General features: G+C 39.3%; 5 protein-coding genes across 16 annotated transcripts; 3 read left to right on the forward strand and 2 right to left on the reverse strand.

The window, feature by feature from the left end:
• Positions 1-20210: 20210 nt before the first annotated feature.
• On the forward strand, positions 20211-41014 carry STEAP4 (STEAP4 metalloreductase). The gene is made up of 5 exons (XM_009973765.3): positions 20211-20428; positions 35642-36097; positions 37452-37979; positions 38575-38739; positions 39738-41014. Exons 2-5 carry the CDS (start codon positions 35642-35644, stop codon positions 40005-40007), a joined length of 1419 nt encoding a protein of 472 aa, XP_009972067.2. The 5' UTR covers positions 20211-20428; the 3' UTR covers positions 40008-41014.
• Positions 41015-57003: 15989 nt separating this feature from the next.
• Positions 57004-65699, forward strand: SRI (sorcin). 2 transcript variants are annotated; one of them, XM_042802108.1, is made up of 8 exons: positions 57004-57250; positions 58287-58370; positions 61591-61660; positions 62376-62419; positions 63433-63580; positions 63727-63840; positions 64299-64357; positions 64998-65699. In XM_042802108.1, the coding sequence occupies exons 1-8, from the start codon at positions 57200-57202 to the stop codon at positions 65022-65024; spliced, it is 597 nt and encodes a 198-aa protein (XP_042658042.1). In that variant the 5' UTR covers positions 57004-57199; the 3' UTR covers positions 65025-65699. The 2 variants fall into 2 exon arrangements, with proteins under 2 accessions (XP_042658042.1, XP_042658043.1); XM_042802109.1 differs by lacking the exons at positions 57004-57250; positions 61591-61660 and adding an exon at positions 57346-57746.
• Positions 65700-70970: 5271 nt separating this feature from the next.
• Positions 70971-209823, reverse strand: ADAM22 (ADAM metallopeptidase domain 22). 10 transcript variants are annotated; one of them, XM_032991539.2, is made up of 32 exons: positions 209766-209823; positions 209440-209597; positions 192377-192453; positions 146182-146248; positions 132167-132249; positions 127492-127555; positions 126792-126861; positions 122067-122137; positions 120724-120798; positions 118014-118085; positions 116958-117124; positions 114939-115023; positions 114401-114491; positions 112522-112573; positions 111022-111121; positions 107254-107325; positions 106649-106741; positions 104457-104537; positions 104186-104236; positions 103837-103900; positions 103204-103309; positions 102009-102125; positions 100607-100775; positions 99543-99651; positions 98480-98570; positions 97163-97180; positions 94155-94262; positions 91113-91213; positions 90467-90533; positions 85063-85149; positions 77054-77177; positions 70971-75774 (listed from the first exon to the last, which is right to left on the reverse strand). In XM_032991539.2, exons 1-32 carry the CDS (start codon positions 209821-209823, stop codon positions 75754-75756), a joined length of 2769 nt encoding a protein of 922 aa, XP_032847430.2. In that variant the 3' UTR covers positions 70971-75753. The 10 variants fall into 10 exon arrangements, with proteins under 10 accessions (XP_032847430.2, XP_032847428.2, XP_032847433.2 ...); XM_032991537.2 differs by having other exon boundaries at positions 94068-94262; XM_032991542.2 differs by lacking the exon at positions 94155-94262.
• An 11972-nt stretch (positions 209824-221795) lies between these two features.
• Positions 221796-238113, reverse strand: DBF4 (DBF4 zinc finger). 2 transcript variants are annotated; one of them, XM_042802163.1, is made up of 12 exons: positions 237738-238113; positions 235137-235312; positions 233050-233244; positions 232052-232102; positions 231442-231511; positions 231216-231292; positions 229666-229696; positions 229349-229391; positions 227456-227587; positions 224711-224822; positions 224252-224376; positions 221796-223029 (listed from the first exon to the last, which is right to left on the reverse strand). In XM_042802163.1, exons 1-12 carry the CDS (start codon positions 237781-237783, stop codon positions 221964-221966), a joined length of 2124 nt encoding a protein of 707 aa, XP_042658097.1. In that variant the 5' UTR covers positions 237784-238113; the 3' UTR covers positions 221796-221963. The 2 variants fall into 2 exon arrangements, with proteins under 2 accessions (XP_042658097.1, XP_042658096.1); XM_042802162.1 differs by having other exon boundaries at positions 235137-235315.
• Positions 238114-238143: 30 nt separating this feature from the next.
• SLC25A40 (solute carrier family 25 member 40) lies at positions 238144-258747 on the forward strand (the record flags this gene model as incomplete). The annotated part of the gene is given in 12 exon segments (XM_042802172.1): positions 238144-238178; positions 239585-239688; positions 241717-241776; positions 242961-243067; positions 245080-245147; positions 246667-246791; positions 248049-248222; positions 249874-249983; positions 250297-250378; positions 252417-252497; positions 258112-258134; positions 258136-258747. Coding segments are annotated over 12 exon segments (1065 nt in total), but the record flags the coding sequence as incomplete, so codon positions are not given.
• Positions 258748-259345: the final 598 nt, after the last annotated feature.

Below are 259345 nucleotides of genomic sequence, written 5' to 3' on the forward strand. Positions count from 1 at the left end.
GACCAGCTGTCCTGCACAGGAGGGCACTGTTGTACAGTACTGATTAAAGGCAGGCTTTTCTATTTCTCACAAAGCCAAAAAAAAAAAAAAAAAAAAAAGGCAATAACAAGGCCCTCGGTACCCACATACTTTTGCTGAAGTAACTACAGTGAGCATTTATGCTGCACCACTGGCATCCCATGATACTGCTTCTGGGTGTGAAAATGTCCCCAGAACAAGGGCAGGACAGTAGCAGAATCGAGTGGTGCTCAGTTCCCCTCCGGTGGCCCTCGTCTCACCTCAGCTTGGCATGCTCATGAAGTTCACCTGCACTCACAAAGGTGAACTGAGACCTACGTGCTCATCAAAACGTCATCTGTTGAGACGTGAGCATTTTCTTTGACTCATTCCTGATTTTCTACATACTGCCCTCCTCCTCCTCAGCCTTTATCACAAGCTCCATCCTCCAGCTCTGCCGGCAAAGGGAGAGTCGATAGCATGTACAAAGTTAACTGTCGGCAGCTGTCTCACCAGCTCTCAGAAAGGAATCAATATAAATACAGTGTTTGGCGTCTCCATTTATTGCTGATATGGTAAATATTAAAGTCCAACTTTTATTCATTGAGAGCACTATTCTAAACTTACTTTTGTATTGTCTGCTGCTATGCATACAAGAAATATAAATTATCAGTACGAGTAGACACTGAAAATGTGTTGCATTTAACTGAACTATTGCACTGTTCTGGAATCACACCTTCTACTTTCTCCCGTCTTATCTACATTGTAATCCTTCAGTCTTTGCTAGCACAATGCTTTGTATAAGAGTTATATCCATAAAAATAACAAAACGTCTTTGCAGACAGTGTCACAAGTGAAACAGTAATACCAGGGAATGCGAAGTAATACAAGAGCTCAAGAAACATTGCCATATTTTCGTGCCAGTAGCAGCTAAACTCATGAATTGTTACCCCTGTAATGTGTCAGGTCTATCACTTTCTGCAACCCTGACCCATAACTGCAACCCAAAAAGAAAGAGCAGCTTTGTGTGTTATGTGTATTAAATGTGAGGTCTTGAGTATTTGCATAAAAAGTCAAGAGATAGAACTTTCTAGAAAGATCCACCTTATCTCTATATTTGGCTGAGTTTTCCAAAGACCCTTTCACTTTTCCTATCCTGCCTTGCAAACTTGCCCATACCTGTCCCCCTGGGAAGGGCAGAGTGCTGCCTCTTGTAAAACAAGTTCTTCTGTGAGATGCACACAAAGGGCACCGAGCTTCTGATGTGTCCTGTATTCCTTACAGCCACCAGCTAGCCACCTAACTGTAACTGCTCTCTTCTGGCTTTCCCTTTCACACCAGTCCATGATGGTATGACCTCTTCCCCTTTTGGTTTTTGAGCATCAGTCTCAGCTCTGACCAAGAGTACAGGAACATCTGAGGTTTTTATTTCCTCCACAATGATGTATGGCCTTTTCCTTAAAAGTCTTGCATCTATGCAGTAGTATTTTTTTTTTTTTTTTCACATAAATAGAAGTGCAGGAGGAAGAGGAGAGTCCTCCTATCTGTGAACTTAAGGCCAGAGTTTGAGACCTGTATGAATTTAACATATTTCAATGACAGTTTTGCACCCTGGTCTGTGCAGATATTCCTCCCAGCCTTACAGTCAAAAGCACAAGAGGGTTAGCATTTCAAAATTAATGTATCTATTTGTCACCAGGAATCTTCAGGACTAGAGGTGGACTACCAACAGTTAGATCAAGGGATGGCCATCAGTAATGATTGTGCACTAGTTGCTGCTAGGAACACCGTAGCCACTTTTAAACTACTAGAGATCCCAGAGTGATAGCTGCACGTTATACTGACAGAAATGAGTCTCAGCCACACGTGTCTTTCAGGGTATATGAATATGTGTTGTTTCTGGCATATATGCAAGTAGTGGAGAGTGAACAGGTAGCAGGGCTGTACTGTAAAGGTACTGGGACCTGTATCATGATGTACAGGACTCCATAAACACAGGGTCTAATACAAATACATGTGCCCTGGACAGGCTTGGATTTACCAGGTAAGCGTGGTCAGAAAAACTCCCATCTTCCACCAAACCCATACTGCCTGCCTTGCACGCACCTGTGTACACTGACCCATGGCTGTCCATACGCCAACCTCTCCTCCAGGCTGGGCCATACCTGCTCCTGCACCAGTCACGTCCTCAGGGTCAGCTGCTCAGAGCCTGCTGTAACACAAAATCTGACCAGGACAGCTGCATCGCCTCATGGGGTCTGATACTCGTAGGAATGTGTTCTCATCTCTGGGATGTATCCCACCCTACATTGTGATAAGGAACAGTTTTCCTCTTGAAGCTGGTCACTGTAGGAAAAAAATAAAAAGCAGATATTCTGTTAGTGGCTTACTGAGCTGTGCAAAGAGATTTGTCTATAGAGGGGAGCCCAGGTAGGACTGACATTTTACTGACCACATCCACAGTGCCTCAGCTGTACAGCTCCTGGCTGGGCTGGGCAGGCATCACCTCAGGGCCCCACAGCACCACAGGAACTTCTCTGTCTTCAGCAGCTTCGTGCAGGTCCATTTTGTGGCTCCTAATTTTTTAAGGGCTAGATTCCCAACATTTACCCAGTACAAACCTTATGCAAAGAACTACTGTGCAGTCAGAAAAGAGGCAGTTCTTAACATGGAAGGATGAAATTCCTACTTTTTTTGTATGCTAGAGTGCTGAATGAGATATATCACATGAGTAGGTGAATTGGCTGTTTTTTCCTTTGATATCACATAAATAAAATTAACAAGTAGATTCTTTGTTCATTCCAAAGACATCTTTTATTTCAGATTTACTGCAGTGTCACTACAGAGACAAATTTTGTTATGATGTTCTCCAGCACAAGGTTGAATAATTGAATTGTCAGGTAAGCACCTAGTTGAGATCTTTAAAAAATATTTATAACTGTCGAGCACAGAAGCACTATAGTGTTTTCAGTACACATTTGTTCCCTCTTTAAGACTTTCAGATCATTCAAATAGAGTCAGTCATTATTATTTTAAAGGATGTTTCTAATATGTTATTATATTATCTCTACAGAAATTGAACATTCATCAGTCCAGGCAAGATTGTCATGCCTAGCAACAGCCTTTGGAACCACAGATATTTATGTATTATGTATTGCTATCAATCACAACAGAGGTATCAGCATTTTTCTTTTCGAAAGAAAACAGGTACATACATGTCCTTTATTATTCTCTTCTCTTTTGATACTTCTTCTCACGTACAGGAACTGCCATTTTCCTCTCTTAACAACTGGTAGTATTAAGTATTAGAAACCACTCTGGTCTGTCTAAGCCAGAAATTAGACCCAAATTTCCCAGACATCAGAAAATAAGGTACTATAGCATCTTCCTTAAATGGAGAATTGCAGCCAGAAATTTAAAGCCAGGTGGAGATGGAGATTGAAAAGTTTACAAAAAGATTTGGTAAAATACTGCTGACTGCAACAGCACAGAGCAGGATACAGAGATGCAGGAGACCTTCTCCAGTTATATAATTGTTACATGTATTGCTAAATATCCTGCTGCAATAGCACCTCTGTGCTACCTTCATCCTTGAGGTTGTGCCTCCCCTGCACAGTGCTCCTCTGTGAAGAAAGGCTGATGGCATGGATGTGCCACTCTGCGTGCAGACCTTGGGTGAAATCAAAGGCACCACATGCCTCCAGAGCAGCCCCAGTGCTGCCGTGCCTGTGTGCACGCCCAGCCACCTCCCCATGTTCCTGTGCCTGGTCACAGCGCCAGCAGAGCTGGCAGCGGGGCCACTCGCCTGCCCCTCGCTCCCTGGGCAGCCCCACTGGCCACAAACTGCTCTTTGGAGCAGCTGGGTGTTCTCTGCAAACTGCCTTAATTAGTAACATCAGCACTGATAATCAATAATGACAGCTCAAGTAATATCCAGCTATAACAGTGCCATAAATAGAAATCAAACACTTTGATATTAGGTCAATTAAGCTGTAGGTAATAAGAGTCTCTTAAGACACCGAAATGGAATTTTAAATAGATTACTGAAACTTGAAATTATCTTTATTTGATGTGGGCTTTATCTTCCAACATGGGATATTCTCAAATCTTTGCACTTCTTGCAAAAGTGCTGCCAAACCTGCTTCCTATCAGTATGAGCTGTGCTGCCGAAGTCAGTAGTAAACAGAAGGTTTAATAGCAGCATCAAGTACAGCAGGCTGCAAGATTGGGCAAACGGGAGAATGAACAGCAGCCTTCAAGAGTATTAGGAGGGATAATGGAATAGCATAAGCACATAGGAAATCATCCACATTTTAAAACCAAGTGAACAATTGGCCAGCCTCCTAAAATAAGTACCTAGTCTTCTTTTTCCTAATGAATTAGTCATGAGGCTTTCTATTTAATTTTTTCATGCCAAATCTCTGGATTACACCTAAACGTATCATACAATGAAATCTTTTCTATATTGATCAAATATTTTTTTTTTTCTAAAAGAGCAGGTTTTATTACTTTGAGTAGATAAGAGATGTGGTTTCACCCCTAGACAGTAAAACTCGAATATCAGCATAATCCTTCTTAATGCTTTCTTTGCTACCTTAGCTGTGTAATCGTTTCCAAAAATATCTCTGTGAGTAGGGATCCAAGTGAGCTCAACAACTCCAATCGATTTCAATTGTTCACACAGATGTATGACTTAAGAATATATCCTTTATCCTTATTTGGATTGCTAACAGAGACCCACTAAAATCCTGTAGAATTTTATCTGTTTGTGTGAAACCACCTCCTGAGTAATATTAACCTACCAGTTTAAAGCTGGGATAATATAATTACCTAGAGCTAGATCTTGCAGCTCTCCTTACACCCATGAGCACATAAAAAATCTCATGAAGCACTAAGCAATTCACAGGGGAAAAAAAATTCAACTACTGTGATGAGGAGATACATAAATTAGTGTTTCCAAATTTACACAGCTGAAGTCAATGGGAACTTTCATGAGAGCATAACTAGGCCTCTAGGCAATTTGCATCCTTGCCCAAAATTAAAAGATGAGTACTCCACCAGCACAATATTAATGCTAATATGCCATATCCATGTAATTAAAATTAAGGACAATTCTTACACAGTAATTTTTAGAATATTACAAGGCATAGATGTATGGGAGAAGTAATTTTCACTGACAGGTTACTGATTCATGCAATTTTAACTATACCAACATATACAAAAGTTTTAAGTACTAGTGACACTACCACTAAGTCATGTGAGCTAACGTACAATTAAAACACAATGAGACAAAAAGTTTAGCTGTCTATTTGTCATGGAAAATGCAAATTATTTTTTCATTTAGAGTGTTTCTTCATCCTGAAATGTGTATTGTGTTGGAGTGCACATCTGACCTCTCACAAGGCCTCTTTCTAAGAAGAAAATGAGGTCTTCCCACCTGCTGTGCTAGTCAGTACCATTAGGCTCCCAGAGCAATATAAGGCCAGACAGAAAACATTTTGCTAAGCTGTACCAAAATACCAGAGCTTAAACACTTTCTATAATAAATTGTAAAGATGATGCAAAGAAAGGGTGGCCATTATCAACACTTTGCTTCAACAGTGAAAGAGATAAAAAACATCTATTGGTGACAGATTTAACTGTTTGGCTTGATTGGGGTCAAGTGTTTGTCACACTCTGAAAACACTGGCACTAGGCTTTAAAAGCACCATGGCTGTTGATACAGATATTTTTATTGGTCTAGAGTTGTCTGTCTTGGTTCCTGGGGAAAAAAAAAATATGTGCTCTTATGATAGTGTGCTATAGTCCTTAGACCACAACAGACTTCTACATTGCTTTTTAGCTAAGGAAGACTAAGACCAAGGTGAGCTTTCAACTGTTTCTTCAGTTTATTCATGTGATATTTCACAGTACTTAATCCTGTTTTTAACCCAGCACTGACAACTTCCTTTCAAGGAGTTTTCCAGGAAGTGTTTGATAGCAGAGTTATCTACAACATGAAATTATATATTAGCAGCACAAAACCTTTGGAAGAGAAGAAAATTCTGCTGTATGGTGCATTTTTTTCTATCTTTACAGAAAATATCTCTTTTGGCAGTTCTTGGTTTTCCTACTATAAATCTAACATAGTGTTACTTACATCTATACAAACTTTCTCAAGATGTATTTCATAATGATTTTTCGGTGGGTCTGCAGAACCATATACTAGTTTCATGGACTGTCCACATTGCCTATTTATATTTGCATTTATGTTCACAATGTGCTCTCTTTTGAAGACATTATTGTTTTTAATTCAGTGGCACTGCTGTCTGGCACACCTGCAGTTCTACTGATGGCCTATATTTCCTTTCTGCCAGTTTACAATAGAACAATAATTCTGGAGAGAGTGAGACTCACTCAGTCTGTCATGCTTTCTCCCACTTTGCAATATATTTTGTATGATGTAAAGTCCTGCTCCAGTTAAGAATGTTTTTATGACCAATTTGCAAGATTTTTAGGTAGGTGGTCTGAGATTTTTGTTCTATGATGGCTGGCTATATATAGCTAAATATATATCATAAAATAAGCTTCAGATGTCATAGTGATAATAAAATGACCATGTACCACTCATCTACCTTTTGTGCATCCGTTTGCAATTATCCACATATACACATCTGAGTTTATAATGGATAACTGCAAAATTAATTATTTAATGATATATAATACAATTTTTTTAACCTCTAATTCAATCACTGTCACTTAAAAAGTATGTCTATTCTGTGTCCTATATATGAGCACACTTCAAATGCATTTTTTTTTGTGATGATCAACGTTAACAACTTCTTGTGCAGATTGCATTTTCAACAACCACCTCCCTACTGAACTTTTGCTATTGTAGCTGGATGATTTCTGCTTAGGTTATTTAACTTTCTGCTGTTTTTTTCCCCAATTACTGCTAAAATAGGCAGGGAGAAGAAGCTTTCAACATTTTCCTAGTGGCATTTGTGAAACAAGTCCACATAACACAATTTCATAATAACATGACATAAGTGGGCATCAGTTAAGTGCAGACCCACATATAGGACTAAAAAAATGTAATAAACAAAATTTAAAAAAAAAAAAAAAACAAAACAAAACAAAACAAAAAAAAAAACTGTTACAGATTTAATTTCAAACAATAATGGATTTGTTAAAACAATATAGAAATTACATTTTACAAGTCCAAAACACTATTTTTTTTTTCTGGCTATCAGGAAGTTATGTGGTAAGTGACCACATGGCATGTAAAAGACTGAAGTACCAAGCCCTTTGACTTTTTTTTAAAAAAAAAAAAGAAGCATGTGTATTATCCTCATCACTTAATTAATTTTTCCATGATAACTTTATAATCTTGGATCTTATAAACAAAGCACATTTTATGAGAAATGGAACATAAAAACCTATGTGGGAACTGCTTATTCTTCTATTTAAGGAAAAAAAAAAAAAGGTATATGCAATTCTGATGATTTGAGATGGAATTTAAGAAACTGATTAAATCCAACCTCTCTTCTTGATGTGAGAAGCTTACATCAGCCATTACAGTAGAAGTAATTTAACATTTAATGATTTTCTTCTGGTCTAGAGATGTTTTGAGAATTTCATTTTTCCTAGTGTCAAACAGAAATAAATCCTGTAAACTGGCTATAATAAACCAGCAGGAGTTTTCACTATGCCTGCAACATTTAGCTGGGACAGTTACTTTCCTTACTGGCAGATGTTTTATGTTTCATGTCATTTATTACACCAGAGTTTTACTGTATAGTGCTGTTGCACATTGCAGAAAAGGCCACAATATGCATCTGGAGGGAAGAAATATGCCTGAGGATTACCTGACAGTAATCTTAGCTCACAGCACTGTAGCAAAGATCAGGTTTTTCACTGCTGTGCAGAAAGTTTGGCAGTCTGCTCCCCTGCCCAGCACACATCCAGACAACCAGGGCGCACAGAAATGTATCCTGTGTCATGGAAATGCTCCTGCCCCTGCTCTCACCCAAACCCCTGAAAAGGAAGCTGCACCTAAGACAGCACAAACCCTGGGAAGGAACATGAACTTTCTGGAAACAATTAAAAAGCACACCGCTATACTTAACTCTGCATTCTTTTGTATTCGATTCAAACAACACTTCTGGACAGGAGCCAGTGACAAGTCCATGTTGACAGAGCAGAATGCTTTGTGGTCCACCACAGTGTTCTCTGTTCCCCATTTGAAACTTGACCTTCTCCTTCCCAGGGCAGGCACTGAACCAGCCTGAGGCCAAACAGAGACTCAAATCTCCAGTCTGGAAGGAACAAAACCCGTAAAGCAGATGGTTGGAAATCTTCCTTGTGCCTTCATTTCCGTGATATCTGCATTCACTCTTTTTATGTGTCAGTCAGATCAGGGTCCTCAGAAGAGATAAGCTGCAGATTTCAGTAGGACTTATGCATGAAAATGAAGCTACTTTTATGCAGGTCCTTTTTAACAGTCCTTTTCCACCTAGGAGATTTGATATTGAACACGGCTTGGTTGACTGCAGTGTGCTGTACTACTGAGGAACCAGAGCTATCAGTTCTTAGGCAATACAAACTAATTCAAAATATAGGAACGCATTTCCTTGCCCATCTGGGAACACCAGGAGTCCTCTCCTCTGTGTCTCACCTCATAAGGTTGATGAGACCCATGACCAAGACTTCTTTGCTTAGTTCCACAGGGTAGAGCCCTATGGCTTAGCCAGGATGGCACTGCCATTGCTAGTAAAAGCCCACAACATCTGTATTATGTCTGCAAAGCCTTGAAGCTAGGACATGTCAGAACAGCTTTGTTTGGATTGTCTTGGACTGCCTAGAGCTTTGCTTCAACTAGCTGAGCTGTAACAGCAATTATTTACCTGCCAGGTGAATATTACTTAATTTGTTTAAGTTTTAGCTTAGCTTTGTAGGGTTATGTATTATAATTCCTATTGTTATAATACTTTTGAGATTTCTTTATAGAATAGATAGTAGAGGATCAGCAGTTACTTTGTGTAGAGGCAGCTGTGACCTAGAATAAAACTAGCGTAGAGGGTTATAGAAGTAACGGATTATAGTAGAGGTTTTGTAAGTGAGGAGACAGGATGAAACCAGAGGCTCCTGGGCTATAAACAAATCACTAATGATCAATTACTGGTCATTAAGCCCTTGGGAGGCCAGTAAAACTGGCTTTAGAGATAACAAAGGGAACAAAGAACAAATATTCAACATACGTAATTAAAACACGCTATATATAGTATATTTAGATATTAGGTGGAATTGTGGACCAATGAAGAAAGATGAACGTGCAGTACGTGCTAAGAAACATATAAAAATATCCCTGAGTAAGGTGGAAGAAACCCTCAGCCACACCATACTTCTTTCAGTGAAGAACCTGGGACACTAACAACTCTCTGTAACCCTCTCCCCTGCTTCTTGAAGACCGACAGAAGGGTAAGCATAGCACCAGAGAAAGGGGTAGAGACAAGCAAATTGGTGTGTACAAGTTTCAATTGCATCATGACTGGGAGTGAGCTACAGTAATCGGAAAACTTGGAGTGTTGGTTTTATCAAAATGGGACTAATAATAACTCTTTTATTAGACTGCTAATACCTTAATTATTGGATTGATATGTAAGGTTTGGGTTTTTAGCCCACATAAATTGCATGGTGTGTTTTGTTTGGTGTATTTTGTACCCCTGAAGCTTCATTGTAATTGTGGATGCAACACAAAAACATTAAGAAAGTTGTTATTCCCAGGAGCATATGGTCTAGATGATGACAAAAAAATACCAAGTGCATGAGACAGAAGTTGAAGTGTGAGTTAGTACTAAACCAAGCACATTATCTACAGGAGACAGAGATTTCAGAGAGACAGTTCAGTTGTGCCTATTGCTTGGAAGAATAAATAAAGCCTCCCTGGTTTAGAGAAGATGAACACTTTTTATTCTGACAGCTTCTGTTTTCCCATTAGTAGATTCCCATGGCATTGCCATCGGATTGTTGACAGAAAAGTGGGTTTGTAAGTATTAATTTCTAGAGGGGGTGGCTCTGTCCCTTAGGCCATAATTTTTGTCACAATAGAAGCAGCTTTTCACATTGCTAAAATTAGTCTTTCAGTTGACTTTACTAGCAGAAATATGACAAATGCTTCTGAAAATTCTTATTAAGCAAATTTCATGGAGATATTTACTGTAACTTCCTGACATTCCTAAAAAAAAAATGCGAAACACATAGTACTCCCGAGATATATGCACACATTTAAATAACTTCTCACAAAAATAACAGGATGCAGATGAAAATTAAGACAACAAGTTACTATAATACATGCCAGTGTTTCCAGTTCCATTACTAGCATCTCATACAGTCTACCTGAACCTTCTGCCTGTTTGTTTTTTGATTTTTCTCAATAATGAAGTGGACTGGGGAGCTAGAGGACAGAAGGCCCAATAGAACTGGGTAGAAATTGTCCTCTTTTTTATATGCAGTCTCTTACACCTGCTGTCAGCATATTTTCAGAGCACACTTGCCTGAGAAGTACTACTTGTGAAACCTGAAAGTCTGCATCTTTACTTTTTCTGGGAAACCTCTTATTCCCTCTTCATTGAGTTAGCGGTAAACACTACCTTCACTAAAAATAATCTTAATGTGGCTGGGATACAGTCCAAGAAAGAAACCAGAGAAAAGCTCACTGTTAGTATTAAGCGTACTTTTCAAAAAAGTTGAAAGAACAGAGTAGTTAGGAGAAGAGGAGCAGAGAGAGCATGGCCAGTGCTATGAGGTCAGTAAGAAGAAAGTGTGAAGGGAAAAGACTTTGAGCATAGAGCATTTGTTGTTCTGCCGAGAACAAAATCAAGACCTTTTGGAAGAATTATGCCATTTAATAACATCTCACAATCATTTCTAAAGAACTTAAACTCATCCCTTCCAGTGGGTTAGGTTTTATTAGCCTCTCTATAAAAAACTGAAGACAGCTCAAAGGGCTTCATGTTCTCAATCCACATGAAGACAGCTGAACACCAGCCTTTCAGCCAGCCAAGGTCCTAGCTCTTGGCTTTGAGAGGAGGGATGGTAGGATACTTACCTGGATCTGCTCACCCTTGGATCAGTCCCAGCTTTGCACTTACTCTCCAGGTGACAGCATTAGCACTGGTTAAAGCTACTGTGCACACAACCCACTCTCCACATAACACTGGCAAGTGCAACCTGGTTCCCTTAAAGAACTGATTTATGACCTTCCTTTCATTAATCTGAGCCACACAGCTCAAGTCCTTTTAAGTAAATGGGATTAGTCATCTGGACAACTATTTTACCCAGTGAAAGCAGCACCTTGCATTGTTCAAATTACTTCCTCTTCTGTCTTCTGCTTGGTGGCCAAGGATAGCAATGATGGACAGTAGTACTGTAAGCACTCAAAACCCCTGAATAAAACTACTGAAGAGGCTTGGAGACCTTATAACACTACAGTCCTCTCTGTCATTGCCAGGCTGGCACCAGAAGTCAGTCAGTCACATAAGTAGCCTATTCATCTTCATGCCCCCTTTTTATTGCTCTCTGTCATAATGCAATACAAATCTTTTTTTTTCTGATAATTCCAGTATGATAAAATTATCACTGGACAAGAAGTTATACCCTTCTTAAGGTAGCATAGCTACAAATATATCAGAATAATTTCTCTGAGGATAAAAGTTAACTTATTTCTGTTCATGTCTGCTGGTTATTGCTCACATAATAATGAAGTTCCTGTTTTCAAATGAAAACAAAAAAGGAGGGAAAAAATATATATTCTTTACATCTAACTAGCCTAGAAGAAAAATTGTGCTTTTCAAGCCCTCCCTGTGCTGGATGACACTGAGAAATATCTATTAAGAAGTCCGTCTCTGGAAAATTTACTTTTACAAGTTGTCAGGAAGGATTAAAGCAGGACACAAATACCATGCACAGGCAGTCGGAGCTAGTTTGACAGGGGACATAGGCCCTGCAGAGCTCAGAGGAAGAGATTTAAACTAATGTGGTAGTATTCATTGGAATCGGTGAGGAGCATGGACATGAAGAGATAGTATGGCTCAACTGATATGTAGTAATTCATTCAGCTGCTGTGACTTGGCTGTATGTTTGAGTATTTTGGCAGTAGGGGTGATTTTGTCATCAACTGAACTCAGAAAAAAGACTGGCTATGCCAGTGGTGTGATTACCTAGCTGCTGGAGTGAGGTGCTCAAAATGCATTTGGGGCTTTTGTATTCTTTTTGAGTCCAGAAAATTGACTGGTTGATCTCTCTGCACTTTCTATGTTGTTATTAATAGAGTTAATATTTCTCCTTGTGGCTCATTTTTTAATTAGCTAGACAATAGTTGTAAAGACACTATACAAATAGAATAAAATAGTCTGGCATGATTATGGGCAGAAATTCAAAAGCTTACTTTCTCTCATAAACAGTTCTAAATTTCAGAATATGGTTACATCTCAAATGTGGGCAAAAGACAAAATGTTTTTTTCAAAAGTGATGTTTAAAAAATAGTTTGAGTTGAAAGATCTATAATATTTTGCAGGTGTATAAACATCCAGAAGAGATATTCAGCTTTCCAGAATACATCCAGCACCTCTTGCTAACCTCCCTTAAATATGACAGTTCAGCTTCATGGAATGAAAGCAAGTCCAGTTAGAAGTACTAAGCTGGTGAAAAATCATCATCCCTGATTTATGGATGTTTGTAAATAAGCTTTTAAGAGAAACTACTAGATGTACTGGAATGACTTATTGGACACGCATGGTTTGTAGGCCATTCTATTCAAAGTAGACTAAGCAGATTTCAGTTCAAAGGTATTACAGTATGTCATGGTTTAAACCTGGCTGGCAGTCAAACACCACGCAGAGGCTTGCTCACCCTCCCCCCGCCCCGGAGATGGGGGAGAGAATTGGAGGCATAAAGAGACTTGTAGATTGAGATAAAAACAATTTAATTGACATAAAATTAAAATAATAATATAAAATACAAACAAGCAATGCACAGTGCCATTGCTCACCACCTGCTGACAAACACCCAGCTTGTTCCTGGCTAGCGATCCCACAGGAAAGAAAATCCCAAAACCGTAAACCCAGAGAGAGCAAGCTTCCCAGCCCACACTCATATATACTGAACATAATGTATGATATGGAATATTCCATTGGCCAATTTGGGTCCATTGCTCTGGCTATGCTCCCTCCCAGCTTCTTGTACACCTGTGTGCTAGAAAGACATGGGAAGTTCAAAAGTCCTTGATCTCTTAGCAACAACTAAAAACACTGGTATATTATCAACATTCTTTTCATGCTGAATCCCATACTGAGTTGAAAACACATCACTATTCTAGCTACTAAGAAAAATTATCTCTATCCCAACCAAAATGAGGATATGGTCTAGAAATAAATACTTCTTAAATTAGTCTTTCTTCTCCTAGCCCCATTCTGAAATTGTAATGGACATGAACACACAACCTAAAATATGGTACCCATTCCTATGAAGTTCAAAGTATGGTGTCTCTAGTTGTTGAGGACACTACAGAAATAAAACACTCCCAGTATGACAACATCACATTTGTGCAATGATCATATCTTCGCAGATCCCATGGAAAAATACACCCTTCCAACTCCAGAAAGGATCGGTCAGAAGCTCAGAATCTAGGCTTTGCTCTGGGCCATTGACTGAAATATTTCCATGTGTTTTGAAGACTTTTTTTTTTTTTTTTCAGTGTACCAGAATGTTCTTTCCAAAATACTTTTGCTGCAAGTATATTGTTTTCCATCTCACACAAAATCACAATATAGATTATCTGTGAAATGCTAGGAAGTTAAAATCCTGCGTATTGCTCCACATCAGACAATAACTATATCTAAGATGTCAGGAGATGTTCTGGGCTCCTGGTAGGCACTGTCGTCAGAAAAGCATGTTCCTAGAAATTAAGTGAGCAATAGTTTCACGTATCTGTTGTAATTTAAGGAAAGACTAATTAGAAATGAAGCAACAAGCTTGAATGCAGCAGGAATCCAGAGGAGTTTTCACAAATGCATGCACAAGAGCTATCTCTGGTCACAGGGTATCTTTATCTGCTGAAACAGCAAGGAAGGCTGACACCGAATAGTATTATCATCTCAGAAATGGAAGTGTCACTCTGTGAACAGATGCTAAACACCATCTGAACAAAATTATCTTTATTTAGCATACAAAACATGATATTTTAGCTGCATGTATCTTCAGTGCCTTTAATGCCCACTTAAAAGCCAAAATGGCAAGTAGACGAAAAATAGGAAATAATACTAAAAATGTAACAGCTCATACAGTTACATGTTCCCATCTCCTATTGACCCTATTATAAACACGAGGTCCTTCTAGGATCATTTTTACTGGTTTTATCATGCACTTTGAAGACTAATGAGACACAGTGAAAACCTGAGACAACTCACACATGTTTGTGAATGTAGTTCCTTAGTAGTTATTAACTATATAGGCAAGAATCCAACAGAGCTTTGGCCAAGCTGGGAATGCCAAATGGAAAAATGCTTCAGTCATTACCAACTTTCAGCCTCCCATGTGTCAGTTTCACTTCTGACAAGAAAAATTATGCCCCTTCTTATGTTCCTCACTTCTCAAACACTTTCTCAGAAGGTGGTCAAAATGAAGCATGGATGGGCTGGATGAGGTTAGCAATTTACATAGAAAGAAAGAAGTTAGAAATGGCTGTCTCCTTCAAAAACTCACTTGTTCCCTGGCTTTGAATGTCTGACCACACCACAACTCATATCTGTAGAGATAGACATATTTTGGCTTGTGTTTTCACCCACTGAACATTTTATGAAATGCTTTTTATCTTGGTCTGCAACTTCAAGTGACTTGTGCTGCTCACCTGCCTGCATGCCCAGCACTTCCCTCAGTCTTACAGATAAATCACTGTGCAAGAAAGAAAACTAAAGCTGTCAAAAGTTCTAGACCTTATGTTCAGCAACAGTCTCGATATTCCTACTCTGTAGGAATTGATAGCAAACATTTACAGTCAACAGCTTCAGTCTGATTACATGAAGAAAGCACACCTTCATTTGAAATAGTGTCAAGCAAAGTTCAAGAAAGTTTCTTGACTTTATTTGAAAGGGAAATATGATCTAATTTGCCTCCTAAATGCCACTTTTTTTTTTTTTTTAATAGAATAGCTTCAGGGCAAAAGGAGCATGAAGTTACTCTGAATTGTTTTCAGTCAGTGAAGACACCGTTGTACAGAAATCCCACGGATTTGGCAGAGAGACCTGCATCTGTGATTTTGTGGGAGGTACAAGTATGTTTACTGCTTCTGGGAATGCTGATGTCAACCCAGCTGCTCCTAAACACTAAGGACCCAGTTTTTCACTCCCAACAAACTATGGTTTGTGCAGAAATGCCATGATAGGGGGCAAAGAATACAGGACAAAACTTATTTTTAAATCATTCTGCGGCATGCCATTTTCAGGTAGAAATCCATCCTATTCTATCATCACTGAGATTTGGGTTAACTAGTGTGCTTAATGGTGTTTTGTGATCTGTAATATATAAATCCTGAAAGATGTGTTGACTTCCATTCTAAATACCTGTGCAATTTTGGACCTCAGAATAAGCACCTAGCACAAGATCTGGCTTATTACCTCCCCCAATCTGTGAAGGCTGCACATAACAAAGAAAGGCTTTACAATGCTATAGCCAGAACTTCTGTTTCAGATGCTAAAACTTTAAGGCATAATCCCAAGACTACACCTTTCCTGCCAAGGAAAATATAAAATCAAGTATATTTCAAACAGTGATATAACAGAGAGTTACAAATGTTTATCACCAACCTTGAGATTACATTTATCAGTACATTTCCATCAGCCTTTGAGGTGCCCTGCAGTGTCTCTGTGGGCATACTGGCTCCCCTACAGCACTGGGACTGCTTCTCCCAGGGGCAGCAATCTTAGTTGTGTGTCCTGGGACTCCCTGGTCTCAGTGTGTGTTTGCTGTCTGATGGAGATTTTGCAGCACAAAGTGACAGGCTCTGTGCCTCTTTTCTTCTCTTTTCCTTCTCGGTCTTTTTTTAGAAGGTTGTCATATCTTCTTCCACAATATCTCTGAGCCTGAGGAAACAACTTCCTCCAAACAACATGCAGCTTTGTAACACCATTGCTCTTTTTTCTTTTTTTTTTTTGTGAAAAAAAAAAAAAAAAAAGGAGCACAGACAAGTGATGATAGGAGATAACAAATGGTAAAAAAAAAAAAAAAAAAAAAAAAGGAAGAGTGAAGTGTGAGAGTTGAGAGCTCAGAAATGTATCACAAGGACCCCAAAGAGGGACACAGACCAGAGCACACCACTCCCAGAAGGCCGCTGGGGGTTGTTGGGGTTGCTGGCCATCTAGGAGCAGTAGGCAAGCCCCATGGTCATAGAATCCCCTCTCTTGCACTCCACCCTTCTGGTGACAGAGATGGTCAGAGTGGACAAAGCCATGAGAATGTCCTGTGATTTATTAGTCCTGTGAATGGGCAAGGCAAAAATGGAGAGGTGAGAGGAAGACTGGAGCCAGAAGCTGTGAGAATTACTGGGGCAGCCAGAGAAAGGACCGCAGGGAGTTGCCAGATGCACATGGAGGTGCAGGCTGTGCAGGAGGGGTGGCAAGGAGCTCCTGCCTCTTGGTGGCTACAGGGATCCTGGTTGCTCCCCATCCCAGGCCTGGAGGAGGTCCTGGGAGAAGACCAGCAGTCCAGAGAAGTCTCCTGAAGGCAGATCACTGCAGGGGATGGTAAAGGGTTGCAGTCACAACTTGGTAGTGATGGAGGAAAGAGCATGTCAGCACCCCCTGGGTCAGACTGCCTGCTCCAGGGAGAGTGCCTGCAGGGCCTGGAGGAGGCAGGTTTGGACCCAGCTGTGTGTGCAGACGGGCAGTCCTGCCCTTCCTCCTCCAGGGCCAGAAGGACCTGGATGCCAACCCTGGACCTATGCAACCCAGCCAGAAGCAGCCCCATGCTCCCCTTCCAAGCCTGGCCAGGGTCACGGCAGGGTGCAGGCTGCTGCAGCAGTACCACGACAGGGACGGGACCGACAGGTCGATTACCAGTGCCCTTGCCTGAGGACAAGGATGAAGCAGCCCTGCCTGCCCCTGCAACTGCTTGCTCTTCACACCCTGGGCCAAGGCTTATTTCACACTGGGGCTGTTTTTTCTGACAGCATCACACAGCCCATGAAGCACCAGCAGCTCCCAGAGCCCCAGAGGACATCTACACGGGTGCGATTCACCTGTGTCTGTATTTCTGCACAGTATATTGATTTATTTTTCCATTGCTTTATTGGACTGAGCAAGAGGGATTGGACAAAACCTCTCTAAAAGGATAATTCCCTGCTTAAGCTTGTGTTTGCTGAACGGTGGCCTATTGTCAGGTATGCTAGGTCAACAAAAATAAATTTAACACACACTATGGTCTTCTGGAGTCCATTTGTCAGGGGCAAATAGTAATAGATAGTAAACCTATCTCAGGAAAAAGAGAATAATGGTTTGGAACACAAATACACAGGAAGCACAAATAAGCACATCCTCTCTCGATTCAGGATTTTTCCTGTTTTTCTGTAATTTTTTGCACTAGATACAGGCTTCACCATGGCCACACTACATAGGATACGCCTTATTCTCTAAACACAATTGCACAGCTGAGACTCATGTATAAGATGTCCCTGGCCTTTTTCTTATACATCTGAATACTGAAATTTTCCACATTTATGCTTTGGAAGACCTTCCCCAGTAGTACTGTCAAATTCACCACTCTCATATTTCCAGTCTAAATTTAATCTTGCATTCACGATACAAATTGTTTTCTGAAGCATCTCAGACTCAGTAACTATTGTTGCAATAAGTGATGAACAGATATCTCTCTGGATTTGGTTCTATTGTCAAATGCTCTGGAAATACTGCTTGCAACTTCAAGGTTATATTAAAGCTGCAAGTCACACTCCATAACTGAAAAATAATGAAAAATAACCATTGGACAGGCTCTGTTTGGTAATTCCTTGTGATTTATAATCAGTTTCAAATAGCACTGGCCTTCAGTAAATAAAAAAGTATGGGTTTGTTTATTTCCATGCCTAAGATTAAATCCTTTTTTTTTCCTCTGAGTATACCTAAGTTTTGTTAACCCATAAACTACTGCAATCGTTTGTTTTCTGCACAATGTTTAAAAGGACTACATCAACATACGCCCCAAAATCCTCCACAGTTGACTTACTCTCAGGTCTGAAATATCTAATTAATTATTTCCATTTCTCAATTTTTTCCATAATTACATGCGAGATCATCATGACAGCACTCTAAAGAAGCTGCATTAGGTACATATTTCTCTTTAAAATTCAGCACCCAACTATTGTTGGAGAACATAAATTGCTGAATATTTTCTGGTGATTTACTTGGGGTTTGTGCTAACTTTTCTTCACGTATGTTATTATTTGTGTTACATGGCATTTACAATGTTTTTTGTCCAGCTTCAGCCCAGAAGCACAGCTTCTTTCCACAGCTGCTCTGAGCCAGTGTTTTTCATCAGATCTAAATGTCATCTGTATAAATCTTACTAATCTGAAAGGCATGAAAAATTTATGACGTTTTTCCTCAGGTGCCAAACACGGCCTAAATAGACATCTGAGAAAACAGTACAGCTCAAAAGTTTCACAGAAGTTCAAAAAAACCTGTTCTTTTCTTTTTCCTAACATGAACACCTGGAAGGAGCTTTGCAATGTATTAAGAACAGAAAGGTATTTGTCACTGACCATATCTCCCCTTGGTAGTCTAACAGATCTGTTTTGTTTCTTCAGGTCTATCTATGGACAATCTAGGAGTTTCATCTATCTTTTCTATAACTACAAGAACTACTCTGTCAGTTCCTTCAGTCATCCAAGAGCAATGAGGGTATCCAGCTCCTTCTTTAAACATGGCCTTACAATATGAAGGGCTCACATAGATGTGAGAATTGTTGGACAATTCAACCCTTTCCTACATTATTTAATATTCATGAGGTATTGATCCACTGGGAAATGGCTTCAAATTCTTTCTCAGCGTTTTTGCTCATATTCTTACATAGGATCTAAATGTTTAGATCCCCTTGATGCTCTGAAGGGCATAGTGCTTGTCCTTTTTTTCCATCTATTATGAATTTGTACATTTATTTCTCAAGAATCTTCTGTACATGGGGTTAGCTTTGTGATTTGAAGCTCTGTGCGTCAACTGTCTTTCTTTCCACTCCATGCAGATTTTATTTCAAATGTAATAACACTATTTTTGGCAGCGTGTTAGTTGATGCGTCAGCTGAAAAAGAATAATACACTGTTTAATCCCAGATATGTCCACTGCTTTGGTGCCCTTTGCTCCTGTAAGAAATTCAGAGATTACTTCTATGTTTTATGTTCTCTATGTCTTTTCCTTTTCCGTGTGTTTTCCTAGTTAGTTTCCAGTAAGTCTTCCAAAAGCAAGCTGATGTAAAAAACATTTTTCATGTTCTTTCATCCTCCTTATTGGCAGACATTGCTTGCAAATCTAGAGTGCAATATTATTTAAATCCCCTTGAACTAATTTTTCAAACTACTTATGAATTCTCAGGGCTAGTGGGACTGTCTTAGCCTCTTTCTCCTATCCGGACTATGGTCCAGTCCAATGATTTCTTGATATTCAAGGCATTTGTTTTGAATTAGGTCACATTCCAAACAGATGTGTAATATTGAGAGCTTTGTATCTTCTCAGAGGTTTATCCCTTAAAGACCCATGTCTTAACATGCATCCATCGCAGGCTCTGGCTTCACAGGATCACTATAGCTGCCAAGAATATCTAGAGAACCTCAGAGATCAGGTACTTTCAACCATCCCCACAGCAAATTCCTTTAATCTGAATGTGACATTCTTACTGTCCCTACCCACCCGGTGGAATGGACAGGATAGCTGTGACACAGAAAAAAGCAGCTCGCCTTCCAGGCAAATAGCTGCTGTTGTGCTCCTACAACATTTCTTGCCTTCTGCAATTCTCAGGTTAGTCTTCCAAGAGTAGGGGAATGCAGCCAGACCTTAGCTCTGGCCGATAGCCAAGGGGCAAGTCAGTGCCAGCATGACAAAAGCAACCACAGCTTCACCTCAGCTGTAAATACAAGGGCTGGGACTTTCCCTGAGACTTTGACGGGAAGTTCTTTCACGCCGCACAGACAGACAAGGCTTGCAACATCCCCTCGCTTGGCCCTGCCCTGTGCACTTGCCCTGGCTCCCACTAGATAAATGCCAACGAGGCTGTCGGGGTTTCTGCACTTTGCTTCAAGCAACAGGACCTCTCTGCAGCTCCTGAGGTCTCTCTTGCTCCATCACAAACAGCAATTCACCGGCTGGGAAAGTGCTGGCTCGCCTAGGGGGACTGCAGAAGGTTGAGTGCACAGGTGAGTTTTACAGAGACAAGCCACAGGTTTCTCTCACTTCTGCAGGTGGGAACAGGGAACAGACTGGCTAAACTATCAACCTGAGAAGTTTAGGTGGGGTTGAACTTAGAGTTTTAAGTCTCCTGATAAAATTTTACCCCAGCCTTTCTCCCTGCTAGACAAAAAATACAAAGGCAGGGCATGTCTCCTGGTTTTGTATTGACACTATACAACCTATTAGTCACCAAGAGCTGATGTAAGGAAACTCTGAGACACAGGGAAGGATTTGTATCTGTAAAGTTAGGACAAACCAGAATTTTGGATTAATCAATTGGTATTCAGAGAGCTTACACAGCAGATAACAAGTTTATTTAATCTTCTAGAGGTGTTTGCTATAGTTAAAGAAGTGGAGAAAGCTGTTACAAATAAGGATTGGTCAGTGGGTTTTAAATGATGAAGCTAGAAAGTGGATTTTCTTTCCTAAGCCAGAGCCAAAATTCTGGTTTGAATTTTAGTAGCAAGTGCAGGTGCTCCAAGAATGTTTGATTTACCCCAAATCATAAGTTTTCATTAATAAGAGTTGGAACTAAAGATTCTTTCCATTTCTGGATTCGGATGTGGATTGCATGTTTTCTCTTCCCATTCAAGCAGCATACCAATTTTAATCCTGTTTAATATTTTATAAGTAAGGGGCTTCAATGCTGCAGAAAGAAATGGATTTTTCTTAAATATTGTCTTATACCAGCTCCACATTATTAATTCAGAGGACATATGCAGCTGTCAGAACTGTTCTTCAGCTCTGATATAGGAAAATTTCATATCTCCTCTAAATCTGCAACACAAACTGTCACTCAGACTATAGGCCAATTTTTTCAAGACTGTTGAGACTTTATAAAATGATGCAAGTAGCAGAAGATGTAAATTCTTTTTTACATGTGGCCTTCCTGAAGCTCCTAGATTTGTTAATAGCAATGATTTAGACTAGCATGAAGTAATACTTCAACTACATACCAAAATATTCCAACAGTCATTGAGAAATCAAGCATCCCTGTACTTTCTTCCCCCATATTGGAATTTTCTTATACAAACATATTAAACAATTTTCATATCTGTAGAATTTTAGGCAGATAGCACATTTTAAAATTATTTCTCCTAGTCACAGGCAGAAATGATAACCAGATAAGGGATCTACTTCATGTTGAGAAATTATTAACAAAACGTGTTGCCTACATTAGTGATTTACTTCAGAGCAGGAACTCACTTGAGAACAGACTCTGCTGCCCTCCACCATGTACCATAACGTGTTTCACATCATAAAACAGGCTGGGGACATGCCATCTCGGCTGCTCTTGGATGAAACAAAACAATCCCACTGCTAATGGCAATTAAGCTCACAGGATCAGACCAGAGCTAGTCCAAAGTAAAAATCCCAGCAATGTGCCCAGTATGAGCATTGGGATGCTCAGAACCATCTTTTCCTCCCTACAAAATCAGTCCCTCAGAAATACACACAGCAACTGAGGTTTACAGGGAGAGTAGTTAAAATCGGCATATTTTAAGGCCTCCCTGACTTCCTCCCAGTCTATTTTTATTAAAACCTGTTTATTTGATAACTTCAAGATTTGAGCCAAACGTTTCTCCCTTTCTGTTCTTAGTTACAGTGCTAGCAGAGTGGAACTGCAACATTCTAAACTTTTTTTTTGCTGTGGGACATTTTATACATGTCGGGATTTTGACTTAATTTTTATTCTATTTAGATTTTAATGTATATTGACTTTGATTTTTGAAAGCTGCTTTTCGGGAAGAAAAGGTAGGAACAGGTACTTGAATGACACCTTTACAGATGCTTATTGTAGGTCAAATGCAAGGATTTTTGTCCCTGCATGCTTTAAAAAAAAAAGGGAGGTTTTTTCATCTTTTGACATCACTCTTTAGACTGACATACTTTTTCAAAATTTCTCCAACATGTATTCCCCTTAGTGAGATCATGGCCAATGAAATAGTCAGTAAATTCACTTATTTGGTGTTGTAGACAGGGCTATGAGAGATAAGTGCTCTCTCAAAAGTCCTCATAGAGCATTTTTGGGGCAGCTGCCAACAGTTCTCTCCTACCTGCTGCCACTGTTTGGGCAGGGTGTCCCGGCAGGGCTATGGTGGGCAGTGGGCAGCAGCTTGGGTAAGCACCGGTTATATCGGAGCTTCTTGGAAACGGAGGAGGAGCAGGGATAGCTGCCAGCAAAAGCATTAATTAGAGCACTGACAAAGCTGCCTCCCAAACTCATAGTGACTACTGAGTACAGCCCTGGAGACACAATTGCAAAGGCAGCTTCAAGCTTTTGGGGTTTTTTACTTTGAGGTAACCCTCTCCTGGTGGGACTACCGGAGGAATGCTCTAACTTTGGTGGTGGCGGTGTGCTGGAGGGACGGGTTCAGGCTACCCAGCTCAGGAACGCTCTTCTCATGCTTGGTTTAGCTGCTTTGTGGGTCACGCTGGCAAAGTGCTGCAGAGCATCCTGGTTCAGTGGCAAGGCCAGGTCTAAAGCTCCACTGAGAGATGCAGATCCCATGACTTCCTTCGGAGAGCATGAGGTTAAGATTAAATCGGGAGTGAGGACAGGTTCTCAGCTCTGGATGATTTCCCTCCATGTGCTTTTCCCAAGTGGAGCAGCCTCACTGGGACAAATCTGAACATGCAGAAAAACCATTTCCATAAACAGCATGATACCCCATAAAAATTAGAATATTAATAAATTTCATTTGAATTGTACAACCTGAACTGCACCAGAGCTTCATATAATTTGGCACTTCAAAGGTGCTTAGTTATAATAATCTGCTACAAACTGCTTGATCAATGGTGGAATTGGATCAGCCATCCACCTCAGACAAGTTACAGCACCTGAGGACTGGGATCAAAGTGTTTTATTGCTGCCTGTCACCAATCCATTAGTGATACCAACTATGTGAGCAAGTTTCTGTAGGCCTCTAGATAAACAAGCCTTAAGTGCTAAGAAAGTTAGTGGAGAGATTGATTGCCAAAGAGCAAAACACTTTCTGGCATCATTAGAGCACAGGGATGTTTGACAAAGAATTTCTCTGGGGTGGTCCCATGCTACAGGGACTGTGAGAGAAGGAAATATGTAAAAAGATATGAGTACTCAAAACAAGTGGGTAATTATGCAATAATTGTAATAGCATGAAATGGTAACACAATAAAGACAATGGGTTTGTTCAGAAAACCCAGTTCCTCATTTTATATTGCATTTCCTTGCTGGAGACTCACAAGAGGGTCACCCTGCAGGAAGGAATTATTCTGTCCGATTAGGCAATTACAAAAGCAGCATGACATTGTTTCATACCTCCTGGCACCCTCTTCTTTCCTCTTCAGCTTAGTAAGAACACATAAACTTTTCATTTGTCTCTGCTCCAGATCATGTCCCAGATATCCACCTTTTCCTTCACTCCAACCCCACGTATTTCACAGGTGTAGGAGCAAGAGATACCCAGTGGCCTTGACTGAGACCCAGGAGCAAGTAGAAGACAGGAACCAGGGTGACTTCTCTCTGAAGGTGCTAGCCTCTGCATGAGAGAGATCAGGCAGCAGAGATCTTGTGTAAGGCTCCCATGCCCCTGTGCAGCAGGCTGTAGCACAGGGTAACGCTGTCTGCCCTGTGCTGCTCTGTGACCAATTCAGTGGCGATGCTGTGCTCCCCAGAGCAGTAGCTCACAGGCACTACCCTGGCAGAGAAGTTTCATTTGTACCAACACTGGGGCTGGAAGCTGAGGTAAGGACCTGCTGCTGTGCACACCCATCCCTCCCCACTTGCCAGGCTAGGAAATTACCAGCAGTAGCTCAGGCATCTGCAAAACCTGATCTGAACTCCAAGTGAGCTTTGGTCGAAATAAAAATAACAGACTAGATCTTTCCACTTCTCAGTATAGGATGCTGACCTGAACAGTTCTGCAAATTTGTCACTAATCTCATCTCTGGTTTGTTGTTTTGTTTTGTTTTTTTTTTTTAAAGCATGTTTTTAAATTCAGGCTTCTCAGAGGTTAATTTTTAAAGCCTGTGGCTTAAGTTTGTTGCTTAAAGAGTTCTGAAATCATTGGCTCAGTAAGAAGGGGAATTTCTTCCATCTTCAGAAAGAGATAGTTTTTAAAAGATTGACTGATAAGAATTTTTCCTTACTGAAAAATGCAACAGCATGTAAAACTGATTATTTTGGAGTTTTTTTGTGTTTTTTTTTGTTTTGTTTTGTTTTGTTTTTTTTGGGGGGTTGGTTTTGGATTTTGGTTTGGTTTGGTTTGTTTTGGTTTTTTTTTGGTATTTTTTTGGTGAGGAACATCATTTCTTTATTTCTGAAAATATCAGTGTTCGTTTTGTCCTGAAGGCAGACATGTCTCTGCAGATGCCACTCAAGTGCAGTCAAGTAGGAGAAGAAAATGTTCAAGTTCACGTAAAAGAAAGAAAGGAAACGGAATGGATCAAGTAAATACATTTAATGTACTTCCTATTAAGTGAATAAGGGAGTTGATAAAGTTATCCACTCTTAAATTGTGTGTCTTTAAACACATTTTAGCATTTAAAGGCTTGTGTGAGCAACAACATATACTAATTACCTTTCTGTAAAATCTGCTTGGCCCCATTCCAGACTTGTTGCAAGTCCACATATATTTGTTTTGTCAAGAAAACTTCATATTCATGCTCCTTTTTCTTAAATCTTTTATCTTACTTTTCCTCTTGCTCCTCAGATTTCTAAGAGTGTAAAACAGCCAAGAATATTGTCGCTGGGTCACAGCAGTGACCTCACCTTTGATTTTATCACAGGTGTTATGAAGCAACCGGGCTTCATTTTCTTCCCACTTGTGTCAACCTGGTCCAAAAGCAAGCTAACAGAAAATCAACAATTCCATTAGCGTAAATGGGAAGAGAGTCAGGGTTGTCACACACTCCTAGAGCTTATAATAAATAAGCAGCCTGAACTCTTGCATTTTTAACTCTCAGAAGGTCTGGTTTTGGTTGGTTCTTGGTCTAATGCCAGATCATTCCAGTCTCAGTGTATCCTGCTGATGGACTGTCAGTAAAAGCATCCCAAATAACATCCACTGCATCATCCTCCATGGCTTTCGACAGACCACAGCAACACAGGGTCACAACTGAAGAGCCATTTCTCACTTGTTTCCTTCTCTTTTGGTGGTACAGACATGCATGTGGATGTGTGTACATCAGGAATTTTTTAGGGTGTTCATTATTTTAGCCTGATTTCTATATGAAGTGAGATTTCTCTGATCATGCAGAGACATATGAGTGTATGTAAGTTTATGTGTGTTCCTTAATCATTTTTTTAGTGATTTCAAACAAACATAGCAGGAGGAGAGAAGGCTCTGTATTCCTTATGCTGCATGAAAAAAAGGCAGCTGAAGAGCCCAGAGAAGCATCATGAAAAATTAAAGACTATACTGTGACCGTATATATTTAAAAGACCTAAAAATCCACAAGAAATGTTATAGGAGTCATCTCCTGTGATTAGAAGCGTTTTCAATCAGCGCTTGTAATCAGCCAAGAAACACAAACCCCTGGGAAGCCAGGCTTCATTATTTCCAGTGTTCTTTCTCTGTGAGACAGAGCTATTTGTTAATGTCTCTAAATGGCAGATAAAAGATGCTCAGAAGAATAGCTTTGCAGTGAGGGAAGGACTCAGCAGGAGTCCAGGAGGTGCTTTTCCATGCGCAGTGGATCTGAAAACATGTCTTTCAAGGTTTCAGGACATCTCCTGGTCCATCTGGGATAAATCCAGTTCCCCCTGCACTGCAGGCAGGTCTGTCTCTCCTCACCTCTGCTCACCTTCAGGTGTTTTATGAAATATTTTCATTCTCCTTGCAGTTGACTAGGCTGGATTAAAGCTTAATACCTACACACCTCAGAACAGTACAACAGCTCTGAAAAGACTGAGGAAATTACTCAAGTTATAGCTGGGTCTTACGTGTTTATGGGAGCAGCTGGAGGTGGTGAGATTTCCAGCCCTCTCAGTACTTTGCTATGATTTAGACAACATTAAGCACATCTATTTAGGCCTATACTTCATCTGTTTGAAGAGCCTCCAGGCAGCTTTAGTGTTCTCCTGATAAAAAGTGAAGATGTGGGAAACGCAATGTCCTCTGTAGGAGGATTTATTGTCTCAAACAATTATTTTTTATCAGCTTTTTCAAAACTTGGAGCCCAGGATTTTCTGCTGAGAAGAACAGCAGATATTCATTTGCTTGAAAGAAAATTCATGAATAATTTGTTGTAATACATTTGTTAAGAGTTATTCTGCTATTTTCTTTATGTGTTTAAGTACTGGATTAATCATGTGAGAGTAGTTTAGCCACATGCCTTTCAGTTTTAGGTGTATCAAGCAACAGAAAATGCACTTTATAATTTAGGGCAGATTTGGTTCTACAACTGTCAGCTTATAAGAAACAGCATTTGTTATAGAGTGTGTTCTTTCTCTCTCTGTGGGAATGGTAAAATGAAATTTTAAGTAAATGAGATTGACTCACAGTAGTGCACATGTCTTTCTGAGAAGACTTTTAAAATCACATTTCACCTGTTTTCCAAGCTATACCAGAATTACTGAATATTATGTATGTGAGAAATACTTCATAAAGATAATTCCAAAGCTGCAGTACTACATATGCAAGAAATTAAACATTAATCACTCTCTTTTTCTACTATATTTACTGAGCTACTATATGCAATTTTAGTGTATTAGGGCACTTTTGTCTAGTATACACCTTTTGATCATAGATGACAAGACAAAGTGGGATTCTCATTTTAAAGAAAACCAAAAACAAAACAGTTGGTTCTACTTGCCAGTACATGCAATAAACAGCTAAGACAATAATGAAAATTAACTCTATTCCTGAAATAAACCATTTAACTTACTTTGGAGAACTTGACAGCATGGGAAACTAAAAATTACCAATGAAAAAAGTATAATTCCAAACAAAAATGTGTACTCATTTACTTATTTGGTTGAAGTTCACCATGCCCATCCACATGTATACAGGGATTTGAAGGAAACTGTGAGAAAAGAGACTTGATACAAATAAAACTAACTAACTCAATAAATTAAATACATAAATAAAATGGCCACATCCACTGTCTTTGACACTCTTGGTTGTAGGCACTGTTCTTCATCGCCACCAGAACAAGTGCATGCCATTAGCGTGGTGTCAAAGCCAGGTGGTTACCAAGAGTGCAGCCCACCCATGACTGAGAAGGATGTATGTTTATCAGGTAGGGAAGGATCAGATGTACACAGATATTGAGAAAGCAAATCTGATTGAACCTGTTTAATCTATTCAAAGAGGTATTACGAAGGTTTGCATGACATCAGTTTAGCCATAATGTCAATTCAAGATCAGCTCACAGTTGCCCAGCTGGATTAAGACATGTAATCATGTCAAGTCTGACAGCTTGTTGGGCTTTCTCTTCACACTGGTGGTAAGAATCTAGTTTCAAAGTGTTTTGGAGAAGACACACTCTGAATCTCTGTTGGTGAAATGAGTTTCAATGTGCTCAGCCCCACCTATGTGGTTCAAACTATGTGAACAAGTTCTGGAATCCATGTAAGGAACTGTATGTTTTCAGGTGCTTCCTGAAAGAGTTTTGGCTGAAAAAGACCTTTAAGCAGAGGCTTGAGGACTTATATATCTGGACGCTGTGTGAGAAAGTTCAGCTGATCTTTGCTGTAATGACAAGAGATTTGGGGGAAAAAAAAAAGGAAATAGAAACAGACAAATCCTCTATGTTAAAAGTACAGAGGAGTTAAGGTGAGATGTAAGAAGTCATGTCAGCAGCTTAAAATGAGGTCTATAGGAGGGCATAGTCTGAACCCAAATCACTCATCCTAGATGTCCCGATTTCACTACTGTACAAGCAGAGTTAAACACCAAAGGTTGGTGAATGCAAGGGAAGAATTAACTTCTTCATGCAGCAGGATACTATTAGAGTTCAGCTGTGAGATGGCCTAAATTTAATAAGTTCAAAAGTGTCAACCCAAGTGTCTCCCCAGCAGGTGAACCTAGAAAACGCACTGTTCATATTCTAGTACATGAATCACTGTAATATGCAGTAAATACTATTGTCATGACTCACATATAACTGAATATGAATTCACACAGAGGAATCTACCCCCAGCCTGCTATATAATCGGCCAGATGTATTATGTCAGGACCTTTATTTGCGTCCAAAATGTTGTACTAGAACAATATCAAGCTGCTCCACAGAGGCCATTCTCATGCCTAGCACTGTTTATTATTTTCATAGTGTAAGAGAGTCCCTGCTGTTATTTACAAGGAAATAACAGTCAAAATACTTAGTTTAAATAGAAAGAGGGCCTTTGATATTTTACTTTTTCAAGTTATGCTCCCATAATATTTTTTCTGCATATAATCTTTATGACCACCTTCAGGATTATGATTTTTACAATGAGGGTTTGTTTGGTTGGTTGGTTTTTTTTAATATTATAAATGGATCAGTGTTATAAATCTTGAGACTACTTCCTACAGCAGGCAACACCATAACCTACGTGGATCACACCTGTGCTATCCTTTAACTCTCTTCTTATTCTACTTATAAAACTTTATTTTACATGGCTATGGTTCAAACTCCTGGCAATGCTTTGGCCATTTACCTTCTCATAGTCCTTATATCCTGCTTCATCCTCTAAACTTTTGCCCTGAATCAAAAGCTAAAAGAACTTAGACCCAGTAGAAGATTTTGGAAAATGATAGAGAGGAAAATACAGAGGTTCTGTCACAGCTGGGAGCCACCACAGGTCACCAGATGAGATCAGGTGCTCAAAAATGGATTTGTCCACCTAGCAAAATTATAAGCAGAGTATACTAGATTCTGAAGGTGGGAGGGTGGTGTTCCAGAAATACAGGTTGAGAGGAAAATTAAGCCAGAAAATTTGGCAGCTGCTTAAATGAACTGTATTAAAAGCAGAAACATAAAGATTGCAATGCAGAGCAAGGACTGCAGTAAGACAGACAGATGGCTGGAGCTGTGAGTTCTTCAGAAACTTCAAACTCAAATAGCATATGTAAATCAAAATCTATGGACAAGCATGGAAGAATAGTACTAATCTGTTAAGATTTGAAAAGCCACAGCATAAAAAATGTAATTAGTAAGGTACATCTAGAATAACAAGAAGTTTCCTGTAAAAACATAAACTGTTAAAGGAAAATCAAGGAGGGAATTGATCCACCACTCAACTGAGAGAAAGCTATTGACTAATGACTCAGAGAAAGCCAACTCTGTAATGCCTATTTTGCTCTTTCTTCACTAGAAGGGTCAACTGTGATAAAAGGGTTTACGTCAGCAGAAAATAGCTGAAAATTCCAGCTAGATGACAGAAGAAAGAGATTAGGCTGTGCTCAGGTGAGTTAAATGATCTGAGATCAGTAAGGCTGATGGAATTCACCTCACATTGTTCAGGGGATAACTGAAGCATTTCCACAGCCATTAATAACTACCTTTAAGAACTGTGTGGAAGAGTTTTGCAAGACTGGAAAGGCAAGAATAACAGCTATCTTTAAAAGTAAAAAGAGAAGGTGCAGAATTATGGCCCAATCCATTTAAGTGCAATTCTCAAACAAACAGAAGAAGCAAATAGAAGATAAGAAAGAAACAGGTTATAGGCACATGGATTAATCAAGAACAAATCATTCCAAACCAACCCCATTTCCTCTTATAACAGGATAATAGGCCTTGTGAATCACAGAGGCTATACAGCTTGACATGAGTGAAGTTTTTAGTATGGTAAATGTTAGAGAAGATTTTCAAATACATACTAGGAAAATGCAGCCTAGATATAAATTAATATAAAGTAAGGTTCTGCAGAAGTAGCAAAAGAAACATTTTCAGTCTCTCAGTTAATCACTGTGGAAGACTACATTTACATAATCAAAATGGAAGACTACATTTACTGCAAATATACAGCGGGTCTCTCCTGGCAAAAGTCCTGTTACAGAATTTCATAAAATGGCATAGATGCTGGAATAGACACTATCCTTATTAAAGCTGACAGTCTGACAAAGTTGAAAAGGGCTGAAAGCATATTAGAGGACAGGCTTAGAAATCAAAATGATCTTGACAAATTGAAGCTACTGTTTGAAAAAATGTGGTGCTATTCAACAGGGACAAGTGCACGATACAGCTCTGAGTCAGAAAAAAATGACAGAAATTGAGGATGGAGCAAGTGGTGTGGGAGCAGTCCAATTAGAAGATTGGGTGTAACGGGATGCATTTACATTAGTATTTGAGTTCTGATCAGATGTAGAAGCAGATCACCACTTTCCAAGCTTTGCTTAACACCACAGAGATCTCTTGGAGCATATGAAACTAGGTTCCTTTCCACGAACGCTGAGCCAGAAGACATGCTTTAGGTGCATCCCAATGCACTGCAGCTGCTAATGGGCACTCAGGCTGTTGTACTAGACCAAAGTTAGTCCAATGTGGAAATCTCTGACACATGGACACATCGTGTGCTCAGCACCATCTGTTTCACTCCACATCTTGGTTCCTGTTGCCACACACTGCTTGTTAAAGTACTCATAACCTTAATGCATCACCAGCTGACTGAATCAGCTGTGTTGTGAATAAGACAAATGTGACAGCAGGATGACGTATATGAGGCATGTGAAGCCATCCTTTTCTATCTGGTAAGATCTCAGCAAGAGTACTGCATTCAGATTTAGCACCATACTTTTAATTAACAGTTGGAGCAGTTTAGCCTAGAAAGATCCGAAGAAAGCCATGAGAAAGATCACCACTCTCAGAAGCATGAGTTGCAAGGAAAGATCTGGAGTTGTTTTATCTAGAGAAGAAAAGGGTGAAATGGTAACAGCTTTCATGTCCAACAAAGGCTGCTGCAAAGAGAAGGGGGTTAAATTGACACCTGTGTCTACTGTGGAGGAGGTGTTATAGATTACATGTAGGAAACTCTGCCTAATAGTATGGCTGAGAAAGCAGTAGGTGAGGAATACTTCAGGATCCCCAACACAGGAAGGTTTTACAAACAGATTAGACAAACGTCTGTCAGACTTGGTTTAAACATAGTTCATCACAGCCTTAGGGAGGGAGCTAGACTAGATAATCTCCTGAGATCACTACCAGTTATTTGTTTTGCTTCATTTTTAAATGTAAGTAGTAAAATTAGTCTTTCCTGCTACTTTCATCTTGTCTTTATACCTTTTGCATCATTCCACTGATCTCCCATCTGCCATTTTATGCTACATCTTTCTGATCTTTCCATTATCCATCCCAATCTGTGTCTCTGTCCCATCTCAGCATATTTGCTTTTGGCACTGTACTTCATCTGTGGCATTGTTTCTGCTAGGAAATCCCTTCTTTTTCCCATGTGCAAAGCAATGTGCCCATTTTCATTCAAATTCATACATAACCATATGTTTATATATAACTGCTGAACTAAACTTGTACCCACATTCAGTTCCCCTAGTGTTTACGCAGTGGGTAGAAACAACAGTTTTGTAGTTATCTTTTTTTCTTTCAGCAGCTCCTTTTATCATTACTGACCACACAGACTCAGAGATTACCACGATTTTGCTTAAAATAGGATAATTCAGTGTATAAGACTACAGCAACAATGCAGAAGAGAAAGAACACAGTCAATCATTACATGGGTTAGTTTTCAAATAACCACAGGCATCACTAGTACTCTAATGTTAGGGCATGAATATAAGCAAAAATATTATGTATGGATACAAATCTCTATGGCTTTTCCTCCGATGCTACATGGCTATGTATATAAAAGAACAGATAATGATGCCTACATGTTTCATTGCTAGTATTTCTGCTTTCCTCTGGTGCTTTGAGAGCACTCAGCATAACCCATGGGCATGGAGCAGACCCCCCCTCCTGTCTGCTGCTTACTGAAACCCCCATGTCAGCCTTTGGGCTGAGCTCCCAGACACCAGCCTGGCCCTGTGGCCCTTGTGATGTACTTCTGCTTCCCGTCTTTCACACTGATGTATGACAATAAAATGCCTTGTCCTGTAAAAACTACTATCTTCTCACACTGCAGCTATTGCAGTCATGGACTCCAGGAAGCCATTTTCCTTGTTTTGACTTTATACTCAGCCAGCTGCCATCAGAGGCTGCACGTTCTCCAAATACACACAGAAAAGCCAGAATTCAGCTATGCACTGTCTATGTGCTCATAACCTACCAACTGAATTAACCTCCAGAAGTTCACTGGAAATCCCACAACCTTCTTTTAGTTCAGCAACAACCAGCTGGCACAAAGGCATATTGGAAGGAAGGTAAAAAAGGATTCAATGGAGAAAATTCAATTAATTTATGTCTGTTACAAGGCAACATGGTCCAAAAGGCCTGGGATTTAAAAGCAAACTTGCCTTGTCTTATATGTGATGTTCAGAAGTCGCAGATACACTATTAAATTAATATCAGTTTTACAACATACTTAATTTGTTAAAAATGTCATTGGTGACCAGTTTATTTCTAACATATAACGTATACCATCATAGCAGCTATGGGCATCCCTCTTAAGTAATTCTTAAAAATAAAAGGTAAATACTGCTTACTTTATTCAAGCAAATTCTCTATCCCAGCTGAAACCCGGACAACTTGTTAAAAATGTTATTAAGCTAAATTAGACCACTAGTATTGAAGGCAGCTTTAACGCTCTTCAGCTTTCTATGGAATAATATTCACTGCCTTGTACAAGTTCCCTTACATCTTAGATAGTGCTCCAAGAAACTGTATTTTGGAAAAAAAAAAAAAAAGTGTTCCCTGCATTAGTTTTTCTTTTCATCTCCCTCTTTTTCTCTTTTCTGCAAGATGAGTTCAGTGTTCACTAGCAAATGAGATGTTCAGTATTAGTGAACAACAAAAGCACTTCATAGACTTATTTCTTGCTGGTGGATCCATTTCTGTATTAAATTTTTTTATAAGCTCGAACAAAACATAACTTTAACCAATCTACAAATATATTACCTGTTAACAGACATTTGAGTTTTGTTTTTTTCCGGTCTTACTTTGGAGAGTAGTTTGCACAGTTCACTCAGCAATAACTTAATGATTTCTTGAGGGCAAATACAGAAGTTTTCAACTGGAGGATCATGTGTTATAAATAAGTTTTACTTTTCACTTTAGACAGCAGCCTACTTTGTTAAAAAGGAAAAATTAAGAAAGGAAAGTTGAGTCTTATTAGGTACTGAGTTGGACCATTTATTAATATTACATACACAACTCTTCTGTTCTTTTTTGAAATACAGACTATCTCAAAAAAGGAATTTCATAATTTTAGTCACATTAGAGCTTCATGGGACATTAATAAAGCCCTCAGAGAATCATTTTTAAATATGTCAAAGGACTTTGCATTTGTATGCATGTGTCAGAGCACACAAATATGCAAGCGACATTCAGATGTATTCCTTTGAGGATCTATTTTCATGCTCAGCGTGTTACTTGAGGAAGTACACCAAGTCCGGCTGGGTAGCTGGGACGGCAGCCTCAGGAGGGCTGGGGCTAACTCCCTGCTGTGCTGCAAAGCCTCCCCTGGGACTTGCACAAGCCTCACAGGCCATGAGCACACAGATCATCGGGCCCCTCTCTGCCTGAATCGATTCCTTCCCATAATGACAGAAGCAAACTCCCTTGGCAGCTCTCTAAATCCCAGGGCTCCCACAGCTCATTGCAACAACAGTGCTGAGCAGGCACTGATACCAACTGAGGGTTAGCTAGCTACATACAGAGCTAGTTCAAGCCAAAAGCTTCACATATGATTCTCAGAATAAGCATTTCTCTGCTATTTTACTAGTGAAGCTTACAGCACGGGGCAAAAAGATTTGTGCATCCCTGACTCACCGCCCTTAACTCTAAGTCACAGCAGGGTAGGGGGAAGCTCAGGCTTGTTTTTTTTATTCACCAAACAAATGCAAGTTTTGAGTCAATTGAAAGTCTTTCCAGATTTTTAAAAAGCAAAAACTCTTCTAGATAGAGAAAAATATAAAAGAAAATGAACATCATCTCAGTATTTTTAAATTTCAGAGTTTCATTCTGAACGGTGCTTCACAGAAGAATGTAACCAAAGGGTTAATAAACAGCAATAGCAAAGCAATTGTTTTGGGTCTAGCCAATAATTTAATGCATTTCTTTCCTGCAAATTGGAAAATCAGTTATTCCCACAGCTTTAATTAAGACAGATACTTGTGATGCAGTGAAAGACATGAATCAGGGCTCCTGCAAATTAAATGGCTGCTCTAAGTACTTAATTGCTGGCCAGTCGAAGAGAGGGGTCTCCCAAGATCTCCAGCTGGAAGTATTTCCTTCAGGCCTTAGGTTTTCTGGTCTGAGTTCACCTTTTGCAAAGTGAGGACAACAGCATGTGGACTTACTGCCAGACCTTTGGAGCAGACCTTTTTGATTCTATATTTGTATCATGGGTCTCACTCTGCAAGTACAGAGTGTACCTACTGCTATCGTATGGATAATACATTAAAGACTTTGAAGCTTCCAGGTACAGTGATAAAGGAGGATAGATGAAAACCTCAAAGAGAATTTTATTATGAGTAATATACAAATATAAAAAATAAATATTCAACATGAGGTATTCCAATTCTACTGTCCAAATGCTTCACAGGACATTTTTTAGGAAATTGAAGAACAATAATTGAACAAACTAGCACTGACTAGTTGTATTAAGGAAATACTGAGGACAACAGATAGGTTTGTAGCTGCCTGTTGTAATAGCTCTTCTTCAAGTATCTTACAAAAGACCTTCCAGGTTCTAATCTGATTAGAAACACACTCCTCTTCAATGTTTTTCTACAGCATACGTAAACAGAAATTACTCTGAAATGTGTGCAATCTTTGCTCTCTGTGCTCCTGTATCTTTTCCTCCTGTTTTTCATTTAAGAGGAAAACTGCAACAGTTCAGCTGAATGTTAAAAAACATAAAATGAATGGAAAAGAGGGTGCTGTAAGAGATGGAGAGGTAAATATCCAGAACTGTTTTTTAAAAACTGTACAGAAACCTTCTAAGAGTATGTATTCAGAAGAGTGTGCAGGAAGCATATTAAGAGGCAAGAAAACTGAGATATTTATTTTGTATAGTCAGAGTGGATGTTAACCTTTCATTCATTCTCAAGCAACTAATGTTTTGCTTAGTTTGTTCCTATTACTTTTTTTTTTTTTTTAAACAGATGAATAAAAATTCTTCCAACACAATGGCTTTGGCTCCTAACACTTCTAACAAAAGAGAGACAGTGTGTATATTTGGAACTGGAGATTTTGGAAGAGCTCTGGGGCATAAAATGATTCAGTCTGGCTACCCTGTCGTTTTTGGAAGCCGGAGCAAACAGAAATCCAGCCTGATTCCCAAGGATGCAGAGGTGTTGAGCCACGCAGAGGCAGCACAGAAAGCTGCCATCATCATTATAGCAATCCAGAGGCAACATTACAACTTCCTTGCATCACTAGCAGAAATTCTCCATGGAAAAGTCTTGGTGGACGTAAGCAACAACTTAAAAATAAACCAGTATCCTGAATCCAACGCAGAGTACCTCGCTCAGCTGGTGCCTGGCGCTAAGGTTGTGAAAGCTTTTAACACCGTGTCAGCCTGGGCCTTGCAGTCCGGCACATTGGATGCAAGCCGGCAGGTAAGACGGAGCAGCTGCGATTTCCTATCTCATAGAGTTATATATTGGATGGTTTCTTAACAGCTAGACAAAACACACACAGGACATACAAATCAGACAGGGTTGAGATGAAATTTTCACTATAATTGTCCATTTCAAATTAAATGTGAGCTAAAATTTACTAATGATTTGTAATACGTCATGACAAGGAATATTGATAGCTTGCCTCCAAACTTGGTAAGGTGTTCAGAGCAAGAGGAGCAAGGAAAGGAAGATAGCAGAGCTAGAAAGAGACGGCAAACCAGAAGACCAGGAGGAGGAACTGAGAGCAGCATCAATTGTTCACCAGGAATGTAAAGTTAAACAGAAAGGAGATAGGAGGAATATACCAAAGCAAGAATAAAATTAAGAGAGCAAAATAAGGGACGCAAAAGATGTGATAGGTTAATAGAATGAGTATGGGCAACAGAAGTGAGCTGGAAGGTGAACAAATTGATGAAGTTTTCTAAATCAGAATCCATCACCACAGAAGTTTAACACAACAGTGTGTGCAAACCATTTTAATCAGCTTCTTAACCACAGAGTTGGTCACGGGAAGCAACATGGCAACTTACTTGAAGACAAATCATTTATTATTACCCTGCTTTCTCCTGCTCTTGTACAACAGTTTCAGCCAGCTACTCAAACCATTGCTAGCCTTACTTTCTGCTGCCAGATAAATGGTTTTGTCTAAACTAAAGACCCAAGGATTTCAAAGCCTAAACTCTACAAGCCTTCATCATATCAGTAAGACAGAAATTGTCCCCTTTCTTCCAGTTCCAGAAGGAGTATTGTCTTGCACACTCACAAAAAAAAAAAAAAAAAAAAAAAAAAAAAAAAAGGTTTCTTCACTATTTTACTAGACTTGGAAAGTAATAGTATTTGTTTTTGTGACAGAGCAATCATGTTTTAAAAATCTCTGTCCCCGGTTCCCTGGAGTACTTACAGACCACTGTAGCAGCAATTGAAAATTTTGCTCCTATTTGCTTCCATAAAATCTTGTACTTACAAACTGTTTGCAGGTCTTCAGAAGAGTATGTCAAGTCTTCTAGGCAAAGACTTGTACTAAGTGTATGATACATTGCTCTTTTCTTTTTTGATTCTTTTTTGCCACTTGAAACAATCTCCTTCCACAAAGAAAAGATTCATACTCTTAGTTCTTGGACTTCTGGGCCAAGAAAGTACCTACAGGTTACTTTTTGCCTGTATAAATTAAAGCCAGCAGGGAAGCCAACATGTATCCTAGGAAGCCTGTGCTCATCATCCATATCCAGTCAGGATGGCAGTAATGTCACAAAGTGTGTCTAAATAAAACTTCTGTTTGTTTTTTCTGCAGGTGTTTGTCTGTGGAGATGACATGGAAGCTAAACAAAGGGTGATGGATATTGTTCGTGCACTGGGTCTCACTCCATTAGATAAGGGATCCCTCTTGGCTGCTCAGGAAATAGAAAATTACCCTCTGCAGCTCTTTCCAATGTGGAAGTTTCCCATCCTTTTGTCCCTTGGCCTAACTGCATTCTTCTTCTTCTATTGTTTGATTCGTGATGTAATTTACTCTTATGTTTATGATAACAAAGACTTTTCATTTTTTATTGCAATTTCTATTCCAAATCGGATCTGCCCTATATTGGCACTCATCCTTCTTGCCTTGGTTTATCTTCCTGGTGTACTTGCAGCAATTATTCAGTTATACAGAGGTACTAAATACCGCCGCTTCCCAGACTGGCTGGACAAATGGATGATGTGTAGGAAACAACTCGGACTAGTAGCCTTGGCATTTGCTTCCCTGCATGTTTTGTACACTCTTGTTATCCCAATTCGTTCCTTCGTAAGATGGAGAATCAGCAGCCGAATCATCTCCCAGGTAAGTTTTGTTCCCTGCTTTATGTCTTCATTTCTTCTGGCCCTATTATAAATGCTACATTCTATCTTGAGCTTCAGAAATTCATGTGGACAGTCTAATGTTCTTTCCAATAAGGTTACTTCCCTAGTTTCTGTGTTCCTTTTAACCACTGGTATATCCAAAGTTTGTTGATATTATGTTGAGCTGAGGGGATTTCTGGCCTCAGACTTCCTCCTAGATAGTTTACATATTAGTAAAATAAGAAGTGGAAATATTAAGAGTAATTCAAAGAAACATATTTTCCTATTTCTCCATATACGTTTAAGAATGGCACATACTTTGACTTTGAAAATGGCACATGTTTTGACTTTCTGGCCTTATTTAACAACAAAGGATCACATACCTGTTCTCAACAGTAGGTCTTCTACAGCAGAGTAAAATACACACAACAATTATAGGTACATGGAACCTATATGTATCATAATGACTCCTATGCATTTTGAGTAGGTGTTCAAAGTAAATCTCTAATGACATTTATCTCCTTAAAGGATATTTGTTCTGCATATGGATCCTAAACATGCTATAACTAAGATAAACCTGGTCTTCTTTTCTTCAGGCACTGAACAATAAAACAGAACCACTCAACACCACTAATGCTTGGGTTAGTGACTCTTATTTGGCTTTGGGGATTTTAGGATTTTTTTTATTTGTTCTTCTGGGAATAACTTCCTTGCCTTCAGTGAGCAACAATGTCAACTGGAGAGAATTTCGATTTGTACAGGTAAGAAAAAGACTTATTCTGAAAAAAACTTTATTCCCTTCTAACCTATGACCACAGGCAGGTTTACTATAGACTTAGGACTTTCCTCCATTAGTATTTCCAAAGGTGATGTGTGCACTATCCACCATCACACAGTGAAAAACAGTCTACACGGCTATATAGCTCACCTGTAAAAAAACACAACTGCTCTGATGGCTGCTTATGGTACCACTGGGATTACTGCATTAAAAGAAAACTGGGAAGACATGAGCTCCTAAATTACAGACAGAAAGCTGACATCATGGAATTATCAAATTCAACAATTATGCTAATTCACAAAGGATTTTAGCCATTTATTGGGAAAATTTTGTTGGTTCACAAGGTAATTCATTTAAATGGGTCTGAAAAATTACTTTATAACTCAGATCATCTCAATACCAAGCATCCAAAGAGAATCTGCAGTTTCTGCAGATTCTAAAAACTGCTGTGCCTATAAACAGGCTGTCCTTGGTAACACTAATCTCAGCCTCCTGTTCAGAGGAAGCTTGGTGCAAGCTGCCATGCCTCTGCAGGAGCTGGGCTGGCAGGGGAGGGGATGAAAGGGAAGGGGAAATTACTACCAATGAATGTTTTATCAAGGCCAAAAACTTGCACAGTATGGTAGTTCTGGATGGATTAGCACTAGGATATATAAAATCTTGGATCTCCCCACTGAATTTCAACATATTATCTGCATTTTCAAAAATATGACAACCACTAGGCAGTACGTGTGAGCTAGCAAAAATTGTTGATAGAGAAAAATAAACCAACAAGTGTGTTTCACCTAGACCCATTTGAATGAATCTTTATTAAAAAACAATAAAAGCCTTTATATTATATAAAATAGTTTAATTGCAGCAGTCCCCAATTAGTCCCAAAACTGGCACATTCCACAAAGCTTACTGTAAATTGCATTTGTTTTGGTTTAATTTACTGTTTTCACCTTCACTTCTTTCTTTTTATCCTTTGTTCTCTCCTAGTCCAAACTGGGATATCTGACTCTGATTTTGTGCACTGCACACACACTGGTTTACGGTGGGAACCGGTTCCTGAGCCCATCATCGTACAGATGGTATCTTCCAAATGCCTATATGCTCGCCCTCATTGTTCCGTGCATTGTACTGGTTGTCAAATTTGTGCTGATATTTCCTTGTCTAGACAAACCTCTCACACGAATTCGACAGGGCTGGGAGAGAAATCCCCAATACTCGGAACAGTCAAATTACATTATCAACAAGTCTGCTGTATAATTAGACTAACCTGTGTTATCAAAAAGAAGAAAAAGTATATTATGAAGGCATATAAAAATGAAGTACTGAGCCTCCTTTATCTGGAGAGTGAGAGAAAAAGTGGAAAACTTGGCCAGGTCCTGAGTAAAACAAAACCACCCCAACAGCAAGCTTAAAACACAAATCAAATGAGGCCATTGAGTTCCTGCACCCCAGGCATGCTTTCACACTGGTGCAGGCCCTCTCTCTTCCTCAGTATATTCCCCCTTGCCTATTCACCCCCCTTTCCTAAGAACGGTATGAGAGAAGTAAGTAGTGCTCCATGTCCCTCCTCTGTCATTCCAAACCTCCTCCAGGGCTGGGCAGAACCAGAGCAACCTTTGGCATTAGATGGCGTCTGCTCTTCTTCCCCATCCTGCCCCATGGGACTCAGGTCTACGTGCACCTACACACATCCACACAGATCCACATGTACACATGCATGGACACATACCCTGCTCACACCCCCAGAAGCCATCAGCACCCACAGAACGGGTGCAGGATGGATAGTGGCTGAGGAAGAGCTTTCTTCCTCCCAGCATTGATTTATCCTTCATTAACATCTGATCCTAAAGAGATCTATGTTCATACCTTAGAGCTAGTTGAGTAAATTTGTTTGGTTTGTGTACAGGAACTCAAATGTTCAAAGTGTATGGACCAGGGACTACTGAATTCCTTGCTTGTACTACTCTACCAGAAACTCAAGAGGCAAGGGGATGGAGGAGAGACCAAGATGTGAGATATGCTCACAAACCTAAGCTTCTCAAGTATAGGCAAAAAGTGGTCAGTGATTGTGTAAGCAGTGAGCCGTAAGGAAAGAAAGTGAAGAAAAATCCCATTATATCAGGCATTTGTTTTATATGTCATGGTTATATCTCATGAAGATAATATTGTTGATTTTTCAAAAAATAAATCTTTGGATGCAATATTACAGCTATTCTATGAAAATATATGTATTTTAACCACAATAAAGAATTTTTTTTACAGTGTTGAGCTCTGTTATCATTTATGGAACCTCTTTTGATACAATGCAGCTGCTGGTGTGCTCAGTTGAACAGCTGAAAGTGTTGGAAGGCCTTGGGGCAATTAATAAAATGTGATCCTGTCTTCAGCCAGCTGCCTGGGCTCACCTTCCCCCATCTTTCTTTGCTTCTTGGATGCTCACATAAGCGGATCTCTGTTTAGTTAACAAAGTGGGCTGAGGATGTTGTGGAAAACAAGGATCCAGTTGGGATGGTGACCTCCTATTAAATTGCAAACAGAGGATCTGACAGTTTATTTTTATAGGAAGAGAACTGTTTACTATCTTTTGTCTTTCTGTTGTTCTCCTCCCTGTCCATACAGAGGATAAATACAAATATGAAAGTACAAGCATGCTAACTGGTATAGCTACTGTACTTTCAAACAAGCACTATCAAACACATTTAAAAACAAAACAAAACAAAACAAACAAACAAACAAACAAAAACTATCTGAACGATATTTCTCAACAAAGTCTTTTTTAGTTCTGATTAGACATCCCCTCTTCATGTCACTCTCTGGCCCAGAAAGAACCCGTTCTTAATGCCCAAAAGAATGGTAAAGGAATCTGGGATATCAGCAATTAATGGAGGCAGATTTCTTGGAAAGAATTCTGGCACCAGGTACTCTTACTAACCAGCACTGATGCATACGTCATACTTGGCATGTCATAAGCTGATATGTATATGTTGATGCAGGTCTATACAAAAGTTTTCCTTGACCTGCCCCTGATGGAACAGTACTCCATTTCAGGCTTCCTTCAAAGATTTTCCATGTTAATCTTGCAGAATCATTTACTGCAGAAGGGATTGGGTGTGGGCTTAAAGGGCCTAAGTGTCAACACTGTTGTGGGGATGCCTGTAACATCTCTTTACAGCTCCCTAAAGAAGAGGAGAGAGAGGCAGAAGTAGCAGTGAGAGAGAACAAGACAGAAAGAGAGAGAAAGTTTGTGTGCTTATATAGGTATAAGAGAAAGGGAGAGACAGAGCGGAAAATAAGTAGCAGCAGCCTGAGTGAATATCCTCTACATTTGCCATCTTGGGCCCAAATTCTGGTCTCAATGACAGAGTTACTCCAGATTATGTTACTACAAATAGTAACAGTTCCAAGACACCAATACAAATTGGGACTTCTTTATTACTTTTAAAAGGATTTCTTTCGTGGGTTTCTGCCTATCCCAATACAGATCTAAAAACTGCACTTTTCTCTCCCTCACAGCTGAACCTATGGGTTGGAGTTTAAACAGCAACAGTCATGGCAAGTAACACCCATTTAAAAGCTACACTTTATGAAATACAAACATTGCAAATGCTCCACCTCCTTTCCTCTCTGCGAACAGGCTCCCGTGTGTTTCTGAGTGCCTTGTGTTAAAGAGAAGGACAGGCCAAACCAGGTTTTCTTTGCCCTTACTGAGAATTAGTGTAAAGTAACTTCTGCCTGAGTACCACCCGTATACATTCACTCACTACTAAAACATAGTCTCAAACACACACTGTAGCTCCTGCAGGAACGACAAAAGAACTTCTTCAGGGACTGATATCGCATTGCTTTGTTACACTAAAACACAGGCCAAGATTTACTGAAAATGCTAAGTGGCTAGGTACGATTTGCAATTGGCTGTTTACTCCAAGAATAAAGTGCCAATATCTGCTGTGTACAAACCGGAGACTGCTGTTTGTCTGCACGGGGTGCACGTGGCAGCTCTCAGGAGCTGATCCAAAGCTCTCGCATCTCAAGTCAGCAGCAGGCTCTTTGTTGACTTCAATAGATTAGATAATAGGTCAGATCTCCAGCAGCAGTTGTTTTTCCAGTCTAAGTGAGGGATTTTGTATCCTGTTTTTCCTGGGCAGCTGGGGAGTATTTGCTTCACAAATTTACATATTTATTTCTTGAACATTGAAGAGAAAACAAATTCCTTCAGTAATTTCATATGATAATTATATCAAAAGCATTCAGTGGCAATGTTTTGAAAACAATAGCCAATGCTATGAAAACTGTTGGCAGCTTGTATACATTTCTCATGGCTGAGTCTTCATATTTTAATTTCTTTTTTTTTTTAATGTACTGACAAAGCCTAGTCAGAGAGGACATCAGAAGGATCACTAAAATAATTTTGGAAAGAGAGTTTTCCATATGGTTCCCAGAAGCCCAGAAGAGCCTTTATGTGCACATGTACATAATACCATTCTAATAATTCCTGCAGGAATAAAGCACTGACTCTCAAATCTACTTCTAAATCAGAGTCAACACTTTTAGAAAATATAAATTACAGCTTTTTAAATAAATGGTCACATGGACATTGTTGTGATAACAACAAAGCTTAGATTTTACTGCATAAGAAAGATTTATTCTGACGGAAAGTGCTACAGCATAGTGTGATTTTTAGACCTCTACATCATGCATGATGTGGCTAATTTAAATTCCTTTTGCCTTTTTGTTATACCTAGCGAATATCCATTTCAACCAAAAAATTGCACTTTTTAGTGAAAATATTTTAATTAATTAGATTTACTTGAGACAGTAATGGGATGCAGCTGACACCACAGATACCGCTGGATCTTGAACCATGGAGATCTGAGCAATTCCCTTCAGTTCCACCACACCACACTGCTAGTCCTGAGATCTGCACCTTATTTTTGGTCTGCAGTATGACCTTCTCTCAGTCTTCTCTGCCATATCTAAGTCACCTCTCACCCTAAGACATGACTGTTCATGACCCAGTCTAGAAAGCCCCTTTTTTCCAGCTTGTCAGGTTTTTGCAGCTTCACTCTTGTTACCTCCTATCAGACATGAGATTTTACAAGAGCATCTCTTGTCTCAAACACTGGTGAGCCTGTTTGATTCACTCATCCAGATAATGAATTGGTGAAACACACAGAGGAACTATGTAACCTATGTTCATCTTCTCTTCCATACTATGATAAACATATTTAATAAATCTTCAGTGTTCCCTAACAGCCTAAATATGGCTTCTCTTCCACATACGATGGAAGTTTTTCACTCCTACAGAGACCCTTTTTTTCCTCTGCATTATACATGCTTCTGTTGTGGATCTCCACTTGTATCTCTAATTTCTGACATTAACATGAATTATTTGCTCCCTGGAGGAAACTGGAATTCTTCAATATATTTTTTATATATATATATATCACTGTGATAAGAAAAACTGCACAGGTCTTATTGTTGCATGTTGTCTTAATTTAATGTTCTTTAATCTGGGAATCTAGAATTGACATAAATATTAGTTTTGACATGACTAGACCCTGACATTATTTTCTTATAAGGAACATCAGTGCTACAAAAAAATACACTGCAGAACCTTGAGATGACATGCACAGACCTCAAAGAATTTCATTAAATTTAGCTAATGTCTCCAAATGCTGCAAACCAGAAGTGGTAATTTTTGGTTTATATGGCTTCACACACATCTTTTATTCCTGTCTCTCTTTTTGCTTCCACATCCAGATTTGCTTACTATGTGAGACTCATTCAAATATAGCCCCTTCACTGCGCTTGCTTCGCTTCACCCTTGCTCAGACTTAATCTAGGAAAAGCTTAACCACAATCAGTAGACTCGAGCTATTAAACATCAGTGCAGAGGCTTTTCCTAGTTTAACACCCATTAATTTTTTTTCCCCCCAGTTTTGTGGAAGATGAGTAAGTGTAGTTTCTATAAATCTCTCTTTAGAGACTTCAGAAAATAGATTAATAAAAAAATGAAAAAAAAATAAGTTATTGTAATATGCTTATCATTGCAAGACACAAGTGGTTGAACACCACTAGACCAAAACAGAATGTCCCATGTTTTGGACAGATTATCTATGACTGAGTGCAGGCATAGAGGGAGGGAGGCATTTTCAAAGAATCATTCTGGAAAAAAGTATATGGAACGAAAGTAAAAAAATTATTAGAATAAGAGAGAGACAGAGAGAAGGAAAGAAGGGAAGAAGGAAGACGACAAACCTAGTTTTCTTCCTTCCTTCTGTGTCCAATGCAGAAAATGTCACACATTTTTGGTTACATGGTACCAATTATTTCAGTACCTTATAAATAATTAAATGAAGAGTTTTATCTTGGTAGCCCTGGAGACCAAGCCAGGTTTTAGCATCTCACCATAGCCTTCTTTCCCCAGTCCAAATTAGTACAAATCAGCCTATTTGCTCATCCTTTAGAAGAACCTTTCCAAAGGTAGCTGCCACTCCACACCACACCACTCACTGTTAAGCAGCAGCAGCAGCAAACCCAGCTGTACATCAGGCACAGGACTTACATGGCTCAGTACTGAATATAGCTGGATAAACTGTTCCCCCTGGGGAAAAGAATCAAGAGAGATGCCAGCGTCCAACTGGACAGATACAGGACAGAGACTGCTTAACGGACTGCTCTATTTCAATGCAAGACACCATCATCTTCATTTTATAGTTAAAGACCTGAAGCAAAATCAAACACAGGATCTCACTGAAGAAAGTGTAAACCATGAACATGGCATGAAAATTTGAACCAAAGGAAACCCCACAATACTCGATGAAGAAGGCAAGTGAGAGCTGGACAGGGTGAGCAGAATCTGAGAAGGTGGCCAGAGGGGTAGTCCCTGGGAAGAAGGAGGGGATGGGGCAGCCTCCTCCTCCTCGCTTGGCTAGCAATGAACCAGCGCTTTGGGAGCCCCAGGACAGGAAGACGCATCACACCTACCCCTCAGAACCAGCCCAGGCAATCAGAGAGGATGGGTGCAAGGAATTATGTTAAATATATACAGGATTATAGTTTGTTTGTTTTGCTTGCAGCTTCTGTTTTCCAGTCCCATAAATAAAGATTGGAAACCAAATCCCATCTTTAATTGGATTGGTCTAAAGGTCAAACCTCAGGTTACACTGCAGGAACTCCAGTCTTGCTTTACTATCAAGCCTGCTTAGCATTGTTGAGATAAATAAATCCAACAATTTAAGATACTCAATCTTGCCAGGGCCTGAAGTATACCTCCCATCCAGTTACAAAAGTCTGAGAGGGATGAAGGGGCTTATGCAGATACATGCTGACTTTTGGGACAATACTGAATACCCAAGCATCATGATACCTTGAATCACTGAATACCTTCTAGCATCTTTTTTTTTTTTCAAACAAGCACACAAACACTCATATTCCCTGGCAAAGCTGTCTTCCCTGTCTTTTACAAAGAAGCCAACACTTAGATTCACACTTAACTGTCATCACAGACATATCCCAAGTTTCTTTAATGATGCCTGTGTCAGTGACTCACACAATATCATGTAGGAAGTCAGAGGCAAGGAGAGGAATTGGATGCAGGTTTCCTGAAGCTGAGGATAGTTCACTAATTATGAGGAGCTTTACAGATTAGAGAGCCAGAAGGCAACCTTGTGATTAGCTATTCTCTCTTGTGCAGAACACAGGCTATAGACACTGCCTGAATTAATTCCTTTCTGAATCATCAGGAGTTGTCATATTTTTCAGTTCACAGACCCCTACAAATTATCCAGCAGTAATGAAGATTGCTGTAAAGTTTAAGCTTCCTGACAACATGCAGTTTTATCCTAGTTACCATTTGTTATTGCTGGCAGGTAATCCATTAAAACAGGCTGAAAACTCCTGAATTACAGATATTCTGAAAGAACCACTGAAGTTGGTTTAAACATTATAAAATTCACCATAATTTTTAGCAAATTATTTTGACAGCTGATTACCCTCACTTTAATATATATAATTATATATATATATGTACATATAGCCTGAATTTTTTACCTGTAATATTCAGCCAACATAATTTATGATTTCCATGACTTATCTGAAGTGTCCAGAATGGTGGCTATATATGGAACATATATATTACCCCAGAGAAGAAGCTCAGGTGTAAGAAGAAAAAGTGTGATAACAATGAAAAATGCAAGGTATTTCCAACCACAACTGCTTTTATTTTAAAATTTAAAAACCTTAATAAAGTAAAAAACTAAAAATATTAACAGTCACTGTGGATAATCTCAAATTTGAACATAATTTCACAAAAAACAAATGCTAATAAAAAATTGTTAGTAACACTGAAAACAGCTAGTATGTTACCTGCAGGATTACAGTTTTTGTAGCCTATTCTGGTAAATTCATATGGAGACCAACTACCACATAAGCAGGTTCCTAGGGAGTTCCTCGGAGATTAGTTGCGGACCCACCATTATACATAACAAGTCAAAACAAGCATAAAATCATTGCTGAGTAAATGTGCAAGCTCTATTACCCTGGAAATCCTTATGAGCAATGAGGACAATGCACATGGAAGTGATTTGACGAATGGTGCATTTTCAGCCACGGCACCACTGAACCCAGCTCTGCAGAAGGTCACTGCGGAGGAACAAAGACTGCATGCCACGCTTCCAGCCCAGGGAGATGTAGCCTGGAAAGCACCAACTGAAAACCATTCACAGAGGACCTGCTAGCAAAGATTACCAACCACGATCAAAGATGCTAGGGGAGTAGGAAAAAGAGGACAGGAGAAAGATCTAACATGGTCTTGTGATTTTCAGATGTACAGGGATGGGAAGTTACTCGCTGCTGCAGAGCTCAGTGCCTGCGTACGGTTTCATGCTGTGAAAGGGACAATGAAGACTCTGGAGAAAAGTCCATTACACCAAAAATGGTGTAAGAATGTGAAAATATTCCGTATATTTATAGACTACAGGAAGTTAATTCATTAATTTCAGCAAAAAAAGTTAGAGGTGAATGAAATAAAACATACCGAGATCACTGTCCTATTGATGAAATTTCATAATCCAGTAACTGGAGAAGTGGGAAAAAGCAGGTCATCTCTTTTATGAAACAGCAGGAAAAAATGCAAGCTATACAAACATATGCAACTCTGGGATTGTTTAACAGAGCAGCAGGTGTGAAAGAAGGATACAGGGAGTATCACAGCTTCAAATAAAACCACAAGTGTATTTAGGCAGCTTTGACTTGGTTTAATGGTTTAAAGGTGCAACTCTATTTAAATCACTCTACCCAAAGGCTGAGAGTAAAGAAACTTGTTCAGTTCTTCCCAGGCTTAGGTAGCTGACATTTCATGCTGTTGCACTTCTTTTCAAAGAACACACATAAGGAAATATATGGCTCCATTACAACTTCTCTTTGCAAAGAAAAGAACATGAAGACTAATAAGCTGTAAATGCTTAGGTTAGGAGAAGTATTAGAACCACTAGAGAGACAAAGCACCAGTATCAAATATCATTATCCCAGCATGAGAAAGACACAACAAAAATGCTTGAAGTTAAGTCATACAAATTTAGATTAAAAACCTTCTGGTTGTGGCTTGAAGACAAAACCAGTAAGAGTAACCATCCTCATGTTATCAGGTGAGTATTCTTTAGCATGGGTGGATTCACTGTCTCTTACAAACACTGGATCAAACTTGGATGCTGGTATGGATGCTTTAGCCAAGCCTAAATTACCAAGTTTAGCACAGGAACACCAGCATTAGATGAAATGTTAATTGCCTGTGTAATGCAGAAGGCTACACTGCATCACAAGGGGCTTGTTTATTCTTTAAAACGTGGGAATGAGTGTGTGAACACTACCACTTGTATACCTTTTGTTTATTCTTCTGAGACTTCCTAAAAACAGACAAATGAAAAAAAAAAAAAAAAAAAAGATCATGCTGTTTCATCATCTGCTTCTTTCCCCACACAGTTACAAGAAAAAAAATACAAAAAAGTTTCTAAAGTAGGTCACTCTAGCACAAGCACAGAGTATGTGCAAATAAAGAGCCATGGATTCCCTGCTCAGCTTCTGGAGAGAAGTTTCAGTGACCAGTTCAAACACTGGTTTTGGCAGATATGTGCCAGGAAAAACAGTAAAAATAATTTTAGTGGAAAATAGATTAACAACAACTTCCTAAGTAGGGGTGTTTAGTTTTTAGAAAATACATAATAATAAACTAAACTAATTAAATTAAATCTGTTACCTATGGCAGAAGCAGCAAGCTAAAAAGGGATCACAATGCAAGAACTAGGCACAGTACTAATGCATTCTGTGAACGTGTCTTAAATCCCAATCTTGGATGTAATAAATTCTTAAATAAGATTACTTCTGCTGAATATTCATGATGTAATTAGTTGAATTATGAAAGCTCTACCTACAGGTTTTACGAATTAAATAAGTGGAAAGACTCAGAGGGAAAAACAACAACAAAAAGTCTTCTTTACAAGGAGGTTAACAGGTGAAGTGTTCAAATGTGAACAGAACCAGAGGCATCTGACTACTGTTGACAGCCTGAGCTCTAACTCCTGCATCAAAAGAAAATCAAGTCCCTCTCTTTGGGTACAGAGTGCTCATACTTCATGTATATCTACAATGAAGACAACTTTTAAATTCAGATGTTTCAGCCAGGACAACGATACTCCCTAACATGCCTCCATGTTTTATTCCAGAGATGAAGAGGGCAGTATTTGCAGAGAATTGCTTTCTGACTAGTTTTATTCACAGAGTTCATGAGGTAAACAAAATAAAGCACTTAATCCATACTCATCCTCCCCCCTCACTCACTTCTCAAGGAAAGCAAACCTCCAGAGGAAGCAGCCTTCTGTACTTCTCAGAGAGAAAAAGTCTGGCCACTTCTACAAGGACGAAGATAGGTATCTGTGACCTCCACGCCCAAGTAGGTTTTCAGCAGAGAGTTTCACAAGACTGTTCACTGATTCACTCTTTGCATTGTCATAAACTCCTGTTCAAAATCAGACTATGCAGGTATATCTCACTGTGCCCACTACCAGTGAAGAAGTGGGGCCCCTTAAATCCAAGATAATGATGGTCATGAGCTACCACATAGCCATCTTACATATCAGAACTATGGAGCTGGCTCTGCCCTGAATATGTTTGTGGTTTTATTAGATCATGGCTTTTAGGGTTTTTTTCCCTGGTCTTTAATATTTTCATTATCCTCCACTCTAGAACATAATGAGAATACTAGTTTTGATCAACTTTGTGATGTATGTATGTGAAATATATATGTTAACGGCTGACAGTGCTTTGCAGTGTTGGATTTGGAGGCATTATGCTTAAGCTAAATCCTCAGAAAACCATATTAGATACAAACAAATATGAAAGGTAATGAAAAACACGAGGAATGAATGAAGACGCAAAACTTGTGGATGACAGCAGAAAGGGAAGAGAATGGGAACATCCTTAGGGAGTTATACAAACACCCTAATCCAGAGAAGTGTGGAGATGACTGTGCTTATCCACAGCTTTGTTGGCTTCACAAGGGCTTTAGCCAGTCATGGGAGCCCACCCCTCGATAGACACTGCCCACATTGGGCTCCCACACCTGAGATCAGCTCCAAACTTCAAAGTCTTTTTTTTAGTGTTTGCTGCCACCAACCGACTGCTCTAACTTTTACTTAAGTAAAATTCAAAGGGAATCAGAAAGCTTTGCTGTAAACTTGCAGAGTACTCTTAGACAGTTCAAGGCCAGTTCATTCCTGGATGTAATATGTCAAGAGTACACAAGACAAATGCAAACCAGCAAGTTGTTATTAGTATCTGTAAAGATTTCTGGAGCAGGTATCTTATATAAAAATATGTATTGTTGTTAATAATAATATACAGTTATCAGAACAGCAAAAAAATAAAGTTCTGTAGCTTTTTTTTAGAGAGCCCTAAACTTCTTAAAGCATAGACTACAGCAACTGAGAGCCCATCTGGTCTCTTTACCTCTTTTCTTTCTCATAAGCCTTATGCATAGTTCTGAACAACATATGTGGATGTTTTTACTAAGAGGTGATGTAGAACCCTTATTTTATTTTGCTGAAAATTCTAAACATTTTACTGAAATAACAAGGAAGAAACACCTATAATGGACTTGTTAACAACGTATGAAAGGATTCAGGTACAAAAAAACAGGACAAGAAAGAAGCATCAATATGACAACAAAAAAAAAGTGTACAAGGCATCTGAGAAACCTGAAATAAGAACAATCTGTATAGCATTAGCTATCCTGGTAGCCATTGTATCATGTCCTGAAGCTCGATGCATCAAATATAACTATGTTTTGATACATTATTATACATAACTGGCTAATGATTTCTGACTTTGACTAATCATGACCTCATTTGTACATAGTGCTCATTCTTTCTAAGTGAACAAAAAGATTCTTACCCTCAACAGAGGGAGAAATGTTCCCTGTGATCTAGTTTGTACAAAATATGGCAAAATGGAATACTTTAACTAGCAGATTTATAGCTATTTTTAGAAATTACACCACTTAATCAATCTAGTTATTTAGAAGTATCATATCCAAACATTTAGATATTAGCCAAAAACTTGAGTGGATTTCCAAAAATATATGCATGAACTGAAATATTAGCATGAATATATGCTAAGTTTTTTCCAGTAGAAAAACCTATATATAAACTCCTAAACCACTGACAGATATTTAAAAGGGGAGTTTGCCACAAAGAGTAGCTCAGGAATATTACAGCTCCTATTAGAGATCAGCACTGCGACCCAAGGATCTGCTCCCGCAGCAGGTACCTGAGGCCTGTCTAAGTGGGTTCTGTTTCTACTTTTGGCTGAGTTTATATTTGTATATAGTAAAAACCGGGATTAGGTTAGAAAGCCATCAAGCACAGACTGATGTGCCCATAGTAGAAGTATCAGTGTGACATCTGGTGGGAGATTGTGGGGACAGCAATAGGCTGATTCCTTCAATCTTTAGCAACTCAGAAAGGTTGTAACAAACAAAACAAAAGGAGTAAAAAAGCTCATATGAGGAACAAGGACAACAGCATGGACTATTCATGTGAGAAAAAATATTTACAAAAGCCATAGCTAGAGGTGGAAATTTTGTGTTCAATGGTATTGCTTTAAGAGTGTATTCAAGTATAATAAAATTTTGTGACAGGAACTGCAAATACACCTAATTTTGGCCACTTGGGGATGTGTGTTGCAATATTTGCAGAATTTTCAACACACAGCCCATGTAATAACAGAAACAGTAACCAAAACAGGCACCAAGAAGAGTCATCATGATCAGGAAAGTGATTTTTCTCCACAGGGTGTGGCACATCCCTTTCACTAGAGACATGCTGAAATCTGTGATTTACCCAAACACTAGAAACTCCGTTGCATCATCTGTGGTAGTGGGGCAGTTAAACAAGCAAATAAAAAATAAACTTTATTTCCCTGAAGTCATTTATTTGCATGCTACTAGGTGAGTCACATGCAAACCAGCCCAAGACATCTCCCCAGTAATTCTGCCAGTCTCATTAATTATGGAAATTACAGATCAGCAAATTGAATTGAATTCTGGTAGCACTGCAGTGGTGTCAACTCAGTTCAAGCATTAGACATGGAGAGAACAAACACTATGTGCATAGATTCTCAAGAAACCTAGGAGGTAAAAATGAGAGCCCAAGTGGACCTAATGGGTAGCAATCACAGAATTTAGACACCTGAAACACCATTTCTACACTCTGCATGCTGGTTTTCTGCCCAGAAGTACTTCCCCATGGCTGACTAACCAGCTATGAGCTTATTTCCCACCTACCACCATTTTGGTGCTCAAGCAGAGCATAATTCCTAAATCCTCCAACTGAATCACTTGGCAGAACTGAGCTCACTGCAAAACATGGTGGGGAGAACAGCACAGTGTCATTTTTTTTTTTGCATAACTAATGCATAAGTAACCCCTAGTACTTAGAGGATTCACCCACAAAGTGGCAGAAATTAGTTGCAGGCTACCCAAGAACAAGTCATCCTTTAAATGCCTAGCTCAAGGGAATTCTGTAAAACAACATGCTTCAGCTCACATCTTCAAACAAAGCCACAGCGCAACTGAAAATTTAATCAAGAGAACAAACAAGCAGGATCTTTTTCTTTAGCCATAGATTATGTATTTCACACTTGGCCTCCTGGACTATTTGTCCATTTTTTCATTAGATAGCGACAGGTTTTTAACTAAATCATTCAGAAAACAGGGAATGGAACCAGGAATACCTTGTAGCTGAATACCCAAGACACTGCTTCAGAAGAATCAGGATTCATAGCACTTTCTTTCCATTTGCACCTACGAGACTTAAAAAATGCTTATCTTCCTGCCAGTACACCTGAGTCTTACCCTATCAGAAGAAAAGTTGCATAATACATATATTTATCAGAACACATATGCTGACACATATGATTGCAAAAAGTGCTATACAGAGGGAATCAGATGCCTTATTGCTGAACTTGTTCTGTGCTGCAATCATTTATACACAGTTCATTTTCATGCTCTGGCTTCTGTCTGGTGAAAACAGCAGCTCGAGATCCTGACCCCATGTTATTCAACAAAAGGATTAAAGGAGCTTACAGGACTTGCTCATCAATCTCTTTTAAATGATCCAAGTTTTCAGTACTGAAGGTTTTGAAATAAGGTAGTGGTAAAGGAATAAAGATCAGTTGTAACGTGAGATGCAAAGTAAGCAGAATTGTAAATGTCTTTTCCAAGTCACAGGCATGTATCACTGTTATCTTCAGATAGCTTTATACCGTAATTATAACTAGTTAAAGACCATCTTGGGAAACATCTGACTGCAAGCTGTGAGATCCTATAAATTAATGTTGTTACTGAAAAACTGTATTTTAGCTTTAGTTCTGTAAAGAACTCATGCCTGCGGAATGCACAAACTGCTATTTTTATAATGAAATGGATGTACTAAACTGTGTTATTGTACCGCAATGAATAAAAGCTGATTGTTAGCCTCAAAAATCTCAATACCAAAACCTCACTAGCTGCACCATCCACAATTAAGGTTGTCTTGTTTTAGGCCTTCATTGACACTCTCGCTGATGCCCAGTGCATGATGAAGAATTCCCACAAAGTTGAACACAGAGGAGAGGAAGCGAAGGACCACAGAACAAGCAAGTTGGTCATCATTGGACCATCTGTTAAAGAGGTTGGATCTGGGAGGGAAAAGTGAGTCTGGAAGTCATAAAGGATGTAAGAAAATTGAGGTAGGTGAAACTGGACAATCAAAATTTATAGAAAATTTTAATCTCTGTACTCTCTTTACCTATAAAGAGAGAGAAATCCCTCCCCCCGTCCCCTACCTTTGAAAGCACATTATTTGATGCTTTCCACATAAAACTTGGATATTACAGAAAACTCTAGTACAAAATAACTGGCTGCAGAACTGAGCATAAATCATGTGCAGTAAGTAGAAAAAGAAAGGTTAGTGTCAAAGAGAAGAAAAAGCAGAACAGTGGAGCACCATTCATTCTGGGCACCAAGTGAGACATTATATTAAAGACTTCTGGTCTGTATTATATTTATGTTTCTGCTGTTTGAATTTATGCTTCTCAAGTTATGGCAGTTGAAAGGGTAAGGAGATTATTCTTTGTCCCTCCTTGAGAGTATACTTACTCTCAAGCTTTTATCCCCTCAGACGGGCTAAACATTTCAGGAAATTCAAACTTCACACTTTGATTCCCTGTCTCCTCCCAAGTTTCTTTTACTGCAGTTCTGGAAGGGAAAAATTCCACGCCCAGCTTGCCAGGAAAGCATGACACCTTCAGCACGCCGCCACGGAGCCACTAGCCTCTGCACCAGATGGGAATGTAAGTGGCAGCACGGTGTGGCTTAAGGCCATCGGTTCAGGGTGGCTGAATTCCCACATCACGTGTGAGCTCATGTCAGGGTTAACCGTACCCAGACTTAGCAGAGGGAAGATGGGCAACCAGAAAGTGCATGACTTGCAGTGGGTTTATGCTAGACTTTGTTCACTGTGAGGAAATGTGGTACATGCAATGAATGTGACTTGTGATCCGATTTTAAGGCAGTAATGCTATTACTGTAGCTCTGTTTTGAATTCTTTCTTCACATCCTACCACAAAGGATCCAGAAAAAACCTATGGAATGTAAACTGCACACAGAATTTTCATTTTCTAAACAAAATTATTTTACTTGGGTCTTTTCTTAGGAAAATATACTGTATTATCTCAAAAACAGGCAACAGAACTAGCATTCTGTGTTGCCTGATTTCAGTCTTCCCACTAGAGGGATTACATATTCTTTGAGATTTGCAAAATCAGTAGCTATTTATTTTACACAGATTTCTTACTGGGTATTTCTAATGTGATGATCTTACTGTAACTTAAAAAGTTACCATAGCTCAGTAGCCCTTCAGAGGGCAGATGTGCACTTGTTAATCCTGAAGAACCTTCTTTTGCAGCCTTCCCTTTTCTCAGATAAAAACTGAATAAACAAATGCACCAGTGCAAACAAAATGCCTACCTAACAAAATATATAAAGTGCACCACCTGTTACATCTGTCTCTGCTCTTTTGCTTATGTGTGATTGAATTTAAATAATCTTGCAAATCTTAACTTTTGAGTACAGTGTTCATTGCCAGTAGCCTCAGAAGCACTGCAAATGGAGGATGAGTAGGTGTTTGAGTTCAAGCAAAAAAAAAACAAACCACAAACTTATAAAATATGTATATCCTTTCTACACAGCTACAGTTGAACAGTTTTAGTATCTTTATCCCAACTGGTCTGAGTCTTATCTGTTTTTTTCTCACTAAAGCAGTTAAAAATTCCTTCCTATTATCTTTAATCTATTGGCAATATATATATACTAGTTGACATTTTGCTTATCAGTGTATAACTCTTCAAATCTAACCACTTACATTCTTTGTCACTTATTTTCAATCTTTCCAGCCTTTAATATTTTTATCACTGTATATAGATCTTATTTTAATTAGGAAGGCTTCTTGCCCAGAAGTTAATATATGTACTCTAAAAAGGTTCAGCACAGTGTTTCCATTAACCTACACTGCACATGATTAAGCCTGGTAAATAAAACTATTTGACTGCTGCAAAGCTTGGTATCAACAGATGCTTATTCAAATACTCTTGTGAGATAGGTATTGCTGAGTGCACCCTCAGCAAATCTGCCAACGACACCAAGCCGTGTGGTGCAGCTGACACGCTGGAGGGAAGGGATGCCCTCCGGAGGGACCTGGACAGGCTGGAGAGGTGGGCCCATGCAAACCTCATGAAGTTCAACAAGGCCAAGTGCAGCGTCCTCCACACCGATTGGAGCAACCGTTGGTATCAGTACAGGCTGGGCAATGAAGGGACTGAGAGCAGCCCTGTGGAGAAGGACTTGAGGGTGTTGGTGGATGGAAAACCGACTATAAGCCAGCAATGTGCACTCATAGCCCAGAAAAGCAACTGTATCCTGGGCTGCAAGAGAAGTGTGAAGAGTAGGTCAAGGGAGGGCATTCTCCCCCTCTGCTCCACTCTCCTGAGACCCCACCTGCAGTACTGTATTCAGCTCTGTGGCCCTCAAGATAAGGACATGGACCTGCTCAAGTGGGTCCAGAAGCCACAAAGATGATCAAGGGTGTGGAGCACCCCCCTATGAGGACAGGCTGAGAGATTTGGGGTTGTTCAGCCTAGAGAAGAGAAGGCTCCAGGGAGACCTCATAGCGGCCTTCCAGTACTTAAAGGGAGCTACAGGTAAGATGACACCCACTCCCGAGGAGCAGCAGCCCCTGGGCCGTGACGGGGACCGCGGCCCCGCGGGCGGGCCGCAGCAGCCCCGGAGCCCCTGGGTCGCCCGCGGCCGCTCGCCCAGGGCCGCAGGCTCGGTGGTGCCCGCGCTGCCTCCCGCGTGTGCCCGGCAGCCGCTCCCGCGGCGGGGACAACCTGCAGGCGAGCTGAACCCGCTCCTCTTCGATCCCCGAGCCTCACCCCACACCCTCCAGGGCCCGCGGCGCTCCCCGTCCTGACAACACCCTTCAGCGACGCAAAAGGCAGGGGAGGGGAAGGGGCGGGGCCGGGCCGGGCTGGGCCGCCCGCCCCTCCGGTAGAAGCGGGCGGTCCCCGCAGCAGCGCCGCACCGCCCACTTACTGTGGGGAGGAAAAGCCGCCCCCGGGCCGGCGGCCTGTACCACCCCGATGGCGGGGGGTGAGAGGGTTGGAGGAGGTGGTCCGCCAGCCCCCGGCGGTACCGTCGTGCACTTCCCGGCTAGCCCGGTGACCGGAGGCAGCTAGCTGCCCCGCGTGGCTGGCAGAGCGTCCATGCCCGGTCCTTTCGTGGAGCCCGGGGCCCGTCCTGGTCCCCCCCCGTTCCTGGCCGGGTGGTTGCGCCCGGGCGAGGCAGGTGCCAGGCGAAGATGGCGTTTCCCGGGCAGCCGGCGCCCGGCGGCGCTTTCTACCAGGGCGGGGTGAGCGGGGGCTGGCGGCGGGCTGAGCTGGGGCTGGCGGGGCGCGGCGCGGCCGGAGCCGCCCGGAGCCGCCCGGAGCCTGGGCTCGGGGCCGCCACGGCTGCGGGGCAGCCTGACTGAGGCGGGGACGATGGCGCCTGCGGCGGGGCAGCCCCTCCCCTGCCTTGCCGCGCAGTGCCGGGAACCTGAGGCGCCCTCCGGGCCGATCCGCCCGCGGTGAGGGGCGCCGGCCTCGGTCGGTGTTTCCGGCCCCCGCGGGGAAGCGCCGAGAGCCGCGTTAGGCGGGGCTCTGCCCGGCCCTCCGGCGCCCTGCCTGCCGCGGCCCCGCGGGGTGCCCGGCGGGTGCTGCGGGTGGGCGAAAGTCACTTCTGGGGGGTCGCTCCCCGAGTCGGCTCCCCACGCGGTCCCCCGGGCGAGGTCTTGTGTCTGACACCTCGGGGAAAGCTGTCTTCCCTTCGTGGGGCCGGTAAAGAGATGAGCGGCTTCGAAGAGCCAGGTACACTTCATCAAACTCTGGCCGTCTCCAAAACCAGCATGTTCGTGTCTCGGCAAAAGATGGGTGTAGACCTTGTGGGACAGATTATTGGTTCAGCTCGGATAAACTGGGTTAACTTCTGTCATTCTATTATTTTCAGTTTTATTATAATTTTCCATGCTTAACGCATATTCTTCCAAGTATTTTCCATAGAGATCTGCCTCACTCAACTTTTTTGAAGTGGAAAGAAAAATATGCAGTCCCTTATCAGTCTTCAGTACCCTATTTTCTGCTAGTAGTACACTAAAAATTCAACCTTGATAAGTTATACCGTACTGTGTCTAGATATCAGTGGATTGTTCCTATGCAAGGTTTTACACTGATCTGCTTAAATTATAATAAATTAGTGGGGTTTTTTAAAGGAATTTATTTTTTGGTTGGCTTGACTTTTTTTCATGCTTATGTAAAAACACAAGTTTATTCCTAAGTACAAACACTGCAGTTTCTTAACAGTTAACTGAATCATTGATTTAAAATTCATTTTCTTTTTGATTTCTAAAGTATGGAGGAGCTCCAGGAGGACCAGCATTCCCTGGAGAAGCTCAGGATCCATTATATGGTTATTTTGCTGCAGTAGCAGGGCAGGTAAACATATAAAATTTTATTTATTTCTTGGATTATTTTTTTCCGGGGAATGATTTTTATGTTAGCTTTTAGAAAGAGGAATGTCTATCAGTGAGGAAAACTGTGGTTTCAAGTTTAAAAAAAAAAAAAAAAAATGGTTTTACTTAGCCTATCTGTTATACATAGCTGTATAGTTATACCATATAGCAATATACACACAGTAAATACGCAGTTTGAATAATATATAGTATATACAGGAAATATATAGTTACATTAAATGTTGTAACTGAATTGTGGCTCTGCTCTGGGTTGGGGAATGCTGTCAGCTTCAGGAGAAAGAAGCAAGAAACAATGGGAAGCATGGGCTGTGGAAATGGCCTGGCTAAGAGCAGGAAGTGCTAATAAGGAAGAGGTCATTACGTGATCTTAGTAGACTCACAAATGGAAAAGCAGTCTTGAGTTATGCCAATATCTGGGTTTGCTGGTAGGATAGAATGATTATTCTTTTATAGGAAAAGGCATTCACAACTTTGATTTAGACCTTTCTTTTTTTCTTGCCTGTCATTCTGCACTGCGTTTTTAATTTATTTCCTGTAATTTTGTGTCATATATTGGTTTTGAATGATTACAGATGTTACTAGAAATAAGTAGTTCTTGAACTGCATTACAATGTTTAGGAGCAAATAAGTTAGGTTTATTGAGCTGAAGCTTATGTATAGCTATTTATTGCATACTTCTAGGTTGTGTGCAGATCTGAAACTCTGCTCCACAGGTAGACATAACCACAACATGAAAATTTGAATTTGGGAATATTATCTGATGTTTAAATTCCCAGTTTAAGACTGTGATTCAGGTTATTTTTGTTCTGTACATTATTATATTGAATTAATAATGCACCTTACAGTCTGTATATTACTTCTTTAACATTGCTTATGAAAATATGTAGACCATGTATTTTTGTAGTAAAGGGAAACACTGGAATGACCAACGTGTAGTGAGGCAGGCCTCTCGAGTAAGGTGGAGCCCAAGCTAAATTCTGCTGAATGTGCTGAGAACTTGCCTGACAGCTGAGATGCCTCTGCATCCAGGTGCCACCGGGATGTGTGCCAGGAATCCACCGTGGAGCCAGTAACTGATGCTGGAAAAATGAGTAAGCTCCCAGCATAAAGAGAAAAGGAGGTAACAGCAAACAGGATGCAGTGCTGTGGAGAAGAGGAGCTGGGCCTCAGCAAGGCATAGACTGTCCCCAGGCTTCTCAAGGGAGGCATGGTTACTGAAAGCTGGGGAACCAGTGAGATAGCTAATAGCTATGATCAAGTTGGTGCTTAAGAGTACTTAAGTTAGTACTCTTAAATACTTTCTATTTGTAGAAATCATTCCTTACTGAAATAAACTGGGCAGCTTTTGAAATGTTATGCTTAGAACTGGAAGTCAGTTTCACAGACTAGTGGCTGCGCAGAGGTAAAAACCCTGTAAGGAGACAGTGAAATGGAACAGATAAATTGTCAGTTGCTTTTACAGCCATCCGTGCAAGTCTGTAAAAAGCCACATCTCACAGTTTTCTGTAAGTACTTACTGTAGAATTAGTAACATTTTTGAACATGGTCTGCTGGTTTCAGTGTTGTTTTTATGGCTAAACGCATAGTGTTACCTCAGAGCTTTCTTTGGAGTAGTTTACAGCAGACTTCTTGTTTTAGATTTGAAGAATTAGTTTCCTTTATTTACAGAAGAAAGTAAAAAGTATCGTTTCGAATCTTTATTAAATTAATGAGTCTATCTTTGTAGGAAGTGATAGTCTTGGTTTTAAGTCTGTTTGAAAAGCCCCCATGTCTTGTCTGATTTAACTGCTTAAGTTCTACTTCAGGGGGGAAAAAAAAAAAAAAAGCCAAGCATCTGTAATAATAAGTAACATTAAACATTATTACAAATCATGCTTTTCTGTCTTCCTAACCATTTTAATGTTATGTAGATCCTGCCTTTGTTTCAGAAGGCACAGGAGGTTTGAAGAGATTTGCTGTTTAATATGTGTGGCTATTTCAAGTCTCTTAATTTTCCTGTGAATGTAAAGTTTTAAATACATCTGTATAGTTAGACTGATGGAGTAGATTGGAAGCAATTTTGGGTTTAGCTACCTTTAATTTTACAGAGAATCACAACACTGTTGCTTTTTTTTCAGACCTTGTCAAATATCATTTAACATACTACCTACTATTTATCCTATAAATGATGATACTTCATTTCTGAAAGTTACCTGGCCGTGCCATTCCCACCATGCCATTTAGTAGCATCTTAAAAAAAGATGAAAAAAAATGCTTACTGAATTTACAACCATTAGGAAAATGCTGAGGCAAATAAATTTGTTTCGAATTTAAAGCAACTCTCTATTTACTATTTAATGCTTTACAAAAGCCACGTCATTTTTTATATATTTTTATATCTACGGATATAATGTTAGGTCCTTGAATGAGGTCAAATTATATTCAAACTCTATGTGAACCAAACTTGCTGTTGGGTGTTGGAGGAATGTGACCTAGAATTCCAGCTTCACTTTTGACAGCTCATTGCTTTCCATGAATTGGCAGTTGTTTTCTCTCTTTGGCCCTGAGCAGGATGTGTGGGAAGTGAGTCATTTTCCAAACCATGCAGATAGGTATCTTTTCTGGATTTGTTTTGTTTGTCTTTCAAAATTATTTGCTTTCTGCTTTTGTTTGTTTTGCTAACAACTTACTATTCCCAAAAAAACAGAGGTTTTTTAGATATGTAAGTCTTAAGGCTGCCTCGGAGAGAATTTATATGATCTAAGTTCTAGGTTTCCTAATGTAGCATGAACGTATAATCAAAAATTATTACAATACCCGCTAAGTTGAAATTAGTACTTTAAGGAAAGCTGTCTTTCAGTTCAAAATTTTGCACGTTGGTTTCTATGCATCTGGCTCTGAAGTACATGCTACCAATATTTGTTGTGGGTTTGGTTTTTTTTGGAACAAACCTGCCAATCCTGTTCATTATTTAGTACGTTGCTAGATGGGAAAGCTAATGCATATTGCAGAAATACCAACTAAAAAAACATCATTACAGATATGGGTTCTAAAAGGCAGTTTGTCATATAGCAGGCAGGTAATCAGTTGTTTCTTGAAAGGGTAACTAATTTAATGCCACTGAAAAGGGAGTGGGTACTGGGAATAACCCGTCTGGGAGAGGGAATTAAAACAATAGCTGATACATCTTCTGTTATCGAAAGGATGGACAAATAGATGCTGATGAGCTACAGAGATGTCTCACCCAGTCAGGGATTGCAGGAGCATATAAACGTAAGTTAATGATTTAAATAAACCAAAAAAAAAAAAAAAACAAAGCTAAAGCATACTAATTCTTCTGCTGTCTACTAGAAAACGCTTGTAGTTGTGCCTTCTGCAGACTTTTTATTTGCATGGTGAATGGGCTTTCTTCCCATATGGATTACTTTGAAATGTAAATTCTCTGTATTCAGTTCTGTGTGTATAGGACTTACCTTCCCAGCCTCCTTAGTTCCCCACTGCTGATCTGTGGAGTTGAAGTGTTTTGTTTTGTAATGGCTAGCCAATTCTTAAAAAGGTGTTTTACTTTGTTTTTAAATTGAGCTTTGATATTGACCAAAAAATTCTATGGCAGAACTCCTCTGTTGGCATACCTAGTGTTCAGTTTACAAAATTGAGCTTCTGTGGGTAAAACTGGCTTGCTCAAGTGATGTCTGTGGTGAAATGTAAATGACTGCTTTGACTGAAACCCAAAACCTTTATGAGTTGAGAGAAGAGCAACCTAATTTTAAATATAACTTGAATTGTCTCCAGCTTGTCTGCTGTCAGTTTTTCTAACAGTGGTTAAAAGCTCTTATTTAGATCAAAATATGGTATGGCTGTATACAGTGGAAGCAATTATATTTCATATATTATCAGTATATCATAAAAAGCAATTTAAAAGTTTACATTTAGACAAAACAGATAATCATTCTTTTATTTTTTTTTCTGCTTTTTCTAATTTAAACAGCTTTCAACTTAGAGACTTGCAGACTCATGATCTCAATGCTGGATGTATCCTTTACTATGAAGTGTAAACATTTCTGCATTACGTAAGCAAAAATGAAAGGCTGCCAAAAATTTGGGAAATGCTTTGCAATTCCCATTCAGCCCTTACTTGACAAGTATGACTGGGGAACTACAAATTCTGTTCTTATTCATTTTACAGGATGACATCATAATTTTAATAAATAAGGCTCTCTCTCGATGACTGATCTTACGACAAGTGATGTCCCTTTAAGCCTGGGGGGCTGTTTCTCCACTGAAAGTATGGAGACTCAGGTCTGGCAGCCCAGAACAGAGTTTTGTGCAAGTTGCTCCTCGTGCTTTTTGAATTGGACAGCATTCAAATCCTTCCTAATGAATTAAGCAGTTGTACTACATAGCTTGAATACAGTCTACGTCCCCCGAATCCTGTTCCTTGAATGAACCAGTTCTGAGGATCTAATGGGATGGTATATGGCATTCCGCAGTATGGAAGACTTAGGTGTACTGTGCAAGGTTGGGATCTCTGTGGAGTTTTTCAGTCACAAATTATCATGTTCAAATGTTTTGCTGTTTAAAAGAAAAAAGCATAAATGAAACTGGAAGGGCTTTTAGCTCATCTTGAACAAACCACTTAGAATGCAATAAAACTGATACTCTAACTTAAAGTAATTTTTCATTTGGCATCTATTTTTATTTTGGATATGTATTTTATTGGTAACAATTACATTGTGACCGGTAAAAGAGAAATGTGTGAACTAAGTTAAATTCACAAAGAGCAAAGAGTTTTATCAGGCTTCACTGAGAAGTGGGGAAAGCAAGTTCTCTGACCTTTGGATTTGGCCAGTAGTATTATCCCTGTGCTGTGGGATGCTCTAATTAGTTTTCTACCAGAAAATTTAACAATAGTAAAATATTGTTAATGCTGACCTTCAAGAAAGAGTTTTTAACTACAGGTGATAAATACACAAATTTCCACTGAAGAGAGGGCTTTTTAAAATTTTTTAAGTTAAGAAACATTTTTTTCTTAGCTTTGGAATCAGAGGGATATGTCTGGCACACTGGGATTTCATGAGTTTAAAGAAATCTGGGCTGTGGTCAATGGCTGGAAGCAACACTTTATAAGTTTTGACAACGATAGAAGTGGTACAGTGGATCGTCAAGAACTGGAGAAGGCCTTGGTGAACATGGGTATGTTGTGAAATATTCTTGCTTCTGATGCTGACTTAGAGCATTTCCCATTACCAGTAACCGACACGTGATAGTTCCAATTAAAAACGTGCTGGATTCTGCTAACTTACCTATCTTTACAATATAGACTTTTTATTTTCAAATAGGATTTAGGCTGAGCCCACAGGCAGTGACTGCAATCACAAGGCGATACAGCACTCATGGAAAGATTACATTTGACGATTACATTGCCTGCTGTGTGAAACTCAGAGCTCTCACTGGTATGCTGGATTACAACCTTGTTACCATCAGCCTCATAATACATTTTTATTTAATGAAATCTGATTACTCACTTATCTCAAGTTCAACTTTGACTTTTACATACCACAAAATAGGATTCTTCCAATAGAGTTTACAGGCAGAACTGGAAAAAATCTAGATAATGATTTTCTTTTAAACCCCTATTGAAAAATGGACTTAAAACTAATCCAGAGAGTAGCAGAGTTATGTTATCAAAATTGGGAAATTATATTTATTAACAGAACATAACGGGTTGTATATGATAAATATGAAAATTAAGAATGGGAAATTAAGTCTTGGAATGAATTAGTATTCTTCATGAGTTCTCATTCATGTGACTTATGGAATTCTATGAAAGTACTATGCATTTTTAAAAAATTGATTAACTGAAATTCTTCTTACCTGGTCCCTGTTTTCTTTTCTTAATGCATTTTTACAGAGTGTTTTAGAAGAAGGGATACAACTCAGCAGGGTTTTGTGAACTTCCAGTATGATGATGTAAGTGAACTTTAAAGATCAGTTAAAATTACAGGGTAAAACTAAAGAAAAACTTAAAACTGAATATAAATAGTAATGATTTGAGTTTGTGCTTGTCTTCACTATGCTTGTAGCGTTTTCTGAGAGTACAAAGGTTCTGGGCTTTGAGTACTGTCTCAAAAAGTCTTCACATATTTTAGAGTTCTATAAAAGGTTGTGCATTTTTGTCTGGACTTCTTGCCAGCATGGTTCAAGAAGATCTAAGAAGCTGCATCACTTCCTAACATTACCTTCTGTGGCTCTTTTTTTATTTTTTTGTTTTAAGGCTTGGTAGGCATTTTTCCCAGGAAAGGCTGGGGGAGATGTGGTTGGGGACAGACATAAATCACACTCAGTCAGGCTTGTAGGTCTTGGCTTCCTGGCTGCACCTCTGCAGGAATATGAGAGCACTAGATTCAAGTAATTCGGGGGGGGGGTTGTGCTCTTATTAAGGAGATACTTTGTTTTAATTAGTAGCTAATTTTCATATTTGGTTTCAAAGCTTTGCTGTTCATGGACTGAATTTGTTTACAGAAAAGGGTAGTGACAATGGGTATTTTAGGAGAAAATGTGAAAACTTGTTCTCTACCATATATCTAATAAGTGGCTATTCTTTTTCCAGTTCATACAGTGTGTTATGAGCATCTAAATCAAAAGGAAGCAGGTCGTGGATGATCACGATTAACATTCCAGTTTGGGTTTCGCTTTGCCAAATCTTCCATTGATCATGCATCTTAATATTGGAGATTGCGTATTTTATGAAGGTTTTAGTTTTGACAATGAATATAAACTACTCATGTACTGATGTCTTCAGCTTCCAACCTGGGCCTATTAAAGATGATTTTGTTTTCATAAACATGCAATTCACTATGTATAACTCAAATTATGCGGATAGTAAATTTTTCTGTAATGATTACTTTTTTCCTGTGACTCACTAAAGCCAGTTCCTGGAGTTCAGCTTACCTTTTTCTGTCTTAAATAATATCATGTGTATGACCATAAGATGATACATACTCTTTTGTCTTTGACAGCATACAGCAGACGTACAAACTGAAAGAGCTTTTGGAATGGTCATTTTACACTGGTGTGTTAGAACACCAGTAAGTTTAAGTTGCTTATTTTGACAGCTAGTGATTTGCAAGATGAAGTCTGTGACACCATGCACTGAGTGTAAAACTACCTGTTAGAACTTCTCATAAGCAGGGATGTGACAAAACGTGGCAGAGAACTCTTCTAGCAGTGTGCTCTTGTATAGGGGGCTTTTGTTCCAGTAAGATTCTTGCTGTTTGTGTCATTATATAAAACATTTTTAAACATACAAAAACTATGCTGTGTCAGTTTATATATAAACTTTGCTTTTAGCAACAAACTTGTAAGCTGCCACACTTCAGTTACAGGTAAATTAATGTTTTTATCTCCTCCACTTTTAAACCCTAACAAGTAGCCTTCCTGCCTCTGTATGCCAACTGACCTGTTAGGGCCAAAACCCATGCAGAAAAATTCTTGCCAGATTACTATTTCAGATCATGGCAGTGATTACCGGTGCTGTAGAATTTACATGAAAGCAGACACAGAAAGGCAAGACTTTCTTGCCTGAGACACTTTTCAGGGAAAGCAAGTTGGTTTTTTTTGTTTGGTGGGGTTTTTTGATCTTTTTAAATTTTTTTTTTTTTTGAGAAGATTGGCACTGTGTGGGAAGAGGGAGCAGCACAACTGTGTGGCGGTAGTTCAGACTTTTTTCCAATGAAATAAGTTAATGAAACTTTCATTAATTTTTGTCACTTCTACCTACCACAGAGGAGTGATATATGTTCTTTTGCTAGCCTTGTAAATACAAAGAATGTTAAAAGGGGAGTATATTACTTGTATTAGTGGTTTAGAGCACTTTTGGGGAGGAGCTGTTGTATGAAGGAATGAAAGCAAAACTATGTGTGTGTATACATAGATACATATGTGTATATGTCACTGTACAAACAATAGAAATAATCCTCAAAGAAGGAATCTTGCTTGAAGACACTTGCATACCCTAGCTTGCTAAGAATACTGTAAAATCCAGGTCTCTAGTTTCTGGGCTATAAATTCAAAGCTGCCTGGTCTCACCCAAAGAACCAAGTTCAGAATCCTTTGGATATCAATTCTAATTTAATTTCAAAAGCTACTTCTCTTTCTACCCTCAAAAATGAATTTTAAAAGCACAGGCATGATTATACTTCCACATTCTGATAATTGCCCATTGTCCTGTTCCCCATAAAGTTGGGAAACAGATATGGAATGCTACAGAAAAGAGTTTTTAACGTAATGACCAAAGTCCATAAAGGTTTGTCAGTGCAGTAACAAACATGAGTTCTGCTGCTGTTCAAATCTTTGACAGCTGAGGAGGGTAGTAGGAGTATGAAGCAAATGCTGTTCTTCCTGTAGGGTTTGGAGTAGACCATTTTGCATAAATACAGTATTCATCCTTACACTGTTTACCCTAAAAATGATGAGACATCTTTACCAAAATGCTCATTACCTACTCAGCTTTTATACTTTTGCTTAATTGTGTTTCTGGTCTTGTACTGGGTTTTCGTGGTTTGAGTGTGGATGGCAGCCCAACACCATGCAGCTGCTCACTCCTCCCTTCTCTCCCAGCGATGAGAAGGGACAAATAAGCCAGGCTTGGGATTTGAGATAGGACTGGGAGGGGCAAATCACCCATTATGGTCAAGGGCAAAAGGCAGACTCGTTAGGGGAAGAAAAAAAGAACTTACATTTATTACAGACACTAACAACACATAACAGAGTAGGATAGTGAGAAGCATTGCCACATCTTGAGAACACCTTCCCCCCACCCCTCCCTTCTTCCTGAGCTCAGCTCTGCTCCCGATATCTCTACCTCCTCCCCTCAGCCACGCGGGGCAGGGAATGGGGGGTGCAGTCAGTGCTGCTGCTTCTTCCATCTTTGGTGGGGGGAGCTTCTGCAATTTTTTTTTTTTTTTTTGCTTTTGCTCTTTCAATTCTCCACCTGCCACAGGCCTGAAACTACTAATGAAAGAAAACATTGGACAATAATGAATATAACATTCTTATAGGTAAGTGTAACTGACTGAGTGGTCTGAGACCTCCCCCAGAAGGTCCACACTCCTGTGCAGGTATGAAGTTACTCAATAAATCATAAGAATTATTGCTGAAACAATATGTGGAAGTAAAACTGCACCTACAAATAAAAGCTTGGCTTGCATACTTGTTTTTTGGTTGGTTTGTTTGTTTTTTTTTTTTAAATAAGAGGCATGACAGTTGTCTGGAGCAATGAAAGAGGACTAATAACAAACACTCTAAGTCTTTCTCAATTTATTTCCCCAGTTTGAATTACTGTTGTAGCACCAACCAGCTACTGGGCAGTGAAATGGTGTGACAAGAAGAAGTGTGAACCAATAGGATTTTCTTCAGGGATCTTTTTGTAAACACAAACCAGAAAAAAATGTAAAACTCCCAAACCAGGAACAAATTCTAGCTTATACAAGAAATAATTGCTTTTTGTTTTCCATAAGCATTTAAAAAGTCCATGGTCTTCACAGGGACTGATAGGATACGTCATTTTTCATGTTTAGACATAAACTAAAAAACTTGCTAAGCAGTGCCTATAGAATTTGCTGTTACATAACTAAAAAAAAAAAATCTGATGTAAAACCTGAAAACATCTGAAAATGATGTAAAACCTGAGAGCTGTGTAAAAGTTGCTTCCCCATTAAGAGAGATTCAGTAAGCAATCTGAACGTGTAAGTTACTTGCTCTGGAGAAACAGTTATCTACACCTTGGAATGCAGGGTTTCTCTTTCCCACAAGGCATACTGGGAAGGAGGCTTATATGGTACTAAGCGGGGTGTTTGCTCTTGACCTTTGTGCAAACAATTGGGCATGGTTTAGAATGTATGTATTTTTTCTAGGTTTCCCTCAGATATGCAAACCTAAGGAACAGGAATTTTACATTTGCCTTGAGAACAGCAGAACCCTAAGACAACGATTGGGAAGCTCACAGGATCATTGTCAGCTCTGGAATTTGAAAAAGAACATCTGTGTTCCATTATTGGCCATTAGCTATTTTTTTTCCCATGCATGCAGCATCATTGTTTCATAGAGACCTATAAATCAGGAAGTGCTAAATATAAGGACTTCTGAGAACAAAATACACACAACGGTCTTTGTCATTGAAAGTCACTTTACTGATGTTACAATATGTTAGTAACATTGAAAACCACAGGCATTTGTATTAAATACTCTCATAGAAGTGGATACTGTGATGCTGTTATTAAAAGTGAGCAGGAATTTAGAACCCCAAATTACACCAATTTAATTTATAAAAAGCAACATTTCGTTTAGCTGCATGAAAGCCAGATTCATTCACTTAAACAGCCCAATGCCTGTACTGATTATGACAAAAATATCACACTCAGAGCTAGAAAGTTGTAAATTGTGATGCTTCGTTTTGGTGTTTGTCAAAATCTTACGTTTCTACTACATCAGCTATGTTCTTTAAAGGATTTTAACTAGCAAAGACAACAATATGGTATAGATTGGTTGTTTTTGCTAATACTAGCCCACCCCAGTGGTGAAACACGATTCTCCTTGCCTCTCTAAATGTTTTACCAGTAAGGGCTAGTATAAGTGAAAAAATAGATAACTTTTTTTACAGCAATGCTGAAGATGATAAACATTAGCACAAATTGAAGCTGGCAGAGCCAATTGGTATATACCACCCCAAAAGCTTTGCTGAAAGAACTGGTCATACTGTAAATAGCGTTTTCTCCAGCAGATTAAAAATTCTGTAATGCTTTGCTATTCTGAAAAAAATATTTTCCATTTATGCAGCAATAAAAATAAGTACTGTATTCTATATAAAACACTACCTATTGTAATATATCTTTACCCTTAAGAAAAAAAAAATCAGGTTATATATTCACAGTTTGAATATGTTCTGGACTGTATTTTCAAGCATAAAATACGCAGAGTCTCTCCACAGGCAGTGAGCAGGAGTTATTTTACCAATAATCAAAATAAATCAGCAATTACTGTTATACAGAGCCTTACAATATTGCATGATTAGCTCCTAGCACCACTGTACTTACAAGGTCAGTCAGGCCTATATACAGAATTTCTAACATGGTTGTAAAAATAGACTCTCCATGCTAAAGTTATGTAAGGCCTCATGTTAAGATTTTTTTTTAAACAAAACCTTATTTTTTTTATTCAGAGGAATACAGAAACAAAATTAGCTTGTTGCTTTGACATTTTATGCTCTAGTACTTAAAAATAGTGTAAGACACCTATACTTCTCCCTTAGAGAACGTGTTTCTTTTTAACTGCTCTGCACTTATTCTCCTCAGTCTTCCTCATCACATTCTGAGTTACATTGCAGTTAGGGCCTGTCTACGTAGCCGAAGTTTTTAAATAGTTTAAAGCTGGCTTAGCTAAAGTGATTTTCAAACTGGCTTAGATTGGATTTTAGAGAACTAAAAGCATTAGGCGGTGAACCAATTTTGTAGTCAGGTACAAAGTTCCTCAAGTGTGAGCAAATTACCTCATTTCTGTGTTTTGAATTTATTTTTACTGTTCATTTTGGTCACTTGGCTGAGATAACATATTAATGTTGACCGCTGCAGTGCTTCTCTAAATAGTTGCAGAAAACTTGTGAAATGCCAAGATACCACGAGCTGGGTGTATAAGCTACTGTTTCCAAAGCTTTAGTTTACATCAGCATTCATACCTGAGGCACCAGAAATGTTTTCCATTAACTGACTTGGAAAATACCCAAATCAAAGGAGTTTTCTAGTGTTGATGATAGAACCTATTACTTCCTTCCCTGTTTCTGGTGAAATCACACTTACCAGAGCCCTGTCTGCACTGCAGCTATGTCTACACAATCGCACTGTTCCCTTTTTTCCTGCTCTATTAGGGTAATAGTTACATGCACACGGGAACATTACCCCACCATGCAGTCATGGGATGACAAGCTGTACAAACACATGCAGTTTATTAATATTTCTCTTCGGGAGATCTGATCAAAGTCAAATCCCATACTGCTGATAAATGTCATATGGTTTGGAAGCCATGCAAATAGTGGGACATCAGCTCAGTAGCCTGATGGATAATCCATTCCGGGATAGAAAAGCCAGGCTTCAGAGGAGACAAGGATGCTCAAGCTGTTAAAAATAAGGTAATTAACCTCACATTGTGGTTGATAAGAGTGGCCCAATCAGTCTGCTAATGATAAAGATACTCGAGTAACTTAGAAAAAGAAATGGATGATCTTCAGAATTGCAGCAAAAGAAATAGGACACAGCACAACTTTGAGGTTCACAGGCTCAGTGATTAAAGAGGCTTAGACTTCAGCAATGTTAGAGGGTGAGGAAGACACTGGATGGCTAAGCCACTAAATGGTTTTACCAGTTGCCCTGGTGTAATCCCATCCAGCAACTGAGTACCACACAGCCACTGCCTCAACGCTCCCCCCCCGCCTCCGCAGCAGGACGGGGAAAGAGAATTAGAAGGGTAAAAGTGAGAAAACTCATAGGTTAAGAACAGTTTAATAACTGAAATAAAATAATAGTCATGATAATAGTAATAATAATAATAAATTGTAATGAAAAGGGAAATAACAAAGAGATAAATAAAACCCAAGAAAGACGAGTGATGCAAATGAAAACAGTTGCTCACCACCAACTGGCGGATGCCCAGGCAGTCCCCGAGCAGCGGCCCCCCGCCAACCTTCCCTCGGTTTTATTGCTGAGCATGACGCCATACGGTGTGGGGTATCCCTTGAGTCAGTTGGGGTGAGCTGTCCTGGCTGTGCCCCCTCCCAACTCCTTGCGCCCCCCCAGCCTGCTTGCCGCTGGGGTGGGGTGAGGAGCAGAAAAGGCCTTGGCGCTGCGTAAGCACTGCTCAGCAGTAAGGGAAACATCCCTGCATTATCAATGCTGTTTCCAACACAAACCCAAGACACAGCCCCACACCAGCTACTATGGAGAAAATTAACTCTATCCCAGCCAAAACCAGCACATCGGTGCAAACTGCACATGCAACCTGAGGCACTGGAAAGACCTTATCCAGGACGTTGTGTGGAAAGGTGACTAATTTATCATCCTCTTGATGCTAGCCAATTAACACAAGAGGCTATTATCATTCATGGAAATGCTTTTCAGCAGAAGCAGAAAAGGGATGGAAGAGAACAGGAGTTTTACACTGGAGTGTGATAATTTTGCTTACAACAGCTAGGTATGGGATCCGATGGCAGAGCAAGTCCTAAGAGCTAACTTCTTATCCTGTAGGATTATGGAGTCTCATCATTCTTTCATGTTACATCCTATCCTATTAATTAATTCATTCATTAATGAAATGACTGCAAATTTGGTCTGAATTTGTAGTGTATGCGTGCCTGTAATAGTGTATGTACTTATTCTTAGCTGTGGTTTTGAAAATGGTTGTCACATTGCCGTTGACAAGACCACTCAGTTCATTTAAAACCAGCAACAGGGATTCAGGTAAGAGGACTTCAGTACACTAGCTACTGACACAATTTCTTTCTGAATTTAATTCAGGCTATAGCTCAAAGGTCTATTTGTTCATTAGCACCATCAAAATTATCTGATGAGTGCATCAATTTAGCAGGTTCAACATCTTATAATCAGGAATTCAAATCATTTGGAAGTAGCTATCTTCAAAGTCAAGTCACACTTCAAATCAGATAACTGGCATGTAGTGACAAGTTCACAATTTAAGCAAAGATAGGCTGTATAAAATTAACAACCTCCTTAAAACTCTTATTTAATTATAACAAAACTGTATGTAAATTATTAATCACAACCATTTCTGGTATATTGCTTGAGTATATTCACCAAAAGTCTACAGTATGGATTACTGAAATTCTTATGTCAACAAATCGGGAATTAGCAGGTAAATTTTTACTTGTTAAACTGTGGCATCATTGTGCAGCATTATTATTTGGATACAATCTCTATTTTCCAGTCTCCATCAGTTAGTTATATTTATTTTAAATTATACAAGATTATTCTCCCATGTTGAAATACATAACACTAATGTAAATATAGGTCATCCTGCAAGACCTATGCACATATGGACAATTACTTCTATTTGAGAAGAACTGATAACCTCCCCACTTCAACAGGCATCTACAGCATAGCTGGAAATAACTAGTTCATTTATTAAAATAAAAACAAAATAAAAGCATGAGTCTCAATGAGTCAAAATGACTGAGCTATCTTACTGACAATACAAGTACTCGATTTTAGACTGGATGAGGTATTACGCGGCAATTTATATTGCTGTTGCCAGTGCAACTAACTACAGTGGATAAAAATATTTGTAATCTTCAAAGTTATTAATCTGGCAGCTTTCCAACACTCTACATTTTAAAAGCAGGAACCCACCAAATGTAAGCAAACAACTTCTCTCTCTGACCTTCACTGGCTTTGGAGGCTCACACAGCCCTGCCAGTTCAGGTTTTGTGCAACAACAAGTTCTCCAAGTTACCAACCCAAGTCCTGTGGTGTTCTCACTCTAGACCATCAAAGTGAAAGTCAATATTTATTTAACTTAAACTTAGTGCTCATAATTAGACTTCCAGTCACTACGTATCTCCAAATGTGAAAGTGACTGTTAAAGTTACACTACACATGTAACTGTATCATCATATGCCACAAATTATTTATACCAAAACAAGAGAGAAGCTGAAAGTACATACTACATTTAAAATACAGTTAGGAGAGCCATTTGTTTGCAAAACAAGAAGCTATGAACATTACACAGAGAGCCAGTATGTTACATCCAGTTCCATCTGCCAAATCTTGCTGCTTCTTGATAAGGCAAAATCAAAAGGGAAGAGTAAACAGTGGTAAACATAAAATATGCAGAGAAATCTAACAGGATTATTCAAAATTACATGACAGTTTGTATCCAAACAAAATACCATAAAAGGCACATGATGACCAGTCCAGTTACTAAAGACAAGTTACTAATATGGGAGGGAAAAACAGCTTCCAGGCGACAGAGTAACACAGTGGCTATTGGGTTAGCATAGTGTCCTAATGTGGGTAAACTCCTTGAGGGTCCTGCTCAAAGTCCAGTGAAATCAGTAAAAGACATACTGATTTCAAGTGATTATGGCTCAGACCCTAATTTCATGAGCTACGTGCTACCAACTATGTTTAATCCAGTTATCTCCACTCAAAGTACATCTTTGCAAAAAACATTCTTCAGTGCTGACAGATATTAACTCTTCACAAAAGTGCCGAATCTTTTCCTAAAGCAATTACAAGTGACTGGCTCCTTCCAGATGGTCTGTCTGCATCCACTTGCACTCACTCGTATTTGTCTTTCTCCAAAATACTTACCAGAACCTGTTGACTGTGAAGGAAAATCATTTGAACGCCAAGGCCAATATTTTGTCATAATCCAACATACAGCCTAATCATAAAATATAATACTTCTAAAAATCTTACATACTTTACAGTTGCTGACATCTTTAAACATTTCTTAATTTAATCTTACATATATCTGACTTAATCGAGAGACTTAAAAAAATATATTAAAAGGCTGTAAGTGTTGGCTTCACTTATTAAAGGAAATACATGAGAGAGGTAGAAGATTCAGAAACACCGTAGATGTTCCCATTACAATAATATCTAATTGATCATACGGCTGTTGGGCAAGGTATTTGACTGCACCACACAGAATTGGGTGTTTTATTCTGCAATGGTACTACCTGAAGCTAAGAATTAGTCAATTCTGAAAAGCTGGAGAATTATAAACTGATTTAATATGGTCCAGTTTCTTACTGACTGAAAATTCCCAGTCAAAAAGCATTTGTTTTACAACAACCTTTAGAAGTCTCAGGTGTTAGAAATCTAACCACCCACATATACACAAGATTAACATTCCCAAGAGAAAGGTTTTGTTCCCCCCGCCCCATTTTTTTAGGTTAAACTCACTTGCACTCAGTTTAATGCCCCCAAAAATTGTTAAGTGGGCTTCAGGGGTAGCAAGCATAGCATTCAAGCACATGGTAAAGGTGATTCCAGTAACAAAAATGAAAGACAGCAATGAAACTGGCCACTTGCCCAGCACTGTTATTATCTAGTGCAGTGAAATCGTTACGCTTCTCATAAGCTATGCCTTGCCATCTAAAACAGTGTCTGAAATGCTCTATCAAAAATACACAGCAACTCTCATGAGAAGGACTTCACATCACCACATCCTGAATTGATTACTTAGGAGTATTCCCAAATGTCCAGTAAGTTTGGGCTGCACATCACTTAAAGACTGTGTTGTCTGCCGAATCATTCATGATTACACCTGTGAGAGGATACACTGGTCATCTCACTGAACAATGTATTTTGGCTGGTTCCTCTTACGATGATTTAAGACAAAGTGCTGCTGTACTGGTTTCTGCAGTCTACCATACAACTGAGATTGTCAAGACAGTATAAGATACTGAAAAGATAGTACAGATTTTGGTCAAACACCAGTTTCTGAGACACAGTTTTACAGTACTGTACTTTCTGTATTTCCAAAGTTGTCTGCTCGTAATATTAGAAAATTTGAAGTGTGATGATGTTAGTCATGACTGTTTCTTTAGGCATTTAGCAAAATACACTTATGTATAACTGCTGTTTTTGACATTATCAAATGTTTACATATATACAATCCATATACTGAGATTATAAAAAAAAAAAAAAAAGATATAATCCTTGTTTGTTTGACATTTGTGTCAAATAGTTGCCTTTCAAGGCTTGAAATCCTGTCACAAAAAAAAAAAAAAAATCCTATATTTCTTACTCCTGCATGCTAATTTCTACTACAGTATGTTGTTTATCCCTTACATGTGGAAAGTAAAGAACACAAGGTTCATGCATACAGCATACAAGTTTACATTGGCTGGGCTCTGCGGGAGGCGTGTTCCCAGTTCCACTTGGGTCTGACTCAGGACTGCATTAAACCAGAGAAAAATCTCCCTTACGCGGGACTGGCAAACAGACTGCAGTTGGGATTCTAGGTAAGTGTATCTGTCATCATGCGGAACAGCCTTGTCACATCTGGGCTAATTATCCCCTGTTAATTGTTATGATTTTGGTTGTTCATCAAATCCATAAAATACTAGTCAACAAAAAAGAAAGAAAGAAAGGAAGAAAGAAAGAAAGAAAAAAAAAAAAAAGACTGCTTTTTTCCCTTCCAGATGAGAGGAGGTTCTCACTGTGATCATGGGCATCTCTGTTGATCTTTCAAATTCTCTGAAGAGCAGATGAATGTTCAATGACTCAGAGATGCTGAGTTTCTATAAAATTCGAAGTAAACAGTTCTGATGTCACCCCAGGAAAACTGTGCAGCTAAATGGAAGTCTCCCATAGCTGGAGAGGGGGAGAAGGAACACAAACACACACTGAACACCAAGATAAAACAGGCTGTTACCCAAACAGTGTGATCTACATCATTTGGGTCACAAAGGCTGCACTCTTGGTCTCCTCCCAGCCTCTGGTGGGTATCTGTCCAGACCACAAAGTCAGCAGTCTCAATCATTTCAGCATGACTTGCAGTCAGCATAGTAAATGTCCATGGCTGGGAGTGCCAAGAGTTTGAAGGCAAAATGTCAGTGTAGCATCAATTTTGTATTAGACAGCTTTTACCTTACAGTTATGCTAATATTAATTTCCCACTCTTCCGCCTAACTCTGCTCAGGGTAGCATGAATTTCTGCCATGGGTTTGAATTGGTGCTGAGGCAGCTCCAGGGCTGAGAAACATCAGTGCAGCCCTTCCTCACAGCTGCTCTGCTCCACATGTGCCTGGAAGACCCTGTGCTTTCCCTCACACAACTTTCTGCCCCGAAAATGATGTGGGGGTAGCCGCATGCAGGTCCCCTCAGCAGCACTCCACTCCCATTTTTCTTGGAAAAAAAGGACAGGGAGCAGAGATGGGAATCTCATATGTATCAGGAACGTTAACTAAAGCTATCACAAGTAAAATTCCTAAAGTAAATTTCAGAGTTTGCTTTTTCAAATACCTGCTATGTCTGAACTGACACAAAGGAAGCAACGGCTAGCTTTGCCTTTTGGCAGCAGCTGGAAATCTCTCCCTGTGGAGCAGCATCATGATCCACAGCATGTTCCAGCGGCTCCTGTCAACCCTGGGGGGCCAGGGTGGTCTCAGGGCACACAGCAGCAAAGTCCCTCCAGGACTGCAAGGGCTTGATACAAGCCCTCCACATCCTCCTTAACTGCAAAGTAGTTACCTTCCCATAAAGCTGAAAAGCAGCTCTCCCCCAGCATGGGCGAGAGCTGCTGGCTGCGTCAGCCCCCGGGAAAGGAGCCTGCTCCAGGTCTGCCCATCCGCCACAGCCTGAAGGCTGCCCCAGGCCTGCTCCCAGCTTGAAATAAGACAGCTAGTGAAATCTGGGTTTTGAGGCAGGTTTAAGAGCAACCTGAACAGACACCTGTAAACGCAGCCACCGAGGCTGCCCTAATCGCTGCCAGAGGCTCAGCCTTCAGCAGCTTCTGGAGTTAAGGGTACGAAGGAAATGCCACTGCTGCTCTCACTGTTAGTCAAAGATGCTGATCTGCCACGCTTTCCTTTTGAAAAATTACCAGTAAATCAGGTCACTGACGAAATGCACAGAGAAGAGGGACACGTACCCTGGCACTTTGCCTGTTGGCTTTTTTCTCCTCATCAGGAAGTGGTGGCATCGGGTAAGGGTATTTTCTGCTGGAAGCAATAGATCCGGTGGACGAAGATGGAGACTTTGCAGGAGATAGTGTCCTGAGATGTTGAAACACACAAAATAAATGCAATGTCTTTGGGTCCTAGCACTGCAACAGCAACTGCCATTACTCTGAAGCTTGGTTCAGAACCAAGTATATAGCTTATTATTAGCTCAATATTGGGGGGGATAAAGTTGCTTGATCAGTAGTCTAATAATTTCATTATATGAATAAAGGTATTTATAGCTTTCAGGAACACTGGAAGAAAAAATAAAATTTTCTACTTCTTATTAGAATTGTATCGCATAACAAAAAAGATTTTGTAAGCTGTTTTATATGGTACTGTAATTAAACATTATAAAATTACAAACCAAATATGCAATTGAATAAACACGGAACTAGAAGATAGACATGGCATTATGAAGCCTAAATAGAAACAGTGATTGTATAAATACAAGCTGAACAATGTCTTCTGCCAGTAACTAAATAGCAATTATCAATGTCTTTATGTGTATCTTACACATCTGCTATATTGATACAAACATAGCAAATAAATCTATTATTTTGTAACACATTAATTTACACAAATGCATGCACTTGGAGGCCAAACTGTTAGTTGTGAAGTAACAAAGGCATATACAAAGTGCTAATAACAAATTATTAGACATGCAAGCATCATACAGTGCATATTGTTCCAGCCAAAGAAAGAGTCTGATGAGAATATACAAAAATGGACTGATTAGTCAATGGCAATCAGCATTTCTGTACAAGGTGAGTAGAGTAAGCAGGAGCAAGTAAATGTTTGTATCACATGAAAGGCGTTCTTTTCATGTCAATAAGGCAGCAGCACATTATTGACTGAAATTTTATACCCAAGAAAAAATCTTATGGTTCTGTTTTGAGATTCTGCACTTTTCCCACTTGAGAGGTTCCTATCAGGCTCTAAATCTGGGCAGAATAAAAGGGAAAAAAAGACTCAAAGTAGAAAAATTGAGCTACCCTGGTCTTATTCTGTTTTGCAAACTGAGGGTATTATTCAAAGGAGGCCTCCCACTAGTGGGAGCATCACCCAGACACTCCCTGTGCACTGCTACTATCTTCTGAACTTAATGCATCCCTGAAGATGGAAGGTTTCCCTCAGTTTCTATAGACAGGTCTTCCAAGCCCCTCAAATGCAGCACAGAGCTGAGTGTTGTACAGCTGTAGACCTCAGTGATGAGCACCATCACTGACACCAAGGAGCCACAGGAACCACCTCTGGCAGACAGCCCCACACCCCGGGCTCTGGGATTTGCAGGATCAGGTCCTTTCATCTAGAGAGGATTACAAACAAGGCAGGGACTCTTTTATGTCTGGAACTGTTTTGTATCTCTATTATCTAAGTGAAATTCATTTACTTTTAAATAATTATTATTTTATTTTGGACTACTGCATCATTTTATTTTGTCTGTACCTCCTGACAACAGCACACTCTCTTGTCTCCCATACAAACAATGGTGGATGGTAGCCACAAGCAACAAGGTGTCAATGGAAATTATATGGTGACAGTTTTCCAATCTGGTTCACAATGCTCTAATGCCTCATGCTATAGCCTCAAAATTCAATAGCCCTGTAAACATTTCAGCTGGTACTATTGTCCAAATACTGAAGAGTACATCTTCAGCACATGCATTTTGATCACCCATTAAGATGAACTGGACATACATAAACCTCTTCAAGAAGAAAATTGTAAAGTTATGGCAGTATAAAACAAAGCATTCGTATGTCCAGCATCACAGTTCTGGGCACCAAACTGCACAGGCGACAAAACAGGTTGTTGTGTTTTTTTAAATCCAGGGAAAGGTTCAACAGGGCCCTGCTGTTCGCTACCTGTACAAGTCCTCTCATCTGTGCCCACACTTGGACTGATAAAAATCACTAATAAACTATTAGTGGATCTAGAATCAAAAAATAAGGAGGAGAAAGGAGGGAAGATAATGAGAGCAGATTTTACATATTCTTACTAATTGAATTATTCACAAATTTTGTCCCACAGCTGCAGGAGGACTTAAAATCTTCATGTTTAAATTTATTATTATGCACCTGGAGATTGGAAGCAAGGAACTGGGGGGTGTTAGATCTGACTTGGAAATCCCTGTTAGAAACCTGGTTTCATAGTTACCACAGCCATGAGGTAGCACACAGAATGAAGGCATCTCCCATCCCTTGCACCACACCCAGGCACAACATCGCCTCCTGCACACCACAGGCTCTTCCCATGGGTTATTTTAGGCACCACAAGAGAAGGCGATGGTGAGAGGGAAAGCCATGGTCAATATACCTGTCCATCAGCCTCAGAAGGTGATCCTGGAAGGAGCAATAACCTCCACAAGGATGGGGCATCTTGAACATCTTCCCTGCACAGCAGGTCCTCTGACCAGGATCTCTAGCTGAGCCTGTAGCCAGGTAGCTTTGCACCGTAACTCAAACACAGTGCTGCCTTTCAAAAGCTTTTGAAGCCCAGACCTCCAGTGTAGCTGCTTACATTTCTGACTTTTCAACCCCACTTCACGTTACCAGCTCACCTATGGTTTGCACACCTAACTGATGTGCACACTACTGCTCACCTGCATGTGCAAAGCTACAGACAAATACATCGAGAATGCAGTTGCACACTTAAATGACCTTGCCCTCTCCTCACAGGCCCTTGCCCCTTACTTCTGCTACTGGTTTTTGTCATCTTTAGTGCCATCTACTGAGATGAAAAACAAATCACTACTAAGTGTATGCTCACAGATCTTAGGATGCGTCTTGCATAATAAGCATAGTTGTTTGAGGTGGTTTTGATCACTTTTCAAGTTCTGCCCTGCAATTGTGTATGTGCTGTGTATCCCAGATTTACATGTACTTTAAATGAGAAAGAGCCAGACATGACCTTTCTCATTTACAGGATGGAAGAAAGACGGCATTCAGGGACACTTGCAGGTAATGCTAGGGTTAAAAGTAGGCAAAACTTAGGAGTTTGGTCAAGGATGGGATCCATTTAGCTTTCGCTGGGGGTTTCAGTTCTCCTGCTATCACATTGATTTGCTTTCATGCCAAATCTTGTTTCCAGCTGAAACTTGAACAAAAAACTAGGAATGCAGACTGGGCTGCAGACTGCATTCTGCCCTGTACACGCCATGATGGTTTCAGAGGCACTACCACCAACCCCAAATAAAGCCATGCACCTTAACCCACTGCGAGAATTCTCATTTCCGACGAGAAAACAAGCTGTAGTGGCCACTTCGTGTCCGTCTTTCTGTCCTAGAAGCTGAAACTAGGAGTGTAGGGAGACCATGCTGGGATTCACAACAAAGCGCCGTGGCAGCGGGAGGACATCTGCATGCGCTCTCCTGCAGCCAGGCGCCTGCCTGCTCTGCCTGCTCTGCCGTCACCTCAACAGGGAAAGCGCTGGCCCACAAGAGACAGTGTGAAATGTGCTACCTGGTCACACAACTAAACATCTTGCAACTTCAAATGTCATTTCAGCTAAATTCAAAGCAGACAGCCCTGATAGATCTGAACTGTTCATAAACTGTGCTTGATTCTGTCTTGTAGACTGAAATAATTTAACGAAATTCACTTAGCGTTCAATTTGGCAAAAGCACTTCAAGGCCAAATGTAGATACAATCAGCCTAATCTGACCTTTGCTGCCGTAGGTTCAGCTCTTTGTAAGACATTATCAGCCTAAATTATCCTACATGAGGAAGTTGGGATCTTCCAGAAACACTGCTGTGGCTTAACATTTTAACATTTTTAATGCAGTTCCTTTTAAAAACCACAGATGTGCACAAGTTTCCTTAGAAAGTGCAGCAGCAGAGGCTCAGTTCGGCTCGGCTCATGGGGGGGCTGCAAAAAAGGCAAAGGCTGTGACTCAAGCCGTCCACTTTAAGCACTGCACAGCAATGCCCCAGAAGCAGGCACTCAAATGTTTTAATGAACTCTTTTCCCTAACCCTTGAACTGAAATCCTGATCCTGCAGGTGTCAACAGGCATTTTTTTCACTGGCTGCCAACAAGGACAGTATTTTGCTGTGGTTGTAATGGGGAAAACTTTTTTTTTCCTTGAAGCACAGTCTAAAGCTGCCTCAGGGATTGCAGGGAGCTAAATGGCTGGTCACAGCCCTGGCCTCAGTTGGATGCTCACAGAGGAAGGCAATGGACCTCACGGAGCAGCAGAGCCAACTCTGGCTAATGGTCAGCTGAGGAGGAGCTGAGAAGAAATCGAGGAAGAAAGCAAGAACACCAAAGCACAAAAACAATAGGAGGGAAATGGATAGCCTGTTGTTTCCTGCCCTCCATGCTCCTTGCCAGTGCCTTTCCGATACAGATGGCCATTTTCTCTCTAGGGTATGCATCCTGGGTCTCCATCTAAAAAACCTGATTTCTTTGTAAACTATTCTTAAACAATTGCCACAGAATCTAAAATACTGTAAATATTTGTATGAAATCAAATGCAAGCAGCTCAGTGCTTCAGAAGGTGCCTTTTTGTCTTTTTTTGTCTATAATTATTTACAGAAATGTCACATTTTGGGATTCTGACAGTTTATTTTCTGATACCATCGTGGTTCCTGAGTCTTTGAAGATTAGTGAGGATTTTGAGTAATCCTTAACCATTGTTCATAAGGTCAGTCTGTGCAGTAACCACTGTAATTGGCAGTAAAAAAAAATAGTACTAGTATCACACTGGTAAAACAGTGTGCCTTGCAGCAAAGTCGAATCAGAGGAAGGTTTTCTGACTGTGTTTATTGCTGCAGTTATGCAGCTATGGCCTGCCATGTAGAATTAAAATCTAGCCTAGAATTTAAGCAGTAAAATAAGATTTTTCTTTACAGATCTTATTTTCTTACAGAAAGGATTCCCACAGCTGGGAGATTTCTGGCACCAGAGACGCCAGCTACTATTATTATTATCATTAATAAAAAGTAATTATATAGAAATACCCATTAGGCTTGTAGACCAGGAAAAAAAAAAATAGTAAGTAGGATACCAGGTGTCAGAGAGACAAATTTTGCTTTATATAGTTGGGGTTTTTTTAAGCTGAGAAATAAAGTCTTTGTGATGACTAATATCTATATTTTCTGAAAATCTGCAGCATTCCTAGGAATTGTAGGAAGTTTGTTTGTTTGTTTTTTTTTCCTGATTCTTCTTCAACTCTACTTGAAACAGCACCAGTCATCAACACATTATTCCTAAAGCTATAGGGAGACAAGCAAAGCAGCAGTGTTACTTTCAGGACATATTTAAAAGAACTCAAAGATGATTAGCAACAAAAATGCTACTCAGCTAATTATCTGGTGTAAATGTCTTATCCTGGGCTACGATTCCTAAAATGTAGTATCAGCTGGACAGCCTGACTTCAGCCTGACTTTCTTTTACCAAAGATTTGTTTTGTTTTGTTCGTGAATCACTTCACAGGCTCAAAACACAGCCATATGAGTTTCAAACACACCATTCCTAGGAACAATGTTTTCCAGTCCATGAGGGATTAACCAAAATTGCACCTGGCTTTTGGGGAGCAACCATTCAGTTCAACTTCTCATAAACCCATGGCAACTCATCCCGGGAGAAGATTTGATCCTTTGCCTACCATAACATACTTGCAGAATACTTCCCCATGGTTACCTCAATTAATTAGTACATACAGGTTTCTAAATTTATTCCAGTTTCTCTCTCATTTCTAAAGCTACTGCTGCAGGCAGTCATTAGTAAGATTCTATGGTGTAAAATTTTTAATTTATGTTTCACCTCTGATATACAGCCCTTAAAATTTGCATGGGTCAGCTTGATCCTCATTTACCTGCATAAAACACTTGGTTTATCTCTAATACAATTAGATATGTGACTCATTCAGTGCAACAGTTGAAAACCCGCAGGGGTGGGGTACATTCCAATCAATTTGATCTAGTTACTAAATCATGATATACTGTAAAAGGTGAAAACCAAATTAAGAGTATCCACAAAGGAATTTAAACATGTTTAACTAAACCATTTAAACTAACATATTTTAAACTAGTGCTGTCTTCATATTCCATCAATGTCTTTGTTTGTTGTAGCCACAGGACTTCTGATACACCCGGAAAGACAGTTATGGGGTTAGATTATGGTAAGGGACTGACAGCCTTGTCTGAACAACAAAGGTCCAGAGGGTACTTTTAGGAAACAGGTTGCTAATAAAACCACACCACATCTCTAGTGTAAGTTTGCCTAATTTCACCTTCCAGTGACTTTTGGTCATTATCAGTCTCAGTCTGCTAGTCTAAAGGACTTCCCACAAAAGTTTTGCTCCATATGCAGCAATGTGGATTTTACAATGAGGTAAGCATTTAGCTGCTCGATTAAACCGAACAGCTTGAGGCCCTGCAGTCCCTTCTAAGGTTTCTCAGGGCTTAAATCTCCCCAGTTCTTGAACATGTTTGTTGAACTGCGGACACCAGAACTGGACCTTGTATCCCAATGCTAAAACCAGTAATGGCAAAACTACCAGATTCACAATACAACCTGCCTGAATGTCCAAGCACCAACACCAAGACCTGGCTGATACCAGCTGGCAAAATCACAACATCCTCCCATAAGCCTGGGATTCTTGTGTCAGGAATTTTTACTCCTTGTTCAGGACCGAGATCAGGACTGGCAGGCTTAAATTTATCTTATTTGCCCTATTTGTTCATTGGAAAGCTTTTGTGCAACTTACTCTGTGATTTAAGACTTCGAGAAAGCAAATACAAATGGTTTTTAAAAGTGACAATTTTATGCTTTTTTAAGACTTTGTGACATTTTTAGTTCTAAAAATTACTAAATTCCCACTCTGCTATTTAATATGTCAGTACTGCTATTGGAATGGAAGTGTTTGATTAGAATTTTGTGATACAACTCCATCACGTTTTTTTTCCCAAATACACACTGGACATATTTAGTGAATGTTTCTGCCCTTTTTCACTATTATTAGGTCTACTAATGTAGGAAACCATTGTTAAGATTCTATTTACTCGTTCTTACCATCCTTCACTGTTTTGGCTAAAGATTTTGCTTTGTGTTCTTTGTATTTCTACAATTCTTGTTTTGGCTTAATTTTTTGATATGTTAACTTACAGCTTCATCAATTTCTTTCATTACTTATATTATTTGTCACAAACTGTCTTCCATTCTCTCCTATGCTAGCTGATTTTTTCTGCAGATGCAAACTTCTGTCTCAGTTCTGGGATTGTGTCTTTTGGGAATCTACTAAAATGTTCTCAGTCTCCTGATTTATGTACAACAGGGACACCAGCCTCATGCATGCTTCTTCTCTTTAACTTGGAATACAACAAATAATACCCACTTTTCCCTCTCAGAAACAACTGATATTTTTGGTTGAACCCTACACTCACTTGTAACAGATTCATTGGTGGTTTGATAAATAGAGCACAGAGTATATTCTCATACATTTAATTTTCCAATGACAATATATTAATTATTCCATTGTATGCTAAGGGTAAAATACCACTACTTTTTATTCTTTTTTCATTTAAATTTTTAGTATGCACTATATAAGACATTGGGTAGAGTCAATGTGTTATGAAACCGTTTGCTTCAGTAAATTACATTCTATTTAAGTTAATACTACTTTATTAGTGATAAATATGTCTCATGCTTATAAAACACTACTTGGCATAAAATGATGAGAAAGCTACTACAAGCTACAGATGATGGTGGGAACGCATGCACTACACACACCCTTTTCAATGGCTTCATTAAAACGATCAGAAAAAGAATTGTAAATTGCACATGAAGCCAAAAACAGACACCAAAATGCAGCAAAAGAAGAGGGGCCCTTTGCACCTACAGTAACTTGTATTGATTTATACAAGGTAGGAGTCCCAAGATATTTGTATATGCTGGAACAGCTCTTAAAAATGATATAGAATTAATTTACAAAATACCTAAAGTATGGTCCTTCAGTGTTTTTATTCACATCTTCTACCCACTTAGCTACATTATATTCTCTTTTGAACCATGGGTTTAAATACCTGCAGAAAGCAATGGAAGGAACAGAGAAAGCAGAAGAACAAGAATAGAAAATCTGAGAACACACAGCACAAGCTTAGCAAGGATGTCTTCATCTCCAAAATGCAAGTGAATATGGCAAATAAATCAGTATGGAAGTTGGGTGAGGACTAGGCAATGTGTACAACTGCATGAGAAAATCTGACCTAGGAGACTGTTTGATTAATCTGGAAATTCTTTTGAATCATTTATTTAATGTCTTAAGGGTAAAATTCACTCCTATGCAGAGGGCCAGCATTAAGCTCATTGTTTGAACTCCTCTCATGATTTCAGATAAGGATGAAGGGGCATTTTGGCTCCAATCCTGCAGTTTGCTTGTTGAAGACACACATTTGCACCCATCTAGAACAAATTGCAAGATAATACCCTAATGAGCACAGAAACTCGGGATTGGCCCTTTCTACAGGAATGAATTTCAGCCTCAGTGTGTTAAAAGGCTTGAATTGTTTGCCACTACAGTGGCAATTTTTACACTTATGTGCAAATAACCCTCTTATTTTTCAATGATCATTTAATTTGGTAGGACCACAAGAAGCTTTAATGGAGGTGGGCTGCAGAGTTATCTCACATTTTACAGAAGCAATCTTGATACAAAACCCACACTTTTTAGTCAAAAAGTCTGAGCTGCACACTCAGTTACATGAAAACCATGAAATAAAGACAGTGTTGAATCATCTGACAGTAATATTACCAGGGAAGAAGAAATTCCTTTTAACTGGTTTCTCTTAGTCTCCAATAACAAGATTAGCAAATTCCTCCCCCTCCGTCATGTTAAGGAAAAAGGACAATGTACAAACAGGAGTCTGCCTGGTCCAACTGAAAGTCTGTTCTTGTTGCATAAGAATGGCAACAGTTTAACAATTATTTGTGATCACCACCTTCACAGAATAGAGACTAGCACACTCTGAAATAGGAAACAAATTGTAACCAAGGAAAAAGGGAAAGAAAATTCCTCTTTAAGTTATTTTTGATATTTCTGGGCCAGTTCTCGCCACCCTTATTTATGAGAGTGACTCCAATGACCTCACACATGGGAACAGGCCTCGCAAGGGATTGCTCAGATGAGTAAAGAGGTTGGGCTAGATCATGCCGTTCAACCCCCACCATATTTCAAACCACGTTGACAACAAAAGCAGCAGCACTTTTTCAACTTCTTTTGCTCCTTTTTTGCTCTGGAACTTCTCCCTGCCCCGCACAAGCACAGCCACAGCTCTCAAAAAGTACTCGCCCTCAGCCACAAGTGCTTCTAAGTAGCTTCCTCAGCTTGCTTATTTATCAGGAATCAGGAGTGCTTTATGCTTTCCAGCTTGGGCTCTTAGAGAAAGAAAACGTCAAAAGTGATAATGCAGCAACAGATGAACCACAAGTGAAGCAACGGGCTGATGCCAGCATCACTAGGAACTAAAAAACTTCTGCTTTGGCTTTCATTGTAGGTGCAACTACACATTTTCTTGTACTCGCTGCAGTACTTTTGGCTTGCTTTGTTTTTAAATTTGAAAGGGTCTTTTGGTAACCATGAAACACTCCCAGTGTGGCTTCCTGTATTAGAAAACAAAGTGAAATGTGGTATCAAAGCATGCAGTTGTTGCACAACCATGTTGCAGGGTTTCCTGGGTTTGGATGTATTACAGAGGGTAGTTCACCACCTCAATCATCTGTTACAGAAAGGTTAAACTCAAGTTACTGCAGACCACTACAAGATACCATTAGAAAGCTCTCAGGCTGATCTTCCTGACCATATGTTCCATTAGCAATGGCCAGAATCTGCATTTTCTTTGTGTGAGAAATTCCACTTTAAAACAGCTGTCCTCACACGTAAGCCTACAGCTAGACCAACAGCTTGATTTGGCTTGTAGCGCAACATGCAACAAGGCAAAAGACCCGGGCTCAAGAGTACTCGTACTCCTCAGGCTGGCAAGGAGGAAGGTTAGCTAGCGCTGCATCAGCAGGAGCACCTCCAAGCAGTCACGGTGTTTTGCCACAGTGAAACTATTGTATACTGAGGGAAGGGACTTTTCACGGGATAAAATGGCAGCCCAGAATGCAGGGGCAGGTGAGACTGACCTGTGATCCCGACTCCCTGTTTGGGGGTGGTCAGAACCCCCTGGGCTTATGCCTTGGGCCGGAATTTGGTGGGCGAGAGAAAGCCCAGGCTCAGATGCATGGGTTACCCTGCTGCAAAAAGACAATATATAATAGAAAGTCTAAGCCAAAGATGTTCGTATCAGTTATAACAACGAGGAAGACAAACACTTATTGGAAAAGCAGTGCAAATTAACAAAGGTCAGAATCGCTATTTGGCAAAATGCATGTTCCCTGGGACCTGTTTTAACACAAGCCCCCAATTAAACTGTCAGCTTATTCAGAAAACTCTCATTATCATTCCTGGATATGTCTAACTGATTTTAATAGAAAACTTGTTTTATCAGGCCATTTCATCAACCTTGTTTCTGAAAAAGCTGCAGAAATATTTGGCCTGTTAGCATTTCTTCTGTGTGAACTGAACCATCTGCCTTTAGTAAAGAACACAAATTTTGTTTTAAAATATCTAGAAACAAATGAAAAATCCCAAAAGAGCTTTAGCAGTCTGCAGAACTGTACCATTAGCAGAAGCTTTGTTCATGTATCTGTTAGGTACAAGGGGCTGCACAAAGGTGTGAGCAGTACCTTTTTCAGGAACTGCCCAATGCACTTGCAACACTCCTGTCAGTGCTGCTAGTGAGGGCTGCAGAGCTCAAACCTTGCTTACTTCTTAAGAAATTCTGCTTAAATGGTTAGTGACATGAGTCTCTATTTAGTGCTTGACTGTATACAAAAAAACCCTTGTGCATAATATGTGCAGTTATTGAAGACTCATGCATATGTCAAATACTTTTGTAGGCACCTGCTAGTGTGCACCTGCTTAAAAAAAAATGGTATCTGCAAAAGATATGGTACAAATTAACCCAATTTTCTAATGGTTAACTACACTGTCTCTACTATTAACACGATACCAACAGCGTTACCCCTTTTCTTCCATCTCAACAAGTATGTTTCATTGGACTCCCAGGAGCCAGACAGATAGATTTTTCAAATGCCGTCCACTGTTTCAGAACAGTTTTCAATATTCTTCTGTATTTCCCTGAGAAGGTAAGGTACATTTGTCTGGGAAAGGCCTCCATGTATTCTGAGGCATCCTCAAAGCAGCTGGCATTGCTTTTTGTTTTCCTAAATGAGTAAATGCCAGCCACAGTCAGTTCATTCTCAGTCAATTTCCTCTGCTCCCAAAGGAAGTTCTCTAACCAGAGCCACTGTGCACCCTCAGCAATTCTCTCCATTCCCCATCAAATTGACACAGCACATGGATCATTCAGTGGGAGCTCTGTCTCCAAGAGATGACAGGCTTGCCAAGGAGACTCAGACAAGCCATGTGGCCCTGTGCAGTCCAGGATAGCCCCCATCAGGAGAAAGAGCATTTTCCTGCGTGGCAGGTCTCTCCCAGGAATACAGGTGCTGTGCTTCATCCCTAACAGGCTGCTGCACAGCCCTTAGGAAATACAAGCCTTCTCCCTCTAGCACCAGGGCTGCTGCTGGGTTGAGAGACCACAACAAGCAGCAAGAATGAAAGCAGAGAATTAGGTGGAAATTCAGAGGCAACTTTAAAAGAGAAAAAAATTTACAGGGAAAAAGATTTCCAACTCACACTCTCTCTGTCTACCCACTTATTTAGTGGTCCAAAGTTCTCAGAGCAAATCTATAATATGCCTGCTGAGCAGCACAGGGGAAAAAATATGCCCATTGGGTTTTTTTGCTTTTATTGAAAACAGTACTCTTCCCACGCAGTTATGTTCACACTAGGCTAAAAAGAGCTGATCTGGTTTCATTCTTTATGGACCAATTCAGCTCCAGCGTACACCTCTGCTGAATGACAGAGCAAAGGTATTATTAATTTAAACTCTTTTTTTAAAACAAATTTTGTTTAAGAAGTACAACTGGAAAATGAAGGAAAGTTTCTAAAGAATGTGCAATCTCATTTACATTCTTGGCAGTTTGGTCAGACTAATTTTGCTTTTATCAAACTCTCTCATGCAAGGAGAAAAGCAAATGAGCAAAATAACTTTTCGGTAAGAGTTTATCAGCACAAAGACCAAGAGCACAGGGGCACTTGACAGATAAACTCCTCCAAGGTATCTAGGGCTAAAATTTCTGGTTCCATGTTGCCATTTTGACCATGCAATGTTATAATTGCAGTGTGCATCAAACTATTAGTTCTGTAACTTGTAAGAGAAGATATTCTCTACGAACCTTTCTGAGCCTACTCACCTCAAGACAGTGCAGGTGGAAGAAAAGTTTCAGAACAAACTCAAAATCCCCAAACTGAAGAAAGCAGGGCCCAGAGAGGAGTTAGCATTATTAGTTTCCAGCAAGGTTGGTACCAAGCCCATTTACCCATAGAGGTGCAAATTTAATACTAATGATAGGAGGAAAGGGCACTGTCATTGCCACCATGGTCAAAGAAGGGGCCGCTCCCATGTGGCCTAAGTGCTGTAGGAACAGACCAGTTCTTGACAAGCCCAGAAATTATGTTTCCAGCCATTCACCATTCATCCACAAAGAAGCCTGAACCAGAAGGCTTAAGTACATAAGAAAGGCTCTTTTCCTACAGAGAGCGCTGTGCACATGGATTTTTCATGTAACCAACAAATCAATAAGAAAGCAACTCTAAGCTGTACTGGGAAGGTCTGGGGATCAGTCACTTGATAAGGACTCTCATTATCCATTTACTGCAGGGCTTACTCAAGACTGGCTGTTTCAGGCTTACAATGATAAACTTCAGGGTACTCTCAAAGCAGAGAGATACCTCTCCTAAAACCTCCAGGCAGGTACAAAGAGATACAAATCTCTAACTCTGCAATGGCCCAACCCAAGGTGAAGACAAGGGTAGGAAACAGGTTATCAAAAATTCAATATTGAACCAGGATACACTCAGCAATGGCAGTTTACTGTAGACAAAAGCCTGCAGTGATGGTGCAGGCTGCCACCATCTTTGGGAATTGCTATGGGAACGACTGTGAGGAAGCCTACATAAAAAAGAAAACTGATAGTTAATTTTTAAAGAATACATAAAAAGAAGTTGAAATACATTAGCCAAACCATTTACCAGGTTATCAGTCAGCAATCAGAATGGGCCACAGAGCAAAAATGCAGCTGTCTACTTTTCAAGTACTCTTAATCCCCATCTACAAAACACAAATATGAAAACTGTACTTTTTAGCTTTGCTTTTATGAGTTCAGACTTACTCAGTTGAATTAGACCGTGGCCTAAATCTTTTGCCTCTGACTTTCTTTCTGTTTCCTCCTATATTACCTGAAAGAAATCAAAGGATAGAGACAGATGGTAAAACAACTTGAAACTCACTTGTGTCCCATGCCAAACTGTGTATTCTTTTTGCATCCCCAGCAAAAGACTCGTTACCTCATTAGCTTTAACAATTTCAAAGTCAAAGCTCAGCCCCTCTTGATTTACCTCAGAACAGCTAAACTTGACCCTTAGGTAATTTTTTTCTACTTTCTGCTGCAACTCTGCAGAGCAAAAAACTCCATAATTTCAGCTTTCATTTGAGAAAAACACTACACTTTAAGAAAAACACTAAATACTGCCTGATAAAATCACAGAAGCTGGCAAGAGTGAGTAGTTTTCTTCCTCTTTTTCATGTTAGCTCACACTGGAGGAATGGGAGAAATTAAATGTCATTTCTGTGTGACAAAGCATTGTGCAAAAATGGTACTTGTGCATGGTGCTGCTAAATCCCAGTTCCAGGTTAATGACAATTAGCACAATCTTAAGGCGTCCTGCTGTTGTCCTAAGATCAGCTAAACTTTCAGCAGAGCAGCAATGTCCCAGAGGCTGGTTTCCACTGTGTCCAGCACAGAGGTTCACACTTACCTTGCCAAGAATTACTCCTAGGCCTCCCATTTTCACAAATGTCTGAAATATGTTTTGTGTCTGGGATCCTTTCACTCCAGGAATGAGACAATCCATTTGACCTGGAATAGGAGGGCTCAGATGCGGTTATTGTTAAGGGTATTGTCTCACATCAATGTTAGCTCAGTGGTTTATTGAGTCACACTCCCGAGGCTGGTGAAATAACACAGCCTAAGGTCTGTCTGCACTAGCAGAGCACTCAGGATTTCTGGTTAAGCCCTGCAGTTATGCTTCACAGCTGCCCCTGCAGCAGTTCAGTGTGCCCACGTTCAAGAGCCAGGTTTCAGCACTCCTTTCTCACATGTCTGCTGTGGAAAGCACAAACACCAGCGCATATCAGATTTCCTTTGGATTTGCAGCTCTGCCCCAGTTCTTAGCTGGAAGATGCTCTTCCAACTGTGCTCATCTCAAGGTTTTTTTTATCTCACAGTCAAGCACATCCCACCTGCAGGCTGTCCACTCCCTCTTTGTGCTGCTGCAGGAAAGCCTGGACTGCTTCCCTCACTCCCAGTCTCAGGGGCCCAGGCATCCGTGATGAGCAACCTCCCACCCACAGCGGGTAGCTCCAGTGGAGGGGTAACTGACTCATTTCTTCTAATTTTGAATTTTTATTATATTTTGTCAGCCAGTCCTTGCAGTATATACCTCTAATGCTAAATTCAAATCCAAAACCAGACTTTATATCTAGGTGCTTGGTGCAAAGTAAGGTTTTTCTTTCTCTTGCATTCCCTCTGTGAGGGAATGTGAGATGTGTGTGGTGATGTCCAACACATGGGGTTTCACAACAGGCTCCCTCCTGTTGAACTAGACCTGCTGTTCAGCTGTTTTCCATGAGATCTACAATTATTTCCAAAAGAGAAGAAAACAAGAGGAAGTTGAAAACTGGTCAGAATAGATAGCTTATTTATTACAAAGAAGTTTTGCTTAAATGAACTATTTCTGTAGTTTCTAAGTCTGGATAGTCTTGCATTATTCAGTCTCTGCCTTCCTTGGAGGGCAGGCGTGAGAGATGCTCTTCAGTTTCCAGAAGACCAGGCTAATCACAGCCACACTGAAGTAACCCCAGGGTTTCATTAATTCAAACTTAATTACAGCATGAAAGGTCTGAGAACCAACAGATCCACTGTCAGATTTTTTAATCATTTTCTCCTCCTATCGGTCTATTTTCAGTTCAAGAATGTCTTGCTATATATTGGTTTTGGTGTTTGCTATTTTGTAATAGCAAGAGTTATCACAAAACTATGTCTTAATCCTTGAACATCCTATGAATACCAACTAACATTTCATAGTGCTTTCCAGCATGGAGAAGCCCAGGCAGCTAATGGCCCAGTCACTCTAACATCTGCCAAGAGATGCCATCAATATCTGCACACAGAGCAAATCAAACCAGCTTGGAAAGTAAGAAATAGTACTCTGAGTATTCAGATGGAAAGACTGTGTCAGCTCCACCACAATGTTAATGGAATATTTGTCAGACTTACTTTTTCAGACTTGACAGTGGCACAACATACCTGAACTGGTGGTGGGGAACAACAAAACTCTCTAGTACAGACAGACCTTAGAAACCATTAACTTTTTGGAACAAATAATAAACAAAGGCACATGAAAGAAATGAAGTATGAAAAGAAACACAGATACTGAATGAAAGAAGAAATGCATTAAATTGCATTAATTTAAAACACTTTTCTTCTTAACTGACATTTGAACCTGCTTACACAAAGCTATGAAAACTTGCTTTCCCAAGATATTTTTCAAAATTTTATCCAACTGAGAAAAGATTCTCCAACACAAACAGTGCATCATTTAAGATTAACACTTGCTTCCTGAAAAAAAAAAAATCCACTCACTCATCTATAAAGCTGAATTTTAAAATTAGAAAGTATTAATTAATCAAAACTACAGTCTTCCTAACAAAATATTTAGAACAGACTAAATGAAGTTGCATACAGAATCAAGCTGCTATACCTAAATAGCAAATGTCACTGCAAATGTATCCTTTTCATACATTTCTCTTTACTTTCTTTCAAATAACAACAAAGAAAATGGCTTCATCAACTGCACAGTTATAGACTGCTCAGTGAGACAAGAATTGAGAACTGCAGTTTTCTTATGAAGCAGTTCAGGATTGTCTATCCCTCCTAGCACACAGTGCTTCTCGTAAATTCTTTTAAAGTGCTAGCTGGAGACTTTCATCATTAAAGGATCTCTAACTGCAGAGGGATGGTGAGCATCATGACCCAACAACCTTATCAATTACAAACGACTCTCAATGCTTTTCGATCAACTTTCCATTTTAAAAGGTTTTTTGTTTTTTTAAGTACCTAGAACAATAACAGAATTAGTGAAATCTGATCAAGGGCAAAATCTAATGACGTCCTTGGTTACTCGTAACAGCAGCATAACACTACAGAACGTCTTTGTACAATTATCTTCTAAGATAACACCTGGTGACCATTTAGTATACTAGTCTAGTAAGTGGAATAAAATGCAAGTACCATCATCTTTAATGTGAGACAGCAAGAATATTATCCAAAAGTCTAGGCCAACTCAGTGAATTAATGACACTGACAAATAAAGATATAAAAATAACATTTATATTGAACAATTTATGTTTATAACTATTATTGAAGCAAGACAGTGTTCCTTTTCTTTGATTACATGACCATGATGTAAAAAATTGTGGGTTTGGGGTTTTTTTTTGAGCCAGTAATTATTATTACAGTCTACTTGAAAACAATTCTCAAGTAGGGAGATGATGAAAATTTGATTAATCTAAAATTGGTTTACAATGGAAAATTTGTGTATCCTGGCCCATTTGTAATAATTAGCAGCTCAGGGCATGTGAGAAAAATCAGTAATCAAAGCACAAAGGATGCTATTTCAAACATTGCACAAAGAAAGAAGAAAGAATCAAACCTGCTGCAAAACAATGAAATGTTCTGACTAATGGAATAATGGGTGATGGAACAGGTAGAAATCTGAAAATGCGACAGAAAAGCAGACCTCTTCTTAGAACTAGATGCAGAGTTTGTGCTGACTCCAGGAGGCATGTCGCTATAAAAAGAGTCGGCCTCTCCAGGTTTTTTTACATAATCTCCCTGGGGTATTTGTCTAAAGTATAATAAACATCATAGAGTCAGAAAACACGACAGGCACCAGCACATACACAAACATGCACAAATATTAGTATAAAAGAAAGAGGCAAAGCTAGTGATCCTTGAGGAAAATGTTAATCGCACACAATAAACCTATTAATAAATATTTAACCATCTGAGAGAAAACTCCTGCATACTTCTGATATGTGCAGAAAAGTGGATTATGTGGTTTTGGTAGGGGAAAACAAGGAACATTTCACTGATAAACTCTGATTGTAGTTTTCAAAGTGAATAGTTTGTGGCTCTTGAGACATTGGATAACCAAGTTCAGACATTTCAAATGACTCATCAATCTGGTTGTGAAAAGCATGCCCGGGTACAGTACAAATACTGCAGCCTGAGATGAAATGCACGCCTGGATCAAAAAGGAGTTCAGGAAACTGAATGCTTTTTCCCTTCTGAGATAGATGCTTTCCACTTAATTTTTATGAACATTATTTAATTCAAGAATACCAACCTATTGAGTTGTATAAACCTCAGGAGGAGGAAATCCTCCAGGTTATTAACTCTTCCTTGTGCAGAGGACCTAACACCAGTGTCAGAGGTTCTCAGCTACTCCCAATTACCACAATAGACTCAGTCTGCCAAGACACATAAAACCAGTGCCACACACATCTGACAATAGTTTATCCTTTTCCAGTACTAGAATCTCAGTTTTGGTGCATAAAACTATCTATGCATTACAAAGTCCTAATCAAGTTATGTAACTTTTTTACAGATGGTAAATTCACTGCCAGCAGAAAAACTGTCATGCAAATATTCCAGTTACAGTTCCACCAAGCTCAAAAATCCTCCCTAGCACAAGTATCTACTTTGAAAGTTGATTATGTCATAACACCAACAGCTTAGTTATCTATTCAGCTTTGCACTTTCCAAGGCCTTTTTGCCTCAGTCTGCCCCTTGTAAGATAGGCATTTATCAGAAGGTTGATTCACAATCACATTGTGTCCAACTACAGACTTGATCTGGGCTCTCTTCATTCCCTATCTGAATTTCTAATGCTTCTGAAGTATTTAAAATTTATAATCATATGGCACATAAATCATCATCCACACTATTTCTTCTAACACCTCTTGAGGCTCGGTTCTTGTCCCATTCATCAGCGTGTACATCGATGTGTTCAGAGTTGACTCAGTGTGGGCAGCTCTGCTCCCCAGGGTTCCTCCAGCAAACTGTCCTCTCACTACCCCATCAGAAATTACTTCTCCCACACAGCTGTGCCCTTTAAGACATATTATCCCAGCTGGAAGAACTCTTGCTAATTTGCTCTTTTTATTATTTTCGGTTTACTTATTTCAGTTGCTTAATACTACCAAGTATAATTCCTTATGTACTGCTCAAAAATACCCCAATGGCTTGTTTTCATATTTATTTAAGGACTGATTGTAAACAATTAAAAAACCTCACTCTGAACACTCTGGTGGATGTCTGTTTTTTTCCATTTATGGAGCACTCCTTGTACATATCCAAAATTGTTCTATTTAGAAGTCAGCCTACAGAACTTCATTTTCTGCATGAAGGAGATGTAGTTGCTAAATATTTCCATCAGCTTCAAAAGCCCCAGCTTATGCTGGTTTCCACTCTGCCCATGCCCACAGACATAGCTGCAAACTGACTGCATACTCACAGCTCTCTGTCCATATACTAATTTCTGGAGATGAGGAAATGTGAAAAAGTTAGATTTGCTAATATTCCAACGTGAACATCTATGGGGCAATCTCCTTCTGTATTCCGAGGTTCTGGCTGCTCTATCCTCAGCCAACCCTGAAATATCCACAGCAGAGTGACTTGATGACCCTGTTAGTCTGCGCTTGTAGCTACACTGCATGCCACTGAGCAGCACCAAACCTTGAAATTCTGCCTTCCTTGTGCCAGGTGACATTTATTACCCACCAACCTCTCCATAAGGCTTGACTTCAGTAGCTTTGCCTTTCTCCTGTTACCGATCCTGCCACCTATCTGACCTTCTAGTACACAAACAGCACTTGGCAGAGCTTTTCTACTTTTTACAAATATTTTGAGCCTGGCCGAGAAAGCGCTACAAGTGGGTAACAAGCACAACAGGTAGCAGCAACAAACAAAGCAGCAGCTTGGATCAGGAGGTGGTGATACAGGCAGAAAACAGGAGAATTTGAGAAATCCTCTTATCTGTGAGGAGAGGAAGGAGCCAACTCCTTTCTGGAAGACCAGTCTGCCAGGCAGATGATTGAGGAAAGGAAGGTGGTCTTCTGGGAGCCAAACCAGAGTAACGAGGAACTGTTTGGTTTTGGGCTACAAGATTGAAAGGGTGAAAACTCAGCCCTGTGCTGAAGACAGTACTGTGCTTTAGCTACAAATCAGTTGTGCAGGGTGATGGGAAGGAATGGGCTCTTCTTTCACACAGCAATTTAAATGCATTATTTTTAACTGCAAAAAGCTCCAGGAATGAATTTGTCTCAAAAGGTTCCTGAACATCATGTTAATATTAATTATTAAATTCTCAGCCTCCCAAGAACACTTTCATCTCTAATAGCAGATTGTCAGTCTCTCTTATTGGAAATATTCTCCTGTTTTCCTAAATAAAATAGTCTATCTCAGAAGTAAATATTGTATTTGCTACTGAGTCCAGTGAAATCAGGATTTTAAGCAATGCCTTTACAGAATAAATACCAATTTCATATATTCAAACAAATATTCTTTAAACTATGATAATTCATGACTATATTTTCCTTATAGAAAATATAGTTCAGATCACTATATTTCTTTATAGAAAATATAGTGACCACTATATTTTCTTTATAGCATGTAAATGAGCAAGAGAGAAAGAAAGTTATTTTCAGAACTTGATAATATGCATTCCATTATTTTATCACATACCTCTGTCTTCTGTAGTTTCTTTCCATACAAAGAGAAGAGAAAGAAAGAAGAATGAGTTATCAGGATGCAGGTATACATGGTCAGTAAGAGGAATGTATGCAGAATGAAATTTTTGCTCAAAATATTTCTACAGGAAACACTTTTGAAATAAACATACTCATAAACATACTAAATCAGAACAGACAAGGAAAATATATTAATGTCGATGGCTAAAGTCAGTACTGACATGGACATGCAGTTCATGAAGCGTTTAAGTCTATTCACTGCGAAGCTGCTAGTGAAAGAAGCACTCTTGCCCTCCACCTCCAAAAACTAACCCCATTGGCTAGATGTGATCTCAAAATAGGCCCTTAACTTTTGGGGTTGTACTCAAAACAGTAAGTCCAGATTTTCAGATATTGCCACAAGCTGAGGATGATATACCCAGGCAGCATAACCTACCCTTTTACTCTATAATCTTCATGCTTTTTTCCAAGCGCTTCTTTCCTTACCTATATCTGAGCTGCCCTCAGCCTACCTCAGTCTCACAGACCAGCCGGGGATGTGCCAGTTTATGCCAAACCACTGGCACTGCCTGCAGCTGAACCTGCCCTGCCCTCCAAGCATGCCAAGCACCTGTGGAGAAAGGACTTCAAGACCCAGTCGCACCCAAACACAGGTGACTAAGTACCTCAAATCTTTTTTTAATACATGCAAAAACCCGAAACCCTTCTAATTGTAGAAGAAATTCACAAAAGGAGAAATACTGTAAAAGATCAGTCTGGCTAAAATAATCTATTTTGTCTCTCAGTGAGCAGAACACTGACAGCTCTACACCAGGAGAGAACTCGTACCTTATTTGCAAATTACGGATCTCTCTTTTACCAGAAAACATGCCTGAATCAATTTCAGGTTAAGCTGACTGAATATTAATATCTGTTTAAGGAAGCCTATGGTTAAATGCTTTACTGACTGGCTGAACGATAATCTTGCTAAATTTATTTCATCATTAGGAGAGATTTATAATTGAATCAGATTGTATTCTTGTACTTTCTTTGTCAGACACAGTAAAATCATAATCTCGTCGTCTACAAAAAAAAAAAAAAGAAAAGAAATAGCTAAGTAAGAAATATTTTCAAACCTGGATCAAGCTCTCCAAAACCACATACACATGTAGGAACGGCTTAAAAAATGCTAATACTATAAAAATGTCAAAGTATAAATAGAATCCAATTTGGATTTTCTATATTATGCTCCAATTATTCTTTTCATAACATAATCAGCTATCAGATGAAATAAATCATATTTTTAACTGTATTACGAACACAATTTACTTACTTGTAACCCCAACCAGTTATTCCTAAAACGAGAGCCAACACTAAAATGGTGCCAGCAATAGCTCCTATTATTATATTTGTGCTAACAACACCTGGAAACACAAGAAACAGGAAAAATAGACAGGGTTTTAGGAGAAAAATATATAAAAACAGTAAAAGCACTGTCTTTCAAAAACCTGCTTGGACAACTTGCACTAGGCTGATTAATTGTAACCAGTGGTATAATATTAAAGTATAGCATGGACATAAAAAAATAGTTTGTAAATCAAGCTTTGACCACTTTGTCCATTTCCGTTAACTGAACACTTGCTAAATGGGAAAGTTGTGCCAGCTATGACAATATAATGTTATCAATATTAAACTGTTGTTATAACCTTATAACCTGCCTGGAAAATACATGCTTATATTGAAATAAAAGTGACTTTTTTGTTTGTTTTTGCTCAAATCTCTTCCATAGCTGGATAAACTAACCAAAAAAGACATTCTGGAAGAGAGTAAAACTGTCCCCCCAGAAGGATTTATAATGAAGAACATTTACACCCTCATTTTTCCATGATATGTCTTTCTTTCGTGTGCAGGCTTAAAAATTAATAAAAACTTTCACTTAACAAATGTAAAAGCCTAAAATTTCTGCACCGACACTCTGCATACTGGCCATGTAATAAAAAATTGACTCTACAAATAAAAACCAGTTATGTAAGTAACACCAACTTCCCATCTAGGTATGAAAAGTCCCAGTAACTTTTTGCTTGCCCTAATCTATCAATATACCTATTAAGGCCACTCATATGATTGGGACAAACAAGGTGCAATCGGACACAGTGGAACCAGTCCCAAGAGGTGTACCGAGTGCTTGTGAGTGGCATCGCTCACATCCAGCCCCAGGGCTGTGACCTCATTCAGACACCGAGTGCTTCTGCTGTGGGAGGAGAGGAAGGGAATGAGGCTCTTAACGGTGCATTGTGTTGTATGCTAACTGAAAGAATAAGAGATCTAGTTTTGCTTAATGAACATTCCTCAAATCTAAGCTTTGCCATTTATTAGTAAAAACTATAACAACATACCTTTGTTGATGGCATCTTTATCAAAAAATATATCATCTTTGATACGAGAACTGCAGTCATCTCCTCCCCAGAATCGGTCACAGACACACTTTATTTCATTGCTACAAACCTGTAGCGAAAAGTGTAGCTCAGAATAAAATAATAAAATTAATCTATTCCCATAATTAATACCTACAGTATAGGTACAGTCATATAGCACTGATTTTTGACTGCCTGCAAAATTCTACATGTTTAATATACAGCAATTTTTAATTTATATATTAGATATGCGTATTAAATGTATTATTATACTTTTATATTAAGTATATTAATATCTTTTAAATGTAATATATTTAATAAAGCCACATATAATTGCTTTGGGAGACTGAACCTCAATGATTTTATTTTTTCAAAATATGACAAAGGGGTTAATTTCAGAAAAAGGGGAGTTGTAATGCAGAGTAAAAGACAAAAGACATTACGGGAGAACAACTCCTTTGATCTCGGCTCAGCCCTAGGAACCTGGATACTGTTTCAAACTGTGTGATGGACAAAGGGACTTGCCAGGACCACAGAAAAGCCACGGGCTGTGCACTGAGTGGAGAAGCTGCCACTAGCCAAGAGACACCTCCCTGCCCTCTTCTCTAGAGTAAAGTAACTCTCAGCCAACAAAATCCAAAAACCCTATGAACCTTTTTGGCTGTTGACACAATATAGAGGGAAATTAAAAAAGCATCTAGAAGAACAGAGACCCAAGTTGCTCAGTTCTTAGAGCTTTGTATTCTCCAGTATGTTGTCTGAGGAAATACCAGTCAAGTTAGCAAAAGTGATAGCAGAAAAACTGACTGATAAAATTTTTGCAAAACTAATGCGTACTTACAGTGACTCATTGTTTAAGATGCCTTGACCGGTACGCCTTATGGTTTTTTATGTGCCTCCTCCCCCTTTCCTTTTCAAAAGCTTCTCCAGTATAAAGACTTCTAGAGTCATGCTGCTGGCTTCATGAAAGGTCTAACTAATACACTACACAACACCGGATACTCAGGAAAAACAGTAAAAGAGGATTGAAGAGTACAAGAACGTACACCATGTCCTGAACAAATTTGGCTGTCTGTGGTGCCTGGGCAGGTACTGAAGTTGAAGGCCTCGGTGGGGAGGCAGCGATGCTCAAGGCACACCATGTTTGGCCCGCAGGGCGTCCCATTCTCCACATAGCCCAGGTCTGTCTCCTCATCGAGCTTCACATGGCCACCACTGCAAGACAACCAAGAGGACTCCAGAGATTTGTGCTGTGATTAGATGGGTCTGCTTGAGAAACTGGGCTCTGGGCTGCTGCCTCCATTTCTGTCTGCATTATATGATGCCCAGGACCAGGTAGGAGTCATTATTGGCTTATTTATCTCACTGGCCCCAATGTGAAACAAACTAAAACACAGTATATCTACATCAAAGCAAATATAATGGTGAAAACAAAGACAATTTTTCCCGTGTAGAAGCTAGTGTTGGATAAAACAATGAGTTTATTTGTGTAGGACTTTGTTTCATCTTACAGTTGTGCGAAGCTATGAGAACACACCAGGTCTATAATTGGGATTCCACAAATCTATGGCAACATATTAAGCTGCCAGTTAGCTTTGGCAGTGCAGGCATATGTCTAAGTATTTTGAATACATTAAGTACTTCACAAATATTAAAGAATGTAAGTTCAAGAGGCCAGAGAAGAGCATTACGTCTCTACAGGCAAAATTAACTGCTACACAGAAGGTACTGCAAAACAGCTGCACTCCCCACAAGCAGTCAAGTTCGTGAAGCTTAACATAGGTTGAGCTAGAATAATGATTATGAGAAAGTTAGTGACCCATGACAGAGCAGTGTGGGAAACGCTGCGGCCCATGGGAGGAACTCATATTGGAGAAAATTTGTGGAGGTCTGTCTCCTGTGAGAGGGGGACCACGATGAAGCAGGAGGAACAAGTTCCGGACACTCCCCTCACCAAAAATGAAGGAAGTGGCAGCACTGACTGCACCCCCCATTCCCTGCCCCTGCGCCACTGGGGGAGGAGGTAGAGATATCGGGAGCAGAGCTGAGCCCGGGAAGAAGGGAGGGGTGGGGGGAAGGTGTTCTCAAGATGTGGAAATGCTTCTCACTGTCCTACTCTGTTATGTGTTGTTAGTGTCTGTAATAAATGTATGGTTTTTTTTCTTCCCCTAACGAGTCTGCCTTTTGCTCGTGATCATAAAGGGGAATTTTTCCCCATCCCAGTCCTATCTCGGACTCCAAGCCTGGCTCTCTGTCCTTTCTCATTGCTGGAGGGGAAGGGAGAGAGAGCTGCTGCACTGTGGTTGGCTGCCAACCAGGCCTAAACCACGACAATAGGAAAAAAAATTTAATGGAAACAGTTGTTCTCCACTTAGGAATGAGAAAGCTGCTTTTCCATGCAAGATCAATATTGATTGTCTCTGTTTTGTTTCCAGGATTTCCAATTACCTGCAATTGTAGACTTTTCCAAACTGCAAGATTGATGATGTGATTTCACCATCGAGTTCTCCAAGTCTAGGCACACTGGATATATTGGAACACAGAAGGTATCCACAAAGTACATCCCTGCATTGAGAGAATAAATGGATACTCACTCAAAAGAAAATTCAGTGAAAATGGATGGTCAAAAAAATGTGGTTTTCTTCACTTGCTTTGTAACATCTTTGTTATTCCTTGCTTTTATCCCACTGACAGTAATTCCCACAAATAATGTCCTGTTTCCCAGGAAAATTATTCTCCTCAGAGCTTAGACTGGGAAGAGTCTTTTTTGAGATGTATTATCAAAAATGCTCTGATAATGGCAAGCAGGGATCTGTCAAGAACAAACTACATCAAACTGATTTAATATCCTATTAAGATACAGCAACTAGCCAATAGAGGAGAAGCAGTGGATACTGGCTTTAAACAAACTCTCATATGACACATATGTAAGGGAATTAGAGACACCAGGTTTAATTCAACTGTTGAGGGGACTTTACAAGTTGTGACCAGAGACTTGTATACTGTCTGGCCTCTCCCATATTACTGAATATGTTCTACGCATGTTTGTAATGGAACAAAAGTAAGTTTACCAAATCTGCACAGAAAGGTGGGAAAGGACATTAGTTCACCTGTAGGCAGGACTAGAATTCAAATGGCAATGACAGAATGGAGAACTCATCTGAAAAAACAGGGTGCAGTTTGATGAGGACTGGCGAAAGGTTCAGAAATAGGCACAAATAATCAGCTGCATAAATACAAAGTGTGAAACAATGGTTTAGGCAGCAACTTTCAGGAAAAGATGTGGGGGGTTACAATATGATGAAAACTGAACACAACTTAGCAATGCAATGGCACAGCACAAAAGGTGAACACCACACTGAGACATGAAACCACAGGCTGCTCTCCTCTGCACTGCTAAGCCTCACCAAGCGTACTACGACCACTTTTAGTTCAAGTGCTCCCAAAGCTCAGATGGTGCTCTCTTGTCAGAGATCATCTCTTGACACTCCTCTCCCTCCAGAATTTCCTGCACTAAGGTCTGCAGAAGAAGACCAGAAGTCTGTTCTGTACAGAGACTTTTTGAGCCTCTTCATGACAGCTAAAAAAAACAGTGCAGGGATAAAAATCTCATACAAGTTGTTTTCTAACTGGATCAACTTACTGTTTATTGCACTGTATCCAAGAGTCCTTGTCTCTTCCACAGTTTCCTTTCTCAGTCCCTTCAATATTCAGCTTCTCATAGCAGTACCTGTCAGCAGCTGTCACTTCTAAAAACAAAAACAAATCTCTTCTAAAATGACGAAGACTAAAAGCCAGCTCCTGGGGAATGGCAATGCACAGTCAGAGCAAGCAGAGCTTCCCAATCTATGAACTGCGGTACCAATGGTCTGCAGGTAGCCTGTGAAACATTGCACAGTGTTCTCAATAAAGTTTTATGTTGGCACCAAAGGACTGTTTTGAGATTTTAGTTCAGATTGACCAGGGTTTATTGATCCAAAATGTCCAGAAGACACTGAAATAAAACAATAAATAGGAGTATGGGCTCCCTGAGTGATTATTAATGAGAAGTTAAACCTACAACTTCAGAATAATCACCAGTAAGTTAACCAACTCTAGAGAAAGAGATGGAAAAGAAGATGGAAAGACAAAATGAGGGAGGAAGAGAGGGAGGGACATACAGTTCTAGCTGGTTTTAATGGTTCTGAATATGTCACTTCCATAATTTTTCTCAGCTAAAACAATCTTTCAAGCCATATGAACAACCAACAACTTAGAAACAATAACATTCACTCACTTTCACCCCAGATATATTTACACTGCCGGTCCCTGGTTTTACATCTTCCTCCAAAACAAATACCCTAAAAAGAAACAAAAGATACAGAAAAAGTTTCAAATAACTTAATTTTCCAAAATATGTATTTGTTTAATATACAGATTTGTCACATGCTTTCTACTGAGGCAACTAATATGTGATTCTACTTTCTGCTCATTTAAATGTTTAGCTCCAAAACATAAATTGCATCCAAAATGCAGGAATGTCAGCAGAACTGTCCCAGGTCACTTCCAAAGATCTTAGACCAACATCTATAAAACACAAACTATGAAGGCAGAAAGAATGTAAAACAAATTGAAGTGCTAATTACCTGCTTGTTATCACATGAATATCCATCCATCTTATGAATATTGGGAGAACACTATAGAAAGAGAAAACAACTAATTGATCATAGATCAGACAAGCATGGAAGCAAAGCATACAACAAATGTCATATGGAAAATAATTTCAGTATCATGCTGTTTTTTTCAGTATCTGCAGGTTTAATGTAATTTCACTATACAAAACCTGTAAGATTTACAGTGATGACCCACCTACAGGTGGGTTTTTTTCATCCTTTGGATAGAAGATATAAAACTCACCTGACTGGAATTTCCTGTGCAGTTCTCTGCAATATCACAATCATTCACTGCTTCTCGGCACAAAACTCCTTTAGGTTCAAACTGGAAAAAAACCCCAGAAAATTAGCGTCTTGGTTTCTCTACATCTTGCCTTAAATGCAATGCTTCCTTAGAGTTTTAATCAAAATAAAAAATGGGAAACATTCATGTGCTGACTGCAGTGGGAAGACTTTCCTTTCCCTGGTGCAGATATGCACGTCTCAAGCCACCAGCCATTTACTGGTGCAAGTGCTACCACTCTCTGAGGCACCCCCATCCAAGTGCATCGAGCAGGATAAGTGTTCTCCCAGGACACAGGACTCCTGGGATTTATCAAACTAATGCTGCGGTGGCTTGCAGCATTTTCTTGACCAGGGTTACTGCACCTTTTTCTGACTATTTTACTCCTCTTTATAAAACAGGGAGAGTGATCCTGTTCTCTCTGGGGATGAAGAACACTGCAAAGCTCAAGGTATAAACACCATGGTTATTACAATGCCCCATTACTGTTGTAGAACAGAAACTATTAATAAATGTACTCAATTTTGCACGGTTTGACACCATTTTCTAAGTGACCAGATATTTAACCATGACAAATGTACCAGTGACCTAACATTGGCATTTTGGTTCAAGACTTCTGCATTAAGTCTCAGGATCTGTGAAAGCAGGAAGACATCCCATTAGTGGTAATTGTTAGTGCTTCTGGTCATGGACATACTACAGACCCCTTATTGTTTCTGAAAGGTTTCTTAACTCTGTGACACCCAGTTCATTTGCAGCTCTGACTTCTTTTCTGGATCTGTATGCATATAAATTTTTGTGGGGAAAACTGCTAACTCCACAGCTGGAGTGAACAGGCACATGTCAGCGGAAAAGCTAGACTGGTACTTTCTCAGCCTGCAGCTTATCTTTTTCCTGCCAGTGTCTGGAAAAATGCAGGCAGACAGGGATGTTGTCAGAGACGCTACAGGATGCTGGGATGTACACTCACAGTGTTTTGCTTGCAATCCCTCATCGGAGAAGGTAACCCCAAGTTTGGGAACTGTTATATATGGTCTTTTGAGTTGCCCTGTTTAATACCTCCTAGGGACACGTGTTTTGCAAAATTCTTCCCTTCTCTTCACTGGCTCACTCTCACCACTGTGTATGTAGATAAATCCTTGTCTCATTTGCAAAAATAATGTAGGTAGATAGAAGCTTAATTTTTTTCTGATAGTCTTTAATATGGTGCCTAGGTGACTTGGATACTTGAACAAACTTCACTCACACTGGCAATCTGCTATTTTTTTTTTATATGACATTAAAAAAAGGAATGTGCTTAGTGAAACGTGATCTGTTTCAGCATATTCTGTGCTTTTTCTTTTTTTTAACATTAGGATGTGCACAAAGTCAAGATCATGGTCCACAGTTATTACTAATGTTCCTCCTAAGCAAATGAAACCCTAAAATGCCCACAGAGAGAAAAATATCACACACAGTACACCACAGTTTTAATAACATTAATAATTATTATCATTACTGCTAAATGAGTATAAACAACTATTTGAAGTCATATTTAGCTGGGCTCCCTTATAGTCAAGATCTCCCTAAATCTCCTTTTACTATATACTGATGTAACAGAAAGAATACCTTATAGTTTACATAGGGTTTGATTCCCTTACTCAGCAGGATTTCAGTCAGTCCAAACAGAAGGAGACACATGCAGACCTAACTAAAACTGTAGTCAGGTGTCTTTTAGATGAACACTTCTGAACAATTCTACTAGCAGTAGGTTGTTTTTTATTTTACTACATCCTTCTCTCTGGCATCTGTGGTATGATTTTCTCATTCAGTCTCGTGGGGCAAATTCAGAGCAACATGTAAGGTGTTGGGAACAGCATATAGGTAAGGACATGTGTGTTTAAACAAGGACATCTAATGAAACCTCGTGGAACTTCAACAATTCAAACTTGTCTGAAACTGGAAGATTTTAATTCAGCTATGCATTTGATCACAGTCCATGCCCGAAGAAACCAAGCCTAAAAAACAGAGAATAGCCCCAGACAAAACAGTTTTCAGCCAGTTTTAAAAGGCAAGTTTTCAGAAAAGGAGTCTGCAAGGAAAAAAACATGTGCTGTGGTGCCACCTGGATGCATTCCCCCCAAGGATACTGCAGTAAAGGTCACTGCCCTTACCCGGCATTTCCGACAGCAAAGCCCGTTGCTGCACTGGGAGCCTGCCGTCAGGGTGCAAGTATTGCAGCACTCTCCTCCTTCGCTGGCACACTCCTGAGGAACATACACACATATAACACAATACATGGGAAAAGCAGACAAGCCCCAAGCTCTCTCACTACTTCTCATCTTAGCACGCTAACTGAACAGATTTTTAACCAGGCTTTTAGGCACCTGGTGGCAGAAAAAGGCATGCACTGTGGTGCATGAAGCTGCTGTTTCCTATGCAATACAGGAAATCATTTTTCTAACTTCACAGCAGCAATCATCAAATACTGACATTTTAGCACTGATCAGTCATGTTCCCATCTATGAAACTACTTTCTTTAATATCTTCTAAGGCCTGATTCTGCACAGGTAGCTATTACTATTACTCCTCAGAATTTATGTGATAAAATAAAAAAGCTAGCCCACATTGTGTTAAACATGATGGAAAAAGATAAGAAATTATGAATCCCTTGCCACAGGACCTTAACATTGCCCCTTCCACTTAATGTTAACAGAAGTGATGGGCAGCACCAAGTCCTGAGGAATCTAGTCTCTAATTTAAAGTATATTGCACTTACTGCTATAGTCCCACAGTCACACTCTTCTCCATCTTCCACAAAGCCATTGCCACACTCTGGAGGATCCAGAAGCTGTGGGGTAAAATCAGAAATCAAAGGGCATGTCCCTCCTAAGGGAATCATTATTATATTTACACTGTACAACATGGGTTTTTTAAGCTAGTACTCCAAATGCATTAACTGAAAAACAGTCCTCACAACTCAGGGAGAAGCAGAAACAACACAAACAAAACGTGCAGAGAGCAAACAATGCTGTGGATTAATTCAGCAATACTGCCGAGTCACATGGCATTTTCTGTGTGTGAGTGCCATTTTTACAGCAGATTCAGTCTGAGCAGAAGTCACAACCAAAAATAAAAGGTGTGACAATAAAGGAAAAATGTAAAACAATATGACTTTTTCATTATTGTCACAGGGGTTGTAGTTGCTGTTTTTCTGGAATTCAGGTGATGAGGTCTGTGTCTCAGGTTGAAGCCTGCATTATAATTTCAGAAGGAATGGCCGTTAAAAAAATTGTCTTTAGGTAGCATGTGGCTCAAATGCACAGAACGGGGAGACACTGGGTTTCTTTGTCAGTTTTTGTTGTAGCTGGATGCTTTTTCCTTCCTTTTTCCTCTACCACAGTTGGGAACTTTCAGCAGTTTTCCATAAGCGTGTGTTAGAGACAGATAGGAAAGTATAGCTGGTGAGGCTTCCTCCTTTTCCCTTCAGCTTCCCCACTGAACTGTAACTGAAAATGTCTAAATCTGTATGCTTGTAGTAGTATTTCCTTTCCCAGAGGCAAGATTCATTCACCATTTTTTACACGGGATCCATGCTATGCTGCTCTCTTCTAGTGGACCCTTAAATGCCATTTTTCCAGTTTCATTGTTTCTGTTTTTCTAAAATTTCTAAAGTAATTCTTCAGAAAGAAAATAAAATATGTTTTCTTCTTTGGGCATAAGCAAATGAAATAGTAGTTTTTATTACATAAATGAGAAGGCATATAAGTCTGTGACCACAACTAAAATTTTGCAGACTGTCCTCCAAGTTCTTCAATTAAACTAGGATCATTCCAGAAACCACTCTGCTTATGAGCCATATGCATAAGTACATTGTTTGTGGTGTAGAGTGTGTTTCTCTCCAGCTGCTGCCTTTCTGCCAGTAGCCCACAGGATGGAGCATCACCCCATGTCCTTCACTGTGCCACAAACCAGCCTGAGGTTTGTGGCACAGGCTGACGTGCCTATTAGATCCCCCTATTGAAATGGAAATGTGACTGCAGCATGAAATGCATATGTAGAATTTAACATTAAATGTAAGCAAGCAATTGTGATTTAGAACTATTAAAAAGTTGTTAAAACTGCTTGTTTCCTACATATTTTCCCAGACATTTTAACTTCAGTATCTCTAGGTGGGCTGCACAATACAGACAATAACAGAGGGTCCTGCCTTAAAACATTGTGCCAATTTACTGCAGTACATAGGGACAGTTAAGTATAAAATGGAAGGAAAAAATAAATAAATTAGATAACTTTTCCCCAAAAGTCATATAGTTCATGGATTCATTTGAAAAGAGTATATGCTCAATCTGCTCCAGCAGTCATTGACATAATTTTCGGGATCACAGCTGATCTTACAGTGGAGCACTGTCAAACACTGCCCCTTGTCACATCAGTTTTCCTTTATCTCGTGTTTTTCGGAAAGCAAAAGTAAGTTTGTGTTTCATCCCTTGCTAGGATACACGTCTTTGACAGCCTTGTGGATTAGACAGACATCCATTGACAATAACTTTAAACCAGCCCAAACAACGATACATAAAGGAGTCTAAGTCACTCTGACTTCCACATCTAACTTTCACATTTCCACATGCCATTAGAAAAAATTGTAAATGCTGCCAATCTAAATTGAGATGAGAGTAATTGTTTTTCCAAGTGACGGATGTGTAAATGAACATAATCGCCAAAACAAGTCCAAGTAAGACACATTACACTATGGAAAAAATTCACTCAGCAAAGAAATAAAACGACCAATACCTCCCTCCACTTTTAATGAGATGGAAAAAAGCAAACTTCTAAAGTGCAGGTGCATTTTAAAGAATGAGAAATTTTACAACCTATTAATGAATTACAGTGCTTTCCCTCCACTTTTAATAACACATTCTTCAATGAAAATGACAGCTTTGAAGATGAGTAGGCTCAGCTTATCCAAATTTGATGCCTTCTCTTCCCCTCTCTAACATTTATTGAAATTCTGTGGTTGTCAGAAGATGCGCTTTTTCTCAGCTGCTTCAGGAGGAATGTGCATCACTCCAGAATTAACTTTCTCTTTTACATCTGTGATCATCTCAGCTATCAAGTCTTTCTTCCATGTTGGACTGTCTGTCTGCCTTAGTCTCTTTCCTTCACTTGTTGAAAGACAGCCATTAAATAGAGGATAACATTAATTAAATACAGAAAAGAATCAAGATCATTATCCTGATTGCTTTACATTTTAACACATGCTTTAATAAATGGAGCAGGAATATACTGAAACCCTGTTGCAAATCCTCTGTTGTAGAAGAGCTTGCATTCTGGCTGGAGATTCTTTATATTTGTTTTGTATTTATCTCCCTCAAATGTCTCAGTGAATCATTTCATATGCATCCTTCATGTGAATATACCTGTTTAGCAGGACAAAATTGAGACAAGCAAGAAAAGGTGAATACTATCTCCCGATAATCCCCACTCCTCCTGATTTCCAAGACTCATAGAGCAAGACCTCTGATTTTGTACTTTAGAGGTAAACTTGGAGGGGATTGGTCAGTCATTTAAGTGGGTCTCAATGCTTTTGTTGCTCTTCTACCCCCAAGCCTTTAGGGAGGTAACACACCCTGCTAAATGAGGTGAGGTACAGTGGCACTGAGAACCAGGGGTCAGCAGGGATGCGCCGGCCTTGCTTGTCTGGAGGGCTATCCAGCACAAGGCAAAGCCACATGCACTAGCCTGGAGGGAGCTAACACAGGGCTAAAATGACCCAAGCACTTCTCACCAGACATGTTCCTGGCCCAGCACACGCAGTTCAGGGGATGACAGGCCCTGATGACAATGATGGTGACCGTGTAGACAGCACCTGGGGAATGAGGAGTGTGACGGGTGCCCAGCAGCCACGGACTCTCCTAGTGTCTGTGCCCTACACCTTGGGGCTTTCTCTCCTGCTCTGCTTCTTCCACCTTTAGAAAAACTAGTCCCAGTTTTCAAACTCTGTTCTGAGAGCCAGTGTAAAAATTGCCTTCTCCAGAGAGAACATCACAACCACTCTCAACTGCTGGTGTCTGCAAAGCTGCTGGGCTGCATGGCAGTGCAACCCTCTACAGGCTCTGGGAGTCAGTTCTTCCTCTACAGACAAATGTGAAATAAAAAAAAAATCTTGCTTCACCTTCTAGAGATTTGTACCAAAAGACATCAGTTCAATGCAAATTAGAAATCAAGCTGTGCAAAAGTTTACCAAGACACTTGAAACCTCAGCAAATAAATTCAGCAACATATTGTATTTACAATATTCAGAATGAATTGCATGAGGAATGATTCTAGATCAAAGCATGTGGTAACTCTTTTGGACATGAAACCACTATTAAAAATTAATTTAAATACTTTCACTCATATGTCACTGGAAAATTTAGAACTTATAGAGAACCAGAAATATCAAAATTACAAGTGTTATTTTTTCCAACATTATAATTTTCATTCTTCTTGGTTTCATCTAAATAAGAAATGGAGTAGAAATCATATTCAATAAGGTAATGCTTACTTTGGTTGGTTTATTGAAAAGGCAGGCTCCACCTCCATTATTTAAAAATTCATGATACTCTTCAATATCACACTTGGAGAACTTGCTTGGAAGATAATACCTACACAGAAATAAAGCAGCAGGATTACTTTCTATAGTGCTTTTTACACTATATTTTTTTTTTTTCAAAATAGGAGGAGAAATATAATATTATACTTTAGAAAAAGTACAAAACCACACTGTTCAGAGTAAGAGTGACTATCTGCTTGTAACTCTAATTTGTAAATCATTTTAGTAAATGACAAAGAATCTTCAACAATGACATAGAGCTCATAGAAAGTGAGAGGTCTAAAACATTTCACTAAGTTATTTCATATCAAATACCACAAATCTTATTACACAGTGTAGTTCTCACAAACATGACCTGTTCAGCTAACAGACTTGATCTCAGAAATACATTTATTTCTTCCCATACATACTGCAGGAGACAAAGATTGATCATAGCTCATTTCCCTTTTAGATGAAATTGCTCTCCTGGCCCACAGAATTTTTATATAATAGAGTTATGCCATTTTAAAACATGCTTTTAACAAACATCAGCTAACATTTCAGCTTCCCTCTCTCACATGTCCCACTGAATAAATTTCATTCAAGTACCAACTGCCAACCAAAGTACAGTGCACCACCTAAAAACAATATGATCCAGAGAATCTTTGCATGGATCCTTTCCACATGGGAAGAATTTTTCCCAAAGTAACTCAAGTGATCTTTATATTTAAGTCCTTAGTCATAAAAGTACTTATGCTTCAAGCAGATTTTGGAGTCTCAAGAGCTTTCCCATACCAACTCATCACTGGATAAAAAAATACTAGCAGAAGCACTATACAAATTAATATTGCATTGATGGGAGTGATGGCTTGCAAAACATAATTCGCCTTTTACATCTCTAGTGTTTATGATTTAGGTCTAAAGACTACAAAGAATGTGGGATTCAGCAACCTTCATCAGTAAGCTAGATGAATGTAAGCTTTTTTTTGTACCTAATTATTTGAAAGGTTTGGACTTCAGATAAAGAGTTTAGAGGTCATTAGAAAAGAAATCACTTTTACAAGAATCAAGAATGCTTCTCAGATTGGCTTTTTAACATACTAAAAATCAGAAAAATCAGAAAATTAGGATGTGTCATTTTTTGTTCCCACAACTCAATAGCAAACATGCAGGATAAAAGAATAGAAGCATGCTTCTGCTTCTTTGCAATGACCTGGTTTGGCTGTTGAGCCCTTTGCTTTATGAGTTAAACCAGCAGTCACCAAAATTCCTCGCATAACCTCTCATTAACTCACTTATTCTCACATTTCTTTGAAAATGTCTTTTCTATGTATGCTGTATAGCTAATACCTTACTTTCTGAAAAATGATTCACAGAAAATATTCTGCTGAATCACAAATGACAAACTTTTTCACACCTTTCCTTTATGTCATTGTATGAAGGACATGACCTTCCTTTACTGAAATACCTTACCCTGTGTCTCCCATTATGCATCCAGACCACGTGTCCTCACACTTACACTCACCTGACAAAAAAAGAAAATATTACATCTTGAGTGTTGCGAGTCCAAAACCATACATTTCTTTCCACAAAAAAAAACAATGTAGTCAATTCCATTTCATATCTAAATACAAGTTGAAAAGAATAATTTGCTGGTTTACTGCACACCTTAGTTTATCAGTGCATGCTGACAAACTTTCCTTCAAAAACAGTACATGAGTCTATGCAACCTTAAGCTCTGAAAGTATGTCCTGTCTTATTTTCATTCTTTTAAACTGAAGTTAGGGGAAACTGCAGTGTCAGCCTCCAGCACTTGGAAATCATGAATCAGCTCTCCCACCTTCTCCGGTGTTATGACATTTGATTCCCAACTTTTCAGAATTAAAAAAATTAATTATATTATTTCTTCTAGCTTTTTAATTCTCTTCTTCGACTATGCTAATATGACTGGGAAAATCTTTGCTTGAAAAAAAAACCCACAAAACAACCAGTGATGCACACAAAAATGCAGAAAATGGTCAGTAAATACAAGCAAGTACAGCAGGATCTAGCACCTTCTCCCTCTGCTCTCCCTCCCTTCCCTGCCTGCCTCTCTTCCCCCCACAACTCCCCGGCAGGCAGAGGATAGCCCTCCCTTCTGCATCACCAGGCTGGCTGGGACTGCTTTGTTTTGGTCTCAGACCCCTGCTTTCAACACTGTGTCTTCTGTACATATGCCTTCCATGTATACTGTCTCTTTCTGCAGTTTGCCTCACCATAATATGTGAACATCGCTTTACTGCTTCCATTTTAAAAGTACAATTAAAAAGGAAATGAGGCTCTATCCAACAGTTGTGTTCACCTCCCTCCCCACCAAAACAGTGTCCTGCCCCTGTGCTCAGCTGTAAGAAAAGGAATCACCACTATCATCATTTTCACTTTTACCCTGCCCCTGTATCAGGTTAATAATATGCAGCTGAAAAATTAATACTGAACATGTCAGTAGCAGAGAACATCCATCCTATGTTTCTGAATGTTTTTCACAATAAAATTATGTAAACTGCAAAAATCTTTACATGGAGATGTATCTCTGCATTATATACCATCTTTACACTGCCTGAGACCAGAATTCACCTAAGCAGAGTTCTATTACTCAAACAGTAATTTACCATTTTTTTTAATGTAGGTCACATAAGTACCATGATCCAATAACTAAGCACTCCAATTGATCACCTAAATTGTCTCAAAACTGTATTATTATTTTAATCATATCAAGCTGAGACTTCATATAAAATGGAAGCAGGGAGGGTGAAGTGCTTGTTGAGGGGTGGGGGTGGAGATCTGAATTAAAGCATTGAAGGTAAATAGGGGATACTAAGAAGTTGAATACCAAGGTTACATCAGAGAAATGGTGGCAGTAGAGTTGCAAACACAGGAGATCTGGGTAATCTACAAGAGGAATTCCATCAAGGCAAACAGGGAAAAAGCTATGTTGTCAAAACCATCCTGCATAACAGGATTGAGGCAGCTTCTCATCATCCCCAGGTCTAATAATGTATGTTTCTACCATTGATGTAGATGGCAGCCATTCAGTCTGTGGGTGTGACATCAATCTCCCTGAAATGAATGGAAGTGGCAGACACCTTTATGATTTATTTTTAATGAAATGGTGACACCAGTGCTGCCAGCAATTATGGGCAGAGGGATTTCATTTAAATAGAGGAAAATTAATGATATGTCAGTCTCTCCTCGTGTCATTACATGAAAAATAAAAATATTCCAACATTGTGAGAAACATGGGGAAAAAATACATATAAGAGAGACACTGATAAGATCCTCCACCTTTTAAGATTTAAAAAGCAAACAACCTTACCACTTATGAGTTTTCTTCTGTCTGAGAAAATGCCGATGTTTTGGGCCAAGGTCTGTGCAAGGGTAACTGCCATTAAGTCTGGCTTTCCAAACTGAAAGAAACGACCAAAGTAGGAAGAGTACTGGGTTACATACATGTATCTCAGATACAAGTGAAGCTTTTCTCATTTTAAGGCAATAAAAGGCAAAATCAGATGCACAGTGTTATGAGTTCTTACTTCAGAGCAGCTCGATAATGGACAAGTGATGAAAACTAAACACTGGCTTATGGAGAAGTAAGAGAAAGGCTGCTTCTTTCTTGACGTTGTGGCTTCAAGTATGAATGATGGGATATTGTAGAATCTGCTGAAAAGTGTATTTGAATCTACATCTGACTTTATTCCCACATCACTCTTCATCGAGACATCCCTTCTATAGAGCTGCACTAAAACTGCATCAGCAAAGAAGCAGCAAGATATTTTGAGGAACAGGTCTGCGCTGATAAATTCTGTGCAGATAAATTTCCACCACTTTTTCTTCATACCAGTATCCCCACCTACCTCATTCACACCTCCGCCTTTAAGCAAGGAGCAGATTCCACCAGTGTGGGCTACACCACTTCGACTGCTCTGAAATCGACTGCCCCTTTGACAAAAAGGAAAAGAAAAGAAAGTTTACCCTGCTCAGACCAAGAGTTTTGCACCTACCCATCCCGGTGTTTACCCTTCTCACTTCCAAATGAGAAACTGGCATTTGCAAATGCTGGTTGCCACCACTACACTGCAAACTATGCAAAAACAAAATGGGAAAAACAGATAACCACTCACAAACCTCACATGACAAATTATCTCCAGAAAAGTTATACCATATTCCCTCCTCCTTCTCAGACTATCTAATGTAAGAAAGCACAAGAAGAAGACTGTTTTGCCAAACCACCTGACTCTCACCAGCCTTTTGTTCATTGACATACTACTGCAGCAAATTACTTCTGTTGGCACATGCTAGAGACAGAGTGCAGGAGAGGCCACCACACTGACAACACATGGAAGACTGGTAAAAAGACACATGTCTACTCGCAGCGCTGATGTGGTACAACTCAAATGGAGATGCATTCACGGCTCCCTGATGCAGAGGTAAGTGAAAACTCCCTGGAACTGCAGCCAACCGCATCCAAGAGACAGAGGTACTCTGATCCTAAATCTAATCATCTCTTTGGTGCTTACCACATCAGCATGAATGACTGCCAGTAACTGGAGACAAAATATACTCTGCTCCACTTCAGAGTACTGATCCACCTGAGCTGCAGCAAATTCATTTTTTTAAAGGAAAACAGAAGAACATCAAGAAACAATACAATGGGCTAACTGTGCTGAAGGTGTAAGTTCATTTGTAACCACTGTATCATCACACCAGTCAGCCTCATCTTCCAACTTAGCCATGTCTGACACACGCACAATTTCAGAAAGTGATATTTCTAAACAGTCTATGAATGCAATACCTCAGACACCACTGGTGGTGGTGTTATGGATAGCACCAGAATTAGCATTACAGTCACAGGACAAATAGGGCCCTCTTTGTCCTAGCCAATCCACAAACATTTGTAAGAACAAGACTTCCAAAGGACTTTACAATATCACCAGAGAAGATACATGAATGATGTGAGAAAACCTGATTCCCATTTTACAGATGAAGCACTGAGACACAGACAAACTAAAATCTGTAAGCATCACTTGCAGATCTTACTAGTTCTCTTCATAGCGGAGGTCAATGACAGTAATTAGGCATGTGCAAAAACTCTGAGAAGGTGGACACTGGGGTTGGGTATCCTGTCACCCTACTAAGATCATGTGAAAGTGAGGTGTTTAGGCTAAGTTTATGCACATAGGCTCCTACAACAGAGAGGGATAAGGACTCCAACAGAGCAATTCATGTGGCCTGTCTCGTATGGTTCAGAAATCTCAGCCACGAATCTCTCTTCTATTTTTGTAGATGTATCTTATCAATCTTATTTCCAAAACAATTAAGATATTTAGAGAAAATAACATTCCTCCCAGCTTATTCCTCTTATAGCACATGTCTCTCTGAACAACAAACTGTTTCAAGGATCGGAAACACTCCAGTAATCCTGCAGCATGCAGGTCATTCAACAGAGTAAAGCAGGCCATAGTGCTTTTTAAGCAGGAAACCTCACTGGTTTCAAAACCAATGTTCTGCTTTTAAATAATACAACAGGCTGTCCATGCTCTACCGCCAAAGAAGGCAGACTCTGATGTGGAACCATGCATCCATCACCTTCCAGGTAGCTGTGCTTGCAGAGTAGGTAATTGCACAGAATAACCAAGGATTACAGCGCATGCAGCTCAGGCTTAGTACATTAAAACTAAAATGAAAGTCAAACCTCTAGTTGCACAGGCAGGAAGTTTGTGCATTAACTTTTTCCCACCTCCCCATCAGAAACATTTTCTGAATTATTGTGGATTACACACAGAACAGAAAGGAGATGTATCAGCCACTTGTGATAAGCAACCCCCATGGAAAGAAAAAAACCCAGTAATAAAACATCACACAAGGTTACGTACGAAAAAAGGTGAACTGCGTCACTTTTCTCTCTGATAAAATCCCTCCTATATTTCATAAACTCACGTAGGGTCACCAAGGGGTTTTCAGATATGGTGAACTTGTTATCAGTAGCCCAGGTTTCCATGGCAACCAATACTATCCTGGTGTTAAGTTGTTCTTTATATATCTAGTACATTAACAGAATGAACACATATATTATGTCAAATAGAATAAAGGTGAGTTTTACCCCTTTTTTGTAATAGCTTGCATTTTTACATAACTAAATATCTAGCTTGTTCTAGCACACTTTAATTTCTCCCAGGTGACTTTATCTCCCTTAAAACCAACCAACAAACATGAAAATAAAGTCAAATCTAAATTTTAGGCCTAATTCTTCAAACAGCTCGCTCAGCCTGAAAAAAAGATCCCTTGCAGGTCCTACACAGGCAGAGGTTCATAGAAGGGAGATGGGCTTTTTGAAATACTACTATAGAACCATTCCAAATAGTTCAAAGATTTAGAATTAACGGGTCTTTTATAACATCTGGCTCACCCCAGCAACTCGAGGGCTTTCTTATACCAAATAGTAATCTATAAAACCACAGTTTTCACTGTTATACACCTCTACAGGAGTATTTAACCTCGTGCTGACTGAATCATCAGGGCCATCCTGATGGGGCTCATGCTTTCAATACTGGGGGTTAATAGTCCACACCAAATGCTTTCAAGAGTGGGAACCATATTTTTCTTTTTCTAGTAATACTTTTCTGGGGTGAGGTGCAAGAGCAAGCAGCTCATCTGATTTAGTGTCACAAATATAATCCACATAATCTACCTGTATGTCCCTATTCTAAATCATACACTCAAATGCACTTGCTCTGGAGAAATTTTAGTGCATTCTGTTTTATGTTAGACAAAGGCTTTACAGGTAGCTGACTGGTTCTAGATGAAAATTTGTGATCTTCACATATGTTATTACTAGGTGTACTATGAACTGATAACTCCTGCATCTATTGGCTGGAGAATCATATGACTCATCTCACACGAAAAAGAACATTTATTTGAGTGATACTTACTAAATCTGCCATGTTCACAACTGATTTAGCATAGCTGTTTGTATGGCCAACTGACAAGCGGTGCTTTTTACACTGTGAAACAAACACAGATAAGTTACATATATGGACTTCAGAAAAAATAAGCTCCATTTCAAAAAAAGCACAGGGTAAAAAACAACTGCACCAACAGTGAAACCTCTGTGCAAGGTTTGGTCTCCTTTGCTGAATGTAACGTTAATAAGCACTAGTAGAAAAATGCTCAGAAATGCGCATTACTGACATATTTTACAACAGCTGTTGTCAGGAACTATTAATGCCTTTTTGGAAAGTACTCTAAGATCTTTACTAAAAAATGCTATAGGAACATGAACATATTGTTACTCTCTTTGTTATCTTTATTACTGGCAATTTTAAAGCTAATTCCAAATGCCAATACAGCAATTAGCAACACAACTTCCATAGTTGAGGCTTCATTAGAGATGTTATCCCAAGAGTGTCTGCATCCATGTTTTAATCTACCAGACTTCCTATTTTTTTTTTCAGTTCTCTCAAGCTGTCTTCTGAATTTCTTCATGCACAATTTCACACTCCCATAATACCACAGTAACTGGTTCAAATCACTTGGCACCTTTACCAAAATCTGTAATGCAGTGTTGTAAAGATGACACTGATGATAGCTGTCCACATACTATTTGCAGAAAAAAACACTTATAAATGAGCACCACGAATATGAAAGTCACAAGTACCTTAGAAGAATTTAGGACAAAAGGGCCAAGATTTTCAGAAATGTTTAACTCTGTTGTGCCCCATGACACTTGATTTTGGAGTGCAAGTTGTCCATATTTTCTGGAAGTTAGGATCTATTAGTGGGCAAGAAGTGCTCAGCAACTAGCAGATGGGAAAAGCATGCTTTCAAGCAGGAATGGGGGGAAAAAACACAAAAAATCAGGAAGTTACACTTACTTAAAAAACCCAGAAGGACAAAACTGTAAAAATGGCTGGATGAAATGAAAAATCTACAAAATAAATGGAAAATGAAGCATGGGAATGAAGGGAATTAAGTATACTACTCAAATCTTTATTTGTAACTAAAACCTCAAACTTTAGGATGTCTAGAGATGCTGGAGGCCTATGGAAATGTTTTCAGTATACTAATTTATAAGCCCATTTCAATGTTTGGGTTTTAAAGGCTTTATTCCCGACTGGAAGCAACAGATGGACAAGCAGCTGAGAGGGCAGACGGAGGGCACCGCACCTCTTGCAGTGGTGAGTGGCCCAGGGGGGCTGGCAGAACACAGCCCGCTCCATGGACCAGAGGAAGAAACACGAGGTTCATTGCTCCCTCTGGAAGCTCCTGGGGTGGATGAACAGTGAAAATGGCTCTGACTCCATGGGTGTCAGCTCCATGCTGAGTGCACCTGGAGTGCCACATGGACTGCATGCACAGAGTATTTCAAATACATACACGCGCTAGCCCAGGCCATGGGGCAAGGCAGGAGCCCACAGCATACGATACTTCCTTCTCCCTGGAGGAAACTACTCAGCTTCTTCAACTATGGATGTTCACTGGTGTTTGCTTCAGAGAACCAAGTAAGTGGACTGACTTTCACAGTAGCTACAATTAACCAAAATTAGGAAACATTGTCCTTGAGGGGAATCGACCCAGACAGATAAGGTCTCAAGGGGAAAGTTGTGGCTTCAGGTCTTCAGGATCAAACACAATGACACCAATTTAGGGAATTCTGCATCCAGTATTGTCCGGTTTAATCTAAGAATTTATTGCTATGCTCACTAAACTGAGCTGATGGAGAAGTATGCTGTCCAAGGACAGTGGCACATTCTTTGTACACTCCGATGTCTATTTTTTTCAATTTAGGTATTGCTTGAGGGAAGCTGCACATTACAGAAAGGGTAGATAAAACGCATAGATGTATTTTGATTTTAAAGTCATAAAGGACCACAAAACCAAATAATGTCACCAATTGGAAGGGCACCACCAGTCTGAACTTTATCCAGTTACTTCAAGACCAAATCCTATTGTTTGTGTTTGATATCACCACATCTTCCAGACATACACTGTCTGCATTTGAAGACTGCAATTGATGGAGAATTCACCATTTCATTTGACATTACTTTCATTAATTATTAACCATCTTCACTGACATAAATTTGTGTCTTTTCACACTTGAATGAGCCAGGTTTTTCTTCAATACACTAATTTCTATTGTGTCTCTTTTCACTACATTAAAGAGCTTATTTATGTTCCCCCAGAGGAAGTATACAAGCTTAATAAAATCATTTTCTCTATATTGATTAGGACGGATCAAAAAAATCTAGTCACTATTAATCTCCCCATTGTCAACAGCGGCTGCACAATCACAACAACTGCATTACTGATTGCTGAGTGGCTATAACTAAGATAAGTGCTCATGAAAGTCTGAAAGAAAATCATCAGCTTAAGTCACACTGACATTAGTTACATTATGACACAAAGCTTTAATTTATGACCCTTCTTTTTGACACTCAGGCCTGGTTGTATTCTTGGTGAAATTACCTTGATAAAATTCAGAAGCAACTTCATCAGTGGCTAATGAGACCATAATCTCTTCTCTAAAGGGCATACTGAATTTATTCTGTCCATATAGTGTTCTTTATTGTCATCCTTTATGGATAAATTAAGGAAATTTGATGTCAATGATAATTTTAAGATGTTGAAGTGTGTCAGTCTTACCATTAGATGATCATTTACAATCATTAACTCGATGTATTTTGTTTCCTCTTCAACTTTACGTGGAATCTGACGAACCTAGGGAAAGAGTACAACCGTAAGGGAGTCTACCAGAGTACAGAAAGAGTCTAACTGGTAACTAGAAACAGCTTCAGAAACCAAACTTCTCATGCATACACCTTTTTCTATTTCTGGTCTCAGATATTGATAAAACTTCTGGTGCTTATTTGCATCATTTAAAAAAATTATTTCACCTCCACCAGGACATTTATATGACCTTAAACAATGAAATCAAGTCTTTCAACCCATCTAATACCAAATTTAGGTTTTTTTAAAGAAAGAGAATCCTTAATGGGGCCTATATCTATAAAAATGGCTTGTGTCAGCTGTAAACTTTTTTTTCCACAAAGAAAGGGATCCCTCCTGCATTCTTTATGGAAAATATCTGTAACAATTCTATTATTTATTCACACACTGCTCAATTCACACAGTGAATGCAGTACTCACCTCTGTGTTATTCCTACTTTGCACTTAGAAACATTTACGACTGTGCTTCTTCATCGTGTCCTTGTTTTCTTGGGTTTTCCAGGAGAGTTATTTCATCATTATGATTTAAAAATGCAGAGTAATGGCTAGTTTATAGAAAGGTAGCAAATCACCTGATACAAAGACAGACTCTCAGGAATGACTTCTGGAATTTCTCCAATGTCTTTCTCACTTCTCTTTTGCCTCTGAGAGGCTTGCATTTATTAAAGATACTAAAGTCATATTCTCCTCCCACTGGTCTCAGTATTTCGTTTTTGCCTGCACTGTTCAGTCTCCCTGATCTGGCTCTGTTTTTAACTGTACCATCATTTGAGCTCCATTCCTAAAATGCAAAGAATTGTTGCTATCTTTCCAGGGTACAGACAAACATCTGCACTTACTGGTCCCCCACTTTAATAAACAAGGAATGAACTCCCAACCTACAATATCTATTTTAAATCAAAGTCAAGCGAGATAAAGTAGCTGCTTGTCACAACTGCAACATAAAAAATATTTGTAAATGTTTCATTAATTAGAAGTTTCTGATAAAACTCTATACTCAAAATAAGAAAAATATTTTAGCTACTTCTTTATTTGCAATTTAGCAGTGTTTAACAATTTTGTAACTCTTCAGATGGACAATGTCCAAGAGAACCCAATAATGTTCTGTCAACATTAGATACCTCTTCTTGTAATAGCTGTATTGATACAGAGACCTCGTGCCAAACCAGCAGCAGGACTCCAGCTGGACAAATTAATTCAGCACACACAAAACAAACTTGATGGCAATATTACTTATAAACAAGCATACTGGCACGTACCTGCCTTTTACTTCTCTTATGTCTTGGCTTTACAACAAACTTCTGCGATGTAGCATTCATTTGCCAGAACTCTAAGCAGAAAACACAGGCAAATATATTGACTGTTTACAAGAATATAGCTCAACAATTAGTGACCCTGATGCCGCATGACAGTAGTATGACATTCTTCCACACATCAGATGTGGTAACAACCTAATTTTTTCAAGTTTCCAGCTAGAAAGGAGACAACATTACAGATGCTTCCCAGCAACAGGGTTCTTATTAAAAACTCTACTAGTGATAATCTGGGTCTGCTGAAACAGATGATCAGTGGGTGTCACACTTCAGAAAGCACAGCAGATGTTCTATGCCAAAACTTCACCAACACTGGGCATGTAATATTATTAGCATAGTACTTCCATGGAGTGAATCACATTTTGGGGAATTCAGCAGACATTCACATGGCTCTCGCAATAGCTACCTGAATTAATAAGAAGAGCATGGAAGGCAAAATTAATGCTTTAAGATGATTATATTCACAAAGTAAAATATGTTAGACTTGGGAGAAACCTTATGAAATTTTGGCAATGCTCACTATCAATACAGTATTCCTCCCTGCTAATCCCACTCTGTCTTTAATTTCTTAAACCTCTAATCATAAGCACCAAGTAGTTTATTCTTTTGCCAAATCCCTTTCACCAAATCTATTACTAGACACTCACAGAAAGGGACACATAATAAACTAAGCAGAAGACAATACTTGCTCTCACCCTTTTAAATGTCCAAGAAGTATTTTTCCATCTTTTATATTCATAGCCTCTGCCTCACTTTTCCCTATACAACAGAAATCTCTTTCCTTATCTTGTATAACCATGCTTGCTATTCACATAACCCCAAGAAGATCTTTTCTTGAGAAACATAAATTAATTGTTTGCAGTTGCATATTTTGTAATATGTCTTTTTCTCTCGGCTACTTTCCCTCCTTTGTGCTTTCTGCAGCTTTGGACATCCTTTCAGTCTCTGGGAATTGAAAACTGATTTCAGTATTCCAGAGTGATTTTACCAGTCCTGCAGAGAAGTAGACAGTACTATGGGAGCTGTGTAAATTAAGGGACTTCCAGTTCACATGCTTTTGTACACAACTTTTGACTGTTACAAAATCCTGAACTGTTCAATTTCACTGGTGAGACAGGAAAGTTTCTCACAGCTCCACCTCCCACCTGCTGTACATTAACTGTGCAATTTGTGCATAAGCTTCAAAAAATAGTATTAAAAACAATGCTGATAGGACTTTGACAGAGCTGTCATATCAGCAAAATCTTAAAACACAAAGCTGAACTGCCCATCTGACAAAACATTACCAGGCATAAGTGCTACTCTTAACCAAGAGTTGCTAGTTACTGATAAAACAAACCAGAAAAGCAAAGCATGACTAAATGGTATTGTCTTGGCTAGATCTTGGGGATCATACAGTCATTTTGGTGTGTGAAGTTTGCAGGTATCTCTTTATGGAGGGGCCTGCACAATCATAGGTCCTCTGATTAAAAATGTTTTCATGGTTACACCTTGACACTTACACTTGTGGATTTTCTTTACAAAAAGGACATAAAATAAATTAAATCACATCCAAGGGTCCCTATTTATTGCTTAAAGACCTTCAGTCTCCAGAGTCTGCAATGATGAGAAACTGAATCTTGAAAACTTTTTTACAAATTTGTTTTTTATTATGCTTTACATGTGTTGATCAATTTAATCTGTGTTCTAGTGCCACACAACTGGCTCTCAACCTCTCATTTTATGTTTTATTTCATGGTTAATGAAAGTAGTAAAAATATAAATCTTCAATCAATAAAATAATAATTTATAATATGTATATAGGGTCTCAGATAACTTTACCAGAAAATGTCATCATTTTACACACCATCGGAAGTCAGTCATCTCTAGAGGGGAATGATGCAGCCATTAACATTAACACATTAACACTGCACTATAATTCACAAGCTGGATGAATTAACGCAGGGTGCATTTCGAGCCAGGGACCCTCAGGCAAAGGAATATGACCAGCAAAATCACAGGAAACACAGAGAGCTGCGAAAGCCTAGAGGAAATTTTTGATGAGAATATATTACCTTGAAAAAGTGTAATGAGGATTCATAGAATCATAGAATCATTTAGGTTGGAAAAGACCTTTAAAATCATTGAGTCCAACCGTAAATCTAACACTGCCAAGTCCCACTGAACCATGTCCTTAAGTGACACATCTACACATCATTCAAGAGACCTCAAAAGAAAAGGACATCTGTTATGCATTATTTGAAAAACAACACCTTCAGTAACATAGTGTTGTCTAAGACCATGCCAGGGCACTGTATGTCTCAATACAGACTGTGAGAAAAAATACAGTCTACTAAATTATGAAGTCAAATGCTCTAAGCGTGCCAAGTCATCCATCCAAGGTTTCCTTATTTAAAGTCCTCATTACCTCCTCAGACCATTGCAAAGTACAGTACAATTAATTCTCTTCTGCAATAGCTTGCCTTTTTTTTTTTTTTTAAAAAAAAAATACCCAAGGAGCAAAAGAATGTGAAAGGTGGAGAAGCAGAAGGTGGTGCCAACTGTTCTCATCCTCTGGACCTGTGGCTGTGCATGAAGGATGACTTAAAAGACAGAGATAAACTGAATAATCACAGACAAAGAAAAATGCTGGGATTCCTAATGAGAATATAATCTATTACATCTACCAAAACTTTCACTACAAACCTCTGAAACACTTTTCCAAATGGTTTTACAAAACCAAGTACGGGCATGTGGGAGAGCAGAAAAAGTTTCTTTCTCCATATATGGGACTATAAACATAAAATGATAGAAGATTAGCACCTCATACCTCTTACCCACATTACAAATCTTTGTATAATTAAGATCACTAGCACTCCACAATTAAATCTCCTTTTCAACCTTTTCTACAAACTTGTGATTCTAACTCAATCTAATGGCAACATCTTCCATTATGTCACATGTTGGACTTTGTATAGCAAAGCCAGCAACTATTTACTTGTTATCTACAGTAGAATCAAAACTGCACAAGCATATCTGGATTTTTGTGAAAAAAAAATGAAGCCGTACTTTAACTTTTTTTTTTTTGAAAATCAAGAAGCTTTGGTGGAGGTCAAGTTGGTAGATTATATTTGCAATAAATTCCTTTTCATCATTTTAAAAGCAGAAAATATTTTTATTCCAAAATCTTTCAAACATAAAATTTCACTATTAGGAGATCTTAGAAGACAGCTGATAGATTTCCATTAAGTACCTGCTCTAGTAATCTCCTACTTTAACAACCTGATACAAAAGACTTATTTTAAACTCAGCAGTAGTTGCATTCTTTCCAATCTCTCAAATGACATATCCTCAAGAAACTGTGATCAATGATGCACTTTATTATTTGCCTTATGTTCAATAAATTGTACTCATTACACTACCATCTCCACAAGTACAAGGAGTAACCATGGTATGTGTCTAAGGTGCACGTACATAGGAAGCTTCATGATACAGAGGTCAATGTCCTGCACTGCATGAGCCTTTTGTGCTGCCCCTCCATCCCAACACCTCCTCCACCTCACCTGGGCAATCATGAGCGGAGGACATGAGGCACCAAGCTGGGACACTGTTTTGTTTAGACTCAAAAAGATTCCTTCTTTAGAACTGAAATCAAGGTGATCCAATTGTAGCAAGTTCCCTTGTTTTTTCTCATTAGCTCTCTGAATGATTCTACTTTGCTTAACAACTAGCAAACCTGCACACTCTGTGCTCCAGGGAAGGACCCATCTATGTGCAGTACCCAGCACCATAAGATTGCACATCCAACCGTTACCACAGGACAAATAGTTTGTAACAAGATGACTGGACATCTGTAGCTCTCCTGAAGATATTAGTCTAGAGGTGGTTTCTACCAAACTGAGTGTCTACAAAGAACAGTTTTATTTGTCTAGGATGTATTTTGTAGAGTAGGAAAACGCATCTGTAAAACTGGCAAATCCTTGACAGAATGGGGATATGCCATAAACAGTGCAATTTTGGTTTCAATTAACAAGCCAACTTCCCAAATGAAAACTCATTTTTTTGAAAACCTCCCTCCATACACTATGTAAACTGTTTGTGGGGAGTCATCACTACAAGCACTTGAAACTATTTCTGCATCCAGATTAATTTGTACTGAAATGCATGACCCACACTACAGCCAGTACTGTGAACGATGCTGAACAGACTGGAGAGGAGAGAGTCACTGAAGAGAAACGATATTTGGCAAGTTCTTGTCTCCCAGGCTTACTCTCACACCATGGTATTCACCCTGTATCTCAGGATAGGAAAAATCCATTAAGAGTTACCAACCACTGGTAATGTGGGGTTTATTTTCATCAACTTTAGGCTACCTTAGTCCTTTCCTTTCTACAACTTCTAGCATATAATGCAATACATAGACCACACGACTTGTTAAGAGAAACACGCATCACAACGTGAAGGTCTAGGAGAGGTTTGATTCATTGGATTCAGGGATTTTTCATCACTTCACTTTCCAGTGCTTTCAGTGTTTCAGAATAATTTTTGTCAGTGCTTTTTTATTTAATCAGGAAAAAGAAGAGATACACAAATAAACAATATACTATCAGAATATTACCTATCAAATACGATTAACAAATTTGGCCTTAAACTAAAACAAGTCAGTAAGTCATGAATACTGAAAAATCTTACCAGATGGCAGGTCATCCAAAGGAAACTCAAACAACTTGGATTTGTAAACAGAGTGGAAATGGAAGTCATCCTGAAATAGTAAATAATCACATGTATTAAACCTGGATAAACTAATTCATTTCATGAGCATTAAACAGACAGTTCCAAAAGTTCTTGTTATCCAACACCTAGACTAGTGAACATGTACACTCCTCTTTTTTGCAACTGTGATGTGATCGCTAGCGCCACAGTTAATCATCTTTTATTTGAAATACCCGAGTACATCAAGCATAGTGGCTGAGCACGCTTAGAGCTAGGCTTAAGAGAGCTGCCCAGGGAACATCAATCAGAGCCACAGGAGCTGCTGAACCAAGTTAAGGCCGAAACAGCAGGAGAGGGATGTAATGAATCCCGAGCAGGAAGTGCCAGAGAAGGGGACAGGGCACTCACAGGCTTCTCCTGCTGGCACCAAGGGACCCTCATCACCCTCTGGTGCTGCATGGCTCCACACCCAAGTGTTTCAGAGTACACACATATACACACGCCACTGCCTAATTTCTGAAGGTCTACTTTTGCATGTGATGATGGCGACTAAATATGAGGTAAATGAGTTGGGAATGAGGGGATGACTCTCTGGTCCCAGAGCCTTATGCCTAACCTGTACCCATGAACATCTGTATTCAATGAACAACACAGCAGGAATACTGTAAGTTCTACTTACATCTGAAGTGTAGTTTTCGTCTGGCTCAATAAGGTAAGTATGATTTCCATCATAGAACATCCCACTGTGAAGAGCAAGAAATGTAAATATTGATTTAACAAACAGTTACTAGTGCAACATGGAAGTAAGTTTAAGAAGTTCGTATATTTTAAAAATCTAAATATTTATAAAAGGAAGCAGTTAAAAATTATTTCAGGAGTTGAACGTAATTCTGAGTCAATCTTTTGTTTCTTCACTTCACAAAGAAAGATATTTTCTCCCACAATGATATAGACTCTTCCTACTTCCCCAAAGTTTCTCTACAACACATACAAACACCACAAAAATTGGCTAATTTAGCCAACTGAAAACCCAGTTCAGAGCCCCCACTCCCATGCAAGAGAGATCTACCTGCAACAAATAAATAAGGGACCTATCTTTAGGAGCCAGCATATTTGGAACATGTGCACAGCCTTCCCCCAAATAAAAATATTATTGAATTGAATTGATCCCTAGGTTTTAATGGTTTTGATTAACTCTTTCCTCAATAATTTCATATAGTACCAAGTACAAATGGCATAATGGGGTCTTTTGGGCATAGAGGGCTGTTTTGGGCATTTCAGCAATAATAATTACAACAGATAGTCTTTTTTTTTTTTTTTTTAATTGAGTTAGTTTAAGTTTGTATTTCTAGGAAACATTAATGGCTATATGCATTATCATATCAATATGGACATTACATGATGTTGATGATATGATGATAAGGAGATAGGAAATCCCATCAGACAGGCTTCAATGTGTTGTGATGAAAAGAGATACAGAGGACCAAGCCTTCTGCCATACCCATGGTTCTAACAAAGTACTCATTATGTCTTTCTTAATGGCATAAATCTCCTCAGCCACAGAAATTTGAAGGTCATTCATGATAAGCACACTGTTATGTATCTCAGAAAATCTGTCACTTTGCTGGCCCACACACAATCACCAATTTTCCATATTAAATTCCAACACACAGTTCAACTCTAAATGAAGAACAAACTGAACTGTTAAGGCTCTCTATATGGATGTAGATAGTCTGTGACAGAAACACCAGGTGTTTTTGCATTACCACTTGAAAGTACAACAAAGGTGAGGTCCATTCTGCAAGGATGCTTTCTATTAAGAGTTACCTTAAGTTTACTTAGGTAAAGAGTGTACTAAGGTTTAGCCTTTAACATAATTCAGGATGTACAAGTGTGTTTGAATTGTACCTTAAAAGCAAGTGTTAATAAAGACTTTACTCAGTAAGAGCATAAACCAAAGGACATTTCTTATATCACTACCATTCTGATCTTCAACCAAATCAGCATTTCGTTTTAATAATTTTGCCTTCATTGCAGTGGCATACATGCATGGTTGGGATTAGGCTGTATCAGCATGTCCCTTTCAAAGTGCCACTACTAAGGGCTTTAAGCTGGGCCATAAATATGAGCCATAAGTTCAAACTTGGCTCATAGTACACAACAGCAGCATGAAAGCAAGATTATTTATTTATTTAGATTACTTTTTAGCAAAATTTAAGGCATCAAAAAAAGCCCATCAGAATTATAAACAACAAAACCAGATACTGTTGTGTTGTTTGGTTTTTTTCTTATGCAGCTTTTTTTTTTTTAAATCAGCAAAATTAATTTTAGTTCTGCACTGGACCAGATGCAGTGAGTAAAAGACTGTCATTCTTCTGACTATTAAGAAATATAAGCATATACTAAACTTATAAAACATTATAGCTAGTTATGAGCATACTTCTCTTACTATGATTCACTTCCAGGGTTAAGCATCCAGCATTCACAGAAGTAGCTTGGCTTACTGACTGACTAACATACATCTAGTGTGATCATGAGTATATGTACAATTTAAAGCTGTTTCACCTTTCAAATTACCTGTTCTTTAGAAATAAATACTGCCTATATTTCTTAAGATAAATATTCTATCAGCTGCTGAAGCTTCTTTACCTGGGAATAAAATGAGATTTGAGAATATTCTGAAGCTCTTAATCAGGCAAAACTTTCTTCCCTCTAATTGAAATTTTACTTAAGCACAGTCTGCAAGATGAAACACTATCAGCAAATGGCTTCTCATGCAACTGTTGCACCCAGCAGCACTGACCTCTGACCAAGTCACCCAACAGTGACAAGAATAATCTGACTTGCTCACTCAAAACATTCATGTCTCTTTTCTAACTGACTTCAATAATCCAGTGCTCTGTGAACAAATCATATGCTCACGGATGTCTTAGAGAGAAAGCAATAGCAAAATACGGGCTATTTCAAAAACTTGAATTTTGATTATATATATTCTTCAACCAAACAAATTTGTAGTAGTGAAAGTCCAGTTTGGAGTAATAACAGCAGTTTTTATATTCACCACCAGTGGGCAGCAGACTCATAGACCAACCTGGTGTCTGTGCAACTCGGCTTGAAACACAGGACTGCAAGTCGTGCCTGGCTATAGCTTGTTAACATCCCAGCAACCAGCGTGTTTTGCATTCAAAGTTTTTTGTGTTAACTCATGAAACTGTGGTTACTGCATATCCCACAGAAAACAACAACAACAGAAAAAATCCAAACAAAATGGCTTGCTCCCAGTTAAGGTTGCAGAGATACATTTTTCAATATCAGTCATTAAGAATAGAAGAAATTCATAATCTTAAGTATTCTGTCAGCCAGTCATTTGATTAATTTAACTAATAGAAGGAATACCACAAGATAGACATTACCAACAGAAGAATTCATAATTTATGTTTTAAAAACTACAACATTTTCTCACATGTATGAAAAATTCAGCTGTTCCTGGCCAAGATCTAGGGATACTAATAATGAAGAGGGGAGATTAGCATGAACTTTGTGAATATGAAGCTTGTTATTCTACTAAAGGCATCTCTCCTTCTGCACTTCCTAAAATTCATGGAAGCAATGCTCCTGCCCTGCAGACCTTATTAGAAGATAACTCTCCTCAGCTTCCCTTATTCCAGCGAGACACTCTGAACTGTGGTAGGACCTGAGGAGCTCTGATTGTCAGTGTGAGTTTCTAGTAATTACTTAGCATTTAAAATCGACTGTGGAGGAGATAGCTGTAATGATGGAAATGCAGCATTGGGAAATGTAAGTTTTAATACAGCTTAGGAAAACATTAATTTCTCATACTGGACACTAGAATTACCAGCCTTCTATAGTAAGCTTCATACTGCATCTTGTGTGAAGGACAACTGCTGAACCTTTATTGTATCAGAAAAAAAGGGGGGGGGGGGAATAGATACCTCTCAAGGGAGAGGTGAATACAGGGGAAAAAATGCATTTTTCATCATGGAACTGTGTTAGAAGGGACCGATTTGAGTCTCAGGCAATTTAAGAATATAGAGCAGCAGGAGGGTCAGTCTTAAGAACAAACCCACAGAAGTCAGGAAAGGACATATGCAAGCTCTCCTTCCTTTCTGCTTTTTCTCCTAGGAGTCAGCAGGGGCCAAGACCTAATGGATCACTGCTAATGGAAGCTATTCAGTGGCTCAGGATGCATTAGGATGCTACTATTTTTAGGCTTACTGTCCATATTGAAACTGGGCTCAGGTTTCTTGAGCTGCTCAACTTTGATCATAAGAGAAATAAACACAGCTGTAAATCAGAAAAGTGCGAGGATGACAAGCCTTCCACATGTATTCTCCCCTTCCTAACAAAGAATATAAAGATATCGAAGAAAGACACTACTTAAATACATGTACTTATATGGCTGATACTAAAACTACAGAATAGTTGGAGATACACAATAAACTGAAGATTTCTATCAGCTAAGCCCTGCTTCCTCAGAAAAAGGCAAAACTCAGGTAATTTACACACAGGCTCACCTGCTGGCATGACTCTTCAAGCTGATCTCAGTATCAAAAGTGCTGAGATCCTGTAATTCCCAGATTGAACAGACACTGAAGTTACTTGGTTGCTCTGAAAACCTGACTAGCATCTTTCAATAGTGCCAAAAATAGACAGGTCCAAAAGCTGTACAGTCAACACACAGCTCCATGTAACCTTCAAATGACAGACGCTTTAATTATATAAGCACTAAAATTATGTACTTTTAAAAAAATTATTATTGCAGAATTTTATATCATTTCTTCCAGACTCTCCAAGATTTTACTCTACCAAAGGTATTATCTCATGCACACAGCATAAGGCCAGCAATTCTGTGAAGAAAATGGATAGGACAAGAGAAACTCTAAACTGACACTTTCCTTTGTAAAGAGAGTCGAAAAGAAAGTTAAATACATCATTGTAGCAACAAAAAAAGAACACAATTTCCAAATGGTTCATGTCAATACTGATAGTGTTGTTTACTCGTGTAGAATAGGATGTTTTCAACTACTTTTACTCTTCTATCCTTATAATAAATTATCTTAAAATGATACCTGGTCACTGTCATATAACCTCAGTTTAAAAAAAGAAAAAAAAAAAAAAAGAAACTTGCATGCATTGTCAATAAATTTTGAAAACAAACAAACAAGTCTTTTGTGAGGTTCAAATTAAACACAATTTTTCTAAAGATTGTTGAGTACTTAATATTGGTGACAAATTAGTAGGAAAATAAATAGCACTTCTTTTACTATAAACAGCTCTGTTTTGTTTAAAATACTAATAAGCAAAGGCCAGTAAAAACAAAACAGCAGACTTACTGTAATCCATGGCATGTTGACAAGGCAACAAATGATACAGGATTTCCTCGAATTTCTCCCTGATAATAGCAGTGTTCTCCTCCCTGAAATAGGAAATTGAGACTGTAAATCCACAGGACGTCCCATCACACTCCATCCTGTCAAACACTGCTCTTTCATAAATACACTGCCAACCGACTGACATGGCACCATGAATTTACTATCCCTCACAAGTGTGTTTATCCCATCTCCTTTTAGCCATGGTTTGGTACCTTTCTTGACTCTGTATACCGAATGGAGATATTTTCAGTGTGAAATTCCTGGCACCCTGAGACAGATTTCAGAAACAAATGACTCTAGAAGTGCTCATCTTTCTTCCTTGACTAGGAAAAGAGTCAGAAATAGGGGACTTAGACTCAACACCTGGTCTGCACATGTCTACACTAGACAAGATGAACTCTGCTGTGAAGGCAAGGCAATTTCCTATTTCTGAGGAGAAAGGTATGCTTATGAAATAATAATACTTGTTTTAAAAAGAGAGCAAATCAGAAGTGCTCACTAGTGCTCCAAAACTAATGGAAACTTTAAGTATAATCAAACAGCAAAGGAATATGAAAATTAATATTTGCCTCTTTTCTTCTGCAAATAAAATATACACCTTTCAGATCAAATCCAGGAGACTTTACTCAAAAAGTCCCCACCTTACTTTCACAGAAGTCACAGCAATAGCGAAGTAAGCTCTACTGCACATGCACTGAACGTATTCAGTATTGCACAATGTCAATATTTGTATGCAAAATTAGAAAAACAATTCAAACATCCCTTAAATTCTCATTGCCACTCTACCCTGTAGAGGAACTTACCTATTAGTGTCTTGCCAAATTCAGCTATGTCATATTACTGCATTACTGTTAGTTAAAAGACTATGAAGAAGACTTTCAGTGCTTTTTTTTTTTTTTTTTTAAATAGCAACACTTTACTATTTCTATTCCCTACCAGCAAATGTATGAATAAATCTACCCAGCCTAATGCACCCAGCCATGCGAATATTTATGTCCATTTACTGCAGGGAAAGAAAGGCATTACAATTGCTGCTCTTTCAGAAGCTGGCAGTCACTTGCATGATGCATAGGACAGTTATTTTAGACATCTGACATAAATGCTCTTGGATTTTATTTTTCAAATATGAAAAAAAAAATAATCTAGTTCAGGCAAAAGGCAAAGAAACAGACAGAATATGTTTGCGAGTTTTGTGTTTTGATCAGGAAATCCTGTTCTCTTTTCTACAAGGTATGCAAACTATTTTTGAAAGCAACTACGAAGTATGGGTTTCCCTGTTTTGAAGTGCTCTCCTTAAGAGAGTATAGGAGTCTGTTTGTCATGGCTGGTCGCAGAGAGAGACCTGATCTCCACCTGGTCACTGGAAATGGTTAGTTCCTCCTCAAAGATCTTCTCCTGAAATGCAACACCTGATCTGACAGACTACGAGTCTGACACTATTTAGCAGGCTTGTTGCTTCACTCTGTGAGGAGAATTCCTATGGCATATCTTCTGTTAAGTGTTACAATTTTTTTTTTCTTCCCAATTTCATTCAATCTTGTTATTTCTTCTCTTCTACATACCACTTCTTCCTTCCACTTGCTGTAGTGACAGCAGACACCTCCACTGCCTATCCACCTTGGAGTTTTTTCCTGGGTGTCTGGTACAGATAGAGAACACCTTCACCAAACCAACCTGCAGAGTGATCATCATGCTACCCACCATGGGCACGTTTCCACTCAGATGTCTGCAGGAAAAAAGTACCGATGCCACTCAGGCAATGTTCAACCACCTGCCCTGATGTTTATCTGTCTCATGCCTGTGAGAAGCTCCAGGGCTAACCCTCCATACCAGGCTACATTGGGGTGTCTGGCAGAAGACATATGACCTTCACCCTTGGACCAGCATTCCTCAGGACCATCAAGTGTTTGGGACTCAGATGGAGTACAAGCGAAAAGGAAATGGTTTGAATTTCTGCTTTACACTCACATGCATTTCAGCCACCAACATCCTAAGTTACATGGAATCTTAGACAGCCTACATCTTTGTTTTTCCTGAAACCTTGGCTCATTTTCTTATTCTCCTTTTTTACACCTACTTACTTCCTATATCTTAGTAACTTTAAGATCTCTTCATTTGAGATTTTCTTTCTTTCAGTCTGTAGAATGTCCCCCACTTCAGGATCACAGTACTGCTTAAGGCTTTCATGTCTTTCCAGAATATATGAATAAAAAGTAAACAGAGAGACTCCAGTAAGCTAATAATAAAACTGACAATCAGACTACATGGATGAGCTAAACCCTTACAAGTAATAAAATACTCTCTAAACAGAACTCTTGCAGTAGTATTCCTCTAGAAGATATAACTGGAATAAGCCCATGAATATGGAAATAGTATGGAAAAGTCTATCGGTAGGAAGTTGTACAGAGTTCTAGATGTGGAAGGAATTTGGGGTAATTGGACAAATTGGTTTGTTCTCATAAAATGTAGTTAATGTGGACCAGAAGTAGAATCTCAGGCTCGATTAGTTTGCAAAACCATGTCTTTGTAACCAGGAAGAACATTTTTTCATATTAAGAATCCAAGCCTGTGGCTCAAAAGTGTGTTTTGATCTTCTTAATGAGAATCAAATAAATGCCCCATGATAGTACCTCCAAATTAATTTATTCCATAATAAATCCATGAACAAATTTTTATGTATACAGATCTAGAAAAGAAATATAAGAAAAACAGATCTAAATTCTTGCCTAGGAAAAAAACAAATCAGACACACAAATTCTCTTCTATATAATCAGATCAATTTAACTCATTGATCTACTGAAGTTCACAGTAGTTCTAGTGGAGACAGAAACATAAATCTGGTCTTCTCAGTCTCAGGGACCGATTCTTACAACTACAAAACATTTATTTCTATATGCTAACATCTGGGGAGGACTTCTGTTCCTATCAACATAATGTAGGTCACCTTAAACCAGTTAATAAAATTTAAGAGGTTTAAATGAAAATAGCTTTTGTCAAGTACTTGATGCACTAGCGGTGTGTTTTTTTTTTCCAAAGAGTACTCTTCAGTGTAGGAAATCCTGCTGTCAGGATACTCCTAAATGAAGTTCTGAGGATTGTTATAATCTCAGCAAGCAAGTAAGAGGTGATGCAGTGAAACCAGAAGGCACTAGCACTGGATGGCTCTGGGAAGAGTGATTGTTTAGCACTCCTTAACAGTGGCTCAAGTGGATAAAACATGCCAGTAACTTGAGGCATGTAGTAGGGAGGATGCACATTGTATATTGTACTTTTGGGAGACTCTATTTTCAACAGTTCACAAAACCAGTGAAGAGAGAAGCACTTAAAGCTACGAAGTCTGGGACTGGTTCTATACTGAGTCAGGACAATTGCGGGACTCTACAGGTCAATGTTTTCTTTAGAGTACATGTAATTTTGGACAAGAAGTTTACTGTTGTTGCCTCCCTGTAGTACTGAGGCTGAAATCTTGTTGGTTCTGACATGTACTAAAGATTCTTTATAGCAGGTGCTGTAATAAAATACACTGTACTACAGGAAGAATCTCAGTATATGGGAGATCTAAGACCATCACAAGCCTAAATGTAATCATCACATCTATCTTCTTTTACTCTGCTCTTGGAAACACTTACTGAAGGACTGGGGTTGTCTCTCTTCTCTACTGGTATTTGTAGCAGTGAGATAGGAGCTGAAAAAATTATTTTTTTCCTAAAAATATTCTGGTCCCATATGAAAATTAAGATGTCTCCCCAAGGGCTGAAATTAGCACCATTATCAACAACAGTTCAGTCCACAGCATCAAAGGTGTTTTTTGAAGATCTACTGGCTTCCTGTAGCTATTAGAGCCCCTCTCTGCTCTCTCAAAAGCTGGCAGTAACTGCCTATCTCAGCAAATCCAACCTCCACACTGGCCTTTGTCAGCTACTGGGGAATGGTTTAATGTAAAGATGAAGAGGAAATAAGACTGCTCTTCTAACATATCCCAGCCATCAGTGTGAGCAATACATTTATCCCTTTCTGCTCTAAAACCTGAACCTGGCAAGTGTAGAGTCTGGGAGGAAATTAGGCTAAATATCATCTCCCATGAGACAAGGTCAGCCCAGTCACAACGCCTGTGACACAGGCCTGTAACACACACACACTCACACTCTTGCCCAAAGGCAGTCTAATGCTACAGCAGAGAGATGTTCAATATTTTTGCCTCCACAACACACACAGCCACCATTTACGCTGTGGTTAGCATGACGCAAGGCAAATTTTCTGCCAACGCCCGTGGCGCACAGTTGTCCGTTTCCTCAGTTCAGCAAGTTCTTCCTTCAAGAAACCTCTCAGCCTTACTAGTGACTTCCAAGAGCAATACAGAATATGCAAATGTTTAATAAGAAGTCTATTGATTTGAGGAGCTAGAAATGTAATAACATCCTACAAAAACATCATACCAAAAAAGAAAAAATCAGAATGACCCCAGGTTCAATTAAAACACAATGAATCATTATGGTAGTGGTCAGTTTATGACTTAACCTTCATCTTGATGTTTACACTGGATAATCATAGCAAAATCAAGTATTACGGGTATCTTGCCCGGTGAACTGCTACACCTCCTCGCCAGCATGCAATCCATTTTGCCCATGTCAGTCCGAGTTTCCCTGCAGCCTGTCTGGGTAGGTAGTGTGCCAAAGATACTAAAAAATGAGAAGGTAGAGATGTTAGCAATGCAAGCAAAATCTGTCCCAATTTCTATCCTTTAAGATAGTTTGTTCCTGCCTAGAGAGGTACCAGCTGCTGAGTAAACAAACACTAAAGAGACAAAAAACACATTAACCAATATTTATAATGAAGGGGAGAAATAAGTAAAGCAAAAGTACAGCCACGACAGTCAGTGATGGCAGCAGTTCACTCTTCTCTGCAGTCTCAGTGAAGGAACTGTTGACCATATACTGACAGTGTTTGTTATTCACCTTGGAGACACTATGACCTTCCCAGGGGAGGAAAATTAAGGGTGCACATTCATTTGCTTTCAAATAACACTCAACATCAGATCTTCAAATAAGAAATTTTCTGCAATTAGTAGAGGTGCTGGCCATAAAAACTCATGCTACACTCAGGCACTGACCCTAAAATTAATAACTTCCTTCTTCTAGCAGCTACACATTCCTATTTTATCACTCATTAATCCAAAGGAAAGGAGATTGCTGGTCTAGTTCAGATCCTAGTAACACAGCTCCCTCTTTCCTTGCAGCAGAAAGCTCCCAAAAGGCCAGCTAACAAGCACGCCACCATTCTGTGAAGTGCCAGATAACAATTAACTTTTTAAAGAGCTATCCATTGTGAGGTCACTAGTTTTAAAACTGCTTCCTTAGTAACCACTTAGATCTATTTACAAATTATTGATGCTTGCACAATTTTGACCCAGATAACTAAGACTGCATGAGAAAGAGCAAAAGGAGAAGAAAATGCAGACCCTGTTGCCAAGTTCTACTGCAGAAAATTATTTGTTATGGACGGGTTTCTGTTTGTAAATAGAAGAGTCAAAATGACATGTTGACCTGTGTAACTGCATCAAGAGAAAATCTCTTTTAATTGCCATGTGCTTCAGCAAAGGCAAGGGGTCCAGCTGGCGGGGCTGTGCTGTCCTGCAGTAGAGCCCTGGGCTCAGCCCTTACACAGCTCAGTAACAACTCCAGGGACCCCGGCATCACCTCTTTGCAGAGTAGGTCTCTGGACATAGCTACAGTGTACTGTAGACTCCTGAAAACCAACCATTTTGTAAAAGTGAATGGTGCCCTCCCTTTGTAGGAAGACTGCTATCACACATACTCATACAACTCAGAGCTGACATGCTGCAGTGACATTAGGTTATAACTCTATTTCAGATTCTGAAATCAAAAATATGGATTACAAAATTAGGATAAAGCATCACCACTTCTAAGGCTTCTCCACAAAATGCCGTTGTTTAAAGACTGTTGGCAGCACTCATAAAAAACGTAGACAAACATGTACATGACAGAATCCTGCACACAGGCAACTCGCTCCAACTGCCATTGGTGACTCATGGTAGGTGCTTTCAGCAGATGGCTGTGCTATCAGCCCAGCTTCCCGGTTGGGAGGCCAAATGAGGCTTGTGTTTACTGCCCAGCAGCTATGAGAGAAGATGCTCCACAAACATAGCTGCAGGGTGTGGACAGAGAGCTCATGCCAGTGTAACGCCATCTGGTCTGAGACCTGCCTTGGCATCTGCTTGGGAAACAGCCTCTTGACTTGCTTTGCCTTACCTCAGTGTTAGAGAAAATTATTTTAATTATCAGCTGCTGGATAAAGATGAGGAAGAGGAGAACAGGGTTGGTTACCTGTTCCTGCCTACTCTGTTGTCTTTAAATCAGCTCTGGTAGCAGTGCCTAGTGTCTCTGAGTCATGGCATGCAAGTCATTTTAATAACAGCCATTTTGCCCCATTCCTGCATGCCTCTACCTAGGAAAAAGGTAGCAAACATTTTACAGGACTATATGAAAATTCTTTATAATCTACCCATACTAATCTGTTACATCATTTCACCAGCCTACCCTGAGTCTGAAGCCAAGTTATAAGCACACAATATACAAGATTACTATAAACACAACAGAGAAGATAAGAAGTTGGCATGCACCTATATAGATACCAATTAGAAAAAGATAAAAGTTCTGAGTAAAATTGAGAAAAATACTAATTAGATTTCCTTACTGGCTCATTATTTTTGAATGACAGAAACTTCTCCTAAGTGAGAATTCACAGAGCTTGAGACTGTGTCTAGAAACATTAACCCGCTGTATGTAATACAGTGCCGGCTCAGTATCCATTGGGAACAACTGATGTGTCTAGGCAAAGGTATTTACAGAAGTCAAGATCAAGTAAGTTAACATGTCAGGCTAAAGCACACTGAAGTCTTGCATGGAAGCTTTCAGAAGTACAGCAGCTTCAGTTTGCTTAGCTTAATTCCACTTAAAAGGGATTAAGTTAAACACAAAAAGATACTTTTATTTTTTAATAAGAGCATCTACAAAAGGATTTAATATTCTTTAATGTTACAGCAGTAGTTAATTTCTCTTAGCTATATTCAGTCCTTGAATGGTCTGAGTTTACAGAACACTTGGTTGATGCCACTCTCTGCCTATGTATGCTGTATGTTAGAGCTCATGGAAAATAACTCATGAGGTGCACAAAGTCTGGAAGGACTTTTCTGCAAATTCAAGCTCTGGACTGCTGCCTTCTCTCTGGGATGTGTGAAAACCACAGCAGAGAGTACAGAGTATTCAAGGGGTGTCTCCTGATGGTCACAAAGTCACCCAACTTCTCACTTCAGCAGAACCAGGACTTCACCATGGGGGCCCACATCCACAATGAGATATACTCTTTAAGCTCTTGGTGGCTCTCACTTTCAGAGAATTTTTTTCCCCTCCAGGACTAGCTAAAGCCACTGGATTTATTTTTTTTATGTCACAATGAAAAGGCAGACAAGATAATTAAACCTGCAAGATCCTACATGAGTCATGATCTGAGATTCGTTCTAGTGTAGTATATTCAAAAACATGACCTGGGAGGGACTCTTAATACTGAAAGCTGCCACTTTTAATTTCCTCCTTGTCAGTAACAGGATGTATGTAGAAAGTAAGCTAGTAACAGCATGGAAATAAACTGATAAAAAAAAAAAAAATATTAATGCAAAAGTACATTAAAAGTGCCAGCCTGCAGGACCATTAGCTCAGGCAAATGCATTATATACAATGGCTGATTAGCTTGCCCTGGTGCCCCACAGAGGATACTACATTTTACTAAACCCCAAAGGGATTGCCTTCATAATTCAAACAATGCTAAAACAGGAAAGTGAGATATTTTTCAATGTCTACCAACTCAGTGTGGCAGCATGACACTGTTGAGACAAGAAGATGTCCAGAGTAACTGAAAACACACAGCAATTTAAAAATTTTGTCAACTCTTCATCATTATTTCTAGCCAAAACGTATGGCAATAATTTGACCAATATACTTTGGGACCACACTTCCCTTTGCGATGGCAGCATCCTGTAAGGTATGAACCATACAGTCATCCTTAGCTCCACTACTACACTCTGATCTTCTTCTTGTGGAACTTTCAATTTATGAACTCCCATTGTATGGCAAAAATGCCTGTAATTAGTCCCTAAGTAAAAGAAGTTGTCATTTGTTCTATCTGATTTCATCCCATTTTTATTTACTCCACTGGTCAAAGGCAGCCAGTTCTCCATCGATCTTTCTTGCACTGCAGTGCTTTCCAGTTTTGTACTGCTAGCAAACTTCATTAATATACACATACTTTTTTTTTTTACCTAAGTCATTAATGAAAATATTTGATAAGAGCAGTCTGAAGATCAACCTTGCAGGAATCCCCTGCTAAAATGTGTCAGACTCACAGATTCCCTGTCAGCTCTTCTTTGGCTAGTTTATTGCTATCACTAAAAAGTAGATTATGGCCTAGATTTACTAATAATTTGCCATGAGGCAAGAAAAGCCCTGTTGAGGGAGTAGGGGAGAGGTGCTCTGACGACGTTATGGGAACCCTTATTCAAAATATTCTCTCAAACAAGCAAGAGAGTGATTTTGCTGGTACTAACAGCTTCTCTAGTCTCCAGGCACAGCCAAAAAAACACTGCCAGAAATAGGCATAAATAATTCCTTCATTATTTATGACTTGTTCCTTTTCAGTTTCTTTTCTTCCCCTGGGGCTCATCACCAGGTTGTGCAAGCTCCCGGTACCTGCACACACAGGTCCCCACCACCCCCAGGCTCTAGCCTCCCAGGGCAGAGCCTCCCTGCACTCCCCTCCCATCCCCTCCGACCAGCCAAACGGGTGCTTCGGTTTTCAGGAAGAATATCTAAACCCTCACAGGAAAGCCTGTTTAGCATATAGGGCTTTTCTGGCAAATTGAAACGCCTTCCTCTTTGGTTGCAAAGTGGTGAGTTATCAAAAGCTGAAGAAAAATTCAGAGATTCTTCTACAATGCTTAGACAGTGGATGCCCTTAAAACTAGAAGACACTGGTGGATGCACCTTGCTATACGACTGGAAACATACCAGTCAATGATAAATATGACCCGCTCACTGGCACGGTGTGTATTCTGTCTGCTCTGCAAATTATTGTAGCCTTATGATCAGTTCATACCTGTGGCAATACCGCAAAATGTTGAAATGCTCCTTAGGATAAGGTCTTATCAAACACGGGCACTGAGATGTGGCAGACAGACGTTGCTCTCAGTCAAGGGACTGTACCTTAACAACTCCTCCAGCAGAGCAGATTTGAAGGAGGGAGTTTAACAGAAAAAGCAATACCCATCACATCAAGGGTCCCCAGCCCCCTCCAGCTTTTCAAGATTTTAATATTTTTCTCCTTTCTATATTATTTTCCTTAAAAAGTGCATTTAAAGAGGCCTTCAAATACATATCATGGCACACACAAACCGAGACTTTAATCACAGCAAGACAATGAAGAACAACGATTTTTGCCTCTTGTGCACAGGCATTTAAATAGCTGTAAGCTACAGTAATAGGCATTTTGCACACACTTCTAGCCAAACAGTGCACACAACAAAAAGCAATCATGACTATTTTTGCAAACTATGGGCTCTGCTTTGCTGTGCAGCATTACAATGCATTTGCCCCACAACCCTCATTCCCCAAACTGCAATGATGGCACCTCTGCTAGAGTCACTGCAGAACACGAGGCCACACTGGGGTACCCCAGCTTGAGAGGATGGCCACAGGCAGGTTGAAGGAAGGCACTGGGCATTGTCCTGCCCACATTCAGCGATGCACAAGCAGCAGCTGAGCACCAGAGGGGCCAGCAATATGGCTCAGCAGAGCTGAGGTCACAGAGCCACAAGGCAATCTTAACTCACAAGGCAAGTTTGGCTAAAGCTGCTCCGTCAACACTACAACGGAGAAAAACAATACCTAGCATTTAATATTACTCCATTGATGTCATTTGACACTATCATGATTATGAATATGCTGTTAAGTAGAAACAAAAAACAACATTCTTTTATGCTGTGAACACTCTTGCTGTAATTTTGTGCCCATAATACATTTACTATTTTTACACCACCACACTTAAGAATTTTAGGATTGCCTATGAAATACAGTTCCTTCTAGTTATGTTTAAACATGTCATCAAAAATCCATGGCATTTATCTACCACAACTCTACCTATTCAAGTTCTCTGACTGGGATCTGAATTATTTTCATTATTTAATTTTTTTTCAGAAAGCAATTTTCTAAATACTCATAGAATTGTCCAATGTTTTGTAGGAATACAGGCAGAAGCATTTATTTCTACACTCTCCAAAGAGGAAAACGAAAACATTTTATATGAGAAAATGTCACTGAATAGATATCAGTTGTTCTTATTCTGAGGGAGAAAAATCCAGCAATGTGAATTACTCAACACTATAGCTGTTTTTTGCCTTTCATCTCACTGACAGCATCAGTGACAGAATGATAACCCAAAAAAGAGAGAGAGAGATAAAAGGACACAGAGATACACTACAGCAACATTAAGCATACACAAGTTGAGTATTTATGTGCTGTGAGCAGAGGATGATCTGGACTGACGCAATCAGGAAAAGGCAATGCATGAAGGGTTTTTCTCTTTCTTATTAATTGATTATTCTCTTTGCTACCAGCGGGAATTTAGGCCAGTACTGCTGTAAAGGAGGGTGTGGGGGGGAAACACTGAAATAAGTCAAAGATCTACCTCCTTTTGTTTTTCTTAAGCACTGCATATTGCTGCTGGTTTAATAAGAATGTCTTAGGTGCTACCTAACTGTGCCAAATCAACAAGAATGTCTCACAAAGAAGCTTCTCTTCTGCAGCTGCTAAATGCTGGCACCCTGCAAAAACATGTGTAACGTTCCACCTTCACAATAGTCCAATATATTAATGAATTATGCAGCAATCAAATGCAATTCAACTTTCTCTTATAATAAAAAGGTGTGTTAAACTGAGAACTCTCCTCTCTATAAAAATCCCTTTGCTCCTCCAGAGTGGCATTTTTAGTGATCCAAATGTTTCTTCCTTTCCCTGTCCGCCTCTCCTCTCTGAAGCATCTTAAGTAATAGCAGAAGGTCCGTATGTATTTTACACCACAGGAAGTTTTATGGTGGGGAAGGGGGGGGGTGTGTGGAAAGGAGGAGGAGTGGAAAAAGTAGTTATCAACTCCGCATCCCGTATGAGCCCAGGCAGGCATCTGCTTCCTGGACACATTCATGCCTGTAACGTTCCCAGACTGCTGAGTGTACGTACAGCTGCCTTCCCACAGTGATTCAAAGCTCCTGCCTTCTCCCATATTGCTGATGGCACAACAGCAGCACTGACGATTTGCGTGTTTGTGCAGTATTCCTGCACTGAGGAATGCATGGGGGAAATATATATGTACCTCTCCTTATGTCACTAAGGAGGCCCAGAACAGAGGCCCCTTTTCTGTATAAACAGGCTTGCTTGAAGCCTGCAGCTGGCAGTGGATGGCAGACGGACTTTTTCTGTCACCATTTCTCTACCAAAGCACCAAGAGAGATGTTGCCAGACTGCCTCTGTTTCTGCATACAGCCAAAGACAAATTGCACAGAGGTGGGTAAAGAGCTGCTCGTTGAAGCAACTGATAGAAACCTGGCTCCTTTCTGAAATAACTCTTTTCCTGCTTAAGAATATCTTGCATAGCAGAGTGAATATTTTGTGATTTAATTATGTTGCACCCTTTTGCTAGCTATTTTTAAGTACCTAAGTAATCTGCACAATCCCTAAAATCTAGTATAATAATTGTTTTGTCTGTTGCATATTATAAGTACCAATTTAAAGGTGGTTCTACCAGTTACAGTAAACAGTTTCTACAGAAACTGAAGGTACTAAATCACCACCGTGAAAAATTCTTGTATTTGCAGTAAGATTTTCAGAACAACTGATATAAAACCAGAGTTCAGTTCTCAAATGTAAAATACATAATGTTGGGCTTTTCAAAAGTTGTTTGATGGATGGACAAGGCTCTCCAGAGCACTTACAGGTGCTCTGAAAAATATTGCTGGGTCAGAGGGAGCCATATTTATTTTTAAACAGCTACCGGGTGCTGAAATTAGCCCCACGCAGTGTCTGGCAGCAAAATGTAGGCAGCCTGTGCTCTTCCAAAAATCTTTTGATATCCGAACTTTTATGAAAATATTCCCATGACTGCAGCCATTGGGGTCTTCCGAACATTTTCCAACAGCAGCTGCTTCCCTCTCCTCTGATCCCAGACACTTGGTTGCAACAAAACAGGCAAAAAAATATACATCCCCCTTCCTAGCATGCTTCCATAGGACTGCTGAACTCCTGCAGCAGTGAGTGAAGAGGGAGCAGAAGAGCCTCCCAGGAGCCCCAGCAGCCCTAGAAACCCTTTAGAAGAGGCAGGAAGAGGGAAACATACCACCTGGGCAGTAATGCCCCTCCTTTGAACAGCAAGGTGCAACTCCCAATTCAGTCCATGTAGAGCACCAAGGTCAATGCAACAATGCTGGTTCTCTACTTAAAGCAGGTTTGAGAGTACTAAGAAAGACAGTGACAGCCATCCCTGAAGGTATGTCATGACCCTGCATGACAACTAACTGAAGAGGACCCTAGAGACTGGGAGATGTTTTGCACAGAAAACATTTTATGACCCTTTCTCCGAAAGACCTGATCCTCCCATATCTTTCCCATGCAATTAAACAGTACTTACATGAGAAGAGCCACTGATTTCAAATATTTCCTTGCTTGATTAAGGCTTACTCATCGGAAACAGATTTGTCTTAATTCAGTGATGGAACTCAGATTGATCAATTTAGCTAACTTGCATATATACCCTGATGCAGACAAATGGATTGTTTTGTTCTTATTAATATCAGCTATTATCTTTATTTCTGCTTTGACTCATATTCTGAATCTGAGTCAAGACTTCTTGACTGCAGAGCACGGCTGACTGAGAAATTAGTCTTTACAATTTAATGGAACACATATGTGTTTGCCTCAGTCTGATAATGTATGCAGACTATTATCAAAGAGTAAAAAGAAAGCACATTTCAAATTTGCAAATGCTAGAAAGGGATAAACCAAAGGAAACAGCTATCTCCAGCTACTCAGTGGCTAAAGGATTCAGCTGCTCAGTGGCTAAAGGATTGCTTAGTCCATTTCCACTTCCACTTTCACATTACAGAGGTTAACACATTTATTTCAGGGTATTTAGGTGATCTCACATTTAGTAAAAGACTTCTGTGTTTTTTTTAATAAAAGGTAAACTTTGAAAAAATTTGACTGCATATATTATATTCGTGCACATTTTATGTAATCTACAGCAATTCTATACCAAACATCTACAAAATACTGTCCTAACAAACAGAAGGTCCTCAAGAAAATTCTCCCATGTCGCATGGAAATAACAAAACACTTCTGCAAAGGCAGTGGAACATTTCACAGAAGACAACTGCAACAAACAGGATCCTGTAGCCCTCATGTGAACAAACATCCAGAGATAGCCACTATTTGAGACACTGACTAGATATTTTGAAATATTATACAATAAATATTGCTATTCTCAAACTTACAAAGAATCTCATTATAAACAACAAACTTGGGTTTTAGTACAATGAGGAAATGCTAGCTACCAAACCAGAAATATTTTCTTCAACAGGCATCAAAAGTAAATTATATTTACTAGGAAAAAGAACTACCATGAATGCATTTTTCATGGATACCATTTTGATATAAACATTAATGCACTAAATTTGCCACTAAAGTTTATTTGTCTTAAAGACCTGAAAAGTACAAGACATGAAACATGTCTGCCTCAGAAGAGTAAAACAAATCACCTGAAAAATTAGATACCTCTCCTTTCAAGAAAATAGGTGAGTTTGCATTAGCATCAAAAGCAAAGAAAATTAAAAAAGCAAAGCATAAAAACAAAATTCTTACTTTAACTTCCACTGTCTTCCCACCTTGCTCAATATGTCTCTCCAGATACTCAGAAGACAGCAGGTCACTGGAAGAAGAAGAAAAAAAGGACCATAAACCTTGTTGTACATGTGTTCTTGCACTCCCTCTCAGCAAGAAATGATTAAACATTTACATTAGAAAAGGGCAAAACCTGCAGGATACATTTCCTAAAATGTTCATAAAAATCACTGAAACAATCACCTCCAATATAGTTACACAGTGCATGGGATACATTGATTTTTAATAACAGAAGGCGGGCCAAGGAATACTAAGGGGGGTTTTCTTCATAGAAGGTTTAAAACCAGCCACTGATAATGGTTTTAATGCAAGAGACTTTCCTATTTGCTGCTAAAAACAGACAGTAAGGAAGTCAGGTGAACTTAAAAAAAAAAAAAAAAAAAAAAGCAGAAGAATGAGAAACCACTTGGAGTCACTTCTGCTGCAGGCTTTATCTGCGGGAAAATGGAAGCTGCCTCTGCCAGACTCCTAAGGACACAATGGCACAATAATGAAATGACCTTGTAATACCAACATGGTGAGCTCAGGATCAGGCTAAACAGGAGGCAAAGCCATCGGCCGCAGGGGCTGCACAGCTCCCTAGGCTCACGGCCAGCTCTGCCTCGCGTGGGCCCTAAGGCAGGCGGTGGGTGCAGCACAGGCCTCGGGACCCAGGGCAGGCCTCGGGCCCCAGGGCAGGCCTCGGGCCCCAGGGCAGGCCTCGGGCCCCAGGGCAGGCCTCGGGCCCCAGGGCAGGCCTCGGGCCCCAGGGCAGGCCTCGGGCCCCAGGGCAGGCCTCATCCCTCACACTCGCTCCACCCAGCAGCCCAGCAGCTTCAGCAGTGTCAAAGGGAAATGCCCTGGCAAACAGCAAGCCCAGCCTCAAAGGTACACAAGGATTTGGAAAAAACACTGAAGACAAAAAAAAAACAATCAGACCTGGGGTAAGTGTATATAAGTTAAATGCATGCTGTATTTACTAAGACACTTCAATGGTAAACCAGTAAAATCCTCTCCCTCGTAAATTAGTTTCTAGGCAAGCAAATCATCTGCTCCAGAAATTTCACTAAACGTTTTCAAAGACTGAAAAATTTTACTGAGATTAAATCTGTACAAAGATTTTGTATTGTCCCAGCTATGTTTTTATTAAACTGGAAAAGATGAAGAATCAGTAAAGAAAACATGACAACAGGCACTCTGACTGATGGGACAAGGAGGCAACGAGCACAGACCTTCTCAGCAGAAGAGGCAAAATTAAATGTTTCTCCTTCAAAGAGCAGAACGCCCAGGCTAGAGGCAAACTGTCCTGCTATGGGAGGGGAAGAGCAGAGCAGCACCCAGGGCAGCAGCCACTCAGCTTTCCAGAGCTTTGCTCTGTAAACGGGCAGCAGAGCCATGGACTTTTTTGCTCACATAGGCACTGGTGACCACCCAGCACGAGCCCCGAATAGGACAACATTGGTAATGTGGGTCCTTCCATATCAGCCCTACAAACTGCCAGTTTGGTATTTGCATTAATAACCCCGGCACAAAAACCAAGAGCGCTCTAACGAAATATGCTGATAACACCAAGCTGGAAAGCATGGGGAATAAAGAAGATGGAAAAAATTCCCACAGGAAAGAGCTGGATGATCTTCAGGTCTTGATATTAGAAATAGGATCAAATTCAACTGTACAAACAGCAAATTTATGCACTTAAGGGCTTGAGGGAATTTCTATTATGTTGTTTTGGAGGGCCTGATTTATAAGGAAGAGACATGACTGCACTTGTTTCTGGCAAAATGATTTGCCAAATCAATAGGGTGTCTTCCTGAAAAACACAACTGTCATCCCAGAATACATCAAAGAAGATGTATTTCCAGTCAAACTGAGGTAAGATTAATACCACTGTACAAAGGAGACCTCTTTTCAAATACTGCAGACAGGTACTGGGCAGCTTTGCTGAGAAAGTTCAATTACCTGGAAGCACATAGAGGCTCCTGAGATAACCAGAGAATGGAAAGCTCCTGAAGTCTAGTAAAAAATTGAGTTGTGACGGGATCTAAATGCACCAGAGTTTATACACCAAGATCTAAAGGTAGCTAATTAGGCTACAGAAGATGCTGGCACAGCCTCAAATGTAGATGGACTGTCAGTGAGTAAATGGAAACTGGATGTTAAAAAAAGACGTTGTATCTGAGTGCAAGCAACGGAGGCAACAAAAAGAGGGATGCTAATAAATTTCTGAATGGGAACATCCATGCGACAACTGTCCATGGAGGTGGGGGTCCCCTTGGTTACAGGGAGTTCACAGCTAGGTGCTCCTGAAAGCAAGAGGTCTCAGTGCACTCTCAGCAGCAAGTGCTGAACCTACCTTGTATCACCATGAGCACTCATCAAAATACTCAGTGTCAGAACTAACACTCATCAAAATACTTTTGGTGTCAGTACTGGCACTCACCAAAGTACACTTGGGAGGGTTCAACAAACCCATGTTTTTGCTACATTAAGTAGTTCAAGTCCCTTGTGAAGAGGTACAGTGAGTTCCAGAGCTGATGCAAGGGAGAGAAAACACATGAGCAACTGTAAACAGGGGAGGAAGAAAGGGCAAGCAACTCAGTCACTGCAGAACTGGCATGACCAGCTGCCCCCTCGATTTGCTCTCTAGGACCCCCTTAATTCTGATCAGGCCCATATACTGATGCTTTGCACAGCAGCCTGCAAGCGACCCATTATTGAGGAGCATCTAAAAGTGACGCTGTTTGAGTTACTGATTACAACTCTCTAATTCCTCTTAGAAGTATGTTGTGGTTTGATCCTGGTCAGAAGCCAAACACCATGCAACCACTCACTCCCCTTTCTGTTCCGACAATAAGAAGGGACAAATGAGCCAGGCTTGGGATTCGAGATAGGACCATGAAGGGTAGATCACCCATTATGGTCACAAGCAAAAGGCATCTATTACATACACTAACAACACTTAACAGAGTAGGACAGTGCCACAGAGTAGGCATTGCCACATCTTGAGAACACCTTCCCCCCACCCCTCCCTTCTTCCCAGGCTCAGTTCTGCTCCCGATATCTCTGCCTCCTCCCCACAGCGGCACAGGGGTCAGGAAATGGGGGGTGCAGTCAGTGCTGCTGCTTCTTCCATCTTCGCTGGGGGGAGCTTCTGGAACTTGTACAATGCAAGAGCTAGGATGTAACAGAAGAGGCCCGTAAGCTCAAAACCAATGAAGAGAGACCTTTCCTGGCACAGACCTTGATTACAGTGTGGAACCTCCTGACACAGACCTTGATTACAGTGTGGAACCTCCTGACACAGGAAAACATGGATGCTGAAGGTCTGTACTTGTTCAAGCTGGGAACGGACAAGTTAATGGACATAACTGAGGGCTGCCAAACGCACAAAAATCACAATAGACTTAGTCTTGGCGTTCTGGAAAATGGCACTGGGGAAGCCTTATAAGCTCTTCTTCTGCTCTTCTGCTTCTCCCTCAGCACCTGCCTTGGGCCACAGGGACAGGACAGTTGGCCAAGCACTGCTCTGACCTGACCTGACCTGGGTTGCTCTGCCTGCACCATGGCAGGGCTCTGTTTCTCCCGGGGTTTATGTAGAGTCCCCTGGCATCCAGCTCCAGAGTTGCCAGTGGTTTGTCAGCTGCTCTTCTCCCACCCACCACCCCTTTGATGGACATACCTAGGTTGTTCAAGTACTTTCAGAGTAGGCCAAGAGTATGATTCCTGAACAGGTCCATTTCGTCCTCCTGCTTGGTCCCTACTTTCAGGACAAAAGGGCTGGAAACTAATGGGGAGCTGCTGCCATTCCCTCACCTCTCAAGCTCTGTCACAGGTGCCTCAGTTCCCAAAATAAGCCTGGCTGGAAGGGAAATACCATGGGGTCACCAACCTCCACAGCTCCTAGAGACTGAGCCCAGAGCTTACAAACAGACAACAGGTCTGAAATTTAAAGACATTTTTAAAGCCTACCCTAAGTAACATGGCAGGCAGGATGTGTCTGGGAATATTTTATCAGCAGAAAAAAACACAAATGATGCCATGTTATGCTTTATTATTATTATGACTCACTGCACAGAAAATATCATAAAAAACACAACACTCTTGCAGATCCAATAATGCAATCAGTGCTATTACAAACTAAGCTACAACCTAAGAATTACACAGTCTTGGAAACTTATGCCAAAAGATATGCTTCTCTCATGAAATCACCTCATATGTGGAGTAATGTTTTGTCTTTAGTAACAGTGAGGCACATAACTCTGCAATCTCAATAAAACCCATTACTTTAAAACAAACAAAAATCTATAGTGAAACACTTGTGAAACACAATGAAAATTGAAGCAACATAACACTGAGGAATCAGTATTAAAATAATATGCATTTCAACATAAATCATACAACTCTTTGCTATGGTACAGATGAAATAGGAGTAATTTAGCTTGCCTGCCAATCCATCCTAAAAGCCCTCTGTGTCAGTTTAAGTAGTAGTTTTGGTATTAATTGTAAAGAAAATCTGCATGTGATAAAAAAACAGATTGTGAAAAAAAAAAAAAAATCTTAGAAACATGAGGGACGTGAAAATTACAGTGAAAAAAACATTTACACTATAAAAGATAATACTGCAGAATGAGATTTTCAGAAACATTCGCTGAGGCGTTGATACAAGTTCTTTGAAAAGGCACAGCAAAAACCTGCATATGTTAAGACCTAAAAATAAAACATTTCACAGGAAAGAAGCACATGTGATCCATAGCTTTTACAAGGAAAAATCAGTTATGCTAATAATAGCAATTCTGTTTTCAGAGGTCTGTTATGTTAAAAATGTACACAAATCAAGTAGCGGAGTTTTGTTTACAGCAGCACCATTTTTTGGAGCATTATCTTAAGTCACAACCATATGAGTCCATCTCATACAGATCCAACAGCATAAGGGCCAGAACAAAAAAATAAGCAGGCTCCTCTGCTCTTCCAGTTCTCCCAAACAGTCACAGTAACAGTACACAGGAGACAGCTGGGGGAATCTTCTTACAGAAGAGGGCCCCAACTAAGGAAATTATCCTTATCCAAGATCATGCATCATCACCTTGAATGAGCTGTAGCATTTGCATATGAGGTTTACCAAACCAAAGCTGGGATTGGGAACTCAGGAAAATAGATGAGCTTTGGAAATAGATGGGTTCCCCAGCAGAAAGAGGCTACTCCAGGAAGCAAAAAGAGGGGAAAAAATGAGGTGGCAAGAAAAAAGAGGACAGAACAGGCCAAGTGTTTAAAGAAACCAAAAAAACTTGGAGATTTAAAAACTTTGACTTTGAAAGAGGAAAAAAGAGGCCATTAAAGATTTTTTTTAAAGGGAACAGGTTTACATTTGAATATGAAATGGATAACAAACTGGAAATAATTCTACTGAATTATCCCTGGAAATTAAATAGAAACTTTCATTTTCAAGAAGAGAAGGAAAATGCCCATCACCAGCTTCTGAACAAAAATTAACTCTCCAGATTTAAAACACTGTAAAGATGGAATGCCTAGAAGTTTTAGAAGAAAAAGAAGAGAAACAATAGGGACTCCTTTAGAGGCTATAGGAAGAACTACAAACTTAAGAAAGGTAGAAATAAAGGGAGTTCATAATTATAGTACTAAAATGCATCTTTATTGGCATATCAGTGTTAGAAATGAGAGAAATGACTGGCTTCATGATATCTGATATCATTGCTATGTCTCCTTGGGCACTGTGGGAATTCTTTATCATTTCTTCTGTCTGTTCACCCTGGTTTCTGTCTCTACAACTCTACATTATGTACACCTGAAATTTCAGATTAAACATGGTGCCAGACAAGGACATCAAATGAGAGATCTAAGATGAGATGCATTAATGAAAAGGAAGACAGAGTTTTACCCGAAATCAGCAGAAAGGCTGGATGAGTCGAATGCCAGCAGGAAACTGTCAACAGACATATGGAGACATTCAAGAGAAAACAACAGGTTCTGAGAAATGATGGAGACACTGATAACAGGAAGATGCCCTATCAACTGCACAATTAATGCTAACCCAGTTTGCAGGAGCCAGCTGTGAGGACGGAGCCTACTGCAACATCACACTTGAGAGGGCTGCGGTAAAAGGAATGGGCACTGTTTGGGTACTAAGCACATGAGCATGAGGACACTTCCCATCAAGTGAAATGTTCTCCCCCAATGACGTATATCCTCTACTAAGTAAACTGGAAAGGTGTGAATTATAACTCAATTATATAAGGGGAAGTTATTCGCCTCAAAATAAGGGAAAAGAGAAGGAAGTGGATCCATGTAGGAGATTATTGTAAAAGATGGGAAACTACCAGCATGTTGCTTTGAGAAAAACACTGAAAGACTCCTTTATTAACAGGACTAGTAGAAGTGGAATGAATGCTTGGAGAGGTCATTTTTTAGAACAGCCCATCTTGTACACCAGGGAAGAGAAGGCAGGTCAATTACTATCACGAAACAAGGACCAAGAAAGTAGAAAACTAGATGAGTGGGAACAGGAGGAATGTTTCTATCTGCCAGTGAGTAAGAGTACAAGGGACAATTAGCATTACCTCGCATTACATTATGGTCCTAAAACATTTTCAGTATCAGCCATGAGATAACTAAAAAATACAGCATGATAAATGCAAGAAAGCCACTTAGTCAGCAGATTTCTGTATATGACTAGCTAGGACATTTTAATTCTCCTTTATCCTCATGCCTACCCCAACACCTTCTCTCTGATCAGACAAGATCTTTCCTTGCACTTCAAGGGGGATTAGCTATCTCCATACTCCATGAATCTATCTGCTTTAATAGCCACAGCTCTAAAACTTTCATCCCCTCCTTCCTCCCAAAAGAATTGCTGAGTTTCTTTTTATGTGGATAGTTAATTTAATGACTGTATCTGTTAAGTTAGCCAAATGGACTAATCAATCAGAATTAGGTAGCTTCCCTTAGATACAGCAGCAGTTTTCACAGTGCTTGCTTAGAAGAAAAAAGTAACTGAGGAAAACAGAGCCAGTTCTTGTCTGCACAAATTGAAGTTTCTCCCCTTTTTATAATATTCTTACTGTGCTTTTCTGTTCTTGTTGATGCTAATATAAAGGGGAGAAAGGAGAAAGTAATTTCTTAATGTTTCTACTCCTACTGACTATTTAAGACTTTCTCCAAAGAGATTTATGAATGGATTGAGTCCTCAAGAGATTATACACAAATGAGTCGTACCAAATCTCAGTCCTTTCCTGGAGCTTAATTTCACATTTCAGTAACAGACAACGATACACAACTTGAATCTCCAATGAGGTTTCTTCCAAATACTAACATTTGCTCAATTTTTTCCTCTACAAGACCTCTCTTAGATTTCTAATGCCATCTGATTTGAAAATGCACTTAGTCTTTTTATCCCCTAACAGCTAATTTGCCTTCAGGACACAATAGTAACTGCCCTGCATCCTACTGCAAGACCAAACTGCAGAAAAACTCTGCAGCCCTGCACAGGGCCTCTACTTAAAGCATCGTAGATGAAGTCTTACAGCTCTGGCTTACAAACAGCATGTGTTTGATTTACTGGATTGGCATCATTTCTTAATGGGAAAAGGTTTAAGCAGGTTGAAAACATTCTTGCTTAGTTTCACTAAATTTCTATTACGCACGTGGTTCCTATTACTAGCATAAAAAATGAGAGAGGACACAGCAAAAGCTGCAAGGAAAACATATAAAGCAACAGTGGTAGTTTCAAGGCTCAGGCTGGTGTGGCCATATCCTGATGCTGGACATGCCTTGTGTCCACAAACTGTACCCGAAGTAGACCCTGTTCTCCCTGCCAGCAGGCATTTTGTGGTGCCACTGTCCATTTACAGTTACTATGCCACAGACTTTCTGGCCCATCCTTTTCAACCTTTGCCATACAGTCTGATCTCCTCTATCTAAATGACCATATGGGCCATTTTATGAGAAATTACTGTAAAAGTGGCATATAATGATGAACAGATACTGCTTGTATTTTCCTGGGAAAAAACTAAGAGTTTATATTTAAGTTCTGCGTCTAGGAAGAGAGACACTTAGAAACTAATCATTTGCAGATTCACATCACCACACATTTCTTTTCACTGTGTTTTAATGAAATCTGAATATAGCTCCCTATCCCAACAAAGTAAGAAAAAGACAAACCTAAAGCAAATCTGCACAATATCAGATTCTATTTTTAATTGCAACTTATATATAATCAAATCACTGTTCATATTTCTTGCATCAATATTAACATTTCTTAATACAAATATTGAAATTGTTAATTCACATTTGATATGATATATACTGAAAATTTTTTTTTTTTTTTTTGAAGTAAAGCATTTTAAAACATTTTGTTGCACAAGTGCTGCAAAGGGCACAAATTCAATACAGCAGTTAATTCATCCTGCTGGTGGTGGAGGGAAGGTGATTACATCTCCCTCAGACAACAGGGAGATTTAATCTACTGACCTAACAAGGAAGCTGCACCCCCTCACACACAGAGATTCTTCCCGGTATCCAAGGAGAGACACTGCTACTCAATATGCCATAAGGATAAACTAGAGACTTTAACAAGCATAAAGAGTAGACAGCAGCTGTTTGCAAGACTTTTGTCAGGCAGAAAGATGAAATAGGATATTTCTAGATCTAAGCTTCTGTTTTCACAGCCAGAGTTGAAAGCAGTCTGGGCAAGGTTCACTTACTCTGCTCCTTACCTCGTTCTCTCTACAGTACTGATGGCAATGGAAGTGTCAATAAAACCTCACTTTGCCTTTGCTGATGAATAATTGACACCAGTATATCTTCAGGCAATTACTTTTTTTTTTCCTACAGAAATTTCAGAATGAGTCCTATTAAAATGAGCAGATATTTTTAGACCATGTTCATAACACTACTACAAAGCAGTTTCCCCAATGCTGTTCTGTTCATACGCTTGTTACTTTAAAGTCAGGATAAACATAGTTAATTTTAGTATTTGAGAAGATGGTAAATTAATAATAAAGGGAAGAGGCAAGCACTCAAGAGGCACAGGCTGGATGTTTTCCTGCACAAATCTACTAGTGTGGTCTAATCCTAGTTTTTAATACGTCTCTTCATACAGTCAAGCTGGTTTATATTATATGGAGAATCACTTCCCAAGTAAGTCCACTTGTAATTTCAAGCACATTTCAACCCAACTCTTTGTTCATATTTGTGTTTGTCCACTAACACTATATTAAAAGTGAAAAACTGCAAAATAAAATGCTTAAGTGTTATAAAATATCAGCCACCTCAATGTTGCCCTGACATGACTTTTATCCTATTAAATACAAGCACATACATTTTGCACAGGACACCTGTATCATTTAGTGAATGGACACTACTAAATATTTTTATTTGGTTGCTTCAATCAAGATTTGCCCTCAAATTTTAGTTGCTGTATACATCATCTTGCCCTGGAACAAATATATAAATTATTCCTGTACTCATGGGCATTTCTGTGATGTGTTCTCAATGTATTCGCAAAACACAAATAGTGAGTCCTCTACATACTTCCCTTCAGGAGAAGAGGTGCTAGCATTTTCCTCCATATTAGAAAGCTGTAAAGTATCTGTTTTGGGTGCCCCCTTTGAAATGTCACAGAGCCATATATTGTAGAAACACTGTAACATTTCAGATGTATCCCACCCTCTGTTGCAGTTAGGACAACTAAGGAGCTCTTGGAGCTCTTCAAAGCTGATCCCAAGTGTCCTGCTCATGAGATGCCTGAAATACAACAGTCACTAGAGCAAATGGTGAAGGCACTACTTTGGGGGATGCTTGTCCAGAGCCATTCAGGAAAGCCCTGCCAAAGGGACCAGGTATCACCACTCGCTTTGCACATAATCACTTCCCAACCCAGTAACGGGTAAACTGGGACTGTCCAGCAAACCGCTTCCTTGCCTACACAGCCTTGCTTCACTCCCAGACTACCTTACTTTGGCAACAAATAGCATCTGATTACACAAATAAAATAAAAAAACCTTAAGATGCATAAAATAGAAATACAAAGGGGGCTTATTATGCTCTGCCCCAGATCCTGCCTGTTTCATCGTCTCTTTCCAAACTCCCCAGCACCGTACCCACCTCCTCTGTCCTCAGGTCCCCTCTCCCTGGTCACATTCCTATTCCTCCTATATTACCCAGCCCATCACTCCTTCGTACCATCCACATTCCCATGCCACTGCTTCCCAATTCTGCATGATGCCAAGGAAGACCAGAAAGTGAATCAGTATCTCTTCAAGGTTACATTTACAGTTTGGCACTAACACTGAACACATCCATCCTAAAATGTGCATCATTAATGACAGCAAAGCTTTCCCTCACTATGCTGTCATTTCTTTTGTAAGCACTTAGGACAATCACCCCCTTACACTCATGGTTACCTGCTCTTAGAACTTGCATTTTATCCTGAAATTTGAAGTGTTGATCGTGCTCCAAGAATTTTTTATGTAGTAATCACCAAGAAGAATGATTTCTTCTAAACAACATGCAGTTTTATATAATTAATGAGTATTAGCATATATGGATTGAAAAATCATGGAGCCATTTGTTTTTACTGTTCATCTAATAAATGCATCACCTGTTTAAGTACCTAAGATGTTTCAGAAACAAGGTCAGAAAAAAATGGTTACCACTACTTTTATTTTTGTTCACAAAACGTGAACTTTAGAAAAGGGTATACCTGAAAATAGCTTTAATTCAAAAGATAGTAAAACTTAAATCTAGAAACTAATTAGTTTCTAGAAACTGTTCTGATGGAGATGATATGCTATAATTTCAAGAAGATAGAAATTGGCTTGAAACTACAAAGACATTGAAAAAATAAGTCTGTTACTGGTAGAAGGGCTAAGGAAAGATGAGTCATGATGTGAAAAATATCTACAATGGCAGGCAAATTAAAGAACAAGAAACTGAAATTACAGGTACCTGCTGCAGTACTGTAATCTCTCTCTTTTGATAAAGAAGGTCCATTTTAATAGCACAGAACATTGTGTGGCTCGGAAGTCAAAGGTCTCGTGCTGCATTTGTGGGTGAGCCAGGGTTTTCACCTGAAACTATGCAAACAAATCCAAACGCACAGTTAATGGAGGCAAAGAAAGGAATCTCTTGAAGAAGCAGTCTGCATTACTGGGAAAATATCACAGAATATCCACATGTAATAAATGACACAAAGCTTTGTGAAATAAAAATCATGGCTCATCTTAAGAATGAACGAAGAGTAGGAAGACAAGAGTTCCTTAACCACCAAATCCTCAGGAGCCTGATTCTGAGACAACACTAATCACTTAACCACAGTCCAAGGAATTATCACAGCTCCCCAAACTTATAATCATCAATCTTCATTTAGCATATACAACTGCAAGAGAACAGCTCGCTTCAGAGAGACAAAAAAATCCATTTTCTAATGCTATTCCAAGTCAGATTTGTCTGGCCTGCCAGACAGCTCTGGCATTGCTGATGACCCAGCAGGTTACTTCACCTCCCTTTGTGTTACCTACCAGTAAATCATCCTCTCTAAACTCAAAAGGCTCTTCAATTTGGAGAAGAGAGGATGTAGTGAGGGTGGGGGAATATAACAGAGGTTTACAGTATCATGTGGGCCACAGACAGAACTAATGCAGAGCTGTTATTCACCTAATTCCACATTAGTAAAACAAGGAAGTAATTGAAGAAATTAGAAAACCAATTTAAAACAGATCAAAGAAAGCACTATGTCACACAACAAGTTGTGAATCTCTGCAATGTGTTGCCACAGGAGGCTGTACAGGCAGACAGTATAAGAAGGTATCCCAGAAAGGGACTGCAGTAATGGACAATAGGTTCATAAACAGATACTAAAAGGCATATGCAGGGATGTGCCTGCTGGCATCTTTAATCAAACAGCCATGGATGTTGGGGGCGTTGAGTGGAATGGACTCTGAAAACAACCCAGCCCACATGCTCTTTCACAGCATCTCCCATTGCCAATGCCAGGACAGATGGACCACTGGTATGATGCAGTTTCATTTCTTTTATGTTTAATCTTTGTCACTGCTCCTTAGGGTAAAATGAATACAATTATTTTTTATTTTAAAATTAGCTTTCTATCCAAAATCATTTCTTGAAACTCTGAGAAAAAATATATTTCTGCTTATAGGATGCAAATTACTTTCCACATATCAGCACAGGATTGCTTTTAAATACATGGTTCATATCCACATAATATAACCTAGAATAGCTGTAAGAGCAACAGCAGTCAGCAACACCCTGCTAGCTGCATCTATTGCAGAGGCTGCTCCACGTCTGTAACTGGAGATCCATTCTGAAAATGCAGCTTTGACAGTTTTCCGTCTGCTGCTGCATGGATAAGACTATGATTCAACTACTATTGACAATCCTACAGCAACACACCTGCAGGGTTCAAATATTTCCCTCTTTCCTTATCACAGGTATCACATCCCTCCTACCCTAACACTAGCTTTGCTCTTCTATATACAAAACTTCCCTTCTTCACACTCCTCAAAGACAACCAAACTCTGTATTAAGGCCAGTTACACTGGTAGGTGACATAACGATGGCTGGTTTTTAAGTACCAGAAAAGTGAACAGGATGAAATCTCTGGCATTACTAACGGCATTCTTGGTGCTTAACTTGGTGCACTGATTGGTAAAAAAAAAAAAAATATAAACAAAATTCTAAGCTTTGTAGCTGGTTCATTTATATAGCATTGGTAGAAGTTCTGATTTGACTAGTGCCCTGCTGCTACCATCCACATCTTAGACACATACATATATCCTATATATATATACATACCAAAACACACACAGATCCTCAGTATGCTATATAGCCATATAAATTCATACAGAATATATTTTATGTCCCTGGAAGGCATCTGTCAGCAATACATTACGTATTATATATCCAGTTTGCTTATTTGCCTTCTCTTCTTCCTTCACACTTTTTTCTCTCTCTATTCTCATCTTTCATATCCATCCTCTCTTTAATCAGGACCAATCCACTGCCTTGTTTGCAGAACTGTCTGTTTGGAGAATTCTAGCTCAAAATCCTTATGATTATAAAATAGCAGACTACATGCTCGCTCTCTTGACTCAAAACACAAACCAAATTGCTTTATCCTGCATGCCTACTGATGTGTCTAATGTGCTAAGACATTTTCAGAATCTAACATATTTTATTCAACCATGCTCAAGAATAAACCACCTGCAACTTCTCATGCTGCCACTTAAGCAATGGTTTAATTTTCAGAAGATACATATCCCAGGATGAAAAAACTGACAAAGTCAAAGCAGACCCAAGTATATAGCATTCTTCCCATAGGGTCTTAAATCTGAATCACCACCTCTCTACATCTCCAGAACACTTGCCAGGACAATTTCTCTGAAGTGGGTTTACGGTGCCAGCAAAGACTCAAAATTTTCTTTTTGTCATAATACAAATCCTTATGACTATTTTGTCTTTTCCTATAGCCTCTCATCTTTCAGTCATGATGTGCCTATAGATAGAAACATTATATACCCATTTATAAAATGAGAATAGACTTCTGAGAAGTATCTTTTCTATTATTATCTATTCATCTTATCTATTTTTATCCTGAAGTCTTCTCTTCAGGATGAAAAGGGATCTTCATATTTGAGTGTGCCAACTCCAGTTACCACTTTTCAAAGGACTAACCTCTTCATTCAGACATTACCTGCCTGTTCCAGGTTTTTATTCCAGGATTGTCATATATTCTATAGGTCAGGCTGAGCACCTGCCATCTCATATCTTTAGAACTCAAAGAATGGTATTCTTTGCAATTTGGCAACTATCTGGCACCAAACAGTTACACTTTGAATGTGGTGCAGCAAAGCACTACAGTGACCATGCAAAGTGCATCTTGCAGGAGGAGTTAAAAGATGCAAGTATGAAAACAACTCTAGCAGATGCAGAAGTGAGCAGGAACATATTCTGCTGTTCTGGCATATGCCTTGTTTTCCTCTAAAGGGCTCCAAACCAGTGTTTCTCCAAACAGCTGAATGTAACTGAGATAAAAAGGTAAGTCTGTTTAGCATTAATTTTTGCAAAGCAACTGCATAACCAGATGTTTGCTCATGGGAAAAAAAAAAAAAAAAAAACGACTGAAGGTGCAGAACAGCTTCAGACCCTTTTAAATGCTATATAGCAGTGTGGCAAAAAGCCTTGAAAGGACGAAAGAGTTGCCCTAAAGAGCACACAGTACAACATATTCCCCCTCAGAACCTTTGACTCAGTTACCCTGAAAGGCACCTTCTGCACAGCACTTCTTCACAGGGCCTCTGATAGCCAAAAGTGCTGCAGTTGCTAGGCAAAGGGGCAGGGAACAGTGAGCTCAGTGTCACTTCTGAGTGCCACCATCCCTCTTGCATTCCTGTCCTTCTGCCCACCCAGGGGTCCACTTGTACATCCAGAACTGAGATGCAAAACAGAGCTGGCTGACAGGGTCTGTGGCTGGGAGCACACCCAGCATCTGTAAAGCCATCCCATCTTTCAGGGACACGGTCACACACAGATGGTTCTAACTATGATCTCTGTATGAGTGTGGAGCTGCCTTTAGTTAAAATTTTCATTCAGTGAATGATGAGTCTGAATTTGACCAAGCATTTCTACAAGAAACCTACTTTCAAATCTCCTGTCATCTTTGCTTGGCATGTCAGTGACGTGCTGACACTGTTTTAACAAGAGAACCACTCCAGCTCTTATCCTGAGTTAACCTCATGTCCTAGAGGAACCTCTGCAGCTAGGCAAAGATATAGAAGGACATTTTAAAGAGTCAAGGAAATCATCCCCCCACTTCTTCACTCTTCTGAGCCACAAGGAAATGTCACACCCAACTGGGAGGCTAGAGCCTATGGATTCCCCTCTGCATAATCAGCGGAGAGATCGAGCAGTCGCTCATGAAGGCAAGACATCGTCCTTCCACCAGCCTCCTGCCCTGACCACCTTCCGCAGGAGCCCACGCTCTCCCTGCTGGGACATCAGCCTCCTAATTTAGGTGCCTCTGTTCATCATGCCTGAAAATCAGGTGGGGGAACACCCCCAGGAATACAAACCAGCACCTCAGTGGAGGGTTCAAGAGCCTCCCACTTATAACACTGCTCTTCAGTTCTTAAGGAACATCATGTGTGGTTTTGTAAATGTTAGTTTAGATAAATGGCACCACTGTTTATACCTACAGCTCACACTGACAAGCGCACATTCGAGATTGTATTCTCCTCTTCAGTACAAAAATGTATAAAGATATCCTTATTATCATCCTTACTACATATTTCTAGAATCTTGCTCAATACTTTCAATTATTTATGTTTCCAAAAATAGTCCTTCGAACATGTCATGTGTTACTTATAATAAAAACTGGATTTAAGACTCAAGTTCTACAGCATAATGCATTTGATGAGCAATCACCAGGAGGGCTAATGTGGCTTGCAGAACAAGAAAGAGTCTTCCAAAAGCTCCACACAATATTGTAGAATTTAATGCTGAGCTAAACTATAAATTAAAGCTAACCAACCTCCAAGGATGCTAATGTTTTTTAAGTTAGAAGACTTACAGGGTTTTCTTTCTCTCTCTCTCTCAACCACCCAGACTTTTTTTTCCCCCTCACAAAAATAGAGACAGACATATTTACAATTATACTATCAATTAATCAATCCTGTAATGTTTTTTTCATGGGAATAGTTTCAGTACATCTGCTAAACACTGCTGGTATGACTGAAATCTGCAGCAATCTATCTAAATATTTAGAGATTAATATCAAACTGAAAGTTAGAAAAATAAATATAGCTGTTTCTTAAATCACAAAGGCATATACATTGATACATATTTCCTTACAAGGTAATTGCTTCTGCATATCAGTGTTTAGGGAGAGGTGATGTAATCTCAAACACTGATTGCCATAATCAGAAATAGATATATCCTTACAGAAAATATAATTCAAAAGTAAAGTGCCTAAGTTTAAGGAATGCCTGAAGTTTAATGAATAAATGCATCTTCCATTTACATTTGTTTGGCTTACAGACCAGCAGTGTGTGGAGGTGGAAACAACTATGCTGCATAGCAGTTAGAGAATTAGAGCGTAAGAAGATAGCAAGATGTCTGAGACACCTCAGATGCCCTGAAAACATATTTTTAATTAGTGCTGGTCAGGAATTTCTACCGAATGGCTTTTCACCAAAAAAATTCCTCCAACTTTTCCAAAGTGAAACTTTAATCAGAAATATAACAGTTTAAACAAAATCTTTGTTTTTCAAAACACATCTCCATGTAGCCAAAAACCTGCACAACTCTGTACACTCACATTCAGAGCCCTGATTTGCTTGATTCAGATTAAGGAGTGTAACTGGAGTATCTATAATAAGATGTGTACCCTAATCATTGCTCTTCAGACTATTCTTGGGTTGACATCAATTCCATCATTTCCACTCTGTGACATGCATGGGATTCACTGGACCAAAGAAAGCAAAGACAAGACTAACTGAAAAACGTTGGCATATTTGAGATATAACAGGCTTCACTTTAAGTCTCCTGGACCTATTATCAGTTCTCTTCTCTCTTTGTTCCCAAATTGACATTTTCTCTCACGAACCTACACATGAGATATTTTGAGCTGCTGAGCATTCATTATATCCGTTAACAAAACAGAGGATATTAATTTGCAGCACTTTTGAAAATCAGTCCATTTCTATTTAAACAACAGAATACAGATCGAGCATTGGAGATTGATATTTTTGGCAAAAAATATGTAAGCATTAAAACATTCAAAACAACAGAATAAAAGCGTGAAAGGAAACTCTTGAGATATACCCAAGTTTCATGGAAATTTACTTTGTGAGAAAACATAGTTAAATCCAGTGGCAGATGGGTGATGCACTGCAGACCTGTGGGTCCCAGGTCCTCCAACATCTGTATCATCACCTTACACAGAGTTCAGTCTTTGCACAACTGATTAGTATTTTGGGTTACAATAGCAGAGCAAAGACCTGCTACCTCTTCTGCATTACAAGTGTCTGTCATCATTACAATCTACTGACCTTACATTTTCTTATGAAATATTTCAAAGGGAAACAAATTTTAACTGAGCAGAACCCTTTCTTTTCTAAATACAACTGGCTTTCTCTTCACAGAGGTGCACAATCTGGGGTACAGACAAATTTCTCATGGAGAATTTCAGCATTTGTAAAGCTCATTTCATTTTGGTACAATACACACTACAGCTTTTCATTGTGAAGGCATGAAAAACAACACAGAAACTATCCAAATTGATATGGGTACTGTATTGAAATTTTTGAGTTTTAAATCTCCTCAAAGAGAAATTAATTTAACATCAGAAACACTAGCAAACTCCTGAAATGCAACAATATAGTCTCTATAAAGTCATAACCTATATATACAAATAGTATAAAATTAAGATTTATTTAAACAAATTAAAAATAGAGTAGATATGTTCTCCCTGAGCTCAAGCATCCTTTCATACACTATCTCACTCTTTAACAGCTTGCATCCTAAAATGCTCTTTAGAGTTTAATAATGCATTTGCAAAATTAATATATAATATCAGCAGGAAGCACACATTAAGGACAAGGTGAAGAAAGGAAATGTTTTCAATTTAGAATGAAGTAACCAAAAAGCAGGAGCTGAAGAAATGCTATTTCAGATATTGTAAACTGTTAAATAAATTATCTTTATACACAGGATGATGATATTGTTCTGAGACATCAAGTTTGTACTTCAATCCTCACAATCTGAGCATGCACAAAGTGAAAGTGCCTAATTCCTACTTAAATGAGTGGATGTCAAAGGCACCCAGCCCCTGAAAGAACTAAACCCTCTGAGATGAGACAACCCTCATGGCATCTTAATTTCAGATTACAAGAATGAGTCTATAAACATAGATGGGTATGCACACCTGAACCCATGTATGTGCTTTAGTTTCATGCACAGAAAATTAAATAGAAGGAGACAGTTATTCACAAAACATAGACTTAGATTTGCTACTCAAGAGCACTGGTGTGCAGCAGAGCATGGGAATTGCTCCTTCAGCAGCAAGGCAGAACCCTAGCCTCACACTCAACAGAAATTATGGTGAAAGAACTATGTATTTTTTATGCTATCGTGCCATCACCTCAGAAAGGTGACAAGAGGTGTAGAACCACAAGTAGACTAAAATTGCAAAAGACAGGAGCAGAGGACAAACCTATTAGGTGTCCCAGGGATCACCCCATTCCCAGCTCCTCCCACCACCACCCTCAGTCAGGTACAGCCTGAAGCTGAAGAAAGCCTCCTAGGCTATCTGATCATCACTCTCCTTCCCCCAACCTAAACACAGTCCCAAGTATTAAAAGGCTTTTGCCCACAGTATGTTGTACGTTCTATGTTCTGCCCAATATCATAACTTTGTACCCCTGAAATCCTTTCGTTTAATTTCCCAGTGTATTTTAAAACACAGAAAGCACCATACAACGAAAGCTCAGAAAGTTCTGCTTCGTTACCATCTTTGTCATGCCATAAACGGACCATAAATAGCACACATGCTTTACACTTTTATCAGGACAGATTCCGTTCACTAGTGGCAATTCAACACACAAATACCAGACCTCTTAGTCGAATGAGAAAGAGTGTATTAAAACATTTTTTTCCAAATAGGTTTTCTCCCCCAAGCAATTCTTTTTTTAATCTTCAAAGATACATAAATAAGAGAAACACACCAAAATAGAATCTTATTCATCTTTCCTGAATGACCAACTTGTAAAGCATTGGAAAACAATTCAAAATAAGCAATTATTCTTTGCTACTTGTCCACTTGAGCCCCAGCAATTTATTCAGGATACAAATACGTATTTTAGCAGTACTATTGATACGGGATTATAAAAGGACATGGAAAAAATCATGAGTTACTATCCCAGACTTGCAAAATATCATTTTCAAAAGCACAATAACACTCTTGTCTCAAATTCAAGTTTTTCAGAGCTGTGCAGCAAAGAACTCTACACTATGACTAAAGAGAAGTCAGTGACTGGGTAACAGCACCACACTAGATAGTGAAGGAAACACAGAATGCAGTATTTCATCCAGGGAGAAACAGGAAAGCTTGCAGAAAAAGAATACAACCAAAAGATTAATAAGCACAAATGTAAAGTAGTTTGTTAAATCAAAATTTGAGAAAATGTTTAAAATGTTGTAAATTATGTTGGTTTATTTAAGTCCAGACTTCAAAAGCTTTTGCAGTATTTTTAAAGAATTTGTTTTCCTTTCCTCCCACTGTTACTGCTTCTCATCCATCAAGGAAAAAAAAGAAACTATCGCCAAAAAAAAATCCCAAACTTCTTTATTGTTGTTGGTTTTGTCAGAAAAGCTGATAAATTAGATAAGATTTTGGCAAACATTCACATTATTTTTCTAATTAAAAAAAATCTTATCTTTACATCAATTATTTATTTTAGCTTTGATGAAAACACAGGTTATCACTGGCAAATCTACTTTAGAAGTTCACAACACAGTTCACACAACACCAGAAACTAATTAGGCAGAATTTCAATGGAAATTGTTGAGACTTTTAAATGTTTGTCTTACAGATGGAAGAAGATTTCTACCGTGACCTGACCAGAGCTGGCCAGGCCTCAGGTGGACTTGTATCTCTGAGATCTTCAAGACTTGGAAGGCTTTCCATTTAAAAAATAAATACACCAACAGTAGGTTTTCTTTTAATCTGAATTAGAATAATTAACTTTTTAAACCATGTGTCATTAGCAAAAAAGGAATCGCTATGCAATACGGTCTATGTATATACAGAAAGGGTGTGTAAAAGAAATCTTCGCACCTCACAGACTCATTACAGAGCAGCACCACTGAAGAAGCCAGAAGCAGTAGAAATGAGGTGGCTCATTAAGTCTCCTCTAGCAGAATAAATAGGGCTGGGGCACAGGCTCAAGCATGGGCATACGATCATCCACAGTGTTGTCTGCTCAGATATGCAGTTTTGTTCCCTATACCATGCCCTAAGAGAGAAGCTTCCTGAAAATGAACACTGCTGCCATGAGGCTGCAAGGTCTCCAAGCCTGGGAAGAGAGGAGAGAGTGAAGAAAGCCTTCCCAAATACCCTGGGGCTAGTTTTCTTCCTTGGGGAACGTCCTCACAGACAAAGACCTCCCTGAGCATGAAGGCACCCAAGCTCATCTAGCTCTTGTGCACAGTCCTACACTCTAGGACTAGAGACTGAGGGCAGATTTCTCCTCAAGGTAGACCTGGAGTTTGGTCTAAAGTTTCTTTCTGGTCTCAAAGCAAATAAACTATTACAAATAACATTATGATCCAGAGACGCAGTTTTACCTAAACAACCTTTCGCACTCCACCTGAAGGCAGGCAACCTGGAAAAGCCAAAGTGGAGTGTCACTGTGTCCTGGGTTGAGTGAGTGGTGGAGTTTTTTGGTGGCAGGGGAGGGGGATATTGGGGCGGCCCCCTGTGAGAAGCTTCTTGAAGCTCCCCCAGCTCCACGTCAGCTCCACTTCTGTTTGGGAAATTGAGCCAATCAGCTGCGCCTCTGCGATAACGTATTTAAGAAGGGACGTGGTGACGGGCAGTCGGACTTGTGAGGAGGAGTCGCTGCAGCTGCATGAACACCAAGGTCAGTGGAGGAATGGAGGAAGAAAGGAGGGGGGAGGTGTGCCGAAGCAGAGACCCCCCTGTATCCTGTGGTGAGATGGCAGGGCGCCCCCCCCCGCCACTCATGAAGATCTACGGTGGAGCAGACATTGATTTATGGCCTGTTGCTCCTGCTCACCTGATCAAGGTGCTGTGCCCGAAGAAGGCAGGGGTCTCATGGGAAAAGGTAGCCCCGCTGCTGTAATTCAGCGCTGGGAGGATTGCAGCATGCGGGGGTGTCCCACGCCGGAGCAGCTCGGGAAGGGCTGCAGCCGTGGGAGAGAATCCAGTCGGAGGAAGTTAGTGACCCATGACGGAGCAGTGTGGGGAACGCTGCGGCCCATGGGAGGAATTCAAGTTGGAGAAAGTTTGTGGAGGACTGTCTCCTGTGAGAAGGGGACCACGATGGAGCAGGAGGAACAAATGAAGGAAGTGGCAGCACTGCCTGCACCCCCCATTCCCTGCTCCTGCGCCACTGGGGGAGGAGGTAGAGATATCGGGAGCAGAGCTGAGCCCGGGAAGAAGGGAGGGGTGGGGGGAAGGTGTTCTCAAGATGTGGAAATGCTTCTCACTGTCCTACTCTGTTATGTGTTGTTAGTGTCTGTAATAAATGTATGGGTTTTTTTCCTTCCCCTAACGAGTCTGCCTTTTGCTCGTGCCCATAAAGGGGGATTTTTTCCCATCTCAGTCCTATCTTGAACCCCAAGCCTGGCTCTCTGTCCCTTCTCATTGCCGGAGGGGAAGGGAGAGAGAGCTGTTGCCTTGTGGTTGGCTGCCAATCAGGCCAAAACCACGACACACTGCTGTATGCAGGCCATAAGGCAAAAGCCAGAAGATTGCTGTGCATCACTTCACTTGTAGCGACAAGCTTGAAGGTGGAGAAAAGGACTCTGCAACTCTGAAAGACTCCAACATGAGAAGAAAAGGGGCAAGGGAGGGGGAGGAAAAGTAGAGGTTCTGGGAACAGCTGCAGACCATATGGGCATCCTAAAATATGGTCCTCTGCCAAAGCTGGATGAGAGGTGCATCAGAAAGCATTCACCACCTTTTATGTCCTTAGGCCTGCAACATGAGAAAAAACAAGACACATGCACCCTGTGAGACTGTAAAAGGCAAAACCCATCTGCACCAGCTATTTGAAGTCCCCATGCACACACAGTAGTATATATGGGTAAATACTCAAAGGAGATGCACACATGCAGTACTACAAAAATAGAGTACTACAGATTTTGCAGGATTAAGTTAAACTGGCCCCTTCACCACCTCTAGAAAACGCACTGTAACTGACACATGAGTTTTTAACTAGAGCCCTTATTCCCTATTGTTTATATGTAAACCAAAGGATATGTTTTCCAACTCTCCACCAAGATTCATCCTCAAACCCTTACAGTTCTCCCCTTGACACTAAACCATGAGCAATATCCTGAAAAACTACATGTACTACACACATTACTTTATGTTTAATTTTTCACCACTGTCAATCAACAACCCAAAAACCCAAAAAGTTAAAAATTCAATGCAGTGACACAAAAAGGGATTACAAATATTCTTAAAAGCATTTCCTGTGTTAGTGATGATTATTTTTATCTATTACATCAATTACTACACTATGGCTAACATACCAGTACAGCTTTTATTTTTTCAATGTTAAGATATTAATGTCTTGAGAACAGATATTCATTAGTAACACTTCTCTTCCAAAGACAAACAATAGTAAAATCTTATATATTACAGATTCTCAGAACTTTAAAGAAAGAGAGAAAAGAGAATACTTACAATGAAACAGTTCCAATTAACTAACCATTTCACCCAAAATATCTCAAAAGGTATTAAAATAACATGCCTGAAAACCAGCAGAGAACTGTAATTTTTCAGACAACTAGAGTGCAAATTATTTCCAAATGTACTTGGGGGGGGAAAAAAAAAAAAAAAAAAAAGAAGTGCTATCTTTCCACCCACATGAATATTTATTACTGTCTACATGATGATATAAAAGCATTTGACACAAGTGAAAGGGAATAAAATTGCATTATTGGTACTGAACCCCTAAATACTCTGTGCTTCTCCCTCTTATCCCCTTCAGATCATTAGATTTAATTTTTGAGGAAATAAAGGCAAACAGATTACTGAAAACGGACGTTCTCCCCTTCCTTCAGTTAGAGCTCTCATTAGCAAACTAGATCTGGATGACACGAAAAAAAGCAGCAGACCCAAATCCCCTGGTACGTTCTTAATTTCACAGTCCTGCTCCACCTCTAAATTCACTGCTTGTGTCAGTGCTGAGCAGAACAGAGCGGCTGCAGTCCTCCAGCTCAGGCCCAGCAACACTTTGAGGTTAACCCGCAAGAAGAACCAAAATCAGTTCTGCAGCTTCTGCCTGCTGGCACCGTTCACACGCAAGCACAGCCTTCTGTGGCTTACACTGTCCTCATGACCGCAGAGGTTACAAATCTGCAAACTGCCAGGATAATTAATCTGCCCAGCGGCTCAGTCCCTGCAACCTCTTTTTTCTCAGAGTAATGAGGTCCAGATAAATTGGTTTGACGGTGACAACATTCCCAGCCACCACTTTCCCTTGATCCTTCTCCATGGACATGTGCCAGCTACAGAGACAAAGCGTGGCCACTGGAAACAGGCTGCAAAAGCCACTGGGACGTAACCACTCCTACCAACCACGTTTCCTGGGGCAGCTATTTAGTGCTTCAGGTCTTGTATGTTCACGTGCATACATGAGTTGTGGTGGTTTGGCTGCCTGTGCACAGGACAGCCTTGGAGCACACGGACCGTAGATCTGGCACTGCTTGGAAAAACAAGATTACTTGCACAGCTCAACTGAAGCATTCATGCATACTATTCCCAGAGGAGAAGGGTTTTCCTGACACTGCTTCTCCTGACATGCAAAGGTGCTCAGGTACTTGTATGTCAAAACATATGGCCGGCAAAGTGAAGTACCTCAGCATAGTGATTATTCAGCTGTTTTGATTGGGAAGGCACTTTGTAAACGAAAAATCTCAGTTCAAAGACAGATTTGCTGTAAAAAAAAGGAATTTCACAAAAGACATCTGGAAACTAAACAGACAAATGTGCTCTGTTCCTCCCAGAGACCCTCCTGGAAGCAGTCTGGGCAGGATTTTCTGGGTTTTTCAAGCTCATTCGTGTTTTTTTCCAGTAGTATAAGTCTCTATTGTTAACTTATACATTATTTAAAAGATACTGAGTTTAAAAATAGCTCTAACCCACCAAGGGAAAATGGGAAAAGCAGTGAGCCGAAAGCCACAGCGCTTCTCTCACGGATTGTTTCAGCATGCGAGAGATCACAGCCTTCTCCCGTTTTCATTTCAATTTAGTAGCTGTCTTTGACATGTGCCCACCTATTTTCACCATCAAAGTATCTGAGGACAGCTCATTCCTGAGGGTGCATATTACAAGTCTCTGTGCACCACTCAGACAGCAAACTGCTACCACTATAGGTCCTGAGATACATATAGTTAAAGCCATCGGATTTGGAAGGTCTGCGTTCATCCCCCATGATCCCAGTTCACCTATTAGTTGAGCCCCTTACACTCTTTAGTATGTTAACACCCACAACACCCCTTCAAGTTATGGATTGTCTATTATCCTGCTTGACAGACAGGGGCTGAGTTACAGTGGGATGAAGTGATTTGCCAAAGACTGTAAGTGAAGCACATTGCAGACCAGGGGACTGCCCAGCCCCAGGCATGTTCCTAGGTGCTGGATCACCTTTGCTCTTCCTTCCACTGCAAGAAACCACTAGACATGCAGGGTGGGTGAGTGGACTACCAGGGCAGCTCAAACACAGAGGAAGTTCTTGCACACACTAAATGTACTCTGCACAAAGAATACCCTGTATTGAGCACCAAGCCTTCCTCGGGAACAAAAAATATATATATATGGGACCAGAACATGAAATCCTGGGGCATCAGGAAGAAATTAGAAGTATCTGAGGCCAATCTAAAATCAGCAATGATCCTGCCTCTTCACTTCATCTGTAAATTGAAGTCCAGAAGACAACAGACCTGGAAGTACTTAATCTTCTGTTTACAAAAGGGGCAGCAGTGAGCTCCAAGACAAGGAAGGAGCAATCCTCATGGAAAAACTACGTACACATAAGAACTAGAAGACCGTTCCACACTGCAAGAGAAACTAACTCAAGCATACATATGCTAGTTTCAGTCGGAAACATTTTTCTGGAGTTTAGTTATGTACTGGTTTTAGACACTATATTAGTGTCTGAATGTTTATTCCCAAGGAAGAAAGGAGAACGGAAAAAAATAAAAGGGAGAGAGGAGGAGTACGAGGGGCTACCATGTTTAACCTACAGCAGGTTGTCCTCATACCTCAAAATTCAATGTGAGATAGGTAGAGATAGGCAGTCCTTCTCTTGGGTATAGAGTAATAGGTAGAACCTGTATGGCAATATCCTATACGGTAAAAGCATAACCAAACCAAGCAATCACTGTATAAATAAACCGCATGGATAATGAGTATTCTAATAGATTCAAAACATATGAAAATAACCCCAAATGAACCCAAGACTGCCGAGGAAGAAACCTCCACAATCAGCATCAAGCTCCTGACAAAGACCCAGGACAATTCAAGAGATGGTGGTAAGGATTAAACTGCTGGGGCTGCTGCTAAAATAATGACATGATGTTTATGCACTGAGGAGAGTCCTAGAGAGCCCTTTCCTTACACTAGTTTGCAAGCGTGGAGGCTATCCCCCTGAAGTGACAGATTTGTCATATAAGTCACCCCCTTGTTACAGAGGCAGCCCTTTGGTTCAGAAGCACCCTCCAAGTTGTGGGAGGTGGCAGAAGTCAGTGCAAGAGCACACAGTGAAAATGCCACGGGGCTTCTAAACTTAAAAGTGGCTAAGGACACAAAAGAATATTAAAAAAAAAAAAAGTTTGTGTATAAATATACCTTTATGGTCACCTTGAAATCTCCATTTTTTGAATACAGAAATATGATCTGCAGTATTTTAGCAGAATGGTATGAGACGAATATCTGTACAGAGAGCAATAACCCCATAGTGGCAGCAGACACCACATGGTACCTGCAAATTGATTTGGGGTTGCTGAAGGAAGGTATTGCTGATAATGATCTCTACAGTGGAGACACCCAAAAAAACAGCATTAAAAGCTGCATAGTTCCAAGAGCTAAAACCAGTATTTTTCTTGTATAGGGAAGATAGAAACAATGGTACTATAAAACACACTAAGGCAACACTGTAAATGCATGTACAAAATACTCCAAAACAGTAATTAAAAACAAATTCATGAATCACATTTGGTAATTGGTAAAAAAACTTTAAATGGGAATAAAAAGCAGAGGAGAAAGTCACTGAGAGAGAATAGATATGGCTGGAGGAGTAGCTCTGTGAATTAATGCCAGGAAAAGAAATAATACATTAAAAATAAAAGGAAAAGAGGCAAATTTATAAAGTAGGAGATCCACATTGAAACTTTCATCGGAGGTTTAGGGCAAGACAAAAAAAAAAAAACCTCTTGGTTACTCAGATCCCTGTGTTTCCAGCATGAAGACAGTTCATTTTTTCCAAGTGCAAATGCATTTTTAAATTAGTGTGCCATAAAGAAGTTGAGGGACGCAAATGTCCTGGGCCTGATGTCCTGGACAAAAACAACCATTCGTGAGAAGAGACAATGAAGCACAGGAGCTAAGAAGACAGTCAGCCAGAGTCCCAAGGGAAGGGTTGAAAAAAATCACTTGTGAGTCTGCTAGAACAATGTCATGCTGCTCTTGATGTCAAGCCAAGTAATTGCAGTACTCACACTGGAAGAGTTCAAAGGCTCACCTGAGTAAAGGGAATACTTACCAGCATCAAGTATTCTCCCTAGAGGTGAAAAGTGTCTAATACCAGAGACCCATCACATTCAGTATCATGGAGCTGAAGAAAAATTTATCAAAAAGACAGTGCACCTGAAAAACACTGCAACTTAAGGCTCCTCTGGATATGCTGTTCAATGTGTTGCATGTGACTGCTGAAAAGTAGAAAACAGTGTCTAGATTAACAGCAAACAGCCAATCTCAGAGTGATACCAGGAGAGCCAGAAGGAATTACTCTCTCAGAAAAAAAAAAAAAAATAGATTGAATAGTGGAAAAAAAAAAATGATCAATGGGAGCAATATAGGGATAGAAAGGGTGCAGTGGAAGAAGCAGTAGTGGCAACAGGTAAATATTTGCATCAAATTACAGCAAGGACAGAAAAGGCAAGCAACCATTTTCTAAGCTTTCTGAGATCTAGCAATACCAGCGTGAGAAGGAATATGACAATATCAACACAGCAGCCTGAGCTGCCTCTTCTGTAGCACAGGTGCACTGATGCTGAAAGAGATCAAAAGCTGTGTGTTATTTTGGCAACCAAACCTCTTTAAAGGACAAGGGAAAAGTCAGCTGAAAATTATAAAATTTTCAGTGGAGTGGACAGGACAACTCAATCTTGTATTAAAGAGAGAGAGTTTCTGTGGGTCCTTGCCAGAAAAACAAACTCTATTTGAAAACACTTGTTAACAGAGTAATTGTCCCGAGACAATCCTTAATATCTCGTTGATAATTATACCCAGGGTCAATGAAAGTACAAACTGTGGCATTCATGCACACCACTAAAACCAACCCTGGTATTGTATTAAAATAATCTCATTATTCATCATACAAATTGAGACTATGACTATTTATTTGCAAATTACTGAACAGGGTCACGGTTTGAATATTAACAATTATTTCAATGCATATCTGAAGTATCTATAAGGAAAAGCAGCGAAGGAAAAAAACAGCAATTCATAAACAGGAGTTTATCTGTTCACACCCGCTAAATTAATGCAACTTTTCTTAGTCACTATACCAACAAATCATTGTTCTTCAGACTGATGCTGACACCAGCTTAATCACTGAATAGCTGCCACAGATTACTGAAGCATTTCTCTCTCTCAGTTTAGCATCTACCCAGTACCAACTGCTCACACAATAATAGATGCCTAAGGAAACAAGGCACCTAACAGGTCTGTTTTAAAAATCTCTACTTAGGGTGATTTGCAGAAGAAATCTTAAATCAGGTTTCTCACATCCCGGTACAAAGCTCTAAAACTGGGCTTCTGGAAGGCTTTGGACTTGCTAGACATACTTACATGATGCTAAACAACTAGCATCATGCCTGAAAGGCAAATTCTGCAGCCAACTTCTCTGGGCCCCCTGCTGGGGTGGTAAATTCAGTTCAAGTCCTACATCAGGTACTGGGAATTCTCCTCATTAAATGGGGAAACTTGTAGAAACACAGAAACATTTCTTACTCCAGCTTCAGCTTACTGACAGCAGCATTCCCAGTTTACCTGCAAGCAGGGAATCCTGCTTTACCCATTTACAACAGCATAAAATTATCATCAGCATCTGTTGGGAAATACCTAATGCAGCTTCAGCCTTGTAGCCTCTCCAGGTGTTTCCTCTGTATATTGATTATTCCCTCCTCTAGCCTACTCTTTGACTGGCAATTTAAATTCCTTTGTCTCATGGCTCCTTTGTAGTGAATTGGAAGATTTTGGTTGCCATATGGTCTAAGATGAGGGGAAAGGATTCCTGATTTTTTATATGATCCTCTGCTGGCTCTGCTGCTGACAGCTGAGTCCTTCCCCCATCTTGGTATTCTGCCTCTTCCCTTAAGAAACAACAGTAATCCACAGCAGAGGTTGATAGCTACATTCAGAAACCCCAGGGAAAATGTGACTACATAATTACAATACATTAACAATGCATAAAAATGCAGATTAAAAATTTTACAGAACACTTATACTATCCCAGTAAGCATACCTATAACAGTTTCTACAGATGGCTAGTGTTTGAGATCATTCTGCTCTTGGTAGGGTGTTAATTGCCCACATACACACTTACAAAATCCTAAATGCTTTGCTGAAGTGGCAGCTGATCACATGGCCTGGGATCACAAAGATGCTCAAACATTGGCCTCTTATTCCCCTATAGTATTTAGCTCCTTCTATTTGGCTTTCCAAGGGCAACGGGAAGAGACTTGTTAACAAATGCTGGTAACTGCTGTACTTTGAAAACAGGGAGATACACATTCCTGGAATATAGAATGTAGCAAAAGGGATTTTAGATCCAAGGTGAGGTTCTTTTTTTAGAATGTTTGCCTGCAGTTCCTCCTGAAGTCAACCAGAACTACTGATGTTCATTCAAGGGCAAAATTTGACATAAAACATTTATTTTATGCTATACACAAGACTAAATAGGGAAAATATGAAATGTGTAACTGAAAACTAGCTATTAGGTTTGGATAAAGCAGAACTGAAAGGCAGCAGTTGTCCAAGTACAGGATCATAATTTAGTTCACCATAGCCCATGTGCAATTCCATTACTATCTTCTTTTTCTGCTGGGATGACACAGCTGACACAACACAAGAGTATTAATATATCTTTAAGCTCTCCGTTTCTGGGTAGGAATACTGAAGGAGTAGTAACCCAAAAGTATGGAGAACAACTCATGACTTGCTCATTCCCCAGCCATTCCCTCAGGTCCCGTGCTCTCAATTAGGTAGCACCATTAGGTCTTCCTTCTCCCAGTGCGAATAGGAAGGAACCCATGTTATCAGCAACATGGGGTGAAGAGATTATGCCCACAGTGATTTACAGTGACCTACAAACAATTCTGAAAACAGTTTAAAGCTGCTTTCAGTATACCAATAATATGAAAAAGTCCACATTTTCCCTCACTGAAGGTCAACTTGAATACTTTCCTTATTCCTGCTAGCAGAGTGAAGCATCAGCATGTTGTCTGCATGTTGCTGCTTTAATTTCTCCATGACGAAGAGGTGCAGAAAGAATTAGAAAAAAATGTCATTCATATTGTCCTAAGCCAATGTAGTTAAAGCCAAACCTTTTCTTATGACAGGCTTTGCAAGGACCAAGCACTAATTGTCTTGTGTTTCTCGTGTTCATTTCATGAAAAATGTGAGTTGCTCTCAGGAATTATCTGCACGATTATCAAGGTACAAGAACTGAAACCAAAATAAAAGCAGAGAATTTGCTTCCAAAAAAAGCAATCACCCTTTAGAATTTATCTGAAAAAGAAATAAAAGTAGTAAAGATCTCACTCCTCTATGCCACAGTGCCTCTTGTTCAATCTGCTCATTTGGGATGAAGGGTGGGACAGAAATGGAAAGCAGGAATCTGAAAGAATCCTTCAAGGAGGTAGGTGTTCAAGTACATCTCCCGTATGAGAAGTCAAGTCCAGAATTTGCACTACCCTACATTGCTCTGTTGTGTGCACACTCAGACAATGTTTAGACAATTCTATTGTAAGTAACAGTCTTTCTGTGCTGCTATTGGGAACAGGAGTCATGCAAGTATTACTTAAAATCCTAAATGCAGAAAGGGACAGCAGAAATACTGCTCTGTGTGTATATAGATATGTATGTGTGTGTGTGTGTGTGTGTGTAAACGCATATGTTTAATTTAAAAAAAAGCACAGAGGAAGTTACTAAAGTTAGTAATACAATTCATTGTGCTATTTGTGAAGAACTGTCAGAGGATACACGTTTCTTTGGATTCTCTCACAGCCTCTATCTATTCCAACTGAATTACACAATTAGCTAATAGTGGAATTGTACCGGTCTAATCCATTGGCATTACAGCATGGAACAACATGAAGGCTACCACAATGATTCGAAGATAAATATGCATCAATAGACTATCTTTATTTTGCTCAATTTTTTTTCTTTGATTGAAGATCATTTTCTGTACAAAGTCCAGAAAGTCAACAGAAGTAGTGAGTGCTTGGTATCCCTCAAATTTAACTTGCACGGAAGTTTAAGGAGACATTCAGTGAAGTTTTCTGCCTTGTTTGTACTTACACAAAAACCTTGTTTTAGTGAATGTTTATATGAAATTTTAAGAAAGGAGGAAAAGAAAATAAAACTTTTTGAACCATGAATGACAAGCTCTTGTTACTATATTTCAGTGATGAGGCCATCCAGGAATAGGAGCCTGAGTAAGTTTACAAAGAAAATAAAGTTACATTTAAAAAGTTAACAGATCACTTAGGAAGAAATGCAACAGTGAAATCTGGTTTTAAAGCAAATAATGTATCACACAGCATTCAGGTCTGCACAGGCATAAGGATATTTATACACTTGGTTATCAGAAACTTTATTATTAAAGATAAGACTCTTTTATGCTATATGCTAGTGTGTACCTAGCAAGGAAATAGGATTTCCTGAAACAAGTTTTGAAAATGCAAATCAAATTTTAAACTGTAAGTCCCAGAAAGGTTAAGCAATTTCAAAGACTGAAGTTACACTTCTTCACTTTCTTCCCCACTGTTCCCACCAATGTTACAGGCAATATCTCAATTCTCCACATACATGATACCTAAGTCACCAGGTGCCAGTAAAAAGGAAGTCTCCAGGACATTAATTTGATGCTGCTGTGCACTTCACAACTCTATGAAATCTAATCCACCCCTCTCTAGCCCAACTCTACATCTGCTTCTGCAGGTAGGAGAGGTTGGGCTGTGGGAACAACCCTACCTGCTTCCCAAGGAGAAAGGCATGGATATGGGTCATGCTCTTCTTTTCTTCCAAGTACTCCCTTCTCACCCCAGCAAAGACCAAAAGCAAAGTATCTGTAGATCACTGGACAAGAGAAAAAAATTCACTGAAGTGGTTTAACACACCTCATGTAGGGAAGAAGAGGAATAGGTCTCAGCACCAATCTGTATTCAGTCTGCAGGGAAATACTTCAGCCTTTCAGGAAGACCAGATCAGTGGGATAATCACAGTAAGTGCCTGAACACTGAGATAATACAGCCCCAAACCCAAGATATACTTATAGTAAAGCAAGTTTATTATCTGACTATATTTTTATTGGCATCAGTACTGCAAAAGATTAAAATGATACCACCTGTCCCAACCTCAGCATCATCTGTTTCTTTTCATACATCTACCATCAACCCTCTTCTGTACTCTGTCCTTGAAATCCAATACCAGTAGCTTTATCTGTCAAGCTTTTCCCAGTAAACCACACAGGGCCTCAACATGAAATGTTCAATCATTTCTCAGAAACATAATTGTAAAGAAAGGCTCATTTTTTGCCCTTCAGGCAAACCCACAGGTCACATTCCAGTTTTTATACTGGTGAAACAACCAACTGCGAATGTGTGAGATAAATGAAGCAGGAATTATTAGTGATGAGCAGCAACTAACCACGTGAAATCCAACACTGTGTCTAAAGGTCTACATACAAACGAGGTTAAGACCTTACCAGGCTAACTCAGACCAGACTTTGAGAGGAAGGACAGAAATGGCATCAGCCAGCAAACCTGTATGCTTGGGCCTAAATTGCTTCATTTCTGCTGTCCAGATGGAGCAGGACTGGAATGAAGGTGAACTCAAATGACCTTCACAGCTCAAAATCCATAAAAACACATGCAAGAACCAGGTTATCAAGAGCGTGGCAGAAATTCATTAGTATCAGCTCCTAGTCTTTCAGATTCCCAGCTGCAAAATTATCCCAGTCGTACCACCAAATATGGAAAATAAATACATTCAATAAGAAGTGATGAATTGCATCTTTTGAACTCTCACAGTCTATCTAAGGAGAGACAAAGGGAAGAGCAAAACATGAGTGCAGAGTAGCTGCCTAATTTAAGTGGCAGCACATCACATATTTGCAGGCCATCAGAACATTATTATATCTGTTCCTATTGTAAAATTTCAAGCACATCAGAAATCCATTAGCAATGATGTTCTGGCAAACCACCAAAGAGAAATATATCCTCTTATACCAAAAAAAGAAATGTAGATCAAAGAATGATTATGGGTAAGTACAGGCTAAAGATCAGCAAGCTCACCCAGAAAATAGATTGTAATGTAAGATTTAACAATTCTTCCAAAAAGAGAAAGACAAAAGAAATCTCCTAACTTTGTACCAAAGCAAAGGCTGTGTATATGTAAATGAAAAGCTCCAGCCACCATTTCCACACTGGAAATGTATTTATATTAATCTCTTTAGCTACACTTGTCAGTTTCCTTACAGTATCATATTCAGCTTGATCTTGCTGTTTCTCTACAGCTTCACATTTCATGATTTCCAATTACTGATTAGCAAATTACCAGAGTGAAGTTCAGTAAGACAAATTTATTCCGTGGCTAATTTTGAGGAAGTTTCCTCTGTAATCAAATTGACCACTTGGCATAGGTAGAAATGTATTGATAATCTGATGCCTTTGGATGGATTCCTGTCTCTAAAGTCACTGGGAGAATTCCTCTGCTTCTTATAATTAAATAAAAACAGAGGTGATGCTAAAACGCATGGCAACATAACAAAAAGCTTTTTGTCCCTTCAATGATATTTAGAAATAGCTGTCCCTTTAGGAAGTGGAGATACATCTGAATTTCCTTACTACTTTGCTCTGACAACATGTGTAACTAACTCCATTATAGAAACATTACATCAAGCTCATTTTTTCTCCTTTTCTCTCAGCGTTATTTCATTGACTACTATCAAAATTTGACAGACCAAATGGAAAGTGTGATTCATTATAAGAGCAATAATAAGCAGAGACAATTACAATTTTACTTTCACCACCAAGGCTGTCTCCATGAAAGGAAGGTTGAATGGGTATGAGTACCACATTTACAGTGAGAAAAGGCAGTTTTGCTCTAACTGAACTGCTTTGTAGAAGGAAAATCTCCAAGATGTGCTTTTTTGGCCAGCTGGCTTAGGCAGAACCAAAAGATACCAAAAATTCACAATCTTCAAAAAGACAGGGTGATTTTTTTTCTTTTAAAATGATGTATTAAGTAATCTCTAAAATGATTCAGAGTCTCAGAACTGTCACTACCGTATATTTGATAACACACAACGAGGGGCGAAAATCTGTCATGCCCTTTGGACATGAATGCTTTCATTTTGTTCTTCTGAAGCAAATCCCACATCTGAGATATTTAGGCCAATCTTCGGTATGTCATCAGGATGAGTTTTACTTTAGGGGATGAGTACATCCTGTACATTTGTAACTCTTCCCATACATTTATACCCTTCCCAATAGATTCTTCAGCAAGAACAAGGATATCTGATACAAGGTAAAAAACAATGGATAAAAATAAATTTGGCTATTAAAAAGATGGATTTTAAGTGGCTTTATTTCTTTGGAGAAAGAAGGGAAGAAAGATCAAGAGCAAATAAAAATGCATTTTTTTTTCCAGTTGACCTTTTACATCTCAAAAAAGGGCAAAAGCCTAATTTAGAAGAAATATCTCTTTGTAGGTCATCTTTAATAAAAGTACAAGATGATCCTTCTCCTTCATCTCACTGTGTATCACACCAAATGACAGCATTTTATTTCCTTTGGGATGGTAGAAATAAAGTAAATGGAACAGAACAAGGACACATGATAAATACTCTCTAACACTCTTTTGTCATTTATTTTTTTAAAGAAATAGAACTATTACGATACAACCAATCCTTCAGTCAGTTGATAAAGAGATCTTTTCTGGCCTACATGAATTTATTTGTATTTTCTGGTAATACAAGCAGATTCCATACTCCTTTGTTAAAACACTTGAAAAGCAATAGAAAAGGGATTTTTAAAATAGTTCTTTTCAGAAAGGTACCATAAAACAGCCACATGCCTCAGTGTTTCTGTTAGGATTATCTGATGGTACATTTCATTAAACAAATTCTTAATATATTGGCACAAAGTAAATTGTTCCATATTTCCATAAAGCACACATTTTAATGCCCTATTTGATAAGCAGTATAAATAAGGTATCTTTCATTGCTTCGTTCATCTACTACTATTTCATAATGGAACTTGGACAATAAAGAACTAAAACTAAATAGGAAGCAATTAGGTATTTGAAGAATTCTGGAGACATACTGAGTTCTGTTCAAATCAGAAGATTATTTAAAAGGAAAATTTTATTATCATATAATTGAAAAAAAACAAAACAAAACAAAACAAAACAAAACAAAAAAAAAAAAAAAAAAAAAAAAAACAAAACAGGGAATTAGATGGGGCATTACAGAAGCATCACTGTAACAATGAATCACAGACTGTAAAGTCGAAGGCCTGGAAAGTATCAAAAGAGTCCAGCTGTTTCTTATTCTGTCAACAGAATAAAAGTATCTTTGGGTTATATTCAAGAAGTGAAAAGTTTACCAGTAGGATACTTATCTATCAAAAATAACTTTTAACACGGCTGTCTACAATTCAGAAACATCCTCCATGGCAGATACCCTCTGACAAAAGACAACAAGCCTGACCCAGCCCAGGGTGCCGCGTGAGGGGGCACAAACCCCAACGGGTGAGCGGCACGTCTGGCTGCCTTGGCCACAGCACCCCTGACAAAAGGGAAAGAGGACTACGGGCAAGAGCAGTCGTTTCCTACCAGATTTGCATTTGCTAATTGGTGCTCCATGATTTGAAAACCTGACTTTTGTGCATGTTTTGGAAAAGAAGTCTCCACATACGGAAGGGTCATTATGCTGGGTGTGCTTCTTATGTTAATACAGCCAGGAAAATAATCGGAGCAACATGTACGAAGCCTTTCAATCAAAAGCGCAGAATTTGGTTTGTTTGTGGTTTTCTTCAAGGAAACAAGCTTTCTTCGCTAACTGAGATGACACAACTGTCGGTAAATGAGGTTTTACCCACTAGCAGGTCCCAACCAAATGAAAATGATTACATTAAAGACTACACACTGTACAGAAAGTCTGCTGAAAGAAGCCTGTTTCCAGCCAATGAGTTAGTAAATGTGAGCGCACCCATCTTGAATCTTACTGGCAAAGCACATTAAAAAATGCTACGTAAATCTCACACAACCACAGAAACAAATGGCTGTAGACTTCATAGGTAGCACCTTATCTCTGTAATCAATACTGCAAAGAAAGAAAACAAATTCATTGCTTTGATACAAGAGAGTTTGTGTGCAAAAGTTGAGCACTGTTATTTGCCAGGTAAGATGTTCCATATGTTAACAACATATTGTTTTAATAGTGTCTGTTGATCAGTCTCTGGACTAAAAACACATTTCTTAAGCAGAACCTGAGTAGAAGAGGGCTGAAAAAGCTATTCCTAATGTAATTATCTTGCAGAATTAAAGACCATGAGTTTGTAGGCTGATATTTATTCAGCCGTCCGTTAGGTCTTCCAATTCCCCCCAGAAAGCCTAATAATTTCTGCTATTTTCATTGTCCATATCTTCATTCCTAGCTCCATGCATCACTTGACTCCTGTCTAAAAAAGGGGATTCCAATTCATTTCACTGCTTATCTGAGGAAAGTATTTGAGCCCCAAGCTGAAAGGCCCACGGCACTTCCTCTGTTTCTGTAAGTGCTATTTTTAATGCACACATACAGAAGGTCATGATGCTAAAGGAGTTCTCAAGGAGAAAGTAAAAAACAGGGTAGAGAGGCTGGACGACAGAGAGAGAGGAAGGGAACTGTATCAGCAGGAAGGCTGATGACTCACAGAGGAGATGCCCTATAAATGTCAGCATAGAAAATACCTGCTATTGACATTCCAGTTCATGCATTTTCCTGTTTACAACCCTCTCCATATGTCTTACTCTGAGTAGTATTTATATGTAAAAATTCGTAGGACAGTAGTAGTGATGTGGCCACAGTGGTCTGAGAATTTATGTGGCAGAAAGTAAGAAAAGATAATCGCTTCTATTAGACCAACTTGTATGGCTGTTGCTTGCTTTTGTAAACACAAATCCTATTCTAGCTGTTAAACCATAACCAAATATAGAAATAGCTGGAAAGGTCAATGGTTTGTTTTCTATTATTTACAGAAGTGGCAATAATGTATGCATCAAGCCAAACGTTCAGGTGAAAATTCTGGCACCCAAACTAATGTTAGCATATGAGGATATAATCCCATTTCAACAGTAAATCCAGATATTACACTTTGACTATAATAGTCACTTTGTAAAGGCTAAATAAAAAATACAATTAGTTTTTCTTTTAAAATCTCTCATAATGGTTAGAGGTCATTTGATTGTTAAAGTTACTGCCACTTGAAGATACTCAGCACTTAGAAGAAGATAAATTCATAGATATTAAAACATGTTAAGCAATTTGATTCTTTTCCTAGTTTAAGCCATTTTACTTTAAATGAGATGCTAAATATAGCACATGATTGATCTGTACGTATGAGGTATTCTGTATATGTGTGTGTAAAATATATAGCTTCTAAGTGATCTGGTAATCTAAGGAATATCATCAAGAAAGAAAAACATCACAGTAATAGAATGATCTCTCCAGAATAACTAATCATTTTCTTCCTACACACACACTCACAAATACACAGTAATATATTTTCTATAATTATTTTTGTGTCAAAAATATTCAGATCGTGGAAAGGCAATTTACTCAGTACTGATAATCCCATATGTTTTAATTATTCTACTATAAACCAACAAATATTGTTTCCAATGAATGTTATTATCTAAAAGCAGTAAAATATTCTCTCTCACATCCATTGAGAGGAAAACAGAGGACTGACCTTTTCAGAAACTTTTTTTAATAGGCTAGGAAAGGAAGCTATGAGGTGATGAACAGATTTTGTATACACAGATAAATGTTTTCAAATGTTATTTTTCTTAGAATCATGAACCATTGAGCTTTAAGTAGTGTTTCAGAAACATCAGGGGAATTCTCTCATGGGTGCTTAGGACTACCCCACAGTGATGCACTTGGAAATAACAGATGAATGAAACAAATTACCTTTTTTTGTTCTCATTTTAACCAGAATGCCAATTAAGCACCTGCAAGCATTTCATAGACATCACTTAAACTTTCCATATCCCCATCCAACTGAAGCCAGCAGCAAACTTGTGTTAATTTCAACAGCCTGTACCAGTAGCTCATATCAAATTCAACAACAACAAAAAAAATCTATTGAAAATAATAGAGAAACAATCGTAACAGAAATTTGTTAACCTAAAACTAAATTACAACACTAAAAAATAAAATGTAATGGAGTTATCAAAAGCAACTTACCTTTTCCAAAGGAAGTCTTAAGCATAATGAAACATTATACAAAACAAATTAAAGGAAGGTAATAAACATACTGATAATCAACACGGGTTTATGGAAAATTTTTCTTGTCAAAGTAAACCTGATATTTTTCTTGTACATGATTACAAATTGAGTAATAGTGATGATATAATAAGATCAAAGAATATAGTTCCTAGTTACCAAACAGCCAATTCTAAGCTTGGAAAAATAAAGTTAGAAAACAGGGAAGGGAAAGGGGAAGAAGGGGAAGGAAAAAAATCTTGAGAACTACGTAAAGTGGTATATGAATTAGAAATGGGAAGGTTATGCTACCTTTATATGTGACACTGCCAAAATGCGGTACTGAGTGTACAGTTCTGCAAGGATACTGATAAACTGGGGAGGTCAGGGAAGAGGCACAGAAATCAGTAAAGGACTTAAAAGATGACATTTTCTTCAAGATCCAGGAGCCCAACCTATTTACTGTGAAAAAAGAAGGCTGATATGCTATACGTACCAAGGTGGGAGAAAAACTCAATGCTACAGGGCTGTTTCAGTCTAAAACTAATGTTCAAACTTTTATCAGTGAGGGTAATTAACTATTCAAACATTTTCTGTTTTGAAAAATTCTTCATTCCCATAATTCTTCAACACAAAACTGGGAAAACACCCACAAAGGCAGGAACCCTTAGTGATGATGCTACACATGTCTAACTGCATAATCCTAGGCATTCTCCATAGTTTCAGGATATGTTTAGTGATACACCAGTAAAAGCCTTTAACAAGTAGAAATCTCTGCAGAACTGAAATTTTTCATTAAAGATAAAAAAAAAAAAAAAAAAAAAAAAAACTATAAGCCATTCAAAACCAGTTTGTGCAAAATATGTGTTAGCAAACCATGCTAATACAAACGGAGGTGCAGAACCAGAGAACAAAACCAACTTTGAAATTAAGCAATGACATCAGGGAGAAAGAGTTCTTAAGTCTGGTTTGCAATTGTGACCATACTAATTTTTCCACCACAGACTGGCAGGGGGGAAAGAATGACTTTGCAAAATGAGGTTTTGAAAGAACAATACTGTTAGGTCAGCTGGGGTTCTGGTAACAGAACCCATGATAAACATCACTTAACAAATAATTCAAAAATCATGCAGAATGTGATTCAGTACCTCATTCAGAAGACCTGAACTAGACCTATATTGTGCTACCAGTAAATTGGTACTAAATATTACAATTAAACTTTCAGAGCACTCTCATATAATGGGGAGGGAAAGAAAAAAAAAAAAAAAAAAAAAAAAGGTGACATTATTTTAAGTAAGAACCAATTACCAAAATATGATCATACCTAAGTGGGTCTCCTCAGCCTGCATGCACAGGGCATGTGTCCTGGGTTTGAGTGACTGGTGGGGTTTTTTGGTAGCAGGGGATGGGACTATAAGGGCGTCCCCCTGTGAGAAGCTTCTTGAAGGTCCCTCAGCTCCAACTCAGCTCCACCTCTGCACCAAAGCTGAGCCAATCAGCTGTGCCTCTGCAATAACATTTAAGAAGGGATGTGGTGATGAGGAGTCAGACTTGTGAGGAGGAGTTGCAGCAGCTGTGTGAACACCAAGATCAGTGGAAGAACAGAGGAAGAAAGGAGCGAGGAGGTGTGCCGGAGCAGAGACCCCCCTGTATCCTGTGGTGAGACGGCAGGGCAGCCCCACCCTGCCAACCATGAAGATCTGCGGTGGAGCAGACACTGATTTATGGCCTGTGTTTCACAGGGTTGATCAAGGTGACTATCCCTGAAGAAGGCCGGGGTCCTGTGGGAAAAGGTAGCCCCTGCTGTTGTAGTTCAGTGCTGGGAGGATTGCAGCATGCGGGGGTGTCCCACGCTGGAGCAGCTCGGGAAGGGCTGCAGCCCATGGGAGGGACTCCAGTTGGAGAAAGTTGGTGACCCACGACTGAGCAGCGAGAGAAGCACTGCAGCCCGTGGAAGGAACTCACGTCAGAGAGGGTTTGTGGAGGACAGTCTCCTGTGAGAGGGGGACCACGATGGAGCAGGGGGAAGAAGTTCCAGAAGCTCCCCCCACCGACAATGGAAGAAGCGGCAGCACTGACTGCACCCCCCATTCCCTGCCCACTGTGCCGCTGAGGGAAGGAGGTAGAGATATAAGGAGCAGAGCTGAGCTTGGGAAGAAGGGAGGAGTGGGGGAAAGGTGTTCTCAAAATGTGGCAACATTTCTTACTGCCCTACTCTGTTAAGTATTGTTCTTAGTATCTGTAATAAATGTACAGCTTTTTTCCTTCCCCTAATGAGTCTGCCTTTTGCCCATGACCATAATGGGTGATTTGCCCCTCCCGATCCTATCTCGAATCCCAAGCCTGGCTTGTTTGTCCCTTTTCGTTGCTGGGAGGGAAGGGAGGAATGAGCGGCTGTGTGGTGCTTAGTTGCCCTCCGAGCTCAAACCACAACAGCATGAGTAAGAAAAGTGAACAGATCATGAATTCCCTTGATCCCAATAAATTCCAGCTACTAGTGAGAACAACTGGGACTGGTGTGCAGCCAAGGCATTCATTAAAATAACTAATAAGGGATTGAGTTGGACTATAGGGAGACCCAAAACAGATTAAAGGAAGAGCTGCTCCTCCTCAGGTTTGATCTGACCATCACTTACCCCATCCAGTTATCCAAACACTTATTAGGAGTCATAACAAGAGTAATGGAGATCACAAAGCAGAGAGCACTTTTAGAGAAGGAAAGGTGGACGTGTCCTCAGCAGCACAACCTAGCAGGTCACATCACATCATGTGGAGCACCTCAACCGCACACCCACTCTGCGCGCGACCAGGAGGAACACGAGATTCACAAGGGTAACATGGGAAAAACACTTACCAGAAATTATAATAGTCGGTAATGATGCAACTGCATTTTTTAAACCATGTCAGGAAGCTAATCCTTTTGAATTCCACACAGCCAAATGTTTATGATTTAGAGCAAATTCAGGAATATGTTTTTCACTTACAGCTTACATGACACATTGATATTAGTGTTAGAGACCATTTGCCAAGAGAAATTACAGACAAGGTTTCAGCAGTTTGTCTCATGAAAAAGCTGGCACTTGTCTGTCAAGCTGCCTTTTAATTTGCTTCTGTTTTCTGGATTTTTTGATGAAGTTTATGATCTGATTCAGTAAGGTTTGAAAAACTCTAGTTAAAAGACATTCCTAATAAACATTCCCCACAAGACATGAGGAATGTCTGTATCCTTCTCCGCAGAAGCTGCAAAAACCATTCAGTGGCAAGGCAAAATAATTAATTCCTGGAGTGCCAGGAATCTTCCAGTATCACTTACCAGAAATAATTTAAATTAAGACTGAAATACACAAAATACCCATCAATATTTTCTGAAGGAGCTTCTTTGGTTTTGCCTACCTTTTTATAAACTATCTTTTGATAAACTAAGAGAAAAGGGTGTTTATTTTGCAAATAAAGTGATTACAGAGTTTACAAAAATTGGGTCATTTGAAATCTTTCAGCCTTCTGAATGTCCTTGATCATCACCACCATCAACTTATACACAGTGTTGGTACTCCTCCAGGACAGGTGCTCCATGAAAACAGAAGATGTGTGAGCTTCCTAAAGGGGTAGGGTTTGTGCACATCTTGCCCAGCCTACTACTTTTTCACAGATTATTTTCCACTAACACACAGACCAGAGGAATTAGATTTGTGTTGCAAGAAGAGTAAGCAGGTGACCATTATACTCCATCCTAGTGACTGAACGTCACCAAGAAGGACAGAGCAGTCCTGAAGTGCCGAATATAAGCTTGAAATCCTTATTTATGCTTGTGATCCTTCAGAGAACCTCCCCATCACCACAAACCAGAGGATCTCAGGCTGTTGATGTGCTCACTCTCACAAAAAAAAAGACATGATCAGGGAGGGCTCTTGTTATAGCATGAGGAGCCAGGGCATGTACAGGTGACTAGATGCTTGAGGGAGCTTTCTGAAGGGCAGGAGTCTCCTCAGCAGGGCACCCAGTGTCCACACTGTACCTCAGAAGTGACCACAATTCACTCGGGCTCACAAAAACACTCCCTGCTCATCTCGGTCACAGGAGACACCAGAGCCTTTGTATGAAGGATGATGCTGCAGCGAGGAAGGGCCTTGATCATCTTTCTTGCCCATTGTGGCTACCATGAAGTGACCCTGGGGTGATCATCCCATGCCAGGGCCTGTCCATGCTCCCGACAAGCACAGATACTGTAGTTTTTCTGATTAACCCACTTGCAGCGTGCTCTTTCCCAGTCCAACTCCATGATCTTTGGATGTTATGCCGTTAGGTCTCTGCTGCTTCAGACGCAGATGAACGTGCCCCAGCCCCAGTCCCCTCAGACAGATCCACGTGGTCCACAGGACCAAAAGGGCCTCAGAGAGGCTTTCGGAAACATGTCCCATTTCCTGGTGAGCTCTGCTGTTTAATCATGTAATTACAACCCAAGATGAAAGTGTGGCTACATTTAAGAAGCAATATACTGCATGAAAAAAGAAATAGCTATTTGCAGAGCCATAGATGCCATCACAGCATTAAAAACTTCAAGGGGAGAGAATTAAAAAATAAATCAGCACACTTAATTGCTATGCAACTCCTGCAGAGTTCTGGGTTGATGGCCAGAGCTGGACGCGTGATGAAGAGGGAAGGCTGCGAGCAGCACCCGCCCACGCGGCCGGGCCCCGCGGCTGCTAATGCCAAAGGCAGCGTTAAGGAAGATGGCCACAGAAAACAGCTCCATTAGGTGCAGTTCTGAACTCATAAGGACATTGAAGCAATGGATTCATAAACACACCAATACAGCTAATGCATTCCTAACCTTTGCTGAAGGGATTGAACCTTTTAAAAATACAACTGATCTGAAAGCTCCTTTGTAAATACTTCAGCCAGTTGAACAGGCAAAAGAAGTAAAAAAAAAAAAAAAAAAAAAAAAAAAACACTATAACCTAAAAAAAGTTCACTGTAGAGACACTATGGCAACTCAGGGGGAAAAAAGTAAGGCAGAAAGAATGATAATGTATGTGGAGAAAATACCACCATGAAAAAAAAAGAAACTACATTGTAATTATACCAGCTTTTTATTACTTTTTGATCATTACTATTATTAGGTGATGTTTCAGTGTATCTCACATCTACATTTATTGTGAACAAATACACATTCAAAACTGGTTAAGATCCAAAATGGGCAAGAAGAAGGCATGCGGATTTCAGTGTTAAATTAAACTGCCACACTGCAATGCCAGTAGCAAGGCAAGATAATTAATTCCTGGAGTGCCAGGAACCTTCCAGTGTCACTAACCAGAAATAATTATTTTTCCTTCCTCTCACTTGCAACCAGGACTGGCAGAACGCTCCCATCCTGGGCCTTAGCTTCCCTCATGTCTGAAACGTCAGCGTAAGCTCTGCATTTTGATTTAGTAAGAGCAGGTGTAGATAGAGCTGAGATTCTGTGTCCTCTTTGCCCACCTCCTGTATCTTCCCAGCTTGTTTCATTGCAGAGGTCAGCCTTTGGTTGTAGGCCAGTGTTGGGAGAGGTGGCAGAGGAAGGGACTAGGAAAGGAAAGTAGCTTCAACTAACGTCCAGATTCAATAGTAGCATCTCCTTTGGTGAAGTGAAGAGATAAAACAGAGGATATCAGGCAACGGGGAAAAAGAGAGGCAAGTAAGAGTCCGTAAACATTTCTGCCAGCCTCAACTGTCAGTGTACAAAAACTTGTCAAGAAAAAGGTTGCAAGAAAATCATGAAAGATATGTGGTATCTATGATGATGACAGAGAGGACATTTATTCCTGATGGAAAAAGAAGAGGAAGAAATGTGTGACTCTTCAGAGAACTGAGTAAGTACAGAGATGGAAAATATACAAACACAACAGAATATGATATACAAATGGGTACTTAACAGGGGGATGTATAAAAAAGCACAGGTGAATGCAGCAGAGGAAACAGAGAAACTCACTGTCAGATAAAAAAAAAAAAGATGGATTTGAAGAGGATAGAGAAAATAATGACCACAAATAAAGCAGCAAATTAAGAAAATTTATTTGCAGATAGACATTAGGGAGCAGGAGTATATTTTACTTTCTGATTTTTTTAAAGCTCTCTGTTTGCTATTATAACTTTAATTTGGGGTTTTTTTTCTCCATAAATTGGAGAACCATACAGAAGAAAGAAGACCTTCTCTGTAACTGTCCACCACTGCCACAGTAACTAGAGATAATGCTCAGATATACTCAGGCATATAAGCCATACACACTAATCTTTAAAGAACAGACAGACTGCAAAAAAGGAGACTGACAAAGACACGAGAGTCTCTCCTTTCTGACAACCTATGTATTTTAAACTATATTTTCCCCTCTCTGTTCCCAAAACTTCTTTTTTAACATTCCCCAAATGTATATTATGCATAAAAGCTAATTTTACCACAGAGGCCTGCTTCAGCATGCTTTTGATATTAGCAGAGGTTCAGTTATAAATAGTAAGCTAATATTTTTTCCAGAGGAAAACTAAAATCCTGAACCTTGCTCCCTTCAAGTATTCAACTACTTTTCAATTATAAGGCTACCATGGGCCAAATTTGCAAACGACTCCTCAAAAAAAAATTTGTGCTTTTCTCTTAGGACCCTCAGAAAATTCATACAAAATATAATATGGAGAATAAGAACTGCAAGAGAAGAAAAATACACACAGCCTTCTGAACAGAACGTATTTGTTCACAGGAATAATAATTAAGAATACATTTGAAATGCCGTTCTGGTATACTTGGCCCTCTTTTTATGTCATGATCTGCAAATGCAGTTTAAATATTAATTTAAATATCATGATAGAAGCTAAATATCTTAATTTCCTTGCAGCCTCCTTGTTTCCACTTTGTACAATTTGTGATAGGACTTTTTTCACATTATAAAAAGCATAGTTCCTAAGGAAAAGTTCATAAAGTTGAATTCTGACACTCTTAAGAACAATAAGGACACATTTTGACAGTCTTACTCATTCAAATACTGGTCCAATATCATTAAAGACACCAAAAGAATGACAAAAATAGAATCCAGCTAAAATCAAATTCTAAATATAAGTTTGTGTTTATGTGCATATATGTACATGCACATGAACAAAAAATCCACCTACAGAGAACTGCTGCAGTTCATGAAATCACATCATTAACTTGTCTTTTCATATACCATTAGTAAATGTGTTTACCTTTATTAAGATGACCCGAAATGCATACTGCAAAGTAAATCCTCACCTTTCAGAAACTAACTGTGACCACACCATTAATCTGCCACCCAAAATAAAAACAGGTTTCTGCAACCTACTCTCAGTAAGGTACACAAAACTGCTATTTCCAAAAAACACTTCAATGTTGTGGACTTGGTGCTTTTCAGCAGGAAATTCTTCCTCTAGAATTCATTTGAAATGCATTTGTTATAAAATTGTACTTCTAAACCAGCCTCTTTCCCTCCCCTTCCATCAGCATAGTGTGTCTGCTGTCTGTAACCAGCAAGGATTCACATGTGGTTTTTAACTCATGTCAGTGCACACGAAGAAATTGCCACTGTTTAAAATGTGTTTACAAGTGAAAAAAACTGAAATCTGAGTGGCTCTCATAGCAACCTGAACTGTTCATCCTTGTAGCAGAAAAATTTGTAGCAATTGAGCACAAACTCTCACACCAAACCACACACCACTGCGTTCAGTTATTAAGAGATGAATTACTTAACAAAGCATTTCTATTTACTACATTATTTACTCTCTTTTCACTTCAGAGCAGAAAAGCAAAGCAACTCCTATTTTAAAACAGCTGTGCTAAAAGGCTACTTCAAAAAGTCATTACTGAAAGCCACATACCAGATTTCACTTTAAGTTTACTATTGTTCAATCTTTCCTCATAGTCTGAAGTTCACAGTGTGTTCCTGCCTTTTAATTCTTCTCTGTTCCCAAAAGACTGTAAATGCATCTGGAGAAACTTCATTCCCAACTATCCATCTCATTCTTTTTTGAGGATTAGCTGTAGTGCAATTGTTGTATCTCCAGTACTTTACACCTGGTTATTAAAATGCTAACAGCTACCAGTTTTCATCAGCTCCATCTTTTAATATCCAGGGAGGCTCTGCATGAGTATAGTAATTTGCCTTTATGGTAAACTGAAAGATAGCAAATGAAATTATAACACTAAAACGGTAGTTACACTGCAATAGCTACTAAGTAGTAACAATGGGAATATCAAAGCCTACAACAGTACTTGAGAAAGTAACAGGAATTTAAAATATACTACTACAGATTAACTCAATACCGTGAAATAGCTTTTGTGCTATAATACAGCCTCTAAAACCTCCATCAAAAAATGACATTTCACTGTCACCAGGTCTTGAACAAACATAGAGTAAGATACAGTCATTACTTACTGGTTTAGCTTCACATCTAGGATGAAAGATGATCCAAAAGCATCAACCTGGAAGCTGGCTCGAGCAATGTGGGTAGACTGCAATATTAAAAAGACTGGAATTAGCATTCAACCACAACAAAACATACCATACAGGTTTGTGAAGGTAGAAAGTAAATATATTCACTAAGTAACCATATGCCATTAACCAAATAAAATTGCATTGAATGGACAAAGCAGTCCATGATAACAAATAAAAGATCTGTTCTCTGAATCTACCAGGCTTATTCAGGAATTCCCAAGAACACAACCTATGACTGCGAGTAACCTCTCGTCTTAACCCATCCACACTATAGGAAACAGCTCTCTGAACTTCCATCCTGAGCAAAACCCTGAGCAAAGGAAAATGGAAGACTTCCCCTGGATAATGTTATTTGTTCCTTAATCTGACTCTGGACACAGAACAGTGGAGAACAGCTGAGACATTGCTGGTTTGGTCAGATCGGGATACACTCACAAATCTCTCTGACATTACCTGAAATAAACTGTTCATTCAGACATACTCTTGTATAAGTCCATATAGAGAAGTGATAGCAAGGGGCTGAATCTGATCAGTTGCATTTTCTGAAAAGCTCTGACTCACCACCCTGTAACCCACCTCCTTCAAAAGGCTCCCAAAAATCCAACCCCTGAGTAGTCACTAAAGCCAAAGAAAAATGAATGCTAAAGAAACCTCTCTCCCTCCCTCTCTCCTTCCCTCTCTCCCTCCTTCCCTTCCTTCCTTTCTTCCTTTCTTTCCCTCTTTCCAATACATTTTCCCTGAATTAATAGCTTTCATTCAGTCCTACAGAGGACAAACATGGGAACACTTTGTAACTTGCGAACTGACAGAGTATTTATTCTAGTAGTAGTGGAAGAAAATACTCAGCTATCCAATGGCAACACAACAGTTGTTTCTAGACCTGAAAACTCCCAAGAAACAGAACAGCCAAGTTATTTAACTAATTAATAAGAAAAGCTACTTTCAGACATTCTGGAGCAGTTTCAACTTTGTTCTTATTTTCTTTCCATTGAAATCTGCACATTAAGATTTGAAGCATGTAGACGGAGGAATCTAAGAGGAAACACTGAAGAACCACTTATAACTCTAAACTACACTTCTCCAAATAAATACAATACAGGATAGTACAACTGTAACAAATGATTTATTGAAAACTCTGGGAAACACAGGGCAGGATGGGATAATGTGAATCATCAAATTCACCCTCTCTAAAACTACTGGCAGGCTTTCAGTAAGCATTAAATCCAGAAGAGTTGAGAATACCAGTTTCCCTGGAAAAGAATAGCAACAAAGAAATGGAAAGTTGAGGGAATCATGACTTTTTTGTTTATTACATTTTTTAGTTGCCCTCCAGCAGGATTTTCTTTTTATGTCTACATATACAAGCATAAGTATTAATAAATAAAACCGACAACAACCATAATACATGTTTACAAACAACTGATTCCTTTAAAAAAAAAAAAAAAAAATTCAGGACAGCTTCTCTAATTAGAAGAAGCTCAGACTGAGTGTCCTCTATAAAAATGCCTAGCTGTACCACTGCTGTGAATGTGCATGCAAAATTGCATGATGAGAAATTCCACATATTTACATTACCATTTAGAAGGATGCAGTATTAACTGGAAAGCTTTTTAGAAGGCCTCTCAGTAGGTACAATTCACAGAGTCAGATATCTTTTCAGCTATCCCCATTACATCTAACCCACTTTGTCACACAGGCCACAGGTCTTTGCTAAGTGGTTCCTGTAATTTCTGGATGATTTATGAGCATCTCTTTTGAACAAATGTATAATATTTGACCAACTAACAAAATATAACATATAGTTTACCTGGGTAAATAATTTCAGTAATTACCATATATATTAAAAGCCTACTTTCTAATCAAAAAAAAAGGCCTTAAAAAAAAAAAATAAAGAAACAAGCTAGTCCCAAATGGCCTGTGACACAGTCGGCTGGTATCTACGATGATGGACACCCACAGCATGTACAGACACGCACAGGATGTATGGCCACCCACACGTAGGACCATCATTTAGCCATTTCTGGCCTGCAGCAGCTAGCACAACCACAAATACAGCAAAAACAACCATCAACAAATTACCACGTTAGCATTGGCTTTTCTTTTCCAATTCTCAGGCAGCAGAGTTTGCTTTGAATTATTTTAAAATTCCATCTTCTCTTGCTAGACGTGAATTTTTAGGCTACTGCTCATAAAAAGGATGTGACAGGCCAAGAACTGAGTAAGGTACAAGGGGCCTACACCACAACAACCACTTCCTGACCAAAGGAGCAATGGCAGCCCAGTTGTTTGCTTTTCATCATTACATTATTAAATGTAAAGAATATTCTACAGTACTTTACGACTGTTTGTCAACAACATAGCTACATATGCTATCACTTAGATCTCTGTACACAGCATAACCAAGTCTTCTGTATGACCATATGCTGGTACCAAAAGAGAATTCATCAGTAAGGAAGAATATAAAAAGCCTAACTTAAATTTCTAAATGTGCATTCACTAAATGTAGCATTTGTCATTAAAATGTATTCACCTCATTCACTATAAGAACAAAAATTACAGGGGTTTTTTTGGTTTGGTTTCATTTTTAACTGCTAGATACATTCCACCATATTGATTTGGTCTGGGAAATTTCCTCCCTTGAACATGTCTCTAAGATCAACAATTACACGGCTAATGTATTTCTGAGGTGACCCTGGATCATAGTTATTCTCTGACAGAAGCTGTTAATGTGAATTTGAGGGACAAAATACCTATTAATAAATTAATATGAAAAACATTACACAGATGTAACCACCCCCTAGACAAGTGGTGCAAACCCAGGAAGCTTAACATTAAGTTTAAGCTCCAGTGCAATCAAGCATATATCAAGTGTATCTCAAACCTACTGAGATACCAAAATGTACATTTTGGATAGCCAGCCAAACTCAGCTCTTTTGAGAAATTGCAACCTTTCCTTCAACCCTGGTTGTAAAACACGGCAACACTGAGTACTGTGGGCTGCTGCCGAAAACGAACAGTTCTGCCCCATCCTGGCCACACATTCCCACATGCTCTCCCTTGTTGGCTCATGTGACTTTCCAGAAAGCCAGATCAGCATCATAAAATTAATCATTACTTGGAGTGGATCCGTTTTCTGTCGGAAAAATAAGCTGATGTAGTCACACCATGAGTAGACGGGATGGAAGGGACATACAAGAGAGAATGAAGACAGATTCCCTCTTTCAATAACAGCTAACAGATCTCATTCAGCGTAACAAAAAAATGCACCTTAAGAGTGCCAGCCAGTACATTTTTTAGGATAACAATTCTTCTGAATATCTAGTTAAGAACCACTAAATAAAGAAATGGACTTTTAAAAGGCTTGGCTCTACATCTACCTAGCTGCTCAGTGAATGGGTAAAATGGTCAGCTGCAAACAAGGCTTACACTCATAGACATGTCGATAAAAGAACTCAAAGAAAGGAAATAAGTACTTTTATTCCATCTATATCACCTCATTCAAGCAGAAGTAACAAGGGAGACACCTGCAAAGGCTCCTCTAAACCACTGAAGCAAGACAATCAATTATATCATTGAGTTCTCAAACCAAGGAACCTTCTCAGAAAATTCGAGGGTTTTTAAACAACCATAGGCGTGACACATTGATGGCTGACAACTAAGTCATAAAAGGGGAGTTCTTGGAGTCCAGGAGAGATGCAGTCAATGCAGAACATGAACAAGAGCCAGGAAAGGAGAATCTAACAACTTAATGGAAGAGTGCAGTGCCGTGCCTCCAACACAATCAAAAAGTTCTGAAATTTTAATGTCATGTAACTGAAGAAGGAAAGTATCGATAACAACTCTGAAATTAGCTGCAGCACTTTCAGATGCAAAAAAAAAAAAAAAAAAATGAGGGACTCTTTATCAGGGAGTGCAGTGATAAGATGATTTTAAACTGAAAGAGGCTAGATTTAGATTAGATAGAAGGAAGAAAATCTTTTCTGTGAGGGCGGTGAGGCACTGGCACTGGTTGCCCAGAGAAGCTGTGGCTGCCCCCTCCCTGGAAGGGTTCAAGGCCAGGTTGGACGGGGCTGGGAGCACCCTGGGCTGGGGGAAGGGGTCCCTGCCCGTGGCAGGGAGGTTGGAACTAGATATTTAAGGTCCCTTCCAACCCAAACCACTCTATGATTCTATGATTCTGGTGGCATATGAAGTGTACTAACCTGTAAGCTCCCCTGTAGAAAATACTAAGCATCCCATACCTCTAATGCAACTATGCGAGAGTTAACTTTTGCCAAAGATTGCAAAGTTTAAGCATCTTGGTGAATGTCTGAAAGGAACCAAAAGTAAATGGAGTGGAAAGGATTATTTCAATTCACTAAGCACAAAGATATTTTAGCTAAAACAAGTATTAGAAGCTTGAATCCTAGAAAAACAAAAATGATACACAAGCCTTCCTAACAAACCAAGGGGGATGCGATTCCGATTATTTTAAATTACCTGCTCCATGCCTCAGGGAACACTGCAATAACAGAGGAGATGGGCAATCAGTACCAAGTATGACTATTCATTGTTACAATGAAACACAGCAGAATAATGATGATTTCTGATACAGTCCCTTCGGTACCCCTGCTGATGATCGGCTTTCTCTAGAAACTGACCCTTAAGAACGAGCATCTGCAAAGGGAATGCACGTACACAAACTACAACGAACATATATCACTGCAGATCAATGGTGAGCCTCATTGCACCTTACTGTAGGTAACCTTATGTATGTTTGGAAGATTTTCATTTCAAATAGGTCAAATATTTTAACCACCAGTGAAAAATTAAAAGCTACACACTTTAGTAATCAAACAAACAAGAATTTTGGAAGGAAATATCTTAGAAATTTTCCACACATCGTACATTATTAGTTGGGTGCTGAAAGCTGCATAGTAACATGATGACCAATATTTTTCCTCATTAAAATAAGAAAAAAGAGAATTAAAAATATATTGTGATATAATGTGACATTCCTCATAATACATATTTCTTACTTCTGTCCTATCCTTCATGAAACTCAGATGCTTTTTAATAAGTTTTGCTAGAAAAGATAACAACAATTTCTGTCAGAAGAAAATAATGTCTTTTTTTTTTTCAATTTATGGGAAAATCCTATTTATATGTTTGCCCTTTGATGTAAAGAATTTTATATTTACTACTATTTAGAGCACTGTGGTTTCTAATTAAAAGATTGTGATCAAATTTGTAGTCTCAAAAAGCATGAAGAGAATCAAGAGAGACAATAATACAGAACGTTTTAGCAAGAGAGAACTTAAAAGCTATGCTTCAGAGATTGTAAGAACAATAAGGTTTTATAGCAGACATTCTGGGAGTCGGTCACATTTACAAATTAATAGATTCCTTAGATATTAACTTAATCCCCTCCCATTTAATAGAAGAATAGAAACCACAGTTCGCTAACAATCCTGTAAGTGTATATGAAACTACTTTCTTAAGTTCAGTAAGAACACAGATAAATCCATGGAAAATCAAAATAAAAACATGAATGAAATTAAATGAAAACCATACTGAAAATTTTATGTAATTTACCTAAAAAAAATTTTAACTGTGGTCTTGAAAATTGTTACACCTAAACTTATGTTACAGTAGAGGAATATAGTGCTAATTAGCATATGTACTCATTATAAAAGGCCAATTTTCAGCCTCAGCTGTGTTGTAATAAATCCAGAGTTATGCAATATATTGTTGCTGTATGTAAAGTAAGAAAGTTTTTCAGAAACTTACTTTTCTACTTGTACTGGGACAAAAAAATAAAAGATTTGCTCAGAGACAAGATTCAGAAATAAACCTAAATCTAACAGTAAAAATAAGTATCTCCGAGGCAAAGAATCTTTTTTTAAAAATACACAATAGAATATGAATGCAACATGATTTCCTCAGGCCTTCTCTAGTGCCATTCACAAATGTCTAATTTTAATCAAAAGTTCAGTGTCACTGAACTGGATTCACTTATCATAGCATATTAAAGAACTGCAAAATATCTTTTTTACTTTCCCCCTAGCATTCTCAAAATATTTATAGGCACTCATTTGCTATATTAATCACCATTATTTGTCATTCTTCATGCAAGCTTTCTTTTTATCTATTGCATAAATCTAAATATCTAGGGGCTTTTTTCTTTTCTGGGGGCAGGGTAGTTAATGAAAAAACTGCAGAATAGAATCATGGTTTGATGAAAAGGCTTTTACAGCTGCCTCTTTGGGGTACATTAGTAAATAAGTCATTTATTCTGAGGAAAAGCTAGAAATAAGAAAAGATTTTAAGAAGACTGTGTTCATTTTTGAATCCTGGATCATATATCTGTTCTCTATGCCAAATGAGGGTGGGGCAGAGGGAGAGTTAAACACCACAAGCCGGAGCACGGTGCCATGGCCCAGTTCACTTTGGTGAGGTTTTGCCAGCTCTCAGCAGATGAAGATGTTGACAAAGTCGTAAACATGACCTAAAATAGCTTTTCTCTGCATAAACATCATAGTATCAATGAAATCAGAGTCAGAAGCAAGGACTACTTGTACCTCTAAAATGCCAGTAATTATCTCCTAACTAGTAAAAAAAAAAAAAAAAAATCTATTTTATTATTTATTTGTGGGTTTGAAATCAGAGGCTGTCTGAATTTACCTAATATGGTAAAGTAAAAGAGGACCCCAGAAATATGGATGAGGGGAACAGCACGAGGAAAAATCAGTCCTGAGCACAAACTGATTCAAGGTATTACACAGGTATCAGTACTGCAGATCCAATGCCTGGGTAGCAGCAGGGATCCTTCTGAGGTCCTGCAGAGGTGAGATGCCAAGCTCTGATGGACTCAGCTGTATCTGCTCACACATCTCTCCCTAGACCTCCACCTGGCACTCCAAAACTGTGAGCACCTTTGCCGAGGTACAACAAACTAAGAAATTTTCCCCTGAAAACTCTTCTTGCTCTTCTTCCTGCCCTCCACTTCATCTTTCTCAAAGATTTGCCCAAGGTTAAATGATGGAGCAATGAAGACAGTAAAACTATTAGGCTGTCACTGCTAGCAAATTTAGCATGAACTACCATTTGATCTCACAGATATAAAAGGACAAGTATAAGTAACTGAATGGGCAAGATGCTGCTTCCCAAGAGGCAGTCTAACACGTTTCCAGCACCAGAAAAACCCCACGGTACTGGATCTTTTACTCACTGTACTTTTATGTACAGAGAATGACATTAATTAGACTTTAAGAAAATTTTAGTTCTAACTTTTGATTTCCTATGAGACTAACTTGTGTTGTTGTGAAAGTCTTCATTTCCCAATGAAAGGAAGAACTGCAAGAACTTTTGGGAAGCCATACTCCTTTCTGGTGATTTTTTTTCCCCCTCATTTTCCAAATGGGAAGCAGTAAAGATTCGTGTGTAAAAGGTCACATTTAACTAATGTGCAAGAGGTCTTAAAGATATCACTGTAGGTGCAAAACCAGAAAAATCCGTGCCTGCTCAACCTCATGTTTTTAAAATGCATTTGACAAGGTTCTTCATCAAGGACTAATGGCTAGGAAAAGTATAATAAAATAAGTTATTATAAGGGTGATTAATAAAGCACTGGGTTACAAATAGGAAACAAAGGAAAGTCGTGAATAAAAACTTGTAAAGTTCAGAATGTTTTCCTGTCATAATCCATACAAAAACTTTGATGACTGTTGAAGATCCCACTTCTAAAACCAAGATAGGGAGCAGAGCAAACAAGAGACTCGCCCTGTGACACAGGGACACCGCAGTTTCCATCGCCCCCCGCAGCGACTGTATGTTTCAGAATGTCAGAGATTACACGAAGAGCAATGCTAGATACAACAGCGGTCGAGCGATGTGTTCCATCTATCTCACTAGATACTACAGGACTTCACTGCGCAACCAGACAGTGAACCTACTGCCTTGTGAAGAAGCATGAGGCCAGAGTGAAAGGACTCAAACAAGGAATAGCGCTCTTCGGGGAGATATCCCCTCTCCCAAGGACACCTGGCAGTTTCAAGAAGGCAGAACCCAAATGAGCCGCTACTCATGCACAGCTGCAGTGTGAGAGGCAAACAACCAATGCACAACACATCTGCGGGGGGAGAGAACACAAAGCAAGGGCAGCAACGCACGCGCCATAGGCAGCACTTGAGAATGAACCCATCTGGATCACTGTGTCATTCAGCTGTAGAAAGGACTATTGTCTCAAGGACATCATTTAGGCAAGAAGGAGAGCGTAGCGTATCTAACACTCAAGAGAAGTGAAGGCTTTTCCCTTGCCGAAGCAGATGGTGCCTTGAGGTCATTTCTAGCTGCATGTTTTCCAAACTCTGAAAGGAATCAGTAACGTTTAGAGAAAGGCCTTCTTTTCAACATCTCTTGTAGGCTTCAGAAACGAAGGAACTGAGTTCCACCACCAGAGGAATCTGCAAAAACCCTCCATTAATACCGCCTTTACATTACAAATAAAGCATTCAAACATAATAAAAAGAGTACACACTAATTTTGCTCCTTTATACAAAAACAAGAAGAGTACATACTAACTTTGCTGCTTTATACAAAAAGTATCGGTGACAAAAACATTTTCAGCAACACAATGACATATTACAAACATTTTCAACTGGTCTTACATTTCGTTTGTATACAGAAGGAAGCTTACCAAAAGATTAGCTCTTCCTACTGGAAGCAACAAGCATTCTTTGACGCCCAGAGCCTACCAACATGGCTAACTTTTCCCATAAACAGTTCTTGGGCAACAGCAGAAAGTTTACTAACATTTTGTCATCACCAGGGGCTAAGAAGAGCTTGACAAAACTTGTTGACTCTTAAGCATGCCAATACATTGTTTAATCAACTCCATAGATAATATTTTTTAAACATGACTCACCCTCTACATTCAAGTATCAAAGTCCTGTTTAAAGTTGAAAAGTGCAAGAAAAGCACAGTTCAAAAACCCTTTCCCTCTTGATACAGCCTAGGAGATCAAAATGAATCAACATTTTCACTGTTTATATTCTTTGAAACAGCTGATGATTTTTTTTTCATTCCCACAGAATTTCAGGGGCTGAAATACTTTAAGGAAACATTTCCAAAACAGACCACGTTCCTACACACTGCTATTCTTCTGGGCAATTTTTGAGCTCTAAGTCAGAGCTGTAGCCTCTCCACTCCCATACATCACACTTTCAGAATCAAGGCACCATTCAAAGGCATTTACCCTCACAAAATTTTCTAAACCTTGGATTAATATTATACCTTCTGGAACGTGCTTTTTCAAAAGCATGGGCACTTGCTACAATTTTCTGGTCTGGTAACATTCATTTCCTTAAAAAAAAAAAAAACAGAGAGATTGTAGAGTGAATTTAGTGTAGGTAGACATATTGGAGCTGGTCATATTACCAGAGGAATCACCAAATTTCACTGTCTGATGGCAAATGCCTGGCAGCAGTGTCGTGCTTCTCAACTTTCTTTAACTGAATCCAGTTTTCAAGTTGAACTCCTGCTGACTCATCAGTTAAACATTTGCTGCTTTCTTTGATTTTTACATAAACATATCTTTAATTTCAGGTGACATTGGGTTTCCACTTCAATTTACCCAACCAGCCAACCCTCATCGTGGCAGTGCACACCACAGCCTGGTAGAACCCATCCTGTCCATGTGCTCAGCATTCCCATGCTGCTCTTCAGCCACCTTTGCTGCTCAAGACTCACACAATAAAGTTCCTGGGAAATAACATGAGCCTTTCCTCACAGAGTCATCCGACTAAAGCATTAAAAAGCTTGCAGAGATGTAATCTGTGCACCAAGATCTCCTCTGCACTGAACATGACTCCATCTGAGGAGAGACATGGTTCCATGCTTGGCTGTGGCTCAGCACAGCTGCCGCTGCACGGTTCACCCCTGCAGCAATGATTTCTCCTCCTCAGATTAATGCAAATTATGCAACGGCTTCAGAGGAGTACTATCAGGGAGCATCTGTGGCTATGAAGAGCAAAACGTCATCTGACAGGCCTCTGTGACCCTTTACACACTCCAAAAGACATCTCCTCAGAACAGCATATCCATACACTGCCCAGGAGGCCACTGGCAAGCCAAAGGGAACAAGATGACTAGGTCTCAGAAGGCTTTCTTGTCTGTAAATTTTCCACATACAATCATTGCAAATTTGACGTAGTTTAAAATAAAGAAGTCAAAACTAGAGAGATGAGAGACAAGATGGGAGTCACAGTGATTTTTGGAGATAATAAATATAACAGTTTTGGTTAACATGCAAGAAGCCAACAAGTACACTGTTTCTAGAAAATACATTACTGAGAAAAGATTATTTAGGGCCCAAAAAACTGAACCGTATCAGCAGATGACTAAGAAAGAGATATTGCATAGGAAGACAGCATAATCCTGTGTCCAAGAGCGGTGGGCTTAATCCTCTGATAGTACTGGACTTCACACTCCCCATCCATAGTTGTCCAGACTCAGAGAACAGACAAGGGCCTGGGCTGGCAACCAAATCGTCTGGCAACAGCCCAGTGAGCTACTTCCCCTGGAGCAGAAGGTCAGTCTACCAGGGAGGAGAAGCAGCTTTGGCTCAAATCCATGGGAGCCAAAGACAAGGATCCCCATCCTCTCAAGGGAGAGAAACCTGGTGGGAGGCAGACACAGTAAGTGGAAGGACCACAAACCTCAGCAGAGCTGATCTGAGAGGGAAAAGCACCGAGACAGAGCTAGCCAGAAGGACCCACAATTTAGAGAGCTGAACCTTATCACGCTCTTAAAGGTTCTACACAGTTCAACTGACCTCTAAGCAGTGTTCGACAGGATAACTGCAGTAACGTTTTAACAAGCAGAGCCCTAAGAAAAGTTCTTAGTCTCGAGTTACTTAAGGAATGGTGTGATTATTGAGAAGACTACAAAAGGGGCCTGGAGTACCAGAAGAATAATACAATACCAGGTCCACCATGACAGTGTAAAATACATCCATGATGCTCTTGTGGCAAATGTTTTTGGGTGAATGTTAACTTAATATACAGTTCCTCCATAATTTGAGTAAATCTCAGCAAAATTTATCATGATACTACTTTTAATGCAACATACTTCTGCATCATGAATGTGTTATAGCAGATCATTAGCCACAACAGGGGTCCCAAAACAGGTATCCTCAGTGAAACAGTGGTAGAAAGAATATTCAGTTTGATCCTGCACTCAGGGGCACCACAACACAGCTCAGGAGTGAATATAGGTATATTGATTACCAGAGCTGGAAAGGATTTCTCTGTCAGACTTTGTAGTTACTACACTAATCATGGCAATGAGCAAATGTTAGGAAAAATACTTTCTACAAGGATTGTTACATCTGAGCCTTTAAGATCCTTCATGACTTTATATAAGCCTGTTTTATGAGCTTTTGGAATATCTCTCTTTTCAGATCCACTATGGCACAAGCAAAAGAAGGTATCACAAAACAAAGATTTACCATGCATCCCTTTTACCCAGACTAAGATTTTCAAAGATACATATGTCTTCTAATCAACCCTCAAAATTTGAGTCCTGATACAATATTTCTGCAACATGAACTCTGAAGCTGCAGCTACCAGAGGTTTTTTGCTGGATTTTTTGGACATATGCATTTACTATCTTAACAAATCTCATTATCAAGTAGGAAAAACCTTTCCATGAAATGAGCTTGAAAAGAAGGATCAATTAGAAATTTGAAATATTCTTTGCCTATACAAGACCAAAACACATTATGAATATATATGTATATTTATAAAATATAAAATGGTGTATCTGAAAGTCTCTACTACATCAGAAATCAAAGGGCGTTCTCAATGCCCTTGCATCATGCAGCAATCTATAGCAACGTTCAGCTTTCAGCACTTTTTTTTCCTCTTCAGGAAGGCAGGACCTGCATCGAGAGTATTGATATTTTAACTGTCATTTACATATTCATAAAATATTGCTAGGTTGGTGAAGTATCTTATCTTTACATTAATATTGCAGAACTGCATACACTGAACATACAGCAAAGTATCACATACATTTTACTAATGCCTTATAAACCTTAAGGAAAGAGGGAGAAGAGGCAACAAGGCAGGAAGAAAAATCTGGCTGTAAACCAAATGTGTGTTATCATTCACTACAGACTCACTCCGGGTTTAGCCTCCTCTCCCTTTTGTTTTCTGATAGGTTGATTGAAAATTGTGCCTAAGTTTCTCCCAAGAGACAACAGCCATTTGATTAAGTGGGCAGAAAATAATTTTTAAAATTGGGCAATTTCTCCTAACATTTCTCTTTCCCACAGTCATCATCCATCAGTCCCAAACTCTAGAGCTGTTTTATAAGCCCCTCAACAGTCAGAACTCTTTAACAAAAAACAAAAAACAAAAAAAAAAAAAAAGAGAAAGAAAATTACTAATTGTTTGAGCTACCCAACATAGGAACTTATAACACCAACAGAAGTTGACAGCATCAGAACAGAAAGCAAGAATGTTTTAAATAAAGTCAGCAGTTTCAGAAGCACCTGCAAAGAATAGGATTATCCTGTTCGGAAGACTAGAGCGAGAGGCCAAGAAGTCAGAGGATCTAATAGCAAAGACCTGGCACACCTGAATAACTGATGCAGTTTTCAACTCCAAGTGCAGACAGAGCTATGCGAGCTCAGCATGACAAAGCAGAGCTTTTCTGCAATTGATTGTTAGCAATAAGAAGTTATTTAGGAAATCTGTAAGCCATGCTTCCAAAACAATGTATGGAATTGTATCATTTGGTCACAAACAATTAAGAAATGCAGACTGTAGAAGACAAATACTTTGCTGAAAACTACTGAGTCACTCTGGACAACAAACACCATATACTTCTATCTCTGGACACAGTTCAGTCCTGGAGCCCCCTCACACCAGGCTCCCTACAACCAGGTCAGTCCTTTTACTCACTCAGAAGGAATCCAGCGTACCTTCATGACAACTGGCAACGAGCAAGTGAAAAACAGGTTGAGAAGCAGAAGTTGCTATACTATGAATGTTTTGCACAACCAGCAGAGATGAGTGAATCTGTGTCGATAGTAGGACATTGAGTCAGGACCTTGTTCTCACTGAAAATCATAGCAAATCTCCCAATTTTCTGTATCAACACCTAGATATGTCAGAAACCGGTAACACAATGATAAGCCAAAATGTTGTCCCTCAGATGGTGTGTGCAGACCTATCAGCATGACCACAAAGTGCTGGCCTCAAGAAGAACTGGGACCCTTCTCCACTGGCACTGAGCAGCAGTCTCCAGCTGAGAGCAACTTGAAGAAAGTTATATATTAGGGTTGAAATGTTTGCAACCAGAACATTTGAACCACTGAAAATTATTAAGAAAAAGGGCCCCCAAATCAGGTGCTGATGTAGAGTACAAACTCAAGTTTCTAAAGGCATGCTTTGTGCTTTGGTTTGCTCTCCTTCACAGGTGGAAGAACAAATAAAGGCCATGGAGAGGAATGCTGACACAGTCCCACACTTTAATGCAGAACATGCCTGCACAGTATTGACTAAAGGAAAGTATTAAGAAACTTGTGATTTCCCATGTGGTTCTTACAATGGCAAAATATGGCTCAAATCGTGGAGTTAAAAGGTTCCTTATAAATGCCCGCAGTAGGAACTCATTTTCTTTTAAACTCAGAAATCTTAGTTTACTCTTCACTGAATGCCCCTGCCTTAGAGGACATTAATTTTCTAATAGGCTTGTCTATGCAACAGTAAATTACACGTCCATTGCTAAGATCCTGGATTGCATTAATACTATTAATATTAGCATATTCTCAGATATATCTTATCTTGATTACTCTTTAGATTAAATGAAGTGCAGCTGCTAATAGGCCCCTTTGGGGAACAGAGAAATTGAAATGCAGGAATGTCATGGATACTGGTAGTGACCCTATTCCACAATGGAATTAAAAGCAGAAACCCAAAGTCACATGAATTCTCCAATGTCCACTATATACTGTAAGTTAAAACATTAATGATATGAATAGACAATACCCTACAACATTGGCCTTGTGCTGTGCTCTGAAGTCCAGCAATCATGGACAACTACAACCGTGAGCACGTCGATTTTGTGTCTTAAGCAATTACATTCTGGGTTTCTAGGATGAGTACATAGACTATTTCCTTAATTACTGAATAGTAAAGCATGCATGTAGAGAAGTCACTCAGTAGTTATGGCAATGGCCCAAAAAAATCCAAAAGCAAACAAACAAAACAAAGGAGATTGCTAGAGAAAAACATCAACAAATGCCAAAAAAAAAAAAAAAAAAAAGCATGAATTTTTTAAAAATCTGCCAGCCATCACTTCCCAATCACTTTTGCCTTCAATTCACTTGTTTCAATTCCTTTTCTCGTATTACACTCCTTTGGCTCAACTCCATCATAACTCCTGATCTGCAAAGGCCATGCTTTGCTTCTGCTTTCCCCTGGATGGCCATCTTCATTTCCCTTTGTGCAAACTCAGGCTTGCCTGCCTCTCGTACAACTTCTGACCTTTTTCTGCAGCTAAAGCTTTCATCAGGAATTAATGGAATCCAATCCGATTTAATGCGACTTCCTTTGCTCTAGCTTATCTCTCCCTCCTTTTATCTTTATCCAAGTCAAAACACAATTACATTGTTTTACATTAATTCAACAGCTACAGCCTTGTTGTCTAGTTCTCTGACAGCACCATCCCATGCAGGTGTCTTTGCTTTTCTAGACACAGCTGCTTGTCCTTCAGCCATCAGCTTCTTCCTGAATGCTCCAACCTGCCTCAGGAAGCATCTTCCCTAAACTAATCCACAACGCCATTAGCTTTGGCTTGAAATCTCTATTCAATACTAGTTTTTCTAACTCTGATACATAGCTGTCCAAAGCAATGGATAGAACAGGGCATGGAGACAGAGCATATTTAATCATAAAACAAACTAATACATATGAAAATTTTATTAATGGAGAGTAGCTCTGTTCCCCTACCACTTCTGTGTCACTGATCTTGGCCTGTTAACTCTTCAGGGTTGGCATGGGTGTCTCTTGATCTGTGAGCAGAATCCAGCACTCCTCATCTTTATACTTCACGTGCCTTCTACCATCCCAAAAGCAGTCATAAAAGTTAACTCAGTCAGTCCATAACTTCGATAAGCATTCTGGCAGAGATAAGGGCGTTGGGTTTTTTTAATGGGATGATAGACTTTGAAAGTCAAAATATTAAATTACTCATCTGGAACAGTTAACACTATTACTGCAAAAATACCTTCCTAAATGCAGTTTCTACGAAACTTCAGTTAAGCAAAGGCAGTCATGCTGCTGGTCCACTACTGCTGAGCTGACTCAGATCCCTGGGTGAGGGATGCGGTATCCTGCAATTAGGATGTAACCATGCCCTGTACGACAAGCAGAGAAAAATCAGTACTGCTCCGCTCAGTTTGGCCTGTTTTCACTTTGTAATGTTCTTCCTCCAAATCACTGCCGGCTACTGCACCCTTCCACGGGCAACAGCCATGGGATACCATGGGAGAGGCTGTGGATATTTTAAGCAGCAGAGGGAAACTTCTTGATCAGGAGGAAAAGTTGTTGCGCGCAGAGCTTTACACATGTAAGTTCAGTTTAGCATGGAGACTGTTGTGAAAGAAATGCATTTAACCCTTTTTAACCCACTAGCTTTACTTTTCTGGCTAGAGTAACATTAATACTAACAACTAAATGGGGATGACTTGTATTTTTTTTTTATGAGCATCAGATTTGATGAATAAAAGTTGAGACATTCAGAGGAACAAGATCCATTAATTAATGGTTTATTCTGTAAGACCAGTTTTGAATCCTAGTACTAGATCCAGATGCAACCATTACTGCTTTTTAAAGAGACATGTCACAAAGTGCGTGAACTTGTGAGTGTCCAAGGGTCTTCAAAGAATCCTGAAATGCTGAGAGAAATTTTTATTTTTTTTTAAAGTGAGGCACCCATTTTGGAACTTTTAGAATCCTATTTTATTGTACTGTAAATATGGCCTTCACATCTGAAAAATCTTTACATAGAATAAATTACATTCAGAGGTAAACAAACATGCTATGAAGAGACTGCTTATTATTTAAGTACACAAAAAAATATGTAAGCTGTCAGTGCTGATACTTTACGGATTATAAAAAAGAAATCTGAGATCATTTTTTCCAGCTATTTTGTTTCTTAAATGGACAGTAGTCAGTTGGAAAAGGAGGAAACAGAGGCCTGCGATGGATCTTGGATGTCAGCAGTTACCTCAAATGCTCAAATTTTTAATGTTCTTCATCTATAATACCATGGACTCAATGTTTTTTCCCTTTAGATTTAACAGCCAGGTACCACCTCAAATATGACGCTTACTGATCAAGATTAAAATCACTGTATTTTAAAATAAATGGGAGTAGGTATTTGTTACGAACCATAAGGATTCATCTTCCTGTAACAAAAATGTGAAAACATACCCCAGTTTGGGTAGTAACATCTAAGTTAAATTGTAACGTTAAGCTCACATGTTGGGTTTCAAGCAATTCCCTTCCGTTTCCAATTTCTATTTTTAAAAACACATCCGAGTCCACGGAACCCAAACCCACCCTGCCCACGCTCCAGCCAGAAACCGAAATTAAGCCGCAGCGTCCCCACTCCAGCTGTCGCAAAGGCACCGCAACTTTCATTCCGTGGCTCTCCGAGCCCACGGGCAGCCGGCTCTGCCCACCCGCGCACCCGCCGACGGCCGCGGGAGGGAATTACCCGGCACGGGGCCCATTTCCACTCGCTCGGGCGCCGCCGCCGTGGGACCGGCATTCCCGGTGGTCCCGCGGGGAAACGAGCCGCGCGTCTCGCCGAGCAACGCTTCCCAGTGAGCGGCACTTAAGAACGCGCTTGCGGGAGGGGGGCGGGTGAGACCCCCCCCACCGCCGCCTCCGCCGCGTTCGGAGAGGGGGCCCCCCCCACTCCCCATCCCCCCCCCGCCCGGCGCTTACCTGCCTCCGCGCCGCGCCGCTCCGCACCCGGGTGCTCAGCGCCGGCCGCCGCGCCCCGCCGCCGCCCGACACCAGCCGCAGGGGCCTGATGCTCTCTCGCTCCGCGAAGCGGCTCTCGCCCCGCCGCCCCGCCGCCGCTGCCGCCGGCCCGGCGCCTCCTGGGCAGGGGAGAGGCACCCGTCACCCGGCTGCGCCCTCGCCCACGGCGCGCGGGCTGCAGCGGGGGGCTCCGTTTCCACGGGGCTCCGCAGCGGCCCTTGGCGCGGCATCCCCCCCCCCCCCACCACCCCACACACACACCACCACCACCCCCCCCCGCCGCTCACCTGGGGCAGCGGGCAGGGCGCAGAGCGCCAGGGAGAGGAGGCAGGCTGCAGCCCGCATGGCGCTGCCCGCCGCCCCGCTCGCCGCCGTGTGCCGCCCCGGCTTCCGCCGCCGGCTCCGCGCCTGACGGAGCGGGGGGGGGGGGGGGGGGGGGGGCGCCGCGGGGCCGGGGCTGCCGAGCTCCGCCCCGCCGCCGCGCCGAGCCCCCCTGCGAGGGAAGGAGATGGCGAGAGCCGGCGAGGCTCCCCGCAGAGCCCGCTTGGAAGAGAGATGTGCTGGGAAATGTAGTCGTTTGCCAAGGGCTTGAAGGACCGCTGCGAGACCGGAGGGGGAAGCCCCGCAGCCCGGGGAGGGCCGCAGAGCCGCCGCAGCCGCCCCGGCCCCGGCCCCGGCCCCGCACCGGCCCGGGGCTGAAGGAAGCCCCGCCGCCCAACCCGCGTTCCCGGCCGGGCCGGCTGGAGGCGGGGGGGGGGGGGGGCGCAGCCCGAGCCTTTCCCACCCTCCCCACCTGCCCGGCCTGCCCCCCGCCCCTCCTCTGACCGGCTCCTGCCCCCCGCCCCTCTCTCCTCCCTTTCGTGTCCCTTTGCACAGCAAGCCTCCATTTCCTTCTCTATGACCTTTTTCCCACCTTTCTTAAATTTCCACTCCCGCCCCGCTTTCCCCACTGGACTAACACTTAAGGAGAGTTGACAAGGATTGTAACGCAGAATCATTCATTGGAAGTTACAACACGCTCTCCTGGACTCAGCAAGTGGCAAAAGCAAGGCCAAAGCAAGAGGCAGGAGCGTCAAGGAGTCCCCACGATGTCCGTTTGCCGAAACCCGAGGATTGTTCCTCACTCGGAAGAGGGATGGCTGCAGCTGCAACCCAATTCCACACCCCCACCTACCGGGAAGCCGAGGCCGGCAGCACTGTCCATCATCTCGCCTCTCTTCACTACGTTTCTTTATGAAAATGGGACGAGAATAATAATTTTCTCAGGCACCCCCTTCCCCCTCTGGTTCCCGAATTGGCAGGAGGAAGGAGTGCCATGGAACACAGTTAAGGGGAGTCAAGGGATGAGGATGATTGTCAGAGCAGCACAGTGGCAGATGAAGCCCGGTACTGACCCGTGGAAGGAAATACGAGGTCAAACTACCCACAGCAAGGTTTTACACCAGTTACAAGCACATAATAAAGGGGACAGTGGCATCCCTGTAAATGGCCCTGAAAGCTGCTGCTCGTTATAGCCTGGAAGATTAAAAGAATGAAACAAAACAAAATAAATTTTGTTTTCATAATCTTAAAACCATTACACAGATCAATATTAATTGCATTGCTTTCACTAGCAACAGCCAGGACACCTGACACCTCCACTTCTGCTCCTAGGAGTGTTTCAGCCTACCAGGCTGCCTTCCGTGGGCCCCCCCACGGGAGGGACAGTGCTCTGGGCTGCTGCCTGCCCCCCCAGGCAGCCGCCCACCAGGGGAGGTCAGGGCTCCTGGCCTCATTTTCCCGTAGGTCTTGCCTTACTTACGTAGATCATCTTATGAAGGGAAGCAGTCAGAGGACAGCTGAAGGAAATTCAGTTTCTCACAGTTTGTTTCCACGATATAGAACCAGACAAAATGACAGTTCAGCAAGCTGAAGATGGGAGCAAGACAGGCACTTTAAGAGCACAACATTGCATCTGGAAATATATATCAACTTTGAGGAGAAAGTGGCTCATAAGTTTCGTACTGTCCAAGTTACACTGCAGTCATACACTACAGGCAGGGTGGAATATTACCTCAAAGTATCAATTAAATCCTTGAACAGTTGCTGAAACAGTGTACAATTAGCTTACAAAACTGCTGCAGGGTATCGGAAGGACCATGGGTGGGGTGGGTAAAGAAAATTAGAAAGTGTTGTATTTAGAAAGAAAAATCATTACTGTATTATGATGTTTCACTCTTTTTTCAAAAGTCATAAATCCTTGCACTTCAGGCTACAGCCAACCTCTACAGTTACTTCAGTTAGACCAAACTCTTCCCACTGGCACACTATTTCACAGCTTCTTCTGTCAGTATTTCTGCGAGAGCTCACAACATTGGATATATATTACATCATTTACGCAGTAGATACACAGTACAGTTACACACTCGTTTCCTGGATCAGTACATCATACATTTCTTTTTTCTCTTGCCATTACCATTGTCCAGATGTGGTGTAGATACCATACGTGGAAGGTTCACCACCCCAGCACCAGCCAAGGCACGGCTGCTCTGAGCTAATGACTACAAATGCAGAGTTATATCCGATCCGTGGACTCAGGGGATGTCGCGAGGTTTGATGAAAGCACCTTCATAAATACAGGACTTTTTTAGTATGCCAACTCTATTTTGGCCAAACCCTTCATTAATTTTAAGAATAAATTTTTAAACTGCTTTTAGAAATACAGCCAACTAATACAAAGATAATGGTATTTTTAAAGTATGTGTGCTAGAAGTGATTAGCCAAAACAGAGCTGAAAAAGATTTGTATGTCCTTTCTTTATGTCTCTCTCCTTGAAAGCGTCTCTTGCTTACATCCTTCTACCATTTGCCTAGGAAAACACTTCTGTGATAAATATTGAAGATTATTTCAAAAGAGAAGGCTTAAATAAATTGCAAAAAATTTCTATATCACATTGAAGGATCTAAACCATGATGAAGGAAATCCTGATCTGCATGTCTGAAGTCCCCTTTATTGTACACACTGATTAGAAATGGATGATTAGAAATCGATGATTTGACTGGCTTAATCCTTCGGAGAAATAATATTTTAATTTATTGATGACTTTTCCAGGTTTGTTTGGGAAATCAAGCAGAGTGTGTTGATATTCATTTCCTAGTCTTACCTCACTGGAAGCTCCTTGACCTTGCTCAGGACTGTGGCAGACAGTCCACCTCTGAGCAATGAGCCCTTTCACATCAGGGGTCAGATTTTTTCCTTCTTCCAGCAAATCATAGGCTCATAGAATATATCATGTTGAAAGGGACCCATAAGGATCATAGAGTCCAACTCCGTGCTCCTCACAGGACTACATAAAACTAAACCATATGACAAAGAACATCGCCCAGGTGATCCTTAAACTTTGACAGTCTTGGTGGTACGACCACTTCCCTGGGCAGCCTGTTCCAGTTACTGACCACCATCTCCCTGAAGAACCTTTTCCTCATGTCCAATCTGAACTTCCCCTGATGCAGCTTCATTCCATTTCCTCGTGTCCTATCGCTGGTCAGCAGGAAGAAGTGATCAGTATCTCCCCCTCTGCTGCCCACCTTGAAGCTGTAGACCGCAATGAGGTCACCCCTCAGCCTTTTCTTCTCTTTCCCAAGCTGAACAAGCCAAGTGACCTTAGTCACTCCTCAGAAGTCCTGCCCTTGAGACCTTTCACCATCTTGGTCACCCTCCTCTGGACACACTCGAGTAGTTTGATGTCCTCCTTATACTGAGGCACCCAAAGAAACTGGTGTTTGCAAACAAAGGCCAACTTTCCAACATCCATTCTCTTGCCAGTTAACATTCTATGGAATTTTATTACACTGAAAATTCAGGCCAATTCTTTTGAAAATGAGCAATAACAGCTCTACCCTATGTTGCAACATGTCTTCATGACTTGCCAAACATAACAAGCATATTCTATATGACTGCCTGAACCACAATTGTGGAAAAATGAAGCCTGAAAAACATATGCCAATATTTCAAAGGATCATGAGAAAGAAAATGAAAAAAGATGACATTTATAAGTATATATTCAGATTTTGAGTTACCATAAGTATTCCAAATATTATTTTTGAACCATAATTAATTACAAGTTATAATTTAACACTTAAATTTAACAACTAAGTGTTACTTCTCTCCTTTCACAGAAAATAAGAAAGATACACGAACTAAACAGCCCTGTTGACATTGTACTTCTAATTTATTGGGGTATTCTTGAAAATTACCTCCCAGTTGTACAACTTAAGCTTTGCTATAATCACTACGGTAAGTAGTAATGACTGCAGTCATGATTCACAGTTTTAAACTGCCTAAAGTTCTGAAGAAATTAGCCTACTTTAAAATGCTGAAAGAGTAACACATTTTTAAATGCTTAAAAAACCCTACAGAAATTGCTTAGTATTTTCATAATTTTGATAAAACCTAGATTTTCTGCTTTGAGTAATAGACAAAGAAATGCTGTCTATGCATAGACATGATGGAAAAATAACACTGACTCCAATTACAGAACATTACAGCAACTTAATACTGTGGTAAGTATAACTCTTTTCCCTGCACACAGCAACTTTTGTTTTCTCAAAAATAATAGATTGTAATGAAATCTAGGGCACTTTTTAACAAACACATTCTCCGTGGTTGATATTCAATCATGATTTATTAAGTTTATAGAAAACATATTAAGACTTTTTTCTGATTAAAGGCAGATGTACGAATATTTTGTAATCATCCCTATTCATCTGGCCACCTATTACCATAAGTGTATTGCCCTAAATATTTCCATGTGAAAAACACATTTACATTCTAAATACATAGTAATTACATTTTCTTGTATCAGTACCAGTTAAATGTCCAATTACAGTCAACAGTGCATTTTGACTGCGTGATTGTACAGCATTAAACTTTTTGACTAATGTACAGAAAAACATTTGACTTTGCTGGTTATTTAGTTCAGAGCATGAATATTACTTTGAAACAGGAAGCACATGCAATTGTAATCTAAATATAGAGCACACCACACACAATCCATTTTGACGTTAAATTGGAGGTATGGTCTAACCTGGAGCACTGCACCAGCCATTGCCAGTGAGGAAATTGCAAGGTTCAGAGGAAGAAAGTGACAGAAGTCAGAAAGATCAGGATTGTTCAGGATGGCGGTGAACAGATAGGAACACTATAAAATGTCATATAGGTGTTACAGGGGAAGTCAGCTAGTGCTTTCTGTTCTTCCAGCAGCACAGTGTGTGAATAAAATGACAGTCAATTGAATTAAAACCTAGTAAATTCAAAGCTGATAAGAAGAAAAATGCTTTCATTCAACGAGTAGTTAGTCCATTGAAGTCCTTACTTGGGCTGTACTTTTGAATTATTTTCAAAATGCTGAGTATCGAGAGGGACAGGATGTTCTTATGGACTGAAAGAACAACGGGCCTGCAGCAATGAACAGCCAGTTTTGGATAAAAGTGCTTCAGGCTTTGCCCAGTTTTTTCATTCCAAGCTTATGTAGAGGATTTTTTGGTTGGGGATTTCATCCCACATCTAGTCATTGCCCAGGATCCTTTTCTGCACTTCTTGTGACTGCTGCTCATCTCTCTTGGAATTAGGAGGTTGGACTGGGTAACTATGAGTATGGTTTAGTATTGGCAGCTTCACAGAAAAGCTGGTGACATAAAGAAAGCTAAGGGTTTTTGTTATCAAATAAAAAAGAATCATTTGGCTCAGTGGCCAGTGGTTTGGAAACAGAGCACCAGCAAAGTAGAAAAAGCTCAGAGGTCTCATGCATGTTTTAACCCCTAAAGTATGTCAGGCAAGTTAGTTCCTAAAATAATCATCAGAGACAAGCTAAACAGCTACTCAACGAAACAAACTGTGCTGGGTTTGTGTGTGTAGAAGGGGAGGAGGCTACAGCAGTGCCCCCTGTGAGAAGCTTCTTGAAGGTCCCCCAGCTCCAAATCGGACCCACCTCTGGCCAAGGCCAAGTCAATTAGCGATGGTGCCTGCGCCTCTGTGATACATATTTAAGAAGTGGAACCTGGAAGTGGGTTGGGACTTGTGAGGAGGAGTTAAGAGAAGGACACTTATGTGAACACCAAGGTCAGAAGAAGGAAGGAGAAGGAGAAGGTGTGCTGGAGCAGAGACCCTCCCTGTATCCCGTGGTGAGACAGCAGGGCCACCCCCCTGCCACTCATGGAGGTTTGCAGTGGAGCAGAGGCCGACCTGAAGCCCGTAGAGGAGCCCACACTGGAGCAGGTGTCTGTGCTTAAAGGAGGCTGGGACTCTGAAGGAAGAAGCAGCCCCCACTGTTGTGGTTCAACGCTTGGCGGACTGCAACACATGGGGGTGACTCACACTGGGGCACCACCGGAATGGCTGTATCCTGTGAGGAGGACTCATGCTGGAGAAAGATCATGGAGGACTGTCTCCAGTGAGAGGGGAGCCACGTGGAGCAAGGGAGGAATGGGCAGCATTCCCCCCCTGCCTCTCCCAAGAAGGAAGGAGCAGCGGGACTGACTGTAACCCCCATCCCCTGCCCCCTGCACTGCTGGGGGAGGAGGTAGAGAGATGGGGAGCAGAGCTGAGCCCAGGAAGAAAGGACGGGTGGGGGGAGGTGGTTTTGGATGTGGTGGTGCTTCTCACTGTCACACCCTATCTGTTAAGTGTTGCTTTGTTAGTGTGTGAATTAAAGTGATGTTCTTTTCCTTCCCCTAACAAGTCTGTCTTTTGCTTGTGACTGTATGGGGTGAGCCACCCCTCCCTGTCCTTATCTTGATTACCGACCCTTTTGCTTTATTTTCTCCTTCCCAGCGCTGCAGGAGGAGGGGTGAATGAATGGCTACGTGGTGATCAGTTGCCCTCTGGGCTCAAACCACAACACCAACCCATATGCAAGATACAGGATGAGAGTCATACGTTTTTCTGTGGCCAGAAGACTCTCCTTTTCCAAGGGCCATGAAGCTTCTGAGGCTCAAGGCCCTGCTTGCAGATCTTGTACCTGAAAGATGAACCCCACGTGACATCTGCTGCTGGTGTGCCTGCTACCTGAAATATGTGAGAATTCCTACTCTGCTTGATGGATTGAACCACAGAAGTGACTACTATGATTTGGCAACTGACTTCCATGGTGTGGCTCTTAACCTCTATTTTAGCTGAATACCATGTTGCAAAACTGTTCTGAATGTCACAGAGAAAGCCTGGGTTTTAAAGACCAGCTACTTACATACTCAAAGAATGTTTGAGACACTGAATATTGAAGTGAAATTCCCCCCTCAACTCAAAAAATAGCTAAAAAAAAAATAGATTAAGTCTGACAGCCACCTGAACCTACAGCTGCTTTATCCCAAGTGAAATTGGACTCTTCCCAAATCTTTTTATGGTGCTATATCTGGGATGCTCAGCATTTATTTTGGGTAGCTACATTCTCTAAAGTGAATACACTATTGAATATCAGAAGCCAAAAAGTAGTATTTACAGAATGCATGGTAAAAACCCAAAATATTCATCTCATACCACTTTCAGAGATGTCATTCTGGTTAATGAACGCAGTTCACACTTACCTTCACTCTGCTACAGGTATCAGTGGTGACATTGTTACTGGTTGGTATTACCAACTGTATTTGCCTTTACTTATGCCTGCATTTGATAGCACAAACAATCTCCTTAAATGGTCCAGAGGACCAGTTATGCTAAGAAATAAATTTTGGCATTCAATTTCTAATCCACCTACATACATTCTGTGTAAATAAACTGTACAATTCCTCTGGATCAATTGGCTGCTGAAATTTCCCCTCATTTGTCTTTAAGAGTGTGGATTAGAGGCATATAGAGGTTACACCTAAATTTGAGTGGCAGTAAGCACTTGACAGAAAATAGCTTATTTTTCAGAAAAATATTTTCATGAGATGAAACACAATAGAAAAAAAAAGAGAGGGATAAAAGGGACTCCATCTCTTGCCATGATGCAGGTAGCATGCAAACTATTTAGTCACCCAAAAAGGATACAAAAATTTGTTCACATTTATTTGCAGTATTATTTTGCATGTCGCTACTTCAGAAATTTCCCATAATTCTTAATATAATCTAATGGCATGTCTTAAAAATCTTACACATGGCACATCTACAGAATGAAACTAGGGCAAGGAAATGATTTCCACCTTTGGGTAGACTCGGTGTAAGACCAAGATAGACTGTGACTTGATGCTACTGTGGTACCAACTAACAAGATGATCGAAAAGCACAGCCCAGACAGCCTTTGGTGCTTATAAGCCAACAGCCCAGAGGTCACATGAAGTGTATAGCTCACATAGACCATACAGTTCACAAAGATTCTCCAACTGGGGAGCACAGGGGGATTCATAGTTTCATCCCATGTCCACATGCCCCACGATAACTACATCAGTTAGAGCAGCTACCGTTTTTTCATCATCCCTGCACTCGGCGACTGCCACAAGAGCTTCATAGATACCATCACTAGTTACATTAGCCGAGTCCTTCAAAGCTGAGGCTCTTCAGAATGCAGGATGAAGGCACAGATACATCACCACGTGTACCTAAGGAGGCACGTGCTGTGCAGTCATACAGGCCAGAAGAGAACACGGAGCAACGATAGCATGAATGGATAACTGATGTGTGCCCTTTTCTTGCAAGCTTGAGGCAGAACATGGATTCAATCACCTCAACGCACGTTGGCAACCCCAAAGGACAGAACAGACCTCAACAAGCGCGGTGCTCCTCAGGTTGTAACTACCTTTCCCCCAACCCCAAAGGGGAAGGCCGGCTTTTCAGGCACCTACCTATCGCTTTGTGTCAAGTGTTCCGTAGTCGGATGTTGGGCAAGAGAGATGACTGCTTGAAGATCCTGCTGCTGAGCATAGGGCTTACCTGAGTGCACGAAACTGCAAAATTATTGCTGAACTTCCTTCCACGTGTGTGGTTTTGGAGCCGCTAATCCCCACTATCACCATACACCCATGTGAGTATCTGTATGTACACCCATACGCATATGCGCACACACATTCCTGACCCTTGGTAACTCTATCCTCTCAGCCACGCTATAAATTTACCTGAAGAGAAACATTTCTGGTCGGATAAACACATACCATGGAGCAAAGTCATATGCATCCACTGCAAAGATACCAAACCCAACTCGGTGTAGGTGTAACTGGAACAAAACGGCACTATTTCTAATGCTTTATTTCTAAAAGCAGGTTTCAACACCTGTATTTCTTTTGATGTTGTTACCATCAGCCCAAATTTGTATTGTATAGCTAGTTTCCATGTTAAAAGTCTTTACTGAAAATCATTCTGGTCTCTCCCATGGCAATGAAACAAAGTGAGTCTGAACAAATCAGTTACAACTCTCCCTTACACGGAAGTACCAAACCAGTGTAGTGTCTGCACAGGCTTTCCGTAATGGTATGGGTGTGTGCATACACACATAAAACTTTAACGTTCTAAAGTTTATGATATTTCACAATTGCAGAAACATGCTTGCCATACCCATGAAACAATGAAGATCACCGGACCACAGGCTATTCATTTAAATAAGAGTACTTTTATAACGTAAAAGTCTGGGGGATTTTCTTCAACTTTAAAACGAAGTAGTGTCTCTTCTACATGAGGGTTAAAGCTTTCACTTTTTTCTAACAGTCAAGATTTGAGTGCTTCATTAAAATCTGGACTCCCACAGTGTATAAACGTATGCTGCAGAGCATGGGAATATAGCTCCAAGTTTCCCTAACCACCACAAAAAGGAAGCAATTTAGTATATTAATAACTGTTTTTGAATAGAATATAAAAATTTCCTACACCAGACTCTCAAATTCACAGAAAGCAAGACAATCAAAAAATGAAGTGCATTAGAAGTTATTCGTGTACCTATGGAGTTCAAACTGTAATTATATAATATGTAATTATCAGAGATGTACTTAAAGATAAAATGCTGAACTTTTATTCTAGTGACTAGAGAGGCACACATCGTAGTGTTTGAAGTGTTTGACATTTCTCAGAATCCCTGCCACATATTTTTAAAATATTCATTCTGTTCTCTAGGAGGAAGCCAGAGACACAAATAAATGTTCTAATAACTAGCCTTCCACCTTTAATTGTTTTTTCAGATAGTAATAGAATTCCCTTAAAATTTATGTAAAAACAGATTTTTTTTTTTTTAAATAAAACAAGCTTGAAAGATAATAAATGTATGGAAATCACATACATGCTGAATAAATCTGCTTTAGAAAGTTAACAGGCTGTGGCTTTGTGACATGATCTGAACATACTACATACAAAGCAGACGCTCAGCATGCACCAACGTGACTTGTCACCTGTAACCAAAATCTGCATCATGACTAGAAGTGCTTTTTGCAACTAGTAGCAGTGACTCTCCTATCTTGTTCTGCATTACAATGTCTTCATATTTTAGTGACAAACCTCTGAATTTTCTTAAGAGATTCCAGTGTGCTTAAATCTCCTCTTAGCACTGCCTGTTGAGCTGATGTGTTATAATATTGCATCTAATGATATGCAAAAGATACACATTGGTTATCTGGTGAGTAGATTTACTAACACTGACCACCTCTCCCCTCAACTATTGCATTAATCTTTATGGTATATAACCACGTATATACATTCCAGTCAGACAGAGGCCACCACATCGACTGAGAATGTCTTGATGTGTCTTGGGGATGGGAGGAGAGAGATGACTGCAAGATGCCTACTGACAGAGTGTTGCAATGTGCTAGGTGAAAAATTGCAAGTTTTTCTTAAGGCTTCTTTAGTACTGAACCAAAAGCTAAAAAAACACTAACAAACAAACAAAAACAAAAACAACCACAACAAAAAAAAACTAACAAAAAACATTCTCAAGAAGAAAAATGGACAAACACTTGTTCCTCAAATAGATTGTATTCATTGAATCAGAGCACAATCTTTCTATCATTAAAGCGTCACTCAAAATGAAGAACAAAGTAATTGCTTCAATGTTCTATGTTAAAGCCCCATTTCTGAAACACTATATATTGGTAAATTACAGGCAGAATATGTAATATAGACATACACATTCAAAATCAACTCATTTTTAAAACATTCATTTTGCTCATTTCTGTAATGGCTTTCTATACAATTTTCTCGATGTGAATCCAGATCAGAAGAAACTATAAATCAAGCCAGAAGTGACCAATAAGATGGAGAAACCAAAAGCAATTCTCACCAGACTGTACAGGCAATTATGTGAATAGCAGAATAAGGAATGCCACCTTTAAGGTGACAGCAGCACCTTAAGCAGGTACATTCATCATTAAGCTTCCAATTCAAATGCTCTTTAAAGGAAAGCAATTTTATTTCATTTTCCTCACCCACTCCTGCACACCAAGAAACTTTACCTATCGGTCATAAAATATTCTATAAAGGACAGCAAGTCTGCAATGACTGAAATCACTTTAATCTTAAGAACACTGACAAAGTCTATCAAATGGGTGAGAGATAAAAATGCAAACAAGTAATTTATGCAAAATTTAATAATTTCTGCTGGTATAGATCTTTTGTATGATCTTAAGGCACTTACTAATAAAGCTTTGCAATTACCTCTTGTAACTCCATACTCATGCCCTGCACTAATTTACAAATTCTGAAAGAGATCAGCTCTAGTAAACATTCAAAGTATTAAAAGTCTTCCCAGTTCTCACTTGGGTCTTTCACTCTGCCTCTGAGTAAGCAAGTCAGACAGGCTGGCTACCCTGAAAGAAAAATCAAATGACCTGAGTCAATCAGAAACCTATTGGCTGTTTGGTTGTTACCATTGCTATCCCACTGTTGTTTAGTTTTTTTAAAAGAGAAATTCAAGTATACATCTACTGCTTTCCTATTGGCTGAAATACAAATACAGCTAGTTCTAGTCTAAAAATAAATTCTGCTGGAGTAGCCAAACAACGTAACACCTGCTTTCCTAATCCTGTTTTGTTATGATTACATAGGTTCCATAAAACAATTTCAGCGGAAGAAATATAAGTAAATTACTTTTTGTGTTCTCTAATAAAGCAGCACCAGAAGGAATAGGAAGGGAAGCAACCAACTCTCCACAAAACATCAGTAGTCCCTAAGTAACGGACTGCCTTATCTACAAGCAAAGATCCAGTTATTTACAATGTGGTTATTTAGAACGTACCATAATCAGTGATTTTATGAAATTATTCTATCTAAAGGCAGCTACATCATGCTTATTGGCTTTACCTAGCAATTAATTTAACCCGGAATCTGGGGTCAGAGCCTTTTACTAACTGTGATAAAGCAGTACCTTTTCAGAAACGCAAACAAACAAACAAAAAGCAGCTCAGTTTTATTTTTCATCTTTACATATACAAAGCTTTTGCATTAAAAAAGTTGAAAACCAAACCATCTGTACATATAATACAGCTACTAAAGACTCCATGAATAAAATCTTAAATTTGCAAGTTTATTTGAAAATCATTGTATTAAATAAAGCAGCATTAAAATCCAACAAATGGGGATGAGGATGAAGAAGAAAATAAAGACCACGTAACATTTGTATTCTGCCCTTCCCATATATCTTTTATGCTAGTTGAACCTTTGTTCTCAGTGTAACTTGAAAAACCTCCAAATTCTGAGTTTCTTTCGCTTGTCTGAAATAATTCCAGTAGGGCCTGTGCTGGTGAGCTACAAGCACTTCTCTTCTCTTCAGGAACAGACAGTCTATCTGTATACTTTATGCATAACTCTGTGTTCTGTTTCCAGTTTTCTCTTTTATTTCTTCCCAAATAAAGCTTCACTTTTCTATGCAGCTTTCCAGACGGTGAACTGTGTGCTGTGCTGGCAGCCAATTCATTAAGTTCTTTGTTTATAGCAGTATCAGATACCTCGGCCTCCAGAACTATGTTGTGCTGTATCAGTTGATGATTATCACATAAATCATGATGTTTCTTGACAAATGTAGGATTGGCATCTGTTTTTTTCAAACACTTTGCTGGTAGAACTACTGCATTATTTAATTTTCGCTTTGGCTGTGAGAGGTTTCTGTCTTTTTCACTAAAATCTATACCTTGAGTATGAGAATATAAAGTACACATGCCTTCCTGAGCACACTGTAAATTCCTTTTATCTACTTCTGGTTCCAGTATTTCTTTACTGAATGACTGATAGGCTTGAGACAAGTTCTCTGTGTATGCTCTGTCATCTTTCTGAGGGAGTGGTTTTATGAAATTTGATGATACAACAGTTTCTCTTAAGTTTACAGCACAGGAACACTCTGTTTTAATATTTTCATCATTATTTCTGAACTTACTTTTTAGTTCTGAAGGTTGCGACAGGTGACAATAAAGAACTGAACAAACAGATCCAGAAATAGCGCGAGGTATTGGCACAGAATTTGGTTGTACTTCTGCGGGCTGGCGATCCAGTTTAAGTGCCCGCATTGCCGTATCCTTCCACGAGTAGCTTTTCAATGAAAGGCGTTGCTTTTTCAGTCGTTCTTTCAACTCATCTGGTCTAGTTATCTTTCCAATAATAGGAGAAAAATATCCTGTACTACATTTTGTCCTACAATGAAATTGTTTAAAATTATTAACAAACACTTGAAACAAACATGGGTAACATAATGCCATATGCAGCCAATTCTAGAGAAGCAACCAAACTGACAAAGCAATTTTTGTTTTTATTTTTAAAGGAAAAATATATTTAGGGTAGCAGCACACGATTTCTACAGGAACAGTGTTTTCTATTTGAATTTGATGTTTTCTTATTGATTTCTACAGCTCATAACATTGTTTTAAAAATACACAAAGTAAAGAGTATTTCAGTAAATCTCAATTCATGATGTTATTAAGAACAAAAGAAGTCAATGAATATAATGCAATGACTATAAATACTTACAAATGTTTTACGATATATACCCACAAATTAGCATAATTATATAGTATGTCAAGAAAATCATGTTTCAAAAACCTAGCCACTCTGAGTATTTTTAAATCACAAAAGGAATAAAGGCTTGTCTTCATTAGGAGTTGCTTGACTCCATTTGCATTTCCTTTGATTTCACTAAGAATATCTTTATTTCTTCAGTATTTTTTTTTTTAAATAAATGAGAAAGTTATTCCTTATCTCCCGACTCATTTGCAAAAAATCAGAGTAATCTTGAATTGAGTTACTGTTCCAAGTAACAAAGACACTGGTGCCTACAGCCCGAGACATGAAACAAGTCTTTCTTGCCCATTTACTTATGAGCTAAAAAGAAGAAAGTAAAGTCTGCTTTCTTTGTCCAGCACAGGCAGGACAGAATCTATGAGACTTAGAGTATAGGTAGGAAGATTTAGATTAGACTAGGAAAAGTTCCTCCACTGGTAAAGAGATCAGATTGACTGAGGAGGATATAATTTGCTGTTCTTAAGCTACTAAGAATGACAGAAAGTTTTTAGAGCAAGATGTCCAGACATTGCTGTCCTTCTGTCAGCAATACTAAAGTACAGTAGATGTTGCTTTTCTGAAGCTGAAGGATATGTAGGGTAACTTTGGGCAATTCCTTTCAGTCTCATTTGCCTGTGATGCCATTTGCACTTTTAATGTTTTTATTTAGCTTTTTTTAATAATTTCTGCTCTATAGAAATTATTTGTCGGGCACAATTGCACTGCAAATTTCAGTAAATTATTTCAGACTGAAAAAAATATGAATTTATTCTGTACCAGATCCAGAATTTCAGAACAAAGCATCTTTATGTTCAATGTCTTAACTCACAGTCTTTAAAACGTAGAACGGGTAACTTACCATTTTATTTTTTTTGCATCATCTTTGTACTCAACAAACTCATAAACAAACTTTGAGATTATATCATCAACAACTTGATACTGTGTGCTTTGTGCAAAATTTTGGTGCTGTTCACTTTCAAGATGCTGGAATTAAAGAAAAAACATGAAACAAATCTATTACAACAGATATGAATATACAAGTCAACACTATGATATGGAGCAGTAAGTAAATATTAATTTATTACCAGTGTGTCTGAGACATGAACTACTAGCACCTTCAGTTACCATACATAGAAGCAGCAACCAAGAATTAAAACCTACATGGGAAAAAAACCACCCACTTGCTGCTTTTTAGGACATATATTCAGCAAATATTTTAAGATAAAAAAATACACTAAACGCACAAGTAGAAACCACTGTTGATACCACACTTAAGAGATATAACTGTATCAAAGCATATACTTGACATTTCACATACTGTTTGCAGATCTTCATATTTCTTCCCACAACATTCACAGTATCCTCTCTTTTTTTTGTCCTTCTGAGGGAGTTGAACAGGAGTTCCACAGTCCTTGTCACTATTTATTTTTCTATTAACAGAAAAGATATATTAGTAAGTGTCAAATATGGACCTGAGCTCTATACTTGCCTCTCACAATATGTTCATTCTTATTCACTTAAAAAAATAAAACAACACTTTATTTCCCCTCAAGCAATTTACATTATGTTAGTCAATGCTTCGGAAAAACAAAGAGAAAGATTATGCATTAATTAAAAAAAAGATTTACTGCAAGACAACAGGAAGACCTAGTGGAACTATATGTAACCATAAAACATTCAAGTTAGTACAGATATACTACTATCACTGACTTGAAATAAACAATGCAAGAGTGCTAAACGGAAAATATCTCACTTGACAAATCAAAGGACGTACTGAAATCTCTATGCAGAGCTGGTAAAATAAAAGGTTTGATAAAATCAACACTAGAAAGAGAAGCAAGTCTTTAACATCCCATCGATTGTCAGTATTTTTAATGCCAAGAAAAAACTTTCTGATGCAGCAAAAACATTTGTTCTAACAGATGACGTCTCATTCTTTGGAAAAACTTAAGAACAGTCATATTTGTTAGTTATATGTAGGTTTTGAATATGCTGATCAAATGCCATTTTGTCCTGTTTTTCTAGGTAGAGGCTAAGTGGAAATATGAGGAAATGAACCTGAAATTCTTTGTGGAGATTAAAACACAAAGAAGTTTACAACAGCTGCTCTGTGACCTTCAGAGTCCTCATCTGGGGAGAGCTACTGTTCACAGCAATTCACTATTAAACCACATCAGGATGATATGCTAGCAGTAAAGCTTTAGCTTTACATGATGAATGGTTTACCATTCATCTCTCCTTCCCTTTTACTTTAGAGGAATAGTGCCATCTCCCTGTCTAGCCAAAAGTCATGCTGACAGACTCTACCAGGTATTTGCATAGAGGTAAACTCAGGACTTTACATCCAAAAACTTGTCCTGAAAAAAATCGAACTTACAAAGCATAGCAGGAGCACACTGCTTTCAACAATTGCTTTCAATCAACAAGTCCAAATCAGTAACACCTGCCCCAGCATCTGCTGGGTTCCACAGGACAGGCTCCACTTAACTGTACTTCTACTACTCCACTAGCCTTTTCACTTTCCCTCTTTAGAAATGTGAAAATCAGAGAACCAATAAGCAGGTTATCAGCAACAGAATTTATCATCTGAAGACTAAATAATGTCTGCAGGTCTTGCCCAATGCATGTGCATGTAGAATTATCAACTTCACTTCAAAAGGCTCTTATCCCAGCTAAAGATAATACAAGTGAGCACTGCCCTTGCTCTCTCCTGGAACTGACATTCCTAACATTTAGCTGCTGAATACGAAATAATCTCCCACCTAAATATCTCTTTGGTATGTGCCAACCTGAAATATTAAATATGAATATTCATTTAAACATAACTCCTGAAATTTTTAATATATCATATTCCTTAATCCACATATATGAAAATAATATTGCCTTTTAATTTTTTTTATGCTTTAAAAGGAATAAGCCTTTCTAACCACATCTGAAGAGATACCAGTAGAAAACTGCCTTATTATTGCAAGAGTTACTACTGTATTATAGTTGCTTTGCTTTCTCATATTGCTATATTAATTAGAATTTTAAAAAAACCCTACAAATTTTTTTTTTTTTTTTAATTATGGCAACATCAGCTGAAAACCTCCAGCACTAAGAATGAACCGAACCTGGAAAGTGAAGAAGCTGTTTTATAAAGAAAACAACTATCACACCTAAATAAATCATAGACACCTGGGACAGAACAACAGCAAAAGTTACCAGAAAAAGTTCCACATATAGCAAAGCTACATTTCACCTAAATATCTTCAGTCTCTCAAGTGAATCAATTTTAGAAATCAGTGAAAGAATCATTAATACTCCAGATATGCTAGGTAGAAGAAATTCAAAACAATAGTTTCATTCACCAAAACTCACATAATTAAGACTTGAGTAGTTTCAAATCATGAAATTGATTTACCAAACGTTCTAACTGCATCTGGAGTGCTCAAATAGAGCTCAAATGCCAAAACGTATCATATAAACACTTGCTGTAAGACCAACTGCAATTCTGCTGTGCAGCTGGCATCCACTTTTCATCTCTGAAAAGCTGAACCAGTATTTGCAGAGTCTAGTTTCTATAAATTAGACTTCATCAACAATGTGCACTCTTTATCAACGATTTTGCACTGTGATTGAATATCACCGTTTTAAAAAATTTTAACTGCCTACTTTAGCATTATACTGAGAAATACCAAAAGAAGTCTTAAGAGATCCACTTCCTGTAAAATACTTACTGGATGGCATCCCAGATGAGGACAAAGAAGAAACCAGTGGCAGAAAGGAAAAAAATACCTTATGCCGACCCACAGTGATAGGAGAAGGCTGCATTTTTGGATGTATGCATCTGCATGTCCAAAAAAAGGACTGAAGACAGGATAAAGAGGGTACAGGAAGATAGACAGACACCAACAGTTACAGCAACAGTGCAGCAAATGCATCAGCTAAGACACAGCTATTAGTATTAAATACCACACACAATTAGAAGCAGAGCAATTATTTTAAAAAACAATTACTTTACAATTATTTTAGAGAACTGTCTCTTCTCTATCCACACCTCAGTAACAAGTTTTCAACAAACCTTTGCTTAGACTGAGTTTGCTTTTGACCAGAAGGATGCTTCTTATCCACCTCAAATGGACTATATGGTTTTGGAACACAGTAGTTCAGAACTGGAAAAGCAGGTAGCTGCAGATAAAAGGGTCGGTAGTGGCTGCATAAGACAAAACAAGTGATTAGAACCATCAGAAATGGAAAAGGTTTATACTACAAATCTTGAAAAAAGTGTTTCTTATAGATATATTTTTTACATATAACATACACAGAATGCTAAACAGACACATCCTAGAATAAGTCATTCCATCCTTTCTTCCCATAAACTTGATACTTTTCTCCAAAATGATTTTCCTTCTATCTTACTCCCTGGGGTATGGCTTCCATGCCTATTTATTGTTGAGAGTTGGGTAACCAATAAAACTAAGAACAATTTGGATGATGGTGCATCTGTGTTCCTGAGAAGTAGCTACAGAAGTTCCTAACATCTAATGCATTTTTTTAAACATTTTCCTCCTTTTTGACAATTTTAATCAATTCACCATTCAAAATATAAAACCTGACCTTTTCACTTTCCAGAAATAATTTTTCCTGCATACCATTGTACTTGAGAGATATCAGAACTAGCAACTGTACCAGTGCTCTGAGTATATTAAAAATGTTTAAAATAGGGCATGACAAAAGTTCACATACTGAATCATTTGACTGAAATGCTGATGCCAGAGTTCAGTCTGATTTTTTTCCCCACATTACTATTACAAGCTACCCAGGCAGAAGAAAAAAGAGCAAGTCTGGAGAACATAATAGGGACAGCTAAGCATCTTGTTCTGTTTCCAAACTGTTATGTATGTTGCATAAACATTTAAGCAGTAAAAAACTACGTTACATAGACATTTTAAAATGTTTCAGGTGTTTAGTACCCACCTACATTAGGAAGTCAAAGTCATACATATTTATATACAAATTTCTTGTACTTACAACTGTATTTGTCCAATTCTCCCCCCTATCCTGTCCCCAGTACCTATTACACTGGGAGTTGGTGTAAGACCAGGTTTAGATCTCTTTTTTTAATTCAGGAAAGTGTCAAAGAAATCAGGTCAAAAATTTGAGTTTATAAACATCATTATAAAACCTTGGTTAGTTAAGAATTAATTTAAAGGCACAAAACACGCGGTGCAGAACTGCATTTTTTTTGTAATTCGTTGCTCTCTCAACTTCTGGCAAACTGGTATCTCCTTACACAACCAGGTCTAATCAATTACAGGACCAGAAAGATGTGAAAATTTTACAGGCTAAAAGTAAGTATCAGATTTCATGCTACTAGGAATATTGAAGTCAGATTAACAGTGTTTTTTTTCCTTTTAAAAGTAAATGATTGAACAGGAAATGAAACCTAATTTTGAAGGAACATTTTAACTCTAACAACTTCCTTTTCCTTACATCTAAACAGTCTCTGCAGGAGATGAATGTTACTGAGTTGGGAATTCAGGACTGGAATTTGGTATACAAAGTTTTATTGGGCTTTTGGGCTACAGGATTTGGATCCACAAAAAGATGTCAAGGTTCAAAGTTTCCTGGTTTCATATGGCCCTTGGCAGAAAGTAACCCAAAGAACCCACTCATGATATACAAACTAGAGCTACAATATTAACTTTCCACTTCCATTACCTATTGCAAATATTCCCTACTACACAACTACTTGTTCAATCTCATTCAGTGGCTAAACACAGATACATACATACCTACCCAGAGAATGCAGAGATGAAAGTTTGGTATTATAAGAGGACAGTATGCCTGGCATCTGAAGCCAGGAAGTTGAAGGAAATTGAAATCTGAAGGCCACTTCCTCAAGGCATACTAAATGTTTCTGAATTACTCAATTTGAGAACCACATTACTGAATGCATGAAGAGAACACTTACCGACTTCTATCTTCCACCTTGACAAATGGATTTTTCAGTCTACCTGATCAAGGGGGGAGAAAAGAAAAATTAAGAGAGAAATACTTCTCTTTATTTAGCTAGTTACTCCAGCAGCTGAATAAATAGGCAGATGTTATTTTAGAACTCGTTATGTACATGTATTAACAAACCCTTTATTTCCATTAACGTTTTTCTACATCATTTTTAGACAAATTAAAATACAGTAGCACACTTGATCAGATGAGAACAGCAGTACATTTTTAAGCACCCAGAAAATAAGGCAAAACAGAAACCTCCACAAATACTGAAATACTTACTTCTTGACTTTTGAGAAGTGACTTGTTTTCCCTATTGAAAAAAAAAAAAAAGAGAGAAGGCATAAAATCCACTTGAATATTATTCCGCATTTTACTTAAAGATTAAGCTATAGCTAGTTTTAAGTTATGAGGGTCTCCCTGTGTTAATCACAACTTCATACACAGTCACAATGAATTTTGCAGGAAACTAAGCTCATTAGTACTTCAGAAATATGGTGACATGCTTCACAAAGAAATATTTATTTCTACACCACAAAAAAAGTGTTCTCCTTGAGACATCTCAATTTATTTTTCCTAAAACCAAAACAAATCAAAAACCACACAAAGATAAATTTATACACTTACTCTCTCCTCTCCTAAAGTATCTTGCCATGGTTGAAAGTTGATTCTTAAACACAAGTACCATTTTTACATTTTATAAATGCTAATTAACTACAAGCTGTAAAATGCCATCAAAACCTGCAGATATCAACATTTTCCAATGAAAACAACTCTTCCCATTTGAACAGATTTACACAGGTTGGTTTGGTGGGCTTTTTAGCAATGAAGATTAAAATGAAAGAGTATTTTGCCTTCAGAAAAGAGTAAAGGCTACATTCAAGCATCAGCTGTTAGCTGTAATTGATTCTGGTAAAGATAAAAAATCCTATTTTACACTACTCGCACAAAAACTCCATCCTGCTATCCATGAACACTGGTACACTGATGATTTAGCAGAGGACTTCATGTGGCCTCAGTAATTAGCCAATATTGCATTCCAAAACAACGTAACATACATAAGCAAATGGAAACGTACCATCTACTGTATCACAGACCCCTGCCTGGATTAGATAATTGTATAACTTCACATGCTTAGTTTAAATTACAGAACAACTGCAGACAGAGAGCACAAGCAGCTAAAACAGTTTCAATGTTTCACTATATCATACAGTAAAATCTGGAGAAATCAGGATTGTCACATGCCAACTGCACATTGTTGGCAGAATAGCTCAAAGACGCTTTATGCTAGCTCTTTAAAAGACTAAGAAGGAAAAGATGCAGAGTTGAGCAACGGACACAGACTCCCTAGGCAAAGCTTCTTCAGGAAATGTAACTGTGATTCTTCAAAATGGTCCATCAAAAGGAAATGGTTTCTAATCACCGTGTCATAGGGAAAATTATACAACGCTATTTAACCACAATCTACATCATACTAAAAATATGATACAGTCTTCTTATTATTTTTGAGGTAGGCAGAATGGAAATTTCAGTTCAGTACCTTTGATTCTTAGAAATCATTTGCAAGAGCAAAGGTCTACACTTTATGTCATGAATTCTACTATGGAATTTATTTTTGAATAATGCTGAAACATATAGCTAATACTTTCTATTTTTCAAACATGGTTTTTAAATCAATTCACAAGACATACTGGTCTGTGAAAAACTGAACATGAGGAAGACTTTATCAAAATAAAATCTGTAAGCTTCACAGTAGGTAGTATTTAGTACATCTATGTTTCCTCAGTTAATGAAACAAATGGCATTTTCACAAATGGCGAAGAGCCACTTACCACATCTTTAAAAGAACTCTCTGCTCTTTTGATTAGGTAGAGCTCCTTTTTCTTCTGTTCAATGTAATTCTTAACATCTGGCAAAGAGAGGGGGAATTATGCTTAGCTGAGTTTATTTTTGTATGTTTGAAGTAAACTGTCATTTTTAATCTTTTTAATTCAACAAAAGAATAATTAAATGAATGTTACAAGTTCAAGTTAGGCTTCATCAAACACAAATATTTACCATCAATATGAAGTATCTTCACTCCCCAACTCAAAGCATTGGATAGTATACTACCAGAGGGGATTAAGTCCTGCAAACAATAAATTATGTTAGTAATTTTAAGCAATATATAGTAGATTATGAAAAATAACTACCAATATAACATGTAATATTAAAGCTGAAATCAAAGTGCAGATATTTTGTTTTTGCCAAAAGACTGTCACTCTCCTCAAATGACTTTTCCATCTCCACGTCACGGCACTTCACCATCAAAAGACTATACTTAATCTTTCTTAAAGCCAAAACTGTTCTCTATTGTCACATCTTATAGTAAGATTTGAAGGCAGTGAATTTACACATTAACATTTCACGAGCACCTCTCAAATGCTAGCTATATCAGCAATCCTGATAAATTGTAATACTGGTCATAAGACTCGGTAGACTTTCAATTCTTCAGGAAGTTCCCAGAAAGCATGACCCGACAGTTTTACTTAGGACAAACCTTTGACTTCTGCTTGAGCGTGCCATGAGGGACTTCTTAGATCATTAAGACCAATCTAACTACTGCTTGTTTTCTAGAAGAGCAAAACCAAAGCTTCTCAAGCACAAATCTGTTGATTACTTGGCTTACCTGCTCTTTGATTGCTTTTTCAACTAGGGATTTTCCTCTACTCATACGTACCTATATTAAAACAGAAACAGATTTGTAGCAAGTTAGAACTAATTTCCAAAAAATACAAAAGATGAGGTTTCATCAGGTGGACTTGTGCCAATCTAAGCTAACAGTCATGAATATAATCATAGCCTCTGTCTTATCCCCACCCTTTCTACCCTCAGTGCATCTCCTTTTGTAGTGTATGCTGTTTATTCATAATGAGCATGCCTTTACCTACCCAGGTTATCTGCAAAATGAGGTGATCTCACCTATGCAAATGCAAAGACCAGCTCACAGACTGGCTTGCAGTCGTGTTTCTAAGTAAGTACCATGTATACAGTACAGTTAATTGCTTCCAACTGTATTTTGAAAGGACTCAAGACTTGCCCACTAAGAAATTTCACATAAACCTACACAAATTCAGATACTGTTGCAATTAATGTGATCCTCTAAGACCTCAGAAAGACTTCATAATGTTCAATTTTAAATACTTGAATTATTTCCTTGAAATACTATCAAAGCGCGCTTCTGTCGATATCTGCATTAACAGCATCACAGAAGACAGATTTTAACAGGCTGTGTTGCTAGACAGGAACCACTGGATGCCATCGCAAGCCTATCCATATTGATCCAACTGTCAAACATAACAATGTCAGTGTTGTAAGCTGACATACCATATTACAACAGATCTTAGTGTAGTCTGCTTATTTGCAGAAAAAGCTCCATTTTTTATTAGTTTTTGAAACTTTGCTTAATTAGTTTGAGTCAGTTAAGTTTAACAAGTTAGCCTGAAGTAGTTTAAAAGTATATTTGACCTGTTAAAACAAACAAACAAGCAAATAAAAAAAAAGCCCACACCACCTTATTCACCCAAGGAACTGTTGCCGTCTTTAGGAAACAAAATAGGAGAAAAATTGTAAGAGCATATCCCACGGGTTGTATCCAATTTGCAGCATTATTACTAAGAAACTTACTGTATCTGCTATCTTAAATGAACTTCCATCATGTCGATCTTTTCGGCTGCTAGGATGAGGTGAACTGTTTCCTCCGTTACGTGCAGATTCTGGGCTAGGAACAGGAGAAATCTGACCAAGATTTGCTGCAAATTTTGCCTCCTTTTTATTAGACACCAGATAGCTGATATCTTTACTCAGAAAACTCTCCACTCTCTAAATATAAAGATATAAAGCAAGTCATTATTTCGGGACAATAAATCTCAATTTTACACTGCATACTATAAAGTGACAAAACTTCTAGGATAGTTAAGTTCAAAAACACTGAATTAACAAGAATATATTTTCTGAAGATCTGGATGACAATTCCAACTGAGCTTTAGTAACATCTTACTAGTCACAAATTCCAATTTCAATTTCTTACTTTTGTAACATCTATCAAAAGAGCTTTGCTTTGTTTCAATTATTATAATTCCTTGGACTATCTAGCTGTAATAGTTTCTAAATAGAAGAATTCAAATACTGCATTGAGAAATAACAGAATAATTCAAAGAAAACCACTGTTTATATAACATTAACAGAAATTTCATAAAAGTGTTCAGGTAAAATTAAAGGCATGTGTATGCAAATGTAATTTACAGCTTGTGAGAAGCTATACATTTACTGAGTTTAGAACCAGCAGAAAAAATAAAATTTCAGGATCACTACCATGTTTCATACCTACAATATTCATAACACATCTCAAAAACGTAGCAGACTTTGTAAGTAGACTCGTACCATTTTCATACTCAGCAAGACAAAGTATGTGGTTATCCTATGCTTATTCTCTTCCATTTTGCTCCTTCAGTCTTTCATTACCAACTGTTGTGTGATTATCAGTTCTATTTGCCTTGTTATTTCTTGCCAGTTTATGCAGCTTAAAATATTTTCCTTTTCTCCACTAATCAGTATGGAAAGCAGAATGGACACAGGCAACAAGCTTGAAACTGTGCATTCCAATTCTGCTCAAAGGCAAGCTTCCATGCAATTTTACAGAAATGAGACATACAGAGAGAGGCACTTTTGCATGCAGGCCACACAAGCAACAACGAAACACACGTGGTAGTTGATCTTGCGGGCACTGGGCACCTCAGATTTAGGCATATACTCTTCAGAATAAAACAGAAAAACTTCCTTTTCAGTCTTTGATTTGCAACCTTACCTTTCACATACGAATTCCCAAAGCTCTGTTTTAGAGAGGAAGACAAAGGATAGTGTACACCCACTTAATGCTAAATGTAAAGAGAGGCATTTAACTTGAAACCATGTTAATGCTATTCCTTGCCTCTACTATAATTTCAGACAGCATCTCGATTTACAAGCGTTAGTTTCATAAAACTGCTCAGCACTTCTCTGAGGTCAAAGAAGTACTGCCAAAGCAACATTCAGAACAGCTAGGAATTTAAGCAGATCCCTTTTACTTCTGTGGTTAATGGGTTTGTAATATTTTAACTGCCAAGGTTCCTCTACACTAAATCAAAACACTGAACTTTAAAGTGGACTAAGCAATTGCATCACTTGTGTATTACTATGATACCCTACACTTGCTGTATCAAAGTGTTTCTTCCATACAGAAGAAATAGGAAAAAAAGAAGTATTAAGATGCTTTAAAAAAGTAAGATTTAAGTAAGAGTATTTAGAAATACTCGTTAACATACTCTGTGCAAAAAATACTTACTGAAGTTACTGACTTTTAGTAAGCATATGCAGAACACTTTGTCTAATCTTTCAGGTTCAAATGAACAACTTCAGTTGGAACATTTAAACATGTCAATGTAGTCAGAAGCAGCAGAAAAAAAATCACCTCAAAGAAGCTTATTAAATTTGGATAATATTCTAAGCAAATGAATAATCAACTGAAAACAAATCTTTATAATGAACACTTTGTTACTATTAGCAAAGCAGCTTCTATCAAACACAAAATAATTTGTTGATAAACTAACAGTTCATATTAAACATTGCAACAATAAAAATAACATTAAAATGCAGTCACAAAGAACATGGAAAGGCATTCCACAGACACATTTTCTTGTAGTTTCATAAAGGTCTCTCTCTGCTCATTAACTTACCCCTCCTAGCTCTTTGAGGTCCTTTCCTATTTTTTCAGAGATCACATTTGAAGGAATATCGAGGTAAAACACCTTCCCAGTGAGGGGCTTATATCTAAATTTCTCTGTTTTTCCTGTATCTTTTTTCACATTCTTCAGAGAAGATCTTATCTTTTCTGGTTTTGCTTGCATTCCATCTGCTGCAAAAAGAAAAGAGAATTTAAACAGGACTGTGTTTTACAAACCTTGTTTTTTTCTTTTCAAAAAGGAAAATTACTAAATTTTGGAAACAGGTAAGGCAAGCTTCCATGCAATATAGGACGACTTTTAAAAAGTAACTATATGTTAAACATGTCAAAACCAATGCATTGATAATAATACCACATATAGCCCTTAAAGTCCATTTAGGGTATGACTTTAAGAAGAATCTTTTATTTTGATTGCTATACAATGTCACCAGTTTTCTCACCCAGTTTGGCAAGTATTTGCTACCTTTTTACGACAGTACATACACTACTTGTTCAGTCAGCAAGAGTCACAAGAACACCATTTTAGAAAAGATTCTGTCTCTTATTCATCTGAACCAATAAGGATTCATATAAACTCATTAGAACAAAAAACTGTCAACAGTAACTGAAAGAGAAAAAAATATAAGATCTAGATACTACTATTTATCTGAATTTTGAACACTCACCTAAGATGCAGGAAAACTAAGCCTAAAGTTCAGCACCATTCTAGTTATAACCACTCTTTCTGTCCCAGTGAATTTTACATGAAAACTATGAAAGGACATACAGCAATTAAACTGTGGTGATGAACTTTCCTGATGCTTGACACAGAGCTATCCATGTAGGCCTAAGTGTTAGACTAGACATTTAGATAAGCAAATAAAAAAATCAGTCTGCATCAGAAATAAGCCTCATTTCTCAAGGGAGATCCAGAAGCATGATAGAGCTCTATGAGAGCACTGGTTCAATACTGAGTAGCAATCAAAAAAGAAAAAAAAAATTATTAAGCTACAGAAAATAAAGGGGATAATTTTATTATGCCCCTTCATAAATGCAGGACTCACTCTTTTCCAGGCTGTATTTAAGATGCTGCTAACAAGGATAATCAAAGGCATGAAGAATGACTTTGTAGATTAAGACTCTGTCAGTCTGTAAAGCATATGGCTTAGGGGAAAAAGAAAACATACAAAATCAAGAAGAACAGAGAGTGAATGGCTAAACAGCCTATTCCAGTAGAAGAGGTATGGGGCACCAAACAAAACTAGGACTCAGGTACAAAATTAAAAACTGGAAACTGATTCTCTATGCAACAAGGCAACCCTGTGTAGCTTGCTGCTGAAGAATGCTGTTCGTACTAAGATGCGATCTCTAGAGGAAGCTGTACAGGTACAAGGAAGAGGAATACTTTGAGGGCTCCTAAATGCACAGAAGTGATATGCAACTCACAAAGTCCCTGTAGCTAAACATCTGGAAACTAGAGTAATATTATGACATGAGAATAATTATACCTTCTCTGTCCTTACATACTTCCACAGCAATTCATTTACAACCAATGACAGAGCCAGAATCATCCAAGACTTGTACACTGTTAGTTTTACATTGTCTTTTCTTCCTCACTGACCAACACCCTATTCCTAGTTGCTTCTCTTCTGGAGATGCTCAAAAGAGACAATGAGGGCTGCTACAGGAAGTGAGCAGGCCTCTTCTGAAGACAAAAAAACAAGAGGCAAAACAGTCCCTTTGTTATGTATCCTCTCCCTCCCTGAAATGGTCTGAGATGGGAGAGGGAGCAGATCCACAACTCATGCTGCCAAGACTCGGTAAGCAATGCTTATGAACGCATAGAAGTGAAGCAGGTACAGCTGTCAGCTTTGTAGAACCTAGACCAGAACGATTAGAGAAATAAGAAAATGGGGAGGCTTAGGATAATGTAACTGATTCAGAATCTAAATAGAAAAGACAGACAATAAGCAGGTGTGCAAGTGAAACTCCATAGATGACCAGGGATCAAATATGTGATGACCAAGGCAGCTCAAAAATTAACGTAGTAATTACTGGAATTAATATTGGAAAATATGCATTAAACTTCTTACAGACAACCACAATTTTGAAGTGAGTTAGCAGTTCTACAATAACAGTAAAGAGTCTCTTTCGTTCAACGACTGCATTTTAACACCCTGGGCCTAATAGGCCTTCATGCACGCTCCTGATACCAGCAAAGATCTGCCCTGGCAGAGCAGCTTGCACGGCAGCGGCCCTACGAATTTCAACGTATCTACTAGTTTCTTTGCACTGCAACCGTCTTGTAAAACAGAACAAGTTAGCTAGCTACCTTTTCAGGTACACACTTTTACGTTTGACTCCCCAAACCGTGCAAAGGTTATTTCAGCGGCCCGTCACTAACAAAGCCAGTCCAATGCGTGCTTACCCGCTAGCCTGGTACAGGGCCTGGCCGCGGGAGCCAGGCCGGCGGCACCGGCACCAGCCCGCCGTTGGCAGCAACCCCGCTGCCGGTGGGCAAGACCCGATCGATTTCCCCCCCGCCCCGAGCTCCGAGCCGGGACGCGGCAGCTTTCCCCCCCCCCCGGGCCACCCTCAGAGACCCGCCGCTTACGGGGACGCGCTCCTTTGTCGGCGGCCTCCACGGCGCTCGGTTTCATCTTCCCGCAGAGTTACACCGTCCTCTCCTCGCCGCCCGCCAGCATACCTGTGGGTTCAGCCGAGCCGCTAAGCTCCCCGGCACGCAGCAGCAGCGGCGGCGGCGGCTCCAAGCCCTCCCCTCCCGCCACAGCCCGGCTACCCGCCGCGGGCTCCCGGCCCTCCCCGCCGCAGCCGTTGGGGCCGTCGCAGGCCTCCGAGCGGTGCCGTGCCCGCCTCCCCAGGCCTTCCCGCCCCCGGCAGCCCCAGGCCGCCGCGCGGGGCTTCGCTCCTCCTCTCGCCGAACGGCGGCGGCGCCCAGGACCGCCCCCTGCCCCGCCGCGCCTCGCCAACGGCCGGCCGCGCGCGCGCAGTGGGGAGCAGGCCGGCGGGGGCCGGGCGCTGAGGGAGAAGGGAGGTAGAGAGGCGCTGCCGGGCGGAACACCTCCTGCGAAGCGGGGGGGGAAGGGAAAGGCGGCCCGCGGGCAGGTGGGCTCCGCGGGAGTGGGAGGTCGGCGGCCGTTACTGCGGGAGGAAGGCTGTACCTCCCTCAGCTCGCCTCAGGGAGCGGGACGGGCCGGTGGGCACTCTCCTCAGCAGAAATCCAGGGGAAGAGTCTCCCCGCCCGGCCTCGGGGAATTAACTGTGTTCAGCGCCTCCCGCCCCGGAGGTTCCCCCTCACCGGGGCATTCCCGGGCTCGAGGGCAGGTCGGGGCACCGGCCCGGCTCGGGGCTCGGCTGCGCCGTCGGCCGCTGTGTGGGACTTGGGCTCTGACAGGCGGCTGGCGGGGCTGGCAGGGCATGGTCCGCATTTTTGTTGCCGAAGGCTTTGCCTCCGGCGATCACACCCCGCTCGCTGCTTGTAAACGGGTTGCATCTGCTATTCTGGAAAGTAGTTTTGTTGGAACATGAGTTAAAAAATATATTTAAAAAGACAACTCCCCCCCCCAGTTAGTTCTTGGTATCCAGGAGATGAGTCTTGGTTTATGCAGCGTAACCTTTCTTATCTTTTATTTGAAACCCAGTGAAAATAGCAAAACATAGTGTTCCTGTAGATCAAATAAAAATCACTGCAAACGAATAAATTCATGACTGCACTTACGCATGACATGCATTTGGAAAGATACACCTTTATTTTAGGACTTTATGTCGTGATTTTCCCCTCCTGTCCTGGCTCATTATGGATACTGCTCCTTATTTTTAGATACTGTGAGTACATTCCTAAGGTATTGTAACTTTGCAGTCATACAGCAGGATTTGTTCAAGCAATTATTTACTGGTAGTATTTATACTAGTTAGTCACTGTTTATTGCATGAGGATCTTGCCAGAGGATATGATCACCGCTAGTAGGCTGTGCCTGGTGAATCAACCAGGGGACCTCTGGATTTTCTCACGGGAGTGACAGAAGCAAGAGGAGGACTAGATGAATTAGTCTGTTGTACTACAGTTTATGTGCCTCAGGCTGGGAATCGTATCTTTGTACAGATTATTTGCATGCTCCTAAACCCTTTGTTGCAGCAAGAGGTAATACATATTAAATATTTAGTGAGGTTTACAAAAAAATATAAACATTGTAATTCGTGTAAGAAGAATTTGGAAGATTATTGTAATTTAGAAAACTTAGATTATGAAACATGGTGGAAATTCAAATTTCAAAAAGTTACAGAAGTGCTTGAGGTAGAAAACTAATATTTACATCTTTGCTGCTTATACATATTATATGAATGAAAATTTGAAATATTTTTTCCTTTGATTTTCCTGCATGTTTTGAACATAGTCTTGCAATATGTTTTTCTGTTCCTTAACTGTTTTTTATTCTTCAGGAATAAAGCCATTGCTGAAATGAGTGATAACAACTTAGATAAAACAACCATTATTCAGCAAGCAATGGCCTCTTGTTGTGGAGCTATAATTACATCATTATTTGGTAAGGCAAACTGTCGGGCCTGTCACAGAGATAATTTTGCAAAGTGATTACTCTTGAGTTTGACTCGGCATGATGTCTACATATATATGGTTTATAAATTTCCACTAATATGTTTAGCAAGGATGTTTTTTAATAGTTTCCTTATACTTTTTGTTGTATTTTAGCAACTGTGGTTAATTGATATCCTTCCCCTCTCTGATAATCTTTAACGATTTCTGCAAATAAGTATAATTTTTATTAACTTTCCATTTTGATATCTTTTTTCCTCTTGGTGTAGTAATTCATTGCTTACTTTCTGCAAGAAAATAAATAAATAATAAAAATTAATTCACCTACTTCCTGCCGCTTAAAAATAGATTTTAACTAAAAACTTGCTTTATAGTACAGGACACAAATCCTGCAAGGATGGTCCCCGTGAGACGTCCATGCTACCACTTCAGTAGTAACATTTATTCATTTTGCTGTAATGCCTTGTACTACCAGAGACTTTTATTGGGCAGGGGGTGTGTGTGTCCCTTAACACTGCTTTTAAGGATAAACTTCTGGATAGTCTGTAGAACTAATCTGCTTCATATTCAGTTGTCTTGCTCTGGACCTCCTCCCTCCTGTGTACCTAAGGAGGCACTGGTTGGTTAGATTCAGCACTTCATATCCCTTGGAGCTCTTCAAGCTCATTAGCTTGTACTTTGTATTTCAGTTACTTTTTGGCTTAAGCTAGCCTTTGGTTCAGACTTTTGACACTGATTATGCTGCAGGGCAGTTTTCTAAGCACAATTGTTTCCCCCTCAAAATTTCCACATTTTTACAAAATGGCATCTTACCAGGAACATGTAAAATTCAGTCTTTTTAGTCTGTTTTTATACCATGTGTCCTGGGATGTTAAGTGAAGTAGCAAGCAAAGCTACATCAGACCTGTGGATTTCCCAAGATGGATTCCAACTGTGTGTACATAAGATTCTAATACAGTGGAAAGTGGTGGCATTCAAGACCTCAAGAGGTATAGGAGACCATCTCCTTTCTGTTGGGAGATGAAGCAGAATATGTGTGAGTGTCTAAAATGCTACTAGATGCCAAGTTTTAAGCTGAATTGAGCTGCAGGAGTCACATTTAGATTCCTGCATTTAGATACTGAAATGTAAGCCAAGTATTCAACCTTTGTTAGTCAACTGAGAGGCATTAATAGAGAGAGCTAAGGTGTGACTCAGTTGCCTGTGCATAGAAATGTGTTCAGTGAGACATGTGCTAGAGTATTTGACTTGGCTTCTATCTGTCTCTTAGTAAGGTTGTAGGTCCTGTGTCATTTCTGCCTATTGTGTAGGTATTTTTTATACCTTAGAGACTCAGATGGCACTAGCTGCTTGTATGTAGGCAACTAAATCAAGCCCTCAGTCAATATAAAGAGTAGAGGCTGGTCCAGCTGACCAGCCACTGTAGCATTCAGCATGTCTAGGTCTGTAATAATTGTGAAGGCTGGAGTGGAAGCAATGAAGTGTTCACTAACGCTTCATTTACTTTTCAACAACTCTAAAGTTTGAGATCTTGTCTACACGCAGCAAAGCAGGAAAGTCCATCATGAGTTTAATGTTTTTCTTTTGGATGTCACTATTACAGTAAGTTTATTGAAAAAGAATAAACACATGAAAAATGCTGTAATATTTTATATGCTTGAGGTAAAAATCTGATCTCATATGCCTTGTGGTATGCCACTTATAAAAGATTAGCAGCAGAGCATAATAGCATAAGTTTTAGCACTTTCAGACAAGATGAGACAATAGTTTTTGGATGAGCTTTGTGTATCTAGTATTTGTTGTCTGTGCAGCTGTTAGTAAATTGGAAAAGATACATAGGGTCACTTGCAAACCATACAGGATTTGTAGTTCTATTTTCCTCTGTCTGATGACATTGTAAACAGGTCTCTTTTTTCCCTCTGGGAAAAAAAAAAGTCACAGAAGTTCACGATAAGTCATCTGTACACTTCTACATTTTCAGGGCATGCAGTGTTTCTAAATGACTTCTGTTTCATTTTAGTAACTCCTCTTGATGTTATCAAAACTCGACTGCAAGCCCAAAGCAATCCATTTTCCAAGGGTAAATAAATGTGTAGTGTAATGGAGGACACAGTTTGCTTTTTGCTGTTGCATTTAGCTGATAGTTATCATAATGCTGAGCTACAGAATGTTTTCATTTGTTTCACAATAGTTACAGTTGCTTCTTCAGCATAAGTGGGGGGAAAAAAAGGCAACCCAGCAATATATACTGGAATTGCTAAAGAAAGAACGTTCCAATGAACAGACACAGTGAAAAAAAAAATCTCATAAATAGATACCATTTTAAAACAGGCTTTTTTCTGTCTTTCTTAGTATTGTCATTGTGACAGAAGGTACAGCTAGTACTGAGTTGAGTTTAAAAAAAAGCAGTTAATAAATAACTAAATATTTCATCAGAGGGATTATGTCATTGGGATGCTATATCAAAGTTCATCTTCTCCAGAGTCTGGAGAATTGAGAAAGAGTAATAAGTCTTACCTAAGTCACTTGCCATTTGTGTTCTAAATAGATGAAGACATTGTGCACGCAAAGATATGCCAATGAGTCCTACTAGTTAGGTGTAATTAATAAATGAAATTTAAAAGGAAAGGAGATGACTAGTGTTCCATGTTGTATGTGAATATGAATATTTGGAGTCACACTTGATGTAAATCAGGAAGAATACTTGTGCCTTCTATCTGGAATTTTTAGTAAATTCTAAACCCTTCAGAAATCTGAAAATGTGAAGTTCAAAGTAAGTTTTTGTAATAGCAAGAATATTTTATCAAACAGGTTCAACGTACATGATGTAGGAGAGATCAAAAACAAGTAAAAAGGATGATCTAGTATACACTCTAACCTAAGATATAATACCTCCCCTTGTAATGTGGATGCTGAAGCTAGTTAATACAAGATTTAAAAGTCTTGAGAGATGTTCACATTGTTACATACAATGGTGACATTCAGGTCTTCAGTTGTCTTTAGCCTTCAGCAGATGTTATTATAACATAAACATGTCTCCTGGAGCCTGAGAGGGCAGTGTTACTTAGTCTGGCACTCTGAGGAGTACTTTTGTTCCCTCTTGCCTTTTACCTAATTTGTTGTCATAGACTTTCCAAGATTATTTTGCCCCTCTATGTCTAACGAGAGATAAATCTGTGTTGCTATTATATCCAATTAGAAATTGCTGCTGAGTAAGAACGATATTAATAGTATTAACTGTATTCTTACACACCATTTTATTAGGAAAGTGTTTTGTATACTCCAATGGCCTTACGGATCATATGTGTGTTTGTGAGAGTGGGGACAGCAAACTAGGGCATAGAAAAACTGGGCATTTCAAAGGGACGTTGGTAAGAACATTTTACATTTATATAAATCTGTACATTGAAAAAATTTTTAAGTAGCATACTGTAAATTTATTGGGTTTTTTAAGTTCTTGTAGAATCTGTTATAATTTGAGAGGGTATTCATGTAGTTACACTGTGTAATTTATATGGTGATTAATGATACCTTCTACTTTCTACAAGAAAATACGTATTACTTCATTTAGACGAACAAGGGAGCAGATACACAGCTCTCCTCACAGGATACTGGCTCTATGATTATATTTTCCCCACTTGAGCTATATTGCCAATAGATGCTGATTGCAGGTACTGATGTTCTGTACCTGCTGACAGCTTTTCTGTCCAGAGTTCTCCCAGTACGCTCCTGAGCTGCACTAAAACTGCAGATAGTGTTTTGAAGTTAAGCTCATGTGTCAAGTTCTGGATCGAGTGAAACTTGTAGGACTAGCATTTTACCCAGGCACCTGAAGCAGACTTGCTGTCAGACACTGTGATGATGTGATGATTCATTAATCAAAAATTTGTTTAACTCTACCATTAAATTAAACATGTGATGAATTTTTCAGAATTAAATTTCTGAGAATGAAATGTTCATGCAAAAGGTTTCTTGAGCAGTTTTACACTGTAATTTTTTTAAAAAATAATAATTCTGTAAGTTTTAGTTTTTCAATTAACTGTACCATGTCATTTTTAGAAAGTTGCTTAGTTTTCTAATTCACAGAATTTTATGCCCATTTTTGCTGTGACAAGGTGATTCATAAAGAAGAATGACTATCATATCATTGGATCTCCTTTCATTTTTTTGAAAGAGCAGTGCTGGACAATTGTGCAGTAACGAAAACTGTAGTGGACATGAGAGGTTTTCAGTGATAGGACTGTACTAATGTTTTGCTGTATTTGCCCATACAGTTAGTAAGGTATATACATATGCTTCTCAGTCACTGGATTTAGTTACATTCTTTCTCCAATCTTTTATGTATACCTTCCTGTATTGTAAATTTGTTGAAGTTGTATTATAAACATATAACCTAACTAGTACAGAATATATTTGGAGAAAACATTAACTACTAGTATGGCATTTTCTGTCTTTTTTTTTCCTCTGGAGTGCCTTTTTTGTCAACTCATGTTAGGAACTTCTAGGATTTCGTGACTCCTCAAAGCTCCATTTTTTGAAGTCATGCTTATTTTAATAAATCACATCTGTTTTCCCCATGCAACTTACCTCAGTGGGTCTGTCCATCAAGGCTGCCTCCTCTAAATCTATTCCTTTTACTTCCTGTGATTCCTTTTTGTGTTTGTCAGGCTCTATATCTTTTGGGGCCCTGTGGTAATGTCTGGTCTTAAGCATCCTCTAATGCATCAAATCTCAACCTCTTCCCCCAAATGTTTAAGAAAAGTAAGTATCCTAATATTAGGGAGTTTGTGGTTTTGATGGTGGTTTCAGCTGAATGATCTTCAAGGTTCAGTGTTCCTCTGTTGTCAGTAGTCTGGGAATATATGGGACAGCTGTGATGTTAATTGTAAGCTTCTGAGTATATAGTATAGTGTATACATATTGCACATATGTTGTCACGTTGTCAGAGAAAGCAAGTATTGGAGAATCATTGAGAGTTAATTGTTATTTCATGCCTAGAGCTTTTTTTATGTATTAAAAAAATATTTTAGTGGACTATCTGAGGGAAGTTTCCACAAGTTGCTCCTGTGCTGTGTTAGTTCTGAAAATAACTTACTTACAGGGCTATCGGTTATGGATAAAAACTTACTATGGTCCTTTAATGATGGAAGGAGGTTCATAATTTCAAACACACAAATGTTTCTGTTCAGCTCAGTGGAATTATTTTTGTGATTAAATATGATAGCTAGCATTAGCAATTACAAAATTTGGCTCTTAGAATGATAAGCCATTTTAGAAACATACTTTTTTAATACATTAATTTTGTGTTCTGCCATCTAAAATATATTACTGAGTGCAAAAGATTTGTAGCTAATTATTTCTTTTTGCCTGGTTATATTTATAGGATGCATTTGTGAAAATTATTCAAATAGAGGGAATTAAATCACTGTGGAATGGACTTCCCCCAACACTGTAAGCTGAATGTTCTTTTTTTTCGGTAACATGTTATTAAATATTATTAAAGAATTTACTCAACTTTTTAGACAAATGAGTATGTTTATTTCTAAGTGATTTTAAAAAAAAAGGTAAATTCTGAAGTTACAGATAATTTTGATTAGAAAACATCTAAATACAGTATAATTTCTGCCAGATCTTGAGATTTCTCATTGCAACTTCTTTGGTACATTCTCCGTAGTTAAGATGGAGTATCAGACTTCATTATGCCTCTTAGAGGTGGTATCCTGACTGTAACCATCCCTTTGATAGCATCATCGAACCGTAGGGTCAAATGTGATTGTTAGAGTACACTAGTGTTTGATCGATATTTGCTATCCTAGCAAACAGCAACACAGCTCTTTCCACAGACACTCTAGTGTTGCACCTCATTACCCTGACTTAATTTTTTTTTTCAACATCCAACTAGAATCTTCTTTATTCCACATAACTTTGTTGGTTTTTATCCTATACGACTCTGTCATGGAAAACAGATCATTCCTTTTCTCTCCACAAGTGCAATTTACATGTTTAAACACTATTATCAAATCCCCTCCTGGTATTCTCTTTAGACTAAACAGCACCAATCTCTTGTTATTCATATTAACCTAGTACAGATAGTAATTAAGACCTCTATAATTATGTCCTCCTCCATAAGCAATTGAAAAAAGTAGTAAAATCTAAAATGTGTATTAAATTTATATCCTTAAGACATGAAACGTTGTTTTATAGTTCTCTTGTTCCAAGTCAAGGAGTGCAGTGGGAAAGCACTGGTACACTTTTGATTTGCACACAGTGCTCAGTATATAGGCACAAAAAAACAAAGCATGGTGGCGCTCAGGCCTTGTTGTCGAACCTGCAGCATGTGTCAATTTCAAAATATAAACCTTTAGGATCTAACTGAGCTAAGAGGTTTGTATTTCAGCTGTGACCGAGAGTCTTTTCTTCAACATGTGTTCCATACTGCAGAGGAGAACCAGCTTCTTGGTTGGAGAGAGGTACACTGTTTTTAAAAGAAGATCTAAACTATGACTTGTTGGTTTTCCAAGCATGAGAGTCTTTCAACTAACAAGAATCATAATTGTTGATTAAGATAGAAAATACTCTTCAAATGTTAAATGAATAAAAATTCATGGTTAGTAGTTGCTTCCATTATGGTTTATTTGCTTGCTTTATGTTCAGATCTTTCAATTCCATTCCTTTATCAAAACAGTTCTGAAGCTGATATGAAATACATTTTGACTGAGATAATGCACCGTCATTTTACTTTTAGTTTTTCCTAGTGAAATTATAAACTAGAAAACTGAGAAATCTGTGAGTTTGAAACTCTGAACTAGAGTCAGCGAATGAAAGCCATGGGATTCATGTTTTTTCTTCATAACGACACACAGCTGGAGATCTAACTTTTCCATATTTAAACAAAATATCTATACAAGATGGTTGACTTGATTCTCCTGTTTCCCTTCTATTAATTTAGATTCCGTCTCTTATATTTTAGAATAATGGCACTTCCCACCACAGTAATCTATTTTACCTGCTATGACCGGCTGAGTGAAGCTCTGAAATCTAGACTAGGAAAGGACAATGAACACATTCCAATTCTTGCAGGTTCCTTAAGCAGATGTGAGTTGTCATTTGTTTAAAGAGAAAACGGAAATAAAATATCTGTATGCTGTTTTCTTGGCTTTGTTATGTTGTTTTGTTTTTAAAGTAAATTTGCTGTGGCTTTAAACAAAGGATAATATTATGTGGAGCTGGGCATAGGAAGGAATACTGTAATTACCCAGTATTTCTTGGGCAATATAACCCTCTAACCTGGAATAATGTGATTGATTTTTGCTTTCACTACATTTGTAATTTGTTCAAAATTTTATAGTTCTAGACTTCTACCAAAGACAGTTTGATTTAAGTCTGTTCTGTGGTGAATCTAATAATAAACATAATTATTTTCTGTAATGGCAGCTACACAGGTAATTACAAGGAAATTGAAAAATGGAATTGTACTGGTTTTACTGCTGTATGATATAAAAGGACTTAATTTCCTTTTATATTTTCTTACTTTTGTTTATCCTTTTCCCCATCTATTTTTGTAACAATAGCTCAGGACATATATTTTTGGGCTTTCCTAGAAGACTCTGAGAATGTAGTTCCATATTCTACTTGTGACAACTATGAGGGGGACTGGAAGACTAGTAGAAAAAGTACCATTCTGTGGTATGTGGCAAATTTTTATTAAGCTGCTCCAGATTTTAAATTCACATGTCAAAGAAACATTATCCCAGCAACAGGAGAAAAGTAGAATCATTAAGAGTCTGTTAAATGTGTGATGGCAGCTTGTTAGTGAGTGGTGACTCACTGATCTTTCCATGAGATGCAAGAGAGTTACTTTATCAGATACAGATTGCCTGCTAAATAATCTTCATAGTTTAAAATAAGAATGGCAAAGATGCTTAGAAATCAATTAATCTCTAACCTTCATTTTTGTTCTTAACAAAAAAACCCTACCAAACCCCAAGCTCACTTTCTTCAAGTTACACTCAAAAATGGTAATTATTGAAAAGTAATCTTTATAAGTACTTGATATTTTCAGCCTATTTATGTAATAAATCTGAAAATGAGGATTCTTAACATGTTACATGGATTACAACATGCCACTATTGAAAAAAGGTAGGGAGCTTGTGCACCCAGAAAGTTTAGGTACTATGAATAGATATGGTATTCTTATCTAGAAAGGAAACTTATTTAGGGAATTATTTCAAGGAAAATGGGAGAGTTGGAAGGAATCAGATGTAGAAAGCAAAGTGATATCTGATTTAATCCTCAGGGAATATTACTAATAAATGTTGACTTAAAAAAAGCCCGAATTTTTCTCATTTGCAGTTGGTTCACTTACTGTTGTGAGCCCCCTGGAGCTGATCAGAACTAGAACGCAGTATCGCAAGTTGTCCTACAAGCAACTGTACACATATGTCAGCAGTAAAGTGGCTACAGACGGATGGTTTTCCTTGTGGAGGGGCTGGAGTTCTACTGTTCTGAGAGATGTACCTTTCTCGGGTAGGGTTTCTTTTCCATGCAAGTTTGTGTTATGTTAGAAGATCTGTTTATGCATAACTGTTTTAGACTTTTCCTGTGGTTTTAGGTAATATTAATGGTTAACTTTAAGAATGACTGAGGTTTACTTCTTCTGAGTAATTTTATTTATAAATTCTTTGAGAACCTGATTTATTTTTTTTTTCCATTTTGTTTGTGGATACCAGGTAGGCTTCATTGTTACATTCCCCTTCCCTATACTTAGACTGTTTCTTCCCATCTTTAGAATCATAGAATCATAGAATACCAGGTTGGAAGGGACATCAAGGATCACCTGGTCTAAACCTTTCTTGGCAAAAAATTAGTTTACGATTGGCAAAAAATTAGCTTATGCAATGACTGTTTTTGATGAATTTCAATAGAATTTTTTTCTGTGATAGGTAGAGTGGCTGTTTCCTTATAGAGAAACATGCTGTATCTAAGTGTTCTGATGCTCCATTTTGAAAACAAGTACAAAGAGAGTGGCACAGTAGTGTCGTCAGGAATTTTTGTTAGCAATGTGAATGAGTTTGTATAACTGCTCCAAAAACCATGAAGCTAGAGCACCGTTTGGTAGCAAAGCTCCAAAGCTGAAAGTCTAGAATAAAAGTCTGATACAGAGCATTGCTAGTCCTAGGACTATTCTTTAAGATATCTTCAGTAATACGTTCAATCTTAGCTCTTCTGTTTGAATGATGCCCCAACAGCATCATGGTTTCTGGTATTCTTACAGTACAGTCTGTGTCGTTGCTGCAGTTAGCTCAAGTTAGCTCCTTCAAGAGGAATTAAAATCAAGGTAAAAATTTGTACTGAGAAAGCTCCTCCATGAAATCAGGCAGGCAGCACAACATGACTCAAGCAGCATAGGGTGATTAGAATCCCACCGTATTACTAGCCCAAGTGTGAATGATGTCCTTCAAGCATATTTCTTGGGAGACTAACTAGACCAAATAAAACTTAAGCTATGAATGTTTATAAGCACAAGAGTTGAGGTAAACAGTATATAAGGAAGGGAGTCCTGCAGGTGTTTAAGTGAAGTTTTGGATTTACGTAATTTATATTAAAATAGGGTTTTGTACTTTTCAGTAGTAGGTTTTTCTCAAACCCTTAGAATGCCTTCTGAGATACTGCCTACATTTACTTTTGCAAAATATTGGAGGCCAGGTGTATGTGCTGGCAGTCTTCATGGCAAGAAAATACTTTGATATTTCTCTGCTGGAACAACCTTCAGATCTCAGTGCTGCATGAGACACAGTTATTTTTCAGGATATGCAGCTGTTATTTGCAGTATTTATTTGACCAACTGCCACAAGGAATCACTCTATAATTCAACCCGGTAGCATATAGTTTAAAGAGTTTTAGTTAGAATGCAGAAAGAGTGCAGTTTAGTTAGCAGATGAAAACAGAAACAGATGTTATTCTTAGAAGTTGTTTGACTTGCCTTTGACAATCCTCACAGAGGCATTCTCCCCTTAGTAATTCCAGAGAGCAAAATTGTATTTTTTCATTGTCTCAGTATTCAATTTTACACTCTGTTCCCCAGAAGAGCATGAGGGGGACATACAATTCAAATATAAGAATTTCTGTATTGGACATACACGTGTTGTAATGCAAGCTTATTTTTTTATAACTGTAGCAATGTACTGGTATAATTATGAACATTTCAAGAAGATAATGTGCAAGAAAATTGGTGCACATGAACCAACATTTTTCATTGCTTTTACTTCAGGAGCAGTATCTGGCTCTGTAAGTATATGTTTCTGGTACTACTCACTGTTATTACCACTAATAAACTATTTAAAAGAACTATGAATTTATATGAATCTCTCAGAAATGGTGTATGTTTTGGGGTACATCTACTTCAGATACACATGGCCCTGGCATTCAAGCTCAATAGGTATATCTGAATAAATTACAGTGTTCTGAAATACAAAACTTTTAATAATATCAGATGCCTGGAATATCAAATCTAGTTTTAAATTGTATGCACTTTAATGTCAAAATTTTAGTTACATTTTAATTGTGCTCTAACATTAAAACTGATTTATTTTCCTGACAGATTGCAGCTGTCATAACTCTGCCATTTGATGTAGTGAAAACATATAGGCAGACTGAACTTTGGGAGAATGAGACCTTAAAAAGTAAGTTGCTGGTAAGGAGAAAAAAAAACCATAATGTTTGGAAAAATAAAACCTAGTGTTTGAGTATATAGACTTTTGGTAGGAATTTTAAATATTTGTCTCTTCTAAAGTTTATCTAAAAATTCTATCACTAAGGCCTTTTTTTTTTTCTCCAGATTGTAATATTTTGTAGGATATTTTTTATCTCCAAGGATAAATACAGTATTTCATTAATGGCATGGAGGAGGGAAAAGGTGTAAGTTCAGCACCATTTAGGTTAATAAGATGGTATAAAATATAAACAAAAAAATCCAGAGCTGTTACATTTAGGCAGACCCATTGCAAATATGTATACAGTTAAGTAAGTTATATTTAAATAGGCAAAAAATTAATTTCTTACAAATCATTCAGGTGAACAGTGATCTATTGAAAAAGACTTTTGAGTTAATAAAAATAACATGATAAAATGTTTGCATTTTCTCTACCACTTGCTCCTTCATAACGATATTCCTCTTTTGTTAAATATTAGGCTAGAGAGTAAAAACACTGTGTTCGGTTTGTATATTTTTTACCTCTTTTTTTGTGTGATTTCAGACAAATTGGTTTTGAGGGCATATTAGTGAATATCCTCACAGCTTTAAAAGACGAAAGAGGAAGGAAATTCCTTTTTTGTTCTGTATTCAGTAGAGCACCACTGTGTTTTATATAAATTCAAGTTGTATCTAAAACCTTCTTTCTCCACTGCTTGGGACTTGGACCAATGAGGGACTTTCATTAACTTAAATAAATATTAGATCATAGCTTTAAGATTAACAACCAGTAAAAAGGCTGAGTACCCAAGCAGTTTCTGCTTAGAAACTAATTTGAAGGCTCTAGTTCAGAAAGATGTTATAAAAACTTGATGCTTGCTTTTTGGCATGAGGTTTCATTCTCTCGGGTAAATTATTTTTTTCTGGTATAATTCTCAAAAAATTTAGGTTTCATTGCAGAACGAAGATCAAAAAAGCTTTAAAGATAAATAATTTCTGTGTTTCAATTCTTCCCTTGTGCTGATGAATATAAGAATTCATTGCTAATGCCACTTTGAATCACACATAGCTGCCATAGATATATTAGGCTGATATTAACTAGATTAGTATATATTTAAAATTTCATTATGGTTACATATAATTTGTACTAGTTTAATTCTTTCCAAATCCAGTTGCTGTTAGAGTTGGACATGGACTATGCATCTACATATTGTCTCTCTGTGGCTGCAAAAATATTTTACAGCTTCCAGAGGCTGTAGGATATTTCTGCTGAATGTATTCTATGAAACTGTTTTCATTTCAGTCTACAAAAAATTTTTGTAGCCACTTTCATATTATAGATCAATGAAAACAGCACATGCAGAGTGAGCACAAAAAACCATCTCCATTTAAAACAGCTGCATATGTCCTTGATGCAGACTGCTCCTTGATGCTGCTGCAGTTCAGTTGCTTATGGTATTGTATTTAGCTCTACAAGGAACTGCAATCCATATCTCATAGACCTATACATTCTCAAACTAAACTTATAAATTTGGGGGGGATTTGATTTTTGTAAACTTTGATGTAAGGTGTAGTGTCCTAGCTTAATATATTAATTCTTATGATATCTATTCTCAGAACTTACTCTTTAGATTTGGTTTACCATACGGGAAAGTTCTTGTTTAAAAATCTGAATCGTGATGATCTTGTAGCTGCATGTGTAAAGTGACATGGAGAAGAACTGGCTCATTTGGAAGCTAGTTGAATTTTTTCACCTGTATCAGTTACTCTAATAAGGAATATTGTCTCTGTTCATATATCTTACTCCCGGCATTATTGCAGGTTTTTCCATGTCATGCTTTTTAAGCCTGACTATTGTATGAATTCGCATACTGTATGAATTTAATATCCTGCATAAATAGTACGGATAAAATTAATATAAAATTAATTAAACCTAATAATTGCATCTGAAGTGACTGTCTCTGCTAAAAATATTTTTCTGTGGCATTGTATATGTTGCTTAATTCACTGTTTTCTTGTACTATATTGAGTTCCACAGAGGGACTGTACATCAACCTGGGAAGTTATGAGGAAAATTGTCGCTAAAAATGGGATTACTGGATTATTTGCTGGTAAATCTTTTGCTATCTTAAAAAAAAAATACTCAGACTAGAAAGTTTTTTAATCAGTAATGTGATTATAGCTGTCAACATGCATAAATTATATAACATTTCCATCTCTGTGAACACCCTCACTTATGGAATAGCTTGCATATATAAAGCAACAGACATCCATTCATCCAGAGAGAATTCTGGTAATCTCTTCACAGATTAGTAAACTACAGCTGTCCAAGGTGGACATGATTTATATTAAAAAAACAGAGGGATTGGGCTTGACAGATATGGCTGTACTGGCAATTAAAAATGGTGGGAAAAGATTCAGTTCACAAATAGCTTTTTTCAAATTTAAATAATGTGTTGATTTCTTAAAATGTAATGCTTGGGTTTTTCAGAAAGAATTGGTACAAAGGAAATTTAATGGATTGTAGCTTTGGAAGCTACAGTATGGAGGTGTTTCTACACTGATAAAGCTTCTTAGTTGTAGTTTTTAGTCCACTGCTAAAGACTTCAAAACAGTCAGTACTGTTGCACCACCTATATTTATGAATAGCCACACTAATTTTTGTTCTTCACCTCATACTAGTTTCTATAATCAACTTTTTTGGTTCTTTCTGTCTCAGAAACAGAGCTTAAACTTCAGTGGTGTCTTTCTGTCTCCTTTCTTAGTCTTTGAAGAAGATGTAATATTAAGAACCCAAGAAGTCTGAGAAAGGAATAGCTATTTTGAAATGGAATTCACATAATAACATCCTGTTACTGGCCTGTGGAATACAAGGCCCAGGATAGATCCTGTCTATCCTAGGATACAGTCATTTTAAGTTGGACTTCAATGCAGTTTTTTACAGAGGACTAGAAGATACTGCAATCATATTAGTATTTGTTTGTTTGCTAGAGGGAAGTAATTATGTCAAATACTGTATAATATTTGAGACATTCAAGGTCATGCAACAACTATTGCCCAATAATTTTTTTCCTTTAACTTTCCTATCAAACTAGAAACATTGTTTAAAATATTTGTTAAATTTTTATGTTTAAACAGATGGAGAAACACAGTCTTTACAATTTAGTGAGTTCTGAATGAGTCAAAGCATTTTTAAATTTTACTTGTACGTTATCTCATGTGTGTACACATCTTACATGACTTCCTTACCCTCACTGAACCTATCAAGGGCCCATTGCTGCTGAGCTGTGTGCAGTGTTCAGCACATCAGTACATAGTTTAGTATGCACCTGGTGGTGTTTCAGTTCCTCTGAGCCATTCAGTAAGACAGAATGACGCAGTTAAGACCCCATTTAGCTGTGTAATTCCTTGCTGTATTTTGTTTTCCTTCTTGCATGGACTGTCTTAAAGACTGTCTTTTACTGTCTTTGGTAATGATCACTTTTTAGACCTGAACTATGTGCAGTAGTTATTTCTACTGCTGACCAGCACAGATGTATCCCTAACCATCATAAGGTATCTTGGCCTTTTAAACCCTGCATGTTTATAGAGCAGAAAATAAAGCCCCAGGAATACCGTCTGGTGTCTTTTTCAAATCCTGGCAACTCTCTGAAACCGTTGAGCCCTACTTAATTGCATGACCTAATTCTTGGTACTAACTCAAAACCTCCTGCAACAAAGCCGGCCACTTTCCTGAGAGGTCCAACAGGAAGTATTATTCCCCCTTATTTTCATCATTATGACTCAATTTCTGGCATCAAGGAATGACCAGAGAGGCTTCTGAGACCTCATGAGACTTATGAGTGTCTTTTCACTGCATAACCAAACTGCCCTGCCCAGAACAGGGACTTTGTGAGCTGATAAGTGTGACATGAGACAAGAAAAATGACATTCTAGCATTGGCACAGAAGTCCCTCACTGTTTACCCATCCTGAAACTGAGGATTTCTTCTATTTCTTAAGATCTTTCAGGGAATTTTCCAATTCCATAGTTACCAAAAACGATTGATTCCCTTCTGAGATAATCACCAGTCCTTCCAGTAATTCATGGTGGATTTATCCACATCCCAGAATATTCTCTTGAAGAATGGCATGGAAATTTTTTTCACAGATTTGTAGATATTTAGCAGCAGCTACCATAGATCCTGCTAGAATTCTGTCTGAGGTTTCCAGTTGGCATGCTCTGTCAAGCAAAACAGGAAGGAAAAGACTGGGTTTTGCAGAAATTGGAGTTCTTGCATTCCTATCCATTGTGTCCTAAGTAGTTATAGAAGGCAACTTGTGTTTCTAGTTGCCAATCTGGTAACTAAAACCAAAAGTGCTTTGATCGTTTAGCTATATGCTGCTCTCCTCACCCTAATTTCCTCTCTGCAACTACCAGATACTCTTCACCCCGCAGGCACAGGATCTTCAATAACTAGAATGATTGTCTGTCTACTCTGGGATAACTTTGTGGTGAACTGCTGTGGGCCCAAGTAGTTTTTAGAACAACCTGTGAGATGGAGTGGGAACAAGCATTGCCATCCTAATGGGAAGGTCTTCTTGGCTGTAAAGCTTAGCATGCCTGAGGAATTCTGGTTTTAGTAAAAATTTTGCTTTTCTGTAAGAATGTTGGTGAAATAAATAGTAGAGTCTTCACTTTTTAAAGATTTTTGTACAATGATTAGATAATTTGGTATTGTATCTACTGTCCCTCAAGAAACACAACATTGCAGCTCTGTGGCAAAGCAGAGCCTTAGACCAGACTATTCTCAAACTTCTGTCTAGAGCAGTAACAGTATCAGACTACAGCTGTTAACATCTCTTCTTTGGAGCTATGAACATTGTCAGCAATCCTGAAGATGCCATTGGAAGGTGCCTGTTATTCCTCTGATGGCTGCAATTCCTTCTTTCTCTTCTAATTTCTTTCTCTTTGATATTGGAATAGATCCCTACAACTTACTAAGCATCACAGCAGGTATCTTGAGTTCTTGAGGCACAAAGAACTCTATGTCATATAATTTGTCTCTCTTCAATCTCTCAATACATTATTTCTTCTTTCTCTGTGAGTCTACTTCAAATGGAAATGCTTCTGTTCTGAATGGAAGGCATTTTTACAGTATATTTGTCTATGCCTCATTATTTCATAGAGGAATGGGGGTGCTGGGCCCCAATTTGAATGGAGGAGGCTGAAAACTTTTACCCATGGGTTTAAGAGCAGTAGTATGGTGGCTACAGAGCCACCTGAGAAAGGCACTGTTATGTTCCTTTGGCTCTTCTAGATTTTTATTTCTGTACCTTACAGAAAGTAGTATTTTATATCTTACCTTCCAAAATACTTGTGCTTCACTGTAGTTCATCACCATTATCGAGTTTGTCTTAATAAACATCAGAGTGTTTAGCAAGATGTCTGCCATAATTTCAGCCCATATCAAATGGAGTATTTTTTCCTGGATGATGGCTTGATATGAGGCTCCTAGTTTCTCCAACCTACCTATAGCTAAACGTTCTTCCCCCATTCAAATAACTGCATTTCATGGCGAGTGCTTTTAAGTTTTGCCTCACACTACTTAGTCCACAATTCATGTCCAAGTAAATAAGAATATGGAGGTTACTGTGTTACATTTTGGGAGTGCTGTGCTGTGATTATCAGTTAATGGAGTTCTTTGAGACCTGCCATCCACCCATGCACTCACTATCTACCTTCTCTCCCTTTCCTGTATTGTGGCCAAGTGAGAATTAAGAGAAAACTCAGGTGGTGCTAGGCATTTCCCACTCTGTGTACCCAACTATGGACAAAGGCAGTCTGGGATTGCTACCACAGGTGACAGGAGCTGAGAGAATAAGAGTTTCCAGCCTCACATGACAGTGCAGATGGCTATTCACAGTGTGAATGTTCAAGCTGATTACATATCCTCAAGAATTCTAATTACTGGTTCGTATCTTTTTGTGAAGAATTACTATCATTCATTAAACAAAAGCAAATCTTTGCCTGGGGGTGAAACTTTGCCTTTGTTCAATACGTACATTCAGGTAGTTCTATCAATAATTTACTAGACCAAGTATCACCAGTCTAAAACAGTATCACTGCTTAACTGAACTGGTTTTAAAGTGTTTGGCTTCTGAATATCTTACTTTCTGTGTATGACAACTGGAGATTGGCAACTCAACCTTGAATGAATATAAAATGCTCATAGTCACAAAGTGCTCTTAACTTCCTGCTTGTCCACCTCAGGATGCTCAACTCCCCAAGCTTTCTTACTGCCCTGGTACTTGTCGTTCAGCTCCCCCCATGCCCTTCTCCCAGCCTGTCAGGGAAGAGATTCCCATGGCTTTCTGTCTTCAACAAGCCTACCTGATGGGTGAGGCTGCTCTCGTCCTTTTCTGTGGAATGGCTGGGGCACAGAAGGCCTTTGTAATGCACACATGTTGTCGTGTGTGACTCCAGCAGCCTAAGGAGGAAACCAGATATTGACATGAAAATGATACTGAGATAAAAGCCTATAGTTGTTCATATTTAAATGAACAACTGCAAAAGACAGTCCAAAGCCAGGATACTTACCAGTCTTGACAGCACTGCATCAGTTCATCAGGGTTCCTTGTGTGACTGGGTACACAGTTTGTTGGAGACTTGCAAGACTTGTGTTTGCTGAAAGAGATTAAAGTGCTTTGCTTGCTGTACGGTGATGACATACCTGGGTAACAGGATTTGCATATTTCAGAGCACTGATGCCAGCAGAATGCAAGCCACCACAAAGTATCCATGTTATTAGACATTTGGGTGGAATTTAGTTCATAGATTAGGATACCTACATTGAGGTCTTGACACGTGAGTAACGGAGTGTAGAGACATTCTCTTGATCAGCCACTATTTTGGTTCAGTCGCCCACAGGTCGGTGAGATGACTGGGTGTGCTCTGTCTGGCTTCTTCCTACTGTTCCAAAGGGACACAAGTTTTCCATAGCTCATATGCCATCTGTGCTAGCTCCATGCTGATGCCTTTGCATTTCAAGTAGAAGTAGATGGCTGTGTGTAGACAAGTGGATTCAGCCTTATTTTCCTACCTCTAAGTAAACTGAATCACTTTCTAAACTCCGCTGACAAGATCACAGTTGATTGGAATGGAAGACATTTAACACCTAAATTCTATTGTTTATACATGTGACCAGGATCCTTCCATTTTAGTAAAGGTGCTGTAGGTCTTAGGAGACAGTGGCAGGGGAATCACACTTTTTACTTAGCAGTTAGCTTGAAGGGCTGAGACACCTACCTACCAGCACGGTACTCGAGCCCTTTCCTCCCTGACTTTCTCCATTTCAGGATTTAGGGCTTCCCGAACCTCTTGTGAGAGGTCACAAGCCTCAGGAGCAGCAAGTCTGCACTGACAGTTAGGGGAGGGCACGGCACGCAATCTGCCCCCAGGGCCACCTCTTCTCTGCTGGAGCAAAGTAGGCCTGCAGGTCAAGGTGCTCCACTTCCCCAGAGAGACACAAGGGCCTTGAGGCAGGCCACACGAGATGGCACAGGTGAGCACATAAGGTTATTACAGTGGTAATACCTACAGCCAGTGATTTCAGTATTTTAGACAGGTAGAGTCCCAGTTCTACACCGATATACTATGGCATCAATAATTGACCACTAAATGGTACTACAGCACTTCAGTCTGAAAACAAATGACAGTGAATACTTTCCTTTCTCTTCTGGGCAGGTATCACTCCACAGCTGTTTAAAGTTTGTTGCTCCTGCTTGTGCCATAATGATCAGCACATATGAATATGGAAAGTCTTTCTTTTCTCAATTAAATGAAAAAATGAACCAACGTTCTTAATTCTCCTTCATCGGATTGTATGAAGTCAAAATATATGGTGGAAGTTGTGCCAACTTTTAATCTATCAAGGCATTTCCTAGAATTTCCAGTGAATTTCTGCCATTACATTTGGTAACTAAATACAACTTAATTTTTAACTGTTTCACAAAGGACAAATTCATTTTTTTCTTAAGACTAAGAAGTGACCCTTAAACTATCATTGAAGACTTTGTGAATTTTCTTGTAGATAGAGAGAAAAAAGAAAAAAAGGAGAAAAAAAAAAAAAAAAACAACAAACAAACCCAAGGTGCTGACTGTTCTTCGGTGATGATTAAAAGGAGAAAAAAATTGAGGTTGGACAGAGCAACATAGCTACCTGCCACTGTGTTAATTTTCAATCTGACTAAACATTTTTTGGGGTAGTTAAAATGATGTTTAGAAAATGTTTTAGGCTTCCAATTGCATGGTATGATTATTCCTCCATAAGGAGGTTGGTACAGAATTAATTTCAATAAATGCTTATTTATTCTTGCTTAATACTTGTTTGATTCACTGCATGTTTGCTATCTGCAGCTCTTTATTTTGTGTAAATGCATATTATAAAATAGTCTTTGGCTTATTCTCAGTTTTATTTAAAATGAAAAATGCTTTTGGTCAAACTGGAAGAAGTACATGGTGCTCATTAGAAACCCAGAGAGCATGGTGAATATACTGATAGGTGCTGCAGTGGCTTTTTAGTTTAAGGTAACGCTCTAAGAAATTAAAGCGCACTCGCTGTATGGGTGTTCTGGAGGAATGCTCCCTTGCCTGTTTTTTGACTCAGCCATGCATCCAGCCCAAGAGAAGAGCACGCTTAGGTTACTACTACAGACACAGCCACTGACTTCTACCCTGTGCTGCACACACATCATAGGAACAGCTGCAGCATCTGCCTTGCCCACAGGCACTTGACTTACTGAATCAGAGCTTCGTCTGTATGATTTTTTAAATTGAAATTACTGTTAACTACCCTCACTATATCCTTTCTTCCATGTGTTGTCAGAAAAATGGTTGAATTTTATTTTTTGTGTATTTTAATGAAGGGGTGTGCTGTTACAAAAGCAGCTGAGCAGTCAGGTCATTAGGACACCAACTT

This window comes from Tyto alba, unplaced genomic scaffold (assembly GCF_018691265.1).
Source record: "Tyto alba isolate M040663 unplaced genomic scaffold, T.alba_DEE_v4.0 Super-Scaffold_38, whole genome shotgun sequence".
Lineage (NCBI taxonomy): Eukaryota > Metazoa > Chordata > Aves > Strigiformes > Tytonidae > Tyto > Tyto alba.

What these genes read in the sequence shown, in the direction of transcription:
- STEAP4 (XM_009973765.3), top strand. Translation starts at nt 35,642, where the DNA reads ATGAATAAAAATTCTTCCAACACAATGGCTTTGGCTCCTAACACTTCT. An exon ending in CATTGGATGCAAGCCGGCAG is followed by an intron (nt 36,098 to 37,451) that starts GTAAGACGGAGC and finishes TTTTTTCTGCAG; the next exon opens with GTGTTTGTCTGTGGAGATGA. An exon ending in GAGAATTTCGATTTGTACAG is followed by an intron (nt 38,740 to 39,737) that starts GTAAGAAAAAGA and finishes GTTCTCTCCTAG; the next exon opens with TCCAAACTGGGATATCTGAC.
- SRI (XM_042802108.1), top strand. Translation starts at nt 57,200, where the DNA reads ATGGCGTTTCCCGGGCAGCCGGCGCCCGGCGGCGCTTTCTACCAGGGC. An exon ending in GAAGGCCTTGGTGAACATGG is followed by an intron (nt 63,581 to 63,726) that starts GTATGTTGTGAA and finishes ATTTTCAAATAG; the next exon opens with GATTTAGGCTGAGCCCACAG. An exon ending in TGAACTTCCAGTATGATGAT is followed by an intron (nt 64,358 to 64,997) that starts GTAAGTGAACTT and finishes TTCTTTTTCCAG; the next exon opens with TTCATACAGTGTGTTATGAG.
- ADAM22 (XM_032991537.2), bottom strand. Translation starts at nt 209,823, where the DNA reads ATGCGGGCTGCAGCCTGCCTCCTCTCCCTGGCGCTCTGCGCCCTGCCC. An exon ending in GACGCAGTTCACCTTTTTTC is followed by an intron (nt 115,024 to 116,957) that starts GTACGTAACCTT and finishes TTTTTGTCAAAG; the next exon opens with GGGCAGTCGATTTCAGAGCA. An exon ending in AAGGCGGAGGTGTGAATGAG is followed by an intron (nt 114,492 to 114,938) that starts GTAGGTGGGGAT and finishes CGTTTCTTTCAG; the next exon opens with TTTGGAAAGCCAGACTTAAT.
- DBF4 (XM_042802162.1), bottom strand. Translation starts at nt 237,783, where the DNA reads ATGAAACCGAGCGCCGTGGAGGCCGCCGACAAAGGAGCGCGTCCCC. An exon ending in AAGGTGGAAGATAGAAGTCG is followed by an intron (nt 227,588 to 229,348) that starts GTAAGTGTTCTC and finishes TGTCTTATGCAG; the next exon opens with CCACTACCGACCCTTTTATC. An exon ending in GATGCAAAAAAAATAAAATG is followed by an intron (nt 223,030 to 224,251) that starts GTAAGTTACCCG and finishes ATTTCATTGTAG; the next exon opens with GACAAAATGTAGTACAGGAT.